This window comes from Bubalus kerabau, chromosome 13 (genome assembly GCF_029407905.1).
Source record: "Bubalus kerabau isolate K-KA32 ecotype Philippines breed swamp buffalo chromosome 13, PCC_UOA_SB_1v2, whole genome shotgun sequence".
Taxonomy (NCBI): domain Eukaryota; kingdom Metazoa; phylum Chordata; class Mammalia; order Artiodactyla; family Bovidae; genus Bubalus; species Bubalus kerabau.
The window spans coordinates 30,084,847-30,373,204 of record NC_073636.1 but is presented as its reverse complement, the minus strand read 5'-3'; the positions used below and the strand labels follow the sequence as shown (position 1 = coordinate 30,373,204).

At 42.8% G+C, this 288,358-nt stretch overlaps 2 protein-coding genes and 1 pseudogene across 3 annotated transcripts in view; all 3 read left to right on the top strand.

The window, feature by feature from the left end:
- Positions 1-46,019: 46,019 nt before the first annotated feature.
- LOC129626333 (uncharacterized) lies at positions 46,020-46,088 on the top strand (annotated as a pseudogene).
- Positions 46,089-97,867: 51,779 nt separating this feature from the next.
- On the top strand, positions 97,868-229,308 carry FAM171A1 (family with sequence similarity 171 member A1). The gene is made up of 8 exons (XM_055543889.1): positions 97,868-98,152; positions 173,455-173,682; positions 179,944-180,036; positions 195,389-195,547; positions 200,476-200,652; positions 221,989-222,105; positions 225,480-225,594; positions 226,290-229,308. Exons 1-8 carry the CDS (start codon positions 98,056-98,058, stop codon positions 227,995-227,997), a joined length of 2,694 nt encoding a protein of 897 aa, XP_055399864.1. The 5' UTR covers positions 97,868-98,055; the 3' UTR covers positions 227,998-229,308.
- Positions 229,309-271,054: 41,746 nt separating this feature from the next.
- Positions 271,055-288,358, top strand: part of NMT2 (N-myristoyltransferase 2) — a 59,418-nt gene continuing 42,114 nt past the window's right edge. The window contains exon 1 of one of the 2 annotated variants that reach the window (XM_055543884.1): positions 271,055-271,337. In XM_055543884.1, the coding sequence (XP_055399859.1) occupies positions 271,228-271,337 (110 nt within the window). In that variant the 5' untranslated portion in view covers positions 271,055-271,227. The remainder of the gene's footprint in view (positions 271,338-288,358) is intronic. The other variant, XM_055543885.1, reaches the window with a different exon arrangement.

The window sequence follows — 288,358 nt, the reverse complement described above, 5'->3', positions numbered from 1 at the left end:
AGCTCTATACAGTCAACAACAAAAAAAAAGACCAGGAGCTGACTGTGGCTCAGATCATGAACTCCTTATTACCAAATTCAGACTGAAACTGAAGAAAGTAGGGAAAACCACTAGACCATTCAGGTATGACCTAAATCAAATCCCTTATGATTATACAGTGGAAGTTAGAAATAGATTTAAGGGCCTAGATCTGATAGATAGAGTGCCTGATGAACTATGGAATGAGGTTCATGACATTGTACAGGAGACAGGGATCAAGACCATCCTCATGGAAAAGAAATACAAAAAAGCAAAATGGGTGTCTGAGGAGGCCTTACAAATAGCTGTGAAAGGAAGAGAAGCAAAAAGCAAAGGAGAAAAGGAAAGATATAAGCATCTGAATGCAGAGTTCCAAAGAATAGCAAGAAGAGATAAGAAAGCCTTCCTCAGTGATCAATGCAAAGAAATAGAGGAAAACAACAGAATGGGAAAGACTAGAGATCTCTTCAAGAAAATTAAAGATACTAAGGGAACATTTCATGCAAAGATGGGCTCGATAAAGGACAGAAATGGTATGGACCTAACAGAAGCAGAAGATATTAAGAAGAGGTGGCAAGAATACACAGAAGAACTGTACAAAAAAACATCTTCACGACCCAGATAATCACAACGGTGTGATCACTCACTACAGCCAGACATCCAGGAATGTGAAGTCAAGTGGGCCTTAGAAAGCATCACTATGATCAAAGCTAGTGGAGGTGATGGAATTCCAGTTGAGCTATTTCAAATCCTGAAAGATGATGCTGTAAAAGTGCTGCACTCAATATGCCAGCAAATTTGGAAAACTCAGCAGTGGCCACAGGACTGGAAAAGGTCCGTTTTCATTCCAATCCCAAAGAAAGGCAATGCCAAAGAATGCTCAAACTACTGCACAATTGCACTCATCTCACACACTAGTAAAGTAATGCTCAAAATTCTCCAAGCCAGGCTTCAGCAATACGTGAACTGTGAACTTCCTGATGTTCAAGCTGGTTTTAGAAAAGGCAGAGGAACCAGAGATCAAATTGCCAACATCCGCTGGATCATGGAAAAAGCAAGAGAGTTCCAGAAAAACATCTATTTCTGCTTTCTTGACTATGCCAAAGCCTTTGACTGTGTGGATCACAATAAACTGGAAAATTTTGAAAGAGATGGGAATACCAGACCACCTGACCTGCCTCTTGAGAAATCTGTATGCAGGTCAGGAAGCAACAGTTAGAACTGGACATGGAACAATAGACTGGTTCCAAATAGGAAAAGGACTTCGTCAAGGCTGTATATTGTCGCCCTGCTTATTTAACTTATATGCAGAGTACATCATGAGAAATGCTGGACTGGAAGAAACACAAGCTGGAATCAAGATTGCTGGGAGAAATCTCAATAACCTCAGATATGCAGATGACACCACCCTTATGGCAGAAAGTGAAGAGGAACTCAAAAGCCTCTTGATGAAAGTGAAAGTGGAGAGTGAAAAGTTGGATTAAAGCTCAACATTCAGAAAACAAAGATCATGGCATCCAGTCTCATCACTTCATGGGAAATAGGTGAGGAAACAGTGGAAACAGTGTCAGACTTTATTTTTGGGGGCTCCAAAATCACTGCAGATGGTGACTGCAGCCATGAAATTAAAAGACGCTTACTCCTTGGAAGGAAACTTATGACCATCCTAGATAGCATATTGAAAAGCAGAGACATTACTTTGCCAATAAAGGTCCGTCTAGTCAAGGCTATGGTTTTTCCTGTGGTCACGTATGGATGTGAGAGTTGGACTGTGAAGAAGGCTGAGTGCCGAAGAATTGATGCTTTTGAACTGTGGTGTTGGGGAAGACTCTTGAGAGTCCCTTGGACTGCAAGGAGATCTAACCAGTCCATCCTAAAGGAGATCAGTCCTGGGTGTTCATTGGAAGGACTGATGATGCCACCTGATGTGAAGAGCTGACTCATTTGAAAAGACCCTGATGCTGGGAAAGATTGAGGGCAGGAGGAGAAGGGGACGACAGAGGATGAGATGGTTGGATGGCATCACCGACTCGATGGACATGGGTTTGGGTGGACTCCGGGAGTTGGTGATGGACAGGGAGGCCTGGTGTGCTGCGATTCATGGGGTCGCAAAGAGTCGGACACGACTGAGTGACTGAACTGAATTGAACTGAATTTCTTTTTCTTCTATGATTGCTGTGGCTAAAACTTCCAAAATTATGTTGAATAGTAGTGGTGAGAGTGGGCATCCTTGTCTTGTTCCTGACTTTAGGGGAAATGTAGAGCATAAGTTTCTTAATTTCCCACCAAGGCCATCTCCACCAGTCCACGCTGGCCTTGATGAGATTTCAGCTTACATGAGCTCTTTCTTTGAGTCCTTCCATGTAAGTTTCAGGAGGACAGAAACTTAGATTTGTTTCCTATTTCATCCCCTACCCAGTGGTGAACACACTGTATGTCTGAAGCATAATAGGTGAACGATTCATTTTTAAACTAAAAGAACATGCACACATGAGGTCATGCAATGTATTGCATCTCCTCATGTGTTATACTAAGCACTTTTCTTTTTTTGACTGCGCTGGGTCTTTGCAGGATCTTTTAGCTGTAACAGCGGCATGTAGGACTTTCGGTTGTGGCATGTGGGATATAGTTCTGCAACTAGGGGCCCCTGGCTGGGCCCCTGCATTGGGCACACAAAGTCTTAGTCCCTGGACTACAAGTGTGAGCTTAGTTGCTCAGTCATGTCCAACTCTTTGCAACCCTATGGACTGTAGCCCACCAGGCTCCTCTGTCCATGGGATTTCCCAGGCAAGAATACTGGAGTGGGTTGCCATTCCCTTCTTCAGGGGATATTCCTGACCCAGGGATCAAACCTGCGTCTCCTTCATTGCAGGCGGATTCTTTACCTCTGCACCACCAGGGGAGACCCTGAAGATGCTATGTACCACATCTCATTATCTGCAGGGCAGGCAGGAGACTGGGTCTGTGGGGACCTAGCCACCTTCACAGGGTGATGACAATGATTTAAATAGCTAAGGATATTTTGTTTTTCTCAGATCTGGTCTTACTGTTCAAAAGTGACCTTATTCTCAATTTAGCCTTAAATAATGAAAACCATACAGGCAGAAACTATTTGATCCAACTCTTTGGGGGGAAAAAAAATCAACACCGCAACAGCAGTAATGCAAGTTATTGTTGTAGCTTCAACACTAACCCATTGATCCTCTCCCATTTTATTAAAGCAAGAAGAACTACATCATAGATTTTCAGTGACTTGACAAGAAACCAAAGCTATGTCTAGATCACCTGACTAGTTCATGTATCACTTGGACAGCAGCCTAACTGGCATTTAACCCAAAGTAGTATTCTCAATACTAAATATAATTTAGAGACACCATTACCTTTGTTGCTGAAAGCCTCTTCTGGGCTTAATTTTTAACTCTGATTGAATTTCCCAAGACAGTGAATGCCTTTTCAGTCTCCTCTCAGTCACTTGAGACTCACAGACTTAGAGAATGAACTTATGGTTGCCAGGGTGGGGGAAGGATGGGGAGAAAGGATAGTTATGGAGTTTGGGATGGATGTGTAAAACCTGCTAAATTTAAAATGGATAACAAGGATCTGTATTGTACAGGGAACTCTGCTCAATGTTATGTGGCAGCGTGGATGAGAGGGGAGTTTGGGGGGGAATGGACACATGTATATGAGTGACTGAGTCACTCTGCTGTCCCCTGAAACTACCACAACACTATTAATTGACTATACTCCAATATAAAATAAAAAGTTAAAAAAAAAAACACAAATATGCCAGTCATTTGGGATAAAGAGTTAATAATTATTATGACTTTGAGATTCCTCAGTTACGAGATCATTTTTATAATAAATTGAATAACCAGGCAGATAGCTCCCATCAACACTCTGTGTTTCACAGTAAGTGGAGCATTCACCAAGCCACACCATTTACTTTTCCTATTCTGTTTGCAATTGTTCAAACACTCTCTGGAGAGGTTAGGGCATCTCTCTGTGGAGGTGGGATATCCACCCACAATAACCAGAGTCTTATCCCTGGGGTTTCTCAGACTCAGAAACTCCAGCTGAGTTTCTGGTCCTGGCAGGGAGTCAGTGGGCCTGCCTCCCATGGTGCCATTTTATTAACTCAACCCAGGAGACGATTCATTCCACAAGGAGACTTTGTTCCTCCTCATCTGCTCGTCAGCCGCAGTGGGAAGGGAATGATCCCTTGGCTCCGATTTCACTGGGCCTCATCCTTTCCTCAAGCCTTTTAACACACGCCATCACGGATCATATTTTCCTCTTAATGTAGGAGGAGGGTGAATGGACTGGAAGGGGTTGGTGAGAGCATAGACCCTCGGTGGCTGGATGGGGCCCTCTGAGCCCTGGTTCTCTTTCCAACTATGCTCCTGACCCGCCAATGTCAGCCATCGGCTCTGCTGTCCCAGTGTCCAAGTCCTACAGATCAGTCACCTCTCAGGGTCACAGGTTTCTAAGAAAAAGCAAACTTAGGGGCCAGGATGTGGGGAAAGACACTGCCTGAGAGGTGTAGGAGAGCCTCACTTTCCATCCTTCGCCCATCAGCCCCAGCTCACCTTGAACTTCACCCAATACTCTCAGGCCCTCCTGGCCTAAAAGGCATTTTTATCCAAATTCTGATCACTAGCCCTTCTGTCTTCTGCAGAGACTGCGAAGGCTGGGCCTCTCCCCCCTGGTTGGGGAAGAATGACAAGGGCACTTTCTTACCCTCTAAAGCTCCCTCCTGCTGAGAGAGGCTGATGGCCTTGGGTTCCAAGAGGAAGCAGCAGGCTTGCACCCCCTGGGAATTATGCATGATGAAGCAGGGCACCCTGCCTGGCCTGGCCTGGCAGGAGTTGCAAGAGTCAGTAAAGAAGGGAGCTACAGAGAAGACACTTACTAACCCCAAGATCCCTTTCTGTGTCTCAGACAGCAGTGTTCCTCATGGATTACAGTCACATGACTGAATTATCTGGCTTGTACTTAATGCTGGAAGATTCCTCAGAATGATGAGTAGACACCAAGGAACTAGTCTCATGCTCTGGTTACTTACCTGAAGAGGCTGCTTTGAGTCACTCAGTGGTTCCTTACCTGACAAGCATGGCCTCAGTCATCTGGCCCCTGCTTCACTCTCCAACCCAAGCTCACAGGCTTGTCCTGGAAATTCTGAACTCTTTGTAGTTCCTTGTACACTACGCCAGGAATCCAGAAATTTTATCTGTAAAGGTCCAAATAGCAAATATCTTAGGCTATGCAGGCCCTAAAGACTGTATCTTGTAAATTTTGCTTATATGAGAAAGTGAAAGTGTTAGTTGCTCAGTTGTATCTGACTCTTCACAACCCCATGGACTGTAGCCTGCCAGGCTCCTCTGTCCATAGAATTCTCTAGGCAAGAATACTGGAGTGGGTAGCCATTCCCTTCTCCAGGGGATCTTCCCGACCCAGGGATCAAACTCAGATCTACATTGCAGGTGGATTCTTTACCATCTAAGCCACCAGGGAAGCCCATCTTGCTTACATACTTAATGTTAATTTCTATTTGTTTTTATAATCATCTGTATTTATATAAATTTCCCCATCAGCCTCTGATCTTGCAGGCAAAAATTACTTATCTTTATATCAAACCAGTCAATCCTAAAGGAAATCCCAGTACTGAATGTTCATTGAAAGGATTGGTGCTGAAGCTGAAACTCCAATACTTTGGCCACCTGATGCGAAGAACTGACTCATTGGAAAAGACCCTGATGCTGGGCAAGATTGAAGACAGGAGGAGAAGAGGAAGACAGAGGATGAGATGGTTGGATGGCATCACCAATTTGAAGGACATGAGTTTGAGCAGGCTCTGGGAGTTGTGATGGACAGGGAAGCCTGGCATGCTGCAGTCCATGGGGTCACAAAAAGTTGGACACAATTGAGCAACTGAACTGAACTGAACAGGTGTCTCCACAATCTAGCAAGTATCTGGCATATCTAGTGTTGATTAAATAATTTTTAGTGAATGAGTCAAATAACAATACCAAAGAAAGTCAAGCTATACCCCCTCCCAAACTGCCTTTAAAAGAAAGAAAACTGAAAGAGAAAAAGAGAGACAAGAAGAGAAAAGAAAGGAAAGGAAATGAAAAACGAAGACAGACAACAGTCAAATGCCAGAACCTGGGAGGAATTTAAGTCTTACAGAACCAAATGAAGAAAAACAGTCAGCTGCTCATGTGTGCTACGGAGAGAGACACCTAGACCTCCCAGGAGAGAAGAGCTGGAACTCATTCTGTCTGCCTCTGGACTCAGAGACTCAGGGTCTGTAGCATCTAGAACAATCATTTCTTACACATGTCGATTCTGCTTTGGGGGGTGGGGTGAGTCTTCATGAATTCTCCCTTTCCTCTTCATTCCCTCCCATTCTCTCCCTAACTTATAGCCTTCCCATCTTTCTGTCCATTCAAATACCAGACATAATTCCCAGAAACAGTGTGGCAGGAAGTGGGGAGTGGATGTGATTCTCCTGCAGATCAGAGTGAAGGCAAAGGAGGTGCCACAGTGCACGGCCTTCCCTGTGTTCGTTTTTCAGAAGACGGGGCAGTAAAGCAAGAGATAACTTCACCTCAGCTCATCAAAATCGCAAGTATGTACTGTGCTCACTTCAAAACTGACAGCACAGAAACGATTAGCATAGTGCCTGTGCAAGGAGGACACATGAATTCCTGAGGCATAATTAAAATTTTTACACTAGGTGAATTTTATTTCAACCACAAACATGTATTATATATAGGGACTTCTCTGGTGGTCCAGTGGCTAAGACACCATGCTCCAAAGCAGGGCTCAATCCCTGGTCAGGGAACTAGATCCCTCATGCTGCAACTAAGACCAGTGCAGCCATACACACACACACACACACACACACAAATAAATGAATAGATACCTCCTTAACCCTGGAAACAGAGATGAGAGTTACACATATTAAGCAGTCCTTCAGCTATAAATCTCAGGATATACCATAACCAGCATTCAAGTGGACAGTAAATGTAGCCAAGAGCAATCTTCATTCTCTATAGCTGTCGTTCTAGAATGGAAAACCAAGAAAATGCAAAAGAAGCCCTGAAAGTCCATAGAACTATGGGAAGGAAATTGTTTCAGAAAGAACACCTCAAAAAATAATTTAATATAGTAAATGAAGAAAATTAAAATAATATCACAGAATGCAGAGTCAAGTTGAAAAGGAGAGATAATGACAGATGTGACAGTGTTCCAGCCTAAGAATGAGAGTAGATTCTTTAAAAAGAGACCAGAATATTTGAGATAGACGCAATAATGTAAGCAAATTTCCAGAAACTAGGGAACCAAGCCTGTAGATCAAAAGAACATTCCAAACAAAATCACTTAAAACAAATCCACAATTAGATATCCTTTGAAGGGAAGTAGATTATAAGAATATCTCAGTCATTGTGTTGACAGGCATGACAGTCTCTACAAGTAGGTTAACTGTGTAGCTATGGGGAGGATGCAGGAGAATCTATAGACGTCAGTTGATGGTGGAATAGCTGGGCTTAGTGGGAAAAAGCAACCATCAGACATTTTTCCCCCCTTTTCTTCTGCTTTCCCCATCTCACTCTTATTCCATAACTGTTTCATCCAAATTTTTCAACAAACTGGCTTCTTTGCTTATGTATTCATTTATACATGGCTCATAATGGCTGCCTCCAAATGAAACCTTTAACTGCCTACAGGTAACAAACTCAGTCTCTGCTCTCCACTTACAAGTTTCTGGATAAGATTACTGATGGTCAATGAACCAAACAACAATACCAAGGCGAGTCAAGCTATAACCAACCCAGCTTTGGATAGTTGTCGCCCATGAGCCAATTAGCTGTGCCTCTAAGGGCAGGGTCATAGACTAATCAGAGCTGTTCCACCTGGACTAAGGATAGAGTAAGTTCTTTATGAAGGGGTTAAGGGATTGGAGGAAATTTTCTTAATCAGGTGGATTAAGAAAAAATTCTATTAGCACGCAGGCAGGAAAAGTTTTATCAAAAATGGAATTAAAACTAGTGTGGCCTTCAATGACTCTGCAGCATTTAATACCAAATAACAAAAAAAACACAGTCCATTGCATTTTGAGTGGGAGAAAGTTGTGACCCAAGAATGGTGGCTCAGACAATAAAGCATCTTGCTTACAATGTGGGAGACCTGGGTTCAATCCCTGGGTCGGGGAGATCCTCTGGAGAAGGAAATGGCAACCCACTCTAGTACTCTTGCCTGGAAAATCCCGTGGACAGAGGAGCATGGTGGGCTATAGTCCACAGGGTCACAAAGAGTCGGACACGACTGAGCGACTTCACTTCACTAATATAAATATGTTCTTACACCTGAAAGACATTCTTCAATCTGTGTGATTAAAAAAAAAAAAAAAAAAAAAAAACCAGCAACCCATCTGTAAGACATGGTCCAGCTAAACAAAAGGAGAGGCAGGCCCTACCAACAATGCTGGAGGGACTTCCCTGGTGGTCCAGTGGTTACGAATCTTCCTTGCAATGCAAGGGATGCAGGTTCGATCCCTGGTCAGGAAACTAGGATCCTACGTGCCTCAGAGCAACTAAGCCCATGTGCTGCAACTACTGAATCCACAAGCTCTGGAGGCCATGCTCCACAACAGAAGACCCCACATAGTCCAACACCACCACTAAGATCTGACACAGACAAATAAATGTAAAAAAAAAAAAGTGCTTGAGCTGTGGCACCAGCCTCATGCCACATGGGAGTTATGAATGAACCAACAGAAGAGTATAGCCATGGAGCCCTGCCAGTTTGAATGGAAGTACTTTTCACTGAATATGTCACTGAGGCACGCCCCCTACCTCACTACAGCTGGGACAGGATGCCCCGCTCACAGCCACGCCAGCTGCTGGAGCAATGCACCAAAGCTACTATGATTTAATAGCATAGGCTAAGGCCAGCTTCTGCCCAGTGGTCAGGACCTCCTAACACTGAGGTAGAATTGGACGGGACAGGGCTTCTCAGTGTGTCACTAGAGTCCAGTGAACACACCAGCATTCCTACACATGTGAAAAGAGGTGAGTGGATCCCAGAAAGGAGAAGGCAGTGGCACCCCACTCCAGTACTCTTGCCTGGAAAATCCCATGGACGGAGGAGCCTGGTGGGCTGCGGTCCATGGGGTCGCAAAGAGTCGGTCACGATTGAGCGACTTCACTTTCACTTTTCACTTTCATGCACTGGAGAAGGAAATGGCAACCCACTCCAGTGTTCTTGCCTGGAGAATCCCAGGGATGGCAGAGCCTGCTGGGCTGCCGTCTATGGGGTCGCACAGAGTTGGACATGACTGAAGTGACTCAGCAGCAGCAGATCCCAGAAATGGGTTAAACTAGGGCTTCTGCTGTTACCTGTACTGGGAGCTTGATAATCCAACTTTGAGATTGATGCACACTATTTTATACATGAAGCTATAAACAAATGCTCCCTGGTTACAGGAGACACTGGTCACAGTTAATAATTCAAGTATTGATAAGCCATAGACTGGATGCTTGGTGCTTTACTGTAAGATTTCTGTGTATTTACAATAATAAACCATATCCAGTTGATTGATAATGAACCTTTCAAGTGGAGATGGGTCCTGGAAAAACTACTTTGTCAATGTCATTGATGGGGAAAAGAAACGTCTGGCTTTACTGGATGAATGAGATACGCCATTCTGGTTAAATCATCAACAGATTAAAAATTAATAATAAATAAAACATTAACAAATAAAGCCTAAGACAATGATAGTGGTGATTTTGTTTAGTTCTCATCCACATACAAGATCTCTGTGAAGGATTTTCTTTGCATTAATCCTTGTGATCTTCACATAAACCAAGTGAGATATATGTTGTTTTTTCCAGTTCACAGGTCATTAAACAGAAGCTCACAGGATGAAAGAAAGTATACAAAGTTGCACAACCAGGACCAAGCTGAGGTTCATACCCCAATCTGTCTAATTTCAAAGTTTGTGTTTTTACCCACTTTTTGCTCATCCTCTTCTGATATTTACAATTACCAGGAAAGGCTGGCTAGGAAGGATTCTCTTCAGTTCAATTCAGTTCGGTTGCTCAGTTGTGTCTGACTCTTTGTGACCCCATGAACTGCAGCACACCAGGCCTCACTGTCCATCACCAACTCCAAGAGTCTACTCAAACTCAGGTCCATTGAGTCGGTGATGCCATCCAACCATCTCACCCTTTGTTGTCCCCTTCTCCTCCCTCCCTCAATCTTTCCCAGCATCAGTTCAGTTCAGTTCAGTTCAATCGCTCAGTCGTGTCTGACTCTTTGACCCCATGAACCACAGCATGCCAGGCCTCCCTGTCCACCACCAACTCCCTGAGTCCACCCAAAGCCATGTCCATTGAGTCAGTGATGCCATCCAACCATCTTATCCTCTCTCGTCCCCTTCCTCTCCTGCCCTCCATCTTTCCCAGCATCAGGGTCTTTTCAAATGAGTCAGCTCTTCACATCAGGTGGCATCATCAGTCCTTCCAATGAACACCCAGGACTGATCTCCTTTAGGATGGACTGGCTGGATCTCCTTGCAGTCCAAGGGACTCTCAAGAGTCTTTTCCAACACCAGAGTTCAAAAGCATCAATTCTTCTGTGCTCTTATGCCAGGTCAATTCGTCTGAAAATTGCAAACCAATTTTCAACTTTCAAAATGCTAATGAAACAAAATAAAGCAAAAATTCCAAAGCATTAATAGGTAGCAAATACCTCAAAATAGAGAAGAGGAAAAAATGTCCTTCTTATCAAAATGTAGTATTCTGAAGTTTAGAAAGTCAGACTGAAAGTTTTCTTTAAACATCAGAGAAAGGATATTCTAAGAAGTGAGCTAGGATTACTGTAAATTTTGCCCATCTGATAAAAATCCCACATTGAAATGATATGATTCAGAAATGTTTCTTTGAAAGGTTAATACTCAACCTAAATGTTCTTAAATTTTCCTTTGTTTTCTCACATAGTTCATAACTGAATCAAAGATGAATGAGTTACTTAAGTTAATGAAGTTTTTATAGCATAGGAAATGCCTGCATCATGATGCCATATGGAAAAACCAAGATACAAATTTTCTACCATCTGACCTTCAATATATTAAAAAAATTCATAGAAAAACTATAAGGAAATAATACACTAAAAGGTTAAGAAACGGGGGGCTTGGTTAGGCAAGTTATGAGTAATATGGTTCTTGTTATTTCTGTTTATTTTCCAAATTTTCTAGAATATACACAATTTTATCATCCGAAATACATTTTTAAGAACTGTGATCTAGAGGCTCTTCCCTGGTGGCTCAATGGTAAAGAATCTGCCTGCCAATGCAGGAGACATAGGTTCAATCCTTGATCTGGGAAGATCCCTCGTGCAGGGGAGCAACTAAGCCCGAGCACCACAACTACTGAGCCTGTGCTTAGAGCCTGGGGGCGGAAACTACTGAAGCCTTCGTGTCCTACAGCCAGTGCTCTGCAACAAGAGAAGCCACTGCAATCAGAAGTCCGGGCACCACAACTAGAGAGGAGCCCCCTCTCACTGCAACAGGAGAAAAGCCCACACAGTAAGGAAGACCCAGCACAGCCCCAAATAAATAAATAAATAAAATTATTTAAAAAAGAACTGTGATCCAGCCCACAACTTTTTAGTGACACTAACTCAGTGGAAAGAACATAAGAATGAGAATATGAGAGTCAAAAAAACTAGAACATTCCAAGAAAATCAGCTCCACTTCCCTAGGTGCCCCATACTGAAAGTCATCCAGCTCCATGTACCCAAGTCCTGGGCAAAACAAGAGGTTGAACAATGACCTTCAAGGTTCCCTTTATTTCCACAGAAGATCATACTGCTATTATGAATACTCCATTGAGTAACAGTGATGGCCATGGGAATCCATGGTGAAAACTTCCAACTACAGGAAGTGTAATTGACCTAACCGTCCAGCTGCATGCTCTGAAATCTATCATCATGTTCGCATCAAGGTCATGCTTCCCATAGGTTGCTCCCAACCTATGACTGAGCACAGCTGGGCACACCTGGGAGACATGGATTCCTTTCAGACATGGGGCCTGTCTTCGGCTCAAGGATTCCCCAACAGTCTTGTTGAAACTTCCTCAAATGGCATAGCTATTTTGCACATTTCCATCCAAATTTTCTTCCTTGTCTCCTTCACTCAGGGTCAGGCTTGAGCTGTGGTCTGATGGCTCTCCATTCCTTCCTGGCTTTCTCATTGTTTTCTCACACAGGTGTTTCCTCTATAGACATCTTTGCATATTAATCTCATCTTGGCATCTACCACTCAGAGGACCCAGACTAGCCCAGCCTATTGGTTGGACCCACACACTACACCTGTGCATAGAAAGACGGAACAGGAGACTGCCAGGATGGCACAGTTCCTCATCGGTCTGCACACCTGATTTGTGCTTTCGTTTGTTGTTGTTGTTGTCATTTTCTCCCTTTTTAAAACAAATGTCAATTATAGTCCCAAAAGAGCATTGTTCTATTGCTTGTACAGCAAAAAAAAAAAAAAAAAAAAAAAAAAAAAAAAATTTATATTTCAATAAGACTTTCCTGGGTTTATTTTAAACTCGCTCTTGTTTCTTCGGCCCTATCAGCCATATGTATCTCTTCAGCAACTTCTAACTCCCTATTTCAGATCAGATAATACGGTTCATTCTTCATTTCTGTCATCCACAACATTAGAGGGATCTTCCTCTGAGATTTAGAGTATAATTAATCACTTTCATACAGTGTGACCCCCTTCAGATGGCTAAGGGAACTTTTTTCCCTAAAGTCCTTTATTTTCAATACAGTGGCTTCCGCCTCCCATGTTTGTTTGTCAGTCTTTGTCCCGCTTAACCACTCCTTTGAAAATGTCAGCAAGTCAGTATCCCCACCCTTCTGCTCACCTCTCCCAGGTCGAGGAATCCTTTGAATTCCTGCTGAGCTGTTTAAAATCTCTTTCACAAGCTAAATGAGGCACAGCTTTAAATTCAGAATCTCCAAATCAACACTGCAAAAAAAGACACCCTCATGCTTTGGTAATTAGGAGGAAAAATAAGCAACTCTGCAGGAGATTACTGTCCTTTCTTTGATGGGCTCTGAGTAATTCAGACTCCTTGGGAGACATTTCCTCCTCTGAGTGAGGGCCAGGGGAGTGCCCCCTTCTGTCCCCTGAGCAAGGGTCCCACGTCTGTGGACCTTGCATAAGGGGCATTTCCTCTTCTGGGTGATGTAAGATTTGGCTCTGATTCATGGATTCTTGGAGCTGTTGTCCCTGTGCCAAAACCCTTACAGAACTGGTACTCAAAGAGAGAAAGGAGGAGAGAGCACCATGCACGTGCACAGACAAGATTGTACTTTTGTCACAAAAGGTGCTTTGGTTTTGACCCTTTCTCTCTCTTAGCCAGGACGACAAAGCTGTCTCCAAACTCATACTGCACCAGAAACATGCACTGCAGCAGATGAAATGGAACAGACACATAGTCAATACGGGACAGCCCCACCAGTAACACAGAGAACGAGCTGATCCAGTCTTGGAGGTGGGAGTGGGTCTCACAAACCAAGTATCTAACTCCAGGGTCCCAGAGCACTCAATCAGCTCAGCACCAAATGTCCCTATTCCCTTGTTTGACCAAAATGACCCAAAGAGAAGGCTGACTCAGCGAACCAATAAAAGCTTTTTTCCCTCCTTCTTTGTGTTCCCGTTTCTGTTTTATCGTCCTCAGGGAATGTAGAAAAAGCAAATATTATCTAAAGCAATTTCCTCTTCTTAGAGGCCACATGCATGAGGCTTTATGTCCCCAAAGAATTCATAGCCTTCCCCGAGGAGACATTTCCTAACATCCTCTCTTCGGTTATTTATTGTGACATTTCCAAAACAAACAACTGGACAACTGAAACCCAGTCTTGGATAGAGAGGCTCTGGGATATTAGTGGTCATAGATAGCAGGGAAGATGCCTGCCTGCGGAACCCAGGAGGCCATCTCGTCAACCTCTTGAACCCTGTTCAGTTTCTCCAGTCACCCATGAGGATTTCAACAACACAGACCAGCTCCCTCTCTCCCCCTTTGTAAAAGACCACTTTGCAACAGAGAGACTCTGATTTCTGGACATAAATCTCCTGCTAATACTGACATTCCCTACACACCATTCAGACAAGATCTGGGATTTTCTTAGCGAACTGAAACTGAAACTTTAATGCTTGTTGCTGATCAAGTTTAATCCCATGTTACAAATAATCTCACTAAGAAGGAAGGAATTCTATCCCCTTTGGTATGGGTGCAATTCTGTTTCTTCCAAAAGTATTCTTTCTAATCTAAACTCTACTGCAAATCTCCTAACATGGAAGAAATCAAACAGTGGGTGTCAGAGGAGGGAAATACTAGAGTTAGCAGCTAAAAGCATAATGAAACAGACCAGGCTTTGGGGACTATGAAAATGTCCTGGACTTAGCAAAAGAATGATGAAAGAGAGAGAAGACACTCCTAGCCAAGTCTGAGGATTTAGAATACATTGTATATTATGGATGGTGTCTTAACTGCACTTACCTCAATCATGTACATCTCTGGAGAATATTTCAGAAATGATTTGTTGTTTTACAGGTGAACAAAAAAACAATACTCATCCCTGAGAAATTAATGTGAAGCTAAATTTTTAACCTGGGTTTTTACAATAAAATGGGGTGATCCAGTGCTATAAATTAGTGTCAACAGCTCAAACTTAAAAAAAAAAAAAAAAGTTTAACTGAAGATAAATGAAAAATGGTTCAGAAAATACATCATACAATTTTCTCGAGACATTGGGTAGGTAACACATAAATAGTAAACTCATTTGAGGATGTTTTTGATCATTGGGCATCTTTGTTAATGACCTGGATGATGAAGAGTGGAGAAAATAAACAAAATGTAAAGGAAACCTGGAGAGAAACAAAATGGAGCTTCAGATGTGAGCTTTAACTCAAGAAAAATTCTACTTCCAGCAGAAAATCACTCAAAATGCAGACCTCTGAAAGCAAGGGTGAGAATGGAGCAGAGTAAAGAAATCTGAGGAGGCTGTTGGAAACCCATGACTGAATTCCTGCTGTGTAATAGGGAAACCAAAGGCCAGTGTTCTTTAGGGATCAATGTCACCATTCCCTATAAGAAAAGATGACTAACCTACTCCCTAAAAGTTGATTAATTTTCACTTCCAGTTCTATGGAATAGAATAACTAAATTCCAGTGACCTGAGGACAACAGAAGTTTGGGCTGTATTTACTATGATGGGTGTTTGGACCAAGATTCTCACCAGCCTTAGGGAGATAACCCATATGATACCAGAATGCTGTGCTTATGTTTCAAAGTCCACAATGCTTGTACTACATTTATATGGTTAGCTTGAATCCACACATAATGACAATGATCTAAGGGAATTTTTTTTTTTTAACTCAATGTACATATTTTGCCTGAAATAACAGTGGGGAAGAACGGAGTGAAAGTGGAAATTGTTACATGAGAGGTCTTAGCACTCCTAACAGGCAGGGAATAGGTAAGGGAGATATTTTAGTGCCATTTAAAGGAAACATAAGAACACTGCTCACACGAGTGACTGTGTTATGAAAAAAGGTTTCCAGGGGATAGCTTAAGCCATTTTATGCTACCCCTTTAATACCAAACAGACAGTCTCCTAAAGGATGTTAAAATTATCTTGGAGTAACTGTGAAGAAAAGAACAAGTGCTATGTTTATGGAACTGACCATCATCTTCATTAGTGACAATGCAGAATCAATCAAGCAGAGATTACTTATTTGGAATTATTATAATCTTAGGACTGCTGGGAACATGTTAAACACACTGGAGAATTATGTAATAGAATGATCATTTAAGAAAAATTTTTTTAATTCGGAAAATCAAGATTTGGAAACAATTAGTGGGTAATAGAAGTCAATACAAAATTCTCTGAGTTATTGGAGAGTTAGTCATGAAGCTCAAGAGAAATTCATAGGAGAATAAACACAGAAACATCATGGAGGCTTCCTGGAATATATGGTCCTGAAGACTCCCTGGTAGTTCAGCTGGTCAAGAATCTGCCTGCAAGGCAGGAGACCCTGGTTTGATTCCTGGATTGGGAAGATCCCCTGGAGAAGGGATAGGCTACTCACTCCAATATTCTTGGGCTTCCCTGGTGGCTCAGATGGTAAAGAACCTGCCTGAAATGCAGGAGACCTGGGTTCAATCCCTGGGTTGGGAAGATCCCCTGGAGGAGAGCATGGCAACCCAGTCTAGTATGCTTGCCTGGAGAATCCCCATGGACAGAGGAGCCTGGTGGGCTACAGTCCATGGTTGCACAGAGTTGCACACAACTAAGCGCAGCACAGGCAGAAGAGAGGATAAAGCGTTAGTCACTCAGTTGTGTCTGACTCTTTGTGACCCCATGGACTGTAGCTCTCCAGGCTTCTCTGTCCACAGAATTCTCCAGATAAGAATACTGGAGTGGGTACCCATTCTATTCTCCAGAGGATCTTCCCAACCCAGGGATCAAACCCACGTCTCCTTCAATGCAGACAGATTCTTTACCATCTGAGCCAGCAGAGAAGCCTGAAGAAAAAGTACACTCCATAAAATAAAATAATGAAATTTAAATAAAATATAAAAGTAAAATCAAATATGACAGCAAGCAAGTTTCAGAGAAAATGCTCTGGAGACAGCAAAGAACAGAGGGTCTGTGATGAAGTGCAGACAAAATATGATACATCTTTGAAGGGCTTGTGTGAGCTCAGATGAGGAGGGATCCTAGACCAAGGTGGGGGTATGTGCACTTCATAATAAGAAAATAGAGAGCCTCTTAGTTTCTAAACAGGGATTGAGCCTGACTTGCTAATAAGACTCATGCCAAAGTCCAAGTTTGGGTAATGAGAGTCTAGATAAAACATGGTGTTTATGGCAACACAGGGGGAAAAAGAAGAGAAATATTCCAAAGGGAGAAAAAAATGAGAGAGACAGTTCAAAGGCACATTCCTGAGGACATTGTGTCTAACTATCTAACCCAGATCCCCAGGGAGGCAACCCCTGGAGTGCCTGCCACCAAGGGTCTACTGAGTCATCAGAGGACACCAAGTGTAACTCATTTTCCCAAAATGTTCTTTGAAGATAGTAGATGCAGAGAAGAACCTGGACTCTATCAACTCAAAAGGCAACATCTGAGTATTTGGAATAAAGACCACAGTACATGTTGCTAAAAAGAAGACAACTTAAACTTTCAGACCACATATTAAGAAGAAGATGGAATGAGGCACAGCATAGATTGTTATATGAGCCAGAAGCCTCGAAATGTCTACACTGAGGTTTCCCCCATCAGCAACATCACTGGTTCCTAAGGAGAAAGCAATGCGACAAATTGGTGATAAAGCCGCTTTATCAAGGGAAAAAAAAAAAAATGGTTACATAGGTAAGAAGGATGGCTGGTCTTATGATACTCGTACCCTTCCCCAATCCAGCCCTTATACCCAAATTCACTGGAATCTCAGGCTCTGGTATTTACAATGGCACCCTCTCCCCTAACAGTCTCAATCCATACCACTCCTGTAGCTTGCCCACTGGCTCAGCAGTAAAGAATCCACCTGCAATTCAGGAGCCACAGGAGATGCGGGTTTGATCTCTGGGTTCGGAAAATCCCCTGGAGGAGGGCATGCCAACCCTCTCCAGTATTGGTGCCTAGAAAATCCCATGGACAGAGGAGCCTGATGGGTTACAGTTTATAGGGTCACAGTCAGACACAACTGAAGCGACTTAGCACACATGCACGCATACCATGCCTATACCTTTCTGAACAGGAGACCCTTTCAGAGTCCTAACTTTCTATCTTATGCTTCCACTTCACTCACATATTCTGGGTAAGGGTGAAGCAGTTAATGCTCTATCTTCTCTGCCTGTAACCAATTACAATAAGTCGAGAGGAAAGGCTGGTTAAGACACCTCACTGATTTCAAGATTACCCTTTGTCTCTGTTTTCATGACTTCCTGATCGTTTGTTCTACAACATTAACCAGAAAGCAATAAATGTTATTCTAACTGCAGTCGGATGACTAATAGAGATGGAGAAGGAGCAATTACTGGAAGACAGTGGCAGTGCCGATTTCCCCTAACTCTTAGTCCCTGCTTAAGGCTATTTTGCAAAGCTTCCAAGGTCTCTTGGAGTATAATTTTTCATTTAATCAGAGTTCACCAGACTATTCTGAACACACTTCCCTAAACTCCTTATTTTTATTACTTATCTTAAAAGTTAACTGTGTGAGTAAAATCTCATCTAAATGAATAGACTAAACATATAACAATGTGTTAGGACAAACAAAACAAAAGCAAAATATACAGTATTTGTGTAGGAAATTGTAGAGAAATCATCTCTGCAAAGGTATGCTTCATAGAAATCTCAGAAGAAAATGTCAGTGCATGCATCATTCAGTTATCCCTAGGAATTGTTCTTTTAGAATATTATCTATGAACATTTTTTAACCATAAGCTGACTTAACTCACCATGTAGCCTATCTGGAGCCCTCCTTCCCTCATGCTGGGTCACTATGTGCTCAAAGCAAACAGTTCTTCACTGAAGCTGTTCCTATCTCTCCTCATTCCCCAATCCCTAAATTCCTTAGGTACAACCAGGGCAGATGAGACCATGGAAAGCAACAGCTTTATTCTTGCATAAGGGGCTTACTTGACCTGGAATTACCAGCTAAAGTGGTCATTGCAACAGCAAGAGAAAGGAAGAGGAAGTCACTCCAGTAGACTAAGGTTGTTGTTCCGTTTGGATAAAGCAAAGATTGGCAGATCAGCTAGGAATTTAAAAGGCAGTTCTAAGAGGAAACGTAGCTCTGGGGGCTTGGTGAATTTTCCAGCTATCCCAGGTTGGCTGGAATCTGTTTGTATATACAGCAGAGTCCAGAACAAGATCAACTCATTCACACACTCCTAACCAACAGATTCTGTGTCCAAGCACAAAGAAGACATAAAGGAGCCTGAAGGGGAAAAAAGAACCCAGACCAACTTGAAAATGGCCTGACGTTTCAGTTTTGTCCACAGCCCCCTTCCCCTGTAGATATCAGCAGAGAGTAGAAGCCTTACAACCTGGTGGGATTAGAGTACAACCCCTGATGTATCTTCAGATGAATGCAAACACACAGCAGCAACTCCACAGAAATGAGACTTAAAGATAAAAGCAAGAAAAAAATTAGTGTCCACCCAGGGCAGGAGAGATAGAATTCACAGATTCAATCCAGGTGAGTTACTAAAAAAAAAAAAAAAAAAAAAAAAACAACAACTTTTAGAAGGAAAGAAAGTCAGACTTGATAGTTGCTACAACATGTGTGCTAAGTCACTGAGACATGTCTGACTCTTTGCAACACCATGGACTGTAGCCCACCAGCCTCAGAGAAGATCCAGCCTCAGAAATCCACTGGATTTCTCAGGTAAGAATACTGGAGTGGGTTGCTATTCCCTTCTGTAGGGAATTGTTCTGACCCAGGGATTGAACCTTCGACTCCTGTGTCTCCTGCATTGGCAGGCAGATTCTTTACTGCTTAACCACCTAGGAAGCCCCAAGGTCAGCATTATCCTGGTACTAAAGCCACAAAAATATACCACAATGAAAAAAAAATCCTTAAAGAATAGAGACGCTAAAATCCTAACAAAATATTAGCAAGGTGAACCCAGCTACATATAGGAAGAATTACACACCATGACCAAATGAGATTTACCCCAGGAATGCAAAGTTTGTTTAACATCCAAAAATAACGTAATATATAATATTATTAACAAAGGAGAAAATTCACATGATCCTCTTCAGAGGCTCAGAAAAAGCACTAAAATGACTATAATCATAGATAAAATACTGGCAAGGACATGGAGCAACAGGAACTCTCACACATTGCTGATAGGAGTGTAAAATGGTATACCCACTTGGGAAATTAGCTTGGCAGTTTCTTTAAAAGTTAATAGCTTCCCATAGAAACACTCTTAGGGATGTAACCAAGAAAAATGAAAACACGCAGCCCCAGAAAGACTTGTATGTAACTGCTCATACCAGTATTATTCATAATAGTCAGAAACTGGAAGCAATCTTTGTGCCCAACAAGAGGTGAATGGATAAACAAAAAGTGGTACATCCATACAAAGGGATATTATTCAGCAATAAAACAAATGAAGTAGTGAGCATGTCATAACACAGATGAAGCTCAAAAACATGATGCTAAATTAAAGAAGCCAGATGCAAAAGTCTGCATATTTAATGATTCCATTTATACAAACTATCCAGAATAGTTAAATTTATAGAGCTAGAAAGTAGAATCTGTGCTTTACTGGAGGAAAGAGTAGAGATTTACAGTACATGGTCTCATGATAATTTTTTGACATGATAAAAATATTCTAAAAATGGATTATGATGAGAGTTGCAAATATAATGTGTGCGTGCTAAGTCACCTCAGTCATGTCCGACTCTTTACAGCCCTGTAAACTGTAGCCCACCAGGCTCTTCTGTCCATGGGATTCTTCAGGCAATAATACTGGAGTGAGTTGCCATGCCCTCCTCCAGGGGAATCTTCCCAACCCAGCAATAGAACCCAGGTCTCTTACATCTCCTGCATTGGTATGCAGGTTCTTTACCACCAGCACCACCTGTGAGGCCCACAAATATAATACATTTATTAAAATTCAAAATATTTTTTAAAAACTCTTTTACAGGTAAATCAGAGGGAAAAGCAGGGGTCAACTCAGGTAAGACCTTGTTAGCCATGGTAAGGAATTTGAACTGGAGTTTGGTGGAGAGCCATGGGGCAGTTTCAAGAAAGAACTCCATAATTTAATTTTTTGGCGGTTTTGTGGGTTAGTTTTTATATTTGTTTTGCTTTGTTTATTTCTCTTGCTACTATGTGGACAATGGACGATAAGAGAATCAGAATGAGACCAGCTGTACGGACTCTTACTCATTCAGGCAAGAAAAAATGCTTGCTCAGATGAGGAAGACAGCAGTGGGGATATCTGAATAAATTTTACACTCAAGAAAATGGAATTATTGCTGTTTAGGTCAGAAAACATGAACCAGGAGACCAGAGGATGAAAAAATACCAGATTTCCCTTACCTCCAGACGCACACATACAGTGAAAAAGCAAAAGTCACCTAAATCACCTTCAAAGAGAAAGCTGGGTGAGTGTATGACTTACTCAGTGGTTTCTAAGTGATGAACATGGAGTAAACAAGAAAACAGAATGATTTCTAATCATGCAGCAGCCAGACTGGTATTCAAAATGTTATTTACATTTCAGGAATTTTTTTCCTCCAAGTGTCTTATGTTTGTTTGTCCTAAAGAAATCAGCATCATCAAAAATCTGGGGGGTCTGTCTATAGTCAGGGAATTGCATGTTTGAGGAGTACACGCATGCCTGTTGTTCGCATGGACGTGTAGAGTCCTTGATGGAGTCAGTAAAACTGGGAAAAAAGAACAGAGGCTAATGAGAGATGCCAATTTTATATCCCTGTGCTGGCGCTCAAAAGTCTTGATATTTCCACGTGTATTTGAATCTCCTCCTTGTTTTAATTATGTTCGTTCAGTTCTAAGTGATGCATGGTATCAAGCATGACCAGGAATGGAAATATTTCTCTGTGGAATTTTTTAAATCTTGATTGCTGCAAGGGAAAGTCCTTTAAGAAAACAATTTTTCCAAACACAGATGAGATCCCTGTAACTAAGACCATTCTCAAATGGAATCATATGAAGCTTGTGGCCTATTTGCCCAACTCCTGTTAGTCTCAATGATACACTCCCCTAAAAGGCAGAAATTTGAGAGAATGCAAGAAAGGGGTGCAGAAAACAGAATCTGGCAAGCAGTGAGTAGGACCCCAGAAGTGTTTTTCTTGTCTTGGTTTGTGAGAAGAAAGAGCTGTTTATTCAAAGTACTGCTTCAGGGGACAGGAAAACACAGAGGAGGACGCCAACCTAGTGACCTCCATGAATTGCTGGCTGCAGCTCAGCCTCCCAGCCTCGCCTGCAGGAAGCCAGCATCCAGACTCCCAACTTCCAGCACTAATCAGGGCGGGTGATGGGGCCGGCCTCTGGTGAGCAAGTCATGAAAATGCTATTAGCCACATTCAAAGTTCAGGGCAACTGTTTCCTCCTCAAGCATTCTGAGAGCAGCAGGCAGAAGCTCAGAGGCCAAGGGGCCAGGCTGCTGCTCAGAGGGCTGGGAGCAGTGACATCGCTTTTCTCCCCATGGAAGTTTGATGACAGTGGGTGGTCAGCTTTGGCCCAGAGTCCTGGATTAACAGGAAATCCTCCTTTCTTCAAGGTCACAGAGTCGCTGTCTTACAATCACTACTTATAGTCTCTGAGTCCATCCTTTAAGTCTCAGGTAAGGCCACCTTGACCAACCTATGTTAGCATAATGTAATGCCCTGTCTCAGTTATGCTGCATTGCCCCTGGCTGACCATCCAGGTGACTCACTGGGGAAAATGGCTTTGACACACACAAATTGTCCTGACCTCAGTACAATGAAATGCCAATCCACTTTTAGGAGGACATGTGTTTCATTAGACATTTCCTGGGGCTGAGACTGCTTCACCCACATCCATTGTCACCCTCTTTTAACACCCAGGATGACTTGCCCATGAGAACTTGTCTGGGTTATATGGCACCAGTTATAATCTGGGAACTAAATTCATATCTCACCCAGCCATGCCTTTAGCTATAGCATGGTTGTTGCTGTGGGAGCAGTGGATGCCAAAAGAATTGGGCTTACAAGGCACCACCCTCTCTGGGTCCAGGAAATAATGAGAGAGGGTGAATGTTTGGGCCAGAGAATAATTAGAGTTGTGCTTTAGGAAGACTAAGTCTGGTCACCTCTACAGGAGACATAAAGAGACATCAAACATTAACGCAAATGATCAGTCTAAAACAGAAAAGGCTGAACCTGGAGAGAGGCAGTGTCTTAGCCTCTCAATGGGTGACACGCAGATATTTCAAAACCACCCCAGTTTTTCTTTTTGTTTCATTTCTCCTCTCCACATCTTCCTCTCTTTGATTTCTCTGTTCATTTCCCCCCTCCCTCCTTTCCTCCAGAGGATTCCCTTAACTTCCATTAGCCAAACAAACTATTCAATCGTTCTATGCACATTCCTGCATGCTCAGTCATGTCTGACTTTTTGTGACCCTATGGACTGTATGTAGCCTACCAGGCTCCTCTGTCGATGGAATTCTCTAGGCAAGAATACTGGAGTGGGTTGCCATTTCCTCCTCCAGGGGATATTCCCAACCCAGAGATCAAACCCATCATCTTTGCTGCTGAGCCATCAGGGAAGTCTTATGAGACACGGCCTTTCCCTCAAATAGTTTTCATGAGCTCCTGGAGCCCTTGGAGAGGTCTTCCTTCAATCAGGGGTAACCAGGATTGCAGGGCTTTGGCCAGACCACTGTGTGGAAACTTCAGACATCGGTTCATTATTTCACAGACACCATTTTAAATATTGGGTTGGCCAAAAATCTCATTTGGGTTTTCCCATCTTATATAAAAATCTGCACAAATTTTTGGCTAACCCAATAGTACATCTTTCAGAAGAGGAGCAAGGAGTTCATCAGATTCAAGTGAGTTTCTTAAGAACTTCAAATTTAAAGGTTAAGTGACTTTTAGGGGAAATGAAGTAAAATCACAGAAAAGGCATTGGCTGTGCATATAACCATTGCTTGATGAAGGAAATTACAGTTAGGGAGGCTTCCTTTATAAAATACAGAATTATGAACTTCCTTAATTTTAACAAATATAAACTAAGTAGCCTTGTGGACTCCAGACATAATCTATCATCTGATCTCACACGACTTACTTCTGTTGACATTAGGATCCCTCACAAAATGAAGGATTGTTCAGTGCTAACATGGAAAGTGACATAAAAAGTATGTTAAGAAATGATAAATAAAATTCTTTTTAGTTAAATGAACATTGGGAAATGTCACCCTTAATGAGGTCAATCACAAACTTTATAATGCAATTTAATTGGAGTGGAAAGGAACTAAGGAAAAATTCACAGTTAATCTCAAAATGTTCTTCCATCCCTAATAGTGTGTGGTTCTCTAGTGGCTTGCCCTTGAGCCTGTGATTATAACCTAAGGAGTATTCCAAACCCTTGCTTTGATACAAGGCACCAGCTGAGCCCTATGTTAAATGGAACTCTTCTTTCCTACTCTTCATGTTTCCGTGTGGAGGGGCCTCCATCAGGGTAACACTCCTGGTCTCACTGCATATTATGTTCATTCTTTTCCAGAGGACAAGGGTGCATAGTTATGTGTGACAAATATTGGTCCACATTTCCTAACTAGGCAGAGAACATAAACACGTAGGATCCTATCTCTTTTCTTCTCTCATCCCTCACTCTTCTCACCTGCATGACATATCTTACCAGTGTGTTTTGAAGAAGGAACTCAACATTCCACCACAGGTCCTTTGTTTTCTTCCTAAAGACTTATGTTCTGACCTGCTGTCTGCTAAGAGGAAGCAATCTACCTAGTGAGCGAGGTCTATGGTTTTGGAGTTGTGCCAGTAGCCTTGTAAAGTACCCAGAATTTCAGATGAAAATTTAGCAATCCCATTAGGCTACAGACCCCAAGCTACCTTCTCCCAATAATCCTCCCCCCACAGCAAAGGGGAATTATTTCCCATACATCCACCTGACTTCTGAGTCCATCTTCCAACTGAGATTCATCACCAATTAAGTGTTCATACTCGGAACAATAGTAGGATTCTAGATGTTTTTCTTCTGAAAGCATCCTTTTCAAATGAAATGAGTCTTTACAAACCCAGGCATATCTCAATATATCTTAGTCTACCTGGATGAACAACTACCATTCAGGCAATTCAAAAGCATATACTCTCATGACATAAATATAACTTACAGAATATAAATTGTAACTTGCACAATAGAAGTCTAGTTGAATCATAGTTGGATCTAGTTGATTATGCACATGTTATTACAGCCACTTTCACCATATTACACTTTATACAACAATAGCTTTAACCCCAGAATTGTCTAGGACTGTGTGCTTCACAAAGTGCCTTTCCACTCATCTTCCCATTGAATTCTCACCATAACTCTAGAAAGTAGGCACAACAGTATCAATCTTCCCATTTTACAGAGGAAAAAAGTAAATCTCAGGGGAATCACAGTGTTTTGCCCGAGGCCACACAGCCAGATGGCAGACCCATGACTGTAAGTCGAGTTTCCTAATCTTTAGACAGTTGTTTGGCAAGGCTCCAGCCAGACCTCATTTCCTAGGATGAGCTCTCTCCATGAGACATTCAATCTGGCCATTCCCAGATTGGCTGGTCAAGAAAGTGGCCATGATTAGACTCACACACCACAGATGGCAGAATAACTGCTTCAGTCTGTCTACAGTCAAGTTCCCTTAAAACGTCCAATATACAATTCAACCTGAAATCAAAAGGCCCTGAAGAGATCCAGCCAGCAGACAGGAGCTCAGTGGTGAGAGAGGAGAGCATAGGCTACTTTGGACCCTGGAAAATGATGCTCTTTAAGCATCCCTGTTTTGTACCCACAAAAGTTCCATGGCAATAAAATGTCTTTTAAACAATGAAAAACAAGGAAAACAATTACATCAATACAATGATAGTGCATTGGGAGAAAGTACGAAAACTTCAACTCTTTTATTTCTTTAAATTATTCAGACAAATTTCACAAATACCTTAAAATTTCTGGAAAATTTCTTTTTAAAGCACCAAATCTGTAGAGCGAATTTCTATTTTTCATCCAGATAATTTAACTTTGTTTAAAATAAAGCAATCTAAAGAGGGAGATGTGTATATAAAAAATTGTTTAATGTATAAAACAGCTTGATAAAACGTTTCATTTTCTACTGTCTTTTTAGAGGAAAAAAGACAAAGAAGATTTTTCCCAGCTGGGAAACACTTTAGAGAGGTGGCAGCTCCGATAACAGAATAAGCTACAGACTATCCCACTGCACTGAAACAAGCCACCCAGAAGCTAAATACCATGTTGCTCATACGAGTAAGAGAAAGTAACTGATGGCTGAACTCTCGAAACACTTACTAGATCTCCTGGAGATTACTAAGGATTGGAAAGTGGTTGATACAAGCCCATGGTTTATAGAGTCAAGAACCAGGAGAGTAAAGATGAGTAAATAATAGCATTGGTGGAAGAAATCTTGACACACATGTGTGATTAGTTGATGGGAAAACACAGTTTAACTTTAAAAAATACATAATAAAGCAATAGAAGGGAATATAGACCAATCTACTAGAACACAGGTATTCCATCACATGACTTTATGCAACCCATAATTACCAAAATGTTCTTGAAAATTAAATAATAATTGAAAAGCACTACAAGGTTATGAAAATAATAGGACACAAAATTACATACAAGGTATAGGCTAAATTTTGTAATTATATGTATAAACATGGAAAAACTATACAGAAAAGATCTTAATGACCCAAATAGCCAATGGTGTGGTCATTCATCTAGAGCTGGACATCCTGGAGTCTGAAGTCAAGTGGGCCTTAGTAAGCATTATTATGAACAAAGCTAGTAGAGGTGATGGAATTCCAGCTGAGCTATTTAAAATAGCTCAGCTATTTTAAATAAAGTGCTGTACTCAATATGCCAGCAAATTTGGAAAATTCAGAAGTAGCCACAGCGGCCACTGGAAAAAGTTTTCATTTCAATCCCAAAGAAACACTATGCCGAAGAATGTTCAAACTACTATACAATTGCAGTCATTTCACATGCTAGCTAGATTATGCACAAAAGCCTTCAAGTTAGGCTTCAGCAGTACACAAACTGAAAACTTTCAGATACAAGCTGAATATAGAAAAGGCAGAGGAACCAGAGACCAAATTGCCAAAATTCGCTAGATCATAGAGAAAGCAAGAGAACTCCAGAAAAACATCTACTTCTGCTTCATTAACTACACTAAAGCCTTTGACTATGCGGATCACAACAAACTGTGGAAAATTCTTAGAGAGATGGGAATACCAGACCATCTTTCCTGTCTCCTGAGAAACCTGTATGCAAGTCAAAGCAACAGTTAGAACCAGACATGGGACGACAGACTGGTTCAAAATTGGGAAAGGAGTACAACAAAGCTGTATATTGTTACTCTGCTGATTTAATTCATATGCACAGTACATCTTGTGAAATGCCAGCTGGATGAATCACAAGTTGGAATCAAGATTGTCAGGAGAAATATCAATAATCTCAGATATGCAGATGATAACACTCTAATGGCAGAAAGTAAACAGGAAATAGCCTCTTGATGAGGGTGAAAGAGGAGAGTGAAAAAACTGGCTTGAAACACAACACTAAGTCCCATCACTTCATGGCAAATAGAAGGGGAAAAAGTGGAAACGGTGACAAATTTTCTTTTCTTGGGCTCCAAAATCACTGTGAATTGTGACTGCAGCCATGAAATTAAAAGACACTTGCTCCTTGGAAGGAACGCTATAACAAACCTAGACAGCGTATTAAAAAGCAGAACAAACTCTTTGCCAACAAAGGTCCATATTGTCAAAGCTATGGTTTTTCCAATAGTCATGTATGGAAGTGAGGCTTGGACCGTAAAGAAAGCTGAGCACCAAAGAATTAATGCTTTCTAATTGTGGTGCTGGACAAGACTATTGACAGTCCCTTGGACAGCAAGGAGACCAAATCAGTTAATCCTAATGAAAATTAACCCTGAATATTCATTGAAACGGAGAAGGCAATGGCACCCCACTCCAGTACTCCTGCCTGGAGAATCCCATGGACGGAGAAGCCTGGTAGGCTGCAGTCCATGGGGTTGCTGAGGGTTGGACACGACTGAGCGACTTCACTTTCACTTTTCACTTTCATGCATTGGAGAAGGCAATGGCAACCCACTCCAGTGTTCTTGCCTGGAGAATCCCAGGGATGGGGGAGTTTGGTGGGCTGCCATCTATGGGGTCACACAGAGTCGGACATGACTGAAGTGACTTAGCAGCATTCATTGAAAAGACTGCTGCTAAAGGTAGAGCTGCAATAGTTTGGCCACCTGATGCGAAGAGCTGACTCACTGGAAAACACCGTGATTTTGGGAAAGGCTGAAGGCAAAAGGAGAAGGGGGCAGCAGAAGATGAGATGGTTAGATAGCATTACTGACTCAATGGACATGAGTTTGAGCAAACTCTGGGAGAGAGTGGAAGACAGAGGAACCTGGCATGTTACAGTCCATGGGGTCACAAAGAGTCAGACATGACTTAGCGACTCAACAACAACAACACATATGCATTATATAGGTATAATACATATATGCATCATGGAATATATAATATTTATAATACACATATAAACTATATATTAAGAGTGGAAGGCAGTATACCAACATTTTAGTAGTGTTTAATCTCTGGAAATTTTCATTGTTATGGATATTTATTCTTTTCTTCCTAAATTCACTTTAAAAAATATGTATTTATTTGGTGGCGACAGATGTTAGTTGCAGCACACATGATAATCTTCATTGCAGCGTGTGAGATCTTTTAATTGTAGAATGTGGACTCTTAGCTGTGGCATGTGGGATCTAGTTTCATGAAACCAGGGATCAAACCTGGGTCCCCTAAATACGGAGTGCAAAGTCTCAGCCACTGAACCACCAGGCAAGTCCCAGGATATTTATTCTTTTCTTGTTATTTTCTGAATTTTTAAAATGATCCACAGAGAATACATACTGATAGAATAAATACATATAAGTATAATAGCAGTATAAAAAAGAAAATAAACTTGTGGTTCTTGCTACTAAATTTAACCTCACATTCAATACATTTATAAAGCTAATGATCTTTTATCCTGCAATCTGTCAAACTTTCCAGTGTTTGTGTACAGTGATTTCTTCATATTCAGATAGTTTTATGAAAGCAAAGAAATTGCTTGCAGTGAAGATGCAATGAATATCGGGTTCATAAGACTTTTTCTTTCTGCTTACCAAGGATTAAGGAAAAGGGACACCTTGATGTTTCACCTAAATATTATTTATTTTATTAAATTAGATATTAGATGTACTTATAGAGATACATTTCTGTATAGTACTAAAAGAAAAATGCAATGTTAGGGTAATTTACATCATAGAGATTATTTAAAACCATACAACAATAATCCTATTTATCAATAATCTTTTGGTATCACTTAAAGGAGCTTCACTTTAGGAATCATTCACTTCCATAAGTCATTGAAGATGAATTACTTACCTTCAGTTCCAACTCAAGCCACCTTACTCCAGATTCATCGATTTGCTCATCAATTTGGCTCATCAGAGAGCCACAGAAGGAAAATCCTTTAGCTCTATTCACAATGTTAGCTGGTCCAGATACAGAAAAAGGATCACTCAACCAAACTAGATAAGAGAAAAGAGAGCTTATACTTTCCAAGATTTTTGAAGGTTCTCCAAACCCAGTAGTCTTATATGGATGTGAGAATTGGACCATTAAAAACACTGAGTGCTGAAGAATTGATGCTTTTGAACTGTGCTGTTGGAGAAGACTCTTGAGAGTCCCTTGGACTGCAAGGAGATCAAACCAGTCAATCCTAAAGGAAATCAATCCTGAATATTTATTGGAAGGACTGATGCTGAAGCCAAAGTTCCAATAGTTTGACCACCTGTTGCAAAGAGTTGACTCATTAGAAAAGACCCTGCTGGGAAAGATTGAAGGCAGGAGGAGAAGGGGACGACAGAGGAAGAGATGGTTGAATGGCATCACCGACTCAATGGACATGAGTTTGAGCAAGCTCTGGAAGATAGTGAAGGACAGGGAAGCCTGGCATGCTGCAGTCCATGGGGTTGCAAAGAGTTGGACCCAACTCAGTGACTGAATAACAACAACTCCAAATTTTAACTCAAAGGTGAATGATGGGAGCCATAGAACCTGCACATCACCTTCCCAGGATAGCAAATATTTTCCAAAGAAAGACTTCCTTAACTAGAATAGGGTGTTTGCAATTTAAGTACTGTCCCACAGAAAACAAACACACAGCCCTGGCCTGATCTAAAAGCAAAATGCCTACCCATCTGTGCCCCCCCAGAGAGGTGGTCCTGTTTTCCAGAAAACAGATGGCCAGCTGAGGGCCAGGAGCCAGGCCCTTTGGTGCACGTGTGCAGGATTTCAGTTCTACTACATGGGAAGGAGGTTACTGGGCTACACTTTGCTCCAGGAGACAGGCAGAGATATTTTCCTGTTGATTTATATAAGGTGATGCTCTCTAAATAAGACATGAGGCAGCTGCATGGGAAAAGGCACTGCCTAACATGCATTCCTAATCCCAGTGTTGGTGTTGGCTCTGCAAGGAGTAAGACACAAGTCCAGTCCAGTTATCACAACAAGCAGGGAAATCGGGGACTGGAAACCATGCCAATAGGAAAGGCAAATCCTTTGATTTCTGTCCACCCTTCCCCTAGCCATCACACAATCTCATAAAAGCAACTGATCCTGGGTCGTGCATTCTTCCTGATAATGTTTCTGGTCCCTTGAAAGATGACATTCTAGGATTTTCAAGCCTTTCAAGAATGTCTTTTTTTGAATCACATTTTGCAGATCTCTGCGCTGCTCTGATCCATGGTATGGATAGCTGTTCGTATTTGAATGTTCTTCCTGCCTGTTTGGGGTCCTCTAAAATAAATATGACTTGCCCCAACTCTTGTCCTGCTTCTGCCTTCCGGGATGTGGCTGGCTGCCATAAAGTCAAGAGTCGAGATCAAAGGGAGGTTCATCCTACACAAGAGAAAACAGCGATTGTCAGCTGTACTTTCTCCCACTCTGTGAGACCTCGAGATTCAGAGGAGGGGGGGAAGCGAAGGTTTGGGGATGCTCTCCACAGATTAATGGTCTGAGGAAACAAGGCTGGTTGCCAGCAGAGTGAAGGAAACCATCTTCTATTGAGATTTATGACCAGAGCTCAGTGTAGCCTGCTGGAAAATTACTAGAAGACTGGGTGTGAATCTCCCACTTAGAAATTTCCCTGTTCCCTTTTGATAAACCAAAAAAAAAAAAAAAAAATTAGAAATCCAATCTCACAGGATCCCTTCAGCATACAGTGTAGCAAAGTAAGAAGGAATAAAGCCACCCCACTCAAGTCTTTCCCAAAGCCACTGAAATCTCCAATCTTATGTTTAACTACTCTCTGAACTATAGGAGTTCACACTCTATAAAAGGACCTCATCCCAAGATCAATTCTAATTACAGGTGTCTTCCTTTTAAGAGCTAAGAGAACACACCCATGACAGGCAAATTTTCCTTACATCGTTTTCTCTGTCCTACTTCTAAGGCGGGGCTTCCCAGGTGGCAAGAAATGCAGATTCAGTCCCTGGGTTGGGAATATCCCTTGGAGTAAGAAATGGCTACCCACTCCAGTATTCTTGCCTGGAAAATTCCACGGACAGAGGAGCCTGGCGGGCTACAGACCATGGGATCACAGAGTTGGATGCAACTGAGCACACACCCATACACACACACATACATCTAAGGCACAACACTTATTTCCCTCCAGCCTTCTTCAGTTTGTACAAATCTTGAGAAAGAGACAGAGAAATGATGAGACAGAGACCAAAAAAGATAAGAATTAATATACCAAAAAATTAACAAAGATAACGCATGTCCACCAAGAATGGATCCACATTTAGGAAGCCACAACATACACCCTTTGAAAGAGGGATTGTTAAAAACACAAGTACACTTTTGAAGGTATACCTACTCATACTTCCAGCCCAATCTGGAAGCCCAGTTCGCCAAACAATCTCTCCACTTCTTATTGACTTACTTTGTCAGTTGTGTTCCAAAAGAAATGTTTTGGGGAAGTAAAATTATTCATCCTCATTGAAAAATAAGAAGCAGTAACTGCTTCAAATATGTAATTTGTGTCTCAGTTAAAGTAATGATAATTGAGCCTCTTCAATTGTTTAATCGACAGCTGCAGTACTTGGAGTAACAGGGATATTAGTAATGGCATTGATGCTGTTATACACAGTGAAAGGATAGCTTATTTTCAACTAAGTATCTCAGACGCTTTCTCTATTGGACAACCATATTGAACTGGAACTGAAACTATAGCTTTACCCTAACAGATTGCATAAAATATTGGCAACATTGATCCCCACTTTTCTCTAGAACTTGGTCACATCAATCAAAATTTCATACTTCCAACTAGAGTTAAATATTTTACTCCGTTCCATTGAGAGCTGGTAACTCTTTTTATTTGTATAAGCATGGCTTTTGTCCATGAAAGAGGCTTAATTAACAGAATCAAAATTTTGTTTTCAGACAAGGTTTTTCTTAAGCAACTCTTCACTTCTCATTTTCAGAGCTTAGGTCAGTCCTGGTATAGACAAGGACTTAATAAATGTTTCACAGCTGATTGGTAGCCCTTAGGACATGACAAATAATCAATCAACTGACAATGTATTTTGTCAACAGCCACCATTTAATTTATCTTAAAAGGAGAGAGAAAACAACACTTTTTAAATTGAAGTTTTTTCAAAGACTGGATGAATTTAGTTCATGAACAGGAGTGCCTCTTTTTATCTCATTGTTGTTGCTCTATGCTTATTTCGTGTTTCTTTAAAAATGTTTTGGTTGTGGTAAAACCACACATAACATAAACTTTGCCATGTAATAATCTTAAGTGTATAGTTTAGTGACTGTGCACTTAGTGTTATGCAACCACCACCACTGTCTAGTTCCAGAACATTTACATCATCCAAAAAGGAAATCCGGTACTGTTCTGCCCCCCAATCCCTTCCCACAGCCCACCCGACTCCCAGCCCTGGCAAACACGAATGTGCTTTTGTTTCTGTGGACTTGCCTATTCTGGACACTTCATATAAAGGAGTTGTCACGGTATGTGCTTTCTGTGTCTAACCTCTTTCACTTAGCAAAATGTGTATATTTCAGTCTTCACAGTAAGAATCAATATCATTTTTGCCCTCACAATCAAGTTCTAGATTTGACTTCCTCTCTGAATTTATGTGTGTATCCTCTGATTCCTGATATTTAATCTAGAACTTAATTTTTTTTTTTTTCTTTGACAGGGCTTCTTTGAGAGAGCTTCAACTTGTATCAGAGCCAAGAGGATCAGTTTTGCTGAAGGTTTCAGAGCATGACATCATGCTTTCAATGGTGATATTACCCTGGTTTCAAGCTTAGATCTGTTGGAATGTTTTTCAGCTGCAAGTTGCAGAAAACTCAAATAATGATACATTAGGGGTGTTTTAGGGGTATAAGAGGGAGAAGGCAATGGCACCCCACTCCAGTACTGTTGCCCGGAAAACCCCATGGATGGAGGAGCCTGGTAGGCTGTAGTCCATGGGGTCGCTAAGAGTCGGACACGACTGAGCGACTTCACTTTCACTTTCCACTTTCATGCATTGGAGAAGGAAATGGCACCCCACTCCAGTGTTCTTGCCTGGAGAATCCCAGGGACAGGAAGCCTGGTGGGCTGCAGTCCTTGGGGTTGCACAGAGTCGGACACGACTGACGCGACTTAGTAGTAGTAGTAGTAGGGGTATAAGAATGGGTTCATTATCCCATATAATTTTTCAAAAAACCCAAGGAAAGGTGGTTCTAGGATAATTAGTCCTTCGGTGAATGTGTTCCTGTCAATTTTCTGTCCTCAACTTGTTAGAACTGCCACTTTTCATTTACCCACTCTTCATTTCCCACCAAAAGTGGCAAGACTGGTACAGAAGCTTCCAAAGTCACCTCATCACAGAAGCTTGTCCAGAGGTGGTAAACGATGGTTATTTCTCCCATATTGACTTTTCACAGAGCACAAAACTTTCTCAAAACCTCCAGCCAATTCCTTCTCCAGATATTTGACTCCTTATGTCACATGTCTGAATCTGTGTATTCTTGGAACAGGCAAGGGAAATGGATTTGCAGTATCAATGTTCACTCCTGAGGCTGGGAAGACCCATCAAGCACATTGGCCCCGAATACCTCAGTCTGCTGGGGTTCTGGGAGTGTGGAAGTCCAGGGAAATGAGAGAGTAGTAGGCTACCTACAGTGTCTGCTATAGCATTTCAGTTGGTTTTAAATCACTTTTCCAACCTGAGTGTTTCCCTCAGGTCAGATAGCTTATGACATCATATCCGAATAACTTGACGGACCAGGAATTCATTAAAAGGGGTTGTTATGACTGACCTCCCCAAAACTCACATTTTACTGACACCCCATAGCTGGTAAATGGGCTTCCCAGGTGCCGCTAGTGGTAAAGAACCTGCCTGCCAATGCAGGAAACATAAGAGACACGGGTTCCATCCATGGGTTGGGAAGATCCCCTGGAGGATGGCATGGCAACCCACTGCAGTATTCTTGCCTGGAGAATCCCATGGACAGAGAAACCTCGTGGGCTATAGTCCATAGGGTTGCAAAGAGTCAGACATAACTGAATTGACTTAGCATGCATACATACATAGCTGGTTAACATAAAATAATAGACAGGTAGCTATACTTGGCAGAAACAAGACTAGAATTGCTATGCCATAGAAATAGGGGGTGCAAAACACACCCTGTCAAGGAGATATTTTGAAAAGGCTTCAGATTTCCATTCCATCACACCATCACAGAATGTTCCCTGGTTATTTCCTCACAGTTCAGGGGCCACTTGGACAGGTTCTAGTCAACTGAGCAGCAATCAGGTCATTCCTTTTCATCACCCAACTCACCACTTCCATCAGGAACTAGACCAAACCTACCAGTTAGCGTCATGTAGACAGAGCCTTAATTGAACCAATAAATCTAGGAACCCATCAATTACAGCCATGGCTTACAAGGGTGAAGAACAGAAATCATTCACAATTCAAAGGAAAAAACAAAGCACAACACAGAATGGGAGTCGTCCTCTTCCTCCTCATCCTGTGGGAAGAGGAAAACCTTATGAAACGTGAGGAACTCTTCAGCCAAGAGAATAATGAGGCATAAATCCTGCTGATAGTGAGAAGCCCAGCTCAGGAAGTCACACCATTAACCAAAGGATCCTCTGGCCCTAGGAATAGTGATTAATGGTGTCGACGTGACACTGATTAGACACTGCTCTGTGACTCGGAAAGAGTTTGCACTGTTGGTTTCCACTCTTAGGTTGCAGAAACCAGGATCAATGTGGGTGACCAATGTCACTGATTTGCCAGTTTCCTTTGCACAGCAGCTGGGTTAAGGAGAAAGAAGAGACTTATTTATAACCTTTTCCCTCCAGACTGGAGAACCTGAGACTGTTATCTGTGTGGTGGGTGTAGCCGGCTCTCCTCTGAAACTGGAGGATGAGCTGTTCATATTACAATTTATGGAGCGCTTATCAACAGATTTCAGCTGGCAGGTGGCTCCAGGCAATCAACTTCATTTTTATCAGACTCTGTTCTCTTGGGCTGTCATTTGTTGGTCTTGGATATTCACATGGGCAGAGAGCACTGTTGTCTCACATTTGAAATGAAAGTAACAAAAGTCTTACAGACTGCTCTTTGGAAACTGAGCTTCTGTCACCTCTTCAGATGCCTGTCATGTCTCTTTATCACTAAGTTTTAAATCTCACGTATTTCTTAGAACACAGGAGAATTAAACAGGAAGATCAATAACTTTTCAGGATGCACAGAACATTCCTGGGAAGATTGCTGGGATTTTTTAAAGTTTAACTTAGAGAAGTAGAGAAAGGACAGGTTTCCACCAGTTATTCAGCAACCAGCTGAGGCAAAAACAGATAAGCAGTTTGGTTGCTAGAAGAATTTTAGCCAGAGAGAAAGCTATCTGTTTCTCCAGTCTTATTGTCAATGAATACATTTTCTGTAATTTGTTACTTTTTAAAAATAAGCATGGGATGGGGAAATAGTGGAAACAGTGTCAGACTTTATTTTTTGGGGCTCCAAAATCACTGCAGATGGTGACTGAAGCCATGAAATTAAAAGACGCTTACTCCTTGGAAGGAAAGTTATGACCAACCTAGATAGCACATTGAAAAGCAGAGACATTACTTTGCCAACAAAGGTCCGTCTAGTCGAGGCTATGGTTTTTCCAGTAGTCATGTATGGATGCGAGAGTTGGACTGTGAAGAAAGCTGAGCACCGAAGAATTGATGCCTTTGAACTGTGGTGTTGGAGAAGACTCTTGAGAGTCCCTTGGACTGCAAGGAGATCCAACCAGTCCATTCTGAAGGAGATCAGCCCTGGGATTTCTTTGGAAGGAATGATGCTAAAGCTGAAACTCCAGTACTTTGGCCACCTCATGTGAAGAGTTGCCTCATTGGAAAAGACTCTGATGCTGGGAGGGATTGGGGCAGGGGAAAGGGGGACGACAGAGGATGAGATGGCCGGATGGCATCACTGACTCGATGGACGTGAGTCTGAGTGAACTCTGGGAGTTGGTGATGGACAGGGAGGCCTGGTGTGCTACGATTCATGGGGTCACAAAGAGTCAGACACGACTGAGCGACTGAACTGAACTGAACTGAAAAATAAGCATCCCAAAGGACCATTGTGTCCCAATGATTCCTTTGGTAAGACTCTGCACTCCCGATATAAAGGGCCAGGATTTGATCCCTGGTGGGGAAACTAGACCCTGGATGCTGCAACTAACAGCATGCATGCTCCAGCTAAGACCTGGCTCAGCCAAATAAATAACAAAAATTTAAAACTATACAATTGGGAACTATGCTCAGTATTTTATGATAACCTCCAAGGGAAAAGAATCTGAAAAAAAAATGTATTTGTATATATAACTAAATCATCCTGCTATGCACCAGAAACTAATACATCACTGTAAATTTTTTAAAAGGTGGAGGGGAGGACATTGAAGGGAAAATATAAAAAATTAAATTTAAAAAACTCTACAATTATTCTACTGTTACTGTCATACTTAAAACTTTTATGGAATTACACCCTCACAACCACTCACACATAAGAAAACTAGGCTCATTACTTTAAAACTATATTTCACTTAGGGAATAAAATAGAATTCTCTAGCTTATATACTCACTTTCCTCACTAGTCTTGTTTCTAAATGCTATTGGTCCAAAAGGATACCTCAAAAAGACCAATATTTGGCCCACAAAGAATATTTGATTAATGTAGTCATTAAGGGCTTTTTTTATTTAGAAATGAGAGTTCTAGAGTTGTTCTCTTCAGTAGGAGCATAGAGGTAATAATACAATGTTAATTTTTTAATTTATTAGTTTAGAAAAAGTTAATTCATTGCTGTATCATGATGTCTTTTAGTTACAGTGAGGCTGCTGCTGCTGCTGCTGCTAAGTCACTTCAGTCGTGTCCGACTCTGTGTGACCCCATAGACGGCAGCCCACCAGGCTCCCCGTCCCTGGGATTCTCCAGGCAAGAACACTGGAGTGGGTTGCCATTTCCTTCTCCAATGCATGAAAGTGAAAAGTGAAAGTGAAGTCGCTCAGTTGTGTCCGACCCTCAGCGACCCCGTGGACTGCAGCCTACCAGGCTCCTCGGACCGTGGGATTTTCCAGGCAGGAGTTCTGGAGTGCGGTGCCATTGCCTTCTCTGACAATGAGGCTAGTTGCTATTAAATTCCTTCTCTCAATGCTATCAGTGCTACCAATTATCCTCCACTATCAGAAACAACCAAAGTCAAATAATTCTACGTGTTGGGACCTCCCTTGTGGTCCAGTGGCAAAGACCTCGCACTCCCAGTGCAGGGGGCTGAGATTCAATCCCTGGTTAGGAAACTAGATCCAGCATGCTGCAACTAAGCCCCAGGGCAGCCAGATAAATAAGTAAATGAAAGTAAATATTAAATATATATATATATATATATATATATATATATATATATTTCTACATCTTGACAGTAAGATCCAGGGAAGCCAAATAAATAAATAAAAATTTTTAAAAATATTTCTACATGTTGATAACATGGATGTAATCACTATACTGTTAGAATATTTTCCCAGCCTCTTGCCTGTGACTTCTTTACATTAACAACAAGACATTTATAAGTGCTACATAAATATAGGGTCATGATAGCTGAGCCAGAGAAAAAAGCTGTTAGAAACACCACAAAAAGTCCACTGGTTTTTAAGTATGTGTGTAAACATGCAGTATAGAGTTGGGTTAAGAGTTTGGAGTCTGTTAGTCAAATCAGGATTCAAGTCTTGACTGTCCCACTGCACGTCACTCAGCCTCTCTGAGTGTTAGTTTCGTCATCTACATAATGGAGATAATAGCAAGGTGCACTACCCACCTCATGTTGTAAGGACTACATTAGCCAATGTAAAGCCCTTGAATCCTTCTGGGTATGTGAACACACAGAAATCCTAGTGCTTTTTCTAAAAGTACACACAAAGCTGGAATTCTGAATGAAACATCCTACTGATGAGTGACTATGTTCTTTACTTGCTTAAACTACAATAAAGTGACTGAAGTGAAAGTCAGTCAGTCATATCCGACTATTTGAGACCCCATGGTCTATACAGTCCATGGAATTCTCCAGACCAGAATACTGGAGTGGGTAGCCTTTCCCTTCTCCAGGGGATCTTCCCAACCCAGGGATCAAACCCAGGTCTCCTGCATTGCAGGCAGATTCTTTACCAGCTGAGCCACAAGGGAAGCCCAAGAATACTGGAATGGGTAGCCTATCCCTTCTCCAGCAGATCTGCCCAGCCCAGGAATTGAACCAGGTCTCCTGCATTGCAGGTGGATTCTTTACCAACTGAGCTATGAGGGAAGCCAAACTATAGTAAGCTGAGTTTAAAAAAATGGAAATTTGAGAATTTGGAAAGAAATTTTGAAATCTTGCATGAGACTTTATCTTTTCCTCCTAGAAATTGCCTCTTGGCCAACTAAAGTAATTCTCAATACAAAACAGCATTTTCTTTGCATGTGATGCACATAAATCTGAGATTTGTTTGTTTGTCATAAATCAGAGACTCAGTCTAGCTTAGTACATGCACTCAACAAACATCTGAAGATGAATGCACGGGGTCATCTGATTCATCGTGGAAGAATAGAAACCTAGCTTTCTATGGGTAAGTGGCTGCCTAAATACTACAGAAATCAACACTGAAATACTGGGTTGGCCCAAAAGTTCATCTGGGTTTTTCTCATAGAAAACCATCTTACAGAAAACCAGAACAAACTTTTGGGCCAATCCAATAGTATGACATTAAAACCTACCATTTGTATTGAAATGGCCATAGGAATACGCAAGGAGTATGTGTTGAAAAAGGAAAGGCGAGAGAGGACAGTCTTCTCTTGAGGCAAATAATCACAGTTTGCATCCTCTGCTAGCCTGATATGTGAATATATGGGTAAGGACAGGTTTGGTTGCTGTTAGAGAAAGATTAAAACAACTAAGGCTTTAAAAGGCTGGTCGGTTATTTCTCTTTCACATGAAAGTTTGGGAAGGCAATCCAAGGCTGGAATGGAAGCCATATAATCATCAAAGACCCAGGTTATTCTTTCCTGTGCTCTATCATCCTCCAAACAGTTTCCATCTCATGGTTCAAGCCAGCTGCTCTATCACAACTACCTACTCGCCTGTAGAACAGAGGCAAAAACAGGTCATGGCCTTGCCCCTTAAGGACAGAAAGTACAAAGGAGGAAGTGGTTCACCTCCTTTCACTTGTAAACCGCTGGCCTGTCTTGGTCACATGGCCACGCCCAGCTACCAGATCCCCAGCTCGGCCAGTAATTCAATAGTATGAAAAAAAAGGACTGAATAGACAGTGGGAGAAAACTTGCAGCCTAGTTCAGGTGGGTGGAAAATTAATCATTCTTTAAGGATACCATGAATTGGTTCAAATGCTGCTGCATAAAAATGTAGCAAACAGGACTTTTTCAGAGGTCTAGTGGTTAAGGCAATGGTACCCCACTCCAGTACTCTTGCCTGGAAAATCCCATGGATGGAGGAGCCTGGTAGACTGCAGTCCATGGGGTCGCTAGGAGTTGGACACGACTGTGTAACTTTCAAGTAGACAACCTGAGCGACTTCACTTTCACTTTTCACTTTCATGCACTGGAGAAGGAAATGGCAAGCCACTCCAGTGTTCTTGCCTGGAGAATCCCAAGGACGTGGGAGCCTGGTAGGCTGCCGTCTCTGGGGTCACACAGAGTCGGACACGACTGAAGGGACTTAGCAGCAGCAGTAGCAGCGGTTAAGACTCCATGCTCCCAATGCAGCAGGCATGTGTTCAATCCCCAGTGAGGGAACTAAGAGCCCACATGCTGCACAGTGTGGCAAAAAAAAAAAAAAAAAAAAAAAGTAGCAAACACCATTGTTTCTGGGCCTTCCATAGTTTATTAAGGAGGCATTAAACCAACAGGCATCTCTTATTATAGAGCAGTCTGGTTGCAGCATAACCATGTTACCTCTACACTTTCAGATGCTCTCCCTGCAGATACTTTAAGCAAAGTTTAATTTCCTCTGTCTATTAAGCATCAGGTGTTTCCAGAGGCTATCACAGGAAAGTCAACTTTGGCTGGGACCTCCTCTGGAGTCCATCTTTGTAGCAATCACTGAGTGCCCAGTAAAGATTTTCATCACAGAATTATCCAAACCTACAAACCCATCAGCCTTTAAAGTAAGTACTGAGGGATTTCCCTGGAGGTCCACTGGTTGAGAATCCGCCTTCCAATACAGGGGATGTGAGTTTCCTCCCTGGTCATGGAAACAAGTTCCCACATGCCATGGGGTAACTAAGCCCCTGCACTGCAACTAGAGACACCCCTGCACCACTACACGAAGCCAGTACGTTGAAACAAAGACCCAGGGCAGCTAAAATTTAAAAAAATAAGTAAATAAATAAATTCAACTTCTTTAAAAAATAATAATAAAATAGCATCAATATTGAAAAGTGAAATCAATTTGAATAATAGGAACAGAACGCTATACCAAAACTCAAATAGAGATTGGCACTCATTCTAAAATATATGTTCATTTTTTGTGTGTAAAATCCCTTTGTTTTTCAACTTTGACACCATTACCCCTAATTATTACTGAAATCATGGGCACCCCAGCAAAGCCCTCAGGTGAGTCCCTCACTCCCTTTCAGTCTCTCAATGGACAGATTTCAGGCTACCCCTTACCCAGGGTTTCAATTTCATTTTTCCCGTTCACAGCTCATCTCCAGAGTTACGGGATTGTTGGCCCTGGATTCAGAAAGAAGGGAGTTGTCTCTGAAAGCTGAGTGTGGAGTCTGCTGCCCTGGTATTTGTGAGCAACTCACATTTGCTCTTAGAACAGGCAGTAGGTTGTGAATGGTGTCAATGTGGACAAGAGGCTGAAGCACCTTGTTCTCATCTTCGTGGTTGGCGAGGGGAGCTCAGTTAGTTTCAGTAATCTTTCTCTGGGCCAATCCCTTTAAAAAGGGATTTCAAATCTACACAGCAGAGGTAAGAGATTAACGGCCTGAAGCAGTGTGGGGAGGGGGTGGTGGTGCTGATGGTAGTGGAGGAGGGAGACTTAACAGAAGATACAGCCTTGAGAATGGGGGGATGCGACTCAATACCCAAGAACGATTGCCTTTCTAACCGTTATTTAGATAAGGTCAATTTCAGATATAGAAACACATTTCCAGGGAGGATTAACCCTAAATTGACCTCCATTTTTCACACCTTGAGTCTACACTTTGATCACCCGAGGAAATCCAGATCTCCCATGGACTTCAATGGAGGAAATTCTTGGATTCACGGTGAAATAATTACAGCAGTGGTAATAATAACATACCTGAGCTCAACACCCCTGGGGTGCTGATGAGAGAGAGGGAGGCGTGACTCTAGCCCAGATTGTCACACTCACACGGGGGACAGGAAAACACTGTAAGTTGTCTTTTTTGCCCAATTTAAAGCCATTTATCCTATTATGTAGTCCACAAGGGGAAGTCTGAGAATAAATATCTTTCTACCACTCCCGCAAGCTTCCCCTCCCCATGCTTTTTCACTGTGTGTGTGTGTGTCTGTGTGTGTGGACATGCACATATATGCAAGCAAACATGCATGCTATGTGTTGGGGGGAGGGGGCGGTGCATGGCTAATCCCTGCCTCTCAGAAGAAAAGCCTCTTTCTCCTTAGATTTCCAGACTATTCTTACCCACCCAGACCCTTCTGTCCTTTCCTCTCTCCCCTCCTCCCCTCCGCATTCCACTTCTTCAGCTTTAGTGAGGGGTCCTTTAGCTCCAGGGACTCCCTGCTACAGGGCAGTGTCAATCCTGTGCAATAGATGAGGGATGGGGGATGGAGGTGGGGGAGGGAGACCTCCCAGGGGGCTGCCCTCAGGAAACAACATCTGCACAATATGAGTTAACAACCCTGTGAACAGCCGCTGCATGCTGTTACTTTGAAAGAATACCTGTAGCACTCTTATTATTTTTTATTGAAGTATAGCTGATTTACAATGCTGCATTAGTTTCAGATGTACAGCAAAGTGATTCAGATACATATATATATATATTTTTTTCTTTTTCAGATTCTTTTTCATTTTAGTTTATTGTAAGATATTGAATATAGTACCCCTTGCTATACAGTAAGTCCTTGTTGATTATCTATTTTATATGTAGTTGTGCGTATCTATTAATCCCAAACTCCTAATTTATCCCTACCTAATCGTTTCCCCTTTGGTAATCATAAGCATTTTTCCTATGTCTGTGAATCTATTTCTGTTTTATAGATAAGTTTATTTGTATCATTTTTTAGATTCCATATATAAGTAATATTATATATTTGTCTTTCTCTGACTTGCTTCAGTCAGTATGACAATCTCTATGTCCATCCGTGTTGCTGCAAATGACATTATTTCATTCTTTTTAATGGTTGAGTAGTATTCCATTGTATATATGTCCCACATCTTCCTTTTTTAAAATTGTATCTATTTTTGGCTGTGCTGGGTCTTTGCTGCCATGTGTGGGCTTTCTCTAGTTGTGGAGAGTGGGGGCCACTCTCTAGTTGCAGAGCATGGGTTCTAGGTGCTCAGGTTTCAGTAGCTGTGGCACATGGGCTCAGTAGTTACGGTACAGGGGCTTAGTTGCTCCATGGCATGTTTGACCTTCCCAGAGCAGGAATAGAACCCATGTCTCCTGCACTGGCAGGCAGATTCTCAACCACCAGACCACCACAGAAGCCTTATACCATATCTTCATTATCCATTCATTGGTTGATGGACATCCAGGCTGCTTCCATGTCTTGGCTGTTGTAAACAGTGCCATTATGAACATTGGGGTTCAGGTATCTTTTCAAATCAGAGTTTCTCTGGATATATGCCAGGAGTGGGATTGCAGAGTCATATGGTAACTCTATTTTCAGTTTTGTAAAGAAGCTCCATACTGTTTTCCATAGTGGCTGTATCAATTATATTCCCACTAACAGTATAGGAGGGTTCCCTTTTCTCCACACCCTCTCCAGCATTTATTATTTTAGACCTTTTGGTGATGGCCTTCTGATTGGTGTGAGGTGGTACCTCATTTGTAGTTTTGATTTGCACTTTTCTAATAATTAGCAATCTTGAGCATCTTTTCATGTGTAGGATTCCTATTATTATTTCTACTGTCACTGTTACTGTCCACTGTCGTTATGATTTACTTCTGTATTCTGTTCCAGTCCCTTTGCTTTATTATCTCCTTTAATTCTCAAAATCCAGATAAGTAGGTCCTGGTATTGTTGCTGTGGTTTCTATAATGATATTGCTGTTTGGAGGACTGAACTCACTTGTATCAGGTTGCACAGCTGATGAGGGGCAGCGTTGGGCTTTGACACATCGGCGTGAGTCTCAAAAGTAAGGCTTTCCAATTCCCTGGAGGAAAAGAAGCTAATCAGGGCTGGACTGTGCAGATAAGACGTGTGTAATTGTTTTGTCGTGGTCAGCTTTGAGGAAAGCCAATCTCCCTCGCTTAACACTCTTCTTTGTCACCTACTGTGCTCCGATGACTCCACACTCTTTCATCTCACTTACAAAGGCATTGTGATCGGCCCCCTGCTTGCTTCCCCAGCCTCATCTCTCAATGCTCTCTGTCTTCTGTGATCTGACTTTGGGCAAAATCTTCCCGGAAACCCACTCACTGGAGAAACTCACTGAAATGTGTGTTCAGTGTAATCTTCAGCCTTCCCATCAAACAAACTGTAAACCCCTGGAAAGCAAAGAACATGCCTTCAATCTATAAACTCATCAATTCCTACTCTGACACTGAAGGTCCAGCTGGATGGGGAACGTTTGAGGAGGTTCGCAGACCTCTCTGAGTCACAATTTGATACTGTTAGAAATGAGGAAAGTGACAATTGCTAAGTCAGCCCCTAAAAGGGCCTCTAACCCAGACTTGGAAGACCCGAGAGGGCTGCCCTGAAGAAAGAATGGTAAGCAGAGACTCTCAGGATGAATTAGGTTGGTCAGGTAAAGGACAGCAGAGGCTAGGGAGTAGGGAGCCATGCTCCAGGCTGAGGAGCAGCACGCAGCAGACGTGAAGGCCAGGAGCTTCCCTGGGGTCCTGTGGCTAAGACTCTGCATTTCCACTGCAAGGGACGTGAATTTAATCCTAGACCAGGGAACTAAGATCCTACATGCTGTGAGGCACGGCCAGAAAAAAAAAAAAAAAAGAAAAAAAGTGGAGACCAGAAAGAGCTTGACTGGCTGCAAAAACTGGAAGATGTTCCATGGGGAGGCCTGCGGGAAGTGGATCAACGAAGCTGGAAAGGCAAGTAGGGGCTGAGCATGAATGTTCTCAAGCCAGAGCTTGCACTTTGTCCAGGAAGCAACGGGCCACTTTTAATATTAAAGTGTCTTTGACATGGGACTTCCCTGGTGGTCCAGTGGCTAAGACTCCACACTCCCAATGCAGGGACCTGGGTGCAACCCTTGGTCAGGGAACTAGATCCCACATGCCACAACTAAGAGTTTGCATGCCATTTATAAACCCTGCGTGCAGCAATGAAGAGCCAGAATCCTGCGTGCTGCAACTAAGATTCAGCATAACTCAATAAACAAATTAAAAAAAAATTTTTTTAATAAGCAAATAAAATTAAATGTCTCAGGCAGAGGAGTGGCATGATCAGAAGGGCATTTTTTTAAACAATCACCATGTTCTCTATTTCTGTTGCATATTCCTTCAAGCTATAGAGTAGAATTCTCTGCAAAGGGACTTAAAAGACATAGTGCTTAAGGTGCTGCTGTCCATGGGGTTGCAAAGAGTCGGACACAACTGAGCAACTGAACAACAACAGCGAAGATGTCACTAGATTTCTGAAGGAAGATTCAATGTGTAAGTTCCCCCTCTCAGGTCTACGTAGAAAGAGGCCAGAAAGTTGCATTCATTGCTATGGAAGCAATCCTCTCCAGGAGTCAGCAAAAGCTCCCAGAAGCCACAGCATCTTCCCTGTGCCTTTCACTGGGCTGTTTGGGAGGTGAAAACATTCAGCCTTTTCATGTTTGGATTCAGTAAGGAAAGCTGCAGGGGCCACGTACATCCTGAAGACACTGGCTTCAACAGGGTAAAACAATGACTTATTGTCAGCTATGTTTAATCAGCCTCTTGAATGGGGGTGCAGGAAAAGTGGGGAGAGCTTTGGGTCCCCTGAGGAGGGTGATATGTTAATAACAGCCACAGGCCAACAACAGAGGAACACATAGAGAAGATGTGGCACATATATACAGCGGAATACTACTCAGCCATTAAAAGTGCTCACTTTGGCAGCACACAAATTGGAACATTATAGAGAAGACTAGCGGATAAGGCAATGGCAACCCACTCCAGTACTCTTGCCTGGAAAATCCCATGGAGGGAGGAGCCTGGTAGGCTGCAGTCCATGAGGTGGGGAAGAGTCGGACACGACTGAGCAACTTCACTTTCACTTTTCACTTTCATGCATTGGAGAAGGAAATGGCGACCCACTCCAGTGTTCTTGTCTGGGGAATCCCAGGGACGGAGGAGCCTGGTAGGCTGCTGTCTATGGGATCGCACAGAGTCAGACACGACTGAAGCGACTTAGCAGCAGCAGCAGCAGAGAAGACTAGCATGGCCCTTGAGCAAGGATGACATGCAAATTCATGAAGCATTCCATATTTGGGGGGCTTCCCTGGTGGCTCAGATGGTGAAGAACCCATCTGCAATCCAGGAGATCTGGGTTCAGTCCCTGGGTTGAGGAGATCCCCTAGTGAAGGGAAGGATTACCCACTCCAGTATTCTTGCCTGGAAAATTCCATGGATAGAGGAGCCTGGTGGGCTACATCCCATGGGGCCGCATAAAAAGGAAGGAAATTGGGTCATCTGTAGAGACTTGGATGGAACGAGAGACTGTCATACAGAGTGAAGTAAGAAAGAGAAAACAAATATCATAAATTATCGCTTATATGTGGAACATAGAAAAATGGTACAGGTGAACTAATTCCCAGAGCAGGAATAGAGATACAGATGTAGAGAACAGACATGTGTATATGGAGTGGGAGTGGGGCTGGGGGAAAGAGAGGTGGGATGATTGTGAGATTAGGTTTGACATATATACACTACCCTGTATAAAACAGATAACTAGTGGGAAGCAGCTGTATAGCACAGGAAGCTCAGCTAAATGCTCTGTGATGACCTAGAGAGGTGGAATGGGAGGAGGGAGGCTTAAGAGGGAGTGGATATATATGTACATAGAGCCAACCCACTTCGTTGTATAGCACAAACTAACACAACATTGTAAAGCAATTATACTCCAATTAAAAAAAAAAGCCACATATGTATAGAATTTATTATGTGCCAGGCACTATCCTAAGGATGCTACATACATATTAGCTCAGTTAATCTAAGCCATAACCCTATGACAGAAGGACCATTCAAACCCCATTGTCCAGATAAATAAACGGATGCACAGAGATGTCAAATACCTTGCCCAGGTCAGCCAGTTGATGAGTGACTGTGCTGGAATTCATGTCCTATCCCTCCAGAGCCAACCAGACCTTTTCCTCCACCCCCTGTCACCCCAGCTTGAAATCTGGGTCACAGCTTCACAGTAACTGGGGGTATTGCCACCCCTTTACCCCTTCTCAGATCCAGTAGCCCAGCCACAACTCTGACATTAGTCCCCTCCATCCTCATGGCTACAGAAGATCTCTAATTCCCTGGTCTCTTTGTGATTCCAGAAATGGGGCTGTGGTCCCACTTCTGGGGACAACCTCACTCCTCATCTGGAGGGAAAGAAAAGAACTCCCTAGTTTTAGTAATAAATCACACACATGACTTGTTCACTCCTCATTCCAAGTGCTCTGTTGAAATACCACCTCCTCCTAGAAGCCTTCCCTGATTCCTTATCAGTTAAGCACAAACACAGTACTCTTTAGTCCCTGGTTTGTTTTACTTCCCAGCACCTATTACCAGTTGAACTTACATGGTCTATTTATTTGTTTAATGAGATACCTGGTTATTATCTATCTCTGCTGCTGCTAAGTTACTTCAGTCGTTTCCAACTCTGTGCGACCCCATAGACAGAAGCCCATCAGGCTCCCCCATCCCTGGGATTCTCCAGGCAAGAACACTGGAGTGGGTTGTCATTTCCTTCTCCAATGCATGAAAGTGAAAAGTGAAAGTGAAGTCGCTCAGTCATGTCCGAAGCTTAGCCACCCCATGGACTGCAGCCTACTGGGCTCCTCCGTCCATGGGATTTTCCAGGCAAGAGTACTGGAGTGGGGTGCCATTGCCTTCTCCAATTATCTATCTCTGCTGCTGCTGCTGCTAAGTCGCTTCAGTCGTGTCCGACTCTGTGCGACCCCATAGACGGCAGCCCATCAGGCTCCACCGTCCCTGGGATTCTCCAGGCAAAAACACTGGAGTGGGCTGCCATTTCCTTCTCCAATGCATGAAAGTGAAAAGTGAAAGTGAAGTTGCTCAGTCGTGTCCGACTCTTAGCGACCCCATGGACTGCAGCCTACCAGGCTCCTCCGTCCATGGGATTTTCCAGGCAAGGGTACTGGAGTGGGGTGCCATTGCCTTCTCCTATCTATCTCTAGTACTGGAATATTACATTTGCAATGTTAATTTCTACTCTACAGAAAAATGACTCATATGTATACATATATATACATTCTTATACATATATATACACATTCTTTTTCCTATTCTTTTCCATTATGGCTTATCACAGAATATTGAATATACTTCCCTGTGCTATGCAGCAGGACCTTGTTGTTTATCCACCCTGTACATAATAGCTTATATCTGCTAGCCTCAACCTCCCACTCCATCCCTCTCCCAACTCCCTTCCCCTTGGCAACCACAGGTCTGTTCTCTCTGTCTGTGAGTCTGTTTCTGTTTCATAGATAAGTTCCTTTGTGTCATATTTTAGGTTCCACATACAAGTGACAACGTTTGGTATTTGTCTTTCTCTTTCTGGCTTACTTTGTTTAGTATGACAACCTCTAGGTCCATCGTTGTTGCTGCAAATGGCATTATTTCATTCTTTTATTCCATTGTATATATATGCCACATCTTCTTTACTCAATTTATTCATAAATTCCATGATAGGAGAGACTTGGTCTTTCACTAATGGAGTTTTGGCTCCTAAACCATTGTCTGGCAACAAAAGGGGGCCCCTGAGATATTTGTTTTTTAATTCAGTCATTGCTAGGGGAATCAAGTTACTACTGACTGACTTCCCAGCCTCACCTCTGCTAGGACTGCTTTTCTCCATGGAAGCATGAGTCCTCTCCCTTCTTACCTCTTTTTCTCCTTTCACTTCTACAAGGTCTAAAACCACAAGTTTGTTTTTTGTGTTTTTTGGAGTTCCTGCTATGTGATGTTCCTCCTCACCCTGTGAGTCTGTGCTGGGTTTCCCTGGCTGCCTTCTTTCTCTGTAAGGAGAAAGGCACATGTCTACCTTCTGGGGTGAGAACGGTCACTGAGAGAGTCTGCACATTGCAGGGCACCTGAGTCCCAGCCCATGGCAGGTTTCCCTTCCCCCCCTTCCCTACAGAAGGGAGTTCTGTCATCCTAGCACCACCACGTGTGGGGGCGAACTTTGTCTTTTGAAGTTCTGTCCAGTTTACGGCAGGGAGTTTGTCTAACGGGTAGTGGAAAGATTGGGAGATTGCAAATGACTGTGAACCCTGAGGGAAAGGAAATCTTCTGACCTCGCTGAGAATTACAACAGCCCCATGTAGGATGTGCCCGGAGGCTCCATGTCCCGTGGTGAATGAAAGGCAGCTTCCCTGAGCAGGAGAGGACACTCCGTTCCCCCATCACCCCACGGCCAACTTCAGATACAGCTCAGGGTCAACTGTCTTCTCCATTCCTTTACCCCAAACAAAATCATGGAGGCAAAACAGGGTAAGAAAGATCGGCCAACTGGAACCTGGCAGCAAAGCAAATCCAGCGAAAAATCCTCAAATGAAAGAGTATGTATTTCAAATTGTCTTTGTTTTTCTAATTCTGGACTCCCCTCCAACAAACTTTGTTCACTTAAAAAAACAGCCAGGCATTATCTTTGTGTAAATATTGGAATAAAAGAGATATTCCCTAGAAGAAAGGAATCCTAGTAGAGGAATCTAACTTGAAAACATTCATTTAAGAATAATCAGTGGAGGGTGGGGGGGCTTTCCTCCTGGCTTAGTGGTAAGGAATCCCCCTGCCATGCAGGAGACACTGGTTCTATTTTTGGTCTGGGAAGATCCCACAAACCCCAGAGCAACTAAGACCATACACAACTACTGGGCCTGTGCGCTAGAGCTCTGGGGCCACAACTACTAAAGCCCACACCCCTTACAGCCCATGCTCTGCAACAAGACAAACCACTGTAAACACAAGGCTGAGCTCCTCACATGGAGAGTAGTCCCTCCTTGCCCCCACCCCCTCTCCTCAACTAGAGAAAAGCCCTCACAGCAACAAAGACCCAGCATAGCAATAAATAAATAAAGTAAAAAAATTTTTAAAGGGAACCTGTAAAAAAAAAAGAAGAGTCAATGGTGACTTCCTTGGTGGTCCAGTGGTTAAGACAATGCAGGGGGTGCAGATTCTATCCCTGGTTGGGGAGCTAGGATTTCCACATGCCTTGCAGCCAAAAAACCAAAAATGTCAAACAGAAACAATATTGTAACAAATTCACTTAAAGCTTTAAAAATGGTCCACCTTAAAAACTAAAAAAAACAAAGCTTGTCAACATGTGAACTTCAGAAATCACAGTAAATATTTAATACGTAATCTGAACAATTATCTATAACACAGGCTTTTACCAGATTAGATGAATCACTGAACATTGTATGTCAATAGAAGGCTACTGGGGGTTCCCTGGTAGCTCATCTGGTAAAGAATTTGCCTGCAATGCGGGAGACCCCAGTTCAATTCCTGGGTCGGGTAGATCCCCTGAAGAGGGATAGGCTACTCACTCCAGTAATCTTGGGCTTCCCTGGTGACTCAGCCTGGTAAAGAATTCACTTGCAACGCAGGAGACCTGGGTTCAATCCCTGAGTTGGGAAGATCCCCTGGAGGAGAGCATGGCAACCCATTCCAGTGTTCTTGCCTGGAGAATCCCCACAGACAGAGGAGCCGGGTGGACTGCAGTCCATGGGGTTGCAAAGAGTTGGAAACGACTAAGTGACTAAGCACAGCACAGAAGGCTATGGAAATTCAATTTTTATTTCTACCTGAAATGTTTTAGGGTAGAATGAATTTATTTGCTCAGATAATCACTTCAAATCCTTATTGTATACTTGAAGAAAATAGTTTACTCAGTTATCTATATACCTTTTTAAAATTTTGTATTGTAGTTGATTTACAATGTTTCAGGTATAGTGCAGAGTAATACAGTTATACATACATTTTTTTTCTTTTTCAGATTATTTTACATTATACATTATTACAAGACTCAGTTAACTTTACTCTTTTTTGGTGGTACATCCTATGAGGCATGCAGGATCTTAGTTCCTTGAACAGGTATCAAACCTGTGCCCCCTGCATTGGGAGCATAGAGTCCTAACCACTGGACCACCAAGGAAGTTCCCAGTTATCTATATTTTTAAAAATATTCTAAGGTCATTTAAGACATTTGGATGTGTTGTCTTACAAATTTCCTTTCCTTCATCCACAAAATTCCTTTTTTCTCCATAATAAACTTTTTATCACCAGCAACAGTTTTTACCGAGCGCCTCTCTGCATGTAGCAACACACCAAACACTTTATCTTGAATGACAGCTGTATAGGTCAACAGGCTGTGGAACCTTCAAATTGTCATAAAAATCCCTTTCTCCAATGGGTTCTCTTGTTTTGTGTCTCAAGATATTTTTTCTTGATTCTTTTTATCACCTGCCTTTGAAACACCAGATTTTCCACAAAGCTTTAGCATGCTTCCAGTCTGTAATCTTTTTTTTTTTCATTTCCACAGCTCTTTAAACAATGTAATAGGAACCACATTAAGAAATATTTAAATTGTCAACACCCTTTAAAATTTTATATCTTCAAAATGGAGTCAGTATTAAGAAATCATAGAATCCAAAATATAGAAGTCTCATTTGCATCTTTGAAATATCAACATTCCTTGAAAATACTTTTGTCTCAAGATCTCCTACAACTGGGACGAATTATTTAGATATAGCAATATTTTTCACCTATTCTTCTAAATTGTTCTAAGTCTAGGCATAGATTTTATGTCTAGACAAAACAGAAAAATCCTCTATTCAACTCCAGATTTTTTTTTTTTCCATGTTGGACATCATTTGCCAGCAAGATGTGAGAAGGGAAAGGTTACAAACTCAAGTTATTCTGAGGGTTTCAATCCAACTTTCATTTGCAACTAATTGGTGCAGAAATTAGGCATCTGATTTTCCCATGCTCATTTCTAGCCAACATCCTATACCAGCTGCTCAGTGCTGATGTAGGTAAGTGTGTTATGAGTTTTGTAAACCCAGAGTTGAGAAGAATGTGTATAAATATGAATAACTGCATGACCACATTTTAGATAGGACCTCTTTAAAACTCAGATCAGGAAGCTTATACAACTATGATGATAACTGACCAATCCTTTTGAAAATAAAATAGTTTCAAACATTGGGGAAAGGAGTGTATTTTCCATGAGGAAAAATAAAAAGTAAGGAAGACAAAATAGACAAACTAAAAGATTCTTGCTCGCTCTTTTTAAAACAAATTTTATTTTGTCCTTTTGTACTACTTGAGTTTCTTTTTTATCACGTGCCTGTGTGTTTCCAAGGATAAAAGAACCAAAACTTTTTTAATCTACCATTTATCTGCATTATTTAATTCAAGGGTTAGCAAAACAGAGCACTGGTGTCAAAATGGTCCAGGAGAGGTGCTGCTGGTGCAAACAAGGCCAGCTCCCCCTTGATCGCGAGACCTAAGCGTTTTGTTGGAAACCCCCCCTGGGACAACTGTCTTGCTCCCTCCTGATCTCCCAGGCACCCCACCTGTCACATGCCTCAGTCTCTAGTCCAGATAGCCTTCCTCCTGTCAGCTGTGAGCAAATCCCCTTTCAGATGTTCAATTTTTTAAGTACATGAGTGTATGTTTCAAGCAATGGTGAACTCCAGAGCCCTCTTCAAGTGGCTATAACGAGGAATGCCCCCCTCAAGGCAGCATTTCAGACCCCTCCTTGGTCTTCTAGTATGTGAATCAGAGGCAAGGCAAAGACAGCGAGTGAACTTCTACGTGTGTCAAAATATTATAGGGATGGTAGAGTTTCTCACTGATGACGGACCCTTCATTTAATCCGGCTAGGAGTTCGGGCTACCAAAAATAAAAAAGAAAGAATAAAGCTAAGATCTCATCTTAGAGGATGCTCGTGTAGAAGGCAGGCGCATAAACAAACCATTGCAATTTCCTGTGATAAATGGCTAAAATAGATGCCATGGAATCCCCTAAAGAGACAATGCCCATGAAGAATTTTAAACAAGAAAGCTATGTAGTCATAAATACCTCTCTGGCAGCACCATGGAAGGCTGGAAACCAGGAAACCAGAGGGAATACTCTGACACAGCCCAGACCCCAGCAGATGAGGGCAGGAGGTAACACAGGGGCAGGGGAAGCAAGCAGACAGGGGCCCAGTCCTTCCTGCAGTAAGTTATATCAATAACAGGTCAGATAATGTTCACCCTCCTTGGAGAAAGAGAGAATGTGTGCCATGGCACCCCACTCCAGCACTCTTGCCTGGAAAATCCCATGGACGGAGGAGCCTGGTAGGCTGCAGTCCATGGGGTCGCTAAGAGTCAGACACGACTGAGAGACTTCACTTTCACTTTTCACTTTCATGCATTGGAGAAGGAAATGGCAACCCACTCCAGTGTTCTTGCCTGGAGAATCCCAGGGACGGGGGAGCCTGGTGGGCTGCCGTCTATGGGGTCTCACAGAGTCGCACACGACTGAAGCAACTTAGCAGTGCCACTCTCTGGTGGCTGACTCCTCAAATAGAAGAATTCCTATTGTTACAGACACACACACACAGAGTAAATCCCCTACATACAACTGAGTTCCATTCTGAGAGCATGTTCGTAAGTCCAATTTGTCTATAAGTCCAATAAAGTTAGCCTATGTACCCAACTAACACAATTGGCTATAATACCACTGCTTTTATATTTACTTGCTTCCCAATATCCTGGGCTTGAAATAAAGGTACTGCACTATTGTACTCTATCAGTGCTGTCCAGTAAAGTGCACAAAACACAACCATTTGTAGAGGATGGATGCACATGGCAATGTACACCAGACATGTGAACTAACTTACATGACTGGACATAGGAATGCATGTTCACATCTTCGAAAGTTGGAAACCTGAAGGTTTGTAAGTGGGGGATTTTACTGTATTTGTATGTTGCTTTTGAGAGAAAGGGGGCAGCGCAGCATGTAGGATCTTAGTTCTCTGACCAGGGATCAAACCTGCAACCCCTGCAGTAGAAATAAAGAATCGTAACCAGTGGACTTCCAGAGAAGTCCCTGCATTTGTGTATTGTTTACCACAACTCCGAAAGATGACTTTGCTGAAGATACTATTAATCTTCAAGTGTGTGATTGGAAAACATGAAAAAAAAAAGTATTAACACAACCTTAGATCTGAAGTCTGTGTTCTGGTCTGTGGCCTTAAACAATACAGCATTCATTTAAAAACACCATTGTCTGGGGACATGCCTAAGACTCTATGCTTTCAATGTAGGGCACATGGGTTCGATCCCTGGTTGGGGGACTAAGATCCTGTATGCCACATGGCACAGACAAATTTTTAAAATTAAATTAAAGATAAAAGACACTCCAAAACAGAGTGACTTGAAATAATCATTTATTATTAAAAATTGTGTGTGTATGTGTGTGTTGCTCAATTGTGTCTGACTCTTTGCAACCTGATGGACTGTAGCCCACAAGGCTCCTCTGTCCCTGGAATTCTCCAGGCAAGCATACTGGAGTGGATTGCAATTCCCTTCTCCAGGGGATCTTCCCGACCCAGGGATTGAGCTCAGATCTCCCTCATTTCAGGGAGTTTCTTTACCATTTGAGCCACCAGGGAAGCCCTATTAAAAATTAAATCACATTAAGATAAATAAACCCACCAGGGACTGGTTGTAACACGTGGTTTTCCCTGCTGCCCTTCAGGCTTACTAAGGCACCAGAATGCATTGAGAGGGACTCAAAATCAGGGTTTCTTAGATCTACTTTTTGCTCTGCCTCTAACAGGGCGTGAGATAGCGAACTGATCAGTTATCCCTTCTACGCCTGGTTTCCCATCATGAAACGACTCTAGGCTTCCTCCCATGTCTAATGAGCTGTGGGTCATGCCGTGCATTTCTCCTCCTTTACCTGATGGAAATGGACCCTTTCAGTAAGTGTGACCCTAACCTCCTAATTTTCCTGCACCTCTCAGTCTTGAGTAAGATAGATTGCCCACTCATTAGTGAACCCTTTGTGTTCAAGGATGGTGAATAATTACTATTGAAGAAATTCTTCAATAGCTATCACAGCTTTAGAAAGCCTAACATTTAGTCATAGAGAAAGTTAGTTAACATCTCCATCCTGCAAAATACTTTCTTTGTGTGTCCACACATACCCTTAACAGTCTCGCAGGAAAAAAAAAATTATTTTAATCCATCAACCATCTAATTATCTATTGGTCAACATTTAGATTTTATTTTTAACAAGTATTTTACAGAAGTGAATTTAAACAAGAATAAAGGCGATCAAAAATGATTATTTGTTAAAGGAGATGGGATAGGGGTTGGGAGGAATGGGTGAAAAGGATTAAGAGATACAAACTTCCAGTTATAAAGTAAATGTCATGGAGATGTAATTAGTATACAGCATAAGGAATATAGTCAATCGTGCTGTACTGCATGGTTACAGAGGGTTACTGGGCTTGTCCTGGTTGTCATTTGGTGATGTATTTGATTGTCAGATTGTTATGTGTACACCTGAACTAACACACTATTGTATGTCAACCATTTTCTAGTGAAAGTTTCTCAGTCATGTCTGACTCTATACAGTCCACGGATTTCTCCAGGCCAGAATACTGGAGTGGGTAGCCTTTCCCTTCTCTAGGGGATCTTCACAACCCAGGGATCAAACCCAGGTCTCCTGCATTGCAGGAAGATTCTTTACCAGCTGAGCCACAAAGAAAGCCCAAGTATACTGGAGTGGGTAGCCTATCCCTTCTCCAGCGGATCTGCCCGACCCAGGAAGGCAACAACAACAAAAAGATTATTTTTTAAACACTGTGACAATGATTTAAATAATGTCCCCACTGTAAAAAAAAAAAAAAAAAAGTATTTACTTCAAGGAAAACGTGCCGTAATATGGCAAAAGCAAGAAAGATGCTGGCATTATCATCTCCCCCACTGCAACCCAAGGTTTAGAAACATAATAGAGAATTTTCTTCCTTTCTTTATTTGTGCTTTTAGCAATAATTTGAAGTTCCATAGATACTTAGATGAAGCATGAAAACGGCAGATCCCAGTCTAGGCTTATGATTTTTCTACCAACTTAAACCAGAAGGCTCCTCTTTTCTCCTTCATGTTTTATTTCGTTTCTTTGGTTTAGTTCCTTAACTGAGAATTTAAAGAGAAAAAGGGACAAATATGAAGTTAAATTTCAACAATATTGTAGACCTGTTTTCTTTCTCCCCTTTAACATATTATTCACCAAGTTTATGAATATAAGAGAAAATGTCATATCACTTAATTTTCTCTGGGGTTTTAGGGGAATTAGCTTTCACTCTGTTTTGCCTTCTCTTAATTCAGCCAAATAGCCTGGATAGATGGAAGGTTATCTGGTTTACTTTTTAATAATTAAATAGAACAATATAAGATTATTTTTAAGTTTTCTGGATTCCAACCTTGAAAGCCCGGGTGCATGAAAAATAAAATTAGATTATAAATTGGAGAAGAAACTTGGGCTTGCAGAATCCGAAGTATATAAGGAATCATTTTTGGCAAAGAAGTTATTATTTGGATGCAGCAAATGTTTCAGTTAAGGAACCCCTCCCAGATTGCCATGTAACGTAGGTGTAGAAAGAAGGGAAAAGTCACATATAACATGTACATGAATAACTGGGAATTCCTGCCTTTCACTGTTTGAAATGTGACCTTAGTCCTTGCAGAGAGGCCCTACTCCTTGACTGGAAAGAGATACTGAGAGGATGTACTGGAGCACTTTGCAAACTGGGGCCAAAAAAACTGGACTTAAATCCCATCCAATATGACACCAATTTTCAGAAAATATGGAGACAAAGGAGCAAAGTAAACAACGCAATCGGCAAAATCCAGATTGTGGGAAAGTCTATAGGATGAGCAGCCCAGTTTTTTAAATACATAAATATCAAAGGCGGAGGAGGGAGACACAGAGGAAAGAATCCATAGATTCAAAGACTTTTTAGAGACACACCTATGTTTGCATTTTATGTATTTTACTTTGAATCCTGAGTCAAACAAACTGCAAAAATGCGATGGGACAATTGTGAATATTTGTACCTTGTGATTACTGATTATTTTTAAGTATGATCATGGTATTGAGGTTACGGTTAAGAGAAAGAATCCTTATCTTTTAGAGTAATATCCTGGGGTGATAAGAGTTGCTTCAAATAGTCTAGGGGAGATGGATGGGTATATATCAGTCAGATGGGCCATGAATGGGTGCCGAAGAGTTGATGCTTTCGAACTGTGGCGCTGAAGAAGGCTCTTGAGAGCCTCTTGGACAGTAAGATCAAACCAGTCAATCCTAAAGGAAGTCAACCCTGAATATTCTTTGCTGAAAGTAAAGCTCCAATAGTTTGGCCTCCTTATGTGAAGAGCCTACTCATCAGAAAAGACCCTGATGCTGGGAAAGATTGAGGGCAAGAGGAGAAGGGGGTGATAGAGGGTGAGATGGTAGGATGGCATCCCTGACTCAATGGACATGAGTTTCACCAAACTCAGGAAGACAGTGAAGGACAGGGGAGCCTGGTGTGCTGCAGTTCATGGGGTTGCAAAGAGTCAGACACGACTTAGCAGCTGAACAACAACAATATTTAAATGATGAAACATAAAAGGTTATTATTCTATTCTATTTTTGTATACTCTTGAAATTTTCAATAAAAAAAGTTTTTTAGAAAAAGGAGATTGATTGATTTAGAAAAGAATGTGTTAGGGAAGATGAAGAGCAGCCAAAGTTTCCACACAGACACAGAGAACAGACTGGGGGTTGCCAAGGGGGACGGGACTGGGGGAGGTAAGGATTGGAGGTCTGGGATTAGCAGATGCAAACCAGTATACATTGAACGGATAAACAGCAAAGTCCTACTGTATAGCCCAGAGAACTAAATTCAATATCCTGTGATAAACCACAATGGAAAAGAATATATATTCAAAACTTTGTGGTACTGCAGAAATTAATGGATCATTGTAAATCAACTATGCTTCAATACATTTTTTAAAGAGAAATACCCAAGGAACAAATGTTTTCACAACATTTCTAATTTGTTCAAGGTGCAGAATTTTAAAGGGTTTGGAAAAAGTGAGACTCAGAATCTTGATATCTGCCTAGAACTAGGTTAAGAAATCTGAGTTTCCCTCCCAACTCCTGTTTTTGACTAGTATCCCAGAAAGAACAATTCTTAAATCTGACCAAAAAGATAGTGTAGCAGCGCCATCTTCTGAGCCCTCGATATTTTTACACAGCAACTTGAAAAATGTCCTATGGTATACAAAAAGTAGGCTGAAGTCAGGCAGAGTGTAAACACAATGCCTTAGAAGAACTTGTACAATTACTTTATTCTAGTTTTTCTTCAGTTAAAAATATGAAGATGCATCATGTAACAACAACCCATGTAAAGGATGTATATCAGATGGTGAGGCTTTGTCTTGTTTTGATTTGTCTAATTACCACACTGTCCTATTAACTACCACACTGTCGTAACACTTCTCACAAAAAAAGACAGACTTAAACATATTTGGGGCTTCCCAAGTAAGCGTCAGTGGTAAAGAACCCACCTGTCAACTCAGAAGACATAAGAGATGTGGGTTTGATCCCTGGATTAGGAAGATTCCTTGGAGGAGGGCATGGCAACCCATTCCAGTATTCTTGCCTCCAGAATCCCATGGTTTGAGGAGCCTGGCTTCAGTCCATAATGTCGCAAAGAGTTGGACATGACTGAAGGGACTTAGTACACACTCAAGCAAAGATATTTTACTTCAGAATTGTGGGGCAAAATGACGTCCTCCAGATTTCTAAGGTGGTGTGGAGCCCACATAAGCCGCGTTTGCCAAGGGCTATTTAACGTATATACAGAGTACATCATGAGAAAGGCTGGGCTGGAAGAAGCACAAGCTGGAATGAAGATTGCCAGGAGAAATATCAATAACCTCAGATATGCAGATGACACCACCCTTATGACAGAAAGTGAAGAGGAACTCAAAAGCCTCTTGATGAAAGTGAAAGTGGAGAGTGAAAAAGTTGGCTTAAAGCTCAACATTCAGAAAATGAAGATCATGGCATCCGGTCCCATAACTTCATGGGAAATAGATGGGGAAACAGTGGAAACAGTGTCAGACTTTATTTTTCTGGGCTCCAAAATCACTACAGATGGTGACTGCAGCCATGAAATTAAAAGATGCTTACTCCTTGGAAGGAAATTTATGACCAACCTAGATAGCATATTCAAAAGCAGAGACATTACTTTGCCAACAAAGGTTCGTCTAGTCAAGGCTATGGTTTTTCCTGTGGTCATGTATGGATGTGAGAGTTGGACTGTGAAGAAGGCTGAGAGCCGAAGAATTGATGCTTTTGAACTGTGGTGTTGGAGAAGACTCTTGAGAGTTCCTTGGACTGCAAGGAGATCCAACCAGTCCATTCTGAAGGAGATCAGCCCTGGGATTTCTTTGGAAGGAATGATGCTAAAGCTGAAACTCCAGTACTTTGGCCACCTCATGCGAAGAGTTGACTCATTGGAAAAGACTGATGCTGGGAGGGATTGGGGGCAGGAGGAGAAGGGGATGACAGAGGATGAGATGGCCGGATGGCATCACTGACTCGATGGACGTGAGTCTGGGTGAACTCTGGGAGTTGGTGATGGACAGGGAGGCCTGGCATGCTGCGATTCATGGGGTCGCAAAGAGTCGGACACGACTGAGGGACTTAACTGAACTGATCAGGTTTTTTATGGAGATTTGAGAGCAGCAGCATCACTTCTTCAAGCCCTCGGGGAGGAAGGACAAGGGATTCCCTGAAGCCTCTCTTCCTCTGTGCCTGAGCCAAATTGGGGAATATCCTCGCCTCTGCCCAGGGGACCAAGAGAGAATGCTGATGCTGTGATTCTTCCACTAGTAGGTGTGAGGGAAAGAGTTGTGTTCAAAATCAGGAAAGAGAATAGGAGTCATTTGGTGAGGAACATTTAAGTTCTTCCTTACAAGACTGTCTTAATCCTTTTATTTACTGAGCTGGTCCACAAGGGTGTCAAAAAGCCAAAACAGCCCCAGCTCTCCCAGGGTTGAAAGGGAATCTGGCCTGGCCTGGCCTGGCCATGTGTCTCATTGCAAAAAAATTGTTTTCCATAGTGGGGCCAGAAAATGATTCTAAGTAGAAGGGAAACCACAGCAATGAATGCTCAGAGAATTGAGTTCACACTCAGTTTTGCAGGGGGTTACATCTGGACAAGGAGAAAGAGGCAGAAAGAAGGCATGGACCTCAGGGTTCTCGAAATTTCCAAAGGAAGGTGTCAGCAGTATGTCTTAGAGACTGAGGTTCCCTGGAATCCTTGAAAGTGTGGCCTGAAAGCCTTCCAGGTGATCCTCACATGGAGCCATAGGTGAAGCCTATTTATTCATTCTACTTTTAGTTATTTGGTTGTTTCCAGCTTGGGGTTATTACAAATAATCTGCTATGAATATTCTTATAGATGTCTTATGTTGTTTTCATGTACATAGGTTGGGCCTGTACTTTGGAGTGAAATTGCTGAGTCACAGATAGAGTGACCATGTATTTTAATCATCTAAACTGAGACACTTTTGAGAGTAAAGGGTGGTGTTAAAAATAATTAAAATGTAGAGTCTTCCCTGATAGTCCAGGGGTTCAGATTTCACGCTCCCAACACAAAGAGCAGGGGTTCTGTCCCTGGTGAGGGAACTCATATCCTGCATGCTGCAGAGCTTGGCATTAAAAAAAAAAATACCTATTGGGCCAGTGGTTACGGCACCATGCTTCCACTACCAGAAGCCTCTGTTCAATCCTTGATTGAGGAACTGAGATCCTTCAAGCTTCAAGGTGTGGCCAGAATATAGAATTAAAAATTAAATTTATTTACTAGCCAACAAATTTGTTCAATAAATTGGTAGACCTTTATAGAAAGATGATTCAAAACTGATTTTCAAAAATAAAATCTCTTCTAAAATATTAAAATAACGTATAGCTCAGGTGGCACTAGTGGTAGAGAACCTGCCTACAAATGCAGAAGACATAAGACACGCAGGTTCGATCCCTCGGTCAGGAAGATCCCCTGGAGGAGGGCACAGCAACCTATTCCCATATTCTTGCCTAGAGAATCCATGAACAGAGAAGTCTGGTGGGCTATAGTCTATGGGAGTCACAAAGAGCTGAACATGACTGAAGAGACTTAGCACAAATGCACATGTACCCATGTACCTTAAAGTAAAATTCTAAAAAACATTCATATTCATAATCTGAAATTTTTTTAAAAAACAGGGTAACTTCTTGGTACATAGTCACATACATAAATTAGAGTTTTAGCCAGATCTAGTACTTTTTTTTCTGAAGAACATATATTTTAATACAGTCTTACAAATATGTTTTGCAAAATTTCATCAATATTGTATTTTATGCTTAATAAACTTGGTGGTTGACACTTTCAGTAGACTCTTCTCCATAGAATATATATTTTAATACAAATGCTCTTTCTATGAGAGAAAGCTCATAGGTGCTATGTAAGCTCAGAGCAAAGTGCTTAATGAAAGATCATCTCAATTCTAGTTTCTGTCACCATATAATGTGTAAATATAAAGCCTAATATTTTCCATAAATACTGTCTTTTTTCTCTATTTAAAATACTTTTCGTCCAGGGCAGGAATAGTGATGAAGATGTAGAGAATGAACATGTGGACTCAGAGGGGTAAGGGGAGGATAGGACAAATTGGGAGATTAGGACTGACATATACACACTACTGTATTTAAAATAGATAGCTAGTGGGAAGCTGCTGCATAGCGCAGGTTGCTCAGCTTGGTGCTCTGTGATGACGTGGAGGGATGGGATGCGGGGGTGGGCAGGAGATTCAAGCAGGAGGGAATATATGTATGCACATATCTGGTTCACTTCATTGTACAGCAGAGACTAACACAACATTGTAAAGCAATTATATTCCAATTAAAAAAAAAACTTTCCTTCAGCAAATACTTTATAAGCAAAACTTAAGAAATACATTGTCTGTCTAAATTTCTTTCAGATGTTTTGCCACATATATTTATAGCAAAATTATAGGCCTTCTCAATTAAATTTACTTTTGGTTAGAATATAAATATGTCCAATTAAAAGTAAGAACTCTATCAAACATGTCAATATAGTTCAAAATACAATTTCAAAATTAAATCTGGTACAGTATTTGAGACTTTTTCATTTATTTGCACCCCCTCCCGCTGCCAATTGCTTTTCTAGGGATAAATTTCAATGCCTTTCTCATTACAAACTCAGTTTTCAATAATTCAAAGTGGTAAAACCTTCAAAAGCTGCAGGGTCTTTTAACATTTTGATTAATATTTTCAATATATTGTGAACAAAATTCACAACCAAAATATAAAGGACCCTCTTCTAATACCATTGCATGACATTAGGTATATTAACAAAATAATATTAAAATGCTCATATATTTCTAAAACAATAATGAGTAGCAAATAGAGGATATATATGTATATATACATATACATATATGTGGGTTTCCCAGGTGGCTCAATGGTAAAGAGCCCATCTGCCAATGCAGGAGACTTGGGTTTGGTCCCTGGGTTGGGAAGATCTCCTGGAGAAGAAACTAGCAACCAACTCCAGTATTCTTGCCTCGAAAAATCCCGTGGACAGAGGAGTCTGATGGGCTTTGGTCCATGAGGTAGCAAAGAGTTGGATACGATTGAGTGACTGAGCACTTTGGAGAAATATAAGACTCTTGTCGTTTTTTTAACTGAGGTTTTTTTTTTTTTTTTTTTTTTTTTGTCTTGTTGTTAAGTTGTAGGAGTTCTTTATATATTTTTCATATTAATACCTTATCAGATAAATGATTTGCAAATATTTTCTCCTTCTCTGTGGGTTGTCTTTTCACTCTTTTGATAGTGTCCTTGGATACACAAAAGAAAAGGACATTTTTTGACACATTAGCAAAGTGTATGTGCACTACAACCAATTCCAAATACATTTCTACCCCATGCTGCTGCTAAGTCATTTCAGTCGTGTCCGACTCTGTGCAACCCCATGAACTGCAGTCCACCAGGCTCCTCCGTCCATGGGATTTTCCAGGCAAGAGTACTGGAGTGGGGTGCCATTGCCTTCTCCATTCTACTCCATAGGTTTCTTTATTTAATAATATTGTTTTTTTTCTCAGTGCAATATTCTACCAAAATTCATATTTGTACTATCACCACAGAATATTATCTTTAGTGTTGTTTCTTTTAAGTGAATCCGTAGTAGCATTCAGCACCATGTTATACATTTTTCTCTTTAATGGAATGAATTTTATAACTTTTACATTGACTCAATCAAGTAGAGGTGAAAATTCAGCTATTCAGCTATTGTGATTTTCTACTTAACATCAATGCATTGCTATAAAACTGTTATTTAATAACTGTTTGAAAAGTTCCTGTTCTGCTTATAGAGTGAGTCTATCACTTCATTTTGTGTCTGCACAAGATAATTTGAAATTTTAAAATGAGCAAAATTAATTTGCAATCGCCATTTCATCTTAATGAAAAGTCATGCTTTATGAAATGACATGTAAATCCTCCTTTTGTGGCTGCTTACAGACTTTCTCAAATAACTACTGTCTTAATGTATGTGCAGACATTTCTTAGGTCTATTTGTGCTTTTTGGTTCTCACATGGTCAGTGATGTCACTTTGCCCCAGGATGGATAGTTGATATCAACAATTATTTTGTGAAAATAATATATCATCATTTTCCTTGAGAAACTGCAACAGTACTTTTCTTATTACATATACACTACCATCATTTGAGCCCACTACTCCCAAGGAAATTTACTGTGAAATAAAGCCTTGCCAAATAATGGCATAAGTAAATAGACAATTGTGTATTTATATCAAGCAATACATAGTAAAACCACTGTAGTAAGAGTATTTAGACCACCCTTGATTCACTCTATTTTCTCAGCTTCTATTTTCTACATATATTTCAAATACATCTAACATAATTTCTGAACTTTCCCACTGACTATACCAGCTGGCAGCTTACTGGTTCTATGCTTCTTTCAGGCCAGTGCATAATGGTTTTGGCACAACAGGCTGATATTACACCAAATGGCCAGCAGGGGCAGCAGTGTCAAGAGCATTCACTACAAGTTAAAACTGGAAATACAATAGCTATCCCTGGGACTTAAGTGTTCCAGAAGTGTGTTATCTCTGGTTGCCTTAAAGATTCAACAGTGTGTTACAGTAGAAATTATCTATAGTCATATGTGTCTCAGGCTACAAGGCAAAAGCTGGATGAATAAAATAGAAGTCCATGAAACTTTCCCTGACTTATTTGAGTACAACAATCAGTAACAACATTTTCTTTAAATGAAAAAGTCAAGGACAAATGCTAAACTAAAAGCATTCTGAAAAAATATACATGAGTCAAAACTATTCACAGAAAACCAGGACAAGGCTCCCTGACCATAGGGAATGGCCACTTTCCACTGGCTATTCCCCAAAGTGATCGTTGGAATTTACATCCCCACCAACAGCATAAGAGAGATGCAATGACTCCACTTCCTCACCAACATTTGGCACCATTTGTCTTTTAAGTTTTGACCATTTTGGTATTTATACAATGGTACTACATTGTGGTTTTGATTTTTCTTCCCCTGTTTAATGAAGAGATGAGCACGTGTTTATTGGATATAACCGTTTTTGAGGTGACTGTCCAAACCAACTTGTCTATTGGGTTGTGTATGTATGTGTATTTTTCTTATTGATTTGTAGCAGTTCAAAGAATCTGCCTGCAATGTGAGAGACCCAGGTTCAATCCCTGGGTCAGAAAGGGTCCCTGGAGAAGGAAATGGCAACCCACTCCAGTATTCTTGCCTGGAGAATTTCATGGACAGAGAAGCCTGGCGAGTGACAGTCCATAGGGTCACAAAGAGTCAGACATGACTGAGTGACTTTCACTTCATTTGACTTCACTAGCAGTTCTTAAATCCCATGGATGGAGGAGCCTGGAGGGCTGCAGTCCATGGGGTCGCTAAGAGTTGGACACGACTGAGCGACTTCACTTTCACTTTTCACTTTCATGCATTGGAGAAGGAAATGGCAACCCACTCCAGTGTTCTTGCCTGGAGAATTCCAGGGACGGGGGAATCTGGTGGGCTTCCATCTATGGGGTGGCACAGAGTTGGCCACGACTGAAGCGACTTAGCAGCAGCAGCAGCAGCAGCAGTTCTTAACATATTTGATAAATAAGCACTCATTCACTTTCACTTTCACTTGCATGCACTGGAGAAGGAAATGGCAACCCACTTCAATGTTCTTGCCTAGAGAATCCCAGGGACGGGGGAGCCTGGTGGGCAGCCATCTATGGGGTCACACAGAGTCGGACACGACTGAAGCAACTTAGCAGCAGCAGCTATACATGTTGTAAATATCTTATACTACCCTCAGGTTTGCTTTTTGGCCTTCAAATGATTTTTTTGGGAGAATGAAAATTCTTAATTTTTGCTGTTTGCCATATCCTGTTTGATAAATCTTTCTTTTTTCAAAGGTCATGAAGATATTATCCTATGTTGTTGTCTCAAAGCTTTTTTTTTTTTTAACCTGTCATATTTAGATATACAATCCTGCTGGAATTGATTTTGAGATAGTAAAAAATAGGGATGATGGTTTTTTTCATGTTGATATAGACTTGATTGAACTTTTTTTTTTTTTTTTCCAAAAGAGTGTCCTTTTCCTATTGAGTTTCAGTGGAGATCCTTCAGAAATCAGGTAATCACTGTGTTTAGGTCTGATTATAGAATCTCTCGGAGAAGGCAATGGCAACCCACTCCGGTTCTTTTGCCTGGAGAATCCCATGGACGGAGGAGCCTGGTAGGCTACAGTCCATGGGGTCACTAAGAGTTGGACACGGCTGAGCGACTTCGCTTTCACTTTTCACTTTTGTGCATTGGAGAAGGAAATGGCACCGCACTTCAGTACTTTTGCCTGGAGAATCCCATGAACAGAGGAGCCTGATAGGCTGCTGTCTATGGGGTCACACAGAGTCGGACACGACTGAAGCGACTTAGCAGCAGCAGCATAGACAGAGAAGGCAATGGCACCCCACTCCAGTACTTTTGCCTAGAAAATCCCATGGACGGAGGAGCCTGGTAGGCTGCAGTCCATGGGGTCGCTAGAGTTGGACAGGACTGAGCGACTTCACTTTCACTTTTCACTTTCATGCATTGGAGAAGGAAATGGCAACCCACTCCAGTGTTCTTGCCTAGAGAATCCCAGGGACTGGGAAGCCTGGTGGGCTGCCATCTCTGGGGTTGCACAGAGTCGGACACGACTGAAGCGACTTAGCAGCAGTAGCAGCAGCAGCAGCATAGAATCTCTATTCTCTTCCACTAATCTGTTTGACTAGTACCCTCTGCCAGTACCATCCCCCATCTTGATATTATGATAACCCTACAATAAGTTGATTTCTAGTGGTATGAGTATTCATTTATGTACTTATTTTTAAAGTCTGGCTTGAAGATCCTAGGTTCTTTGCATTTTCATATAAATTTTAGAATCAGCTTTTCAGTTCTCACCAAAACTAAATTCTGCTCAGATTTTTACTGGGCTGCAGCATATCTATGGACCAATATAGAGGGGGCGGGGATTGATAGCATACTGAGTCTTCGAGCCATGAATATGGCATATTCTTCTATTTCTTTAAATCTTTTTTCATTTCTTTCGGCAGTACTTTGTATTTTTCAGTGCAGACATCTTGCACTCTTTTAGATTTATTCCTATATATTTTACAACTTTGTGTCAGTGTAAACCCTATTTTAATATCATTTTCTAATTCCTTATTGCTATCATATAGAAATGCAACTGTTTATATTCTGAACCTGTATCCAACAACCTTGTTAAATTCATCTAAGTCCAATGAGTTGCCTATACATTCTTGTAGATTTTTTCTGATACATGAAACCATGTAATATGTGAGTAATGGCAGCTTACTTCTTCCTTTATAACCTTTATGCCATTGTTTTTTTTATATACTTCATATATTCCTAGTTGCATTGGCCATGACCTTCAGGATTTCTATCCTTCTTTTTATAATTAGATTTCAATTTGCTAGAGTTTTGTTTTGGATTTTTTTTCTTCTGTGCTCATGAAAGGGATTGGTCTGTAATTGTCTTTCTTCTAAAATCCTCGTCATATTTAGTATCAAGTTTATACTGGCCTTGTTTTTAAAAAAAAAAAGTGGAAGACATTTCCGCTTTTTCTGTTCTCTGGTAGGGTTTGTGTAAGATTAGCATTATCTGTTCCTTAAATGTTTAGAAGTCACTAGTAAAACTGGGGTCGCTGGGAGTCGGACACGACTGAGCAACTTCACTTTCACTTTTCACTTTCATGCATTGGAGAAGGAAATGGCAACCCACTCCAGTGTTCTTGCCTGGAGAATCCCAGGGACTGGGGAGCCTGGTGGGCTGCCGTCTATGGGGTTGCAGAGAGTCAGACACGACTGAAGTGACTTGGCAGCAGCAGCAGCAGCTAATACTAATACCTAAGATTGTTCTTGGAGAAGGCAATGGCACCCCACTCCAGTACTCTTGCCTGGAAAATCCCATGGATGGAGGAGCCTGGTGGGCTGCCATCTATGGGGTCGCACAGAGTCGGACACAACTGAAGCAACTTAGCAGCAGCAGCAGCAGTAAAACTGGCAGGGATTTTTCTTTGTTGGAAGGTTTTAAATGATAGATTCCATAGATTCAAATCACTTAACATATATAATACTATTAAGTTTTTCTATTGCTTACTCCATTAGTTTGGGTAAGTTCTGTTTTTCAAGGCATTTGTCCATGTCATCTTATTTGTTGAATTTATTGGCAGAAAGTTGTTCATAATGTTCTCTTGAAAGAAAGTGGAAGTCATACTAATATGAGAAATAAAAAGAAAACCTAACTATAGCTTTTATAAATGATAAAAAAAAATGTTCTCCTAGCATCTTTTTTTATCATGTATAAGATCTATAGTTAGGTTTCCATTTTATTTCTCTTATTAGTGTGCCTTCTCTTTCTTTCTCTCTCCCATTTTTTTTTTTTTTGCTTGATCTGCTTACCAGAGATTAATACATTTTATTAGTCTTGTTCTTTATTTCAGTGCAGTTCTGTTGATAGCAAGTTCTCTACAAAAATATCTTTATTTCATAACAATTTTAGAAGGAAATTTTTTATTACATATAGTGTTCAAAGTTTTCAGTTATTTTCTTTCATCACCAAGAAGATGCTGTTCATTGAATTATGGCTTCCATTGTTTCTGTTTTGGGGTCAGCTGTCAGTCTTATTGTTCCTTCTTTGAGGTTATGTTTTATCACCCTCCAGCTGCTTTTTGGTATTTCCCTTTGGCTTTGTTTTTTTCAGGAGTTTTACTATGCTGTGCCTACATATGGTTTCCTTTATATTTACCCTGAGTGGCAATCACAATGCCTCTTGAGCCTGATGTCTTTAGTGGAAACTAAAATTTGTTTTGCTTTCTTTTAAATTCCTCTGGTTTCAAAGGTAATAAATAATCAAACATTTCCCTGATATATAAATTCAAGAAGTAATTAAGAATGCATACAATAATTACACATATGAGATCAAAATATTAACTTTATTCCTAATAAGTTTAGAGCAGAGGAAAAAGAGAACTAAGATGATAAGCAGCTCTCTAATAATCCACTTGAAGACTAGACTTCAGAACAACTTTCCCAAGGGAGAATTTTCATCTGCAGAACAGGCATCTTTTCTCTGAATTGCAGCCTAACACTTATTTAACCATAATAGTAAGAAAGAGGGAAATGATCCCATAATCTAGAGGGTGGAGCATGTATACTTACCTCATGGAAAACTGAGGCAGAAATCTATAAACATTCTATGTGGACAAATAAGCCAAAAAAGCAGGAAGGAGCCAATTTTACATACTCAGTTCTTTCTTTTAGTCTCATTGATCAGATAAACCACTTCCTCTCTCAGGTGAAGGGACAGGAAGGGGTTTCTCCCATATTTTTCCCTCCTGAGGAATCAAGTTAAAATTTCCCCTACTCCATGGTGATAAACTGCCTGAGATTAGCATTTCCCATAAAGTAGATAATACATACACTAAGAAGCCTATTTTTTCTATCTGGTTCCTGATCCAAAAGTTTAATTAATTTTTTAGTGCATAATTTAGATTGTCTAGAAATTCCTAAAGACTTGATCCATATTCCTTTAGCTTGTGAAAACTTACAAAAGTAAATACAAGTATATTCAAATTTCAGTGCAAAAGAATTCATGGTTAGAGAGATTGTACAAACTGATAAACTTTGATTTAGTCAGAAAAAGGAATCATGGAAAGTAAGAATGGCTGAGCTGAATTATGAAGAATAAAATAAATATTCCGAATCCTAGCATGGACACAGAGGTATAATAGGGTGAACTTGGGCAATTCGTAACTTTTTACTGCTTTACACTACTTACCAATACAGTGAAAGTAGGCTAAATAGTCTAACATTTCTTCTAGCTCTAACAGTTCATGTTCCTAATGTAATAAGCCACAGTATATCTGGAAGCTCTATGAACTACATATTCCTTCCATGGATAATGTTATCGATGGAACTGTGTTTCCCTAAAATTTGTGTGTTGAAGTTCTAACCCTCTAGTACCTCAGACAGAGAAGGCGATGGCACCCCACTCCAGTACTCTTGCCTGGAAAATCCCATGGATGGAGGAGCCTGGTGGGCTGCAGTCCATGTGGTCGCTAAGAGTCGGACATGACTGAGTGACTTCACTTTCACTTTTCACTTTCATGCGTTGGAGAAGGAAATGGCAACCCACTCCAGTGTTCTTGCCTGGAGAATCTCAGGGACTGGGGAGCCTGGTGGGCTGCCGTCTATGGTGTTGCACAGAGTCGGACACGACTGAAGCGACTTAGCAGCAGCAGCAGCAGTACCTCAGAATGTGACTATTTTTGGAGAAAGTATCTAAAAGAGGTAATTAAGTTAAAATGAGGCTGTTACGGTGAGCCCTAATCCAGTCTGATAGGTGTCCTCATAAGAAGTAGAGATCAGAATTTATAGGGAGACACCAGAGGCATGCTCTGGAATGCATAAACAGCAGGAGGATGGCCGTATGCAAGCCAAAAAGAGAGACCTCAATGGAACCCAACCCCTCTGGCACCTTGATCTTGGACTTCTAACTCTAGAAAATAGAGGAAATAAATTTCTGTTGTTTAGCTACCCCACCCAGGGTATTTAGTTATGGCAGCCTCAGCAGACTAATACACAGGGGGGCCCCCAGGCTACCTTGAAACTGGTTTTAGCAGGATGACACAGTGAGAAGGAATGTCTCTAGCTCCAAAAAGCCTCAGAAAGTAAGGTAAATCTCTCTAGAATGTCTCCTGAGGAGACACAAAAGGAGAAATTACGTTGTACAACATACAGGAAAACTTCCTAAAACTTGTGTTAAGCCACTGCTTTCCCTAAAATTCCACATCTCATAGAAACTGCTTATCATCTCTCCATTCCTCCTCTTCCTCCTTCAAAATAAAAAGTGAAAAGCTCCTCCAAACTCTTCTTCTAAGATATTTTAATCTTACCGAGATTAAATGCATTTCTTTATATATCTAAACTGAAACTTCTCTAGACTTCTCCCTGGAGAAGGAAATGGCAACCCACTCCAGTCAGTACTCTTGCCTGGAAAATCCCATGGATGGAGCAGCCTGGTGGGCTACAGTCAACCAGGTTGCTCACTTTCACTCACTTAGACTTCTCCCAATCCTCTCTACCTGTCTTGCTATTAGCATAACAAAACTCATTAGTGAATCCATGCAATCCTTAAATCCTTTCTCCTTCAAAGCTGGGATAATACAGAGAAACTCTAACTCATATATGTGAATATATTTAATGTGTCTTTTGTTATTTCTAACATATGTTATTTCAACCATACTAAAGTTTATGTTAATATAGTGATTTTTGGAAAGCACCTAAAGATGGAGGCTGGTTGCCAAGGGAACCAATGATGGATAGAAGGTTGGAACTTAAGCCCCCACTCGCTGATTTCTGAGGCGGGGAGAGGAGCTGGAGGTTGAATCAATCACCTGTGGCCAATGACTTAATTGGTTATGCTTATGTAATGAAACTGGGTTTCCCAGGTGGGGCTGGTGGTCAAGAAGCCACCTACCAATGTAAGAGATGCTGGTTCCATCCCTGGGTCAGGAAGATCCCCTGGAGGAGGCAACAGCAACCCACTCTAGTATTCTTGCCTGAAGAGTCCCATGGACAGAGGAGTCTAGTGGGCTACAGTCCATAGGGTTGCACAGAGTCAGACACGACTGAAGTGACTTAGCATGCACACATGTGTGTAATGAAGCCTCCCTAAAACTCAGAAGGACACAGTTTGGAGAGCTTCTGGGTGGAGGTGTGGGAACACGAGGAGGCTCTGGAGGAGTGTGAAGCCTGGAGAAGGCAAGAAAGCATCAGGCTCTGTCCCACACTTCCGCATCTTTTCCATCTGGCGCTCCTGAGTTCTCTCCTTTTATAATAAACTAGTGATCTAGTTTATTATAGGGCTTCCCTGATAGCTCAATTGGTAAAGAATCCACCTGCAGTGCAGGAGACCCCAGTTCGATTCCTGGGTCAGGAAGATCTGCTGGAGAAGGGATAAGCTACCCACTCCAGTATTCTTGGGCTTCCCTTGTAGCTCAGCTGTTAAAGAATCTGCCCACAATGCAGGAGACCTTGGATCAATTCCTGGGTTGGGAAGATCCCCTGGTGAAGGGAAAGGCTACCTACTCCAGTATTCTGGACTGGAGAATTCCATGGATAGTATAGACCATGGGGTCAAAAAGAGTTGGACACAACTGAGCAGCTTTCACTTTCAATGATATATGTAAAGTGCTTCTCTGAGCTCAGTAAGCTGCTCTAGCAAATTTATCAAATGCAAGAGGGGTCACTGGAACCTCTAATTTGTCACCCGCCAGTCAGAAGCACAGGTGATAACCTGATCTGTGACTGTTGAGGGGATGGGGCAGTCTTGTAGGACTGAGTCCTTAACCTGTGAGATCTGTCTCTAAGCAGATAGTGTCAGAGTTGAATTATAGAATACTGTGTGGTCAGGTCAGTTAATGTGCTTGCTCTCTTGCTCTCTATACATCCCCTGTCTGACCAGTGCCTGCTTCACCTACACCTACTCACACAACTGACCTTCCTGGTACTTGCACCAGGTCTCACCAACTGGTGATTATTCTTAATTAAAGGCAAGGTGAAGGGTGTATTCCTCAACTGGTTTCCCTGGTAACTAATGATCCCACCTGAGGTCAATTTCCCTGTAACTGATAATTCCCCACACTCTCCTACCCATCCTACCCGCCTTCCACCTCTAGACAGTGGGGTATTGCTCCAGGACCTTGTTTCAGAGGTGTAAGCTCCCTCCCCACCCGTTAAACCAGTGATGTCTCTATTGCTGACTTCGGACTTTCTCTTTAGTCTTGAAGCACAGCCTTGAGATTCCCAATTGTTGTCTGAGAGTGCACAGTGGTCAGGGAAATTCCCATGTCATAATTGGGTGCTGATCCTTTTTTATGTCCCATTTAGGAAAACTCAGTGATGTTTAGAAAGTGAAAATTTCAAGAAGCCAGGTTTGGGGGATGGTGGCATAAATTGCCAAAACAACAATTGTGCATTTATTTGGTTTGCTTTCTTTGTTTTCTAATTTGCTTTCTTTTATTCACAAATTACCATCTGTGTGAGTGAATCAAAACAGTTGTTTTGATTTCATATAGAAAGAACTTAAATATTGAATCATCTAACAACAACAGAAATGTTTCATAAGTAAATTAATTACGTGAAAAAACTTCAGTATGTTGATTTAAAAGGAAGACCCATGCTTTAATTTAGGGGAAAAAACAGGAAATTCCCTGTAATTTAAAAAAAAAAAAAGTGTTTTAAAGGACACACTGAATTCCCATGAGGCAATAGAAACATTTTGTGTTGTATAGTTTTCCACAGATGAACTCTACAATGCCAGGGCAGGCTCTGTTCTTACATGTAAGAAAGATGTAAGATCTTTCTTACATCCTCAGTGCCAGAAAGGAAGGGAATCAGCAATTATCCTAATATTAACAAGTGATTTTGCTTTGGCGCGTCTTCTCCAAAGAAAATAAAGGTGGTTTACATAAGGAAAGCCAACAAAACAAAAGGATCCATTCAGGAGAAATCTGCAAGAATTTGAGCAGCTACTGAAACTACTCTCAGCCAATTCCAGCAGGAAACTTACAGTGTTTTCCATTTCAGAGAAACACATCTTACCTCAATAATTATTTATCAAGACATGTGAAGTGAAGCAACTCTTTTAAGTATTCTGTTTTATAGAGAATAGCACAAGGGGAATTTCTGGAGAACTTAATGATCCTGTGTGTGCCATCATAAATTCCTTCAATTTTGTCTGTCACTTAACGATGGGGCAGGGGCCCAGGTGGGTCATATAAGGAAATCTAAATCTACAGCACCAGTCCTCCAGACTCCTTGAGAATCAGGGCATTGTCTTATTCATTCTCAAGGACTCAGCTTAGTAGGTCATCAAGATGTATTTGTTTAATTAAATTACACTAAGTCAAATGGTATTTTGAAAGCTACAGTTTCATTAGGAAAGAACAGAAACTAATAGTACTCTTGCCTGGAGAATCCCATGGACGGAGGAGCCTGGTAGGCTACAGTCCATGGGGTCGAAAAGAGTTGGACACAACTGAGCAACTTCACTTCCTTCCTTGTACTTTTTCTTTGATCCAACTGAGAAGCTTCTTTTGCCTGTCCCTTTATTCCTTTGCTCTACTTGACAGCAAACATCTTGAGGAAAAGGAACCTGCCTTACTTGTCTTCCTCCTCTCAGTGTAGCATAATAAGAGTTTAATAACTACTTTTTAAATGAATGAATGGTAAATAAATAGTTCTTTAGATTCCCTTTTATTAGAAATTACAACACTATCCCCCTGCAGAGAATCTGGTTAAAGAAATTGTGACTCAGGGACACTGAAAAATAAAATCCAAAAAAGGTGATGGGATGACAATAAGTAGACTAAGCTTGCATGTCTTACCTCTGTCCAGTAAAAATTTCAAATCTAAAATAGATATTCTGGGATCAGCAGAAATGCAAAAGACCAATAGAATAATACTAATAAGGAATGAATTATGTGCATCAATATACAGTCCAAACTTTACAAGTTTTAGTATTAGGAGACGACATAAACCAAATCAGAAAAAGCAGTGTAAATGCTAAGTGCAAAACAAATGGTCAAGATAAGCAGTGACAAAAGGGACATATAATTAAGGTGATGATAATCTTGCTCTAGCTGCCACCTTGACCCCAAAAAACGTGCATTTTCTTCAAGGATTCCTGAATTTCCATCAACTTGGAAAAGATAATAACAAATCATTCTTAAAGGTTATTAACGGTTTGGCATTTGTCATGTTAGTCCTCATAATACTCTAAGAGGGAAATATCATTAATCTAGTTTTATAGATAAGCAACTTGAAGTTCAGGTCCGCCTGACTCCAAAACCTATGCTCATCTTTATTTTTTAACTGAGATATAATTATATATAATAATGTGCATTTAGGTGCAAAATAATGTAGTTTAAGGTGTGTTGATTTGATACATTTGTATATTGCAATACGATTACCACCTTAGTGCTAGCTAATACCTCTAGCATGTAACGTAATTATCATTTCCTTTTTGTGGTGGCAACAATTAAGATTGCTTTCTTAGCAACTTTGGAAGTTTATAGTACAGCATTGTTGACTATCATCTCTACTCTGTGCATTAGCTCTCCAGGACTGATTTATCTACCAGTTTTAAGGTTTACCCTTAAAAATATACAAGCAACTCCTACAGCTCAACTCCAGAAAAATAAATGACCCAATCAAAAAATGGGCCAAAGAACTAAATAGACATTTCTCCAAAGAAGACATACAGATGGCTAACAAACACATGAAAAGATGCTCAACATCACTCATTATCAGAGAAATGCAAATCAAAACCACTATGAGGTACCATTTCACACCAGTCAGAATGGCTGCGATCCAAAAGTCTACAAGTAATAAATGCTGGAGAGGGTGTGGAGAAAAGGGAACCCTCTTACACTGTTGGTGGGAATGCAAACTAGTACAGCCACTATGGAGAACAGTGTGGAGATTCCTTAAAAAACTGGAAATAGACCTGCCTTATGATCCAGCAATCCCACTGCTGGGCATACACACTGAGGAAACCAGAAGGGAAAGAGACACGTGTACCCCAATGTTCATTGCAGCACTGTTTAAATAGCCAGGACATGGAAGCAACCTAGATGTCCATCAGCAGATGAATGGATAAGAAAGCAGTGGTACATATACACAATGGAGTATTACTCAGCCATTAAAAAGAATACATTTGAATCAGTTCTAATGAGGTGGGTGAAACTGGAGCCTATTATACAGAGTGAAGTAAGCCAGAAAGAAAAACACCAATACAGTATACTAACGCATATATATGGAATTTAGAAAGATGGTAACAATAACCCTGTGTACAAGACAGCAAAAGAGACACTTATGTATAGAACAGTCTTATGGACTCTGTGAGAGAGGGAGAGGGTGGGAAGATTTGGGAGAATGGCATTGAAACACGTAAAATATCATGTATGAAACGAGTTGCCAGTCCAGGTTCGATGCACGGTACTGGATGCTTGGGGCTGGTGCACTTGGACGACCCAGAGGGATAGAATGGGGAGGGAGGAGGGAGGAGGGTTCAGGATGGGGAACACATGTATACCTGTGGCGGATTCGTTTTGATATTTGGCAAAACTAATACAGTTATGTAAAGTTTAAAAAAAAAAAAAATCTCTCTTCTTCCCCTGCATCCCTACCCCATGGTAGCCACCATTCTGCTTCTATGGTATTGCTATTATTTAATTGCTAAGTCGTGTCTGACGCTTCTGCAACCCCGTGGACTGTAGCCTGCCAGGCTCCTCTGACCATGGGATTTTCCAGGCAAGAATGCTGGAGTGGGTTGCCATTTCCTTCTCCAGGGGATCTCTGTTTCTATGAGTTTCAGCTTTTGAGGGTTTTTTCCTGCCTCTATGAATTCAGGTTTTTTAGATTTCACATGTAAGTGATATACAGTATGTGTCTTTTCCCGCCTGACTTGTCTCAGTTAACACAATGCCCTCAAGTTCCGTCCATGTTGTCACAAATGGCAGTGCTTACTTCTTTCTCATGGCTACAGAATATCTATCTGTCTGTCTATATAACATCTTCTTTATCCGTTCATCCATTGATGGACATTTGGGTTGTTTTCATATCTTAGCTATTCTGAAAAATGCTTCAGTGAATATGGGGGTGCAGATATCTCTTCAGACTCCGGATTTCATTTCCTTTGGACGAATACCAGGAGTGGGCTTGCTGGATCATATAGTAGTGCTATTTTTAATTTTTTGAGGAAACTTCATGCTGTTTTCCAAAGTTAAACCCATGTCCTCTATCACCATCCTCAATTACTCTGTATCCTTAGTAGTTTATTCACATCTGGAGCACAAATTGATCAATTTTATAAAAGTAACAAGAATCTCTCACAGACATAGAGAACAGACTTATGGTTGTTGCCAAGGGGGAGGGGGTTGGGGGAGAGATGGATTGGGAGTTTGGAATCAGTGATGCAAACTATTATATATAGAATGAATAAACCACAAGGTCCCACTGTATAGCACAGGGAACTGCATTCAATATACTGTGCTAAACTATAATGAGAAAAAGTATGAAAAAGAATGTATATTTATGTATATCTGAGGCCCTTTGCTGTACAGCAGAAATTAACACAATACTGTAAATCAATTATACTCCATAAAATTTTAAATAATAATAGAATCTCACTAGTTGCAGATCCAGGGCTTGAATTCAGCTGTTTATATATTTAATTCGGTATGATTTCCATGACACCCCTCTGTCTCTCCATTGCTAGATGCTCTGTTGCTTCTTTCCAAACACATTTCCTCATCTTTTTCTAATGTGAGTCATCCAGTCCCTTGTCCTTGTTGCTGAGATTATAGTAGGTTCTGCCTCTCTGCCCCTGAGCACCCATGTCATTTCACTCGCAAGCCCAGTCACTGCCTTGTATGGAACAGGGACAATTGCCAGTTCTAAGAACTTGACATCTACTATCTGCTCCTGATGCACACATCTCCCCCTCCTGCTATATCACACCCATGCACACACACACTGCATGGCCACCACCCAACTATCCCAACCGCCTAGTAACCGCAGACTCTGTTTCCTGTTTCCACCCCCTTGTGCCTGATCCTTTCTAGTCCAACTGCCCTCCTTGTTTATTTCCTCAATTCCTAGGTCAGCCTTTAAGAAGTCCATAGTGCCCATCACCAAGCAAACATCAGAATTTAAAAAGAATGGATCCACAGAATCAGACTTCAGTTTCTGGAAAGATGATATAGACAAGATAGCCTGAAACTTTCAATCTAAAAATGCTAGGTCAAATATAAAAATCACCCTTTTGTGTGCACAAATCAACTCAGAAGATAATGAGGTGAATTTCTAAGACCAGGAACAAAGAAGAAATACAAATCCATTTAGGGCAGGTGGACACTGAGGCCACCTGTTACCTTCGGGCCTGACTGCAGTCACGAAATTAAAAGACACTTGCTCCTTGGAAGGAAAGCTATGACAAACCCAGATAGTGTATTAAAAAGAGACATCAGTTTGCCGACAAATGTCCCTATAGTCAAATCTGTGGGTTTTCCAGTAGTCACATATGGATGTGAGAGATGGACCATAAAGAAGGCTGAGTGCCGCAGAATTGATGATTTTGAATTCTGGTGTTGGAGAAGACTCTTGAAAGTGCCCTGGACTGCAAGGAGATCAAACCAGTCAATCCTAAAGGAAATCAACCTTGAATATTCATTTGAAGGACTGATGCTGAAGCTGAATCTCCATACTTTGGCCACCTGATGCAAAGAGCCAACTCATTAGAAAAGACCCTGATGCTGGGAAAGGTTGAAGGCAGGAGCAGAAGGGAGGCCCAGAGGATGAGATGATTAGACAGTGTCACTGACTCAATGGACATGAATTTGAGTGAACTCTGGGAGATAGTGGAGGACAGAGGAGCCTGGCATGCTGCAGTCCATGGAGTCTCAAAGAGTCGGACACGACTGAATGACTGAACCATAGCAATAGAGCAGGGAAGGTGAATGACAAAGCTGGGAGCTCTTGCAAAATAGGAAGTTAGGTCACAACCTTCCCTGTCCCTGCTCATTGGTTGTGCACTGCTAAAGCCTCAGGGAAGGTGTCAGTGAGAAAAGGCATTGCCCTGGCAGGAGGATTGTGAAGGACATAAATGGGTGGATGGCTCCCTGTCATTGTGGCCACAGAAAACCTTGCACAAAGGTGGGACATAACTTCACTGCCTTTGCAGCCTAGAAAACCATAAGCCAGGAACTTTCTTCTAGAAATGCACCAGCAGATACAAGTGTAATTTCTCTCAGCAGGGTGGAACCCTCAGCCCATTTTGACACCTAAGAGACCACAATCTGAGATTTTATTTTAAAAGCAGGTCAACTCATTGAAATAGTCTTGCTGTGTGGCCTGAACCATGACAGACCACATTTGGCTATGGCTGAACATCTTAGGTCTCCTAGAAAAATACAGCCCCTATAGGCAACTGGACACCAAGTTGGAATAGATGTTCTTAATCCTTGCAGTCTAGAAGAATCACCAGTAGCAATCATCATTTTGCATTCAAGTTTTGATATCTATCTGGGGATCCACAATTCTTTTACATCCACACACAGATCCAGATCTATTTATAATCAGTATTCTGAAAATGAAGTTACATCATTAATGTCTTATTTTAAATGTTTTTACCTATAAGAAAGAAAGGAGCCAAGGAAAACAGGTGGCATGATTTATGCCTATTTCCTTTGTTTTTATTGGAAACCTGAACTCAGAAAATGTATTGTTTTTGTATGTGGTTATGATTTTGTTATCTTAGTGATTTTATACTTTGCTTTCCACCCCACCCCCCTTTTCACTCTTAAGGAATAGAAGCATCCTCTGTAACATGTTTTGAGCAGATGAAGGAGAGTGGTACTCAACAGCATCTGTCTCTGCGAAAGGCCTTGACAGAGAAGTGTGGGAGGGGCTTTGGGGGCCCCACGTGAGTCAGTGGCAATGATGCGTGCTTGGGTACAGCCCGTGTGTCATCGCTAGGGGACTTTAGCTTACAGGACTGGAACGAGAGGAAGAGGAACCTAGTCCACTATCTTGTTCCATAAACATGTGACAGGTGGGGGCCCCCAGACACACGTCAGAACCAAAGGACAAAATGCCCAAAGAGCAGTCAGTGCACACAAACGGTTCCCAGTGGTAGACACACATCAGCAACAATTGGCAAAATGCCCAAAGAGCACTTGGTGCTCAGAAGAGCAGGTAGCCTGGGTGCATACTGGTGGACTTACCTGGTCTTGGAACTCGTCAGCTCGTCCGGATGCATGTTTCTGTTCCACGAAGGAAAAGTGTACATTGACAGTCACTGCCAAGCAGTGGAGAAACAGGGAGGATCCCCGAAAGAGATGGTTTCGGCAGCTGCCAGGAACATCCCCCCAAGCCCCTCTCTCAGGCCAGGTAACCTCAAGCAGCAGCTCCTCACAGCCATCCTGGGGTGTCGTCCTGGCAGCTCTGCTCAGCGAAAACCCCCCAGGAGCCAGATATTGCGAGAGCCCAGCATCCCCACGCTGGGAGCCAAAAACTGTAAGCAATGGTGGGTCCAAGGACTTCCCTGGTGGTCCAGTGGCTAAGACTCCCAATGCAGGGGATTTGATCCCTGGTCAAGGAACTAGATCCCACTTGCCGCAACTAAAGATCCCGCGTGCCTCACCAAAGATCCCACATGTGGCAATGAAGATGCTGCATGCTGCAACTAAGACCTGGTACAGTCACACACACACACAAAAAACCCAACAACGTAGAAGTTCTGAAGTATAAACATCATTTTAAAACAAAGTGGGTCCAGCTGCTTGCCACTCACAAGCCAATAAAGAGCCAATAAAGAGGCAGTCATGTCTGACTCTTAGCAACCCCGTGGATTATACATTCCATGGAATTCTCCAGGCCAGGATACTGGAGTGGGTTTCCTTTCCCTTCTCCAGGGGATCTTCCCAACCCAGGGGTTGAATCCAGGTCTCCCATTGCAGGTGGATTCTTTACCAGCTGAGCCACAAGGGAAGCCCAATAAAGAAGCAAGTTTGGTGAAAAGTTTGCTTTCTTTCAGAGGTCAGCAACCTGGGGGGCAAGCAGCTTCTGTCCAAAGGCCAACTTCCACTGCCCCCGACAAATGGCAGTTAGTTGGCAAGAGCTTTGATAGACGGGTGGGGGTGAGGGGCAAGCTACATGCATAACAGCACAGTCAGCTCTGACAGTCATCTTGAAATTGGTCATCGGTGGCCTGACCAGCGTCATCTTGATTGTCTTCAGTACAGTTAATGTTCAGTTCCAGGGTTGGTTTGTTCCCATTTCCTTGAGGCCAATTATCAGAACTGTGTCAGCTTATGTGATAGAATAGGAAATGGCAACACACTCCAATATTCTTGCCTGAAAAATTCCAAGGACGGAGGAGACTTGTGGGCTATGATCTAAAAAGTCGGACACAACTGAGTGATTGAGCACGCAGATGTCATGGCTACAGTCTGCTCATCAAGTGGTTAACTTCTTCCAGCTGGTGGGGCTTTCCGTATCTGTAAAACAGCTCAAAAGATATGGCTCAGAATATTGCCTGTAGCCCTTGCTGCTGCTAAGTCACTTCAGTCGTGTCCGACTCTGTGTGACCCCATAGACGGCAGCCCACCAGGCTCCGCTGTCCCTGGGATTCTTTAGGCAAGAACACTGGAGTGGGTTGCCATTTCCTTCTCCAATGCATGAAACTGAAAAGTGAAAGTGAAGTCTCTCAGTCGTGTCCGACTCTTTGCGACCCCAGAGATGGCAGCCCACCAGGCTCCCCTGTCCCTGGGATTCTCCAGGCAAGAACACTGGAGTGGGGTGCCATTGCCTTCTCTGGTAGCCTTTGAGGAGGAACTAAAGGGCCTTGACTTTTGCTTACTTGACTCAACTATTATTGTTTTGTCCTGTTTGACTGCTCTTATTTGCTTATCCATTTTCTCCCTTCTCTGATTAAACTTTTTGTCTGGCTAAAGTTTCTCTGCAGACAAAAGACAGACAAAGGCCACAGGGTAGGGGCCCCAGGGTGCTGCTGCATTTCATTTGGGGTTGTATACAGGATAATTGTATAGATTTGGGTGGAAGCATGACCTTGTCATTGTCTTTATGGTTTAAGGGGATGGTTATGGGTGTTCGGTAGACAAAGAATGCAACCCACTCCAGTATCCTTGCCTGGAGAATCCCATGGACGGAGGAGCCTGGTGGGCTACAGTCCACGGGGTCATAAAGAGTCGGATATGACTGAGCAACTTAACTTTCTCACTAACTATGGGTGTTCAGTAGACAAAGAATAGACTGTGATTATTGGTTTTATGTGTTGGCTTGGTTAGGCTACAATCCCAGTTATTCAAACATGAAAGTAGATGTTGCTGTGAAGGTATTTGAGGATGTGACCAAGATCCATAATCACTTGACTTTAAGGGAGGTTATCCTTGATTATTTGAGTGGGCCTGATTTACTCAGTTGAAAGGCTACAAGAACAGAACTGAAGCTTCTTTAAAGAAGAAGAAAGTTTGCCTGTGGAGAGAGCTTCAGCATATGCTGGAGGGTCCCACCCTATTCTTCTGGATCTCCTGCCCTGTGGATTTTAGCTCTCCTCCAGAAGCTGACTCAGATGGAGGTTAGAATGCAGAAATTGCATTGGGGCTGTAACTGTACATAACACCTATTAGGAAGGAAATGGGAGCAAGATTGGACAGAATGTATGAGTCTACTGGACTCAGGTTATAACCCTCAGCCTCTCAGGAAATTTGGAGGCTCAAGAGAATTTGGACAGCAGAATACTTTGAGGTGCTAGCTGACATGTATATACAGAATAAAATAAATCAGGTACAGAGGCCAACACAATATTGTAAAGCAATTATTCTCCAATAAAAATCATAATTGAAAAAAAGAAAAGCTATGCATTGAAGTTCCAGTAAAAAAATAAATCACATAAAAGAAGAAATTAAATAGGAAGCAGTATGTTTAGAATGACTTAGTAAGTTTCTAAGTAAATTTCTAAGTAAACTAAGTGAACTTCTGCACACATACTCTTTTGTTGTCTTTTTAGAACATAATTCTTAACAATATTAGCCCAAGGTAGAGGGCAGGATTGCTTCTTGAGGGACAAAAAGATCATACTTTTTAAATGTATAAACCAGATGTACATAAAATGCATAAACAGATATGTCTGTGGCATTAAAATTTCATGGCAGGAGTAATCTGGAAAAGATGTCTTAACAAGGCTTTTTGTGTGCCTAGTGGCTTCGGTCGTGTCCTACTCTTTGTGACACTATGGACTGTAGCCTGCCAGGCTCCTTTGTCCGTGGAATTCTTTAGGCAAGAATAATGGAGTGGGTTTCCATTTCCTTCTGCAGGGGATCTTCCTGACCCAGGGATTGAACTTGGGTCTCTTACATCTCCTGCATTGGCAGGCAGGTCCTTTACTACTCTCCTGGGAAGACACCTGGGAAGGCCTAACAAGGCTCCTTGCTACTGCTGCTGCTAAGTTGCTTCAGTCGTGTCCGACTCTGTGTGACCCCAGAGACGGCAGCCCACCAGGCTCCCCCGTCCCTGGGATTCTCAAGGCAAGAACACTGGAGTGGGATGCCATTTCCTTCTCCAATGAATGTAAGTGAAAAGTGAAAGTGAAGTCGCTCAGTCATGTCCCACTCTTAGCAACCCCATGGACTGCAGCCTACCAGGCTCCTCCATCCATGGGATTTTCCAGGCAAGAGTACTGGAGTGGGGTGCCATTGCCTTCTCCGGTTAGGGACAGGCATCAGGCTGAAAAATCATAGCTCCTCTCTAAAAAGCAGCTTCCAAACAATAAAGTATAAGAATCTTTGTACTGGTTTCCTGGTCCACTGTTACTTTGGTTTATTTTGTTTACATTTTTAGCTTTGGACTTGCCAGGATGAGAAAATTGTGTTATACATCACCTGTTGACACAAAACTTGGAAAATTATTTCTGGCTAAAGTCCTTAATCCTGCTCCCAGAGCACTTACTTGCTTATTTTTGCTTCTGTTTCACAGTGAAACCACCAAGGGGCAGGATATCCAATATATGAGCCATCAGAGTCTTTATGAAATCATAATGAGTCTTCCTGTTATCCAGAAAGGCATGGAAAGTCACTCCAAGTTACATCATTCTGTTGTGGAAACTCATGCTGGATTGTTTGCTTTTTTGTTTTAGATTTCAAAGCGCCTTTCCCATCTGTTTCCTACTCCTCTCACATGGAGCTGGTCTAAGGGAAGAGAAGTGAGCCTACTCGCTCTGGGCCAGAGGTCTGATTGCCTGAAGTGGTATAGAAGAGCTGGTGACAAGCTCCTGTGTTGGTGATGGTCAGAGCTGGTGTCGGAAGCATCGCTTGGTGGAGAAATATCTCTGCTTCCAGGCAGCCAGCTGGGAGTGAGAAGTGTTACATCAACATTCATTGACTTCTGAATCTCATCTCCTACCCTCTCAAAATCTCTCCTCAGGTTAGCTCATCTAATTAAAGAATGAATGTAGGAATCAAAGGTGACTCATAACTTTTCTTCACAAGTTTTTAAACTGTGGCCACACATACATAAAATGTACCATCTTAACCGTTTTTCAGTGTGCAGATCACCTACATGAAATCCATTCACGTTGTTGTGATCCTGTCATCACCATCCATCCGTGGAACTCTTTTCATCTGCAAAACTGCAAGTGTTTACCCATTAAACACTAACTCCCCTCCCTACAACTCATTGGTTTTTTGTTTTTAAATTTTTTATTGGAGTATTTACCATGTTGTGTTAGTTTCAAGTGTACAGCAAAGTGAGTCAGTTATACATACACATATATCCACTCTTTATAAGCCTCTTTCCCCATATAGGTCATTACAGAGTATTGAATAGAATCCCCTTTGCTACCCAGTAGGTCCTTATTACTTATCTATTGTATTTTGCATATAGTGTGTATGTGGGGATCCCAATCTTCCGATTTGTCCCTCTCCTCCTCCTTGCCCACCAGGAACCATAAATTTATTTTCTACATCTGTAACTCTATTTCTGTTTTGCAAATAAGTTCATTTGTAGACTTTTAAAAAAAGATTCCACAGATAAGCGATATCATATGGTATTTGTCTTTTTGTGTCTGACATTTCACTCAGTATGACAACCTCTAGGTCTAGCCATGTTGCTGCAAAATGGCATTATTTTGTTCTTTTACCCTCAAAATGGGAGAAAATATTTGCAAGTGAAGCAACCGACAAGGGATTAATCTCCAAAATATAAAAACAGCTTATGTAGCTCAATATCAAGAAACACAACCCAATCAAAAAATGGGCAGATGCTCTAAATAGACATATCTCCAAAGAAGACATTCAGATGGTTAAAAAGCACATGTAAAGATGCTCAACATCACTAATTATTAGAGAAATGCAAATCAAAACTGCAGTGAGGTATCACCTCACACTGATCAGAATTGCTAGCATCAAAAAGCTGCTCATTAGGGACCTCCCTGGTGGTCCTTGCCATGCAGGGGACACAGGTTTGATCCGGTCAGGGAGCTGAGCTCCCATATGCCCTGGAGCAGCTAAGCCCATGTGCCACAACAAAAGATCCCTCATGATGCAACTAAGATCCTACATGCCACAACTAAGTCCTGAAGCAGTCAAATAAATTAAGCACATAAATTTTTAAAAGGGACTCATTTGTTTTTAGTCTGAGTGATAGAAGAGAGGCTGGTCCCCACCCTTTCCCTTTACCACTCATGATGATTGCCACTCATCTTTTGATGGTATCTCCTTTGGTTTGACCACACTATGCTTCAGTGCTTATTTAAAGCTCATATAGGAGTATTGTTAGTTGGAGTCAGACATAGTGATTTACGTGTGTGTGTGTGCTCAGTCACTCAGTTGTGTCCAACTCTGGGACCCCGTGGACCACAGCCTGCCAGACACCTCTGTCCGTGGGATTTTCCAGGCAAGAATACTGGAGTGGGTTGCCATTTCCTCCTCCAAGGGGATCTTCCCTGGGTTTACTTGGGACAACCACCTAAATACAACTCATGGTGATTTTTAATTTCAGATTTTCCAGATGTCTACTCCAGGGTGCTGGTATCTCTAATCTCCCAATGGCCAATGTTTAGGGTCATCTAAAGAGGGCATCTAATCCCTAAATTTACTGTGAAAGTCATGACTTCCATGGATGTGACTTGGAAAGGAAGACAAAGGAAATTTGAAATAGTAAGGAGTTTACAGTCACTATTATTATATGTTTAGAGCTTTCAGGTTGCTGAGTGCTTTCATTTCATGTATAGTGATATTCTGTCACCTCCACAAACTCTATTTTCATCCCATTGTTCAGAAATGCAGAACATAAGTCTGAAAGAGAAAACTTGGCAAAAATCATGCAAACGATCAGGGTCTCTGTCCCCAATTGTCCCCAAAAGGGAGAAGTTCTTGAACTTGTAGAAAATCCAAACTGAGTACTATAATTGCTTCCTTGAAAATTAATAATCCAATGAATAAACTAACCAGTTGAATTTGGGCTACTGTTTTAATTTGGTTGGGAGAGATTCAAATCTACATTTCTCATCTCAGTTTCATTTATTTGGGTCTTTGAATTACTGCCATCTTGAAAATTTGCTTTAATATTCTCATTTCTTATCTCACTTATTCTCTTACCATAATGAGGTATATATCTTCATCTTCAATCCTCTTCATAAATTTGACTGCTCACTGGTCAGTAATAGAAAATTGATGTTCTGTTTCCTCTTAAATGGTCCTAGTGCCTCTCAGATTCTCTTCAGCTTATCCTCATCTTTCTGCATTTCTGGCACCGAAGTAAATAAATGTACCCATATTAAAGTGGTAAAAAATCTCACTCTGTCCTTGTTCATTCTGTCCTTGTTCCTCTTCAGAGTTTCCTCCAGCCCTCTTCTTTTTTTTTTTTTTTGCCACCCCATATGGCATGCAGGATCTTAGTTCTCAAACAAGGGATTGAACCCATATCCCCTGCCTTGAGAGCCAGAGTCTTAACCACTGGACCACCGGGGAATTCCCCAGCCCCTGTCTCTTTATAATTGGCCACCTTTCAGCTCTCAGGACCTCAGCACAAATGGTTACCTTAGGGACAAGTTGAAACACTAGAAGAACTTATCTTTATCCATCATCTTCCCTCAACTGTACTTTTTACATTGATCAACTTAGCGTGAGGAGTTTTCCTGGGCTTTACTCCTCAGCAGCTGGACCGCAGTGTCTGTGGTGGGGTTGTGTCTGCAGCAGCTCCTCAGGTCTGAGCCTCCCTCATCTTTCACCAGGACAGATGGCGCTCTCAGTGGGGGAGGAACCGAGCAGATGTGAGCAGCTATCTTCAGGTTGTGGGGGAGAGACAGGAGGCCTGAGCTCCCGGAAAGGGAAAATGATCTGTTTTCAAGTCCCAGAGGCCCCGCATCTAGCAAAGGCTGATCCTGTTCTCACAACGCCAGGTGATATGCGCAATTCTAGAACATCATGGAAAGAGGTGGTTTCCTCATTTTATGGGCCATCTCATCCATCGTTAACTTTGTAAGATTCTGTATGGAAGAGAAAGACCTTGGATCTTTGTGAAATCCCGTGGAAATCTTCTGTCCACTTTCACACTGAGACTTTTTTCATCAAAGTATAGTTAATTACAATGTTGTGATAATTTCAGCTGTACAGTAAAGTGATTCAGTTGTGTGTGTGCATAAATATATATATATATTCTTTTTCAATTTCTTTTCCATTAGAGGTTATTATAAGATATTGAGTATAGTTCCCTGTGGTATACGGTAGATCCTTGTTTGTTTTATATATAGTAATCTGTTCATCTGTTCATCAGTAATCATACTGATCATAATCAATTCATATAGCAGTCAGCATATCTGTTCATCCCAAACTCCTAATTTATCTCTCCTCCCCCTGCTTTGGTAACCATAAGTTTGTTATCTCTGTGAGTCTACTTCTGTTTTGTAAATACATCCGTTTGTATTTTTTTTAGATTCCACATAAAAATGATATCATACGGCATTTGTCTTTCTCTTTCTGACTTACTTCACTTTGTATGATAATCGTTGCTGCAAATGGCAATATTTCCTTCTTTTTTATGACTCAGTCATAGTCCATTGTATGTATGTACCACATCTTCTTAATCCATTCATCGGTCAGCGGACATTTAGGTTGCTTTTCAAGTTATTGCAAGGCCCGGTCCTACTGACATATTTGCAGTGCAGTGTGTTTTCTGTTTTTTTATTTATTTATTTTTTCCTGTTTGGTTTCTTAATGAGTTTCTTTGAGTCTCCACAGTTCAAGCAGAGAAGGACTTCCCTTCATCCTAGGTGTTCCTCCAACTGCTTTTCTCCCTCTGCTCACCCTCCCCTTTCTCTACAAAGTATCTTCTCTGCACTTACTTTTTTCAGTCTCCTCATTCTCTTTGACATGTATTACCTTGTCACCAAAAACTGTTTTGGTACCTCTACCTGCAAATCCCAGTGTGATGTTGTAACCATAATCCTCGCTGTTTTACGCGGTACTCTTTATAGATAACTGATCTGCACAAACGGTTTTGTACCTCCCTCCCTTCCTCCCAGGCATGGACTGAAACTGGACCAGGGATGAAATCTGTGACTTTGCTTTTCTTCAGCACCCAACACTCAGTCCTTGCTGTGAGCCTCCCGTTCTTCTCCTGTTCCTGCTTCTTTGCTGATAAGCTCTTCCTTCCCCTATTATAGAAGCTTTGGAGACAGGAAAAATAGCAGGAACACCGCCTGAACTGTTTATTATGTTTAATTAACTCCTGTATGGTGATTTCTATTTTTATTGGCCAGGATAGCACTCATATTCAAGAATTCAGTTTTAGGCGATGGTTATATTATACAGTATACAGAAGTCAATCTGTATACTGACTGGCTTGTGCGATTTACTCCACACACATGAAAAAAAGACTGTCCTCTCCTCCTGCCTGGGAGGCATCACAGGCAGTGGTGTATGGTGACCACTTGGGCATAAAAGACAATTAAGTTCCCGTTAGGGAGATCAAAGGCAGATCTGGTCACTGTTGGTGTCTGTGATGCAGATGTATGTGCGACAAAAAGAGAGAATGATCGTAGGTTAAACTTCAAAGCGTAATAAAAATTTAGTGTCTAAAACACAAAGAATTACCATGCTTTTAGGGTCTTTATTCCCCTGGTGTAAAGAAAAGCTAAAGAGGGAATTAACTGGCAAGTCCAGAGTTTCTGATTTTGCCGTCGTATGTCTCTCATACACTTATCCACATGGAAAATATCCTAAAAGTGCCATCCTGAAAAAGTTCAGTCTTCTGGAAGGTTTTCTTCACTGTGATAACAGCCACAGTCAATGGGCATCAGGGAGTTAGGTAAATGCCACTTTCTCCTGAGGGAAGCAGTAAAAACCAGTAGACTGTGGGCACTCCCCATCTCTCTTCTCCAACCGCATAAGCCAGATTCTTTGGGTTGAGTATAGAAAGCCCAATTCAAAATGGCTAAAAGAAAAAGAAATGGAGTTTATTCACTCACCAAGTGAAAGTCCCTGGAAGCTGCTGGCTGGATTTGTATTACTCTATCTCTTACTCCTGCTTTGCTTTGTTTTGGCTCCATTCTGAGGTTCTTACCTCTTGGTGCAAGATGGCTGCCATCTTTTATCATCTCCTCTCGTTAATTCCAGCTGGAAAAGCTCTCCTCTCTCTCAAGAGTTTCAAATTCTAAAAGTGTTTTGGAATTGATTCTGATTTGAACTGACTGAATCATGATTCCACCTCTGAACTGGCTAGATGTGGGGGTGAGGGTTTCCATGCTGACTGGCCAAACCTGGATCACATGTCTCCCCTTGGAACCTGGACTGAGAGGAAAGTGAGGGTAGATGCTTTAGATAAGTATCGGTTTCATTACCAAATGCAGGGAACCTGGATGCCCTGCAAGCAAAACAATGAATGTACACTGAGATCAAGTCATAGCTGCAGCTGGCTCTGGAGAAGTTTAATGAATACAGCTTTTTTCTAGAACTCTTTTTTTTTCCTCTTATTTTACTATTGGAGTATAATTGTTTTCTCTATAGCTCATATCGTAAAGAATCTGCCTTCAATGCAGGGGACCCGGGTTCAGTCCCTGGGTCGGGAAGATCCTCTGGAGAATGGAATGGCAACCCACTCCAGGATCCTTGCCTGGAGAATCCCATGGACAGGGGAGCCTGGTGGGCTATAGTCTGTGGGGTCGCAAAGAGTCAGACACGACTGAGTGACTGCTGCTGGTGCTGCTGCTGCTAAGTCGCTTCAGTCTACTACTATAATTGTTTTACACTGTTGTGTTAGTTTCTGCTGCACAACAAAGTGAATCAGCTGTATGTGTACATATGGATCATCCCTCTAAAGCCTGCCTCCCACCTCCCTTTTCTAGAATCTTCTGAGGTAGATTTTATTCAATTCATCCAACTACCATCTTTCCCCACTTCCTTCCTGGATGGCTGTGTCCATTTTCGTATGATTCTAACTCATGTATAATTTTCACTTGCAATTGCTATTTTCTTTCATGTCAGTGGGCAGTAGATCACCATCTCTCCCAGGTTTTAAAATCTTTTATTTTTATGCGCTCAGTGTCTGACTCTTTTTGACCCCATGGACTATAGCCTGCCAGGCCTCTCTGTCCATGGAATATTCCAAGCAAGAACACAGAAGTGGGTTGCCATTTCCTACTCCAAGGGATCTTCCCAACCCAGAGATCGAACCCAGGACTCCCACATTGCAGGCAGATTCTCTACTATCTGAACCACCAGGGAACCCCTATGTGCTTCGAACATTGTGGCTAATCCCCACCACAGCTGTGTATGTCAAATATCTCCTGCAGGTGAATTCTTTACCACTACACCACCTGGGAAGCCTTTTATTCTTATGCAAGATTTAAAAAAAGTAGACCATAATTTTTGGTGTATGGGTGTGTTTGAGGGCAAAAGTTGATAGAAATGATTTCTAAATTCAAAGTTAGATACACTGTCAGAATCACATTCAAGCTCTGTCAGCCACAAGTACCTACCTGCTCTTGATTTGGCTCTCAGTTTACAACATAAATTTCCAAGGACACCAGTAAAACAAAATGCTTTATTTTCTCTCCTGTATTCCAGTTTTAACTTGCAAACATTTTGTGTAATGATACTTATAAAAGAATCAATTCCAGATTATGTTTCATGCTTTGTGGCTTTGTTAAGAGGAAAAGAATCTTCATACTTTGACAACTTGGTTATTTTTTTTTATGTGAACTGGTAAATAAATTAACATTAAAGACCTCAGATTGCTTCCATGTCCTGACTATTGTAATTAGTGCTGCAATGACCATTTGGGTACATGTGTCTTTTTGAATTATGGTTTTCTCAGCCTATATGCCCAGGAATGGGATTGCGAGGTCATATGGTAGTTCTATTTTTAGTTTTTAAGGAACCGCCATACAGTTCTCCATAGCGGTTGTATCAATTTACATTCCCACCAAAAGTGCAAAAGGGTCCCTTTTCTCAATATCCTCTTCAACATTTATTACCTGTAGATTTTTAGATGATGGCCATTCTGACCAGTGTGACGTGATATCTCATTGTAGTTTTGATCTGCATTTATGTAACAGTTGCTAATGTTGAGCATCTTCTCATGTCCTCCTGGCCATCTGTCTGTCTTCTTTGGAGAAGAGTCTTATATCCATTTTTTGATTGGGTTTTTAAAAATTGAGTTGCATATTTGCAAAGTATACTTGTAAGTATATTTTGGAGATTAATCCCTTGTCAGTTGCTTCATTTGCAAATGCTTTCTCTCATTCTGAAGGTTTTCGTTTCATCTCATTATGGTTTTCTTTGCTGTGCAAAAAGCTTTTAAGTTAAATTAGGTCCCATTTGTTTATTGTTGTTTGGGGGCAAATGTCTTTCTCCTCCCTGACTTCCTCAGCTGGTCCTAGCCTGCACACTGCTAAAGACGGCCTGGCCATTCTCCCACCCTCTTATGCTTACCTAGGCTCTCCCTTGAACGAGATAAGACAATGTGACAGGCTATGGAAGGAAGCCCAGGGACTGCTGATTTCCACTCTCCTCCATGAAGCATCTGTCTTAGTCCAGGAGGCATCTGCTTCCTTCATTCCTTGCATCTGGGGGTCTGTGCAGGGTCCACAGCCCAGCAGAATGGATTGTGAACAAGCAAGTTCGAAGTCACATGAGTGTCTGTCCTGGAAGAAACAGCTTGAAAGCATCTCCACTTCATCTGAAGAGTCAAAGCCAGCAGCACCTCACAGGGCAGGTTTAAGGCCAAGCCAGTGGTCCCCACTGCTGCCCAAGAACCTTTCAGCTTCAGAACCACAAGCCAGGCTCTGTCCACTATCTCACCAAATCTACATGACAGCCCTTGGACAGAGGTACCACTCTTTTTGTCCCCACTGACAAAGGAGCAAACCAAGACAACGAACAATGAAGTGACTATCTTAAGAGTCACAAAGCTGAAGTCTAAGCCTGGCCAGCCTGGAGTCAGCAAATTTGCCTCCGGGTACAGAGAGTTTACTGTACACGGGAAGACACTGAAGCCTTCCAAAGAAGGCTCCCTGCAAAGGAATCCTATTCTTAGCAAGGCATTGATTTGGGAGTGGGTGAAAGGGAAACCTCTAGGTTGTGGCATTCCTCAGTCCACTTGTTTGATGCTTTTTGTCAGCTTAAGAATGTTCCTTTTGGGACTTCCCTGGTGATCTAGTGATTAAGAATCCACCTGCCAAAGCAGGGGACATGGGTTTGATCCCTGGTCTGGGAACTAAGATCCCACCTGCTGTGGGGCAAATAACCCCTGTGCCACAATTACTGAACCAGTGCTCTAGAGCCCAAGCCACCAAAATGAGAAGCCTGAAAACCACAACCACTCAGGGCAACTAGAGAAAGCCCTCTGGCAGCCATGAAGACCCACCACAGCCAAAATAAATACATTTTAAACATTTCTAAAACAATGTTACTTTTTATTTTCCTCTCCTATACTTTCCCACTCAGGGCTCCTGGCAGTCACCTGTCAGTGTGTGCAGAGTGAGGATCCGGCCTCTTCAATTCAGTACTTAGTTTTGTAATATGTATTTATTTACTTGGCTGTGCTGGGTCTTAGTTGTGGCACACAGGATCTTCTATCTTCACTGCAGCATGTGAGATCTAGCTCCCTACCAGGGAGCTACCAAACCTGGGCGCCCTGCACTGGGGACCTGGAGTCTTAGCCACTGGACCACCAGGGAAATCCCAGCTAGTATTACTGAGCATCTACTTTGTGCCAGATATTTTTTCTAGATGCTGGGAATATGGCAACGACTTAGACAGATGCTCTGTTCTCAGTAGAGCTTAGATTTTAATGAGTGGCTGAATGACTAAATTAATATTATAATAATTAATATCTAAACCCATTGTGTTGTTTGAGCTGGCAAATCACCTCCTCGACCCCACGTCCATGTTTATGGGGCCTGTCATGAAGGTCACTGTCGGAGGAAGAGAGCTTTTGTTTAATAATTAAACAGGAAAATGGCAACCCACTCCAGTACTCTTGCCTGGAAAATCCCATGGATGGAGGAGCCTGGTAGGCTGCAGTTCATGGGGTCGCTACGAGTCAGACACCACTGAGCGACTTCACTTTCACTTTTCACTTTCATGCATTGGAGAAGGAAATGGCAACCCACTCCAGTGTTCTTGCCTGGAGAATCCCAGGGACGGGGGAGCCTGGTGGGCTGCCGTCTATGGGGTCGCACAGAGTCGGACACGACTGAAGCGACTTAGCAGCAGCAGCAGCAGCAGGGCATTAGGAGGACTTTCCAGGTAAAGAACGCGCCTGCCAATGCAAGAGACTAAAGAGATATGGATTCAGTCCCTGGATCTGGGAGATCTCCTGAAGGAGGACATGGAAACCCACTCTAGTATTCTTGCCTGGGGAATCCCACGGACAGAGGAGACTGGCTGGCTAGAGTCCATGGGGGTCACAAAGAGTTGGACATGACTGAAGCAACTTAGCACATAGCACAGGGCATTAGGAGAAATGACCTGGCAGCAGGTAGCTTTGGGTCAAGAGCCTCAATATTAAGCAAAGAGGAAATGACGATAAAGGAAAAGGGTAAGCAAGTACCACTCAGGGACTTCCCTGGCGGTTTAGTGATTAAGACTCTGTAGTCCCAATGCAGGGGGCATGGATTCTATCCCTGGGCAGGGAACTAGGATCCTACATGTGATAGTGTGTGACCTAAAAAAATAAAAATAAATACCACTCAGATTGACTTAACCTGAAACTGACTGGAGCCTACAGCACAATGAAGCTTTCCTCCCTGTTGGGGGTACAGAATGAGCCACAAAACATGAGCTCAATTACTGTTAATTACTTTCTCCATTTTCACCATTAGCTTCCTGTCTTTTCCCTAACTATGTTTTTGTGCAGCCTAAAAGTAGAGAATTATATTTTATTTGGTGGACATACTGGGGACTTAAGCCAGGGAGACAGCCTCTCAGATAGCTCTGAAGGACTGTCCCAAAAAGGCAAGCAAGGAGCCAGGAAATACCGAAATTTGGTGGGGGGGGGAACACAAACAAACAAACAAACAAATAACCCCCCAAAGTAAGCAGTTGGAACATGAAAAGATTACTGCTAATTAAAGAAACACCAAATAGAACCAGTTAATGAATTTAGCTCATTTCTGTATGTGAAAAGATGCAAGAGACTGGACTCACTGAAATCATTCCTTTGTTGTGCACCTTAACTATTCTGGGGGCCAGGAGCCTGCTTTTTTCCATCCTGAATCCCATCAGGTTGCACGGTGAGGGTGAGGGGGCTGGCTGCAGAGACTGAAGCCTTGATGGCTGCAACATCCTTTGTTTACTGATTTGACAGATGACATTCCTCATCCACAGAAGCTGAGGTTTCTACTTTCCTTGAGCCCCACTGGACTACAGGACTGTCATTCAATCACCAGCAAAGGTTTGAGCTAATGGAACAGGCAACCAGGTTCTCAGGTATCTGCCAGCCTCTGAATAGCCTCTTCAACAGCCAAGACCTACTGATGCATCCCAGACTCCTCTAGGGATGCAGAGGCATAAAGAAGAACAATCATACAGGGGACCTGAATCCCCTACCCCAGGGCGTCACTGTTGTAGGTTAATATACATTTGCAACTTCTCTCGGGAAGCTGAAAGATCCTATTGGAAAGGCTCAGGGACTGACATGGGTGTGACTCACCAATAGAGGGGAATGTGCAAGCATTAGAAACATCAGTTCCTTTTCAGTAATTTCTTCACCTTTCATCATTGTCTTTTCCAAATGGACGGCCAAGATGTTTTGAAAAAAATTGCTGAGCCCTTCCAATTTCCACCTCTGGCTACATTTTATCTAACTTTAATAAAAGCGTCAGCAAACAGGAGTTGGAATGGCCATGACACACTTCCTGATCTGTACAGATCTCATACTGAGTTTGTTGTTCACAGGCTGTTTCTCACTCAGGAACAGACCAGGGGGAGCAGGGGGTCAGGAGGAGAAAGGGGAGAAGGAAAGACACACCTCTTGAAATAAATTCAGACAATTAAAATTCCACCTCACAGGCACCAACATCAGGAAAGATTTCAACAGGAGAAATAATCTTGGACTAAGACACCTTGACACAGCCTCTGAAGTCAAGGTCTCTGGAAAAACTCAGCCAGGAAAGTTCTGTATATGGCATCACTGCTTTTGGCAGAGAACTCGAAAATTGAAATGAAATGCAGTCAGGCAACTTCTAAGCAATTTCAAGTAAGTACAGTCATAATTCATCTTTAGTCAAACAATGTGAGATTTTAATAAGAGCAACAGGAAAAGTTCTAGAAGGAAAGAACACTTCTGATTTCCATTGTTCTGCAAACACTCCCTCCCAAGCAGTGACTCCCCCACCCCCAACCCCAGGGTTACTAAGTGGGAGTCTGGTTTCTGAAACAGGAGAAAAGGTAAACCATATTCTTTTATTCCGGTAGTGGAGAAGGGTGATTATTTAATTCTTATGTAATGCCGGGCAGATAATATGCAAAGTGCAGTTGCTGGTGTGATTTTGCAGAATTTGTGTGTTCTTAGCCTCCCACCCAAGTAGCTGGAAAACATCCATGTGAGGGCACAATGCTTACCGGGGCCTCGGCTCTCTCCTTGGCTTTGAGATGGGTATTTAACCTCTTATGCAAGGTATTTAATATCCTTCTGTTTCATCTGCAAAATGGAACGGGGCTGGTGGTTCTGAAGCTATTTATACAAGCCTCAGTGGTGCTATCAAAATATATAAACTGCTCCTAAAGTGCCATGTCATCCACAGAAATTTTGTTACACACACAGTAATAACAACTATTATCTTGACCATCTACAAGTCCTGATTGTGACCCAAACTTGATTAGACTAATCAATGTCTTTACATAGGCTTCTCCCACTCTTAAGAGTTCTAGAACTCTATATTAGCATAGATATAGGATCCCAAATGGAGAAGGAAATGGCAACCCACTCTTGCCTGGAGAATTCCAAAAGAGTCTGGCAGGCTACAGTCCATCGGGTTGCAAAGGGTCAGGCATGACTGAGCAACTATCACTCACTCAGGATCCCAAATACCGGTGTTTTGGGTGAACAATAAATCTTAGGAGAAAAACAGTATAGAAGGTTGTTTTTTTTTTGGAATAATGACAGACTCACAAGAAGTTATAAAAGACCTGCAGAGAGGTCCCTAACACCCTGCACCCAGCTCCTCACAGCTTCTCCCAAGTATAATATCGTATATAATTAAAGCACACTATCAAAACCAGGAAATTGACATTGGCACAATACCATTCATCAGAAATTATTAACAACATTCAGACCTTACCGGGATTCGAATCCCCGTTTGTAAAACAATGTGAACATAGCTAGAGGTAACCTGAATCTTTGGCAAGAAATTTTTTCTTGGAGGTAACCTGATATAGGGAATTTGAGTTTGCTGCCATCAGACCCAGATATTATGGGCAAATTATTTGTTACTGAGCCTCAGTTTGTTCATCCATAAAATAGGAATAATAATACCACCCAAGTAAGTTGTTATGAGAAAATATCTCTAATTTGAGGGTGGCATATACTAGGAACTCCAAATATAATTGTATCCTCAGTTCCCTCAGGAGACCTGACACTTTGCTCACAGGATGTTGTAGGAGTCCCAGGTAAAGTAAAACTACCTAGTTCTCTATTATTATTTTGCTCAGGCTAGTCTTGTCTCTTAAAACAAACATCCTGGACAAAGGCACATCCTCAAAAGATGTGAAGGGAGAAATTTCAGCTCTGGGATGGATTTAATGTCTCTTTTCTTAGAAGCAGCGCCCCCAGCCCAAGAAAGTGACTTTGAAAACTTTGAGACTGCCCAACTGCAACAGCCATCCTCCACCCAGCAAGCTCGGGGGCCTAGACTCTGTACTCCTTTGGGCAGGAACCCACGCTGGACTTGAGGACAGACTTATCCTGAGGGTCCTCTCACATGCTCCTCTCTCCTGGCTCTGATGTGGACTCTGGAATTACCCTAAGGCTTTGACACTGGAAGTCAGGAGGAGGAGGCATCAGGCAGTCCCTAATTGTGGGTTTTCTTTTCCGCCTTCTTGACTACCCCCAACCCTGTGCAGGTGCCTAGTTTGCACTAATTGAGGCACTGGTCCTCGGGGTGCGAATAACACACACAAGGGCTTCCCCTCCTCCTAGGTTTTATTGTATCTCACAAGGATTGTCTATAATAAGCCAACTGGGCAAGCGCCATCCTTCATTCTCTTTTTGGTACAGTGCCTGCCATGCCTTAATGCCCAATTAATAAAATTACAGTAATAACCCTCCTCTGGCCTACTGTTCTGGAGGCAGCACTGGGCCTCTGGTGAGCCTGTGTGGAACTCCCCAAAGCGGAGGTACCGGACAGAGGCCCCAGGGTCCCCACAGTGCTGGTTGGGAGATGGGGTGGAGAGGGTCAGGGGACATGAGGGTTGTATGGAGGAAGGCACCCAGACAAGAGCAAGTTCTGGAAAGGAAGTTGGGATGGGAGGTGTGAGTACCTCCCCAACTTTTTGTGGAGAGTGTCAACCCAGGGCCAGAATGACTGTCTTATTGGAACGTTGGAGCTATGTGCTAAGGACAAATTCCTTAAATCTCCTTAGGCTCGATTTTTCCCATCTGTAAATGGGGACTACACTACCTACCTCTGAGATCATATATTATGAAGACAAAAATGGGAAGTAAAAAGCACTTAATAAATGTAAATTTCCTCCCCAACCTAACCTTCAACCTGGAGATGTTCACGGTCAACGCTTAGGCACTGAGGGCCGCCTGCTGCGCACATGGCCTGGGGCTTTCTGTGCCCGCGGACCTTGGACGTTGGGTGTGGAATCTCCCCTAGGGTTCCTGGGTGGATTGAGACAGGAAGAGCTGCACAGAGGCGCGATCCTGCAGAAACCAAGCTAGGTCACATGGGGAGACCCCAGTGCCTCCGGAGGGCCATCAGCTAACCAAGTGCGAGGGTACGGGCCTGAAAGGCGGGTGTAGTTACTCCCAAGCGGCCGGGCGGTGTGGGCGCCAAGGTCGCGTCCACGGCCCCCCGAGGTCGGCGGGAGCGCAGGGTGGACCCGAGGGGGTGGCGACGCGGGCGGGCGGGTGGGCGCGCGGCCGCCAGGTGGCACCATGGCCCCGGGCCGGGGCGCCTCGGCGGGCGGGGGCGCGAAGGGGTTAAGGCGGCGGCGGCGGCGGCGCGGTGGCGGCTCTCTTCGGGGAAACCCACCGGGGCGCGCGGAGGCGGGAGCGGCCGTGGGCTGCGGGGCCCGGCGCCGCGCCGGGCGGGGGCGCGGCCAATCGGGCGGCGGGGCCCGGCGCGCGCGGAGCCAGGCGACATGGAGGGAGGCGCGGCGGCCGACCGCCCGTGACGCGCCGCTCCGAGCCGGTGATCGGCCAGCCCGCGCCGCCCGGGGCCCTGCGGCGCGGAGATGAGCAGGTCGGCGGCGCTCCTGCTCTGCCTGCTGGGCTGCCACGTCTGGAAGGCGGTGACCAAGACGCTGCGGGAGCCTGGCGCCGGAGCCCAAGGTCGGTAGGCGGCGGGGCCCGAGAGGCTCGAGGGCCAGCGGCGGCGGCGGGCTTTGTGTCGGCCGCGGGCCTGCGGCAGAGGCGGCGGGGCTCCCGGGCCGCATTGTGTCCCCGCGGCGGCCGAAACCCGAACCCGAGCCGCCGCCACCGGGCCCGCAGCCCCGTGCCGCGCTCCCGACGGGGGCGGCGCCGCCCGGGGAAGCCGCGATGCCCAGGCAGATGCTCCCGAGGGGCCGTGGGCCGCCGGGAGTGCGGGTGGCATCCGCTGCAGGCTCCTCGGGTGGCAGGTTTGGATGCAGCAGAGGATCCTTTATGCACGACGCGGACACGCGACTCCATCTCTTCCTTCGCCCGCGCGAGAGCCGTCGCGCCCCGGTAGCCATCGCCCGCTCCCCACCTCGGGGCTCGGGTGCTCGAAGCCCGGTCACGAAGGCTGCGCTCGGCCCTTTTGTTGCGGCGGCTGACGGGGTGGCCGCCGCCCCTGGGGTGCCCCCTGAGCCCTGGACCCCCGAGGTCCGCGGTCACTGCCCGCCTCCAGCCTGCCGCAGTTTGGGAAAGTTTCGGGGTCTCCTCCTCTTCCTTATCCCAGGCCTTTAGGGATTTGCTGGATAGCCCAGGAATCATCCCCGGAAGGGGAGATAGAATTGGAACTGGGAGGCCCTAATCAATTTTTTTGTTGTTGTTGTTATTTTAAATCATTTCCAGGGCTCATGCCTTTTGTCTCAGCTTTGGCCTTTGCCAATCTGCTTTCCAGCCCTGGGAGGAACGTGATCGCCTCTGAGAATGGCCACAAGCCTGTCTTTTGTTTTCAAAATAAGAATGTATTTGTGGGGGACGCCTAAAGCCTCTTTTGCACCCGTTTGTAGGGTCTAAATTGAATGCTTTTCTATTGCCTGGCTTTTCAAAACGGTGAATGAGGCCGTCCCAGGTAAACGCCTGGCATACACCCAAGACACCGATGCCGGGCCTCGCCGGGCCTCTTAGGTCCACCTGGAGGATTTCCCTGCAGCTCTGTAGCCCCCAACCCCAGCCCCGACTCCCAGACTCCTCGCCTCGAGGTGTCCTTTCCTCCAGGAAGGTGTGTGTTCTGTGAAGTCTGCCTTGCAGACTGAATGCACCGCGAGCGGTCCATCCTCCTGCTGGACCTTACCTTTCCCTCTTTCCTTCTTGCCCACCGCTCACCGTCTTCCCTTCTGACGAATTTTCCGAGCCCAGGATGCCTGGGAGCAGAGAACCCTGGTGGATTTCCACCTCTGATATTCCGATAGGGAAAAGAGGTGCTCCCCACAGTCCGCTGGGTTTAGTTTGTTTCCTACATGTTGAGTTAAAGGTTTTCCTATTCATCGCCTGCGACATTATTCGCTGGCATCTCTTTCATGAACTGCTTTTTCTATAGCTGTGCTGGAATAGGACCATTCTGAATTGTGTATAAATTTAGTCATGCATATCAGGGAAGGGGGACATTGACAAGGTACAGAAAAGACTCATGTATCTCTTCGTGTAGGAAATAAATGTTTAGGACATTAGCTCATCAGTGTTGAATTGCAGCCTTTTTCATTAATACCCTACTGATGTTTGAATCAGCTATTTCAATGAATATGATATTTGTGTTTCAACAAGGCCATTAATTCCAAGGAATGGGTGGAATTTTTTTGCTTTGCACTTGAAATAGGAATATGGAAATAGTAAGTTCATGTACATATAAAATAGGGGAAGGTATAGCCTTAACTGGAACAAAACAGATCAACTAGGTTTAGGTCTAAGATCACATTTTGCAGAGATAGTGCTGCTGAAAATCTTACCTGGTAACTGAAGTCTCAAAAATGGAATATTCTGTGCAGTGGGTGAGAAATGCTCAACCTTAGCAGCAGCAGCAGCAGCAGGAGTACCTTGGGCATCCAAGTGGCGCAAGTGGCGAAGAACCCATCTGCCAATACGGGAAACATAAAGAGATGCGTGTTTGATCCCTGGGTTGGGAAGATCCCCTGGAGAAGGAAATGGCAACCCACTGCAGTATTCTTGCCTGGGGAATTGTGGACAGAGGAGCCTGGTGGGCTATAGTCAATGGGGTTGCAAAGAGTTGGACATGATTTAGCTTCTAAACAACAATAACTAAGGTACTAAGGAGTGCCTTAGTATGTGGTATGGTTGAAGTGGGAGATCCAAGAATCTTGGAATATTTTTCCCCAGGATTACTTCCTTGACTGTGTAGGATGGCTTTTTAAAATGTTGAGCCCAGGAGCTCAGCCATGACACAGGGTCTCATTAGCTGGCATCTGGATTTTGAGCTCATACCATTTTTCAGGCAACAGGACAATTGCTCCTTTGATATTAGAAGGGCACCTTCATCCAGCTGAGTTCTTCAGATGGTCTTGACACTTACATCTTGTAACATAGTTTTAAAATTCATGTCTTCTCTGCTCTCTGGGGCCACATACACAATGAAAACGAATAATCCCTCTGATTTCACTTTGCATTTTCCACAGCAGGTTGTAAATGGTTTAGCACAGAGCTGGTGTCGAAAGGGTAAAAAATTGAAGATGGCTAGCACTGCATTGGCCAAAGAGTTCACTAAGGTGTTTCCATTCCATCTTATGAAAGACCCAAATTAAGTTTTTGGCCAACCCAATACATGTACTATAGGGCACCATGCATGCATTTTAAGGAAAAAAAAAACCTTCAATATTTACCTTCCTGGAAACCTAATTTGTAAGAGTTTTGCTTTTACTGTAATGGAAACTATTCCATGAATCATACTTGGGGATTTTGTTTGTTTGTTTTGTCTTTGAAAGCTAGGCTTGCAGTATCTTAGTTCCCCAACTAGAGATTGAACCCACGTCCTTGGCAGTGGAAGCTCAGAGTCCTGACCACTGGACCGCCAGGGAAGTCCCTGTGAATCATGCTTTGAACTTGCATTGTGTTTACACAGATGTTATGTACCAACCAAGTTTAGATTAGGAAAAACTAGAGATCTTGAGCACACAAATCATAAACCAGAGTATTCCCATTATAGTCCTGGGGCTAAATGACACCTTCTTTATTAAATGAACCTCTGTTCTGTCATCTGAGGAAACTAACATCTGCAGAATTTCTTGGCATAACTTCGCTCTTTATATATTCAAGATAAAATTTAAGGTTTGGCTCTTCCTACTGTAGCTGCTTTGAAACAGCAAAGGGGCTTCAAAGGCAATGGTTCGCTGTCACCATGAGGCTTGGCTTTGCTGATTATGTATTTGAACTAGCTCCAGCATATGATTGCATGTTTTTATGAAGTGTTTTCATCTAAGTTGCCCTAAAGTGTTTACAGTATCTAATTTTTTTCTGGGAATTTTACAGAAATGGTTATTCACAAGCATCCACTGATTCGGACTTTCTCCCCCCACTTACACAACTGTACACTGAGACTGGCTTGATGGGGGCAGGGGGCTCAGGATCAGGCCACTTGAAGAACCATAAGCTGTGCAGACATGGCCCACAGAGATGTATTTGTGAACCCCAACACTCTCTTTATGGGACTTCCCAGGTGGTGCTAGTGGTAAAGAATCCACCTGCCAATGCAGAAGATATAAGAGTTGCAGGTTCACTCCCTGGGTCAGAAAGATCTCCTGGAGGGGCAAATGGCACCGCACTTCGGTATTCTTGCCTGGAAGATTTCATGGACAGAGGAGCTTGGTGGACTATAGTCCAAGGGGCTATAGAGTCGGACACAACTGAGTGCACGCACACACACACAAAACCCAGAAAATTCTCTTTATATGACAAAAGAAAAGTCAGAGCTAGGTTGCCGTTCACTGTCTAACAGTAAGGCATTTTGTAATGATGTGCGAACTTTTTGTTCATCTCAGAAAAGCTACAATCTGTCATAACAACTGAGATGAATGGTTGCCTCTCTCTCTTCTCTGCGAGAGATCTGTTCTTAGCCAAATTCAAATTTCTGTTGTTAGAACATCATGATCAGTTGAAAGACCACGAAGGGATGAAAACTATCAGGAGGTTCATCCAATAAGCATGACTTATGCTGACAGTATATTAAGAGCATAACATCTAAATAAAACTCACATCTAAATAGGCTCACATCCTGGGAAACTGTGGGACTTGAACTTGCCAAGACTGCCGGGCTTCCTTGCAAGCCAGGTGTGGGAATGCTGTGCAGAAGCAACTGCACTGTTGAGAATTTCTGGCAAAGTCTTTGAGATGACTTTAAGAATTCTTTTTGTATCCTGTTTGTACTTGGTAACTTACAACTTATTAACTTAAAAAATCTAACCGAGAGAAAGAAACCATTGGATGAATTCCTGAACTAATAGCTTGCAAATGAAAGTACTTTCTAAGTTTTAATCAAGCCTTCATTTTTAAACAAATTACTGATATCTCTGTAAATCTAACAGTTTATCTTTACTCTTTTTGGCAAACACTATGCTGTGCTTAGTCACTCAGTTGTATCCAGTTCTTTGCAAGCCCATGGACCGTAGCCCACCAGGCTCCTCTGTCCGTGGGAATTCTCTAGGCAAGAATACTGGAGTGGGTAGCCTGTCGCCCCTCCAGGGGAACTTCCTGACCCAGGAATCGAATCGGAGTCTCCTGAATTGCAGATGGATTCTTTACCAGCTAAGCCACCAGGGAAGGCCTGCTAATTTAGTAATTTTAGTAAATGCTACTTACTAAAAAAGCACAGAGAAATAAGTTAAACAGACAACAGACATATATAATACTGTGTGTGGAAGGAGAATTGTATGTAAATGTTTTCATCCATTAGATTTCAGAAGTCTAATTGGAAGAATTTGTCCTGTGATAACACATATACTTCAATAAAGCTTTTATAGTTTGATCAAGTTATAGAGTAATATTGTAAACAAGTCATTTTTATTTGATTTTACCAGATATGACTTCAGGACTTTTTATTTATTTTATTACTGGTTGAGCTGGGTCTTTATTGCCACATGTGGGGTTTCTCTAGTAGTAGTGAGCAGGGACTACTCTCCGGTTGCCATGCGCGGGCTTCTCATTGGTGTGGCTTCTCTTGCTCCAGGGCATGGGCTCTAGGCGCTCAGGCTCAGTAGTCGTGGTGCATGGGCTTAGTTGCCCCACTGCACGTGGAATCCTCTGGACCATAGATCGAACCTGTGTCCCCTGCATTGGCAGGTGTATTCCTGCCCACTCTACCATCAGGGAAGTTCCTACCTCAGGACTTTCAAAGACCACAGCCCTGGCTAAATTATTCAGCTCCAACAAACATGGAAATGAATGTACTTTAAAAGTATTTTTAAAATTAAGCTTCAGCATCCTAAATAGACCAACCTAGATAGCATATTCAAAAGCAGAGACATTACTTTGCCAACAAAGGTCCGTCTAGTCAAGGCTATGGTTTTTCCTGTGGTCATGTATGGATGTGAGAGTTGGACTGTGAAGAAGGCTGAGCGCTGAAGAATTGATGCTTTTAAACTGTGGTGTTGGAGAAGACTCTTGGGAGTCCCTTGGACTGCAAGGAGATCCAACCAGTCCATTCTGAAGAAGATCAGACCTGGGATTTCTTTGGAAGGAATGATGCTAAAGCTGAAACCCCAGTACTTTGGCCACCTCATGCGAAGAGTTGACTCATTGGAAAAGATTCTGATGCTGGGAGGGATTGGGGGCAGGAGGAGAAGGGGACGACAGAGGATGAGATGGCTGGATGGCATCACTGACTCGATGGACGTGAGTCTGGGTGAACTCCGGGAGTTGGTGATGATCAGGGAGGCCTGACGTGCTGCGATTCATGGGGTCGCAAAGAGTCGGACACAACTGAGCGACCGATCTGATCTGATTGTATGAAAGTAATCGTTCTTAAATTCTGCAGTGTGACCCAAAACCACCCACTTTAGAAAGGGTTTCATAGTGAGTTCCCTTAAAGTTAACAGTTCAGTCTGCATATTTAAGATGACTCCACCTTCCTCTGATCAAGCCTCTGTTTGAAATAATTTGCCAGCTCCTCTTCTTCTCAGTAAAAGTGAAGCTCCAAATGTTTGCTCTTTCTTCTTTCCTTTACCCCTTGAAGGATCTATTAACCCGTAGAGATTCCACTAATTAAAACCTATTTGTGGATGATTCCAGATTTTCTCTCTCTTGTCTTGACCTGGTGTCTTTGCTCTATTTCTTTCTGTCCAGCAAGCTACTGGACATCTCTAATCAGCACATGGTGTTGACAAACTCAACCGCCAGCCTCCTCCTCCAACTTACCTCACCTTAACTTAGCAGCTTATCTATTAACTGGACTCAAATCTGGATGTGCCCTTAGATCCTTTCTCTACTTTAGAAGCTGTTCTGTTGGTCATTATAAGTGTGCATCTATAGAGCACAATTATATAGATGTCTTTAGATCCTGGTAGATGGGTTTATACAGTGTCAGAAGGATCTTTGAGGTCAAGTTTATATTCTTCTTCTGAAGAGGAGGAAACCCAGTCTGAAAGTGAAGGGACCCTCAGATAATGGTGTTCTCTAGCCACACAGACCCTGTGGAAGATGGAGTCATGGTCCCCAAAGATGTCCACATCCTGCTCCCTGAAACCTGTGAATACCATAATACTTTACATGGCAGGAGGGACTTGGCAGAGCTAATGCAGTTAAGGATCTTCGGATGGGAAGATGATTCTGGATGGTGCTTATAAGAGAGAGGCAGGAAGGTCAGAGTAAGGGAAGGACATGTGACAACAGAAGCAGAGGGTCAGAGAGACAATGAAGATGCTTCACGGCTATAAAGGAAGACAGGAAGGGTCAAGTGCCAAGTAATGCAGGTGGCCTCTAGACGAGGGAAAAGGCGAAGAAATGGATTCTCCCATTGGGCTCCCAGAAGGAATGCTGCCTTGCTGACATCTTCACTTTTGCTCAGTGATGCTAATCTGGGGCTTCTGACCTCCAGAACCATAAGATGGTAAATTCATGTTGTTTTAAGCTGCTGAGTTGTGGTCCCTTGCTAAAGTGGTATAATAGAAAACCAATACAGTACTTGCCTGGTGGTCCAGTGGCTAAGATTCTGTGCTCCCAATGCAGGGGGCCGAGGTTCCATCCCTGGTTGGGGAACTAGATCCCACACACCACAACTAAGAGTCTTGTGTGTCCCAACTGAGACCTGGCACAGCCAAATAAATAAATATTAAAATAAAAATAAAGAAAACCAATTCAGGCATCGACCCCAAGGACTATGAGAAGAGATGCACCCATACACCCAGGATAATTGTTCAGTGTGGAACACTTTAGGGGATCAAGCTGCTGATGATAACATTTGGAGATGTGTCTGGACTTTTTTGCATCTATTTAACAGGATTATACCAAATTTGAACATTGTTGGGGATCATTGGGGGAAATCTTAAGGGCCTCACCACCACCACCACCACCACCACCACCAAAATCACTCACGTTTTTCCGAAGGAGCTCAGTGGACTATGACTTTTGTTTGTTAGCAAGATCTTTCCTCGAGTTCAGGCATCATTCTTGCCTTCCCTTCTCATCTCATCAGCAGTCATTCACTCACCTCTCTGCGTTCTCCCTCCCAGGCCTCTCTTTGCCCTCATAGATACTTGTGGAAAGTAGTGTGTCTTTCTGGAGAAGGCAGTGGCACCCCACTCAAGTGTTCTTGCCTGGAAAATCCCATGGACAGAGGAGCCTGGTAGGCTACAGTTCATGGGGTTGCAAAGAGTCGGACACGACTGAACGACTTCACTTTCACTTTCAGTGTGTCTTTCTGTTGTAGTCTATTCTTTCAACTCAAGCTCTCTCCATGTGACCCTCTACAAACACCATTTTACTCATGTTTCTCTCCCACAGAAAAACTTGACTCTGTCTGTTGCCCAAAGTATGGAGTCTAAATTATGACATCTGGCCTTTCCTCACATGTCTGTTCCAACTTTATCTCCTGTTCTTCGCCAGGTTAAATCATCGCCTCCGGCTAGAATGTTCCATTGTCGTCCCCTGGGTGCTGGTTGTTTATCTTCACTTTCTTCACTCACAGCCATGCTCCTCTTTTTTGTCCTTAAAATCCTAAATGTTGAGCGTCTACTGTATGAAGTGTGTGTGTGCTCAGTTGCTAAGTCATGTCCAACTCTTTGTAACCCCATGGACTGTAGCCCACCAGGCTCCTCTGTCTATGGGACTTCCCGGGCAAGAATACTGGAGTGGGTTGCCATTGCCTTCTCCAGGGTAGCTTCCCTACCCAGGGGTCGAAGCTGTGTCTCCTGCTTGGCCGGAGATTCTTTACCACTGAGCTACCAGGGAAGCCCCTCTGTATGAAGACCGTGTGCTAAACACTTGTTATGCAAAAAAGGGTGATGTGGAAGGGACAGTATATTTTGGGGTAAGCTTGGTTACTTAGGGGTGCTTACCCTCTCGTATTTTACAATCCAATCAGAACAGAAATAGAAAAATAAATTAGGAAGGACCTCACCAAGGTACTTTAATGTAATTAGACAAGAGTCTCTTGAGTATGATGAAACCTATTAACACTTGCATGACTAAAATCCAGCTCTAAGTTCTCTATGATGTTTATTTCTAGATATTTCAAGGATTTGTCCACAGTAGGACACAGGAAGTTGTATTTGAGAGAACATAAGCACGCAGAACGGAGAAGGCAATGGCACCCCACTCCAGTACTCTTGCCTGGAAAATCCCATGGACAGAGGAGCCTGGTGGGCTGCAGTCCATGGGGTCGTTAGGAGTCGGACACGACTGAGCAACTTCACTTTCACTTTTCACTTTCATGCATTGGAGAAGGAAATGGCAACCCACTCCAGTGTTCTTGCCTGGAGAATCCCAGGGACTGGGGAGCCTGGTGGGCTGCCGTCTATGGGGTTGCACAGAGTCGGACACGACTGAAGCAACTTAGCAGCAGCAGCAGCAAGCACGCAGAACACCACTTATTGCTTCTAAAAGTTGTAAGTTAGGTAAGAGGTGGCCTTTTGGTGATCAAATATTTAAGCAGGGACAGCATTGATTGGACAATATTGATGCTGTGGTGATTTCCAATATCAGTTGAAGCTGTGAATAATAATTTTCATTAACAATTAGGCAAAACTCATAGTGCTTACATCGGTGATAGTATGATCAAATACAGATTTAATATGTTCAAATAGTTCAAACCCTGAGTTTTCTATGAAATACATAAACATACTCAAATATGAGAACAGGCAAGATTTTTTGAGATTGTGGAAAGTAGAAAAGGGTTTTGAAAAAGCTAGCTTGAGAGAAGTGAGTACTGAACCTATAAAAGACTGGTTTGTTTCTCATTTGTTTTGTTTTGAGCTGTACCCCACAGGGATAGAGACACATGAGTATAATGAGAAGAGACAACCATGTCCAAGTCAAATGAACATTTCATGTGCCTAGATGTACTTTCTGAGCTCGGAATTTGAATAGAAAAATTGCTGAATTCATATTGAAGGAAAGAATTTAATGTCATTTTAACAGAGCTGAACTGAAGACTAAACATTGATGAAAGCTAGCTCAGTCCATAAGGTGAGTCATATTAGTAAGACCTCTGATTTCAAACCAGTAATTAGTAGCAGAGTCTCATGAATGACTTTGTTCTGATCATAGTCGCGTGTGGTTGTGGTTTGTTTCCTTTGCACCACAATTAGAGCCGAGATCTTTCCTCTCAGAGAGAAGGGTCAACAAGAAGCATTTTTTAAATGGAAATCTGTCTTAACAGAGAAAATGAAAGCATGTGTGACTTGGGTCTTAATATTTTATTATTAACAGCATTCTATTCATTTGCTTGTTCTTAATTTATTTATAATTTATAGTTGATTTCTAATACTATTTTATTAGTGATTTGAATGAGTACTTTATTGGGAGAGTGATCATACTTTCTTATTAAATAAAGGTGGACAGTGGATATCTTAGTCCGTTCAAGCTGCTGTAACAGATTACCATAGACTGGTGGGCTAATAAGCAGCAGAAATTTATTTTTCACAGTTTGGGAGGTTGAGAAATCCAAGATCAAGGAATTGGCAGATGTGGTGTATGGTAGGAGCCCACTTCTGCTTTGCAGATGTCCTCACATAGCAGAATGGGAGAGGGAGCTCTCTGAGGTCTCTTACTTATCAGGGCACTAATCCCATTCATGAGATCCCCACCCTCATGACGTTATCTCCTCCCAAAAGCCCCATCTTCAGATACCATCACATTAGAGATCAGGTTTCAATATATTCATTCTGGGGGGGACACAGACATTCCATCTATGGCAGGATGGATTTTGGACTGCCTTGAATTCGTGGTTTCTAGAGCAGATTCAGACATAAACCTGCTGTGTCATGCGCTGCTCTCACCACACTTGGAGAATTATATTTGGTCATAGGAGGCCAAATTTAAGCTTGCTGTTTACCCTGCAGAACATATTCCAAGGAGAACTTGAATCTGGGTCTCTTGACTTTGTATGCTGTGCTTTCCGTTTCACGTCCATAATGTTAGTAAGTGCAGGGCTGGACCCAAGGCCCCAACATTTGCACAGTCCTCCAGTAGAATCTCATCCTGACTGGTCATCACAGGTTCAGCCCCAGAATAGCTGAACCGAGTTCATCAGATGGAAGAAGTTGGGGGCATCTCATTGTTGTTCTTAAAAGCAGGGCAGCTAAGTGAGCAGCCTCAAAGCCTTGTTTGTGAAAGATGATCCAGTCCCAGAGAGTGTTTGCTCTAAACAAAATAAATAAATAAAGATACCAGAAGACCTGCTGGGAAACTCAGGTATTTTAAGGGCTACTACATTCATTTTCTACGGCTGCTTCACAGATTAGCTCAAATCAGTGACATGAAGCAGCACGGATATGACCCCACAGTTTCTATGGGTGGGGGGTGTGGGCACTGCTCAGCTGAGGCTCTGCTCAGGGCATCACAAGGCCAAAATCAAAGCACCAGCAGGGCAGGGTCCTTCTCGGAGGCTCCAGGTTAGAGTTCACTTCCAAACTCTCATCCAAGTTGTCATCAGAATTGAGTTCCTCACAGAAAGCAAGCAACGGTCCCTGTTTCTTTGCTGGCTGACAGCAGCGAGCCTGTCTTCACTCCTTAAGGTCACCTGTATCCTTTGTCACCTTGCTCCTCCCACTGCCAAACCGGCAACAGAATATGGAGTCCTGTTCACATGTCATCTCTCTCTGATTTCTCCTTCTGTCCTGTCTCTCTGACCGTGACCAGAGAAAGTTCTCAGCTTTTAAGGGTTCGTGTGGTTAGGCTGAAACTGAAAGTGTTGGTGGCTCAGTTGTGTCCGACTCTTTGCCACACTATGGACTATGAGCCTGCTAGGCTCCTTTGTCCATGGAATTCTTCAGGCAAGAATCCTGGAATGGGTTGCCATTCCCTTCTCCAGGAGATCTTACCGACCCAGAGATCGAACTCAGGTCTCCCACATTGCAGGCAGATTCTTGTTGGGCCCACAAGACAATTTAGGACAACATCCCTGTCTTTGAATCGTGGCCTTCCTCGCCTCTGCTGTAGTTCTTTTTGCCATTCCACGTGACATTAGAAAGTGCTACCGTGAGGGTGGGACAGCTTTGGGCATCTCGTCCTGCCCACATAGCCACGGTGTAAAGAGGGATCATGGTGTCTGCAGTGGATAGAGAGGTGGCAGGCAGGTTTCCCTGCTGCTGGAGATGCTGAGAGGAGCAGGGAAGAAGACAACCAAGGGTTTTCTTTCCGAGAGTCTCAAGGACTGTTCTCAGGGAGTCTTCTCTGTCCCTTCCTTCCCTGAGACTGTAGGACCCTAAACTCTATGGACTAAGCTCTAAACTCTGGAGGCACATGTGAGGAAAACCTAAGGCAGCTTTTGTTCAGTTGCTCAGTCATGACCGTCTCTGTGACCCCACGGACTGCAGCATGCCAGGCTTCCCTGTCCATCACCAACTCCCACAACTTGCTCAAACTCATATACATTGAGTCAGTGATACCATCCAACTATCTCGTCCTCTGTTGTCCCCTTCTCCCCCCGCCCTCAATCTTTCTCAGCATCAGAGTCTTTTCCAATGAGTCAGCTCATCGCCTCAGGTGGCCAAATTATTGGAGCCTAAGCTTCAGCATCAGTCCTTCTGATGACTATTCAGGGTTGATTTCCTTTAGGATTGACTAGTTTGATTTCCTTGCAGTCCAAAGGACTCTCAAGAGTCTTCTTCAGCACCACAATTTAAAAGCATTAATTTTTTTGGCTATACCAAATTCTTTATTTAAAGTGGTCCTGAGTTTTGTCACATTGACCCTGAGAATGTGGACGTGAAGTTTCTTTCCATAATTACAGTTTACCAAATTCTTTGAATAGTAAGTATTTGCACTGTCTCTTATAATTCCTGTTACATCAGTATAATAGTGACAGGCAGTCTCAGCTTCACTCACTTAGACATGAAAAAGTCATCAGGATGATTAACTAACAGGTACTGGGTGCTGATTACTTGCCAGGCATGATGCTGAGCACCTTGATGGATTATCTTAATTTAATCTGCACATCAATCCTACAAAAGCTGTAAATACCAGCTTCATTTTATAGAAGAGGGATGTGAGGCGTAAAGAAGTTAAACCATTTACCCAAAAAAATCACACAGTAAGTGACAGAGTCCACCATGCAACACCAGGCAGCCTTCACTCTCACACTGGGCTGCTTTATGAATTGGAGGATTAAAGTAGAACTTCACACAGTTTTGACCCTCTTGGCATTTTACCAGTATAAATAAGGGGGCTCTGGATGGACCTGTTTGTTTTTATGAAGAAAGACAAAAATATCCACTGTGTGAACCTTGTTGGCCTTTGAGCCTCAGAAAGCCACCCTGAACAGTTACTTCTGAGCATCCTAAGAGCATCTCCTGGGCTTGATGTTATGGGGAATGCAGATGTGTAGAAGACCTAAGGGGCTCTCACCAGGAATCCTCTTGAGCTCCTGAGGGAGGTCCAGTCAAGCAAGGTGGGATTTTGGAGTTACACCTAGCCTGGCTGGAACCTTCTAGTTTGTGTTCAAAGCCCATTAGTATTTGGCAAGCAGTTTTTTGTAACAAGAGGGACCTGTTAGAACCCAGCAACTGGAGAGTCATGGGTAGGAAAGTATGTGGTTATTTGCAAAACAGCCCTTCAGGTATATTTGGATTGTAAATATGCCCTTGTCCTCCTTGGGCATCAAGTGGGGGCTTTATTCACTCCAAAGTAGGTGTGAAATACAGTGTTTATTTGGCATTTAAATCTACTTGCAAAAGTTTAATCTTTTTCATTCTCCAAAAAAAAAAAGGCTTCTTAGTTCCTCTTTGCTTATACAATGATTGTGAAAATAAATTTCTAAATGATACCATTATGGGACTATAATAAATTTTTTTCCAACTTACTTCCAATATTCATGAAAATATTTGTCCACTAAAAAAATTAAAAGAAATTTACAGGGAATACCCCATACTAACCACTGGGATTCTCTAATTAACATTTTACTATACTTGCCTTATTGGTGGTGCTAGCCTGGAAAATCCCATGGACGGAGGAGCCTGGTAGCCTGCAGTCCATTGGGTCGCGAAGAGTCAGAGACAACTGAGCGACTACACTTTCACTTTTCACTTTTATGCATTGGAGAAGGAAATGGCAACCCACTCCAGTGTTCTTGCCTGGAGAATCCCAAGGACGGGGGAGCCTGGTGGGCTGCCGTCTATGGGGTCGCACAGAGTTGGACACGACTGAAGCGACTTAGCAGCAGCAGCAGCCATAAAGAACCCACCTGCCAATGCAGAAAACATAAGAGATGCAGGTTCGATCCCTGGGTTGGGAAGATACCCTGGAGGAGGGAATGGCAACCCACTCCGCTATTCTTGCCTGGAAAATCACATGGACAGGGGAGCCTGGCAGGCTACAGTCCATAGGGTTGCAAAGAATGGAACACCACTGAATCGACTTAGCCCACAAGCACACACTTGCTTTATTACTTATCTCTCAATTCATTCATCCTTCTGTGCATTAATTAATCCATCTCCTTTTTCCATGAATTTTAAAATATGTATCAAATTACTGTGCCCTTTCTTCCAAATGCTGCAGCATGAATATCATTAATTAGCATTCAATATGTGTTTGATTTCTCTCTCATAGGAAAATTTACATACAAGGAAATACACGCATCTTAAGTGTTAACGTATGCATTCACCTGTGTAACCCTAAATCCCATTATGGTACGGAATATCATTCCAGAAATTTCCCTTATGCTCCCTCAGTAAGTTTCTGCCCCTGCCTCTTAGGGGAAACCACTGTTCTAATTTTTTCCACCTTAGATTACTTTCTTGCCTGTGGTAGAACTTCCTATAATTGGAATCATGCAGTATGGACCCTGGCTTCTTTTGTTTACCATAATTTTTTTTGAGATCTATCCATGTGTTTCTTGAAACAATAGATCACTTATTTTTATTGCCAAATAATATTCCACTGGAGGACTGTTCTGCAGTTTGTATATCCATTCTCCTATAGAAACAAGTTGTTTCTGGTTTGGGGCTGTTGTAAATAGAGTTGCTGTGAACATTTTATACAGTTGTTCTGTGGATATATATGTTTTCATATGCTTTCATTGCTGTTAGTAAAATACATATCCTATAACCCAGCAAAATGTTTAGTTTCATAAGGTACCGCTAGACCTTTTTCTAAATTAGTTATATCTTTCTATACATAAATAGAATATATGTGAGAATTTCTGATGTTCCATATTCTCACCAACTTTTGGTGGTGCTAGACTTTTTAATTTTAGCCTTTTTAGTGGGCAGATTTATATATATCAAATAGATAGATACATAGATGCCCAGATAGATAATATAGTGCATACGTTTCATTTTTCAGCTGTAAATGGCTTTAGTTTTTGAAGAGGCTTGGAGCACTTTTAAAAATTAAAATTAAAATTTCACCATTATGTTTATTTTCAACAGTATTTTCATTCATACTTTTATTTTTCTTTGATATTTTATTGAAGACTGTCACATGACCACATTACCTCCCCAATGAATATCCATCCCGTCTGATCATGTAGAACTATTTTATCACATATCAACCAGATAAGCCATGGTGTGTGTGTGTGTCAAAGTGGAGAAGGAATAGAAGAGAAAAAGAAAATAAAAATAACCTTTCCAGAGTCTATTATTTGCATCCTATTAATGCAAAGCTAGAAGTTCTGTAGGACTGTTTCTATGCCTGTTCTCCTCTTTAAAAGAAACCTCAACATACGTACCAGTTGGAAGGTGCAAGAGTCCATACATTCCAAAAAGTGCTAGGATCTCTTAATGACTAAGCAGCTTCTAGAAATTACTGGGGGCACATCACTATCCCTTTTGAGTCATGAGTGTATTGATTCAATTCCTCAAAGTATTGTAATAGCCTTTTTTTAAACTTAAGATAAACAATAAAATTCTAAACGTATCTATTCACAGAAGTAAGACATTTTGGTTCAGAGCCAGGCATACCAAGAGATGATCTACTGTAATAAGTGGAATTCCTTGAGATTTAAAATACTCCCCTAAAGACTGAGTCTATCATTTGGAAATTGAGACCAGATAGGATCAGGTGACGCAGGGGTAAAGAATCTGCCTGCCAATGCAGAAGACATAAGAGATGCCGGTTCAGTCCCTGGGTTGGGAAGATTCCCTGGAGGAGGAAATGGCAACTTGTTCCAGTATTCTTGCCTGAAAAATTCCATGGACAGAGGAGCCTAGCGGGCTACAGTCCTCAGGGTCGCAAAGAGTCAGACACAACTGAGCATGCACACACATAGGATTGTCTGCTTATTTCCTCTGCTGGTGCTGTTAACCTGTAAAAATATACACTGGGCGTCTTTAGATGCGTCTGCATTTCTGCATGTGGATTTCACATAACCAAGCTGTTCCAGAGAGCCACATCTGGGACGGGGGAAAAGGTGAGTCAGGTCCTCTTTTTTCAGTTCTATTTCTCCCCTCATATGGCCTTTCCTAACTTTTATTCTACTTCAGAGCAGCCTCTAGAGAAGGAAATGGCAACCCACTTCAGTATTCTTGTCTGGAGAATTCCATGGACAGAAGAGCCTGGAAGGCTACATATAGTCCATAGGGTCGCAAGGAGTCGGACACGACTGAGTGACGCTCACTCACTCACTCAGAGCAGCCCCTTTTTTTTTTTTAAGAAACTGTATCCATGCAAAGACCAGTGACACCTGTGTACGATTTCCCTGCTGTGTATACTGTTGCCTTTTATCGGAGGTACTTCCCCCAAGACCTTTGTCTGGCTTCTTTGGACTTCTACCCAGACATACAGATTTAGTAGCATAAATAGCCTTTCTGTTGTTTAGATTAAAATAGAGATTTCATGAAAGGAGAGGATTTTTTTTCCCTGAACTTAGAACATTTTCTTGCCACGATGCTCATGAGATGGGATCGTTCAGTCTGATTCCTGAAATGCTGACCCCGGCATTTGTTGTTTAATGTGGAGAAAACTCACCTGCTGGGAACTGCTGGTGGCCCTATTATTGTGTCAGTATTTTTTGATATTAAGAAAATCTGTGATTATTCTGAGTTAGGAAAACAGACTAGCATTAGATCCATGAATATTATCCCACATATTGTAATACAAAAGGGCAGTGCTTCTTGAGGATGGCGTGAAAGACATTACTTGTGTTTTGTGCCATTTGATTATTTAAAATATTCCCATCTAATCAGAGGTTGGAGGAGATTGGATGCCTCCTTTAGAAAAAGGTTTTTCACTTTTTGCTCGGCTGATCGATTTCTTTCTTTTTTACCTACCATCTGCTGGACATGTTTGTGACTGTGTGAAAAAGCATATGGGAAGGGGATAGAGAAGTTAATGCATTCAACTGGTGAGGGTGGAGGACACGGTGTCTGCAGTCTGGTCAAGTTTGTAGTCCATCTGCTGGAGCACAGGGAGCCCTTTTAAAAGGTGGCTCTGCTCCCCAGGCAGAGTCCCTGCAGGACTCGGTATGGCCACAGCAAAATTAAGTCTCCTTCCTAAACAACCTCCCTTGGCAGATACTTGGTGCACAGTTTATGGATATATTTTTCCTTTACTGTAAACCTAAAGACTGCCTAGTGAAATTAAACTCAGAAAGGGATCTTTTTTAGTTCATTCACCTCTAGACAGAAAAAACTGTTCAAATAATTTTTAATGCACACTTTGTGTTTTCTTTAGACCTCATTCTTGTGCTGCAACTTACATTTTCAATTAAAGTTAAAACTGATTAAACACTCTCCTATTATGAACTTTCTCCCCTATTTTTGAACTAGTTTTTTAAACTATTGTTGAAACTCATTTGCCTTTTTTTAAATTTAAAAATAGAATCCTTGCCTCTAATGATGGTTCTTTGAGAACCTTGATGACAATCTATTTATGTCACATTAAATATTAAACTTATACATTCTAAATCAATACATGTTAAAATACTACATAAATGCTAAGTAAATATGAGAGAGGAGTTACTAGCTTTTAGACCAGGGCTGTTGTTTATGTGTACTCATTAGATAACATTTTGTTAATTAGGTGGGGCTATTCCCTTCTCCCATCTTCCCATTGCTAAATTCAGAATCCTTGGGGAGATGTTTCCCTGAGAGGATGGTCTGGAAAGACTTGAAATTAAATGTTTCCTCCCTTTATCTTCCTGTTAGCTGCTTCGTGGCTGGTTAACTACTCTTTATCCACCCAACAATCCACCTATCCAACCATTCATCTGCCTGCCCTCCCACTTATCCATCTATCCATCCACCCATTCATCCATCTATCCACCCACCCACCTACCCACCCATCCATCCACCCATCCATTCATCCATCCATCCACTCATCCACCCATCCATCCATTGATCCATCCAATAAAGAATCTGCTCTCCTTAGCTTTTACCACCAAAATGTTGATGTTACATTTATAGATTCCTTTAGAGTTTCAAGTACTTTCAGGTTCATTTTGTTTCCCACAATCCCAAAAGGTATTTGGGAGAGAGATTATTCCTTTTTATACGTGAAAGACAATATAGCTTGCAGTCATGTGTCAGCACTGCCTAGAAGTGGCCATCCCACCTGCACCCTACTGCGCTTCTCTCAGCATCTCTCAGTTGTTCGTTCCAGGGATTCACACTCACTGTTTAGAGATAATTTTCAACAATTATTAAGATCCAGCCCCTCTTTTCAGGAACTCAAGCCCCCTTGAGGGAAGCATCGATAAGCAAACAGCAAAGCATTCAGGGATGCAGAGGAGGAGATAGCTGTCAGAGAGGCTTCCCAGGGAAGTGGCTTTGGAGCCAGGATTTGAAGGCTAATAATTAATCATGTAGAGAAAAGTGGGGAGGCAGTCCTCGGGCCATACACGCATCCATGTGAATGGTAGATTTTTCAGGGACATGAGAATAATATCACCTGCACCCAAGCCTTCTGAGTTTATAAAGCATTAGAAAAAGAGCATTAGAAAAAGAGCTGGGTTTTTTGTTTTTTTTTTTTTCCTCTTTAAGAAAAATAATCAGTGGAGTTGCTGAGCTTGCTAATAAACTCATCTCTTATCCCATAGGAGCATAATGAGTAGTGGGTGTGATTCTAAGTCTGTGAACTGGTTGCCATGTCTGCTCTGGCTTCCTCTTCCTGATTATTATCAACCCTCTTTTCCCATCTATTCTGCTTGGTTGGTAAATCTTTAACCAGATAGTCCAATATCAAAGGCCTTTCTAGTGTAACTGTCTGCAACCCGAGCCTCTTCTGCTAATCGTGTGTAATTGATTGAGAAGGCAGTTACCCTCTTTGTTCCCAATCTCCTCTCCTTTCTTTCCCTATTCTTGTTCTTGCTTTTTCAATTGAGTTAAGATAAAGCAGTCTACATCACAGCAGCCAAAAGGGTATAGAAAGGCCAGCCTCCTTACCATCAATTTCAGCAGCAGGAGGAGGAGACTTTGATGTTTTGTTGTTGGTGTTTAATTTTTATTTTATGTTGGACTGTAGTTGATTTACAATGTTGTGTTAGTTTCAGGTGTACAGAAAAGTAAGTTAGTTATGTATATGTATCTATCAATTCTTTTTCAGATTCTTTTCCCACATAGGTTATTATTGAGTATTGAGTAGAGTTCCCTGTGCCATATAGTAGGTCCTTGTTGATCATCTATTTTATATATAGCAGTATGTATATGTCAGTCCCAATCTCCCAACTTATCCCCTTCTGCCTGCCTACCCACTGGTAATCATGTTTGTTTTCTATATCTGTTATTCTATTTCTGTTTTGTAGATATGTTCATTTGTACCTTTTTTAAGATTGCACATATAAGCAATAACATATGATATTTGTCTTTCTCTGTCTTCCTTGCTTTGATATTCTCTAGGTCCATCCATGTTGCTGCAAATGGCACTATTTCATTCTTGATCATGGCTGAGTAGCATTCCATTGTATGTATGTACCACATTTTCTTCATGCTTTTCATCTGTTGATGGACACTTAGGTTTCTTCCATCTCCTGGCTATTGTGAATAGAGCTACAATGAACACTGGGATGCATGTATCTTTTTGGATTATGGTTTTCTCCGGATATGTATCTAGAAGTGGGATTGCTGGATCAGATGGTAACTCTATTTTTAGTTTTCTGAGGAACGTCCATACTGTTCCTCACATGGGTGCACCAACATACATTCCCACCAACAGTGTAGGTGGGTTCCCTTTTCTCCAAACCCTCTCCAGCATTTATTATTTGTAGACTTTTTAATGATGGCCATCCTTACTAGTGTGATACCTCATTGTGTTCTTGATTTGCATTTCTCTAATAATTAGCAATGTTGAACATCTTTTCACATTCTTATTGGCCATCTGTATGTTTGGAGAAATGCCTATTTAGATCTTCTGCCCATTTTTGGATTGGGTTGTTTGCTTTTTTTGTTATTGAGCAGCATGAGCTGTTTGTATATTTTGGAGATTAAGCCACATTGTTGAAAGTAACCACCTATGCCCAGATCTTCTTGTATATAAGGCTTATTAAAGTTGCTGTGTTTATCTTTCCAAGTCCTGAAGTGAAGGAGGTAAGGGAGCTGATGGTAACTATTGTAGTGATGGGGTGGGAGTGATTTTGTTACCAGAGGAGAAGGCCCTTCCAGTGGCCATCATGGGAGCCTCAGAAGAGACATCTCAGTGTGAAGAGTGGCTGATGGGCAATCTGGAGTGGCGTGGGGGCCCTTGAATTCTCTCACCTTTTCTGGGAATTGAAAGATAAGGTGCAGAGTGCTGTAGGGAGAACCTGGAGTTAGTGCTGTTTGTTTATTCACTCACTCATTCATGGATATTTGTTAAGCCCCTCCTACACTTTGTCAGACAGAATAAAATAGATTCGCGATTCCCACTGTGCCAGAGTTTACAGTATCATGGATGCAGTGAGCTCTTCAGTTAGCAGGACTGCTGCTCCAGATGGAGATGCGTATGCTTAGGTCTGCTGTGAACACCTGTGCACACAGCTCTGTTCCATGCTTTAAAAAAAAAAAATTTTTTTTTTTAATTTATTTTTGGTTCACTGTGTCTTCGTTGGTGCTTGCGGGCTTTCTCTAGTTACAGCGAGCCGGGGCAGCTCTTGGTTGCCATGTGCAGGCTTCTCATTGCGGTGGCTTCTCTTGTTGCAGAGCACAGGCTCTGGCACACGGGCTCAGTAGTTGTGGGGCACAGGCTTAGTTGCTCCAAGGCATGTGGGACCTTCCCTACGAGGGAAGGAACCAGTGTCCTCCGCATTGGTAGGCGGATGCTTATCCACTGGACCAGCAGGGAGTTCTGTGTTCCGTGCTTTTCATGGCACCAGCCCAGGCCTCTTCTGTGTGGTTCTGATTACATGTCACTCTTTTGGATAATGCTCCAAACAACTTCCTAGCTTGCTGGGAAAACACCTGGTTTGCTAATGAGTCAGTTAACAATTGTCACCCCCAAAAAATAAAAAGAAAGAAATATATAATCAAATCTAAAATTGAACTTTAAAAAAATGTTTTCTATTTCACCCCACCCTATTACTGGACATAATATAAAGCTGGCATGACCTTCGATGGTAGCATGAAGCCAAACTGCATCGAAAACTTAAGGCCTCTAGATAAAGAAAGAGAAGACTCTGTTACTTTAGAGAAAGGTCAATAAAATTGGAAATGTTATACAATGAAATGTAATGAAAGTAGCACTTGATAACTTCCTGAGGCGATGTGCCTGGTCTCCATATTAGTATTATCTTTAGGTGTGCAGTAGGACACGACTGAAGTGACTTAGCAGCAGCAGCAGGGCTTCCCTGGAGAAGGCAATGGCAACCCACTCCAGTACTCTTGCCTGGAGAATCCCATGGACGCAGGAGCCTGGTAGGGTGCAGTCCGTGGGGTTGCACAGAGTCGGACACAACTGAGCGACTTCACTTTCACTTTTCACTTTAATGCATTGGAGAAGGAAATGGCAACCCACTCCAGTATTCTTGCCTGGAGAATCCCAGGGATGGCGGAGCCTGGTGGGCTGCCGTCTATGGGGTCGCACAGAGTCGGACACGACTGAAGCAACTTAGCAGTAGCAGCAGCAGCAGCAGGGCTTCCCTGGTGACTCAGATGGTAAAAGAATCTGCCTGCAATGTGGGAGACCTGGGTTCAATCTCTGGGTTGGGAAGATTCCCCTGGAGAAAGAAATGGCAACCCATTCCAGTATTCTTGCCTGAAAAATTCCATGGACAGAGGAGCCTGGCGGGCTATAGTCCATGGGTTCGCAAAGGGTCAGACATGACTGAGTGACTAACACGTAGGTACGAGGTAACCAGACTGAAAGCCAGGCAGTCTTGCTCCTCTGATCACTGCTTCCCAAACTCCAGCATGGATGAGCCCCCTGGAGGGTCTGGTTAATGTGCATCCTGACCTAGTGGGTTTGGTGTGGCCCCTAAGATGCTGTGGCTCTTAGCGTGCTGCTGGCCAGGGGATCACACTTGAGATAGTAATTCTGCCACTGCCCTTCAGATATGTTTAGAGACAGACAGAGGCAGAACCAGGACGCAGTCCACTGGGTCTGGCTGCTCTCATATGGCCTGTTCTTCAGCCACTGTGTCTGCCACCAGGTATATGAGCTGCTTCTTTTTCCTTAGATTTTCAACATCTCAATTGAAGGGATGGTAAGAGATGATAAAGAAAGGATGATAAAATAAAGCTACCTAGAAAATTTGTTCTCACCTTATTCAAAGCATAGTTTCAATGTAGGTAGTCGGTGTCATCCATTCGGTTGTTGGGATGGACACAGATGTCTTGGAAGGGACTGCACCATGTTTTCTGTGTAAGTAGTCACTCCCTTATACATCCATACAGTTAAAATGCTTATTATGTACTTGTTATGTGCATAATAAAAAAAAGCTCTCCATAGCCCCTGGTGACCCTAATTGTGGACTTCAAGTTCCATTATCTTTATTCTGTCTTTAGACCATCTCCAGCCAGACTGTGTGTGTTTATGACCTGACAAAAAGCAATTTCAAGGAGGAACAGAAGTTGGTGGTTGGTCTGGTTCCAGTTTGCACTTGATACTGAACTGCCTTTTTATACTGTTTCTTTTTCAGTGGAGTGAGACTCTTACAAACCGTGAAGCTTAGAAGTTTTTAATCCATGTTATGTCCATGCGGTTTTTAGGCTTGTGCAAATGGCATCTTGAATAAGTCATTTATTGCCAGCTGTTTGGGCTCATTTAAAGAAATAATAGTTGACTGTTGTTAGGCAGAGATGTAGAGTGCCCGATTTCATTTCCATAATTTTTTTTAAAGAGTAAAGACTGACTAGATCTTTGAGTTGTTTTATGCAAAAGACATGGGTTTTGCACCACTCCTAGATAACCCAGCGCCACGGCAGCCAGCTGCCCCGGCTGCATGTTCTTCATTGTCCCTGCACAGAAGTTGGTTCAGTCACTGCTGAGGCAGCAGAATTCCTGGGTGACCTTTTCGTAATTTATCTCCATGGAGATTCTTGGCTGCCCAATGAGTCTCGAAGACATTAGAGGAGCCAGCAGCAGGACTGATCTGTATGAGCCTTCCTCTTTCCAGCTCATGGGGTTTTGTGGTTTTGTTTTGTGTTTCTAAATGGATGGGGTGGAGTTGCATCCCCTAGTCAACGACCTTTTGCAATGTTCATCTTCTTGCCACTCGTCTGGTAAGAGCCAGGATGCTTAGGACTGGGCTGGGCCATGGCTAGTTCATACCATAGGGCATCAGGGGCTTCCAGAAGGGACACAAGGGAAAGGAATTTTAAAAAAGCCCTCCCACCACTGTCTTGGTTCACTGAATCCCAGTTTGCCTTCATCCCTGAGCTGTGTGATCAGTGTCTTCCTGCCTGGGGCTCCATCTCTGCATCTCAGCCTATCTTGAGGCCCCTCTCACCCTAAGGGCACACCTGTGAAACAGCACCTCTGTGGCCTCATTGCCTCCCAGACTATCCACTTCTCCCACCCCATTGCCACAAATGCTGTTGTCTGCGCCCAATTTCTCCACTTGTCACCCCCAAGTCATCCCTTGGTGGTGGTGATTTAGTCACTCACTTGAGTCTGACTCTGCAAGTCCATGAACTGTAGCCTGCCAGACTTCTCTGTCCATGGGATAATCCAGGCAAGAATGTTGAAGTCGGTTGTCATTTCCTTCTCCAGGGGATCTTCCCAACCCAGGGCTCGAACCCGCATCTCCTGCACTGCAGGCAGTTTCATTACCTCTGAGCCACCTGGGAAGCCCCAGAATCATCCTTCTGGTTAATCATCATTAACCCTCTTTTTTCTCTCTCTTCTGACACCAGCCCCTCATCTCTGGGACACGCTGTCTGGGCTCGTGTGACTGCGGCTTCTCCTGGCTCCTCTCCTCATGTGAGGGTCCCCTTCCTTAGTCTCCTTTGGGTCCCTCCTTTCCTCCACTTTCCTTAAGAGAAAGGTGTGACCCACAGCTCCCCCTCTGGACCCTGGAGCATCCTCTCTCCTCTGGGGCTTCCATTTCCGGTCATCTTCCTGATGGACTGGCTGATCTCCATCCCATCCAGCCTCTTTCCAGACCTCCCACCTGTGCTCTCGCTGTTCAGTGGGCGGATCTCTTCACTCACAGGAGCCCAGAGCTCGGGCTTTGCCGTGTCTTTGCAGCAGCCTTTCCTCCTGGCCAGAATGCTTTTGCCCGACCAACTCATTTTCACTCTTCCTAGAGCATCAGGCATCATACCCTCGGGGAGCCATCTCTGATTTCTCTTTCCCTTCTCCAGGTCTGTACAGATACCTTTGCTCTTTACTCCACAAATACTGAACATGAATATAAATGGTTGAATCACCGATGGCTCAGCGGTAAAGATTTCACCTGCAATGCAGGAGATGCAGGAGATGTGGGTTCACTCCCCGAGTTGGGAAGGTCCCCTGGAAAAGGAAATGGCGACCCACTCCAGTATTTTCCAGGTGGGAAATCCCATGGACAGAGGAACCTGGTGGGCTACTGTCCATGGGGTCGCAAAGAGTCAGACACGACTTAGAGACTGAACATGAATGGTTGAATGCTTCCGTGTCACAGGCACAGCTCCAGATGCCAAGGATTCAGCAGAAAACTCCATCCTGACGCTCACCACCCTGCCGTGTGTGTCCGCCGTCCATCTGTCTCTCCTCGGTCCTCTGGTGCTCAGGATTTGCTGAAAGAGTAAATCCGATTATGCAGATTTTCTACCTTCTCCTCTCTCTCCTTTTCTGCTGGTGTCTTCTCTCCATCTCTCTATAGGAGCAGAAACCGGAAATCAAACTTCATAATTACGAGATTAGCCAGATGAAATTTCCTCACCGTTTCTGCTTTCTCTACAGAGTTTGCTGAAGGCTGTGTGTGTATGTGAGATGCAAAGTGTGAGCTGAATGCTTCCTTTGTTTGATCAATTTGCTCAGCTGCAGCCAGCAACAAAAGTTTCTCCTCCTTCTTGTGCTTTGTTCAGAGCTAAAGAACTCAGTTCTTTGAAAAGGAGAGAGGGATATTCTGTTGATATTCTGTTCTGGGTAATTTCTATACCATGAAGACCGAAGTGTTTTGTTGGGGAGCAAACGGAGGATTTTCAAATGTTTTTTTAAACCTTGTAATACCATCATCTCTTTCTCCTGAAACAAAGCAGCAAAAGGGGACAAATGGACTCTTCGGGGGCTGGTACTGGTACAGGTGCCAGATAAAACACAAGACACTCGGTCAAGAGGTGTTTCAGTTAAACAGTGAATAAATTTTTTATTGTTACTGCTGCTGCTAAGTCGCTTCAGTCGTGTCCGACTCTGTGTGACCCCACAGACGGCAGCCCACCAGGCTCCCCCATCCCTGGGATTCTTCAGGCAAGAACACTGGAGTGGGTTGCCATTTCCTTCTCCAATGCATCAAAGTGAAAAGTGAAAGTGAAGTTGCTTAGTTGTGTCCGACTCTTAGCGACCTCATGGACTGCAGCCCACCAGGCTCCTCCGTCCATGGGATTTTCCAGGCAAGAGTACTGGAGTCGGGTGCCATTGCCCTCTCCGTTTTTAGTGTTAAGTGTGCCCAAATATCGCACTGGATGTAATTACACTTTGAAAAAATCATTTGTTCATCTGAAATTCAAACTGACCAAGTGTGCTGCATTTTTATTTGCCAAATCTGGCCACCCTTATGACTGGCAGAAAGTAGCTAGTTGCTGGAATTAGCTGTTTTTTGGCTCTTATTTTTGATCACGGTGACTTTTCAGCGAGACGTCCCAGGATTTGGTGAAAACCGCTGGCTTTGCCAACTCTGAGAACTTTTAGAACATGTCTCAGCCCAGAGCTAGAGGCACAGTGAGAAGGCAGCTCGATCCTTCCCTGAACCGCCTTCACCCTGGAGGGGACGTGACAGCAGGTGCGACAGCGTCCCACGGTCCGTCTTCATCCCTGGGGTTGCTTAGCTGTTTCGGCAGTAGAAGCTGTCTGGTATGTAAGTACACTCAGTTTCGTTCAGCAGTAATTGATTATTCCATTTGTGAGGCAGAGCACGGAAAACTGTGTCCACTTGCAGGATGTCCATCTTGTGAAGAACAAAAGCGTTCTTGGTGGGTCTCACCCCTGGGTGGACGTTATCAGTACCTGTGAGCCTTTTAAAGCAATGCTGAGGCCCGGGAGGCAACCAGAAATTTGGAGTCAGGGCTCTGGTGGGGCCTGAACACAGGAACCTTCCAATGCCCTCCCGCCCCAGGATTCAGCCAGAGTTGAGACCGGCTGTGTTTCAGCATCATGCATGGTCATGAAGGATTCTCTGAGCTCTGGTGCGGAGGAGGAACAGCATGTGGCAGAACCTTTGCTTGTGGAGGGAGCACACAGCAGGTGTCCTCCTGAGCCGTGACTCAAAGGGGAGGCTTCCAGGCTCTTTCAGTAGCGGCGCGATACTTACTCCGTTTCTGAGATCACTAAGTGGGAGTGAGGAGGCTCTGACTGGGAATACCAGAGAGCCTCAGATTAGAGCTAAGATTTTATGGGAGCAGAATTCATGTTCACTTTCCATTTGTCATTAGTCCTTCGTGCTGTGCAGCTGGTTGATGTGACCTGAGGGGAGTTAACCTGAGAGAGTTATCACGTGTGGAATTGAATGTAATTCCGGGTTAGGACTGGCTGAGAGAAGCCTGTCACGGCAGCACTCCCAAACATTGTGACGTGTAATTAGGTTGACACATTTGTCCTATGGCTACAAGTTCTGCAGGGCAAGTCCCTGGGTGGAGAGAGCTGGTTTGGCCCGCAGGTCACCTGTGGCTTATAGCCCCAAGTCAGTGTCTCCAAGTGTCATCAAGGATGTATATCTGAATCCTGAGATGCTCGTGATTTATACAGATTCCTGGGCTTTGCCTCAGAGCTGGGGAACGAGGATCTCTGGGGGGGGGGCCCTCCAATCCAGTAAAGGACACTTGTGATTCTCGTGCTGAGGTCAAGGGCTTAGTCTAAACTGCATTTTGAAGGTAGCAGACTCTGAAATCAGATGGGAGTAGAGGCCAACCTTCTCCTCCTCCTCCTCCTTTATTATTATCATTAAGAAAAATTATTTCTGTGGACCTCCCTCTGTTTGGGGCAGTGGTATCTGACCTCTTCACCTCTGCAGAAGAGTCAGGATTCCATGGGCATCTTCAGAAGTATTAGGTACCTCCTGAGGTTGTTTCCAGCTCTGCATAGTGGCTGATAACTTGAGGACAGCTTGTCTTTCTATTTTGCTAAAATGTATCCCTTTTCCATCTCTGATCCTTTCTTCCAATTGTTTTGAATGCAGATTTTTGAAAAAACTGTGAGCGGAGTCTTCCACATTTAATTGATAAGCAATGCCAAGGATCTTATTGCAAATCTTCAATAATGAACAGTAAAGCTAAAGCTAGGACAATGATTTTTGCCAGCAATTGAAAAAAAAAAGACAAGGAAACTCTTGAATCCAATTGTAAACTTTTACCTCTTTGATTTTTTGCTAATTTGAATTTTGTAGTGATTTAGGGAATTATCTCTAGAGCATATCCTTCAGTCAACTGAAAATAGGATTTGTTACATAAATTAGTGACAGAAACCAGGAGTTCTCAAGTAGGGCTTTTTTGTGAGCTAAACAGAGGTGTTTTGATACCAAAAATGGAATATTTGGGAACTTTCCCCAGTTTGTTCTAGAAATTATTAGATAAACCCTTAGATAAATGAGATGGGATTTTAAACAAATTTTTCCTTCAGTAAGTTTTTATTATCCATGCTGCTTATCTCTACTAGAACCTCTTGCAAAATGAATTCTCTTCTATTCCAAATTGGAAACTTATTTTAAGTTTGATAAATGTAGGTATCAGTGCAGATTTCTAGGTGTTCATCATAACTTCTAGGTGTTCTGCCACCTGACAATTTTGATGTCTATTGATACTGGTTAATTAATTGTAACAAATGTGCCAATTTAATATAAGATGTTAGTAATAGGAGGAACTGATTAGAGATATATGGGAACACTGTGTACCATCTTTGCAATTTTTATGTGAATCTAAAACTGTTCTCAAATTGAAAGCTTTTACTAAAAAATAAAATAATCTCAAGAAGGAAGTTAACTGTTGGTGTTAGCATGGAAGGCAAGAGGTTTTACAAAGTGATGCTTTTTAACTAAAAACACAAGTTTTATAAGAGAAAATATATGCCATATTCAAATTTGAGGCTCTTAAGACTGTCAGAATATATTCTTCACAAATGTCATTGGTCTCCTTTATTTTTTATTTCAGGTAAAATGTATATCTAATAGTATGTCTTTCCTGTGAATTTATTTATTTATGGCTATTAACAAGTGTAATGAAGGCAAAAAATGTGAAAACAGATTGTTAGTCATGACAACAGAAGCAAAAGCAGTACCATAATTAATGACTTTGTTAATTATCCTTAACCTTTATTAATTGGCATTCATTTTAGTGACATACACATCATAAGTATTGTTCATTCTTATATCTATTGTGAAGCTGCATCCAATATAGTGACTTTCCCCTCAACTGTTCCAGGTCTAAATTACAACAAGATGAAATTCTGCTTGTGCTTGGAGATATACCAGCTTTAAATAGAGAACTATTAAGATCTCCCGTGTACTAAATTTATTTTTTGAATAGGTGAGATCCAGGTGAGCACTGATTTTCTATAGCTCTGAAAATGTCACACGCATCTGAATCATACATCAGGATGAATTCCAAAGTCAGTATTTCAGTGAAGATATTTAATTTTTTGGACTGTTTACATGATATATCTGCTAAGAAGAGTGTTTGTTTCTTAAGTGAAAGTTTATTAAAACCATGATAAGTGAGCCGTAACAGTCTTGAAAGAGGATTTTCTTCCCTACTGCTAGTTAAAGTGCTGTGGAATTCCCTCCCCATTATTTTTCAAAGGCCTTTGGTATATTTAAACTAAAGATACCCTTTGGATACCCTGTTCAGTTGAAGCCCCCCAAAAATGTTCAAAGCTACTATGAACTATATAATTTAGGAATTATCAGAAAAGCTTGAGGTTCTAGCGCGAAGCCATGGGTAAAATATCATCTCTTTATAATTCTTCCTTAGGAGTTGATCCTCCAGTTATTCCTACTCAGACTCCTTGCAACACAGGCCTGAATTGTCTTTTTATAAAACAGCATCACTAAAGAAGATGTGGTACATATGTACAATGGACTACATGAATGCGGGCTAAGTCGCTTTGGTCATGTCTGACTCTTTGCAACCCTATGGACTGTAGCCCTCTAGGCTCCTCTGTCCATGGGATTCTCCAGGCAAGAATACTGGAGTCGGGGATCCAGGGGATCTTCCCGACCCAGAGATCGAACCCACATCTCTTACGACTCCCGCATTGGCAGGCAGGTTCTTTACCACTGTACCACCTGGGAAGCCCACAATGGACTATGACTCATCATAAAAAAGAATGAAATAATGCCATTTGCAGCAACATGGACGAATCTAGAGATTATCATACTAAATGAAGTAATTCAGACAGAGAAGAACAAATATCATATGATATCACTTATATGTGGAATCTAAAAAAAAGATAAAGATGAACTTAGTTACAAAAGAAACAGACACACAGACATGGAAAACAAACCTATGGTTACCATAGAGATAAGGGGATAGGGGAGGGATAAATTAGGAGTTTGGAATTAATACTATTATATATATTAATAAAATAGATAAACAACAAGTACAGCACAGAGAACTATATTCAGTATCTTATAATAACCAATAATAGAAAAGAATCTGAAAAGTATGTATATAAATCTGAATGACTTTGCTGTACAGAAGAAATTAACACAACATTGTAAATCAACTATACTTCAATAAAAAGTATATACATACATGCATTCATACATACATACATAAAACAGATTGATTTCTGAACTCTCAGAAAAAATGCAAATGCCTCAAAAATGCTAGTACAAATTTTTAGGTATTCTAGATGTTAGTACTTGAGCTCCTGAATCTCAATTGTATTTTTTGAAAAATATAAAATCAGTGCTGTCATCAGCCTGTATTTAACTTTTGAATGTTAGGTCTTTCAAGTACCAGCCAAAGCTTTGTGCCCAGTGGGGATTAGGAATGGAAGTGTGGTAAAGGGGGGTGTGTTTCTAGGGGTAACTTTTAAAATTCAGATGTCGGTCATTTTCTTTTTTAAACTGTCCAGCATGCTCATTTCTTAATCTTTTGCTCTTATAGGAGGTCTGAGGAAGACCTCTTTGGTGTCAGCCTCCTGACTTTCCTAGACATGAGGTACCTACCGAACCACTGGGGAGACACAAGGTGCTCCGGATTTGAGTCGGGAGACCTGGGTCTACCAATGCCTGGCTCCTCCCACTTTGTAGTCCTGTGAACCTGAGCAAAGTCCGCAGCTTTTGCAAACCTCAGCCCACAGGAATGTCCTTACAGGGGGTGGAAACGTGCTACAGGGAGCATTTCTCAGGCAACAGTGGAGAAGGTTGATAAGACTACCTGTGGGTGGCATTTACATTTGTGCCAGAAGGAGTTAACTGCGGTGCTTTTGATTGATTGGTGTATTGCTCTTGTTTTATTATTAGGTGATCTTATTAATAATGACCAGAATAAGTTTCTGCACCAGTCTATGAAATCTGGTTGGCTCTCATCTCTCTTCCCTGGACTCAGAAGCTTTTCTGCTTTGTCTTTCACTTCTGTTTGCTCTCTTCTTGGCTCCCAAAGAAATGGCTTTAAAAAATAGTAGGGAATCATGATTTTGACAGTATAGTAAAATAATTCAGTCTGAAATAGACTGAAGCTTACTGTTTATACCAACCGTCTCAAGAGAGAAAAATATTTACCAAGTGAATTAAACTCACAGTGTTCAGCAAGTCGCACTGCCATGCTTTGCAGTCAAGTGTTTATCTTAAATGCATGTTGCAACAGGACTCTTGAGATGGCAAGTAAAAGAAACACAACACAAGGCTGGTTTAGGGGGCTTCCTGGTGGTCCAGTGGTTAAGAATCCACCTTGCAATGCAGGGGATTCGGGTTCAATCCCTGGTGGAGGGACTAAGATCCCACATGCTGCAGAGCAATTAAGCCCATGAGCCACACCTAGAAAGACCTCAAGATGCAACGGAAGGTCCTGTGTGCCCCAACTAAGACCTGACACAGCCAAATTAATTTTGTTGGTGGTGGTGTTCACTCGCTCAGTCATGTGTGAGACTATGTGACCCCATGGACTGCAGCACACCCGGCTTCTCTGTCCTTCACTACCTCCTGGAGTTTGCTCAAACTCATGTCGAGTCGGTGATGCCATCCAACCATCTCATCCTCTGTCGTCCCCTTCTCCTCCTGCCTTCAGTCTTTCCCAGCATCAGGGTCTTTTCCAGTGAATCAGCTCTTCGCCTCAGGCGGCCAAAATTTTGGAGCTTCAGCTTCATCGTCAGTCCTTTCAATGAATATTCAGGGTTGATTTCCGGTAGGATTGACTGGTTTGATTCCCTTGCTGTCCAAGGGACTCTCAGAAGTCTTCTCCAGCACCATGGTTTGAAGCCAAATATTTTTTTTTTTTTAAAGGGGCTGGCTCAAACAGCAAAGGGTGTATTGGTTTACGAAACTGAAAAGCCAAAAGGCATGATGCTAACATCAGGCAGATTTTGATACAGCTCAGCACATTCACTAAGGAGTCCTGATTTCTTTTTTCTGTTTCTCTTTCCTTGATGTCAGCTTTATCCTGAGGATCTCCCCTTGAGATCCTCAAATGGCTTCCAGTGTGTCATAGGGCCATATGCACCCCTGTTCCCAGCAGCCCCAGAAAGAACTCTACTATTCCTTTTTTTGTGGATCTGCTCTGGTCATGTGTCCAGGACAGAAATCACAGTGGTAAAGAGGAACAAGCTATACTTATTGGCTCAGTCCAGATTGTGGGTGTCACCTCCAGAGCCAAATGGAACCCCCATTGGAAATCAGGGACTCTCGGACCCCATCTGTTCATTCTGGCCAGTTGGTCAACAGTCCTGCTGATAAACTTTTAGTTATTAGTTCAAGTTAGTATATATGATTATTTTTTTAACTAATTAATGAATTTGGCTGTTTGGGGTCGTAGTTGCAGCACACGGGATCTACGTTTTGTCACCCGGGAGCTTTCCTTGTAGCAAGCACATGGACTCCCTAGCTGTGATGTGAGGGCCCAGTAGTTGCAGTGTGCAGGCATAGTCGCTACCCAGCATGTAGGATCTTAGTTATCCAACCAGGGATAGAATTTAAAGCCTCTGCATTGCAAGGCGGATTCTTAACCACTGGCCCACCAGGGAAATCCCAGTATATTTTAAACTCAAAAATGAAGATCTGTCCAAAAATATGTCCCCCTGTCTTTTCGAGTTTCTTTGCACCCCAGCATCGACCATCTCTCATTCTGCCCTCATCACCGCAGCTGGGGGCTTCCTTCTACCTGGAACCTTCGGAACCTTGGTCATGGTGACTCACTGCAGCCGTGACTTTGCCAGTTCTCCTTAGGTGTTGCATGAGCAAGGATGAATTAGTTTGGCCCTGAGTCACAGGTTCTTTGTGTAATTTACCCACTCAACAGGGTTGTTTGAAGTATTTTCCAAGGCGATGTTATCCATCCCAAGGAGCAGCTCAGCCATGAATGTGTGGTTTCCCATCTCAACCGTGATAGTCAGCAGCCAAGTCTGCTGCTGGTGCCCTGGCGTTGCTTGCAGTCACCAGGTACTAGAACTTGGAGTGGAGATGCTGCCAAGGCTTGAACTGTTTGGAAACTAGGTTGCCAAGTCCCTGGGGCTAGACAGGGACTAGAGACAAAAATCAGTGAGGAAATCATCACTTTTGGAGAAGGCAATGGCAACCCACTCCAGTACTCTTGCCTGGAAAATCCCATTGACAGAGGAGCCTGGGAGGCTGCAGTCCATGGGGTCGCAGAGTCAGACACGACTGAGCAACTTCACTTCACTTCAATGAAGGAAAAGGGATGACCTTGCCCGAATGGAAGTAGCCAGACTCCTGCATAACTTCAGCGCAAAGACACCCACGAGTGGGTTCATTCTGTTCCACAGCAAATGATGTACAGAAAGACCGAGTTCTTCGGGGCACCAGTGTTCCTGTACTTTGAGGGTTAGATGCCAAGTTACCTGTCAATTCTCATTCAGAGTAGCCTAGCTTCTGATGAAAACCCAATAGTGTAATGTTTGTTTTTAAAACAAAAAAAGATATCTTTTTAAAAAGATATTTCTTTTTAAAATTAATTTTTACTGGCGTTTAGTTGCTTTACAATGTTGTGTTAGTTTTCTACTGAACAGCAAAGTGAATCAGCCGTATGTATACATATATCCCCTCCCTTTTGGATTTCTTTTCCATTCAGATCACCACAATGCATTAACTAGAGTTCCCTGTGCTATACAGTAGGTTCTTATTATTCGGTCCAGTGGTTAGGACTTCTTGCTTTCCCTGCTCAGGGCATGGGTTCAATCCCTGGTCCCCTGGGATTGAAGAGGGGATCCTGAGAGCCATAGAGTATGGGGGGAAAAATCAGAACAGTGCCTGGCTAAGTACTCACCAAGTCCAACTACCACTGTTAATTCTACAAGGATATTTAGTTAATAGCATCTAAAAAGATGTTTCTTCCAACTTACGCTTGCTGGGGGGGAAGGGATAGTTAGGACATTTGGGATGGACAAGTACACACTGTTATATTTAAAATGGATAACCAACAGATCCTTCTGTATAGCAAAGGGAACCCTGCTTAATGTTATGTGGCAGCCTGAATGAGAGTGGGGTTTGGCGGAGAATAGATACATGTGCATATAATATGGCTGAGTCCCTTTGCTGTCCACCAGAAACTATTCCAATAGTTCCAGCTGTACTCCAATACAAAATAAAAAGTTTAAATATATATATATATATATATATATATATATATATATATGTGTGTGTGTTTCTTAAAGGGTGCAAAAGCACTGGTAGATTTATGAAGTGTCTACATAGTTACCCCTGTCTAGACTGTTCTGAGGCAAGCTAGGAGGTAGAGAGAATGACCAACTAGGTCATCTTTGCTATCCTGGTAGAGATAACAGTAGTAGCTAAGACCTGGTAAGCTCTTAGCCAGACACTGTTCTGACTTGACTCTGCATGGCACAAGGGATCTTAGTTCCATGACCAGGAACTGAACCTGCACCCTCAGAAGTGAAAGTGCGGAGTCCTAACCACTGGACCACTAGGGGATCCCCAGCCAAGCACTGTTCTAAACACCGTGGATGTGCTGACTTACTCCTTCCCTAACATCCCATGAGGGCCAAGACTGTGAAAGGTAGGCCCCTTGCTCTAGGTTACTCAGCACGAGGGGGGGAGCTAGGATTGATCTCAGGTGTTCTGGCCTCAGAGCTTTCAGCTGCCATCCTGCACTGTCTTCTGGTGATTTGATCTCAAATTTTTAAGTGAATGCTTCCTCTAAAACTTAGAGTGTGTGTATATATATATATTTTTACTTTTACATTTGTTTATTGAAGTATAGTTGAATTGCAATATTATATTAGTTTCAGGTGTAGAGTACAGTGATTCAGTATTTTTACAGATTGTACTCCAATTACATTTATTGATTTTAAATGTCAAAGTGTATATTTTATATCATTTGATCTGTATAAGTAGATTTAGCACAGTGCCTGCCTCTGAGTAAGCAGTCAATACAATTTTAGATGTTTTTTTCAGCTATCTAGTTTTGTAAGCTAGAGAGTATGTTGATTTATGATGGGTACTTGAGGGAAGAAAGAGATGGTGAATCATTTCGCATGCATTGTGGCCACAATTGAGTGGCAAAAAACCACCATGTGTGGCTGTGTCCTCCTGGCCAAAAAAACCAAAGGTAACAGGAAGCTCTTACTCCCACTTGAGGCAGCCAATTGAGACATTTTTAATTACTTACTGAATCTGCATCGACAGACCCACTGTGAATGAACTTGTGGGTTACGGGAGCAAAGGGGTGGGAGGGAGAAATTGAGTCCAGTTGACTCTTGTATGAGTTATTAATAGAACATAACACAGAGGAATCTAAATTTACCCAACACATAAATTAAGGAGTGATTAGCTGCCATGGAAAAATGATTCTTTTTCTGCACAGTTCATCATAAATATCCTAATCTTGTGCATCCTTGGAGTGTTTAGAATGTGCTTTGCCCTAGATCCCCTGAAGGAGGACATGGCAACCCACTCTAGTATTCTTGCCCGGAGAACTCCATGGACAGAGGAGCCTGGTGCGCTAGAGTCCATGGGGTCGCAAAGGGTCAGACACAACTGAGCAACTAACTATCTAGCTTGCTCTAGATACATTTCATCAGTACTAGGTTGAAGTCAAGAGTGTAATGTATAGGACTTCCCCAGTAGTCCAGTGGCTAAGATCCCACACTCCCAATGCAGGGGGACCAGGTTCGATTCCTGGTCAAGGAACTAGATCCCGAGTGCCATAACCAAGACCCATTGCAGCCAAATAAATAAAGATTATTTTTTAAAAATGTTTATTTAAAAACATAGTTCACAAGTAAGGAGTCTGAAATGATGTTTGTTGAAAAATGAATAGAAGATAAAATGATGGGATGGAGAAGAGCAGTTTCTCTTGACCCTTTAGGACACGTCCTCACCCAGGTCAGAGTCAAATGGCCTTTGCTTACCAGTGTCCACTCTCAATGTCCACCCGTCACTCATTTCCTGGCTTGATTGGACCTGGAAGCCAAGTCCTGCTAGGAGTGAAGATGAGGGTGTCATTTGGAGAAGAGAAGAAGAAATGGGTGCACGTTGTAGGATTTAGCCAGCTGTAGAGCGTAATTCTCCTCGAGGGCTCCCATGTAACACAGTAAGGCTTTGAAACTCCTAAGTTGCAGCAGGACATAAAACACCCTGCCATAGACGAGACACATGTGTTTGGGCTACGTGGCGTTGGGGTACACTGAACGTGGGGCGAGAGAAGGTGGAACTGAGCCCGTCCTAGAAGGGCGGTGGGGTTTGGTTGGATGGAGTGGAGAGGAAGGGCCGGGGGAGGGCCAGAGCCCAGACCCAGCCACACCAGGAGAGCCTGAAATGGAGGTGGAGAAGGGGAGCGCCCAGAGCCGGGGATAAGGCTGGCCAGGCCCGAGTCTGTAGGGTCCACAGGCCAAGGAAATCAGTTTAGACTCAGTGCCAAAGATCAGTTAGTGGGTGTGTGGTGTTGAGCAGAAAGGTGATCTGGTGGGAGCTCTTGAAGTATCAATAATTAAGAGGAGTTTCACCTCATAATAAGGGCTTCCCTTGTGGCTCAGCTGGTAAAGAATCCGCCTGCAATGCAGGAGACCTGCTTTCAATCCCTGGGTTGGGAGGATCCCCTGGAGAAGGGAACAGCTACCCACTCCAGTGTTCTGGCCTGGAGAATTCCATGGACTGTATAGTCCATTGGGGTCGCAAAGAGTCTGAGTGACTTTCACTTTTCATTTTACCTTATAAAGCAGACACCATCCTTCTTTTTCCTGGTGGTGGATTGCAGTGCCATAAGCATGCCAAGCTTGCCAAGAGCTCTCAGTCTCAATTGATTTCTTTTGGCTTGTGGATGAGGCCCCACCAGCCTTGTCCCCTCTCTGGGCACTCCCCTTCCCACTTCCATTTCAGGTTCCCTGAGTGTCCCTGGTATGACTGGCCCAGGCACTGCAAAAAAGGTTTGGGTTATAACAACCATAAAAAAAATGGGGAAGAGGGCGACATTAAAAGCTAGAAAGATTCTGGAGCAGGTTGTTTCTCCGGGGTTTTTAAAAGTTCTCTCTCGGGACTTCCCTGGCAGTCCAGTAGTTAGGACTCAGCGCGTTCGCTGCCAAGGGCCCAGGTTCGATCCCTGATTGGGGAACTAATGTCCCACAAGCTGTGCAGCATGGCCAATAATAATAATAATAAAACAAATAAAAGAATCTGTGATAGAAGAAGTAGAGCTGAAAATTAAAGGAAAAAGAAATTTTTTTTAAGTTCTCTCTCCACTTAAAGAGTAACTGGAAATTGTAGACAGTGCTTTATGTGTGGAGATTTTGCCAGAAAGGTGACCTGGCACTCCACCACTCTCGGGGAAGGAGGTAGGAAGCGAGATCATATCTTACTATTTTTTTCTCTAACTGGTTTATTCCTTTTAGTTGTTGATTAGACAGATGTGTCATGCGATGTGCCTCTAGCTCGTCTCAAGTCTTGTCACTTCCTCTGCATCTCCGTTTTGCTCTAAGTCCCGGGCTGTGAGGGAACTGGTGTCGGTTAGATGACTGCCTGGCAGATGTTTTCACTCAGAGAATGATTAGAAGTGTAAAGGCCTTTATTTAGTCCGGGTTGGTCTGCCTGAGATTTGTTATTAGATCCATGACTAAATTGTGGTTCCTCCCCTGATAGCGAGAATATGGATGGGCTGGTTTGGTTTTTTGCTTTTTTAATGGACTCTCCCCACCCCCTGCCCCTGCCCCCAACCTTGCATCTAAACGTTTAATAGACACTGGTGGTTAAGTGGATTTTAAGACTGTCGATGGGAAACCTCTTAACCATTCCTTGGGTAGATGTGTGTGATGTGAGTCAAACAAATAGTCGATCTCAGATGGGGGTGTGTGATAGATGGATAGTAACTGAGGCCAGAGGTTGACTGGGGTTAATGCCCTCAGAAGCACTTCTGGGCAATGCAGAGATTGCCAGGAGACAGTGATTAAAACTTGGAGCATTAACAGTATGCTATGCTATGGGAATAAAATATATCTGGTTCCAAGATATAAAGAATGTTTCCCTCAAAGAGGAAAGAGGATGGAGCTCGTAGAGTATGGAGACTGGAGGACTGGAGAAGGATCTGTGTTGTACTGGGCTGGCCTTCCATTCCTACCCTGCTGGGCATGGGCTTCTCTGCTTCAATAACTTCATGGTCTCTGAGGAAAAGATGGAAGTAAAGAAAGTTGGGTCTCAGTTGGACATATGACAAGTCGTTGTGACAGGTAGATGCCTATGTGTTGAATTTTCAAGTCACACTTTATCCATGTCAGTTTCCTTCTTCAGCCTTACACATTTTGGGGTGGAGACTGAGACTCATATTTATCTTGCTGTCATTCACTTCACTTGCTATCTGTGTATGCATTTCAAGAATTCGAGCTAAAAGTTAGGTGGTAGCACTCTGGCAAAATTGATTACCCACCAGCCTTCCCATTGTGGATACTCCATTTTTTTTTAATATTTATAAATGTATTTTATTATTTTTTTTTAATTTTATTTTATTTTTAAATTTTACATAATTGTATTAGTTTTTGCCAAATATCAAAATGAATCCGCCACAGGTATACATGTGTTCCATTTTGCAATAGTGTGTGCTGTATGTGGACTTTGTCACCATTTTATTTTCAGTAGTACTGAAAATCGAAGCTTTTTCTGGCAGATGGATGGCTGTAACTTTGGAAGTGTTTGTGCTGTGTTTAAGGATTGTTTTTCATTGTGAAACTAACCTAGGTGCTGTATCACATTAAAGTCTTAATACCCTGTTCTTTTCTCCCAACTGTATTCCCTCCCACTTACTTTAAGTAAAACCATAACACAAGGGTAGGAGTTATCATGGTCCTTTACACAAGACTTTTCTGATTGTGGAGATGTATGCACTGGTTTATTTTACGCTGATGCTATGTGCTTGAATCCTATAGTTAGCTCTCCCTTTTCTAATTCTAAGTGATCCACCAAGTAAATTTCTGATTATAAGTTGGCTTCATGGGTTGATCAACTTTTAAGGGAGAGAAAGTACCAGTTATCTGGTGAAAAGTACTGCCACCTTAAGGGGAGGTGTATTTTTCATTGCAGAGTAAGATGCTGGCATTTTGTTTTCATACTTCAGTCTCCTTCAGCCTGGTAGAGGTAAGTCCATCTAGGGGCAAGATTTCCATCAGGGATGAAGATCAGACCTGGACACTGAGATGAACTTCCCAGCATATCCCCACTCCAACAGACCACTTGATGGACAGCTTACTTGCTGTTTCTGGAAGAGCTTTACCATCCTCATGCTTTTCATTTGAACATGAATTTTGTTGTTCAGTCGATAAGTTGTGTCCAACTCTTTGCAACCCCATGAACTGCAGCACACCAGGCTTCCCTATCCTTCACTATCTCCTGGAGTTTGCTCAGATTCATGCCTGTTGAGTCGGTGATGCTGTCTGACCCTCCCATCCTCTGCCACCCTCTTCTCCTTTTGTCTTCAATCTTTCTCAAGATTAGGATCTTTTCCAGTAGAGTCGGCTCTTTGCATAAGATGGCCAAAGTATTGGTGCTTCAGCTTCAGTATCAGTTGTTTCAATGACTATGCAGGGTTGATTTCCTTTAGGATTGACTGGTTTGATCTCCTTGCTGGTCCAAGAGTCTCCTCCAGCACCACAATTCAAAAGCACTAATTGTTCAGCACTCAACCTTCTTTATGGTCAAACTCTCACATCCATACACGACTACTGGTTTGACTATATGGTCTATGGCATAGTGACCATTAAGTGTTCTGGTAATAGTGACTAATTGTGTCAGCTACGGATCATTGTCCTTGAATGAGTACAGTATCCAGTGGAGGATAACTTCAAGGCAATCAATCATACCTCCACCCCAAGAGGGAAAGGATATATGTATATGTACAGCTGATTCACTTCATTGTACAGCAGAAACTAACACAACATTGTAAAGCAACTATATTAAAAAAAAAAAGTTTAGGTGAGTGGAATTGCCTTAGCCTTAAGGCTGTCTTCTTTAAACTCACAGTTCACGTTATCTAACAGGATGGAGCATGATGGAAAAAAATTCAAATAAGAGTCTTCTTTTTTAATGTGCTCAGGATAAGATTTGTTTGAATGTTGGAAAGCATCCTGGAAAAGAAAACCTGGGGCAAACCAAATAGAAATCTCTTGGCAGCTGTCTCTCTTCCCCAGCTGTATTCAGTTATTGAACAGCTGTCAAAGAAAGCAAAGCATTATTTGTCCATTTTGAACAATTTTGGAAAGCTGTTTTTAACCCCAGTAGTCTTTTTCTACAGCCTTCTAATCTCTGTAAAGATTTTGAAAGATCTGATAACCCACACTTGTATCAGGCCTGAAGTTACTACTTAAACATTAAGAGGCACCCAATAAGTGTTCATGTGAAATGAATCATAACCACTAGAGTTTTATTTCTTGCAAAATTTTGCACTATGGCACACCATTATATGTATTAATAGATGTTTTAGCTTGCAGTCAGCAACAGTATCTACTATTTGTTTCTCAACTGCATAATACATAATGTAAGATAAAAGTCAGAGCTGTATGTATTCTTTGCATAACTACAGAGCTGGAAATGACTGTCAGGTCAATTTCTATTCTAAACATTTCATCTTATAGAAAGGCTGAGTCTCTGCAGTTTTACGAGCTTATGATGATATGAAATGCAGTCAGCATAGTCTTTCTTTTGTGTCTGAGGCACAAGCCATTCTGATTTTGGAGCATCCATTTTTTTTCTCTCTGTTTTTATTAAAGGGTTTAGATTTCTGATAGGGAAGGCTAGTGTTTGAATATATCAAAATTTGAGACTTAGAAAAAATTAAAAATGTTTGTGTTTCGGTTCTTCTTTGTGGTTGAATGGTTGGCAGAAAAGTTTTATTTCAGTCAAAGTTGTACCCAAGTGTAAATTGGTTATTTGACTGTGACACTGGGTCATAGTTTTAGTGAAAAAAAAAAAAAAAAAATGTAAAACAAACCTCTTGGGTGGCTTCTAAGATTCAAAGCTGATTCCCTCCAAGGAAATCTCATGAGCTACCTTATTGCTTACTTAAAGCATTTATTATTTTGAGTATTCTAAAGCATAACATAGGGTCTTCCCTGGCAGCTTAATGGTAAAGAATCCACCTGCCAATGCAGGAGACACAGGTTCGATCCCTGGTCCAAGAAGATCCCACATGCCACAGGGCAACTAAGCCTGTGCATTACAGCTACTGAGCCTGTGCTCCAGAGGCTGGGAGACACAACTACCGAAGCCCTCACGCCCTAGAGCCCGTGCTCCACAGCAAGAGAAGCCACTGCAGTGGGAAGCCCACACCCCACAGCTAGAGAGTAGCCCCCGCTCACCACAACTGTAGAAAAGCCAGCGCAGCAGTGAGGTCCCAGCACCGCCAAAACTAAAATAGATAAATACATTTTTAAAGAGAGTAGTATATCACCTGAATTACCTTTCTCCAGTAGCAAACTTGAATGTAGAAGGAAATTCTTTTATATGGTGGCCTTCTTGAGTCAGGCCACAAAATGATTAAATGTAAGATAACCAGTGTGCTTGTAACAGTGATGTGAATTTAAGTGCCAAGATCAACACACAATCTGCCCACATTCCATCACCATTAGACTCTCTTTTCAAATTTGTTTTTTAGAAATCATTTGAGAGCGATTAAACGTCAGCTGAATTACCTAAATTCTTCTATGCCTTTCACTGATAATTTTCAACACATTCACTGCACAACATTACTCTAACTATATAGGTAGAACAAGGAGAAGACAATTTCCTAAGAGCATGATTGCCATATAGTTTTAAATGATCTATTTAATATAAAAGCTTAAGTAGTTTTACCTGCTGTTTTTAATCTCTTTAATTAAAAGGGCTCCAGATGGTGAAGAATGTTATAAAAGTATTTTTGTATATATTCTATGCCTTTCTTGGATTGAGGATTTTTTCGCGTTTGTTGGTTTCCCCATTCCCACTCCACTCCACTTTTTAGAGTCTTCCCCATATGTGTTCAAAAATCCTTGGCTGTGTCTTATTTTTTAATTGACGGGAGATGTATTTTTTCTTTTATGGCAAACGTGCTTTCTACTGGAAGGAACAAGTAACAGAAAAGAGGGGCCAAGTTTCTGTGACTCAGTTAAGCATTAGTAAACTCAGATCCAGCTGCTCGAAAACCAATATTTGAGAGACAAGTGTTGGTTGAAAGGAAAGGCTGCTGTATTCAGGAGCCTGGCGACCTGGGGAGAAGGCAGCCTTATCTCCAAAGGCCAACTCCCGCTTGTCAATCAGCGGGGAGAGTTTTTAAATGGGAGTCAGTGCATAAGTGGAAGGAGGGGGCTACATGCAGAACAGCGCTGTCAGTCCTGATGATCATCTTGAAATTGGTCCTCTGTGGTCTGATTGGTGCCATCTTGATTGTTTTAAGTACAGTTAATCTTCAGTTCCAGAGTTGGTTTGTTCCCATTTCTTTGAGGCTACTTCTCAGAATTGTGGTACCTTATATCATGGCTACTATTTGGTCATCCTACAGTTAACTTCTTTCACCCGGTGGGGGTTTCAGTACTTACAAGACAGCTCATAGGATATGGCTCAGAATATTATCTATAGCCCTTGAGAAGGAACTAAAGGTCCTTGACTTTGTTGGATGATGAAACTATTATTATTTTGCCCCGTTTGACTGCTTTTCTCTGCTTCTGCAACTTCTCACTTCTCTGATTAAATTCATTCTTTTACTTAAGGTTTTCTACAGACAAAGGCAGGTGGAGGACATCGGAGGCGGGTAGTCAGTCCTAGGAAGGCCCCTGGGATCTTGCTCGGTTTTAAGTAGTCATGCCATCCCCAGGCTTGACTATGGAATTGGGCATGTGTCCTGTGCTTCCTGAAGTCTCTTCACCTTCCTTTTGAGGCTGAATATCTCCCCTATGTAGCTACCCACACACCAATCTCCTTGCTTGTTCTCTGAACACCTTGATGAGCTTTATACTGAAACAAGGGGTGGGGGATGGGCATCCCATTGGTGACTTTATGGTTTTTCTTCTCTTTTCTTCCTTCAGTTCCCTCTGAGGCCACTTATTTCTCATAATCCATCAAGAGGCCTCTGAATTTTCCTCTTGTGGCTGTCAAATGTCACTGCTTTCCCAGGAACAGTGTGGGACTGCTTCATTGTTTGCTTTTAGCAAGAGAGAGGGTACAAGCATGGTTCCCAAATAGGAAGGATCTCTGCACCCACGGGGTATGGGCCAGGGCACTGTGCTCCCACAGTAGTTGCGTGGAGACACTTAGGAAGTTTCCGAGCTAAAGGAAAAGAATTAGAATATTAAGCACACTTTGAAGGATATAAAGAAAAGGAATTAAGTGTACGCTAACAGAGGAAAGCGGAGAAGGCAATGGCACCCCACTCCAGTACTCTTGCCTAGAAAACCCCATGGATGGAGGAGCCTGGTAGGCTGCAGTCCATGGGGTCGCTGAGGGTCAGACACGAATGAGTGACTTCACTTTCACTTTTCAGTTTCATGCATTGGAGAAGGAAATGGCAACCCACTCCAGTGTTCTTGCCTGGAGAATCCCAGGGATGGGGGAGCCTGATGGGCTTCCATCTATGGGGTCACACAGAGTCGGACACGACTGAAGTGACTTAGCAGCAGCAGCAGCAGCAACAGAGGAAAGGGCTTCCCTGGTGGCTCAGACAGTAAAGCATCCGCCTGCAATGCAGGAGATGTGGGTTTGATCCCTAGGTTGGAAAGAGCCCCTGGAGTAGGAAATGGCAGCCCACACCAGTATCCTTGCCTGGAGAATCCCACGGACTGAGGAGCTTGGTGGACTACCAAGTCCATTGGGTTGCAAAGAGTCAGACACAACTAAGCAACTAACACTGAACAACAGAGGAAAACTAAGACTGCATACACTTCACAACTCCTAAAAAATAACCAACCAAGTTGATATTTTCTGAACCACTTGAGAGGAACCAGTTTTAGCCCCTGTTAGGGCATTTAGCCCAAGATGCCTTTCCTCCAAGGTCCAAAGGGGACTGTCTTGGGTAAACAGCTTTCCCTGCAGGAGGGTGGAGGTAACTGCAGACTTTCTGTTCAATGTGCTGCCTGCAGATGTGCATCCAGGCTCATGGCCCCTCTCTGTGTGGCGGTGGGATTTGGTCTTTGATCTGAGTAGCTCTTCCCATCCCAGAGGGGCTGAGCTGGAGCTCAGGTCCACCTGGAAGGAATCCCTGATCTCTCTTCTCCTCCAGCTTCATTCCCCCTGAGAATTAAGATGGGGGAGCCTCGAGCTCCCGGTGTTCTCATAACAGTGGATGTCATTATGTCACTTTTCCTGCTAAGAAAGTTCCAGGTTCCCCATCACTGAGCTCATTCATCTTAACGCCTCTTGGCTTGCACGTGAGCTAAGTCACTTCAGTCATGTCCAACTCTGTGTGACCCTATGGGCCGTAGCCCACCAGGCTCCTCTGTCCATGGGATTCTCCAGGCAAGAATAATGGAGTAGGTTGCCATGCCCACCTCCAGGGTATCTTCCCGACCCAGGGGTCTAACCCAGACCTCTTACATCTTAGCACACAGCAGATAAATGTATATAAGTGAGTCCCATGCTTCGGTTTAGTAATGAGCTGACAGGGTCAATCCAGATCTTTTTAATGGCATCAGACTCGTCTGCTGCTGACCACAACACCAGCTCCATGACTGTACTGGTTTGCTTTGCTCTCTGTCTGCAGACAGCCATGCAGCCTCGGTCCAGGTCTCACTGGCCCCTTCTGTCCTCAGACCTCCCCATTTCAAAGGTGCCTTTCTTCCTACACGTTCCTCGCTTTGTCTGGCATGACCTGCCTTTCTCCTGCTCCCTTGAACTTAAAAGTCTACCTTCCCCAACCCCCGCACAGCTGTCGGCACGTGTCATCTTTCATCAGCTTCCCCCAGAAGGTATCTGCATAGACAGCTTCCCTGTTAGACAATGAGGATCCCAAACGTCACTTGACTCTTTCCTCCCTGTGTCACCCAGACCTGCTTCAGGACTCCTGGTGAGCTGAACGACATTTCTTTTTTACCTTGTGTCAGAGAATGCATGAGTCTGTCTGTGGAATAAATTCATAAAAGGAGACTTGCTTGTCAAAGCACATGTGCATCCGTGACTTTGATGTATGCTGCCACATTGCCCTCCAGAGGGGCTGTGCTGACGTGTGTTCCCACCAGGAGGGAATGGAGTGCCCGCTTTGACACAGTTATGCCAACACAGTGTACCATCCAGCTTTTCAATTTTTGCCTATCAGATGAGTGAAAAATGGTGTCTCGCAGATATAGGCTTCTTTGTAATTCTGCTTAAACCTTCGCACTTGTTGGGGATTAGAGAAGAAAGTGATGGTGTCTTAAGAGATAAAAAGATCCCTTTGGATGGAGGTGTCCATCCTGCCTCATCACTATGTCAGCATCTGGAAAACTGGTCCTAAATGCTAGAATGGCTTCCTAGACATCAAGAGCCAAGTGCGCTGGATCTTTTCTCATAGGAAAGGTAGGGCCAGAAGAAGCTCTTTACTTAGCAAACACTAACTTGGCAGTTTGGACAAACACCAAAGCACGTCCTTCCAACACATGGAGAGTAAATGGTTTGGTGAGGAAGGCAGCCACACTCTGCGGTGATGTCTGCGCATTCCCAGAAGCAGCCCAGACAGTCTAAACACAAAATACAGCTTCTCAACAAACCCAGGAATGCCTGTCATTCCAAACCCGGAAATTACACACAAGGGCACTTGTAGCATTATTTGTAGTAATGCAAAGCTGGAGACAACCTACAAGTCCAGAGTAAAGGATACTCAGATGACATATCCGTAAGATGGAATGTTACATAATCTTCAGTGCACATCTTTAGTAACAAGGGAAAATCTGTATATGCTAAATTTAAGTTAGAATGTAAAAATGTATATGTAAAATATAACCTTTTACTATGGAATGAAAAATGGCAATAAACCAAAAGGAAAAAAAAAAAAACCACCTCTGAGAGGAAGTATGCCAGAATGTTAGATTTAGTTGTCTCTGGGAGATGGGGTTGTGTGTGTGGGATTTTTTTTCTTTCTGCTATATTTTTCTGTATTAATTTCCTACCTTATACTGGTGGTCAGGGGAGAAAAAGGTAAAAATCTCAGTTCCTCCCAGCCCCTCCTTATCTTCAATGAAAAGGACATCGGGCTGTCATAAGGCCTGAGCTTGGGACTGAGGGGACATCAGGCTGGTCCCAGAGGAACAGAGAGGGGTTGCCAATGCGGTCAGGGTCTCAGCAAGCTTGGCATGTTAGAGAGTAGTAAACTCTTTAATTGAGGAGAGTGTTACTGAGGCCTTGGTGAATAAACCCATAATGCAAAGGCACTAAGAGTTTTAGAGTTATGGGATGATGTGGTACTAAAAGGTGATTTCTCCAGGACCCTGTCGCAAGCACCCTCCATAGGAGAGAAATCCAGCCACAGAGAAGGAAGCCCAGCCTTACCTTGTGATGATGAGGATGGTGAGGATGGTGAGGATGATGGTGAGGATGGTGATGGTGGTGAGGGTGATGATGGTGAGTGTGATAGTGATGGTGAGGATGGTGAGGATGGTGAGGATGATGGTGAGGATGGTAGGGGTGATAGTGATGGTGAGGATGGTGAGGATGATGGTGAGGGTGATGGTGAGAGTGATGGTGATGATGGTGAGGATGGTGAGGATGATGGTAAGGGTGATGGTGAGAGTGATGGTGATGGTGAGGGTGATGATGGTGATGGTGAGGATGGTGAGGATGATGGTGATGATGGTGAGGGTGATAGTGATGGTGAGGATGGTGAGGATGATGGTGAGGGTGATGATGAGAGTGATGGTGATGATGGTGAGGGTGATGATGAGAGTGATGGTGATGATGGTGAGGGTGATGGTGAGGATGGTGAGGATGATGGTGAGGGTGATGGTGAGGATGGTGAGGATGGTAGGATAATGGTGAGGATGATGGTAAGAGTGATGGTGATGATGGTGATGGTGAGGATGGTGAGGATGATGGTGATGATGGTGAGGGTGATAGTGATGGTGAGGATGGTGAGGATGATGGTGAGGGTGATGGTGAGGATGGTGAGGATGGTAGGATAATGGTGAGGATGATGGTAAGAGTGATGGTGATGATGGTGATGGTGAGGATGGTGAGGATGATGGTGATGATGGTGAGGGTGATAGTGATGGTGATGATGGTGAGGGTGATGGTGAGGATGGTGAGGATGGTAGGATAATGGTGAGGATGATGGTAAGAGTGATGGTGATGATGGTGATGGTGAGGATGGTGAGGATGATGGTGATGATGGTGAGGGTGATAGTGATGGTGAGGATGGTGAGGATGATGGTGAGGGTGATGATGAGAGTGATGGTGATGGTGATGATGGTGAGGATGGTGAGGATGATGATGGTGAGGGTGATGGTGATGATGGTGGTGAGGGTGATGATGGTGAGGGTGATGGTAAGGGTGATGATGGTGAGGGTGATGATGGTGAGGGTGATGATGGTGAAGTTGATGATAGTTAGGGTAATGGTGAGGGTGATAATGGTGATGATGATGATGAGGGTGATGATGATGGTGATGATGGTGGTGAGAGTGATGATGGTGAGTGAGGGTGATGATGGTGAGGATGGTGAGGGTGATGATGATGGTGATGATGCTGAGGATAATGGTGACTGTGATTGTGAGGGTGATGATGGTGAGGATGGTGATGGTGAGGGTGAGGGTGATGATGGTGATGATGGTGAGGAGGATAGTGGTGATGGTGAGGATGGTCGTGATGATGATGGTGATGAAGATGGTGATTTGATGATGTTGTGATGATGACAATGATGACAGCAGTGCCACCTGAACACATGGAAGGCTAGCTACACACCAGGCACAACTCTAGATGTTCTGCACTTAATATATCATATAATTCACACACAAAGTATATGATGTGTTAAATGTTATTACTGCTCCCAATTTTTAATATGGAAAACCCAAGAGAGAGATTGGATAACTGAATCCAGTCATGCAGCTCGTAAGTGGCAGAGCTACATAGTACCAAAGTAGAACCCAGCCTGCCTTCCTTTATCAGATGGATCTCAGGTCTAAACAGATCAGGGGACAAGAAACTTTGGGAGGTGATGGCAACTTCTGTATTCATATGCATTGTGGTGGTGATTACGTGGCTGTGCACATTTGTAACAATTCATCCAACTGTACACTTAGGACGGGTGGACTTGATTGCATCTAAATTATACCTCGATCAGGTTAGTTGTTTAAGAAAGGCTTGGAGGTGCCCTCTTTCCCTAATTCCAACTGGTATCTGAGAATTTACTGCTGCGATATGAGGACAGGCTAGGCTCATCTGCAGCATACCTCCTGACTCCAGAAGAGGAGAGTGAGATGGCTTAGGTGAAGCTGGTTCAGCCCCTTTCCTGCTGCTCTGGCCTTGTAGGCTCTGGGCCTTGGGGGCAATCCAGAGAGGGGGATGGGGATCAGGGCGCCACATCACCCTGACCTTTGGTGGGCCATGTGGGGGTCATGCTCCCCCTCTGTAGAGTTGAGATGAAATGCCTTGGTCTGCCACCAGGGTTGGGGGATAGGGTGGAGTTCCTTGAACTCTTCCCGGAAATCACATGATACTAACAGGGACCTCCCTGCCACGTTCAGCCTGTGGTGTTGGGTAGCTGGCCAGACAGACCCAGTAACTGTCTTCCTTCTACAGTGAACGTGGTTCATGCCCCAAATTATGCTGTTCTACACATTGCTGGCCTTAAAAAGACTCGCAAATAGGCAGTGTTACAAAAGTTCACGTCTGCGAGTGCGCAAGTCTGCCGTGTTTTTAACAATGAGTGTTCGGTTAATCAGCTAAATTAAAGAATTCTCAAACATGCCAAATGGGTTTTTCTTCTCTTTCTCACCTCTTTTTTTTTTTTTTTTTTTGCCAATAATGACAAGATCTCAGTGAAGATGATGATGTGCTCTCAGGCCTGTGTTTTTATACCATTGTATGTGGCCTCCTGTTTGAAGTCCTTTCCAATGACAGGGTGGTGGTTTATCCTGCCCGAGACCGTATGATCAGACTCGGCATGTCATCCCTGCACATCATCGGCTTTTGGCAGTGGAGTTGGCGTCTCTGGTTCTGATCAGGGAAGCGTATTGTCAACAGGAAATATCTGTCAGCGAGACAGAGGCAACTTCAGGCAAGATCCTGGGAAGAGAGGCCAGATCTCTGCGGGTCCTTGTGTTGAGTCCTGTAGGTCAAGGACAGGGCAGGGGCAGTTCCTACTTGCTCAGAGTGTGGACTCCATGAAGCTCTGCTCAGTTCTGGCAGGAAATGAACTCCTCTCCTTCAGGAACAGAGGAGACTTGCCCTCCTGAGATCACACATGCCTGCAAATCCATTAATACATCGTTTTTTCATTTTTTCCCCAAATTCAGGATGACACTGTGCAGAGTGAATGGAGTTACCCACCCAGCAGGGCTATCCTCTTCTTTACCTGTGGAATGTGTATTTATATATCTTAATTTTCCTTTTAGTTTGGACGTACTTTATAATAAAGGATTTGGAAATATGCAAAAGCACCAAAATTAAAATCTACATGCATCCAGGTCTCCTGTGTTTTAAAAATGGTCAGTTCCTCTTTTATTGTAAAGTTGGCTTGTGAAAGTTTATCTGATTGGTATAGAGGCAACCTACATTTTTTTTTTTTACTTTTTATTTTATATTGGCATATAGCTGATTAACAATGTGATAGTTTTAGGCCACAGCAGAGGAACTCAGCCATACATATACATGTATCCATTCTCCCTTAAACTCCCCTCCCATCCAGGCTGCCACATAACATTGAGCAGAGTTCCATGTGCTATACAGTAGGTCCTTGTTGGTTATCCATTTAAAATTTAGCAGTGTGTACATGTCCATCCCAAACTCCCTGACTATCCCTTCCTTCTTCATCCTTTCCCCCAGCCCACCTATGCTTTAGATACTGTCTCCAAATTCTTGCTGGGCTGGGTCTTTAGGAGGGAAACTAAGTATTAATTTTTGACTCTCAAAGCCCCAGTTAGAGTAGCAAGGAGAGAAGTTACAGAGGGGAAAATGTCAGATTGGGAAAACGAAAGATTTTCTAATATACAAAGCTGTTGGGCCATGGAATAGGCTGTGCCGGGGCAAGGGGTCCGGGGGCCTTTCGGCCACTGGTGGTGGAATTCTCCCTCCCAAGGCTGCTGTATCTCCCTGATTCCCCTTCTCCAGCTGCTGATTCCTAGAACAGAGAAAAGTTCCGTGGCCGCCAAGCAGCTCGTGTTGTTCCGAGTAGGATTTCCAGATGTGTTTCCATGGCAGAGGAAACGCGTTCTCATCAAGGGCTGTTTGATTCCAGGACTCTCTGGAGCTGATTCCCCAGCCCCGTGCTCTGTGGCTGGCATCCAGGGAGGTACAGAGCTCCCGCCAGAATGAACTCAGCACTCTGCTTACTTCATCAAGAACATCTTGCTCAAAAAGCAAGAAGTGCTGAACTCAGTAGTTGGTTGATGTTCTGGTGCTAGATTTTTTTTTTTTAAGTCACAGTTCAATTTGCAGAGAGCACTTCTGTGGCTCTCCAAGTGGCCCAGCCCTCCAGGTGTGGGGAGACAGGTGAGGGGCTCATAGCAGGTGATGCTCCAGGACACCCTGCTGTCTCCAGCCTCACCTCACTGGTTCCAGCCAGAGCCACCTCCAAGCTCCTTCAGCTTCAATCTATTTTCAGGAAGGGGCTCCAAGGCCAAGTAGTGTTGGAAACCTCCCTGCATAAGCGGAGGCTCACTTCCTTAGCTCAGCAGCAACGTGGCACCGGGGCTGGGGGTGAGGATGACGGGTCAGTAGGAGTGTCAGCTCCGTGCCTAACCTTACTTCTTTGGACCCTGAACATTCTTCCCTGTGGTTCTTTCCAGAGCTCTATTATATGCAGGAGACTCTTTAGCTCCTTTTTTGGTGACCTTCTGATCTGGTCAGATTTGAAAGGCAGTGCCTGGGACTTGGATGGCAGGCAACTTTGGGGAAATAGAGAGTGTACCCGGGTCTTCCCTGGCAGTCCAGTGGTCAAGACTTTGCCTTCCAGTGCAGGGGGTACAGGTTCAATCCCAGGTCAGTGAGCTAAGATCCTACATGTCTTGTGGCCAAAAGATCAGAACATAAAAAACTGGAAGCAATATTGTAGCAAATTCAATAGAGTTTTAAAATATCAAAGCTATTTTGAAAACAGAGAGGAGGTGCTCTAGACCCAGCAGATGTGAGCTGAAATTTCAGTCAAAGCCCCCAAATCAGCATTTTAGAGCTTGTTTAAGGGGAGTCTCAGGATGACTGGTGATCATCCCGCCTTATTGACTATTCATTTTTAATGACAAGAGGGAGATGGTATCTGTTTAAAGGAGGAAAGAAAAGCATTTGCACAGAGAAGGTCACTTCACGCAGACTGGAGCCTTCAAATGCCATTCCCCATTTTTGCAGCAAATGGGTCAAAAGTAATGGAAAGGGAATCTGGGTTTAATTTTTTTTCCATCTCCTCCCTCCACTCCTTTCTTTTTCTGAGATTAATTTAATTTATTTATTTATGGCTGCACTGGATCTTTGTTGCTGTTCACAGGCCTTCTCCACTTGCAGCAAGCAGGGGCTACTCTCCAGTTGCAGCGCATGATCTTCTCATTGCATTGGCTTCTCTTATTGTGGAGCATGATTTCCAAGCGCTTGGGCTTCAGTAATTGCAGCACCCCAGCTTAGTGTCCCACAGCAAGTGGGATCTTCCCAGACCAGGGATAGAACCCATGTCCCCTGCACCCTCCACTGACAGGTGGATTCTTTTTTATTTAATTTTTTATTTTTTTTAATTTATTTGTTTTAATTTGAGGCTAATTACTTTACAATATCGTAGTGATTTTGCCATATATTGACATGAATCAGCCATGGGTGTACGTGTGTTCCCCATCCTGAACCCCCCTCCCACCTCCCTCCCCATCCAATCCCTCTGGGTCAATCCCAGTGCACCAGCCTTATCCACTGAGCCACCAGGAAAGCCCCCTCCCTCCATTCTAACTGAAACATTAAATGCGAATGGAAATTTTTGAAATGATATGTTGATATTATAGCTGTGTTGGCAGAAAGCTTGTCCCACACAGAGCTTGTAAACATACAAAAGCCTGCTTAGTCTTCAAATAGGAGTGCTTAGACTTGGAATTTAAAATTGGTGGCCCATTTTTGAAAAGGAAGGCAAGGGTTTTAAATGTATATTGCCTGGGGGACTGAAAAGGACCACATGGGCTGTAACTGCAGACAAAGCAGCTGATGCTCGGGGCACTCTCCATCCTGCATCCCTTGGGTTCCCTCTGCCCAGTGCTCCCTGGGCTCTGTTCCTCCTGGGCCTTCTCCCTTCCCGCTCCACCCCACCTACCACCATCTTTCCCAGTGGCTAAGGTCCATTCTTTTATAGAGCCGCTTTCCAACTCTGGGAGGTGGAGAGACAGAGAGATTTCTGGAGGCTAGATGCTGAGACCCAACAGATCTTTCTCTAAGAAGAACCTTTCATTTTAAAGACAGGCCAGGGACTTCCTTTGTGGTTAAGACTCTGTGCTTCCAGTGCAGGGGCTGTGGGTTCAATTCCTGGTCAGGGAACTAGATCCCACCTGCTTATAGTCAAATAAATAAAGCAAAATAAATTAAAAAAAAAAAAACAGGCCAGGTGGAGAGTGCTTTTAGATAGTTTTTAGTATAGGGTTGTAGCTGAGAGGGGGCTGGCTCCCAGCTGCTGCTCCCCTACAGAGCCAGCCAGGGCCAATCACAGGCTACTGCATGGCTGGGCCGCAAGACCAGTCCAGCTTGCCTCTCACCTCTTCCATTTTCGGGGTGGCTCAGATGTTAAATAATCTGCCTACAATGAGGGAGACCCAAGTTTGATCCCTGGGTCAGGAAAATCCCCTGGAGAAGGGCATGGCAACCCACTCCAGTATGCTTGCCTGGAGAATTCCACGAACAGAGAAGCCTGGCAGGCTATAGTCTGTGGGGTCACAAAGAGTCAGACACGACTGAGCAACACTCACTTTGAAGCTTTTTAGGTCACATTTGCCTTTAAGGGGACATGACCTGCGCTGGATCCTGAGATTATTACCAAGATCAAATAATAGAACCCATGTGATAGTTCTTTGGAAGCTTTAATACCCCACGCATATATACGGTTTTTTAAAAAAAATCATATTTATGGTTCTGTTTGCCACCCATTTCTTCCCTCACCAAACTCAATCCCTAGATCCATACCCACCCTCATACAATCGTGGCAGGAGAAAGTGGAAGTAGGTCATTCTCTTACATATTTGGTCATTCAAGACTAGAAAGATAAAAAAAAAAAGACTAGAAAGAAAAATGTAACTATCAAATGTAATTGGCTGATGAAGCTCAGCTTTCTCTTATGGCTAGAATGGCTGGCCCTAGACCCCAAAGGCAGCTTGTTTCTAGTGCTTAAGAATAAACCCCAGGGATTTCCCTGGTGGTCCAGTGGCTAAGAGTCCATGCTTCTAATGCAGGGGGCCTGGGTTCAGTCCCTGGTCAGGGAAGTAGAGCCCGTATGCTGCAACTAAGACCCGGTGCAGCCAAAAAAAAAAAACAAAACCATAAATCTCTGAGAACTATCAAAGTTAGAGATCAGAATTTAGAAATTAAACATACGTTTTATGTTCTTCTTTGCTCCAAACTGAAGGTTTACCCTATCATTAAGCAAAAATAATTTAATAATTACTAAACACTTTCTATATTAAAATGTTAGTATTTTCCCATGGTTTTCATTAATCAAAGCAAGAAAATGCAGATTTCCTTTAGGTCCTGAAGCAAACATTTAGAAGTTAGATTCTTCACTTCCAAAGAGTTTTTTTCTTTGTAGATTTAAATTCACATGCTATATGTATGGAATCTAGAAAAAATGGTACTGATGAACCTATTTGCAGGGCAGGAATAGAGACACAGATGTAAAGAAAGGACTTGTGGATGATGCTGGGGGGTGCAGCGGGGGAAGGACAGGGTGGGACAAATTGGGAGAATAGCACTGAAATATATACACTACTATGTGTAAAATAAATAGCCAGTGGGAAGCTGCTCTATAGCACAGGGAGCCCAGCTCAATGCTCTCTGATGACCTAGAGGTGGTCCAAGATGGCGGGGGTAATCCAAGAGGGAGGAGACATATGTATACATATAGCTGATTCCTGTTGTTGTACAGGAGAAACTAACACAACATTGTAAAGCAATTATATTCCAATTTTTTAAAAAAATTTAAGTAAAATAGGAAATTCCACATTAAAAAATTTACATGCTATAGAGTATTTCACCGTAAAGCAATATTGGGGCTTGTTTTATGTGATTTTTAAAAGTGTGAGTTATAGAGAGTTCCTTGAATATCAGTTATTTCAGTAAATATGTACATTGGAAAAGATAATTTGGTTTCTGCTTACCTCTAGTAGGTATTATATTCATGTTTAAGTTTTCTGCCTTCATTAATTTATTATTCACAAATTACATGGTAATAAGGAATGAGCAAGAAAGCAGAATGTGCAAAGTTTAAAGTAGGACCACGTTTACACCAAGAAATAGCTGTTTGTGTTAAGACTGTATTTGTTTTTTCTAAAGTTGAAAAACTAGGACAGCTATTTATGGAAATATTGATTGAAATAGGCTTTGTCGAAGTAATGTGTCTAAGCTGTTCCATATCTTTAAAAACTAACTTTCTGCTTTTAAAAACTAAACGTTAGCAGATGTTTGCCTATTTACAAGACTTTCTCTTCAAACATTTATTAACTTTCACAATGAGGTAACAGTTTTGCTTTCTGCCTAATTACAGTACACACCCTTCCTAAGAAAACCCTCTATGTGTACTTGGACATGGAGTAGAACATATTTCACTTGGGTTGTGTGCATAGCAGCCACTGATTTTGAAAGATTAAAGCGTGAATATGGACAGCTTGAAAATGATAAAAATGTTTAATCCTTTCTAAAAATTAAAAGTAAAAGTCTTGGGACTTCCCTGGTGGTCCAGTGGTTAAGCCTTTGTGCTTCCACTGCAGGGGGCATGGGTTTGATCCCTCGTCGGGGAACTAAGATCCCACATGCCAAAGGTGCAATCAAAAAAAAAAGAAAAATGGTAAAAGTCTTCATTTTCCCACATTGCCTCCCTGTTCCCAAATAAGCACTAAATATTCAACTAGCTGATTGATTGGAAAGGAAACATCACAATGCTGAAAGAACATATTTACATTTTTGTGTGGTCAATGTGATTGTTTTGGAGTCTTCCTCAAGTTCCTTCCTATTTTAGGATAAAATCATAACTGTTTAATCCTGTGTGTGGCTCGTTAGCTCAAGCTTTTTAAAACCCCATGGATGTTCCGTGAGGGTCATGGGTTCAGTCCCCATATGGCCCATGTATGGTGTCCAAATGCTCCAGGCAAGTGAGTGGGAAGTTATAAGATTTGTGTCGATTCACAGCTTCCTGAAAAACAAGTCAGCATTTGGCCCACTGAGGATGTGTGGGTGGTGTCATCCGTGCCTGGGTTAGCACATGGGAGCATGAAATAAGATCACTCAACAAAGACCATCTCACAGTACACTGGATCTAAGCATGCATCTGCACTCACGAAATGTCATAATCCGGAGCCCTGGAAAGGATCACCAGGTCTTGCTAGAATCACTGTGGGCTGATGGAAAGCCTTGTTCTAGGAAGTGATCACTGTGGTGGGTGTTTGCTAAATTTAGTTCTGATAAGAAAGAAGGTAGATGTGACCTAATTGAGCAGAAAAACGGGAATCCAGAAGTAATTGCTGGTTCTTTGTGTGAAGATTGTTGTGTCCAGGATGCAGTTTTCTGCCACTGTCCTCATTTCTATTTTTTGGGCCAACCTTGAGAATCTTCTCCCCAAAGGGATGATCATGACCATCAATTTCAAAAGAACATCTCATCCTAAAAAAGTTAAGCACATGACTAAATTTGCTGATATCAACGACAAAATGATTTAAACATCTTTCCTTTGCACAATTATAATACTTGAATGTGATTTTGTTAAAGGAGAACCAAAAGATACATTACCTGTCCTAGCCTCAGTGAAAGACCTGAACTTAAATCCATAACTTAAAATCTTTTCGCATCAACTGATTTGGATAAATGTGCTTCTGAGTGTGAAGATGGGGTGGACCTGGCAAAAAATATACAATCAAGTTGTACCCAAATGTGAAAGCTGTGATGTGTTGATTGTAATAAGCATGAACTGCTTGGGTGGGTCCTTTGTAGGTCAGTGTCCAGTGCTCTCAAACCCTGCCCTCATAATATTTTGACATCTGTTCCACTTGGAGCCTCTGCCCAGGTCTCTCTCCTCACCTGTGTTGAGAAGGCGGGGTCAGGAAGGTTTACCCTTCCTCCTGTTTCTGTCCACACCATTATGCACCCCACATATGCACCAGAAAGTCATTTTCTGTCGTCTTGGGACTGGACTTCAATAGGAATCCCTCCATTAATTCTTCCACCAATAGTCTTCCTCTGTTTTGGTCCATTTTGCCTATTTTTAAAAGATGAATTGCTTCACTCTCCTGCTCAAAAATCTTCAGTGACCCTCACCTATCGAGGGTCTGCAATTTCTCACTCACTTCCTGATACACCAAGTCCTTCTATGACTGTCACAGAATCTGGACAGTAACTTAGAGGTTCATCAGGTCTGATTGAAGTGCTCCATTGTGCCTGCCTGATGAGCCATTTCTTCTCACTTCTTAAGTATTTTCTGTGATATGGAACATACTGTTTATCCATGCAGCCAGCACTTTTAGAAAGTTCTTTTCATCACAAGTGTAATCCTAACTAATTCTGCACCAATTCTCTGGTCGTGGCTTATCCTCAGCCAGGAAAACCTGGAATCACCCACTGTTTTAAAATATAGATCATATATATATAGAGAGAGAGAGTAAATATATATAAATATATTTGGCTGTGTTGGGTCTTTGTTGCTGTGCTCGGGGTTTCTCAGCAAGCGGGGTCTACTCTAGTTGCACTGTCCGGGCTTCCCATTGCGGTGGCTTCTCTTGTTGTGGAACTCAGACACTAGGCAAGTGGGCTCAGCAGTTGTGGCACACGGGCTTAGTTGCTTGGCAGCATGTGGAGTCTTCCAGAGCAGAGGTGGAACCTGTGTTGCCTGTATTGGCAGGTGGATTCCCAACCCCTGGACCACCAGGGAACTCCTGGATTGTATTATTATTCAGGTATGGGGAGGTCAACAGACCAGGAGATGACTGCCATGGAAGAGATCATTTGTTATGCTCATTTTTCCCAAGAGGAAGGGGTACATCACTCCAGGGGGACACACAGGGAAGCACCAGGGCCAGCCAGGAGGCAAAGGCCCTGAGAGGAGAACATAGACAAAAGCCTTTATTGTGGATTTCTTGTAAAAGAATGTGTGGAGCAGGATAAGCAGGCCAGGCAGAGTTAGGATTGGCTACTTTGAATAATTTCATCAGGCTCTGGAGCATGGGAGCTGTGTGCAGTTGTCTGATATCTAGCCCTGGGAAGATTAGAGCAGGTGGGTAGCAACCTGGGGCTGGAATTCGAACTCCATAAAGGAGATGGTTGGGGTGTGGGCTCTGGATGGGTTAGTTTGCAGCTGAAGGCAGGCTCACAGGTGAGCCCTCCAAGGTAATAATTTACCATCTCATGGAATCAACTAGCCTTAGGAAATGCAGTCCCTCCTGCGTCAGAAAAGACCCAAGAGATCAAAGTGGCAAAATACAAAATAGACAATTTTTTAAATTAATTACTTGTTTTATTTTTTATTATTTTTTGTGCTGGGTCTTTGTTGCAGTGCCTGGGCTCTTCGTTGCATGCACAGGCTTTCTCTAGTTGCAGTGCCAGGGCTTAATTTTCTCAAGGCATGTGGGCTCTTAGTTCCCTGATCAGGGATCAAACCCTCATCTCCTGCATTGGAAGGCAGATTCTTAACCACTGAACCATCAGGGAAGTCCCTAAAAAGACATGATTAATACACCTATCCACTCTGATCATCCCATCTCAGGTACAAACAAGCTACATAACTAGAATGAAAGCTCCAGCTCCTCGGGTACAATGAAGGGGTCAAGGTTATAGCACAGCCAAGAGCTCACTCTGTCTTCTTTGTAGGGGTGAAGCCTCCAACACTTCCTACTACTTCTCCCCATCCTCGGGTTCCCAGGGGACATTTTACTCACAGGCACCCTCTCCCTCCCTGATAATGTGCGGGGAAAACCATTCGCTGGGCCACCCTGGAACTTCATTTTAATCTCTTTCACATGTGGACTTTTCTGCCTACCTTTGTGTCCCAAATTCTTTGGGCCAACGGGCTGTCTTTGGGGCATTCTTTGAATTTTTGAGTTCTGGTTGTTGTTGTTTAGTCGACAAGTCATGTTTGACTCTTTTGCAATCCCGTGGACTGTAGCCCGCCAGACTCCTCTGTCCATGGTATTTCCCAGGCAAGAATACTGGAGTGGGTTGCCATTTCCTTTTCCAGGGGATCTCCCCAACCAGGGAACAAACCCACGTCTCCTGCATTGGCAGAGGGATTCCTTATATCTGAGCCACCAGGGAAGCCGCACTTTGAGTTCTTGGGCTGAGCCAAATGATTATTCTCTGTACAGTCTACACCTATGTTCCATTTAACAGGTGACATTTAATAATGCCTTTGTGAAGTGAAAGTGTTAGCTGCTCAGTTGTGTCTGACTCTTTGTGTCATGGACTATAGCCCACCAGGCTCCTCTGACCATGGAATTTTCCAGGCAAGAATACTGGACTGGGTTGCCATGCTCTTCTGAAGGTGGAGCTAAAAATAGCCTGGATTTCCAAGTATAAGTCAAAACATGGCAGATCTTCTGTACTACAACCTGGAAAAATAAATCTCCATCTTATGTTGCAGAATTATTAACTGAGTTGGCAGTGAAGAGGGGTATGGAACTCATTTTCAAGGCAGGAGCAGAAAATAAAATCCCTTTATTGATGTTGATGCCAATACATGAGCTATAAAAGTTAGAAGGCAAAATATTAATCCATTTGGCACAAATGAAGAACCAATTCTATGAATGTAAATGGAGTGGAAAATATTATATGCTGACCATCACTGTGGAAAAACATCACAAGGACCAACTCTTCTGTTGTTCAGAAGAGTCCGATTTTTTCCCCCTTCAGATCAAGCAGGAAAGTTAAATTGTGTTGTGAAAACTTTTAAATTTCTTAGAAAACGCCTGTAAATTGGATTCCATAAATATTTGTGTTAATTAGAACATTATAAGGTTTTATAATATGTGGGCGTGAGCATAGTCTACAGTGCTGTCTCATTAAACGAGCATTTACTCAAACAGATGTAACAAGCACAAATGGTGTTTCACTAAACAAATGTACATTTTCAAATGTTAAATGGATAGCAGCTAATTAACAGAATTTTCATTGCACTCCTCAGTTTTTGCTTATGATGACATAAATAGGACTTTTCAGCTCCTAAAGTTTAAAAGGGAGAGTAAATGATCAGTGCTTTGAAAATAAATACATGCGTGCTGTGCTAAGTCGCTCGATCGTGTCTGACTCTTTGCAGCCCATGGACTGTAGCCCGCCAGGCTCCTCTGTCCATGGGGCTTCTCTAGGCAAGAATACTAGAGTGGGGTGCCATGCCCTCCTCCAGGGGATCTTCCTGACCTAGGGATACACACTGCACCATAATGCTTGGAGGGCAAACCCCTCAGATTCTGCTTCTCCCTCTTGTCCTACAGGGAAGGCTGTGCCAGTGTAGAACATACTGGAATAACCCTGGAAATTTAGTGCAGCAGAGTGGTGGGTAGGTGGGAGTAGGTGTAGAGGTGTGGGAATGATTAGGATGTACCAAGAGAAAAGGGAACCCTTGGTCCTTTCTGATAGAGGGTTATTTTAGAATTTTAAAACGTGCTGGTTAAAAAGAACCTTCCTAAGCCAAAAGGCACTACCCAAAGCCTGGGACTGTCTTGTCTCGGTTGTTTTTTCTCCGACTCTCCCACCCCCTCTCCCAGGATCTTAGCCTCAGTACTTTCACAGTTCCTGGACTTCCCTGGATTCCTGAGTGGCTGTCAAGAACTGTAAAAGGGGGACTCCCTGGTGGTTCCATGGTTAAAACTGTGCTTCCATTGTAGGGGGCACAAGTTCAATCCCTGGTCAGGAAAACTAAGATCGTGCATGCCCTGCTGCCAAATAAATAAATAAATACAATATAATTTATATCTACAGTATTTTTTTAAAAATTGTAAAGGGACTGAGAGTCTGCCCTCCTTGTCAGCTAGTAAGCTAGTCCGCTGTGGTTTTATAGATGCTGGTAGAAGACACAGGGTTTCCCAGGTGGCACTAATGGTAAAGAACCTGCCAGTGCAGGAGACGTAAGAGACGCAGGTTTGATCCCTGAGTTGGGAAGACCCCTGGAGGAGGACATGGCAATTCACTCCAGTATTTTTGCCTGGAGAATCCCACGACAGGAGCCTGGCTGGCTGCAGTCCATAGCGTTGCAAAGAGTTGGACACATCTAAAGTGAATTAGCACTCACACATGCAGAAGACACAATATTTTGGAATCAAAGACTCACAGCAGTAGCATTGCCAGAGGATCAGCAATCTCATCCTTATGCTTTTCCTAGAGGGCAATTCAGAGGGGGTCCAGTGATATGTGTACATGAGCTGGGTTACGTTACAGGAGAGAAGCCAGTGCTAAGTTGCTTCAGTTGTGTCTGAAGCATATTTGTGCCATATTTTACATTCCACCCATAAATGATATCACATGGTATTTCTCTTTCTGACTTACTTCACTTAGTATGATAATCTCCAGGTACATCCTTGTTGCTGTAAATGGCATTATTTTGTTCTTTTTTATGGCTGAGGAGTATTCCATTGTATATATGTACTGCATCTTACCCATTCATCTGTCTACGGACATTTGGGTTGTTTCCATGTTTTGGCTACTGTGAATAATGCTGCTATGAGCATAAGGGTACGTGTATCTTTTTCAAATTATAGTTTTGTCTGAGTATATGCCCAGGAGTGGGATTGCTGAATCATATGGTAATTCTATTTTTAGTTTTCTGAACAACCTCCATACTGTTCTCCATAGTGCTTGCACCAACTTACATTCCCACCAAGAGTGCAGGAGGGCTCCCTTTTCTCCACACCGTCTCCACCATTTAAGTAAACATCCTTGAAGAGACAGTTCACAACCACTGGTAGTCAGTGCCTGGCTCATGAAATGTGCAGAAATGCGGGAGCCCGTGAGAATTCATGTTCAGCAGAACATTGACAGTGACTTCTGCCACCCCTCCAGCTCTCTGTGTCCTTGGGAATTGTCAGTGATGGGTGTGAAGGAGAAAGAGTATCTTCCACAAACCACAGTCAGCTGTAGTCAGCTCCTTGCAGGAACCTTTTTAGGAAGGCATTCATAAACTTCCTAAAAACCTTTGACGATCCTTGTTTCAGAGTCAGATGTTGGGAAAGAGGAAGCTCATTAAACCCTCGCCATGTGCTGAGCTGCATGCCAGGCCCTTACACTTACCATCTCATGGCAGCTCTCAGAGACAGTTATGGGGGGTATCACCTGCATTTTTCACAGATGGGAAAACTCCAGTTAAGAGCACAGAGCAGTAAGTGGAGAGGAGAGAGACAAATCCAGGCGGTCAGAGCCCCAAGCCCTGTGCTCTGCAAACGCACTGCAAAATGTCTTTGCTTTTTCATTTTTCTTCCATTGAGAGGCTTTTGGAGGAGGAAGAGGTGTGAGGGGTGGTTTGTTTCACCAGGTAAAGTTAGAGGAACACTGGCAAGGGGGCAAAATCAGGAATGATCTTGTGCCCACGGACACCTTACATACATCATCCCCTTTCTTCTCCTGTGAATCCTACAATGTTTTCAAGGCATCTGGAACCCCTGTTATATGGATGAATAAATGGAGACTCATGAGGGCTAAAGTCTTGCCAGCTCCTTCCTTTTCTGACCTCCCTCGTGCTGATTAGCTATGGTACTTTGGGATGCCATGCCTCCAATTATCCCCTTCTCAGAGCACAGTTTACCCATCTGGATGCCACAAAATTGGACCCTTGACCACTTTTCATTAACCTCCTCACCTGAGTCCTGGGATATGGCAACCTATAGAGATTTCCCAGAACAAATATTCTAGCAACATAGTACTTAGTTTCATAGAGACTATGAAAACAAACACGTTTCTCTCTGCCTTTATGTTTCTCGGATTCTGGAATTTATTTGCTTGTTTACTTAGATTTAATCAAAGTAAACAAAAAAAGGAATGGAGACTCCAAGAGGCTGACAGACTTGACTGAGACCATGTAACTCTGAAATGAGGAGCCTGGAAGCTGACCCCAGATGATTTGGCTGTGAAACATGTTCTGTACATGCCCCCCTCACCTCCCGCCCTCCCAGCACCACGCCCCACCGCTGTAGTTCATATCAAAGACCCTAAAGTACCCTAGTAATTAAGCTTCATCTAAAACAGAAAAGAAAAAATTTTATGGATATATAGAATTTTTAAGAATTTTATTTATTTATTTTTCATTTTTATACGATTTTTAAAGGTTACTTTCCATTACAGTTCTGAAAAGAAAATTTTAATAATAGGTCCACTCTAGCTTGCTTGATGGAGAAGGCAATGGCACCCCACTTCGGTACTCCTGCCTGGAGAATACTGTGGACGGAGGAGCCTGGAAGGCTGTGATCCATGGGGTCACTGAGGGTTGGACATGACTGAGCGAGTTTACTTTCACTTTTCACTTTCATGCATTGGAGAAGGAAATGGCAACCCACTCCAGTGTTCTTGCCTGGAGAATCCCAGGGATGGGGGAGCCTGGTGGGCTGCCGTCTATGGGGTTGCACAGAGTCAGACACGACTGAAGTGACTTAGCAGCAGCAGCAGCAGCTTGCTTGTTAAGTAATTCTGTTTCTTTGGAAAGAGAAGCACATGTGTGTAATTTAACCACTGCTCTGACCGCAGCTGCTTCAAGGACCTTTGTCTCATGTTTTGATCTTGTATCTTTATCTTTCATGTAGTGACATTTCAAGTGCCAGCGAGCCTCACACACTTGGACTATTCACAACCTTCCAACAAGTCTCTTTGGTTTGCCTTTTTTGCCCCTTTTTAAAAATTCTAAAAGTAATTAATGTCAGCTTCCTCACAACTAGCACCTTTAGCACTTTTTAACTGGTCTCTTCCTAGAGAGAGAAATGACTTGCTAAAATTTTTTTAATAATAAACATCTGAAAGCTTCTTATTCAAAAGAAATGCCATGTAATTTTGCTCTTGACTGCGACCTGGACAAACTATTAAAAGTGCATATCCTTAGATATAAGGTGATCTGGAAAGACATACACACGCAGAGAGAGAATTTTTCCTCCACCAGGTTCCCTTGGCAACCATTCCATGAACATCTTCCAACACATCTTTAAAGCTTGGCTGTGGTGTGTATGTTAATTTTATAGACATGCTTAATGCTGCTCATTAACTTCACAGTTTGCAGATTCTTCCAAATTCTCTTAAGGGGACTTTGTACCTTTGTGAAAAGCTTAAAATGCCAATAAAACCGAAGTCTTCTTCAAGTGGTTTCTTATAGTAATTTCCTTACAAATCCCTCTGGCTTCTCTTGTCACTGCAGTGTTGCATCATCACTGTTCGTTTCTTTAACTGTGAAGGAGATTGTGTGAAGCTTAGGGAAAAAGTTACCGTATTTACACTTTGCTGTTGTAGTCATAACATACTTCCCCATAGTGGCTCAGATGGTCAAGAATCCACCAGCAATGCAGGAGACCTCAGTTCAGTTCCTGGGTCAGGACAATTCCTCTGGAGACAGGAATGGCAACCCACTCCAGTATTCCTGCCTGGGAAATCCCATGGACGGAGGGGCCTGGTAGGCTGCAGTCTATGGGGTCGCTAAGAGTTGGACACGACTGAGCAACTTCACTTTCACTTTTCACTTTCATGCATTGGAGAAGGAAATGGCAACCCACTCCAGTGTTCTTGCCTGGAGAATCCCAGGGATGCCGGAGCCTGGTGGGCTATAGTCCAGTTCAGTTCAGTCACTCAGTCGTGTCTGACTCTTTGCTACCCCATAAATCGCAGCACGCCAGGCCTCCCTGTCCATCACCAACTCCCAGAGTCCACCCAAACCCATGTCCATTGAGTCGGTGATGCCATCCAACTATCTCATCCTCTGTCGTCCCCTTCTCCTCCTGCTCTCAATCTTTCCCAGCATCACGGTCTTTTCAAATGAGTCAGCTCTTCGCATCAGGTGGCATCATCAGTCCTTCCAATGAACACCCAGGACTGATCTCCTTTAGGATGGACTGGTTGGATCTCCTTGCAGTCCAAGGGACTCGCAAGTGTCTTCTCCAACACCACAGTTCAAAAGCATCAATTCTTCAGCACTCAGCTTTCTTTACAGTCCAACTCTCACATCCATACATGACCACTGGAAAAACCATAGCCTTGACTAGATGGACCTTTGTTGGCTAAGTAATGTCTCTGCTTTTTAATATGCTGTCTAGGTTGGTCATAACTTTCCTTCCAAGAGTACACGTCTTTTAATTTCATGGCTGCAATCACCATCTGCAGTGATTTTGGAGCCCAGAAAAATAAAGTCGCCACTGTTTCTACTGTTTCCCCCTCTATTTCTCATGAAGTGATGGGACCGGATGCCATGATCTTCATTTTCTGAATGTTGAGCTTTAAGCCAAGTTTTTCACTCTTCTCTTTCACTTTCATCAAGAGGCTTTTTAGTTCCTCTTCACTTTCTGCCATAAGGGTAGTGTCATCTGCATATCTGAGGTTATGGATATTTCTCCCAGCAATCTTGATTCCAGCTTGTGCTTCCTCCAGCCCGGTGTTTCTCATGATGTACTCTGCATATAAGTTAAATAAGCAGGGTGACAATATACACCCTTGATGTACTCCTTTTCCTATTTGGAACAAGTCTGTTGTTCCATGTCCAGTTCTAACTGTTGCTTCCTGACCTGCATATAGGTTTCTCAAAAGGCAGGTCAGGTGGTCTGGTATTCCCATCTCTCAAGAATTTCCACAGTTTATTGTGATCCACACAGTCAAAGGCTTTGGCATAGTCAATAAAGCAGAAATAGATGTTTTTCTGGAACTCTTTTGCTTTCTTGATGATCCAGCGGATGTTGGCAATTTGATCTCTGGTTCCTCTGCCTTGTCTAAAACCAGCTTAAACATCTGGAAGTTCACGATTCACGTATTGCTGAAGCCTGGCTTGGAGAATTTTAAGCATTACTTTACTAGCGTGTGAGATGAGTGCAATTGTGTGGTAGTTTGAGCATTCTTTGGCATTGCCTTTGGGTTACAGTCCATGGGGTCGCAAAGAGTCAGACACAACTGAATGACTAACACTTTCTCTTTCATATCTGAGGAAGACAAGGATGCTCTGCTAGGTTTATATATATATGCATCGATTTTTATGGGAAAGTTCTTAACAACTGGAACTGAAGCTTTTTCTTTTCAATATAATTAGCATCATTTTGGTATTCAATAACTGCTTCAATTCTGATTTATTTTGAAGAGTTAAAGCATTCTTTTATTTTAAATTGGTTTGATTTTTTTCAGAAAAGTTTCCCCCAAGATAAGCAATTATATTTTCTTTTTTTTCTATTTGATTTTATTTTTAAACTTTACATAATTGTATTAGTTTTGCCAAATATCAAAATGAATCCGCCACAGGTATACATGTGTTCCCCATCCTGAACCCTCCTCCCTCCTCCCTCCCCATACCATCCCTCTGGGTCGTCCCAGTGCACTAGCCCCAAGCATCCAGTATCGTGCATCGAACCTGGACTGGCAACTCGTTTCATACATGATATTTTACATGTTTCAATGCCATTCTCCCAAATCTTCCCACCCTCTCCCTCTCCCACAGAGTCCATAAGACTGTTCTATACATCAGATAGATCACATCCTGGGCCATAAAGCTAGTATTGGTAAATTCAAAAAAATAGAAATCATTCCAAGCATCTTTTCTGACCACAATGCAGTAAGATTAGATTTCAATTACAGGAGAAAAACTATTAAAAAATCCAACATATGGAGGCTGAACAACACACTGCTGAATAACCAACAAATCATAGAAGAAATCAAAATTTTCATAGAAACAAATGAAAATGAAAACACAACAACCCAAAACCTGTGGGACACAGTAAAAGCAGTCCTAAGGGGAAAGTTCATAGCAATACAGGCACACCTCAAGAAACAAGAAAAAAGTCAAATAAATAACCTAACTCTACACCTAAAGCAACTAGAAAAGGAAGAAATGAAGAACCCCAGGGTTAGTAGAAGGAAAGAAATCTTAAAAATTAGAGCAGAAATAAATGCAAAAGAAACAAAAGAGACCATAGCAAAAATCAACAAAACCAAAAGCTGGTTCTTTGAAAGGATAAATAAAATTGACAAACCATTAGCCAGACTCATCAAGAAACAAAGGGAGAAAAATCAAATGAATAAAATTAGAATGAAAATGGAGAGATCACAACAGACAACACAGAAATACAAAGGATCATAAGAGACTACTATCAACAATTATATGCCAATAAAATGGACAACGTGGAAGAAATGGACAAATTCTTAGAAAAGTACAACTTTCCAAAACTCAACCAGGAAGAAATAGAAAATCTTAACAGACCCATCACAAGCACGGAAATTGAAACTGTAATCAAAAATCTTCCAGCAAACAAAAGCCCAGGTCCAGACGGCTTCACAGCTGAATTCTACCAAAAATTTAGAGAAGAGCTAACACCTATCCTGCTCAAACTCTTCCAGAAAATTGCAGAGGAAGGTAAACTTCCAATCTCATTCTATGAGGCCGCCATCACCCTAATACCAAAACCTGACAAAGATCCCACAAAAAAAGAAAACTACAGGCCAATATCACTGGTGAACATAGATGCAAAAATCCTTAACAAAATTCTAGCAATCAGAATCCAACAACACATTAAAAAGATCATACACCATGACCAAGTGGGCTTTATCCCAGGGATGCAAGGATTCTTCAATATCCACAAATCAATCAATGTAATACACCACATTAACAAATTGAAAAATATATTTTCATACAGTACTTTTAAAGCTACATCGACATGATTTCTGCTGTCATTTTAAAAGAGTGGGATTGTGTCAGTGTCATTTGCTTTTAGATAACTTTTAGGTGTGATTGTAGAAACCCAGTTAAATTATTTTGCTTGGGAGCACGTGTTTATATATGTAAGTTGTACAGTTGAATCAGGTAAATCCAGCAGTAGTTTTTGGTTTATTCTGGGGTATTTACCCTAAATAAACCCTTAATTAGTTGCAAGAGTATAATCACTTTATAGTTACTTTTATAGCATAACCTGTGTATGGAAGCAGCCTCGGAAAGCCTCATTTTGTACCAGCTATAATAGCAGAGAATGACTTCTGCCATTTAACTTTTTGGCGAATAGACAGACTTAACAGCATCTTCATTCAAAAAGTCATAGCAGGTTGTTGGTATTTGAGTATTGCATTTTCTATTTCCATTATACAGTGCTTCAAGTACAGGGAAAGAAGGCATCCTGTCACTTGAAAAAAAGATATGTCATACATGTATATATCATGTATTCTATGTACATTATCATAGCTTCTTTAATTGCTGTACTAATGTGAATGTTTATCATGTATTTCTACGTTCTTGGCAATTTGGTGTTGTTGCTTAGAAAGTGTAATTAATGAAATGATCTGCAGTTCCATCCTCTTTATATATCTCTTATGGGAAGGGAGAAGAATCCACTGGTTTATGGCACCAGAGATCCTGGCAGGCCTACCAAGACATAAGTTCAGGTATGAGAGGGACAGACACAAGGGGTTGAGGTGAGAGAATATTCTGTGTGCAGAGCCTGTGCAGATGTGATGGGGAGTGAGCTCAAAGCATTTGCCCCGCAGAGCATGGGTGGCCAGCAGGAGGGTGCCTGGGACCGGCACTTACTCGCTTCCCACACCAGGGCTTTCATCCATGTTCCAAACAAGCTGTGACCGGGAGTCGTCACTGAGCCATCTTTTCATGAGGTTCAGGTAGGAGTCAGTTGCTAGAGACTGGAAAACACAGAAAGGCGCAAAGTGGGATCCTAAGTTCCCAGGGCTGCAGCAGCAAACATATCTTATGGGCTTTTTCAAGTGAGTAGAAGTTCAAATGGAAGTTTGGAGATCATAGTCCTCCACTGATAATTAAGGTACACATTTGTGAGGAAAGCCTCACATGGGTGGGAATTCTGTATCAGATATTGTGACCTCAGGCTAATAGAGAGGCTTTAGGGCACCTCTGGATACAATCAAGAGCAAAAGGTGGTTAATAGAGAACAGATGCTGAGGGGACCATCGGGGCAGCCAGAGGACACTCATGCCAGCCTGTGTGTCTCTCTGACACACGCCTGCGATTGTCCCTTCTCTTCCGCACAGAACACCAAGCTCAATATTATTTTTAGAATGAAACCCACACGAAAATTGTCAAATGCTTTGAACTCTATTATATATTATGGGCTTCCCAGGTGGCTCAGTGGTAAACAATCCTCCTACCAATACAGAAGACACAGGAGACATGGATTTGATCCCTGGATTGGAAGGATCCCCTAGAGAAGGAAGTGGCAACCCACTCCAGTATTCTTGCCTGGAAAATCCCATGGACAGAGGAACCTGGTGGGCTACAGTCCATGGTTTCACAAAGAGTCAGACACAACTGAGCACATATGCATGCATTATATATTATATTATACAGACAATATGTAAGAATGTGATATAATATTTATATAATCTATATAACTATATATTATGTAATATATAATATACAATGGTAATATTATATAATGCAAGTAATATATTAATACACATTGCAATTATGTAATTAATATACAATTCATTGACTATTAATATACTAATATTTATATATTGGTATCATATTTTAATGTATTTGCATACTATAGTGATATAATTCATATTACTATATAGATTATATAATGCATGATATTATAGATGATATCTAATATTGTGATAGAGCATCGCTGCCCTGAGTGCAGCCCTTAGCACACGGTGACGCTGTGCACCGTTACCCCCAAGCAGCCAACTGTCAGCGAGCGGCCGTTAGTGAGGGCATTTTCAGCTAATGGTCTATGGAGTGGTAGTTGTCAAGCAGAGAATGAGGTAAGAAGCAGATCCAAGCCTTCTCCTTGAGGCCCTCCAGCTCACTCACCGTTGGGCCAGCAGATGAGTGAGGGGCCCAGGGAACAGGCTGGGGGCTGCGTCTACAGGGCTCCAGAGCTCTCGCCAAGGCTACCCAATGGCCAGACCCAGGCCTTGAGGCTGCAGTGACCCTCTCCCCCATCCCCGCCTCTGTGACTTCATGGCAGCGGCCATCTGCAGAGGACACAGTCTGTGGGACGCAGCCCCCGCCATTTGGGCCGCCTGAGGAGCCTGAAAGCCAGCTGGGTCCTGGGCGCCTGGTTCCCTCAGCCGTCACAGCTGGACAGCGCCTGGGGACCTGGCCTGAGGAAGCCACCAGCCTAGATCCTCTTCCTCTCAGCCAGGACTGGACCTCGCAGGATGAAAGTCATACCTTGGGACCTTTCTTGTCAAAACAGAATAACATTGGCGTGGTGGAGTTGTACAGGAATGTCGTTAGCTGACTGTGACCTGACCTCAGGAACAAAAGCTCAGACACCAAGAACTTTACAACTCATCCCTCACCTCCCTCACCTTTCCTAGAAAAGGGCTTCGCTGAGAGCTGTTAGGGAATTTGCGGTTTTTAAGGCATGAGCCACCTGTCTTCTTGCACAACCCTAAATAAACCTTTCTCCCCCACACTCTGATGTTTTGGTATTGTTCGGCCTTTCTGTGCATTGGGCACACCGACTTGTGTTTCAGTAACAATATTACACAGTCTATAATATTATAGATTTGTCTCTTTTAGAAAATATATAATTTGCTTAAAGGATATGATTCACTAATATTTTTTTAATCAAACTGTTGAAAAACAAAGGAAAAGTACAATGAGTCCCCTACATATGAATGGGTTCCATTCTGAGAGCACATTCATAAGCCAAATTTGTTCATAAGTCCGCCAGAGTTACTGTAGGTACCCACCTAACACAATCGGCTATATAGTACTCTACTATAATAGATTTATTATACTTCTCACACAAATGATACATAAAAAAACAAAAAAGAAAAAAACATGTTTCATCTTACAATACAGTAATCTTACAGACATGTGAACTAACATGATTGTACATGAGAATGCACATTCACACGATTCACTAAATTTTAAGAAGAAAATAAAATTGAACAAGGTAAGATGCATGTGCACTCTATGAGACCAGAGAAAATAAATTATAAGAAAACGCTAGTAAAATAAAATGCATTCTTGTTTCATCAGATATCTTACAAAGGAAGATAAACCTTTCATATTTCCAAAAGAAGTAAAGTAAGTGGATAGAAAACTCCCCCTTTACATGGCCAGCTCAGGATATACCTGTAATTGCTGTATAAAGAAGTGGCAATTCTATAAATATACAGATATTGTTAAAAGTTAGCACCAAGTAGTATGGAGCAGAATCTCTTCAAGCAAAGGTCAGGTAACATGTAAAAAATAACCTCCCATTTAGAAAATATTTTCAAATGACTAACTTTTTATATTTTGACATAAGAGATGGGAAGCTGTTGTGACTCCCCTGAATTTGAGTTAAATATAACTAATCACAGCGCTGGAGACTGAGTCCAGTGACTCACTTTTCTGCTGCTCTCCCTGATGGTCAGCAGCACCGGGCATTTGGGCAGGTTGGACTGAAAGCCTTTGCTTGATCTGCTGGTGGAAATGGACTTTCTTCCCACAGAGCCTGATGGGCCAACCCAGCCAACACTGGGTTCCCAGCAAGGTGGGTTGCTGTGGGATCCAACAGCTCTAAACACCAAAAGGGAAGAAAAATATTAAAATCCCAGCATCAAAGCCAATTTGAGGGAGTATAAAAAAGCATGAAAAATCATCAGAGGAAGCCAAAAACTTCACAGAAAGAAACCAAAACAAACAAACAAACAAACAAAAAACAATAGAGCCCATAGATTTCACTTTTCCTTCCATGATAAGTCAGATCTTTTTACAGTAGATGTGAAACCAAGGCCTGGTGGCTATTCAGACTGAGATGAGCATGGTCCTCCCAGCTGTGTTCCCAGTGAGAACCACAGAAGGGGCTGCGATCTGGAGCAGTACCCTTCAGCAGGTGACTGTAGGAGAGATGAAGAATGTCGATTGTAGAGTTGGCTTGAGAAGTTATGAAGTAAATGTCTTCTATCATTTGTGGGAAAAAACTGAAGACATAAATTACTATTTGAATATAAAAGGGGAGGAGAGGAGGCATGGCCCCTCAGTGCCCACAGGCAGTTCTGCCAAGTACTGCGCACCTGTGAAGGGTACACTGTGATTCCTTCCTCTTGCTCCTGCTGTGGTCTTTGCTCTGAACTTGCTGTGTGGGTGCCTCCTCTCCAACCAGCAATTTGAAACAGACTTGTCTCCTTTAGTTCTAAGTCTGTGGGCAGATAGTGGATGATGAAAAGATCATGCAGGACTAAAAGATAATGTTTAGTGTTCTACCCACCAAGCAGATATGCTCTTTGAAAATGACTTGGTTTGTGCCCACAGAGTCAAACTTTTCAAATCTGCCAAGAGTAAAGGAGTTCTGAATTATAGGGGAGGAAGAATTCCTGAGCACTTGTTTTTTCCTTCTTGATTCTACCACTGGTCCATGAGAATTTGAGAAGCATGCTGTAGAGGTGGTAACTGAATTCCTGATCATGAAATAATGCTGAGTAAGAGTGTGAAACAAGAAGAGGTCTGAGCACACACTCCCAGGGTCCACCCACCATGCGCTGCAAAATCGGAACCCATGATGGATGATGCAGCGGTAGTCAGGGTTCTCCAGAGAACAGAGCCAATGAGATGTATGGGCCTATAGGAAGAGATTTATTCTAAGGAACTGGCTCACGTGATCATGGAGGCTGACAAGTCCCAAGGTCTAAAGGGTAAGCCAGCAAGCCAGATGTCCAGGAGAGATAATGGTATAGTTCTAGTTCAAACGCTGGTAGACTTGAGATCAGGAAAGAGCTGACATTCAGTTCAAGTCTGAAAGCAGGAGATGCCAATGTTCAGAGGCTGGTAGGCAAGAGGAAGTCTCCCTTTACTCTGGGGGGACATTTTGTTCTCTTCAGGCCTTCAACTGATTGGACAAGGCCCACCCACATGAAGGAGGGTGATCTGCTTTATTCAGTTAAATGTTCATCTTCTCCAAATCACCCTTACAGACATACTCAGGATAATGTTTTTTTATGGAAGTATAGCTGATTTACAATGTTGTGTTAGATTCTGTTGTATAGCAATATGATTCAGTGTGTGTGTGTGTGTGTGTGTGTGTGTGTGTGTATATATATTCTTTTCCAGTATGGTTTATTACAGGATATTGAATATAGTTCTGGGTACTATACAGTAGAACCTTGCTGTTTATCTGTTTTATATATAGTAGTTTGTATCTGCTAATCCCAAACTCCTAATTTATCCCTCTCCCACACCTTCACCTTTGGTAACTGTAAGTCTGTTCTCTATGTCTGTGAGTCTGTTTCTGTTTTGTAAATAAGCTCATTTGTGTCATATTTTAGATTCCACATATAAGTGATGAAAGTGTATTAGTTGCTCAGCTGTATCTGACTCTTTGCAACCCCATGGACTGTAGCTCACCAGGCTCTTCTGTCCATGGAATTCTGCAGGCAAGAATATTGGAGTGGGTCTCCATTTCCTTCTCCAAGTGATATTGTATGGTGTTTGTCTTTCTTTTTCTGACTTACCTCACTTAATATGATAATCTCTCATTCATGTTGCTGTAGATGACGTTTTTTCATTCTTTCTTATGGCTAAGTAACAGTCCACTGTATATATGTACCACATCTTTTTTATCCATCTGTTGATGGATATTCAGGTTGCTTCCATGTCCTGCTTGTGAATAGTGCTGCTATGAACACTGATGTGCATGTATTAGAATTAATAGAATTAGAATTTTCAAATTAGAATTTTCTCTGGATATATGCCCGGGAGTAGATCTTACTGCATATTTAGGTCTTGGGCCATTTATAGGGTCTTCCTTTTCTCTGCAAAATGAGATAAATAAATAGTATGTAGTGCCCCACCTCTTCTCAGAGGGTGAGATAGTTGGATGGCATCACTGACCTGATGGACATGAGTTTAAGCAAGTTAGCATCACTAACTCCAGGAATTAGTGATGGACAGGGAAGCTTGGTATGCTGCAGTCCATAGGGTCACAAAGATTCAGACAAGACTGAGCAACTGAACTGAACTGCCCCACCTCATGATAAGATCACTCCCTTGGTTGTCTTTTAATGGGAATAATCTTGTTTGTTGTTGAATGGATAATATAAGTGTTTCTATAAAAATGATACCCCAGTGGGACATTTCTGTAACTTTCACTCAATTTTGCTGTGAACCTAAAACTGCTTTTAAAAATAAAGTCTAATTTTTAAAATATGAGCTAAATGTAGACCTACCAAATGGGTGGGCTGTTCCTGCTGTTCTTTATTCATATAAATAAAACAAATTGCAAAATTTTAATACATATGACACCCCAGTAGTCTGTAATAATTACCTAACCACAATGATGTGTTTTCACATCCTGTTACACCAAAAGAAGTAGCTAAATAATCTTTTTCAAGGTATATAATTGCAGAATATATACTAGGTTTCCCATGTTAAAGTGGCAGAACCCAGGGCATTGATTATAAGAAAACTCTTTTCTTTTTTTACTTAATTTTTATTGGAATGTAGTTGCTTTAAGATGTTAATTTCTACTCTACAGCAAAGTGAATCAGCTATATGCATACATATATCCCCTCTTTTTTGGATTTCTTTCTCATTTAAGTTATCCAAGAGCACTGAGTGTAGTTTCCTGGGCAGTAACCTCTTTGCTAGGTTCTCATTAGTGATCTATTTGATGCATAGTAGTATACATGTGTCAATCCCATTCTCTCAACTCGTCACGTCTTCTTTATTCCCTGCTTGGTGTCCATACCTTTGGAGAACTCCTTTCTTGTGTTTATTCAGAAATTATTTCACTTTTTCCAAATCTCCGCTGCTATTGCCTTCTCAGCCAACAGTGAAGAGAAGGCAGAAACTTTGAAATCCCAGCTGCTAGGGAGTGTTGCATTACAAGATTATGTAAATCGTCGCTGTGCAACACCACAAAGCACCTTCCCACTTGTCCTGTTGTAGAGGGTTTCTGCTATGAGAGTATTAATTCATTTATAACTTCCCATACCACTGGGGGCAAGTAAGACCAGCTCCATAAGAAAGCAAATGTGTGCTGCGAATCTGCATTAAGATAACACTGATAAGACTGGCAGGAATCGACTAGATATGCTTTGTAATGCCATATGCCTGATTTTCTTGATGTTGATTTTATCCCTCTTTTGGCAGTAGTTTTCTCCTGCTATAGTAGGGAGTAACCAGGTTCAGTTTTTGTAGCACTTTTTTTCTCTACGAGGTTTTTGAGAGATTTATTTGGTGCAGACCTTATGTAACTCCTGGGTCTAGGGTTCTTTAGCTATTCCTTATGGTCATCTAGTCAAAAAACGCATGAACTCTGTGATACCAACCGAGCCCTTGAACTCTTTAATCAGTAGAAATCAGGAAGAGAAATTCAGTCAAGACTTTTTTGGGAAGGCTGCTGCACGAGGGATCCAACAAATAATAGTAATTAGTAAATAGTAAATAGGGATCCAACAAATAATCCAACCAAGTAATAGGTGCTTTTCCTCCCTCCCAAGGAGGGGCGAGCTGGTTCCTTAAATGGGATAACAACTGGGGCAGGTCCATGGTCTGGGCAGGACACATTGCTTAGATAGTCTGCCCACCCCCTTGGTGGTACTGCGTGCAGGGACTACTTTTCAGTCATGTCTTCATGATTACTAGCACAGCGACCCTGAGCTGTACACATCTATGTTCATCACAGACTGTTGAACAATTTTGCTGCAAATCACAATTTTGCTGCAAACCTTAGTGCCTGCAGGGTCCTTGTGTAGCAGCCTGAGCTTTGCTTAGGCTGTGTTTACCAGCAACACTGGGCAGGATCAGAAAGCACTGTATTTGTTGCACAGTGTCTTAAAGGAATAGAGATTTTTCTCTCAATTATTGTTGGGGGGGGGACCAGGAGGAGCCAGGAGGAAAGGAGTTTGTTATAGGCAGTGGTTTTGAAGAAGATAAGGAATCATGTAAAGTAAAAAAGAATTGCTAAGAAGAGAACGTTCCTGGTTAAAACGATTTATATTTTGGATGTAGATCTAGAATTTTTTTTTTCTAATTAAAAATATTGTTTTGGCTGCACCTTATAAAATATGGGATCTTAGTTCCCCCACCAGGGATCAAACTTGTGCAGTCTGCATTGGGTGCACGAAGTCTTAATCATTGGACCACCAGAAAAGTCCCCAGTCTAGATTATCTAAGCATATCCCATAAATACTTTCTACCTCCCTTCACTGTTATTACAGAATCGCTGTTGGAGTTCCCCAGTTAATAACCAGTTCTTTGTTGCTCTGTCCTTCTTCCAGAGGTCACCCTGAAGGTCCACATCAGTGATGCCAGCACCCATCAGCCTGTCCCTGATGCGCTCATTGAGATTTTCACCAACCAGGTCTCCATTGCCTCTGGTACCTCGGGGACAGATGGCGTCGCCTTCATCAAATTCCAGTATAAGCTGGGCAGTCAGCTGATTGTCACGGCCACAAAGCATGCCTACGTGCCAAACTCTGCCCCCTGGAAGCCCATCCGGTTACCTGGTAAGGTGGTCTTTACCTGTCTCTAAAACAGGGCATATAATCAGGCTAGGGGTGGAGTCAGACACAGAAATGATTTTGTAAGCGTTAAGTCAGACAATTAGGAAAATACACGTGCATTCTCTGCCCTAGTTTTTGGCGCCCCTTATGTGCAGGGAAGGTGGAATCTGGTGTGAAGCTGGTTGGGCTCCACAATGCTATTTGTACAATGGAACCAAAGCCTTTCTACTCATTTCTCCACTGTTCCATTCTGTACACGATGGGTCATAACCAGCCAGTGGCATTGGGACAGTGCTCTGAAATGGGGCTTCCTCATCTCACTTTAGCATCTGAGAGCAAGGCTGCCAAAAGGTGGGCATGATGGCCAGACTGTCTTTCTCTGTCCCACCTTCTTACCTGCTCAGGAAAAGCCCTCCTGGTGCTCCTCCACTCTCAATACTCCATTCCACTTCTGGCACGTCTAATCACCAAATGTGTCATGGTGTTTCCACACATCCAGCAATGTGTCACCGAGTCTGCAACCCCAGCTGGTACTTGCTAGCTTACCAGTTTATTGTAAAGGTTATTAAAGGACCAGCCAGATGAAGACATGTGTAGGCCAAGGTCTGTGGGAAGAGGCGTGAAGCCTCCCTCCCTGGCCAGCTGTACCACCTCCTAGCACCTCTGGTGCTCACCAACCAAGAGGCTCACCCAACCCCATCCTCATGGGTTTTATGGAAACTTCATCATGTATGTGTAACTGATTAAAGCATTAGCCATTAGTGATTGATTCAACCTCCAGCCACTCTCTCCTCCCTGGAGGTCAGGGGGAGAGGACGGTGAGACTGAGAGATTCCAGCCTCTAGTCACATGGTTTCCCCTGGCAACCATTTCCCCTTCTTAGGTTATCATGAAGCTTTCCCAAAAGTCATTATATTAACTGAAACTCCCATTGAAAGCCCCATTCATTTGATATGAATAACAAAAGATTCCTTTATTGCCCGTATCACTTAGGAAATTCCAAGGGTTTTAGGAGCTGTGAGCCAGAAATGAGACCCAGACCAAATATATATTACATCTTATATATCACAATATTGTATGACCTTTCACCCCTGCAAAGCAATTGGCCTACCACCAGGGGCAAGAATGGTGCCTGACGTGAGTTCAGCTGGGGATGGGGTAGGTGGGAGCAGCAGATGGTGCCTCCTCTGTCCCTTTACTTCAGACTCCATCTAGTGCCTGGACCACATTATCTGCCAGCACATTTGTTGCCAGGGTAATGGGGGGAGGGTGGACTTTGGAAACCAGATGACCTGGGTTCTGGCTCCAAATCTATGCTTGAGCCCCTCCAGCTTTGATGCCAGTCTCTGCAAAATGGAGCTGATACCACCTTGTAGAGCAGTTCTGAGTAAAAAGTATTTAACGTAGGTGCACTCACTTACAGGGTCTAAAACATGATAGGTGCTCAATGAATGCGTAGCACCTAACACAGTGCCTGGTGCAAGGCCAGTATTCGTGCTCACCTCTGCACCACGGGACCTGCCGCATCAGGGTTCCCATTGCCTCTGGGGCCCATGGAAGCTAAGTGTGGCTATGCCTGTCTCATCCAGCCCCAGCACCTACCCTCATCCACAAAATTCTCTTTAGTTCAGTTTATACCTGTCAAGCGCCTACTATATGTCAGACACTGCCCTGGCCACTGAGAATACAAATCTAGAGATTCAGGACTTGCTTCTGGGAGGTTTATCCATTAGTTATGAAGTCAGCCACAGAAGCCGGTTCCTCCTGATTGGATCAATACTCTGATAGATTTATGTGCAGATGGGGATGCTGGGGAGGACAGGTCCACATGAGCAAATGAAGGAGTTTCCTGGGGAGGCTGAGAGGGCAGCTGAGTCTTGAGGATGAATAGATATTAGCATCAGAAGATGCTTGTATAAACATACAGATTCCAGGACTCACCCATTTGACTGGACAGATTGACCAAGGAATCTGGATTTTAATAAACAGTTCCTACTCCTGTCTAGTCAAGGGTATGGTTTTTCCAGTGGTCATGTATGGATGTGAGAGTTGGACTATGAAGAAAGCTGAGTGCTGAAGAATTGATGCTTTTGAACTGTGGTGTTGGAGAAGACTCTTGAGAGTCCCTTGGACTGCAAGGAGATCCAGCCAGTCCATCCTAAAGGAGATCAGTCCTGGGTGTTCATTGGAAGTACTGATGCTAAACTGAAACTGCAGTACTTTGGCCACCTCATGCAAAGAGTTGACTCATTGGAAAAGACTCTGATGCTGGGAGGGACTTGGGGCAGGAGGAGAAAGGGACGACAGAGGATGAGATGGCTGGATAGCATCACCAACTCGATGAACATGAGTTTGAGTAGACTCCGGGAGTTAGTGATGGCCAGGGAGGCCTGGCGTGCTGCGATTCATGGGGTCTCAAAGAGTCGGACACGACGGAGAGACTGAACTGAACTGAACTCCCCACAATAACCCCCATCCCCCAGATATTTATGGATAAAAATGTTCACTGTAATTTGGGACCACTGCTTTGAGAGCTATGGAAAGTGGGTTAGAAATAGGTACAATTGAGGAAATCCTTTAGGAACATTTTAGAGAAAAGGAGATAAACCTGAGGAATATTTAGCAGGCAGAATTCACAAAGCCTTGGAGAATGGGTGGGAGAGATAGAAGAGAAAGAAAATTGAATGAATGTGAGTTGAATCTCAAATTTCTGACTGGTGATGGAGTGGATAGAATAACAGATGGGCGATGGGCAACCTGTGGTTCCCTAAGGTTGACTGGATTAATGCTGTTGACTGAAAGAAATCCCTTACTCCTTCACTGTATGTATCCCTGTCCCTAAGCTTGGGGCTCCTACAAAAGTGGGTGGAGGTTGGGGTCGAGGTGCAGGAGATGAGAAGGAAAAGAATGAGTGTTGGGGTCATAGTCAATGACGAATATAGCATAGATTGGATTTAAGCTGCCTGTGGGACACCAAGCATGTTCAGCCTTTAGTTTCCACTTTCTGGCTATTATGACTGATGTTGCTATGAACTTTCATGTACAAGTGTTTGTGTGAACACATATTCTCAGTTCTCTTGGGCATGTACCTAGGAGTGGTGTTCCTGGGTCACATGGTGACTCTTTGTTTAACGTTTGGAGGAACTCTGGATTGTTTTCCCAGCACCAAGGTCCATCCTTATCTTTGTCAGGGCCCTTTGTCACATTCTGCTTGTCATGTAGCTGTTGGTTGTGTGTCTTAGCCTCCATCTAATGTAGATCCCTTAAGGGCACAGACTGCCCCAACAGTGATCTATTCTGCACATCTAGCTCTGGGCCTTATACATGATGGCAGCTAAATAAATGGACTGTGTACAAAGAGGGGTCATGTCCATGGCCAACCCCTCATTGGTCCCCTCTGGCACTGTCCAGAGCCAATTGTGCTGAGTATTGAATTGGCCAAAAATTCATTTGGGTTTTTCTGTAACATCCTACCAAAACCCTGAATGAACCCAATAATTGCTGTACTTAGCATTTGATATTTCTGGCTCCTAATATTTTCCTTGAAAGTTACTTTACCTCTCTAGGCCTTACTTTCTTCCTCTTTAAATGTAGAGACTACTCTCTCAATGGGAACATGTACATTACCATATGTAAAATAGATAGCCAGTGGAAATTTGCTATATGACTCAAGGAGCTCAAACTGGTATTATGTGACAACCTAGAGAGGTGGGATGGGATGGGAGGTGGGAGGGAAGTTGAAGAGGGAGGTAACATACGTATACCTATGGCTGATTCAATCTTCCCCATTGGCTCAGCAGATAAAGAATCTGCCTGCAATACAGGAGACATGAGTTCGATCCCTGGGTCAGGAAGATCCCCTGGAGAAGGAAATGGCAGCCCGCTACAGTCCACGGGGTCCCAAAGAATCAGACACGACTAAGTGGGTTGAATCTGAAGCAAATATGACATCTGTTCAATGTGAATGATGGATACACAGATACCTATGGCTGATTCATGTTAATGTATGACAGAAATATTGTGATACAATATTGTGAAGCAATTATCCTCCAGTTAAAAAATTAAACAACAACAACAACAAAAAACATAGGCACTTAGGCCTGGATAGAGTCTAAGGCCTTTGAACTTAAGTCTGTGAAGCGTAGAGGTGAAGGTCAGACTCCAGAGTTCAAATCCTGGCTCCAGTTATTTACCAGATTTGGAATCTTGGACAAGTTAATTCCTTATCTATAAACCTGTCTCCTTACCTGTCAAAGGGGCATGTTAATAATACCTCTTTCAGAGAGCTGTTTTCAAAGTTAAATAAATTATCCAAATTAAACCACCTAGAATAAAGTCTGACATGTCAGTGAGGGTTCAGTAATGTTAGTGATTATTGTTATTCCATACTGCATTGATTTGGGTTTTTTCTTCAATTCATGTTCTACCCAGAAGCATGTAGGTTTTTCCCCCTGGCCACACCCTGAAGCATGCAGGATCTTAATTCCTCAACCAGGGACAGAATCCAGACCCTGGCAGTGAAAGCACTGAGTCCTAACTACTGTTCAGCCAGGGAATCCCCAAGAAACATGTAGGCTCTGTGAATTTTGAGGTTGGAAGTCGAGGTCTACTTAAAATTAAACAAGAATTTTAAGTAGCACAAGTTCTGTCATCTTGTGTTCAGCTGCTTCAGTCTTGTCCGACTCTTTGTGATCCCATGGACTGTAACTCGCCAGGCTCCTCTCTCCGTGGAATTTTCCAGACAAGAATACTGGAGAGGGTTGCCAATTCCTATGCCAAGGGATCTTCCCCACCCAGGGATTGAACCGGCATCTGTTACATCTCCTGCATTGGCAGGTGGATTCTTTACCATTAGTGCCACCTGCAAAGTGTCATCTTATTAGTTCCCAAAATACAGAGGAAAAAAAAAATTTATCATGAGGTACCCATTAACCTAAGCACACTTGTGAGTCTTTTTTAATGTTAATATCCAATATTTTACATACATACACTGTGTGCATTGTAGCTTTATTAGATTCCTAATGTGAAGAGGTTCAGATACTTTACTAAGAACTTCTAAAGAATAGAAAATATGTAGTTAACTGTTGTAGGCTAAGCAGTTGTTATATGAGAGACTGCAGGACTCATGGGGTTTTGAAAGACTTTTGCTAACAATACTTAAAGGACAGACTGTTTCCTTTCTCTCTGTTTATGATAATTCTGACACTAGTAAGTGGGTTTTCTTCTCAAACCAACCAGTTCTCCTCCTCTCTGGATACCAGCTGGATGTCTTACAATTCAGTTCCATTCTGACAGTTGTTCAGTCACTCAGTTGTGTCCAACTCTTTGAGACCCCCTAGACTGTAGCATGCCAGGCTTCCCTGTCTTTCACCATCTCCTGGAGCTTGCTTAAACTCATGTCCATTGAGTGGTGATGCTGTCCAACCATCTCGCCCTCTGTCATACCCTTGTCCTCTTGCCTTCAATCTTTCCCAACATCAGGGTCTGACAATAGCTGTCCAAAATTAGCCCAAATGCTACCAATTATGGGCTCAGTCCCATGAGACTGTCCTCTAATTCAGACACAAGCCCTAAGTGCTCATCTGTACTTCTGAATCAGCTATAAATCAGAGGTTCCCATGAGCCCCTCCCTGGTTTCTTTCACTGTAATGACTCCCAGAACTCAGAAAAACAATGACTTACATTTTCTGGTTTATAACAAGTATCATAATGGATGCAGATGAACAGCCACATGAAGAGGTGCAACAGGGTGAGATCCAGAAGGGTCCTGGCCATGGGAGCTTCTATCCCTGTGGAGCTGAGGTGCGCCACCCTCCTAGCACATAAATGTACTCACCAGCTTGAAGTTCCCCAAAGCCTATACCTTTGGGACTCTCATGGCAGCTTCATCAATTATGGCAGGTGTGATCAATCATGAACTGAGCTTTCCACCCCATCTGTTCTCTCTGGATGATGCGAAGTGAGCCTGAAAGTTCCAAGATTCTTATCATGGTTTGATCTTTTTGGTCACCAGCCCGCATACAGGAGGCCACCCAGAGTCTCCTCATCAGATCAGAAAGATACTCTGGTGACTCAGGAATTTGAGCCAGGAACCAGAGGTAGAGAACAGATATATATTTATTATTATGTCACATTACTAAAAAATCAATGTTGTTGATTGATTTGAACCCAGAGAATCCAAAGAATGCAGAGTACTTAAAAAATTGGCATGGGCACTTTGATTTAGAAATCAGAATTTCCTCATATCCATCTTTGTTTCCGCAGTATTTTCTTCACTAAGCCTGGGCCTGCTTCCAGAACGATCCGCTACCCTGATGGTGTATGAAGACGTTGTCCAGATAGTCTCAGGATTCCAAGGTATGTCTGATACTTAAAAAGAGGAGCGATGGTAACTTTGGGGCCAACTGTTAAAGTGTGAGGAATGGGTAGTCAGGTAGTGATGGCCACGAGCATGTCCACAGCTGGACATAATGGCTCTAGTCCCTACAAGTGCATGGACACATTGGCATTTCGGTGAAACTGTTGGCTGTGGCCTTGTTTGTTTTCAGCCCAGCCTTGAAGTGCAGAGGGCTAAGAAGAGGCTCCGCCCTCTTTCACACCATGTCCCTCTCTTCTCCAAAGGTGAGAAAATTCATCCCAGTGTCAGAATCCAGACCCTGCCTGGGCCTCAGTGATCAGTGGATAGGGTCACTCTGAAAAGTTTCATAAGCATTTGAGTATATAGAGTTTCAGGGGATTTTGTTTGTTTGTTTGTTTTTAATTTTTTTGGCTAGGCCTTGTGGCTTGTGAGATCTTAGTTGCCTGACCAGGGGTTGAACCCACACCCCCTGCAGTGGAAATGCAAGTCCTAACCACTAGACCCCCAGGAAACTCCCTAGAGTTTCAGTTTTGCAAAACAGGACAGTTCTAGAGATCTGTTGCACAACAGTGTAAATATACTTCACATTGGTGCACTGGACACATAAAACTGGTTAAGATGGGGACTTGCCTGGCAGTCCAGTGGGGTTAAGACTCTATGCTCCCAATGCAGGGGACATAGATTTGATCTGTTTGGGAAACTAAGATCCCATGTAGCACGCCTCCCCCCGCCAAAAAAAACCTGGTTAAGACAGTAATTTAATACTAGGTGTTTTTTACAATAAAAAAAACTTCTCCTCCCACCCAAAAAAGAAAACAAAAAATTCCCAGGCATTCAAGTGTGGCCTTTTTCTATCTCTTATCCCCTTGTGTTTTTAGCCCATCTCATGTGCAGTGGTGTAAATGTGACCTCACCCCTATAACCTCTCTTCCAGAAAATCTGGTAGAGAAGGTTTGTGGAATTTGCCCTTTGTTTGGGGCTGGCATTGGAACTGGGGATCAGACTTGTGTCAAACCTTTTTTTTTGCTGAGATGATTGGTTTCTTCCATCTTAGCCACGGGCTGAGAATGATATTTCCTGTCTTTTAATGTTTCATCACATTCTTTTTTTTGTTTACTTTTTGTTGTTGTTCAGTCCTTAAGTCATGTCCAGCTCTTTGTGACCCCATGGACTGCATAACACCAGGCTTCCCTGTCCTTTACTATCTCCTGGAGCTTGCTCAAACTCATGTCCATTGATTCAGTGATGCCATCCAACCATCTCATCCTCTGTCACCCTCTTCTCCTCTTGCCCTCAGTCCTTCCTAGCATCAGGGTCTTTTCTAGTGAATAGGCTCCTCACATCAGGTGGCCCAAATATTGGAGCTTCAGCTTCAGTATCGGTCCTTCTAATGAATACTCAGAGTTGATTTCCTTTAGAATAGACTGGTTTGATCTCCTTGCAGTCCAAGGGACTCTCAAGAGTCTTCTCCAGCACCACAGTTCAAAAGCATCAGTTCTTTGGTGCTCAGCCTTCTTTATGGTTCAACTCTCACATCCATACATAACTACTGGAAAAACCATTTTTATTTGTGCTAAGTTGCATCAGTCGTATCCGACTCTGCAACCCCATGGACTGTAGCCCACCAGGCTCTTGTGTCCTTGGGATTCCCCAGGGAAGAATACTGGAGTGGGTTGCCATGCCCTCCTCCAGGGGATCTTCCCGACCCAGGGATTGAACCCAATCTCCCAATCTCCTGTATTGGCAAGTGGGTTCTTTACCACTAGTGCCACCTGGGGAGCCCCCTGTTTTTCTTTGTTTTGTTTATTCCTTTATTTTAATACTATTTACACCAATCATTCTCTGCCTAACCACATCCATGTGCCATCTGCAAGTGAGGTGACTTTATTCCCTTTTTTATTGCATAGCTGTGGGAACAAACAAGGAGGTTAACATGCTGCTCTTAGATGACGTGTGTAAAGAGAAATAAGGAGAAATGTCTGGGAGCATATGTGAACTGAGTTTGGGAGAGATAACAGGAATAGATATATAGATTTTAATGTCATCTGCACAGTGAGCCCTAAGTCATCTCCTGCTTTTCTCCTAAGAGACAGCAGAACTAGGCCTGAGTCCTCAGCATCCTTTCACATCAGGACCACAGTGGGGGCTGTTGGGCTTGGGACCTCCAGTTTCTCTTTAATTACCTTTGCCATTGTTGTTTCACAACTGAAGTATAATGGTTCCCCACCTCCAGTCTTATGCCAAAGAATGCTCAAACTACCGCACAATTGCACTCATCTCACACGCTAGTAAAGTAATGCTCAAAATTCTCAAAGCCAGGCTTCAGCAATATGTGAACTGTGAACTTCCAGATGTTCAAGCTGGTTTTAGAAAAGGCAGAGGAACCAGATTGCCAAAATCCACTGGATCATTGAAAAAGCAAGAGAGTTCCAGAAGAACATCTATTTCTGCTTTATTGACTATGCCAAAGCCTTTGACTGTGTGGATCACAGTAAAGTGGAAAATTCTGAAAGAGATGGGAATACCAGACCACCTGACCGTCCTCTTGAGAAACCTGTATGCAGGTCAGGAAGCAACAGTTAGAACTGGATATGGAACAACAGACTGGTTCCAAATAGGAAAAGGAGTACGTCAAGGCTGTATACTGTCACCCTGCTTATTTAACTTATATGCAGAGTACATCATGAGAAACGCTGGGCTGGAGGAAGCACAAGCTGGAATCAGATTGCTGGGAGAAATATCAATAACCTCAGATATGCAGATGATACCACCCTTATGGCAGAAAGTGAAAAGGAACTCAAAAGCCTCTTGATGAAAGTGAAAGAGGAGCGTGAAAAAGTTGGCTTAAAGCTCAACATTCAGAAAACGAAGATCATGGCATCCGGTCCCATCACTTCATGAGAAATAGATGGGGAAAGAGTGGAAACAGTGTCAGACTTTATTTTTGGGGGCTCCAAAATCACCACATATTGTGACTGCAGCCATGAAATTAAAAGACGCTTACTCCTTGGAAGGAAAGTTATGACCAACCTAGATAGCATATTCAAAAGCAGAAACATTACTTTGCCAACAAAGGTCCGTCTAGTCAAGGCTATGGTTTTTCCTTTGGTCATGTATGGATATGAGAGTTGGACTATGAAGAAGGCTGAGCGCCAAAGAATTGATGCTTTTGAACTGTGGTATTGGAGAAGACTCTTGAGAGTCCCTTGGACTGCAAGAAGATCCAACCAGTCCATTCTAAAGGAGATCAGCCCTGAGTGGTCTTTGGAAGGAATGATACTAAAGCTGAAACTCCAGTACTTTGGCCACCTCATGTGAAGAGTTGACTCATTGGAAAAGACTCTGATGCTGTGAGGGATTGGGGGCAGGAGGAGAAAGGGACAACAGAGGATGAGATGGCTGGATGGCATCACCAACTCGATGGACATGAATTTGAGTGAACTCCAGGAGTTGGTGATGGACAGGGAGGCATGGCATGCTGCAATTCATGGGGTTGCAAAGAGTCAGACACGACTGAGCGACTGAACTAAGACATATATCTTCAATGATTTGATATGTGTATATATTATACAGTGATCACCACCATAAGTCTACTTAACATCCATTATCACACAGTTTTTTCTTGTGATGAGAACTTTTAAGATCTACTCTCTTAGCATCTGTCAAATATACAATCAGTTCAGTTCAGTTCAGCCACTCAGTCACGTCCGACTCTTTGCGACCCCATGAACCACAGCACGCCAGGCCAAAAGCATCAATTCTTTGGCGCTCAGCTGTCTTTATAGTCCAACTCTCAAATCCATACATGACAACTGGAAAAACCATAGCCTTGAAGCTGAAACTCTAGTACTTTGGCCACCTGATGCAAAGAGCTGACTCATTTGAAAAGACCCTGATGCTGAGAAAGATTTGAGGGCAGGAGGAGAAGGGGATGGCAAAGGATGAGACGGTTGGATGGCATCATTGACTCAATGGACATGAGTTTGGGTAAACTCTGGGAGTTGGTGATGGACAGGGAGCCCTGGCATGCTGCAGTTCATAGGGTCACAAGGAGTTGGACTCGACTGAGCGACTGAACTGAACTGAACTGACAAGATGGACCTTTTTGGCAAAGTAAAATCTCTGCTTTTTAATATACTGTCTAGGTTAGTCAAAACTTTCCTTCCAAGGAGTAACTGTCTTTTAATTTCATGTCTGCAATCACAATATGCAGTGATTTTGGAGCCCCAAAAAATAAAGCCTGACACCATTTCCACTGTTTCCCCATCTATTTGCCATGAAGTGATGGGACCGGTTGCCGTGATCTTAGTTTTTTGAATGTTGAGCTTTAAACCAACTTTTTCACTCTCCTCTTTCACTTTCATCAAGAGGCTCTTTAGTTTTTCTTCACTTGATGCCATAAGGGTGGTGTCATCTGCATATCTGAGGTTATTGACATTTCTCCCGGCAATCTTGATTCCAGCTTGTGCTTCATCCAGCCCAGCGTTTCTCATGATGTACTCTGCATATAAGTTAAATAAGCAGGGTGACAATATACGGCCTTGACGTACTCCTTTTCCTATTTGGAACCAGTCTGTTGTTCCATGTCCAGTTCTAACTGTTGCTTCCTGACCTGCATTTAGGTTTACTCAAGAGGCAGGTTAGGTGGTCTGGTATTCCCATCTCTTTCAGAATTTTCCACAGTTCATTGTGATCCACACAGTCAAAGGCTTTGGCATAGTCAATAAAGCAGAAGTAGATTTTTTATGGAACTCTTCTTGCTTTTTCGATCATCCAGCAGATGTTGGCAGTTTGATCTCTGGTTCCTCTGCCTTTTCTAAAACCAGCTTGAACATCTGGAAGTTCACAGTTCACATATTGCTGAAGCCTGGCTTTGAGAATTTTGAGCATTACTTTACTAGCGTGTGAGATGAGTGCAATTGTGCGGTAGTTTGAGCATTCTTTGGCATTGCCTTTCTTTGGGATTGGAATGAAAACAGACCTTTCCCAGTCCTGTGGCCACTGCTGAGTTTTCCAAATTTGCTGGCATATTGAGTGCAGCACTTTCACAGCATCATCTTTTAGGATTTGAAATAGCTCAACTGGAATTCCATCACTTCCACTAGCTTTGTTCATAGTGATGCTTCCCAGGACTGACTTGACCTGTTATTTACCTGGGGCCATACTATGGTGGAGGTAGTGAAAATAATGGCGACCTCCTTCAAAAGGTCCCATGCATGCATTGCTACACTCGGTGCCCCCAACCCTGCAGCAGGCCACCACCAACCCATGCCTCCACCAGAGACTCCCAGACACTCACAGGCAAGTCTGGGTCAGTCTCTTGTGGGGTCACTGCTCCTTTCTCCTGGGTCCTGGTACACACAGATTCTGTTTGTGCCCACCAAGAGTCTGTTTCCCCAATCCTGTGTAAGTTCTGGCGGCTCTATGGTGGGGTTAATGGTGACCTCCTCCTCCAAGCTTATACCATACCCAAGTCTGCTGCAGACACCAGGCCATGTATTACGTCCCCAGAACATATTCATCTTATAACTGGAAGTTTGTGCCTTTGACCACCTTTATCTGTTCTTCTCACCCCCTGCCTCCTGCCTTTGGCAACCATTCTAATTCCACTTATAGGTGAAATCATACAATATTGTCTTTCTCTGACTGATTTATTGTCTTTCTCTGGCTGATTTCTCTGACTGATTTATTTCAGTCATAATGTCTAACATAATGTCCTCAGGGTCTATCCACGTTGACCCAAATGGCAGAATTTCCTTCTTTTTATGGCTGAATAATATTCCACTGCATATATGTGTGTGTGTGTGTATACATATATACACATACATACACTTCCTGTATCCATTCATCCATCAGTGGACACTTACATTGTTTCCATGTCTTGGCTTTTGTGAGTAATACTGCCATCTTTGCCTGAATAAATAGCTTCTGACCCTGGGTGACTCAGCCACTCATGGCCACAGCAGAACATGTGGCTGGAGGAGTTACTTGTTTTCCGACTCTCCAAGATGGCTATTTCATCCCCTCTAACCCCCACACCACTGTTTTCTCCCATTCTGTGGTGTTGTTCGGTTGCTAGTTGTGTTCTAACTCTTTGTGAAGCCATGGGCTGCAGCACGCCAGGCTTCCCTGTCCTTCACCATTTCCCAGAGTTTGCTCAAAGTCATATATCCATTGAGTCACTGATACCATCCAACTAGCTCATCCTTTGTCATCCCCTTCTCCTCCTGCCTTCAGTCTTTCCCAGCATCACAGTCTTTTCCAATGAGTCGGCTCTTTGCATCAGGTGGCCAAAGTATTGGAGCTTCAGCTTCAGCATCAGTCCTTCCAATGAATATTCAGGGTTGATTTCCTTTAGCATTGACTTGTTTGATCTCCTAGAGTAGACTAGAGATCTCCCACTCTTTAGTGGGCAAGTATTCAAGTCCATGTGTCTATGCTTAGTTGCTCAATCATGTCCAACTCTTTGCAACCCCGCCAGGCACCTCTGTCCATGGGATTTTTCCAGGCAAAAACACTGAAGTAGGTTGCCATTTCCTTCTCCAGTAGATCTCCCCAACCCAAGTTCTTCTCTCTCTTCCTTTTCCTAGAATTGAACTAAGAACCCAGAAGAGGTGAGGATCTTAGCTAATGATAGAATCATGAGATGCAGCAGATCTGTGATCATACCAGGCCACCTACAAGCCCAGATTCAAAGGGAACAGAAAGTATGAATCCGAAAAGGGAGCTGGCTGTAGCAGAAAGCAGACTGGGGATTCATGGAGTCTTGTTAATGGCACAGCATTCAAGTGAAATCCACCAACTCCTGCCACATGGTCCCAGAGCTTCCCTAAGCCCAGAACTAGGCATCCATGTGCCTTCCACACCTTCTGGCTCTAACCTTGGATTCCACCCATCCCTGCCTCCCTTATGCCCCCTTCATTCCTTATCAGTAACCAGGAAGGAGAATTAAAACAGCCCTCCAGCTGAGGGTTCTGTATCTTATCACAAAACCACCCTTCCTGCCATATCTGGCAGTATCGTCTTAGCTCCCAGACAAAACTGAAAAACCTGAAGAGTGAGGAAGGGGTCATTTTCACCTTAACACTCCCAGGGCCTGGCCCCGTGCCCACTTTAGTATCGGTATACAATGAGCAGTTCATTGAAAGGTTGAGTAAATGAATATTTAAAAATCCATCCAGATCCCATTGCTTTTTGTACTTCCTGTATAGATCGCTCATGCTACAGTTAATTATTTGCTTTGTCATGGCTGCTAAGAGGAGGACAGTTCATCGGTACCCACATGCACACAGACACACAGTCAGAGTATTAGAATTGCTCTCTCTCTCTCTCTCTCTAAGGAGCAAGAAGTTTGGTCATATTATAAGCCTAGGGATGTAAGACATCCAGGTAGTTTTTGTTATGATTAATTTATTCAGTCTGCTGTATCACTTCCCTCTTTTATGTAACCAGAAACTGAGAACCATTTATTTCTCCCTTTCCCTTTCTCATTTGCATTCCAGCTTTTAAAAATTGTCTGCTAAGTCACTTCAGTCGTGTCCAACTCTGTGCAACCCCATAGACGGCAGCCCACCAGGCTCCCCCGTCCCTGGGATTCTCCAGGCAAGAACACTGGAGTGGGTTGCCATTTCCTTCTCCAATGCATGAAAGTGAAAAGTGAAAGTGAAGTTGCTCAGTCGTGTCCGACTCTGCGACCCCATGGACTGCAGCCCACCAGGCTCCTCCGTCCATGGGATTTTCCAGGCAAGAGTACTGGAGTGGGGTGCCATTGCCTTCTCCGTAAAAATTGTCTACACTTGGTTAATTTTTAAGTTCACCTTACTTTTTGAGTTGTACTAGTTGTACTTTTCCTTGTCTCAGTAGAATACAGACATACCAGGATAACACTAGGTGATCTTGTTTCTTGTTTTCTTACCAGCTGGAAGGAGAACCACATGTAGATAATTTTGGGTCTTTGCAGTTCTGTTCTGAAAAACCAATATAAACTGAATTTCTAAATGTTATATTCAAATTTTTATTCTCAAACTAGTCGAGTGTAGGTGCATTTCTTTATTTTTTAAATGGAGTCAGAGGAGGAAAAAAATAAACTCTTGCCAGTCAGAAATGTAAGTGCTGTCAGCCATTTGAATTTTTGTGTTGCCTGGATGTTATCATGTGTCAGACTCCCCCAGAGGAAGGGGGAGTTGGTGAGATGACAGCTTGGTGACAGAGCCTCACGCGTGTTGTGTGCATAGTTTGGGGTGATGCCCCGTTGTTTGGTTTTATGTGACACTAGAGCAAAAGATTTGAAAGAATGAAGGCCACTGGCTGAGAGATGGAGAAGGGAGAAGCAGAGGTGTTCTCATTAGCAAGATTTAATGCTTCAGGTGAAGTTTTGTTTTGAAATGTTTACAACCAAATAAAATAGAATAAGCTCATGGTTAATGAGCATTTTCCTTGAACAATAAAAAGACTGCTCACGCTCGCTTGCTTTCCTATCTGTAGGTAGGTATCTAAATTCAGACCACATACACCCTAAAACCATTCTCATCAGACCCGGTGGAACTATGGAGACTGCTTTCTCTGTCTCTCTGTCTCTCTTGCTCTCTCTCTCACACACACACGCGCGCGTGCACACACAGGCACACATGCACACATGGTTCAAAGTAAGCGCATGTTTCCAATGGAAATGACTTAGCACTCAATTTCATTTGGAAAGTCAGGAAAGTGGTTGTCTTATTATTGTTGCCTTTTCATACTGTTCATAGGGTTCTCAAGGCACGAATACTGACGTGGTTTGCTATTCCCTCCTCCAGTCATTGTTGACAGTGTTTTATATAGAAAGCCTGCAGCAGTTTCAAGTTAACAGTGTGGTGAAGCGGAAGGGCCAACATAGGCACCGATTAACAGAGGGCTCTTTACCACCATAGGCTGGATCCATAAATATGCTCCTTGTCACAGAATGCTTGCAAATTGCATTTTTTTCCTCCTTTTTTTAAAAATTGAAGTATAGTTGATTTACAATGTTAAATTAGTTTCAGTGTACAACCTAGTGATTCAGTATTTTTATACATGATACTCCACTTGAAGTTATCATGCAATATAATCTATATTCCCTATGCTGTATCTTATACCCTTGTACTTATTTGTTTTATACCTAGTAATTTATACCTCTTAATCTCCTACCCTTATTTTGCCCCTCCCCACTTCCCTGTCTCTACTGGAAACCACTAGTTTGTTCTGTGTATCTTGCGTCTGTTTCTGTTTTGTTATAGTCATTCATTTGTTTTATTTTTTAGATTCCACATAAAAGCTGTATCATATATTTATCTTTCTATGTCTGACTTAACTTCACTCAGTATGATAATCTCCAGGTCCATCCATGTTGCTGCAGATGGCCTCATTTCGTTCTTTTTTATGCCTGAGTAATATTCCATCATATATATGTACCACATCTTCTTCATTCTGGAGAATCACTTCTCCAGTGCTTCAGTATTCTTGCCGGGAAAATCCCTTGGACAGAGCAGCCTGGCGGGCTACAGTCCTTGGGGTGGCAAAGAGTCAGACATGACTGAGTGACTGAGTATAGCACACACAGATTACTATGTGAAATAATGTGTATACCAGATCTTTGTAAATCCTAAAGCGCTGAACTTCATCTCTCATAAGATAAGTGGAGCTGTAGTTTGAGTCTACGTTGGTCTTTGATTTGTTGCCCCCTTTATTAATTTTGGAAGTGGTGGATCCATTGAAAGTTTCCAGGTAGGGTAAGGTCACGGAGAAGGCAATGGCACCCCACTCCAGTACTCTTGCCTGGAAAATCCCATGGACGGAGGAGCCTGGTAGGCTGCAGTCCATGGGGTTGCGAAGAGTCGGACACGACTGAGCGACTTCACTTTCACTTTTCACTTTCATGCATTGGAGAAGGAAATGGCAACCCACTCCAGTGTTCTTGCCTGGAGAATCCCAGGGACGGGGGAGCCTGGTGGGCTGCTGTCTATGGGGTTGCACAGAGTCGGATACTACTGAAGTGACTTAGCAGCAGTAGCAGCAGTCTAGATATGTGCTGTCTAATACAGTAGTCACTAGCTACATGTGGACATGTGGAAGGTCAGGGTCAAAGCAGAATTTGAGAATCATCAGTAGATGAGGAAGGAAAGGGATGAGGCTGGAGCACAGGGAAGTTAGGAGACTTTTGTGATAGTTGAAGGCAGGGGTGGCATAAGATCATGTAGGGTGGAGGCAGAATGGAAGGAAAAGACAATGCTAGAAACATTGATAAGGGAAGATGGGGCAGCCCCTTGAATGAATGTGCAGAAGAGTAGAAAGGGAAAACAATTTTGACAACCCGGAATCAAACCTGGGTGTTGGGGGGAGTAGGTCTTCGTCAAGTGGGAGAGAAGGTAGTGATGGTTTTAGTGCCTGGTGGGCATCCAGGTTGAGGTGCTGAAAAGGCATGGAGCTTAGCAGAGTCCCCGGCAGGACAGGAAGGTAACTGTGAGGCTGCAGCAAGGGCGACAAGTCAGGAGAGAGTCAGGAACAGGCAGAGGCAACTGTACTGAGCCTTCAGGATCTCTCCTCAGAAGCAGGAGGAAAAGAAAGCACTCGTAGAGCAAAGGCCTGCGACTCTGCAGAGAGCAGAGGGCAGGACCGCCACCGCTGGCAGGGAGGGCTGCTGGGCGGGGGTGGGGAACAGTGCACCCCATTGTGAAAGGCTGGAGGGGTGAAGGCGAGCGAGGGTCACAGGGTTTGCAGATTATGCAGTCGTCAGTTGACATTTCCAAGGGCAGCATGCATTGAGGGGGAAAGCCACGTCCCTGGGCATTGGGTGGAAGGAGAGGAGACTGATGGGGAGAACAGAGTGAAAGTCGTGTCTTATTGTTATTTTTATCAATGAGAAACTAAGGAATATATGTGTTGACCGGAGAAGAAAAGCCCCTAGAGAGAGACTTTTGATGAAGTCCAGAAAAACTGGTCAAATAACAAGTCTTACAATAAAACAAGCAAAAGTCAAAATACTTGGGTTGACCTTGGGGGAGGGCAGGGCCAGAAAGGCAGCAGAGGAGAAGGAAGAAAGGTTTTGAAGTGCAGACAGAAGTGGTTCCCTGGTGTTTTCAGTACAGTTGGGTCTGAGCATTTGGGGGATGGCACTGGAGCCCCAAGTTTGAGAAGAACAGTGGATGTTTGAAGCAGCTGCTGTGGGGAGTGTTGGGGAGGGACATCCACAGAAGAGAGACAGCCCTGTCCCCCTCCACTATCCATCCACACCCAGTCCAGTCCTTCCTGAAAAGTGTGGTAACGTAGCAGCTTTCATACATAAATTTAGGCTTAAGAACATACCATTCCCTGCCCAGCCTACACACACCCACTTTAGATTGTATTTGCACGGTGGCTTAGAATATTTCAACCCTTATACTCCTTAGATGTTTCTTTGGTCGTTTCACCAGGCAGAGGTCTTGCCTTTTCTCCTGGGAGGACTATGTTTGATCCCCCACAGGTATCAGTGTGTGCTGGTCACAGCGTGTGTCAAAGCAGCTGGACCAGCCACATCTCCTTCTAGGAAACCTGCCTCCGCATCACCCTTCTGTGCTCCCCCCACCCCAATACTCCTTCTGCCACAGAAAACAGACACGCATGTCTGGCCTAGGAGCAGGTTTTCGTGCACAGAAAAGGGAAGGAAGGCAGCAGGGGCAGAGAGGAGGGGAGAGATGCAGCTCCCAGGGAAATGCACGATGAGCCGGGTAGTAAGAGCAGGCACGAGACAGAGGTAGAGACAGACACACAGAGACACAGAGGCAGAGAGAAACAGACATGCAGAGAGACAGAGACAGGAGGATACAGAATTGGGATGACCTATGATGTAACTTATATGTGAAATCTAACAAATAATACAAATGAATCTGTTTACAAAACAGAAATAGACTCACAGATATCAAAAACAAACTTATGGTTACCAAAGGGGAAAGAGGTGGGCGGGGGTAAACTCGGAGTTTGGGATTAACAGATGCACATTACTATATATAAAATAGATAAACGGCAAGGATTTACTATATAACAGGGAATACTATTCAATATCTTGTAAGAACCTATAATGGAAAATAACCTGAAAAAATTATATATGTATAACTGAATTACCTTGCTGTTTACGTGAAGCTATCATAATATTGTAAATCAATTGTACTTTAATTTTAAAAAATAAGGAACTGGGGCTTCCCTGGCAGTCCAGTAAGATTAAGACTCCACGCTTCCACTGCAGGGGATGCGGGTTTGATTCCTGGTCAGGGAAGTTCCACATGCTAAGAGATGTGGCCAAAAAAAAAAAAAATGAGGAACCAATGACAAAAGTAGTCACCTATTTAAAACCCCCCTCAATCTGAAAAGGATACCTTTTTAAATAGAATTTAAGGAGAACTTTTTAAAACTAAAGTGTCTATTAAAATTTTAAATTCAAAAACACAAAAGAATGGAGATGAAATGCCCAGTGGCTTGAGAACTGGGAACAGCCCTGGTTGTGGTATCGGGGTCCTAGGCTGGGCCCCACAGGGCCTGGCTGGACTGCTTTCCTGGGGTTCAGCAGGATTCCCTTTCATCTTTCAGCAGCCTCCCCTTTTCCTTGGTCTAGGCTGAGTGGGTTTCTGTTTCTTTCAGCCAAAGGAGCCTTCATAGTGACCTCAACCTGCCCATTTCAGGGGGTCTGAAGGGGCCCACGGTACCCGACCCATGTTCTGAGGTAACCTGCCTGGCCTCTGCTTTCTGCCTCGACCCTCATGAGGAAACGGCCCCTCTTTGCACCTTAACACTGCAGACACGCCCCCCCCCCTTCCTTCCTAGTAGTGAGTTTCCCATTTCTCAGTGTATAAAACCCAGACATCAGCAGTGTTGTTTAGAATGAAGAACAGTGGAGAACGGGAACCAAATCACAGAAAGTTCACTATCATTGAAAGAAAATAATAGTGACTGAAATGGGAGGGAAATCCGAGAAAGAGGGGATTATATGTATACTTACAGCTGATTCTCTTTGCTGTACAGCAGAAACTAACACAACATTGTAAAGCAACTGTGTGCATTTGTGCTCAGTTGCTCAGTCGTGTCCAGCTCTTTGCAACCCCATGGACTGTAGCCTGCCAGGCTCCTCTGTCCATGGAATTTTTCAGGCAACAGTACTGGAGTGGGTGGCCATTCCCTCCTCCAGGGAATCTTTCTGATCCAGGAATCGAACCCATATCTTCTGTGGCTCCTGCATTGGCAGGCAGATTCTTTACCGCTGAGCCACCAAAGCAACAATACTCCAATAAAAATTAATTTTAAAACCTTAAAAAAATAAAAGCAGCTCAAGCAGTTTGAGACCACTCCAAAAGTCATGTGTCTATCTAACAAAAAAATAAAAAAGAAAATAAAATGGGAATAGGAGGATAAGATGTTGTCATATAGTTGAGGGTGAGGAGATGGATGAGAAAGGATTTGCTTTGACCTTCAGTCTCTGAGGACAGCTTAGAGAAGAAGGAAAGAGGCAGACAGAAGGTGTGGGAGGTGGATGGGAGAGGGATACGGTGAGGCCAGTGCTCCCAGCATGCGTGGAGCACCCCCAGATCATGAGGCGCCCAAGCTCTGTGCAGACCAAGGAGGGGACAGCAAGAAGACATCACTGTGGTGTGAGATCAGAGGAAGAGGAGAGAAGGCTAAGGCAAGCTGAAAGTTAACAGACACAGCAGCAGGGATGCCAGGGCATCACCACGGCTGTGTTTTAGGGGTAAAGAAAGGACACCGATGGTCTGGAATGGAACAGGACTGATGTGCGTGTCCACCTGGCTTCAGTGGAGGCAGCCAGATTAAACAGGACCGTTGCGAGCTTGGGCATCTGGCTCCCACGGGCTCCAGAGCTGGGCCAGTGTTTATGGAGGACCAGTCATTTGAGAAATGCAGTCAGTAGTTTCCAGGAGGTAAGGGTACCATCGTGACCTCCTCAGTCATCCATGGTCAAGGCAGCCCACCCCGTAAGTCTGTGTTGGTGGTGAGTCCATTTGGGCTTTTGTGGCCTCACCTATCGGAAGAGACTTGGATTAGATGATCCTTGGAGCTCCAGAACTCCCTTATTGAGAGCAGTTCTGGTTTTTGTTTGGTTGGTTTTTGACCATGCTGTGGCAGCTTGCAGGATCTGAATTTCCCAACCAGGGACTGAACCTGGATCTTCGGCAGTGACGATGCCAAGTCCTAACCACTGGACCACTAGAGAATTCCCCTAGAACACTTCCTGAAAGGCTTATTCCTCCCCTAAAAGTTTCTGATCCAGAGTGAAAAGGAACCTTGGTGGAGACGTGAAAGACCATGAGCCCTGGGCAGAGCTGCTGCGTCAGAACAACCACGAATTGGAAGGAGAGGGAGCAGCCAGCTGACCACAGAGAAATATGGTCTCCCTCAAGCCTGGAGCAGGTTATACAATGGCCAGAACATCAGGGCAGACCACTGTGTTTGAGGAATCACTTTATTTTATCCCAGAGAGATGTATACTTCATTCAGTAAATGCTCCCAACTCCCATCTCTGTGAGTTTCTGTCTTCATGATGTTTTTTGCTGATTGTGTGCAAACTGATTTAGAACGTTTATGTCTTGTGACCCTCACTACATCATTAGATAAAAACGGGTTCAGGTTTTACAGTCAAAACAAGATCTGGAGCAAAGTCAAACTGCAGATGGTGTCACAGGTAACTGTCTAACGGGGCTGTCGGCTCAAGCCGTCCTTCTGCACAGGGTTTCCTGAAAGGAGTGGTTCTCACATCCGTTCAAGAAGCTCATCATAAAATCTGTAACATAATAGTCAGGAGTTGGATGCACCCACCAGAGTAGACAGAAGGCCAAGAGACATTTCACTGTGGATTCTTTGCATTTCTTGTCCAGCGGCACATCTGCCGCCTGCTCTGCTCCAGCGTGGTCTATGCACTTAGACCGGATTTTACTAGGAAGACTAAGGATGTGTTTGTAACAGTCTCAAAGGATTTCTCTTGCCTTGTGTGTTTCAAGATGTTAATTGCCATCTACTCATTTCACTTATGTAGACTCTCTTTCCCAAAACGATACCCCTACTCATAGACCAAGACTGGGCAGTGACAAGACTGCTCACAAATAGAGCTTTTTGTGAAAAACCTAAATAACATCCTGTGTCAAAGCAGACGTGACAATGGGCTATTATTTCTGTCCCCATAATAGCATGTTGTCACATCTCTGTGCCCCGCGTGAATGGGCCATGAGAAGGGATGTGGGGAGGAGTGGGGGCAGGGGAGCCACACTGAAACCTTAGAGGAGCCTCTCCGGGTTTGCATTTTCTAAAAACAGAAACCGCTTCTCCGGGAGGTAACTCAGAGGTTCATATCTGCAGGTGCCCGGCCGCAGCCTCGAGTGCACTTCCAGAGAAGAGCCCTGCGGCTGCCGGAGAACACCAGCTACGGTGACCTGACCGCCTTTCTCACGGCCGCCAGCTCCCCCTCCGAGGTGGACGGCTTTCCTTATTTGCGAGGATTAGATGGAAACGGAACAGGTAATAATCTCATCTGTCTTCTGCAGGGGGAATCTGTGTTTGCATCTTTTATAGGTGTTTGTATCTTTCTAAGTGGAGGACCAGAGGTGCAGAAGGGGGAGATCTGTCTACAAGTTCTGGTGCTCTGAAACCGTCATTTAAGGAATTCATTCTGCACCACCGCGGGGTTGAATTTTCATGAATTTGAAATGCTGAACCTTTCTGCTGGGACCAGTTGCCTTAAGCACCCTCTCTGAGCTCTCCTTTGGCTGCCTAAATATATTTAATTCCCAGAAGTTCTTTTCATTGAATTTTTCAAGTGTCAGATCAGAGCTGGAGGTTTTCTGTCCTGTTTGCAACCTCGCTCCACTTGCCCCTGGAACATTTTTGGTGGAGCAGCCTGCCCAGCTGTGCAGAGATGTACACCCCCACTCGCCACATATCACAGCTGGAAGGGGAAGGGTGGGTGGCCTTGAATCTGATTCCCAGAGGAGCACAGCAGCGCCCCCAGCCACCAGCACATGGAGCACTTCGGGGCAGGGAGACTCTGGACTGCAGGGGCTGAGTCCATCCAGCCTTTTCTCACAGCCTCCCTTTCTCTGAGCTTGCTCTTTCTGCCTTCCACTCGGCCAAGTGTTCAGGCTTTATAGTTGATTTTGAATCATCTCCTGGCAGATCTGTAAGTCCACTCAGTCATTCTCACCCTATGCCGGCGGGACTCACAGAACTCAAAGATCACAGAAACAGAAAGCCACCAGTCAGAAAGCAGGTAATAATTCCTTATCGGTGAGAGACTGCCTTTCACCTCCATTTGCGCTCAAGAGAACTCCATGCTAACGTGGTCCCCGTTCCTCCTTCTGGTGAACAGACCGTGGTGGAGTCTCAATTCCTGAGTCATTTTCTTGTCTCCCCCTTTCCCTTTCCCCAATATTTTACATGAGTCCCAACATAAACTTGAAAAACAAAGGCTGTTCTGGGTTGAATCCCATGAGGTAAGTACGTTGCTGTATTTCCCAGGGACACTTTGATTGAATTTCGCCTAATCGTCTAGTGCTTTACAGAAACTGATCATCCTGCAAAAGCCTTTCATCCCTGCAACATATGATCCATTTTGTAGAATGTGGATAAATGTCTGGTTACAGTTCAAGGTCACCCGGTGATTTGTTACCCGTTTTTCTTCCCTCTGTGGTACCTGTTTTGAGAAATGTTTCTTCTTCCTTGAATGTTTGTGTTGATAATGATGCAATAAATTGTCAATCACCAACACCCAGAAGAGTTGCATGGTTCATCTTAAGTGAATATTTTTGGGGAAAAAAGTTGACTTTTCATTTAAATGGATAGGCCTGGGAGGGAAATAGTATTTCAGGGAACATAATAATCTGAGGCCATCATGAAACCGCCAATCCAGCCTCCATCATAAAACCCCGAAGTTGGCGGGATGATCTCAGTCATTTTTCTGTGCTCCAATTCCAAGATGTCTTGAATAAATTATAAAACGCAAGATGACAGTAAGGCAGAGAGAAGACATAGAACAATTGATTTTAGAGGAGTTGTTTTATGTTAAAATCACTCTGTTATTTCAGAGGGAAGAGAGAAAGTCTTTGGAAGGTTATATTCAGCTTGTTTTCCACTGAAATAACTGGCCAGTTGACCTAGGAAGAATCAGGCCTCCTCCCAGGAAAGGCAGCCACCAGCGTGGTGTCCACTTAACACCCCTGCAGCCCATTAACTGGGGCTTCTCTTCTGCCCCACCTTTGCCTCCTGTTTTATAAAATGCATCTAAGAGATTTCAACTTAGTGTGAGAGCCTGGACCACACTAATCCATGTGAGATGGCAGGTTATCAGTAGAATTCAGTGAAGTAAACAGAGACCATAAGTGTGATTGGAGAGTGACTGGCTTCCCTGGTGTGTCCTAAGGGGGGTTATTTATCCCTGCCACCACTTTGAAAGAGTTTCCAGAGCTGTAGAAATGCAGCTACGTGGAGCTTTCAGTTGCTTCCTCACTTTCTCTTCCCTGTGCATCCTCACAGCCTCATGCTTCCCCTGTGGTTGCTAAGAAAGCCCAGACCTGCTCTGTGATGTTCGCAAGGGTTTTTAAGAAATTACTTCTGCTGGCAACTCCAGGAAGACAGAGAGGAGTCAGTGATATGATTAACGTGCAAAGCCAAACAGAACTTTGGATGCTATCTGGGCAAAACCCCTTTTGTTCTAAGTGATGAATCGGCGGCCTCCTAGCTTGGTCCTGGGGTGCTGCTTCTGCTTGTCTTTATTGGGATGTGATAGGAGTCAGGTAATATCAAGATGGAACATCAAGAAAGAGAGAGTCCTTGTATAGAGAACTCCGTGTTTTGTAAGGAGTTGCCGTCTCATAAGAAGGGCTGGAAGGTAAACAGTGTAGCCCTTCAAAGCATGAATGGTTCCAGAATAAGAAAAATGGGAGGGTCGAGAGCCCTTTGGAAGGTATGGAGTGGAAGCACTGAGAGAGGAGAGAGCCCTCAAGAAAGCAGATATAATTGCCTGCCATGTCTTTGAACAGAGAACTTTCTAAAGAATGTTAAATCTCATGCACCTGGTAGTACACATTGCTTTAAATGAATATGCTTCTTTCTTCAGTGCTGTTCTTACTTTGAATGTTTGTAGTACAGTTTGTTTCTTTCTATAGATTCATAAGAAAGCATCTAGTCCAACCTCCTTAGTTTTGCAGCTCAGAGCAACAGACCCCAGAAGAGTGAAATAACTTGGGGGAGGCCACATAATTAGTTGGTAGCGGATCTGGTTCTGGGACTCGGGCTTCCTGGGCCAGGGATGTGCAAGATTATATGAAATGAACTCAAAAGGGGATGAGTAGGGACAATGGGGATGCCATTTCTAAGAATCAAGAGGCAGTGTTAAGTGGAAGGAAAGGATGGAAGGTGAGAGTGGAGTACTTTTCTGCTCTACCTGCTGCTTCCGGGGGTAGACTTCCTGCCTGGCGTTTTAATGAAAGAAACAGCCTTTGGGACTTCCCTGGTGGTCCAGTGGTTAAGACTTCATCTTCCAATGCAGGGGGTGTGGGTTCGACCCCTGATCAGGGAGCTAAGATCCTACATGCCTCATGGCCAAAAAGCCAAACAAACAAACAAACAAAGCAATTAAAAAAAAACAGAAGCAATATTGTAACAAATTCAATAAAGACTTTTAAAATGGTCCACATCCAAAAAAAAACTTTTTAATTTTTTTTTTTTTTTTAAAGAAGCAGCATTACCTAACTGAAAATGTTATCTGTAAGTTGCTTATATAAAGTCAGGTCACTTAATCTGTCTTTAAGTCCTGTCTCATCCAGAGAGTTCAGCAGAGCCTAGAGAGATCTGGCTTGGGTTCTGTGTTGCCTTTGGGCAATGGATACATTTAGGTCCTCTGTCCACAGGATGTTGTGATAAAAAAAGATGGTGGATTCTGGGTTTTGGTTCTCTTCACCCTACGATGAAATGGTCAGGTTAAAAGATTTCAGAACTTGAATCTATGCTTCCGATGTGGACCTTTTGATAAAATCCTCATCTCCATCCCTTTTTCTTCAATGGAAAACAGAGATGGATGTGAATCATAAAAGGTAGTGCTAACATTACTGCTGCTACTGCTGCTAAGTTGCTTCAGTCGTGTCCGACTCTGTGCGACCCCAGAGACGGCAGCCCACCAGGCCCCCCATCCCTGGGATTCTCCAGGCAAGAACACTGGAGTGGGTTGCCATTTCCTTCTCCAATGCATGAAAGTGAAAAAATAAAGTCAAGTCGCTCAGTCGTGTCCGACTCCTAGCAACCCCATGGACTGCAGCCTACCACGCCCCTCCGTCCATGGGATTTTCCAGGCAAGAGTACTGGAGTGGGGTGCCATTGCCTTCTCCAAAGTGCTAACATTAGCTGTATAGAAATTGCTCTGCAAAGAGGTTAGCTACCACTGGTTGGTGAAACTCTCAAATTCACTAGATTGGTTTTAAATGTTTAAATTTAGTCCTAACTTGAGGTTTGCATTAACTCAGGTAGTTAATTGATAAGTAGATAGGTATATAAGGAGCTTAATAAGAAACCCAATAAATTATGTTCTAATGTAGCTTAAATTTTTCTATCAGTGTGTTTTCATTGTATTCAAGGGAAGATTTTAAATTATGATCGAATACATTTTGTATGATATATTATATTTCACTGGAGAAAAATTCTTCTCAAATGGATCCCTTAAGTGTATAAATATAATACCGCTTTCATAAGCATTCCCCAATTTATCTGTAAAGTAGATAGTCATTAAACCATTGGCTTGGAGAAAAGGCCTCTAATGTAGAATAATTGGTATATTAAATTCCTTTTAAACAGATCAAAATAACAATGGCAACCAAAATAACTCATAAATATTTCAAGTGCAAGTTTTCAATAGTGTCCTTTTAGTAGAAGTTAATATTTTGAAGTACTCCTTGAAGAAATTCATTCTTTTTTTTATTTTTTAAAAGCAGTCTCTGATGTAAAACATTTGGTTCCAATGTGGTGATCTGCCAAGTAATTAACATGTGTACAGGGCTCGCTTTGTAGAGAAGTTGATTTCAGGGTTTCACACACATGCCTTCTCTCCCAATACAGACAGTCCCCCTTCCATTTTGAAACTCCTTTTGAAAGCACAGGACAGTGGTTAGAATGGACAGACCTGAACTTGGATCTCAGCCCTACCACACACCAATGTCTATCTATGGGCCTGTTTCCATGACTCCCATCTCTGAGCCTCCGTTTATGTGTAAAATGGGGATTTTTACCTACCTTAGGATGTCATGGTGAGGATTGTGCGTATAAGATACTGAATGCTGTCCCTGGTTTGTAGGAGGCCCAATCCTTGTAGATGTTAGCCGTTACATTTTTCTGTAAACAGTTTCTGCCGCCCCGCCTGGGTCCTGTGTGTGCATGTGATGGAGACTGCCTCTTGCTTCCAGGAAACAGCACCAGGTACGACCTAACCCCTGTCACAGCCGTCAGCGTCCACTTGCTCAGCAGCGATGGAACGCCGGTGCTGGTGGATGGCCCCATTTATGTCACCGTGCCCCTGGCCACTCAGAGCAGTCTGAGGCACAATGCCTATGTTACGGCGTGGCGGTTTGACCAGAAACTGGGTAAGCAAACTCCCGTGCCAACGATCGGCTAGTGGACTTCATTACTGTTCGATTTCCGTTTTAAGAAGCCTGTGCTAGTCTCTTTTCCTTGAAGTTATTGAATGCTGCTTCTCACAGCACTTTGCATGGTTTCTGGTGGGTAAGGCTTACACCTTTTTTTTTTTCCCACACTTAACCTAATTTGCTTAAGAATCTTTAAAGATTATTAGCCTTGAATTGCCTCTCCTAATCTTTTATCCTTTTACTCTTTAGAAGATCCCATAATCTCTCTTGGTCTTATGGTTTTCTTTTTTCTGTGTTCTGAAAAAGGAAGACAACATTGCCAATATTTTACAAAAAAGAAACTAAAAATCACCTAGAGAAACCTACTAATCGTATTTTAGATTACAAGCAGACTTCGCTTTATTGCACTTTGTAGATACTGCATTTTTTACAAATTGAACATTTGTGGCAACTGTGTGTTGTCAGATGATGGTAAGCATTTTTCACAATAAAGTATTTCTTAATTTAAATAGGTACATTAGCTTTTTTAGGCATAATGCTGTTGCATACTTAATTGACTAAACTATACTGTAACAGAACCTTTAACGCACTGGGAAACCAAAAATTCTTGTGACTCTCTTTATGTTTAATATGGGGTAATAGGCCTGGATCTGAACCCACAGTATTTAGGAGATGAGCCTGCATTTCCTTCCAGCCATTCACTAGGCATGTGTATATTGGTTATCTTTTGTGGCATAACAGACGGCCCTAAAACTCAGCAGCTTTACACCACAGTGAACATCACCTTTTCAGGGAGTCAGGATCCCAGAGTCAGGAACCCAGGCACAACCGAGCTGGGTGGTTCTGAGTCAGATCTTGAGCAAGGATGCAGTCAGGCTGTCAGCCAGCTCCTCTCAGGATCCAGCAGGGGCTACCAGTGTGCTTTCAGGCATCAGATCCTCACTGGCTGGTGGCCAGAGGCTTCAATGCCTTGCCACGTGGGCATCCCCACAGGGCCACTCACACCATGACAGCGTGGTTCCACTGAGCTGTGGAGCAAGTGACCCAAGAGAAACTGACAAACAAAAAGTACAAGATTTCAGGAGGCTCAGTGGTAAAGAATCCACCTGCCAGTGCAGGAGACATGGGTTCGATCCTGGGTAGGGAAGATCTCCTGGAGAAAGGCATGGCAACCCACTCCAGTATTCTTGCCTGGGAAATCCCATGGACAGAGGAGCCTGATGGGCTATAGTCCATGGGGTCACAAAAGAGTTGGACACAACTAAACAATAACAACAACAAACAAAAGGGCAAAGGAGCAAAATGAAAGTCACCAATAGGTGACTTAGGTCTTTTGTCACCAAAGGTCAAAGTGGCCTCTTCTTCCTTCTTTCCATATGCTGGTGGTCACAGAGCACAGTGCTGTTCCAATGCAGGGAACACCACACAGGTGGATGAACAGCAGGAGTAGACATCATGGGCCCTCTTAGAGGCTGCCTTCCAAAAATACACATTTAACATGAAGGAGATTATATGCTATGTACTGTTCTATAACTTGCCTTTAAAAAGCATTTGTTATCATGAACATCTTTCCCTGGTATTATTATTCCATAGCAATGGTTATGCTGCAATGTCAATATTAATATTGCATAGTATACCCTTGTATATTTATGTCATTCAGTTGCTCAATCTCCTACAATTAGAAAAAAAAGTTACTATTCTTACCAGTGCTGGGATAAATGTCTTTGTAGCTAAATCTTTGTATATGGCCATGACTATTTCCTTAGGATAAAATTTTAAAAGAAGATTTGCTGACTTCAAAAAGTACAAAACTCTAACGCTTTTAATATGTATTTACGACTTTTCCTCCAGAAAGTTTTACAGTTGACATTTGTAGTAAGATTACAAGAAGGAGTACATGCTTGTGTTTAGGATTTTGACAGCACATTGGACCTTATGCCCCATTGGTTTCTCAATCCCATGAAAGTAAAACTTGAAAAGACAAGTTTTCAGATAACGTAATTCAGAGTTTTAAATTGTTAGACCATGCATACAAATTCTTGGGAGATTTTTGGAATCAAATGTATTTTCAAAGACACCTAATTGTCTAGTCAAGGCTATGGTTTTTCCAGTGGTCGTGTATGGATGTGAGAGTTGGACTGTGAAGAAAACTGAGCGCCGAAGAATTGATGCTTTTGAACTGTGGTGTTGGAGAAGACTCTTGAGAGTCCCTCCAACCAGTCCATTCTAGAGGAGATCAGCCCTGGGTGTTCTTTGGAAGGAATGATGCTGAAGCTGAAACTCCAATACTTTGGCCACCTCATGCGAAGAGTTGACCCATTGGAAAAGACTCTGATGCTGGGAGGGATTGGGGGCAGGAGGAGAAAGGGACGACAGAGGATGAGATGGCTGAATGGCATCACCTACTCGATGCACATGAGTTTGGGTGAACTCCAGGAGTTGGTGATGGACAGGGAGGCCTGGCATGCTGTGATTCATGGGGTCGCAAAGAGTCAGACATGACTGAGTGACTGAACTGAACTGAACAGAATTCTTTGAGTAGTCAAATTCTAGTTCTAGGAATTTATATTTGGAATTAAATGCTTGTTGGGCTTTCTGGAGTTTTCAGGGGATGTGGTTTGTTTTACGTTGGTTTTGTTTCATTTTCCAAACAATTACTAACAGACTGCATAGTTATTTGTGTTGAATTCCATGGCTTTACCAGCTGCACCAAACTTGATATTGTTAGAAGGATCATCCTGGCTGGACATGTGGCGCTGGGTCATGTGGGCACTTTGTCATTCGTGTGCATTCTGCATGGCTTGGTGACTCTTTGAGTCACATGTTCCTGGTCAGGATGTAAGGAGTCATGGGCTCCCATGAGAAAGCGACTTGAGGGAACCCCTGAGGAAGACAGGAGTTCTGTAGGGAGGAAAGGATGTGGATGATGAAGCAGGGACAGAAAGTAGAAGGAGAGGGGAAAGCTTGCGTTTTGCCTCCTGAAGCCCTGGATCTGCCATTTGGGAAACTCTGAGGCCCGCCCCAGGCCAATCACCTGTCCTGTTTCCTCACTTGTACAGCATGCATTTTGCCTGAGGCTCTTAGTCCCTTGTATATTCTCCTTCTCACCATTGTCCACCCAGGTTGGTCCCCAACACCTCAAGGCAGTGCTGCAAAGTAGTGTGTGGTTAAGAGCAAGGACTCTGAGACACAATGGATTAGAAGTTCGATTCTGCTAGCTATTGGCTGTGTGATCCTGGCCAAGTTACATAACCTCTCTGTGCCATAGAATAGTACCTAATGTTATGGAGAGTGTCTTTATTTGTCAGAGTACTCCAGAGAAACAGAACCAATAGGATGTGGGTGTGTGGGTGGGTGTGTTATGTGTGTGCCTGTGTGTGTGTGCGTGTGTCAGTGTCTGTGTGTGTCTCTGTGAGGGAGAGAGATTTTTTTTATGAAACTGGCTGATACACTTGAAGAGGCTGGCAAGTTCAAAATCTGAAGGATGGGCTGGCAGACTGGAGACCCAGAGAAACACTAATGCAGCAATTTGAGTCCAAAAGGCCATATGCTGGCAGAATTTCCCCTTGCCTGGGGGAGGTCCACCTTTTTCTTAAGGCCTTCAACTAGTTAGATGAGGCCCACCTACAGGAAGCATAATCTACTCAATCAGTTGATTTAAATCTACTGAATTAAATGTTAATTTCATCTTAAAAATACCTTCACAGCAACCTCCAGGCGTGTTTGATCAAATATCTGAGTGCTGTGACCTAATTAATTTGACACATCAAGTTAACCTCCCCTGGGAATAATGAGTTAGTATTTGTAAGAAGCTTAGTTCAGTGCCTGGTACATAGTACGCCTTAAGAGTTTATTCGGTAAACAAAGATAAGGGTTTCTTTAGCACTTTGCAGAAGGGTTTCTCAAACCATGACATCCAGACCAGTTCTTTCCAGATTCTTGTTAGCTCAGTTTTTATTTATTTACATATTTGGCTGTGTTGGGTCTTAGTTACAGCATGAAGGATTCTTGTTGTGTCGTGTGGGATTTTTCACTGTGGCACACAGACTCTGGTTGCAGCGACGGGCTCAGTAGCTAGGGGCACGGGCTCAGTAGCTAGGGGCATGGGCTCAGTAGTTGCTCCACAGCATGTGGGATCCTAGTTCCCTGACCAGAGATTGAACCCGCATCCTCTGCATTGCAAGGCAGGTTCTCAACCACTGGACCACCGGGGAAGTCCTAGTTAGCCCAGATTTCTTGAAGGATTGTTGTCCACATGCTCTCCCACTTCTCACTCACTTCAATCCTGCTTCTGTCTCCCAGTCTCCTGAAACCACAGTCGTGATACTCAGAAGCAGCTGCCTGATTGTGGAATCAAGTGACCTCTTCATCCCGTTTATGTCTCTGAAGCATTAGATGGTTTCTTTTCTCTAGACAGGAAGGCCCACCTCCCTTGGCTCTCTGACTCAGTGTCCCTCAGGGCCCTCCTCTCCTGCCATATGGGCTCTGCCCTGGGCCCAGCTCCTAATTCACTTTATATGCAGTCACTGGGGCTACATCCTCTGACTTCTCATACTCGCACAACCACCCATCCACCCAAGTCTGCTCTCTGATCTGTGTTCCTGACTGTCTATTAGACATCTGTCTTTAGATATCCTTCAGGAAACTCAGATTCATGTGCCTGTAACAGACAGGCATGCTTCTGCCTTTATGCCTGTTCATTTAAGTTACCCCACATTTATTCTTTTTTTAAATATTTATTTATTTGGCTGTTCCAGGTCTTAGTTGCAGCAGGCAGAATCTTCTTTGCAGCATGTGGGATCTAGCTCCCTGACCAGGGATCAAACCAGGCCCCCCTACATTGAGAGCCCAGAGGGACGTTCACCCCCCCCTCATTTATTCTTTTGCTTCACCTCCCTGCACCCCTGGCAGCCATGTCTGGTCCTTTGCAAGATCGTGCTGATGTCAGATCAGCGTTTCTTCAACCTACCTTCTCATCTCCTTCATTAACCTCTGTCTGGGTATAGACTCTGCCTTCTTTCTGACCAGTTCCTGCAGCTGTCTGCCTGTCTGCCACTCTCCTTCCCTCTACCAGGGCTTCTGGGTTGCCACTGGGCTGTCTGTCAGAACCACAGACCCTTTGCCCCGTGAGAGTGTCCCAGAGCTACTCATCATGAGGCTGTCCACACTCAGCACGGCACACAGATGTCTTCAGAGCTGCCCCCGCCCAGCTCTCCAGCTCACTTTCAGCCTCTGTCTCCTGCACACCCTCCACTGCTCCCACACCCAATTGCGTGCTATTCCCTGGATGTACCTGGTCCCCTCATCACTTGTCACACTGCATGATTGCACGAGCAGAGTCTCTCAAATTACCTTCTCTATCCTCCGACCAATAATTTGGTCCCTCCTAAGCATGTTGTCCATTTAGCGGTGGCACTAGAAGTCTGTAAGAACATGGCCTTACAGTGTCTCAGTCATTATCCATGTCCTCACTGAGTCTTCCTTATCTCTGAATCTTCATGATCCAGAACAGTCGCTGGTACTTGCAAGGCACCCAGCTAAAATGTTTGCTGAATGATTGAATCAGATGAGGAGCATTTAGATATTTTAAGATTCAGAGCAGTTTAAGATATTATAAGATTGGTAAAAGATGATTCTATACATAGAATTTACCTTTACATATCTATATATCTATATCTGTATATGTTTAGACCTGTATCTATATGTTTAAAGAATGATGCTTTGAGTGGTTGTCTGGAGAGAGAACAGTTGTACTGCATTTTCTCCACCCTAGAGCTTCTATCCCTGCTGCTATGCTTCTTCTACTCCTTCCTGCCTCTTCATTTTTGAATGGATGTATTTGAATATGGATAAATAAGGCTGGGGTATAAAAGGCTGTATTCCTAATACAGTGATGCTTTCACTAGGGAGTCATACACAGATTCATCATAACAATATGGCACAGGTCTGTAGAAGCAGCATCCTTGCTGTCATTAGTTTATTTTGTATACAGATCACAAAGATCAAAAGCTTATTTAAAATTTTTTTGTTTGATGTCTGTGGTAGACTGGAAAATTGTCCCCTCCCCCAAAAAGCTCCACATCCTAACCCCTGGACCCTGTGACTATGACTTGATATGGTACAAGGACTTTGCCGATGTGATTCAGTTAAGAATCTTGAGATGGGGAAATTCTGCTGGATTATCCTCATGGATCCACTGTAATCACAGCAGTCCTGATAAGCAAGATGCAGGAGGAATCAGAAGAGATAGCGACATAATAATGGAAGCAGAAATTGTAGGGATGCACTTTGAAAACGGAGGAAGGGACCACAAGCCAAGGAACAGAAGCAGCCATGAGAAGCTGGAAACAAGAAACTGAAATGGATTCTTCCATCAGTCTCCAGAAAGAACCAGCCCTACTGATCCTCTGACTTAAGCCCAGTGAAACCGATTTCAGGCTTCTGATCTCTAGAAATAAGAGAAGACCCACTTGTGTCATTTTAAGCCCCTGAGTTTGTGGTTGTTTATTACAGGAGCTAAAGGGAGTTAATACACTGTAGAAATCAGTGAAAACAAAGAAATGTGCATTGTCATGAAGCCTCTAAAACGTAAGTTATCCAATTCTCTACTTCCTCTCTGGAAATAATCTCGATGGCATTGAGCCTTTTGTCATTGAGAATCTTCATTGTATGGGTGATCTAGTTCCACTTAAATGGTCTTTTTCACTTAGCATATACAGTGAAAATTGTAACTGTCGAATTCCAGGCTCCAACAGATTGTTTGAAAAGGTAACATTTGGAAAGTCATTCAAAAGTGACCAGATGAATTAGAACAAGTTTTCTGAAAACTTTGTCTTTAAGATTGGATGGACATTTCAAAGAAATCATATGTTCTTTAACTTACTAAGCTCAACAGAAGCCTACATATTTCATAAGGGTGTTTCTACTATTATATATAATCCATAATGTCATTATTTAAGTAGAAATTAAATTATTGCAGTTAAATGAAAAGTTCCAAGAGTATTATATGATCAGGGGAAAAAATAGGAACACATCTTATAGGAACACTAATTATCTACTATTTATGATTGATTCAAATACAATTATCATTCCAAACCAGTTTAACACTTTAATTGATCTACTTTTCAAGTAAATCAAAGTACTTGAATTTCAAAGTGTTTAACAGCCAGAAACAGTAACTTGTGAATCCATTAAGAATTTCTCATTTAAGTAAGGGTCAACAAACTATGGCCTGAAAGCTTAGAACGGTTTTTACACTTTTAAATGTTTGAAGAAAGAAGAGGAGTATCTAATGACACATGAAAATTATATGAAATCTAAGCATCCCTGAATAAAATTCTATTGAGTGCTATGGACTGAATGTTTGTGTTCTCTTCAAATTCATGTTAGAATCCTAATGCCCAAAGTGATGATGGTATTAGCCAAGTAGGGCCTTTGGAGGTCATGAGGGTGCCGCCCCCGTTAATGGGATTAGTCACCTTATGAAAGGGGCCCCAGAGGGCTCCCAGCCGTTCCACATGAGAGGACACAGCATGTGAGGACACAATGAGAAGGCCCCTCCGTGAACCAATGAAACCACACTGAATCAGCCAACACCTTGATCTTGGACTTGGCATCCCCCAGAATGAAGAAGTGCATTTCTGTTGTTTATAAGCCATCCAGTTAATTTTGTTATAGCAGCCCAAGTGGAGTAAAACATTAGAACACAACCATGCCTGTTTGTTCATGTTAGGTCTGTGAGAGCTTTTCCTGCACCAACAGAGTTGTTCCCACAAAGTGAAAAGTATTTGCTATCTGGACTGTTACAGAAAAATTTTGTGACCCCTGATCTAAGATGCATTCCATAGGGGAGTTCTTACCACTTATTATTAAAATGCAGGTGTATTCTCCATCTGCAGGGCCAAAAAGAGTGCCTGATTCAGTCAGTCTGTACTTCCTGTTATCCAGGCAGCCTTCCAGCACTTTACCCCAAATGACAGCTGATGCTTAGTGATAACACCTTGGTTATAGGGCAATATGCTTTTTAATGCTAATTCAATTACTTCCATTCCTGACTGCTGGATAACTGAAAGTTTACTCATGAGAGAAACGTAGAGGTACCTACTTTCATTTTTTTTTTTTTTAGATTCCACATATAAGTGATATAATATGATAATTTGTCTTTGTCTCACTTACTTGACCTTAGTATGATAATCTCTAGGTCCTTCCATGTTGCTGCAAATGGCATTATTTCATTCCTTTTTATGGCCGAATAATATTCTGTTGTATATTTGAACCACATCTTTATCCATTCATCTGTTGTTGGGCATCCAGGTTGCTTCCAAGTCTTGGCTATTGTGAATCGTGCTGCAGTGAACATTGGGGTCCATATATTTTTTCGAATTTTGGTTTTCTCTGGATATATGTCCAGGAGTAAGAATGCTAGATCATGGGGTAGCTCTATTTTTAGTTTTTTAAGGAACCTCCATACTGTTCTCTATGGTGGCTGCACCAACTTACATTTCCACCAAGAGTGTGGGAGGGTTCCTTTTTCTCCACATGCTCTCTGGCATATATTAGAGATACTCCCTTCCCAATACCATTAGAGTGGATTCGATTTGGTGCTACTGTTTTTCACAGTTTTCTTTTTCTTGAATGACAGTTGGTTTTTTTGGTTTTTTATTTTGTTTTGGAACAGGCAAAGAATTTCCCATTAAAAAAATTATCATCTCTGTATTTTAACCCACATGTTCAAACAAGGGTGACCTAATAGATAAATGGTCTCCTAGAACAGAAGTAAAGCTGGATTTTGTTTAAAATGTTACAACAGTATGAATTGGTTGATAGTGGTGTGGACTCTCAGGAAAAAAGATTTTTTTTAAAAGCCTGACTTGCACACATTAGAGTCAAAACTTTTGCCGCATTTCCTGGCAGTGCCGATCTTGCTGCAGCTGCCCTGTTAAAATGCCATTTGATTTACAGTACAAGGTGGGGCCTCTATTCAGTGATGTACGTCTTTTCCTTTGACGAATTAGCAGATTTCTTTAACCCGTGATCTTCTGATGATGCTGTCTCTTTTGCAAAGCAGTACAGTGCCAGGACCTGGGGCCTGAGTATGCAAGTGTGTCTGAGGGGATGGGATACAGCAACCTCATCAGGAATGTGCAGGGGCCAGTTTGACCTTTGAAAGAAGCTACTTTTCTTCCCCAGTAGGACAAATGCAGTTTTGTTGGTTATGGTGAATGCATCTTAGCCAAGGCTTTCGGGACGGTAAAAGATGGTGTGCTGGCTTGTTTTTATAGCATTTCCTCTCTTTAGCTCGTAACTGGGACAGCAGATGGCTGCCCCGTGTCCCAGGTGGTCAGACTGCAATCTGATTCGATGCCCTGGGGAACGGTCACTTATGAAAAAGCAAACCAGGTCAGTGGTTTGAATTGAAAGTGACCGACTGACCTTGCATGGCCGAGAAATCATGCTTTAAGATCCTCTCTATGATAAGTTGCTGCTGTTTCATAATAACTTGGGTTACTTGGTTTGAATACTTTCATTCTAATGAGGTGACAAAAATCAAAGCAGATGCCAAGTGAAGCTACATTGCAGAATCCAGTTTTAACTGCCTTCCCAGAACGCAGCCTGCAGAGCAGTGTGCGTTGCTATAGAAATGCTGGTTACTGAACCAGCTTCTTATGTATGGCGCATACGTATCAGGCATTCAGCGATACTCGCTCATAATTGGCCGGTAGTGGGTTCGTCTCTGCATAGATGGTGAGCTTTACTGTTGATGCTGTTGCTCATCGAACTAGCCCTTTTAGGTAAGTCATGGCCAGCCTATCCCTGACAATGGAGCTTGATTTAAAGTACAGATCTAGGATTTTGTTACATTTCATTGTTTCTCAAAGGGAGAAAAGGATGGGAGTTCTTAAAACACTATATTCTATTTGTCACTTAAAGAAAATGAAAATATTACTGGTGTGTCTTTTTCTGTATATACCGTGAGCCATGCATCTTACATAGCAGGTGGCAAATTGTCAGACAGGTGTAGTGACTGAATGACAAGAATGAGCCTTAGGGCATTGTGTGGGCAAAAATTAGAACAAAAGAAAGGAATTCATGTTTCTAAAAGTTAAGTATGTATTTACATCTGTGATGTTAACTTTAGAACCATGCATATCATCTTTATAATTTTTTTTCCAAAATGACCAGACTCAATAGTTAAGGGAATTAAACAAAGAAAGAAGCAAACTTACCTGTTGAAGTACAATGTCAGTATATCCTTGAGAAAGATCACCTGAAATGGGTCTTCTCACATGAAGGTGATCTCTTAGAAACAAAGAAATAATTCTCAGGAAAAGAGTCTCTGTGTTCTCAGATATAATGTGCACATGTGTAAAACTGAGTTACTTTGCTGTGAAGCAGAGATTGGCACAACATTGTAGATCCACTGTACTTCAGTTTTTAAAAATTGTCCATACCAGTGAATCAGGCTTCCCTTAGATATACAGTGGGGGCGGGGGGGGGGGGAGATAATTTACCTGCAGAGAAAGCTAATTGAAGTGAAATAACAGAAAAGAACCATTAAAAGTGTAGGACTTAATCTGGATAAATGATGCCAGTCCAGCAAAAACTTGGGCCAGAGACCTCAGCTGCCAGGTGGCCAGCAAAATGTGACCTGCTTTTGAGACACAGATTGGTGTCTTTTGGCTGCTCCAGATCATCAGCATCACAGTTGGGATGTTCTACTCCTGTTGCCCGAGTGGAACGGAGTCTGGCCATGGAGCACATACACTGCCCACAGGGAGACCGAATGCTGAGTGATCTCAGAACATGGACATTTGTTTCCTGATGTTGCCTAGCAACTCAAAAAACACTCTTGTACTATCAGTCCATTCCTAAAAATTGTTAAGCCTTTTGTGTTTGTAGCCAGCCCCACCAACAACAACAAAAAAATGAGAGTTTAGAAAACAATGCCATCACTTTAGCTAAATTATAGCCATATATAGCTCAGGTCCACTTTGTTTCAACATCCTATCCTTAGAGACTTAATTTTCCTAAAGGGTCCATTTATATAGGAGTACTTTTCATGCTGGTGTTGAATGGAAACAATTTTTGGCAAGTTTTACAAATGATGGTTGCCCACTTTGTGGCCTCAGAGTGTATATAGATCAGTATGTTCCTCCTGAAAGAAAATGTCTTATGTTGTAGTCAACTCTTAATTACCACTTATAGAATAATTACTTTGTGGATTATCTGTGGCAGGTGTGTATTCTTCCTACTACCTGAGATCCTCAGAACCTTCTTGCTTTGCTGTCCTTTGGCCTGGATTTGAAGCACTGCATCTATTAGTAATATACTCGTTCTGAGATTGGCCTGGGTGAAAAATAATTAGGAAGGCAAAGCTGCCATCATTTATTTTAAAACCAAGTAGTTTTTAAAAAATAGTTTCAGTTTTCAGTGATCTCCACGGAAATGAGAAAAATTCTTTTTCATAGGTCAGGATATTGCACTGGTTGTACAGCATTTGGCAAGAGTGTATCGAATACAGGCAGGCTGTAGCCCAGCAATTGACACAGCTTGGATGTAAACACTGGCTCCTCTGGATCTTGAGCAAGTCCGTTAATCTCTCAGGGCCTCAGTTTTCTCATCTGTAAAATGGGAATAATAGTTATCATTTCCCATCTCATAAAATTGTTGAGAACGGAGAACCCTTACAGTGGTGCGTAGTACTGGGTTAAGTGTTCTGTAAGTATTAATAATTATTATAATCATCATTGTTCTAATTCAGCCCATATTTAGTTTGTGCATTTTGTGTAAAGCATGATATAAGGGAGACAGACAAGATGTACAAGTACAGTGAAGCCTTAGTATCTTTAAATTGAATACCCAGGACTTCCCTGGTGGTCCAGTGGTTAAGAATCCACCTGCCAGTGCAGGAGACATGGGTTTGATCCCTGCATTACAACTTGCCATTTCATATAAGCAGTTTGAAATACACCTAAATTGGAGGGGAAGAAATATAGGACCATTTGGGGGAAGTTGTTTGGTTTTTTTTTTCATTGTCTACTCATTCTCAGCTGAGCTCATTCATTAGTAAAACAGGTAGGACCATAAACCAACATTTTTCATCACTGTTTTCATAGCAACCCTACATTCTTTCTTAATCAGAAAGAAGCTGAAATCCAGCACAGGGAAGTACCTGGTACACATGTATGTTATCCTAGGAATGGAGAAGGGGAGATTCAAAACACAATTTCCTTCAGGCTTTAAATCCTCTTCCTGTTCTAGAATATCAGATTTTGGTGCATTCCTCCTTCTATGCCAAGACTTAATGTGGCTTAACAGAATAATGGACTGGATCTGGGGATGCAGAGCAACTATCCATTCCCAGATATTTTGTTTGGCCCATACAGTTGATTTGGGGCATTTATTTGTTTGTTTTGTTTTAATTTGCTGCCAACATTTAAATATTGAAAGATTTCCTGGGGAATTCTGTTCTTGGCTTCTCTTTTTAAAAAAATGAACAATTCACTCATTATAGCAAATAGATAGTGAACATCTTTGTGCCAGACTTTACTCAGTTCTAGGCTTTCGGTGAGAAAAAATGCAGCCATGAAATTAAAAGACACTTACTCCTTGGAAGAAAAGTTATGACCAACCTAGACAACATATTAAAAAGCAGAGGCATTACTTTGCCAACAAAGGTCTGTCTAGTCAAGGCTATGGTTTTTCCAGTAGTCATGTATAGATGTGAGAGTTGGACTGTAAAGAAAGCTGAGCGCTGAAGAATTGATGCTTTTGAGCTGTGGTATTGGAGAAGACTCTTGAGAGTCCCTTGACTGAAAGTAGATCCAACCAGTCAATCCTAAAGGAAATCAGTCCTGAATATTCATTAGAAGGACTGATGCTGAACTGAAACTCCAATACTTTGGCCACCTGATGCAAAGCTCATTGGAAAAGACCCTGATGCTGGGAAAGATTGAAAACTGGAGGAGAAGGGGACAACAGAGAATGGGATGTTTGGATGGCATCACCAGCTCAATGGACATGAGTTTGAGTAAACTCCAGGAGTTAGTGATGGACAGGGAGGCCTGGCATGTTGTAGTCCACGGGGTCACAAAGAGTCAGAGACGACTGAGCGACTGAATGGAACTGAATGACAAAACAAGTCAAGGAAGGCACCTGTAATTATGAAATTTTTGTTCTGAATGGAGGAGACAGCAATGAACCAGTTTACTTTGTTGGCATTAAGTAAGTGCTGTAGGACAATTTAATTTAAGCAGGGTGATGTCAGGGAGAATGATTGGCTGGACAGAGGCTTTGGAGGAGTGCTATTTGAGCTGAGACGCCAGGACACATAGGAACCTAACATGGGACTGTCTTGGGGGGCAAGAACATTCTGGGCAGAAAAAAATGGTCAACACAGAGGTCACCAGATTGGAACCAATTTGGCCACACCTACAGCAACCAGTTCACTCGGAGGCACTAAGCCTTCATGCACTGCAGCCTATGGAGTGAACTCAGATATGTGTCAACTTCCAATCGGCCGTCTGACAAGCGACTAGATTATTCATGAAATATATTAGAAATATTTCTGAGGTTGCTTCAAGTACTAGCCACCCAGCTGACGCACCCCGGCAACATTGTAGGAAATGGTTCTAGGGTTTTCTGAAAGATTCACCACACCCACAAAAGTACAAATAATGTGGAGCTTTGCTACTCAGAGAGTGATCCTTGGACAGGGGGTATATTCAAACTCCAAAATCTCACAATTTGCTCCAAGACCCACTGAATCAGATTCTGCATTTGAACAAAATCTCCACTATACCAAGCTCTTGAACAAAGTGCTGGTTGGGAGCATCTTACCACATCTGTCCAGATGCTTGTCGCCTCACTCTCTTATGCCACCCTTCATTTTGAATGAGTCTTCTAATGCTGAAGATAAGTGGCCATGCCTCCTAAATCCTGGACTGTGTACCTCACCCAGCCCCATCTGACATGTAATTGCAAGATGAATGTTAGATTTAGTGGGTAATGAACAAAATTTCTCCCCATATGGGCTTAATTAGCCTCCACTCTGATACTACTTTCTGGGAATTTATATATACCTATAGTAAATTGAAAATTCTCTCATTAAATTTTATTAATGCTATTATACATGCTAATACTTCTGGCTACCTATTTAAGGCATACACTTTGTCTAGCCCTCCCTGCCAGAAGCTTTACAGTTTCCCATTACTGCCGTCTCCTAAAATTTGTTTCAGTAAGCCTTGTGATTGATCACTCAGCTAAAGTTTAAAGGAGAAAAAAAAAATCAGTTGCTTGGATCAAATTTATTTTTAAGAATCTATTCCTCAAAATATGCCCTAAAAATACCCAGGGAACATGTTATAGCTGAATACAAATGCCCTTCTTGTTTTAATTTCTAATTATTCATTATACCTGTGATTTTATGCTTTGAACAGAAGGTAGTTGGTTATAGTGAGTTACCGTTAATTTTATTCTTCTTTAAACCGGTCCGAAATGTACTTGCCTGAAGCTACAGGAATCCAACCATCTGTATATGACTTTCACTCTTCAGTTCCATTGCTCTCAACTAGCATGGTTAGATAATTGACCACCAGGTAAATAAATACTTTGCAGTGTAATTGACAAGGAATATATCCTCCTCACAGAGTTCATGGAAAAATAATTCTAAGAAAGGGAACATACTATTCAAAGGCATAGACTTTAATTTGGAAAAAAAGAAGGCTGCTCCACAGTGTCATAAAAATAGGCAGTGTCGCTATTTCTGCTGTACCGATGAATGTGACTTAAGGGCTGGTGGACTTTTCTGGTTTTTCTGGATGATCTCATCCCACTAAGGTTTTGTTAAAGGATGTGATAAAACAGACTCAGACTTTGACACTTCTAATTGTACAGCTGGTAGGAAAATGCAGTAGAGGTTATGGCTTAAGATAATGCAGATGGAAATCCTGGGAAGTAAGTTTGTGCTGGTTTCTAGAGAAATGCAACATACTTGGAAGCAGGGGGTGGGGGAGTGGGGGCGGGAAGCGGGCTATGATTATCAGTAGTAATAGTAATAAGCACTCACTCTGGACCTGAGCAGTATATCTCTCTTAAGAAGTCTGCCCTCAAACATGCGAATGCCCACGATATCCATTATTCACCAGAAGTCACCACAGCCTAAGTGAGGAGATGGTCATTGGCCAAAGCCAACAGCTGAAGGGCAGGACAGAAGAGGTTCCTACCATCCAAGTTCATGCATGTGTCATGCACGTATGTGTTCTCACCTCTTGCCATGAATGTTTCCAGATAGTTCATGGTGAACAGTTAAGTTGTAGGAATAGAAGCATTCTATTTCACAGTGAATATTCACCTTTAAATTGATAGAACTTTTTTGAGATGTATTTTCTGCATGGCTGTGACATTTCTTTGCATCCCAGCTTATAGACCTAGTCAAAATCACTGCAGTCTCTTTCACACAAAAAAAATGCATCAATTAGAATATGTTAGGGGAATTCCCTGGCAGTCCAGTAGTTAAGAGTGTACCTTCCAGAGCAGGGGGTGTGTGTCCAATCCCTGGTCTTGAAGTTAAGATCTCACATGCTTCAGGGCCAAAAAACCAAAACATAAAACAATATTGTAACAAATTCAATACAGACTTAAAAAAAAAAAAGAATACATTAGCTGTGCATGTTGGTAGAATCCTCAACTACAAGTGCTTAAGTGATGAAGCGTTTATTGTTTATGTGACAAAGGAAGTATGAAGCAGCCACCAGAGACTACCTGTCCCTAGCTGGACCCTCCTCGAGCGGCAGAGCTGGAATTCACACTAGGTGTTATCTTAGGAAAGGCAAATTGTCCATGCTGTCAGTTGGTCCTTGATCGTGCTGGACTTTCATCTGCCTGGTGTCCCAAGGTGTGACATGGTCACAAGTCCCATTGTAAGAGTCTTTCTCTGTATATTGGCTGAGGTGCAGGCTGCCAGCTACAATGTGTCATCTATTACAAGGGCAGGTTGTTCACTTACAGTTTCCTTTTCAAAACCAATAGTGCTCCTCCTAACAGTCTTTTCTGCTTGTTACCAAATGCTGAGATGAGCTTGTGCAGCAGATAAAATAGAGGCATCCAGGCAGAATAAGTGGGCCAGTCAGGAAAAGCAAGGAAAATCAGAACCCTGTCAGTCATATTCTAATGAGATATTATGTTTGGAGCTCTTTTTTCACATTTTAGAGTTCTTTTCCCTTTGAATCGCTATTTGTTTAAAATTTGAACTCACTCTTCTTTATATTTTGCAAATAAAGGCTGGTTTCATTCCTGCTTGGTAACCAAGCAAGAAAGTGGCACCCCTGGTGATTGCTAAGAGATCCCATCAGACCTTATAAGCTAAATGCAAGGGGTATCTTTCTGAGCCTGTCAATTACTGTGTGTAATCAGCATTGTGGTTCAGTGCAGCTTCCAAGTAAAGACCTCATGGTGCTTATACCCACAAACCTTGCCAGCTGTATAGGTAACTAAAGTCTTTCTCCTTAAAAGGATCTCTGAATCTTTCCCTTGTACGAGGTTTCACTTTAGAGAATTCAGACAAAAACTGATCTGCGAGTGTGTGTTGAAGAAACAAAGTAGTGAACTTGGATTCACAGTATCTCAGTTCCACGTCTGGGTTCGTCTGTCATGTGGCTGCCTGTGGACTTTATTCTAGATGCAGTCTTCATGTAGCAGGTTATCTGGTTCCCTGGTGGGGATATGGGAGTTGGTGGCGGTGAGAGAGAAGAGCTGGTAAAAGCCCATAGGAAGGGCAGGGGAGGGAAGGGGAGGGAGGAAGTGGGAGAAGGAAGAAAAACACAGTCAGGGTTGAAACTGTTTAGTATTAGAGCAAACAACTTTGTTCCTCCGTAGGGACCTAAGGGCATCAATATTTAAGGACCAGCATCAGTTGATCATAACAATAACTCTGAATTACCATGAAAAAATCAAAATTATATTCTACTTTATGAGGCAGGAGTAAATGACACTTTTTAGAATTATAGAAAACTGCCTTTTCAAACTTTGGCAAATCTGACCCAAGTTCTATGGAAGAATAACTCCCAAACCATGTTTGGGAGATGTCCCAGGGGTTGTAGGGTGGGGGAGTTCTCGCCATCTGTTTGCAGAGAAGCTTGTCTTTTATATGTTTATCTGTTTTATATACTAATTTCTTAATTGTGTTAATACAAAGATTCCATTAAAGAGAAAGAGTTCAAATGCTTTAAAAACAATTTGGAAGCTGATGATCTAGAAATTTTAGTTCCGTGGGATTTCATTCCTCCGGTGATGCCAGAGAATGGCTCTCCCACCTTCACACACATGCAGCCTCCGTAGTTGGCACAGCACAGCGCTCCGTCAGCACAGAGACACAAGCAGCCACCAGCTCGCCTGCTCCTGACACACCCACTGCACAGTCAGCCACCCTCCCTGGGCAGTGGCCACATGCATGAAGGTGGCATGCATGGATCTTCCCCTGATCTGTCTGAGCAGCGCTGAGGTGCCCACAGGAACGGGAAGTCCTCACTCTTTGTACCCTGGCTGCAGGTCCGGCAGTCACATAACCCACTCAACAAAAGAGACTCTGCAGAGGTCAGTTTGTCCTGCCTCCATTCCAGGCACCGGCTCCCCATTCACGAGTATAGGAATCTCTTATGTGTGCAGTTCCTCAGGTGGGAAAACACCCTCAGGATTTCAGCGATGAGAAGCATATGTTTCTGGTACACAATTCATTAATTCTTGTGTTCCCTGCAGCCAGTTTCCTTCCGCAAAACACAGAAAGCTTGGAAATAGTTTTTGCCAACAACAGCATGATTGTTGAATCCTAAAATGGCGTCACCCTCTATTCACTGAACACGTGTACATTTTACGGAAAACTTAGTCCGAAATAAATGCTTCTTTCCCAGCTGGCTTTGTTCCCTCTGGTCAGAAAGAGAAGAATCCCAAGCTTAACTGCACTCCTGTAAGGAGATCTCTCCTGCCAACCACACCCAGCTTTTCACAGAAGGTCATCTGATATTATTTGGCAGGGGAGGAGGTTGCACGTCTGGCTTTCACACTCAAATACCACCGTGTTCCCACGCCAGGAATATTTCTGGGTGCTGAGAAGACAGAAGGAATATAGGACTTGGGTTAGCAGTTTAGGTGAGGTATGCTTCTGGAAAACAGATGACGCAGTAACATGTGCCCTGAGGTTGATGGGACCTGGAAGGCCCCTACGTGCAAGAGGGACTTAGGATAAACAGGATGTGACTTGAATCTTGAAGGATGGGTAAGCTTTTGGAAGAGAGGAAAACCATATGAGGTTGGAACAGTGGAGGGCAAAATCATGGACTCGGGTAAAAGTGTCTGTTGGGAGGACCAACCTGGGAAGAACTAAGGGGATGGAGAAGTAGGGGAAGGGCAGGTGGTCGGAACAACTCTGACCTCACCTTTGTGCCTCCAAGGACGAGTCCTGGTGGCTTTTCATTGCTAACGGCACTGGGACCCCTGCGCCAGCCCTCCCCGGGCTCCCTCCCTTTTGTCCCCGGCATCACGCATCAGGCTTGCCCACTACACTCTGCACCCCTCTGTGCTTCTGTTCCCTCCTCTTTCTCTCTGCTCGCCCCCACCCTCCACCCCCGCGTGAAGTCCTGCCTGTTCGCCAGAGCCCACCTCATCCCTAGGGGGCATCCCTTCCTCACTGTGCTCCCAAAGCAGCTGGTGTTCTGCCTTCCTGGATTTTCTGGCTCCCACCAGCATCATAGGCTCGAGTGCCTGTATGGTATGTGTGTGTGTGTGGGTGTGTGGGTGTGTCCACTCACTAGGCTTGTTCCTAGTGTAACTGGGAGATATTTTAAAAGTCCATTTCTGGGAAAAAAAAAAGGTCCATTCCCAAGACTTCTTGGTTGTCCAGTGGTTAAGACTCCACTCTCCTAGTGCAGGGTCCCGAGGTTCGATCCCTGGTCAGGGAACTGGATCCCTTATGCCACAACTAAGACCTGGCACAGCCAAATAAATATGAAAAATAAAGTCCATTTCCAGTTGATGCGGCTGTGCTGCGCTGTAGAAAGCCAGGGCAACATAGCCATCCAGGTAGGTGGCTTTCCCCTGAGTGATCAACAGGAATTAGGACTCTGAGCCCCCATCTCTTTTCCTCTGGGTCCCTTTAGCCTAACCTCGTATCCGCTCCACTTGAAGAGCAGTGACTCAAGAATCTAATCTGAGGGAAACTGCAAACCAAAGAATGCAGGCCGCTTCCTGGCTGATAGGAGATCCTGGCGGGGCCGCTCCTGTGGGAGAGCGTGTGGGAGTGGGGTGGGGTGTGTAAGTCATGAGCTAAACAGCGCGGGTTCCCCAGGGGAAAACCGGAAGCAGTGGCAAACAATCCCTTCTCTGCCTTCAGGCAGACTTTCTGACTCAACACAGAACCGCTTTAGCTGCATGTGTCACGTGCCCTGGTTTCCATTTCCTCAGCAGCTCCTGGAGTGAGTGTGTGAAGCTCAGAGTGGCTGGACCATCTCTGGCTTGATGCTCTTCAGCCAGTGTATCCTCATACTTCATAGAGCTTCCAGCTTATTTTCTCGTCTAACTTGAAATCCTCCGGAGCCATGGTTCAGCCAGTTGCATGGGGAGGTCGGACAATTCAAAGCACCCACTGATGCCTGGCCTCCCCCATCTTCCTTCTTTGTTCAACTCCTGTCTTTGAGGAAGAGGAGGAAGAAGGGTGAGGAGGGAAGAGGAGAAGGGGGGAAGAGGAGGAGGGGGGGAAGAAGAGGAGGGGAAGAGGAGGAGGAGGAAAGCTGGGGGGAGGAAGGAGGAGTAATGTGGGGAGAGAGAGGGAGGGGAAGGGATGGGAGGCATGCTGGGGCACCTTTCCACCCAATACATTTGAATGTTGCTATGGCAACTGATAGGCCCTAGAAGCCCTGCCAAGTATTGTTTTTTTTCCCCTCAGAAGGGAAGGAAATCCACTCCCGCCACCTTGTGTGTGCATGCTAAGTCGCTTCAGTCATATCAGAGTCTTCACAACCCTATGGCCTGTAGCCCACCAGGCTCTTCTGTCCATGGGATTCTCCAGGCAAGAACACTGGAATGGGTTGCCATGCTCTCCTCCAGGGGATCTTCCAGACCCGGAGATGGAACCCGAGTCTCTTATGTCTCCTGCATTGGCAGGCAGGTTCTTTACCACTAGTGCCATCTGGGAATCCCAGTGGTGTGCATATACCTAGGAAAGGCAGGGATTTGGAGACCGGAAGGTGGAATATTTGGTGCATAGCTGATGAATTTAGGCCTGGAGGGGACAGGAATCCACACATGGCCATTTCAGGGGGTGGGTGATCAATCATAAGGGGAGCTCTGTGTAAGTGACCCATATGTCTGGGCTGGTGGGTCCAGTGGGTGTGCATGGGCTGGTGGGGGCCCTAGCCAGCACTCTCCCTGGGAACCTTACAAAGTGAAAATGTTGCAAATGCTGGCAAGTTCAGTAGGGAAGGCAGCAGGGCAGAGTAGAGGAAATAGCACCAACCTTGAGGACAGACAGACCTACTCTGCCCCTGCTTTGCTCTCTACCCCTGGGACAGCTCAGAAGAATTCCATGTCTCACCAGTCTCCAGTGTCTAAAAGGGGATAATGAGTCCTCTTCTGTAGAGTCGTTGTGAAACTACTGATAACGTGTATAAAGCACGTTGCTGTGACAAGCCAGCCCACAGTAGGTGCTCACTAATGTGAAATACTCTTTAAAGTATTAACTGAAAGGCAGCACTGACCTGGACTCACTCGGTGTCTCTCAGCATCAGAGCCAACTGGAAGCTTCATCAACTACTCACCTGAGCCAGGCTTCTGGGTTAGAATTTGCAAAGATGGGACCAAAGAGTCTTTCTCTATATTTTTTTTTAAACTTCCTGAAGCAACTCTGATCACACCAGTCTGCAATTCCAAATAGGAAATCCGCTTACTTGCTTGAGGATAAGGAATATAAACAGGACTGGAGTTTCCCCACTTCTTTCCCCTCCCGCCTACCCTTTCTATGCTGCCTTTATTCTGCTTCTAAATTCCAAAGGCTTCTGGAGGAGATGGGCCATGGTGACAGACGAGTAAACTCCAAAGGCTTCTGCTAAAATTATCTGTGTTTGGAAGCAGGGACGTGTGATAAAGTGGCTGAGAGTAATGTAATCAGGAAGGCCAGGAAAAACGCTTTCCTAAAAGCTAGACGCAGTTGCTCCACAAGAGTTGAACCCTTTGGCTCTCTGATGGGTTCTAAATGGGAAACTTAAGGCGATTTGTACCATGTGCTTAAGCCTTAACTAGAAGTTCCGCGTGCATCTGGCTGAAGTCTTTTTCCACATCCCACAGGAACGTGGCTGAAGAGCGGTCTTGGCCTCGTGCACCAGGAAGGCAGTCAGCTGACGTGGACGTACATCGCCCCTCAGCTGGGGTACTGGGTGGCTGCCATGTCTCCTCCCAACCCAGGTAACAGGGTCCCCAACACCTGCACTGAAGGCAACCAGTTTTTTTTGAGGGTTCAGGCTACTTGTGCTTTTGAAAGTGACTTCAGCAGAGAGATCGCATCTTTTTAAAACATGGTTGAATGTGTGAAAAATCAAATGATGAGAAGAAGGTATTTGGTGGGGGTGGGGGAGTTCTGGTTGGAACTGCCCCATCCGGGGTAAGAATAATGCAAAGAAAATAGTCCTGTCTCGAATCTGTTCTGCTCACACAGCTGCCATAGGAAATTCTTAATCTAAAGCCCACAGAAGTGGTTCAGACCTCCTCCCTAATTCCTGAAACAGCTGCGGCCTGGTGGAAGAGAGGACGTAGGAAAAGGCGCTCACTAGAGGGACAAGCAGCAAGTCACTGTTGAGGGCTTCCTGGGGCAAAAATCTCAACTGGGCATTTCTGAAAGGTTTAAAAGCAAACCTGTCGTTTTATGTCTAAAAGAATATTCCTCCATTCAGGATAGATGAATTAACTCATATTTTCCCCTAAAATTTAATTTCACCAATATTTTCACTGAAAGTGTAAATTTATTTTTAAACCTAACCACCCTGATTTATCCCTATGAGTATTCTAGAATTTTTTTTTTTTTTTTTTTTTCAAAATAGTTACCTTAGGAGAAGTCTTTCCAGTGATGGCTTCAATTACTCGCAATGCCTTGCCTTTAGACCCTGTCTCCTTTGGACTGCTATCCTTAGTGAAACTCTTCATGGGTGGCCAGTCTTCATGCTCAGAGTTTCCAAGGGTCCCTTTGTTGATTTTTCTTAGACATATCTAAAACGCACCGATCGCCAAGATTGGTGAATAAAGTAAGTAGTTGAGCTAGGTCAAAATGCTGGGGATTTCCCTGGTGGTGCAGTGGTGAAGACTTCACCTTCCAATGCAGGAATGCGCGTTTGATCCCTGGTCAGGGAGCTAAGAGCCCCCATTCCTTGGGGCCAAAAAGCCAAAACATAGATTGTAATATTGTAAAAAATTCAATATCAACATTAAAAATGGTCGGCCTCAAAAAATAAAATAAAAATGAATTTTAAATCTTTATTTAAAAAGATGTGCTATGATTAAAAGCTGACCCTTGTCAATTAACCATGAAGGCAGTTCCAAAATGGAAGTACAAAATATTTTATCGATGGAATTATCACTGGAATGAACACTTAGGACTCCCAAAGTAACTGATTTGAGAGAGACCAACCCGAGATGGGTGTTGAAAAATCTGTTGCCTTTACTTTATAGTCCCACCCTGAGAAAATGTACACTTCACATCTAGGTTTTAAGAGAATGTGTTTCCCTTTACTGTATTGTTCATGCCATGTGGGCATGAAGTGAGTACATAAATGTCCCAGTCTCCAAATCTGAAGTGTCTAGAATATGATTATGAGTAAAGAAAGAAAGTCCTTAAAAACCAAAGCCTGTGCATTAAAGTTAAATTTTATTTTAGATCTATTTCCAAGAACCCTGATGATGTGTTATGTGACAGATTAATAGCTACTTCTGTAAAGAAGAGAGAGAACTAGACTACTAGATGTAGGTTGACCCAAGCTTGTTGAGGAGCAACGAAGGAAGAGACAAAAAGCCATAAAAACATATATAGTATAAACCCTGGTGGCATTTAATGTAGAAATACATATACTGGTAATCTCACAGTCATCACTCATCACTTTTATTAAAACAAATCACAGCAATGCTGTGCTTTCATGAACCCAAAACCAACAAGAAAATAATTATGAGTTTTCTCTTTCATTCTCTGGTTAAGAAGGAAAAGAGGGAAATCTTTATAAAGATTTCCATTTAGCAGAAGATATTTGATTGGCCAAAAAGTTCATTCAGGTTTTCCCATACCATCTTAGGGAAAACCCTGAAAGAACTTTTTGGCCAACTCAATAAAATAATAACATTTTAGGTACTTTGAAGGACTGAACTTCCATTATTTGGAAATGATTTTTATGTGTATCTCAGATTTCTTGGTGACCCCTGCCAAGGTATTACCTATGTTTGTGGGGTTGCTCTGTGTTAAAAAAAAAAGAAAAATTGTTCCTCTGAACAATTAAGGCTGTAAACAGTTAAGGCCATTGTGGTCAGTAATTTTTCCAACTTTTTTAAATATTCACTTTCACCCCATTGAAATGATTAATAATTGGGAGAGGATGATGTTGTCTTTTGAACGTAAGTAATGTCACTATTTTCAAAAATCAACAAGTCTCCTTGGGTTTATCTAGCTTAAGAGACTTATCCCCTAAAGATTATAAAGAAATGTATCCCTTAAAATATCAAAAATCAATGAATAAATGGGTCTTTATGGTGTTTAATAGTCATAACAATGCTCCTGTGATGTTCTGTGTAATAACTATATTCCTTCCTTCCCATCTTTTGGTGTACTGTCAGTATACTTAGACACCAGTAAGTGCCCAGACGTTGTGATTTGGGGGAGATTTTCGTTATTGCTGTCAATCCCTTGTTAGCAATGTTAAGACAGATTCTTACTGCTATTGAACATAAGGAGTAAGTTAAAGTACCTCTTGGGATTCTTCCCAAGGTAAATTAAAGAGAAAATAGGTTTAGTTCTGATCACCTCGTCCGTAAGTTCTGGAGAAGTCTGTGGCCACATCAGGTTAGCCATTTTGAAAAGATACTAGAAAGATGTCATTTTTTTTAATAGGAGGCATTTTAGAAACACATGATGTCCCTGTAATAGGCTGTAGATTTTTTTAAGTCATAGTAAATTGATTTCATACATTTCAACTGATTTGTTAAGGCCAAGGGCTCAGTACATAGTAATCATTGCCCAGGGAAAGTGTGAGTAAAATTTCATGTTTTGATTTGTTTTTTCCTTCTGTAGTGTCATAAAATCCCCAGGTCTTCATGCCATGTCTCTGAGTGGATGAGTCCCACTCATGATATGATGATCATGTATCTAGTTTTCTTATATTCAAAGGTCATGTATTTAGAATGATGAACATGGTACTAAATGCAGCTCTCTTCTTGGCTAAGGAGGGACCGTGGATGCTACATACAGAATTTGAGTATTCACAGTGCTCTGGTGATGGTTTGGGAAATCCCTTTCCATTGAGGGGAATTATGGTGACGCTGCAGGCACACATCTAAAGGGTGTTTGCATCTGGCCCCCATTCCACACTTCAGCCAATAAGAATAAGAAAAAAGGGACTTCCCTGGTGGGCCAGTGGTTAAGACTTCACACTCTCACTGCCGAGGGCCCATGTTCAATCCCTAGTTGGGGAATTAAGATCCCACATGACACATGGCCAAAACCAAAGAAGAATGAGAAAAACATTATGCTCTCTTTTTAGTGAAAGGTGTTGACAAATCTAAAATGCCCTTTTCTGACCTTCCAGGTCCAGTTGTCACACAGGACATCACCACGTATCACACAGTCTTTCTTTTGGCCATCTTGGGAGGAATGGCTTTCATTCTTTTGGTTTTGCTGTGTCTCCTTTTATATTATTGCAGGTAAAGTTTTATCCTTGGGGCTTTTTTTTTAACTTGGAATTTCTTGCACAAATATTGATATCGAGGTCCTTTTCTGAGTTGAGGTACTTTATTTCTCATAACAATGTATCTAAGGGTCTTCCCTGGCGGTCCAGTGGGTCAGACTCTGAGTATCCAATACAGGTGGCACAGGTTCGATCCCTGTTCGAGGATCTAAGATCCCATATTGCCACATAGTGCAGCCAATAAATAAATATTTAAAAAAAATTTTTTTGAGCAAGAACTGAATATCTGTCATATAAGTTGCAAACAAAGTGGGATGACACACTGTGTGTAATGTCTTTTTTAGAGGAGTCATAAAAAAATAAGCTCAACAGTTGTTGCAGTTCCCTCAGAATAGTCCTAAGTGGTAATCAAGAGATGATATTCTCAAGGACAGAGCCAAACTTTTCTTACTGTGATGCCTCATCTGATTGACTTGCGAGAATAGTTATTGTTGACTCTGCTTTTGAATGAATAATGCGGATGCACTTGGGGTACAGTCTGCAGATTTCAGCCCTCAGCATCAAAACAAGGCTGAGGGTATAGGGTGAGAAGGCTTCTGGCTGCTGATTAGTGTTGTCTTATTTCTTCCTGTGGGAACTGAGAATTAGGTTTAGGCTAGAACCCTCACTGTTCTGAGATATTAATCTTGGGGTTTGTATCTTTGATCATAGGCGGAAGTGCTTGAAACCCCGCCAGCACCATAGAAAACTGCAACTTCCCGCCACCCTGGAGAGTTCCAAAAGGGATCAGTCAACTTCCATGTCACACATCAACCTGCTGTTTTCTCGTCGGGAATCAGAATTCCCCGGTCCACTCTCTGTCACCAGCCAGGGCCGCCCCCCGGATGCCCCAGGCTCAAAGGAGCTGATGAGTGGAGTCCATTTAGAGATGATGTCTTCCAACGGGGAGGTGGACATGCACACACCCATGCTGAAGCTCTCCTACAGCACCTCCCAGGAGTTCAGCTCCCGGGAGGAGCTCCTGTCTCATAAGGAAGAGGACAAAAGCCAAATCTCCTTTGACAACCTGACACCGAGTGGGACGTTGGGAAAAGACTACCATAAGTCGGTGGAGATCTTCCCCTTAAAGGCTAGGAAATCTATGGAAAGGGAAGGCTACGAGTCCCCTGGCAACAGTGATTACAGAAGGAGTTACAACGCCATGCTCTCGCAGCCTTTATTCGAAAAGCAGGACAGAGAGAGTCAGGCCTCCGTGACCCACATTTCCACAGGAAGTAAGCTCACCATTCAGGAACACATGTACCCCGCGCCTTCATCTCCGGAGAAAGACCAGCTGCTGGAGCGCAGACCTACTGAATGTATGATGTCGCGATCCGTGGACCACCTGGAAAGACCTACCTCTTTCCCGCGACCTGGCCAGCTGATCTGCTGTAGTTCCGTGGACCAGGTCAATGACAGCGTTTACAGGAAAGTATTACCCGCCTTGGTCATCCCGGCTCATTACATGAAACTCCCAGGGGACCATTCGTACGTGGGCCAGCCCCTGGTCGTCCCAGCCGACCCGCAGCTGGAGATCGAAAGGCTGCAGGCCGAGCTGTCCAGCCCGCACGCAGGGATCTTCCCGCACCCCTCCGCGCAGATCCAAGCGCAGCCCCTCTCTTGCCAGGCCATCTCGCAGCAGCACCTGCAAGACACGGGCGCCCGGGAGTGGACCCCGCAGAGCGCTTCCATGTCGGAGTCGCTCTCCATCCCAGCATCTCTGAACGACGCGGCCTTGGCTCAGATGAACAGCGAGGTCCAGCTCCTGACAGAAAAGGCGCTGCTGGAACTCGGGGGTGGGAAGCCCCTTCCCCACCCCCGGGCCTGGTTCGTCTCCCTGGACGGCCGGTCCAACGCGCACGTCAGACATTCCTACATTGATCTCCAAAGAGCAGGGAGGAACGGAAGCAATGATGCCAGTTTGGATTCTGGCGTGGATATGAATGAACCAAAATCCGCCCGGAAGGGAAGAGGAGACCCCTCGACTCTGCCGCAGAGCCACCCACCCGTCCAGGAACATCCGCAGAAGGAGTCGAGGGCCGCGGACAGCTCGGCCTACACGCAGCTCGTGTACCTGGAGGACATGGACCAGAGCGGCAGCGAAGGCGGCACCACGGCCGGGACACCAGAGGACAGTGCTCTGCGGTGCCTGCTGGACGGCTCCAGCCGGAGGAGCGGCGGCCAGCTGCCCAGCCTGCAGGAGGAGACGACGAAGCGAATTTCGGACGTTGCCCCTGAGCCAGCGGCCAGTCCCGACCAGAGGAGATCCGCTCCACAGGATGAGGAAGACGACGAGGACGACGACGACCAGGGCGAAGACAAGAAGAGCCCGTGGCAGAAACGGGAGGAGAGACCTTTGATGGCATTCAACATCAAATGAGCTGTCCAGAGCCACCCAACCCGGGACCAGATCCAGTTGCCAAAAATTCTTTCTTAAGGAAGCGCTTACCTGTGTGTGGAGGAAGTCGAGCCACGTCTGCCGTGGGCAGTGGACTTTTTTCTGCAGTTACCCTGTTCGCTGTCTAAGTGTTAGAGAGGAAGTCAAGTTCTTACTCAGAAGAAAGGATGATGATACAGGATGCCTCGCCTCCAGGAAGAGGGCTGAACGTAGTGTCTGTCTGAATGTCAGTGTCGTTCCCTGGACTTGATGTGTCCACCCCGGAGGACACTGAAAAACCACACGTGATGTCCTGATGTCACTAGGTTCTGATGATAACCTCAGTTCTCCTCCAGATTCTGGGAACAGAAGAAACTCTTTTTGCATTGCTTGAATCCATTTTATCATGATAATGCTCCTGTGAAATAATTATTGAGAAATTAGCTTGGCACTTAGTGTCTGGAGGTATGCATTATCTCAAAGGAAAACTATGCATCGCTGCTTCGTGGTCTTACTTTGCTTAGGTTTTTGCTTTGGTTAGATTTCGTTTCTGATTTGCTTTTTACAGATACACACACACACACACACACACACACAATTAGGTTGTAAGGATTTAATTCCTTCCGTGTCACCTGTTCTGCTTCTCGGTGGTTTATTTCGATATCACCTTTCAGGAACTTCTGAGTGTCACCTCTTAACATCCAAGCCTTTTAATGAAATAGTACTGAAGTTTTTAATCAGCTGCCAGTCCTTCAATTCTGGTCCCATTAACTCCAAGTGCCTTTTTTACAGTGACGACAGACAGTCCCTTACTTTGCTTTTTTTGTTTGTTTTTCTTAACTTCTTTGATTGAACTGCCTGGATTTTATAAAGTTATTAAACGATCCCCTTTTCTTTCAACTGCATGCTGCCAAGTGCCCATTTGTGCTCAGAATTCTCATTTCAGCTCAGTGTACTCTCTCGTCCTCACGTGTGACGTGGATTCTGTTTAGCTAAGCTAGCCTAGAGGACACTTTAGTGATCCCCTCCCCCACGCCACCCCTTTGACCACTAGGCACCATTATGGTTTTATTGGCTGTTTGTATATACGGTTACATATTAATTCTGAAATCCTATGGGCTGATCTTGCTCACCAAACACGGAGTATGGGCTGAGCAAGTAGACTGAATGTGACTATTAAACAAATCTTATGTACTATCCAAAAGTGCCAGAATGACTCTTCTGTGCATTCTCCTTAAAGAGCTGCTTGATTATCCAAAAATGAAAACTCAGAATAAACTCTGAAGAAAAAAAAACAAACCCTATCTTGTGGTCCTTTTCATTCATTCTGGGCCATTATTGGTTATAGAGTTGCCATTAAGAATTCTCTTTTCATTCCTTGGCAGTCTGAAAGGGCAGTTGTTGGACTTACATTCAAAGACTAACCTATGGTGGAGAGAGATAAATTGGGAGATTGGGATTGACACATACACACTACTAAATATAAAACAGAAAACTGTAAGGACCTACTGTGTAGCACAGGGAGCTCTTCTCAATACTCTGGGAAAAGAATCTAAAAAAGAATGGAGATAGATATATATATATATATAACTGATTCACTTTGCTGTACACCTAAAACTATCACAATGTTATAAATCAACTATACACCAATAAAAATTAAACAAAAGAAACTAACACATAAGACACCTAGGAATTGACACGTGGTTAAATCATAAAGGCCCACCTTGCTGTTCAGTTTCATTCAAGAAAACAAGGTAACATTTTATTGTGTTTCCGTACTTTACAAGAAACTGGTGTGTTCTTTTCTTTTCAGTATTGATCCAGCGTCAAAACGATGTCATTCAAATGACCAGAACCATCCCAGATGTGTGAAAACTATTAATCAAAACCATTCATGGAATCATCAATGTAGAACACATCAGTGGAAATAAGTAAAGCAAACTAGTTTTGTTATAAAATCTTTAGTCATGAATTCCACAAGGCAGAAAACAAGTCAAGCTGATTTTTATGATTTTAAATTCTTAAATGTCGATGTTTAGTATTTTGCTTTTAAAACGGTTGAGAGATTTCCTGACAGTGTTTTGAAGTATCTGAACAGATGCAAGTCTGTGGTTTAACAAGTCAGGGACTGTTTAGAAGGGAACATTCTCACCAGTAGGTGGCAGGTGAACCCTGGCAGACACCGTTAAGACTCCAGGTAAGCACCACTTGTCAATTACCCTCCAGAGAAGTGGCCTCTGGAAGAATACTAGAGCAGACATAGGTGATGGGGGAATGCCAAGAGGTCCGCACCCATTTGCAGCTCAACCTGCCGTGCTGCCACTGTCATAATCTCCTTAAAGCATTAGTACCAAGAAGAACTTCACTTACAGTGCACGTTACCTGTGTAACACATTACCTGTCAGTGCTAATGATGTGCGATTCAGCAGGAAGACTGGGGAAGGGGGGCTTTCCTGATTCCTTCTCGTTAGGCAGGATAATGAAAAGCGTGGAGCAGCCAGCCGTAAGCATGAGACACTGTTCCTAGAAAGACAAGGCCGTGTATTTGCCAAAGGGAAATTGATTCTGCCAAAGATGAAGCTCACTCATCTTACACTGATCCAAAAAGAGGCTCAGAGGCTAACTTTTTTGCTCAGGGAGCCAACTTTGGTCACCAGACTCGAATTTTCTGGAAAGAGCACCCTAAGTGTGTGGACTTGAAACAGTGTATGTATCTTATCACAGAGTTCCAGGTCAGTTATATTGCGTGAAGAACTAAAGCGGTCAAAGGCACCTTGCTTCTGCCACCTAGTGGTGAGTTTTCACCTGCATCTTAAGGAGACTAGACAAATAGCTCTCTTCTGGAAAGACAGGTGAGTGTGCATAGAAGATGCAGCGGGCGCTGTTTCTGTCTCCCAGGTGAGATGAGTGAGATCTGGCTGACGTTTGTTGAATCTCTACCTGGAAACATTATGTTGGAAACAATGCATTCAATTGTCAAAATCTTGTGGGGTTTATTCTTTATTTTTCACCTAACTAAATGGAGGCTTGAGGTTAAGTAATTGAGGTCACTCAGCTACAATCAGTGGTGTGTCTCATACATGGCCTGCACTCTGGAAATGAATGCATTTAAATTAAAAATGCATTACAAATCATAATAAAATGCATAATTGTAAATTCCATTTGATAATTGATTCTCGCAGAATGCTTTTGTTGATTTCAGTCAGAGCCAGCCTATTGCAAGTGGCAAAAGCATAAATATTTGTTGAGAGTTTTTTACATTAATGATTAATTAATGTAACTGAAACAATGAAGATGCATCTTGGAACTTCACTCACTGATCCATCATGGAGTGACTTCTTTGCTGAATCAGATAGTAAGACTGGGGAGGAATTAATGAAAGAAATGAATTTATGTGTGGTAAACCATGCCAGGAGATATATAACATTATTTAAATAACAGAGACCCTGTGCTTTAGGGAACTCTGTTTAGTATAAACACAGATAATGCTAAAACAGGGAGGCAGAGTGCCCAAGAAAATGAAACCAGAACCAAAAGGAAATAGAGCATAAAATCAAAAAATAATCAAGCCACACATACAATAACCTCTATATATGATTTCTCATGTTCATCCCCTTGAATTTTACTTTTGCAGACTTCTGTATTTGGAGGACAAGGAGATAAAAATGAATAGTTATAGATAGAAATGTGTGGTGATTTTTCAACTATTTCGGAGTCCCACAATTTCTTTTTCTTTTCTTTTTGGTCTTTAGAGTTTTTCTTAATTGAGCTATAATTGACATACAACATTATATTATATGACATACAACCTTATATATACAGTATTATTATTATATATTCTTTTAATTTTATTACCATTATATAATTTTCAGGTGTACAACATAATGATTCTGTATTTGTATATATTGTAAAGTGATCACCACAAATAAGTCTAGTCAACACCTGTCACCATACATAGGTAGAGAATTTTTTTCTTGTGATAAGAACTTTCAAGATCCACTCTCCTAGCAACTTTCAAATATGCAGTATAGCGTTATTAAGTATAGTCATGATACTGTACATTATATCCCCATGACTTTTTAATTTTTTAACTGGCAGTTTGCAACTTCTTTAGGTGAAGTAGAAATTTCAACCCCCTTTCCCGCCCCCCTGAAACTATATTTTCAAAGCTGTGATATAAATACACACCAAAATCTCTGATGAAAGTCTTTATAATTCTTTATAGAGATTGTGACTTGTTTAATGCTGGTGTTCTGGTACCCAGAAGTGGCTAATAATTCCTATTAGACTGTTTCCCCTCAGTAGAATGAACAGTCATTAGAGCCCCTAAGAATGTGGAATATGAAAGAGCCTTGGTAATCTCACACAGGAGGAATTGGAGCCAAGAGTGTTGAAGTGACCTCCTCACACAGGCAGTGAGGGACCACATGGGATGACTTAGTTTGTTCAGGCTGCTTTACAAAATACCATAGACTGGATGCCTTATAAACAATAAACATTTATTTCTCATGGTTGCGGAGACCATGAGATCAGGGCATCCAGCATGATGGGGTGAGGACCCTACTGATTCACAGCAGACATCTTGTCACATCCTCACAGTGTGGACAAGGGTAGAGAGAGCTCTGGGGGCCTCCTCCATAAGGGCACATATCCCACTCATGAGGGCTCCACCCTCATGACCTAATCACCCTGAAGGTCCCACCTCCTAATGCCATCATCACCTTGGGCTCTAGGATTCCAACATATGAATTTGGGGAGGACACAGACACTCAGCTCATAGCATGAGACAGAGCCCTGTCTTCTGACACCTAGCCCTGTATGTGTCCACCTCCTCAGATGGCTTCTCCATCTGCTGCTCTTTCTGGCAGCTCATCTGCACCCTCTGCCATCTGTGACATGCCATGTGCAAACATAACCAGAGTATGCAGCCTTGTAAGCCATACTGATGAATAAAATTCCAGGGTCATGGAAAGAACCCTGGATTTGGACACAGAACACTTAGCTCTGGGAATCAGACAAGTGACCAACTTCACGGGTTGTAGAAGGGTACCTGCACTGCTTATCTCTCAGGAGGAAGAAAAGAGGAAGTTGAGTTCAAAAAAGACAATATTTGTACACCCATGGCTGATTCATATCAATGTATGGCAAAACCACTACAATATTGTAAAGTAATTAGCCTCCAATTAAAATAAATTAATTAATTTAAAAAATAAAGTTCCTTATAAAATGCAAGCTCTGTAAAAGTATAAATTGTTACAGCTCTTCCTAATTATCCTTTTAATCTTGTAGTTTCCTAATCCTGCTGCTATACTGTGTGTGACAATGATCTTTGTTGTTATTTTTGTTGTTATACCAGCAGCTTCTCAGCTAGTTTTTAGGAAACTGATAGCAGAACAACAGGATCTTTCCCCGTGCTTACTGCTTCCCACATGCTTCAGCTGAGTGATCCTTCTCTTTGTCCAAATAAGATGATTTGCCAAATATTTGATTTAAACCAGGGACCTCAATGAAAATGCAGCCTCCTTACATGACATGCCTACAAAGCAATAACTTTGGGGTAGGTGCCCAATTACCATAACTTATTTGCAAGTGGCCACCAAGGTAAATCCCTTTGCAAAATACAGTAGCAGGCTCTTAATTCCTTAATTTAGTTGCTCATGTGCTTGTAACCTGAGAAATGCTGCTGCTGCTGCTGCTACGTCACTTCAGTCGTGTCCGACTCTGTGGGACCCCATAGACGGTAGCCCACCAGGCTCCCCCATCCCTGGGATTCTCCAGGCAAGAGTACTAGAGTGGGTTGCCATTGCCTTCTCCGAACCTGAGAACAGTGGTGCTCAAACCCAGAAGCACAGAAGCATCACCTGGGAGCTGGAAAACATGCTCAAGTATCTGGATCCCACCACAGACCAATCAGAATCAAAATTTCAGCAGGGGAAGCCTGGCACTGATACTAAATACAAAACAACAACAACAAAACACTCCCCCCAGCTGATTCTGAGATGTTAATAATTAGGCTTGTAAATCACTACCTTAGAAATTCCGAAGATACGTCACAGTTTGGTAGCGCCTTCTGTTGGGCAGCTCTGAGAATGGTGGATTTCCCCTTTGTTTCTAGGGTAGGTTAGCAGTCCTGCTGTAGATTTGCAGTTGGGAAGGGCAAACACAGTCAATAACATCCCCCCAGGCTGAGCAGCATGTGCCTAAGACACGTGACCAGTGCTCTCCTCTGCTTCGTTCACACTGTCAAAAGTCTAGATGTTGACAACCCTCTGTCCTGCTCACATACTATATATTCCCCTTCTATTCTGTTCCCCTTCTTGTGACACCTATGGCTATTTCAGAGCACTGCTTGTGAAGGATTCCCATGGCTGTGTCTGCAGCCCAATCTGCTACTGGAATTCAGACTTGGTTTCCAACTGCTGCCCATGCATCTCCATCCAGCTGACCCTTAAACACCTAAACCAACTTGTCCCAAAATGTAATCATCATAGATCATCCCATGAACCTCCCTGCCTGCCCTCCACCCAAAAAAAAAAAACAAAAAGCCCAATTTTCCTAACTTTCCTCCTTCATCTGCTACCCCAGTGTAAAGCCTCACCATACACAATTTCCCCGGCCAGAAACCTCAGGTCACCCTCCAAACCTCTTCCAGCCTCACCACCCGGGTTCAATAATCACATCCTATCAATTTTGCCTGCTGTCAGGAAGCAATGTGAATCTTTCATGTTTCTGGCTGGTCAGGGCTTTCTGAGCAAAATTTACTGGCATCCTGGGTCTAAGGTTAAGTGAATACAACCATTCCTTGGAGGACAGAGTGAATTACTCCAGAGAGATTTAGAGATTTATCTCCCCTGGAGCTATTCTTTCATTGATCTTCATTTACATTCATTATAACAGAAAGGGACCTTTCCTTCTTTTCCCAAAAAGGATTGTTTTAAAAGCTCCAAAATTCTTCATTCAGGGGTTCCTCTCCCACAGACCTCCTTTCATATGTGTGATGTGGTATCTATCTTCATCACATTCCCCCACCCCCACAGGATGAAATGAAGCATATGATAAAGATAGGTCTGCTGCTGATCCAGAAACCTCGTTTTTGCTGTCAGGATAAAATAAATACTTACATGAAGACTTACCATATGCTAAATCTCTCCCAGACTGTCCCTCTTCTCCCCATTTCTAAGCAACATTGCTATCACAGCCCCCCTCACTGACCCCACCCCAGTCTCCTCATTCACCCCCACACTGCTACAAGTGTGATGTACAATCCAATCGTGTCACTTATATGTAATAGTGTTCGTGTGGTTGCAGATAATAGACACCAAACTCAAACTAGCATCAGTTAAATGAGAGACTTCATCATTAAAGGGAGATTTGAGAGGCGGGCAAAATAAGGTGTGATTTATAAAAAGGAGTATACATTTGGTCTTCATCCTTGTTCCTGGCACAGAACTCCTAAAATCCTTAGAATTTCCTAAGTGATGAGAGTAATAAAGATGTCTTTCATAACAAACTCCTTTCAACCACACCTGAGTTTGTGTTAATGAAGTGACTTTAGGGCCACAGCTAAGGATGGGAACTAGTTGCTTGAGGAGCCAATCCAGTGATTAGAGGGTTGGAACTTGCACTCCCAAACCCTTGACCTTGGAAGAGGGGAGCAGTGCTGGAGATTGAATTGATTGCCAACAGCCAATGACTTAATCAATCATGCCTATGTCATAAAACCCCAAAAGGATGGGGTTGAGAGAATTTCCGGGTTGGTGAACACTTGGAGATCTGGGTAGAGTGGTACACCCAGAGGGCCTGGAAATTCCTTACCTCCTTCCCCATCACTAGCCTTGTGCATCTCTTCCATCTGGCTGTCCCTGAGTTACAGCCTTTTATGATAAACCAGTAATCTAGGAAGTAAAATATTTCTCTAAGTTCTGTGACCCACTCTGCTGCTGCTGCTGCTAAGTCACTTCAGTCATGTCCGACTGTGTGTGACCCCATAGATGGCAGCCCACCAGGCTCCTCTGTCCCTGGGATTCTCCAGGCAAGAATACTGGAGTGGGTTGCCATTTCCTTCTCCAGTAACCCACTCTAGTCAATTAATGGGACCCAAAGACAGGGTGGTGGTGTGATTTATAGCCATTTGATCAGAAGCACCGGAGGCAACCTGGACTGAGACACATGTGAAGTGTGGGACTGAGCCCTTAACCTGGGGCGATCTGATGCTATTTCCAGGTAGGTAGTGTCAGAACTGAGTTAAACTGTAGGACATCCAGCTGATGGAGAGTTGCTTGGTGATATTGGAAAACCCACATATCAGAATTGGTGTCAACATTTTATGAAGGAACCAAACCACAAATGACTAAATATAATAATGGTACCCCCAAACTGGATTCACCTCTTGGTGGCTATTGAGCCAAAAGACACAACCAACTCAAAGAGGAGGAGGAGGGATTTATTACTTGCAACAAGTAAGAGAATGGGAGTATTGTTCAGTCACTAAGCAAGGTCTGACTCTTTGTGACCTCATGGACTGTAGCCCACCAGGCTCTTCTGTCCATGGGATTTCCCAGGCAAGAACACTGGAGTGGGTTGCCATTTACTTCTCCAGGGAATCTTCCTGACCCAGAGATCAAACCTGTGTCTCCTGCATTAGCAGGCAGATTCTTCATCACTGAGCCAGCAGGGAAGCCCAAGGGAATGGAGTATGCATACATTCAAAAAATAAGTAACAAACTTGTGTAAAAAAATTTTTTTAAGTAAGAGGAACACCAGGGATATTTCCTAAAGCTGTGTCTCCCCAAACTGCAAAATGGGGGACGTTTTAAGCTAAGGATGCATGCATATTCATGAAGGGGCTTAGGCAGAGAAGAATTGAGCATTGAATTGGGGCAGACATTGAGTCCAGATTCTAGAAGAGTGAAGCTTCAAGGGTGAGCAAAGGTCGACATCATCGATCCTTCAGATCAGATCAGATCAGTAGCTCAGTCGTGTCCAACTCTTTGTGAACCCATGAATCGCAGCACGCCAGGCCTCCCAGTCCATTACCATCTCCTGGAGTTCACTCAGACTCATGTCCATCGAGTCAGTGATGCCATCCAGCCATCTCATCCTCTGTTTACCCCTTCTCCTCTTGCCCACAATCCCTCCCAGCATCAGAGTCTTTTCCAATGAGTCAACTCTTCTCATGAGGTGGCCAAAGTACTGGAGTTTCAGCTTTAGCATCATTCCTTCCAAAGAAATCCCAGGGCTGATCTCCTTCAGAATGGACTCGTTGGATCTCCTTGCAGTCCAAGGGACTCTCAAGAGTCTTCTCCAACACCACAGTTCAAAAGCATCAATTCTTCGGCGATCAGCCTTCTTCACAGTCCAACTCTCACATCCATACATCACCACAGGAAAAACCATAGCCTTGACTAGACGGACCTTTGTTGACAAAGTAATGTCTCTGCTTTTGAATATGCTATCTAGATTGGTCATAACTTTCCTTCCAAGGAGTAAGCGTCTTTTAATTTCATGGCTGCAATCATCATCTGCAGTGATTTTGGAGCCCAGAAAAATAAAGTCTGACACTATTTCCACTGTTTCCCCATCTATTTCCCATGAAGTGATGGGACCGGATGCCATGATCTTCATTTTCTGAATATTGAGCTTTAAGCCTACTTTTTCACTCTCCACTTTCACTTTCATCAAGAGGCTTTTTGGTTCCTCTTCACTTTCTGCCATAAAGGTGATGTCATCTGCATATCTGAGGTTATTGATATTTCTCCTGGCATCCATCCTTAGGCTCCAGTTAATCTGGTGGTTGATTGCTCAAGGTGGAGGTTTGGTCCTGCAAAACAGTTCAACAATGTCCTTCAGGTTAGTCTTCATCTTTGAAACAGAACTGGGAGTTTTTACAGCTAATTTATTGTCCCCAGTGCAGTTCTTTCCCTGGCCTGATAATAACTGTATGTTCTTACATTCTTTTGTTCCCCCAAAATCATTAACTACTGAGACCTATTCTTCTGCAAGTTAGGCACTGTAGCCAGGTTTAGGTCACAGAATGGCATAAGCCTACAATGGCTTCTCTTATGCCATGAAAGCCACGCCCAGATCCCTTTCTGCTGGGACCCATTATCCTATCTGCATACAGTCATAGCCCCACGAAGGGGTTCTTGTGTAAACTGTTTTCATTATGCGGGATGGTGAAGGACAGAGAAGCCTGGGGTGCTGCAATCCATAGGGTCACAAAGAGTAGACATGACTGAGTGACTGAACAACAACAATCTTATTTTGTCACAACATCCCTGTCATCTAGCTAAAGCAGCTGATATGAATCCACTCTGGCATTCAAAGACACAGAAAGGAAGTGTTCTGCCCCAACAGTGAAGACCCAGGATTTCAGCAGAAACCGAGATGCTTCACCCAGAGTGCAGTGTTCTCCCCTCTGCACCCAGATACCTCACAGAGGTGAATTCCAGGGCTGGTCACAGAACTGACACTGGGTACCTGATGTGTTCAAGCAGGGTTCTAAGCACTTCCTGTGGATCACTGAATCCTCCCCGGAACCTGTGAGATCAGCTCTTCTGTCATTTCACAGACAGGAAACTAGAGAAGCAGAGAAACTTACCTTATGCACCTGTCAACTGGAAAAAAAAAAAAAATGCACGACTTCAAAGCTGAGAATTGCATTTTATTTGGCAAACATGCTGAGGACTTAAGCCCAAAGGCAGCCTCTTACATCACTCTGAGAGATCCCTCCAAAGAGATAAGGAAGGAGTCAAAAGACATCCAGCAGTTTTTGCAAAAAAACTGGTAGACCAGGTAGACAGACCATCAAAAGATTACTGTTAACTGAAGAAAAAGACATCTCAAGTTAATGAATTTAGCGCTGGGTTCATTGAAGTCATTCCTTTGGTAGGCACCTTAACACAGATGACACCACCCTTATGGCAGAAAGCAAAGAACTAAAGAGTCTCTTGATGAAAGTGAAAGAGGAGAGTGAAAAAGTTGGCTTAAAACTCAACATTCAAAAAACTAAGATCATGGCCTCTGGTCCTATCACTTGATGGCAAATAGATGGGGAAACAGTGGAAACAGTGAAAAACTATTTTCTTGGGCTCCAAAATCACTGCAGATGGTGACTGCAGCCATGAAATTAAAAGATGCTTGCTCCTTGGAAGAAAAGCTATGACCAACCTAGACAGCATACTAAAAAGCAGAGACATTACTTTGCCAACAAAGGTCTGTCTAGTCAAAGCTACGGTTTTTCCAGTACTCATGTATGGATGTGAGAGTTGGACTATAAAGAAAGCTGAGCGCTGAAGAATTGATGCTTTTGAACTGTGGTGTTGGAGAAGACTCTTGAGAGTCCCTTGGGCTGCAAGGAGATCCAACCAGTCCATCCTATAGGAAATCAGTCCTGAATATTCATTGGAAGGACATGCTGAAGCTGAAACTCCAATACTTTGGCCACCTGATGTGAAGAACTGCCTCACTGGAAAAGACCCTGATGCTGGGAAAGATTGAAGGTGGGAGGAGAAGGGGACGACAGAGGATGAGATGGTTGGATGGCATCACCGACTTGATGTACCTGAGTTTGAGTAAGCTCTGGGAGTTCATGATGGACAGGGAAGCCTGGCGTGCTGCAGTCCATGGGGTCGCAAAGAGTCGGACATGACTGAGCAACTGAACTGAACTGAACTATCTAGGGCCAGTGTCCTGCATTTCTCAGCCCTGAATCCCCTCAGGGTGCACATTCAGGGGTGACTGCAGTGCTAAGGGCTTGAGGGCTGCAACACCCTTTGTTTATTGATCGAGCAGGTGATATTTTTTCGCCCACAGACCTATGCTCTCTGCCTTTCTGCAGTGCTTATGAAGTAGTGTTATTATCTCATGGGAACATAAAAATGTTGTTTCCTGGGACTTCCCTGGTAGCCCAGTGATTAAGACTTCACATTCCAGTGGAGGAGGTGCAAGTTTGATCCCTAGTCAGGGAACTAAGATCCCCCATGCCATGTGGCATGGCCAGAAATTTTAAAAATTAAAATGTTGTTCCCCAGAATGTCAACAATCTGATAAAGGTTATAACATAATTATAAATTTTTTTCAAGAAATGTGGTGGTGGTCACTGAAGTCCTAAAGGATCCTATGAGCCTTAGAAAGATAACTTGATACTTACTACCCAAGTGGGAAGTTTTGGGGTCCTGTGATATGTCACCCCTGGAGGTCAGATAAGGTAGGAAAGTAGGTTAAAATGAGATCAAATGCCCAGCAATAAAAAAAAAAAAATCCATGTTTGATATCAGGAGACACACAGAAGGTGTATCACACTGATGAATCTAGAACTACTTGGAAATAGAGAACAACTCAAATCGCATTGGACGATCAATCGCATTTTTCCTTCAAAGGGCCAGAGAGACAGATTTTCAGTTTCTTGAGTGAGAGAAAAAGGATGTAGACCATTTCTCAAGAAGCTTTGCCTCTTTCTAGATTGGAAAGTAAAAGAAAGCTGGAGAGAGGCATCTTCAGAGAAGGAGTTTCATGGAGTAAAGGTGATTCTTGGCCAGAGAGTACTTGGTGAGTCTCATATGAAAGAGAGTTGTTTATTAAGTGGTTATCTTATGATACTACAGTTAGCTTATCTCCAGTGGGTACTGGAATGAGACAGTGTATCAACAAATAAATAACCAAATAGTCATTGTGAACTGCAATGAAACTTTAATTTATGTGAGCATCAGCTGTCATTTCACATGAACTAGAACTACACTTGGGGGACTTCCCTGGTAATCCATTGGTTAAGACTTTACCTTCTAATGCAGGAGGTTTGATCCCTTATTGAGGAGCTAAGATCCTGCATCTCACATGCCTGGTGGCCAAAATACAAAAACATAAACAATATTGTAACCAATTCAATAAGGACTTTTAAAATGGTCCACATCAAAAAAAAAAAAAAAAATCTTTAGAACTACAGTTGGTCCTTCTATTAGGAATCCAACACACTATTTAAACTTAACTTTTTCCACTGGGCAAATAGAATAAAATGTAGACTTTCAGAATAATCTTGTGGTTGGAAAGCTGATATACTTCCAGAGGCACATGTACTCAGTTCAGTTCAGTCACTCAGTCATGTCCGACTCTTTGCGACCTCATGGACTGCAGCACGCCAGGACAGGGAAGCTTCTTACTCTTTCCATTGTTTCCCCATGTGTTTGCCATCAAGTGATGGGACCGGATGCCATCACAGCAGTGGCCACAGGACTGGAAAAGTTCAGTTTTCTTTCCAATCCCAAAGAAAGGCAATGCCAAAGAATGCTCATACTATCGCACAATTGCATTCATCTCACACGCTAGCACAGTAATGCTCAAAATTCTCCAAGCCAGGCTTCAACAATACATGAATTGTGAACTTCCAGATGTGCAAGGTGGATTTAGAAAAGGCGGAGGAATCAGGGATCAAATTGGCAACATCTGTTGGATGATCAAAAAAGCAAGAGTTCCAGAAAAACATTTACTTCTGCTTTATTGACTATGCCAAAGCCTTTGACTGTGTGGATCACAACTCTGGACAATTCTGAAAGAGATGGGAATACCAGACCACCTTACCTGCCTCCTGAGAAATCTGTATGCAGGTTAAGAAGCAAACAGTTAGAACTGGGTATGGAACAACAGACTGGTTCCAAATCGGCTAATCAACTAAAATTTTAGTATGCTGAATGTAAAAGAGGAATAGAGGAAATGTAATTTTTTTAAGGAACAGAAACCTCATCTTTGATTCACTTTGTATCCTCAGACTTGCACAGTAGTATGTGTGCATATAAAGGAGAAGAATTTAAGAGCTCAAAAAAACACTGACCGATGTTGCTGAACCATGTAGTGACTCTTGGTGTTTCCGCTACTTATAAAATGAGTTATTTGGCAGATGAAAAGCTGTTTGCTCAGTTTTCTCAGTCATTCTTCTTTTCTTTACACCCTTAGACATAAGACCAAAATGACGTTTCTTCTCATGTATTTGAACATATGTCTTCAATGCCATTTTCTGGCTGATAATTCCTTCTCTGAAAATGATGCCCAATAGACAAGGTGGAGCCTAATGGCCGAATCTCTATAATGAGGGTAGATTGATTGGTCACATTCACAGTGATTGATCCAGATAGGAGCCAATCAGAGTTCTTCTCTAGCTTTTTTTTTTTTTTTTTTAACCAGAACTGGGAAAGGTAACACTAGTGGTGGAATTGCATATATGAAATTGCAATGTTGCTAAAAGTCATATTCCTTTGATTACCTGAGGCACCCCACTAGCTTTCCAATAAAGTTCCCATTTTGCCTAAGGCAGCCAGGCCACAATGAGAGAGAATAATCCTGACTCACACAAGGAACAGGTGAGTGAGAGGAGATTGCTGGCTGCCAGAGCTCACCAATATCACTGTCCTTCTCATAATTTAATTATTCATCCCCTTCTTCCCATTGCTTAAAATGTTCCAATACCCTTCCTGTAAATTCCCCTTTGTCGTCAACCAGTTTATTTGTCACTACTATGTCACAGAGGCCAGAAATAAAGCATATATCTACTAGCCAGATACAGCACTTGGCTAAAAAACTACATGGAAATTTTCAGGTCCAACCATAGGCAGTTACAAAGCTTTTCTGTGTAGGGAAGCTGCTCTCCTGCACCAGGGTGCACACACACACACACACACATACACACACACACACATACACACACACACACTCTAGGGGGAAGACGGGACGCGGCAGGGACTGGTGCGCTTTCCCAGTTAGCCTCTTGGCTTATCCTAGAGCTGTGATTAAAGACTTGATCTGATTCCTTTCACCATTTTGTATTAATTGAATACCTCAACACCAGGCAGCTCAGCTCTTGAAACAAACTAGTCAGTGAAAACAGGGTATCGATTTGCATTACATGAAGCAAACACATTACATACAATTTAGACACGTGAAGACTTGTTTTGCTTTGGAAATCAGCTGGAATGTACACTTCTAGAAGTTTTTAGCCTTTTATAAAAAGACATGAACATTTTTATCAGAAACTCCTAGATCACTCATGTCCACCCAACCATTACAACCCTAAGTCACCACTCTATTGATCACCAGTCACCATGACAAAACAAAGTCTTGTTTTGCTACATTTTAGATGCTCTCCATTCTATTAATACAAGTGAGAATAAAAGATCATTCCTGACTTCCTCTGCTTTAGAATTATAGTGCTTTCCCATTATAGAAACAGAGAAGGCACATAAGAATCATGAATTTTGTGAATGACAATCAAAATCATTTTCTAATTTGGTTCACAGAACATAGTCTCCATCCTTGATATTAAGCAGGGAGTGAGAGCAAAGACTTACCAAAGTTAAGATGCAGAACCTGTCTGCAGAATGAGTTTTTAAATTGTCTTTTAAATTTTATTTTTCTGTTGGGATTTTTTTTTTCTGAAGTATAATTGATTTATAATCTGGTGTTAGTTTCAGGTATACAGCAAAGTGTTTCAGATATATATGTGTGTCTGTGTATTCTTTTTCAAATTCTTTTCCCTTGTAGGTTATTACAAAATATTGAATATAATTCCCTGTGTTATACCATAGGTCTTTGCTGGTTATCTATTTTATATATAATACAATATATCTGTTAATCCCAAACTCCTAATTTTTCCTATTCCTTTTCCCCTTTGGTAATCATAAATTCATTTTCTATGTCCATGGGTGCATTTCAGTTTTGTATATAAGTTTAATTGTGTCATTTTTGTATATTGCACATGTGATATGGTATGGTATTTGTTTTTCTCTTTCTGACTTAATTCAGTTAGTATGATCATCTCTAGGTCGATGCATGTTGCTGCAAATGGCATTCTTGCATTCTTTTTTATGGCTGTGCAGTATTCCATTATATATACATACCACATCGTCTTTATCCATTCATCTGTTGATGGACATTTAGGTTGCTTTCATGTCTTGGTTATTGTGAATAGTGTTGCAATTAACACTGGGGTACGTGTATCTTTTTGAATTATAATTTTGTCCAGATATATGCCCAGGAATAGGATTATATAATAATATGGTAGCTTTATTTTTAGTTTTTAAGGAACCTCCACACTGTTCTCTATAGTGGATGCACCAATTTACATTCCCACCAACAGTGTAGGAGGGTTCTTTTTTTCTCCTGTGTTGATTTGTTTTGGATTAATTTTTAAAATCTCCTCTCCTTCCCTTTTTTCTTAACTAAGTTTCTTTGTTTCTCTTAAGCTCTACATTCGACCTTGTATACACCTTGGCAGGTGTACCTATGAATGTGCATGGGGACAAATCCACTTGTGGCTGCCTTTACGATGACATGTTGCCTTAACATGCACCCACACTGTAAACCCAAAGCACAGTAAGTGAACATCCAGCCAACTCATCTGACCAATCCCAATGTCAATCACAGCCGTCAGTTTAGGAACAGGTGCCTTTTCTGCTGAGACAAAGCCCAGATTGACTTAACTACAATTCACAGATAAAATAGATCAGGGCTAACATATAAGGAGAGCCCAGGGAGGTTCAAGAAAGAGTGACATTTATACTCCATTTAGAAAGTCGAGGGAGAGAGTTTTTTGGGAAAAGAGAAGTGGAGACAACAAGAACCAAGAGTAGGATGCTGTCGGTTTACAATCTTATTTACAGAACTCAGTTCTACAGAACTCAGAAATATTTCTCTGAATGTTTATTCTTTGTGCATAAGACTCCAGATAGATATACCTAGAAGATATAAAGCTGAACTTACTACCACATTAACATCTTGAATTTTTCAGGGGTACCTTATTTGTTTTAATCGAATAAAAAACTTAATCCTGCCATGTGCAATGACATGGATGGACCTGGAGAACATTATGCTAAATAAGCAAGACAGACACAGAAGAGTACTGCATGATATCACTTACACGGGGAGTCTAAAGAAATAAAATCAATCTCATAGAAACAGAAGGCAGAAGAGCAGTTGCCAGGGCTGGGGGTTGGGAGAATTAGGAAGAGCTTGGTAAAAGGGTACAAGTTTTCCATTATAAGATGAAAAACTTGGTGACTAGGTTGATAATGCTGTGTTGTATAGTAATTAGAATTTGCTAAGACAGAAAAATGTAAACATTCTCACCAAAAAAAAAAAGATAAATATGTGAGGTGATGCATGTGTTAATTAAAAGCTGGGAATCCTTTCACACACAGGAAGTGTCCTTAACTTTATCCTTGGGGACATTAGCTGTCAGATGATGGCATCTCTCATGACTTAGAATCTCTCTGATTTTAGGAATACCGTAATAACAATGACTTCTTTTTTCACTTGAGAATAACCTTTGGAATAATTATAAAAATGCCATAGTATGACTCAGAGTTTTTTCTGCCTCTGTCCTCTGAAGCCTGAAACACAGATCCTGCCCTAGGAATTCAGGATTTCAGAAACACTTGGTGGATTAAGTCACCACATTCTCAATGAGATTACTCACCCAAAATGATTATCTGCTAGCTGCTTGCTTTGATAAATTCACTCCCGATTGTTTCAATGTATGATCTAATGACAAAAAGATCTTCACGACCAAGATAATCACAATGGTGTGATCACTCACCTAGAGCCAGACATCCTGGAATGTGAAGTCAAGTGGGCCTTAGAAAGCATCACTATGAACAAAGCTAGTGGAGGTGATGGAATTCCAGTTGAGCTATTTCAAATCCTGAAAGATGATGCTGTGAAAGTGCTGCAGTCAATATGCCAGCAAATTTGGAAAACTCAGCTGTGGCCACAGGACTGGAAAAGGTCAGTTTTCCTTCCAATCCCAAAGAAAGGCAATGCCAAAGAATGCTCAAACTATTGCACAATTGCACTCATTTCACACACTAGTAAAGTAATGCTCAAAATTCTCCAAGCCAGGCTTCAGCAATACGTGAACCGTGAACTTCCAGATGTTTAAGCTGGTTTTAGAAAAGGCAGAGGAACCAGAGATCAAATTGCCAACATCCGCTGCATCATGGAAAAAGCAAGAGAGTTCCAGAAGAACATCTATTTCTGCTTTATTGACTATGCCAAAGCCTTTGACTGTGTGGATCACAATAAACTGTGGAAAATTCTGAAAGAGATGGGAATACCAGATCACCTGACCTGCCTCTTGAGAAACCTATATGCAGGTCAGGAAGCAACAGTTAGTACTGGACATGGAACAACAGACTGGTTCCAAATAGGAAAAGGAGTACGTCAAGGCTGTATATTGTCACCCTGCTTATTTAACTTCTATGCAGAGTACATCATGAGAAACGCTGGGCTGGAAAAAGCACAAGCTGGGATCAAGATTTCCAGGAGAAATATCAATAACCTCAGATATGCAGATGACACCACCTTTATGGCAGAAAGTGAAGAGGAACTAAAAAGCCTCTTGATGAAAGTGAAAGTGGAGAGTGAAAAAGTTGGCTTAAAGCTCAAATTTGAGAAAACAAAGATCATGGCATCCGGTCCCATCACTTCATGGGAAATAGATGAGGAAACAGTGTCAGACTTTATTTTTCTGGGCTCCAAAATCACTGCAGATGATGACTGCAGCCATGAAATTAAAAGACGCTTACTCCTTGGAAGAAAAGTTATGACCAACCTAGACAACATATTCAAAAGCAGAGACATTACTTTGTCAACAAAGGTCCGTCTAGTCAAGGCTATGGTTTTTCCTGTGGTGATGTATGGATGTGAGAGTTGGACTGTGAAGAAAGCTGAGCGCCAAAGACTTGATGCTTTTGAACTGTGGTGTTGGAGAAGACTCTTGAGAGTCCCTTGGACTGCAAGGAGATCCACCCAGTCCATTCTAAAGGAGATCAGCCCTGGGATTTCTTTGGAAGGAATGATGCTAAAGCTGAAACTCCAGTACTTTGGCCACCTCATGCGAAGAGTTGACTCACTAGAAAAGACTCTGATGCTGGGAGGGATTGGGGGCAGGAGGAGAAGGGGACAACAGAGGATGAGATGGCTGGATGGCATCACCGACTCGATGGACGTGAGTCTGAGTGAACTCCGGGAGTTGGTGATGGACAAGGAAGGCCTGGCATGCTGCAGTTCATGGGGTTGCAAAGAGTCGGACATGACTGAGTGACTGAAGTGAACTGAACTGACAAAATCCTTTCATGGCCCTTCTGCCATCTACCTGTTCATACCCTCTGCTTTTGACCGAGACAGAAACAGGGTGACGGCTCTGTCTGACACTCTCCTTCCAAGTGTCACCAGCCCCAGTATGGAAAGGTTCTGAGTTGTCTAAAATTGTTGTGAATAGAAAATTCCCATTCTTGCTTCAGGTTGTAGAACTCCTAACCAGTCCACAGAGCCCCAAGTCCTGTAGCCCCAGCATTTGCTTCTGTGGAATATGCTCTAAGCACTTAACTTGTAAAACTTCTGTGGTCCAAGAGGAGCAGATCCTGCACCTGCCATGCCAGGCTGTCACCCTTGGTTCTCCTGATACGGTTTTGTTGAGGAAACATATATTTGAGACACTAACCAACCATGCAAGTAGACAAGATATAAGACTCTGACGTCTGTATATGAAACTCTCCCACCACAAGGATGGTTGAGTTTAGGTTAATTCACACAGAAAAACTAAACAGAAAGAGTAGTATAGATTTCATGCTGAATTGAAGCCTTGGAGCCTCAGAAGTCCATATATATATATATATATACACACACACACACACACACACACATATGTCACTCAGTTGTGTCTAACTCTTGTGCGACCCCATGGACTGTAGCCCACCCAGGTCTTCTGTCCATGGGATTCTCCAGGCAAGAATACTGGAGTGGGTCGCCATTTCCTTCTCCAGGGGATCTTCCCAACCCAGGGATCAAACCCAGGTCTCCCACATAGCAGACAGATTCTTTACAGGCTGAGCCACCAGGGATCCCCAAAAGACCCTGGGGATAGTTAATAGATTAAGTGGTACAGCCAGCATGCCCCTCCAAGATTGTAAAGTTGTGAACAGAGTGAGCATCTTTGAAAGATAAATTCTGTCTGATGGAGGAAACTATGCCATGGAGTAATTGGGAGTGGCTCATCTCTATGTGGAAGCACACAGGAGGGATGCCTCTTGCTAAATAATGTCACAGCTACATGTGGTTCAGAGTTCAGAGAGCTTAGGGAGGCCAGGCCAGATTCATCTACAAACTTCAGCCTTTACTCTCTTAAGAATGAGTTAGTCCTACAGAAAACCAAGGGGAAAGTGAGGGGGCAGGGATAATTAGGAGTATGGGATTAAGAGACACAAACTACTATATATAAATTATATAGGGACTTCCCTGGTGGTCCAATGGTTAAGACTCCCAGCTTCTACTTCATCAGGCATGGGTTTGGTCCCCAGTGAAGAACCAAGATCCTACATGCTGTGCAGCACAGCCAATAAATAAATAAATAAAAGATAAGCAACTAAGAATTTACTATATGACCCAGGGAACTATACTCAGTTATCTTGTAACAGTTTCTAATGGAAAATAATCTGGGAAAAAAATATGTATATATAAAACAAAATCACTCTGAACACCTGAAACTAACAAAATATTGTAGATCAACTATTGCTGTTGTTCAGTCACTACGTTGTGTCCGACTCTTTGTGGCCCCATGGACTGCAGCATGCCAGGTTTCCCTGTCCTTCACTATCTCCTGGAGTTTGCTCAAACTCATGTCCATCGAGTCACTGATGCCATTCAACCATCTCATCCTCTGTTATCCCCCTCTCCTGCCTTCAGTCTTTCCCAGCATCAGGGTCTTTTGCAATGAATCAGCTCTTTGCATCAGGTGGCCAAAGTATTGGAGCTTCAGCTTCAGCATCAGTCCTTCCAATGAGTGTTCAGGGTTAATTTCCTTTAAGATTGACTGGTTTGACCTCATTGCTGTCTACTATACTTCAATTTAAAAAGAAAAAGGGTCGGAAACCGCGTTAGGCATTACTGACAAAATGGAGGCACAGCCCCAACCCCCTCTCCTCATCTCGTAGGCACAGCCCCGGATGAAGGAGTTAGGCCTTGCGATTCTGACTTGTTCTTTCCTTTCTTCGGTTGAGTTGGCTGGAAAGAATGTTAAGGTGCTTGAGAGAAGCATGAGAAAGCACAAAGCCTTCTACAGTTGTGCCCAGAAAATAATCTATAAAATAATCATTGACATTTGTTCAAGGATCTTTACAAAGAATGTCCCAGGATGAGCATGTAGGCCGCAGCTTGAGGCCATGGGAAGGATTATTATCTGAGACCTATTTGTGAGGGGAATGTTTATGACAAAAGAAGTTTGCTGAGTTTAGGGTTTAGGATAATTAAGAATAGCTAGAAGCCTTTTTAGGAGATAATGATCTTAAAGATGCTAGAGGCAAACAGGATTTAGAAAGATAAGAAATAAACTGAGGAATGTAGCATGAGTTACAATGTAATCACAAGTTAAGTACAGTAAATCTGGGTAGGGGAGACTAAAAACGTCAAACCTCTGACCTAATGCTTTTGTCAAAGTATAAAAGAGAAGCTGAAGCTTGAAATAAACATGTAGTCCCGTACTTTGAGTCAGAGGCTACATCAAGATGTAGTTCCGTACTATGAGTCAGAGGCTACATCATCATCGCCAACACTGTCCATCTCTTCAGGTTGAATCCCTGGCTGCTGGAGCTGGACTCCGGCAAAAAAGAATGAGTTAGTCTTACAAAGAATGCTCTGAATGACTCAGAAAGGGAAAGGGCTTTGCCAGAAGCTGATACTGGTGTTGCAGAGTACAGGTGTGCAGACCTCACAAAGAAAACGTCTAGGAACTTTCCCACTCTCTTAGCCCACTTACAAAAGAGTCGTGAGAGTAGGAGCATCTTGGAGGCTTTCTTTAAACAAAACAGAGCTGTGAACTCCAGTCCTCTGCCCCTAAACCCAGGGCCAGATGCTGAGGAGGGAGAAGAAACCTCTAAGAGCAAGGAGACTGGAATGGCAGGAGGAGGGCACAAACCACAGCCCTCCGGTCTGATCCTGTGTTCTCCATCATGGTGACCCTACCCGGGAAGAAAAGTCCAATGGCAAAACCAGCAGAAGTTTTGACTGTTCACAGGACTGAGTTTTCTGATTAATAAATTGAAACTCATTTTGTCACCTTAAAGTTTGTATGCCTTCCCAAGTGGCTCAATTGGTAAAGAATCTGCCTGCAATACAGGAAACTCAAGTTCAATCCCTGGGTTGGGAAGATCCCTGGAGAAGGCAATGGCAGCCCACTCCAGTACTCTTCCCTGGAGAATTCCATTGACAGAGGAGCAGGGCAGGCTACAGTCCATGGGATCTCAGGGTCTGACCGACTTGTGACTAAATTTCACTTTCACTTTCAATGGTCTGTAAGACTGATGTTCATTGAGAGTGACCAGAAATGTCCAACCTGATAGTTTCTGCTTTTTATTATTTACTATTAAGCATTTTTTTCAGCTGATTTTTTACTTTATTTTTTAATATAAATTTATTTATTTTAATTGGAGGTTAATTACTTTACAATATTGTATTGGTTTTGCCAAGTGGTAGCCATGTGAGCATGACTTGAGGGAAAGAAAGAAAATTTGCCATTTCATTCAAACAACTGGTTAATTTGAAAGCTAGTGCTTAGAAATGGTTGTAGGACTTAAACCAACCAATTCTTCTAAAGTAAAAAATTTTGGCTAAATTAAACTATTTATCCTCCTTTCCCCTTCCCCTTCCATTAACTTTAGAATACAGATACAACTTTTTTTTTTAATCTCCTGCCCCATCCCACCCCTCTAGATTGATACAGAGCTCCTGTTTGAGTTTCCTGAGCCATACAGCAAATTCTCATTAGCTATCTAGTTTACATATGGTAATGTAAGTTTCCATGCTACTCTTTCCATACATCTCACCCTCTCCTTTTAGAACCAGGTTCTGTTATCTCTGTTTGTGTGCCCTTCCAGCCCGGCTATATGGCCTTGTTAATACACTGGTGTGATTACCAATGGACATTTATAGAGACTCAACTCTGACGCTTGTTATAAAAGTTACTGCTTGAAAAATATCTGCAGATGGACTAGTGGAGGCAAATGGGCCTGGGTCTCTCTTGTTCAGGCTGAAATGCTCCTCTTCCTCTTTCCCGAAGGAGGAGGATCACAGTCTGACAGTTTTTAACAGACGGATGTAGTTGAAAAAGCCAAACTCTTTACTTCAAATCAATAGAGGAAAAGCTTGCAGGAAAGATGAGTAGGGCCCAAGGGAGGCATGATTCCCCTGCTAAACACAGGGACACTGACCCCACCTGCACAGATGCTGGGTTGCAGCGTAGAGGCAGGCGATAGAGGAACCAGCATCCCCATCCTAAATCATTATTTTGAATTTTCCCGGGGCAGAAGCCTAGACAAACGCACGACCATTAAACTGAGGGCTGCTGCTGCTGTTGCTGCTAAGTTGCTTCAGTCGTGTCCGTCTCTGTGCAACCCCATAGACGGCAGCCCACCAGGATCCCCCATCCCTGGGATTCTCCCGGCAAGAACACTGGAGTGGGTTGCCATTTCCTAGGCCTAGATAAAGCGCAACTAAGAGACTGAAGGAATATGCTAGGCACGCTCTCTGGCTTCGTTACAAGCCCATGAAGTTGATTCTATTCTTTCTGTGCTTAAGTAGAACTTGTTTCTTTAACTCTAACCTCACTTGATATTGGACATTTCCTGTTCATCATTCTTTTTGTTGGATCTGATCCTGATAAAGAGATAGTTCTATATGACTCACTGTCTTTGACTTCCTACTCCAATTTCTTTTTTTAATTTGGTTCACCCAGGTCATAATGCCTCCATCACTATGAATGGGGAAAATGAAAGAACCCAAAGAAAGCTCTCTCATAAGTGAGCCCAAGGGAATTCCCTGGCGGTCCAGTGGTCAAGACATGGACTTTCACTGCTGTGGGCCCGGATCCCTGGCCAAGGAACTAAGATCCCACAAGCTGAGTGGTGCAGCCAATAAATAAATAAGTACATACACACAGACAACAAAAAATAAAGTGTGCAAGTTAATGGTTTAAAAAAAAAAAAACCCAGCCCCAGTTGGTCTTATTTCCTTATACCATACATTTGTAACAGCTAAGGGAACAGGCAGTGTTTTTACTGATATTTTTTTTCCCCCAGTAATTTCTCTTTCTTCAGTATCCTAAGCAATTGGTTTTCAAATTATTTTAAAATATAACAGGGTTCTGTGAGCTCAAGAGCCGAGACAGAATCTCCCAATCTTTCCTGATTTATCTATTTCAGATGTCATGTAATGACTTTTTCTAAAATGATTTCAGTTAAAAAACAAAACAAAACAAAAAACAGCATTTTAAACTGATTGTGCTAGGCTGTGGCAAGAAGGATTTGTTCTTAGCTTGTAGTCCTGCTGTTTCCTTTTTTAAAAAAGTATCAGAAGGAGAGAAGCAGTCGGAGGCAGTTGAGGACAGCAGCGGAAGTCCTAGGGCAGAGGAGGGCACTTCTCAGCATGGGGAGTCGGGGGCTCACATCCAGAGAAGAAACAAAGCGGGGACCTGACTCCACTCGGCATCCCCTGGAGCAGTGTGGCATCTCCACACTGGCTCTCAAGGGGAGGACTAGGGAGTATAGGAGCTTCCAAAATTGAGCCATTTAAGGGATTTAGAAAATTAACCTCACACCTGCCCTCACAGCTGTAATTCAGAGGAATAAGGGGGGAAACGTGCAGAGACTGAGCTCACTGCTTCCAGATCTACTCTCATGGTTACATGTCATCCCAGAACGAGGAGCCAAAAGGTCCTTAGAGGCCCCCGGTTCAGTCTCCTTATCTGAAGATTTAATAAAGGGTTAGATTGAGGCTGGTTTCACTGACCACAGAGAGGTGACCTATAGCTGTGAACAGCAAGAGTGGCTAACCAGTCCAAGTGAAGCCCTTGAAAAATAGATATTCTCCTCTAAAGAGAATCATTTGAGGAACTTCAAAGACAGTACATCAGGAACTTGATAGAGCTGGTGAATTTTTTCACATGCTATTTGCCCTACATATGGATCCCCTGACATCATTTATCCAAAGTATTCAACCCTGAAGATATTTGGAGGAGAGATGGCTGAAAAATACCTATGCATAAATTACATGTTGCTATTTTTAACTTGAATTTGCATTAACTAGTCCCTGTTCCCTTCTGTATCAGAGATGGTGGGTGACTTATGCTAAGTAATAATTTCCTCTTGAATAAGAATCAGATTTTTGTCCCTTTTTATCTTTCTGCTTTTTCTAATGACTCCTCTTGCACTTACCGAAGTCCTTAAAGGCTGAAATAAGAAGATAAATTCTCTTAAAATAGTGCACGTTGCTTTAGTTCATGCAAGATCATTCAGCATTAAGCAGTTACTTCTCAAGTAGTAACCAGCAGGAGGCACTAAACAAAGTTCTGGGATGCAGAAATAAATGTGACAGGGGTGCATGTGTTTTTGGAATGATGGTTTTCTCTGGGTATATGCCAGTAGTGGAATTGCTGAGTCATACGGTAATCTATTTTTAGTTTTTTAAGAACCACCCCCCTACTGTTCTCCATAGTGGATGTATCAATTTACACTCCCAACAAGAGTTTCGGAGAGTTTCCTTTTTCTCCACTCTCTCTCCAACATACATTGTTTGTGGATTTTTTTAGTAACGGCCATTCTGACCAGGGTGAGTTGATATCTCCTTATATGAGACTCTACTGTCTAGCTCAGTGGTGTGCTCAGCTGCTCAGTCATGTCCAACTCTTTTCAACCCCATGGACTGCAGCCCAACGGGCTCTCCTGTCCATGGAATTTTCCAGGAAAGAACACTGGAGTGGGTTGCTATTTCCTACTCCAGGGAATCTTCCCAACCCAGGATCAAACCCACGTTTCCTACATTCTCAGGCAGATTCTTTACCACTGAAACCACCTGGGAAGCTCCAGAGAACTCGACTCAATGCTCTGTAGTGACCTAAATGGGAAAGAAATCCAAAAGGAGATATGTATATACACACATATATAAATGTATACACACACGCACACACACGGATGGGCTTCCCAGTGGCTAGTGGTAAAAAACCTGCCAGCCATTGCAGGTTAGACATAAGAGACACAGTTTCAATCCCTGAATCAGAAAGATTCCCTGGAGGAGCGCATGGCAATCCACTCCAGTATTCTTGCCTGGAGAATCCCATGGATTCTCTTGCCAGAGAAGCCTGGTGGGAGGCAGTGCATCGGGTCACACAGAGTCGGACATGACTGAAGCCACTTAGCATGCATGCAGGAATGTATATGTGTAGCTGATTCACTTTGCTGTACAGCAGAAACTAACACAACATGGTAAAGCAACTATACGCCAATAAAATTTTACTAAAAAAAAAAAGTAACAGGATTCTGCTTTCAAAGCTCACTCACATAACCAGTCCTGCATTAAGCATAACCAATCATTTTTAAACCTGTTTGTGATTATCTCACCCTGTTAGAACCATGAAAGGTAAAGCAGTGTTCCTGAGTGTTGGGGCTTTTCCTGTTATAAATTGTTATGGCCATGCTGATGTTTGGGGTTCAGAAATGTTTTAGGACATGCCATAGAATGTACTGGTCAGCACAAGATGTAGAGAAATGGATTGAGGCCTGGTATGGATCAGTATTGTTCTCCCACGTAAAAATAAATGGGGCAACAAAAGATCAGCCATTCCCATCTGCTATAATAGCTCTAGTGATGAAGGACCAGTGGGATCTGTGGTTTTGGAGAAGACTCTTACGAGTCCCTTGGGCTGCAAGGAGATCCAACCAGTCAATCCTATAGGAAATCAGTCCTGAATATTCATTGGAAGGACTGATGTTGAAGCTGAAACTCCAATACTTTGGCCACCTGATGTGAAGAACTGACTCATTTGAAAAGACCCTGATGCTGGGAAAGATTGAGGGCAGGAGGAGAAGGGGACGACAGAGGATGAGATGGTTGGATGGCATCACTGACTTGATGGACACGGGTTTGGGTGGACTCTGGGAGTTTGTGATGGACAGGGAGGCCTGGCATGCTGCGGTTCATGGGGTCGCAAAGAGTCGGACACGACTGAGCAACTGAACTGAACTGATTGGAGTATGGTTGATTTACAATATCGTCTTAGTTTCTGCTGTACAGCAAAGTGTTACACATACACATATATCCACTCATTTTTAGATTCTTTTCCCATATAGGCCATTACAGGGTATTGAGTAGAGTTCCTGTACTATACAGTAGGTTCTTATGAGTTATCTATTTTGTATATAGTACTGTATATATGTCTGTTCCAATTTCCCAATTTATCCCTCCCCCTCTTTCCCCCTTGGTAACCACAAGTTTGTTTTATACATTCAGATGATATCCTTTTTCAAACATAGAAATATTTATTTTTTATGAAATCTTGCTTTCCTTTCATTTTCTTTCTACTAAGAATTGTTTACAATACCCTTTGTGAGTTGTTTACAGAATCTCTGCTTACTAAGAAAATTACACAGGAGATAGTTACATGCACTGCTTCTAGTTAAAAGCAGAATAAATATACCAAGATCAACGTGTTATGTCATTCTAACAAATAACCAAAATTTAGTCTTGCTTTAATATAATATTTGATAGTAAAGCATTTCTTTAAATAAACCTATCAAACATTTACTGTGCAAATGTTGTCAAACTTTAATACATATCATTGCTTCAATTCAGCTCATTATTTGAAATTTTATATATGTATATATGATTGTATAATATATTTATATATCCAAAGCAAATAGAATTTGCTTCCTGAAAACCATCTATAGCTTTCTATAGTCATTCGGTTTTAAGTACATATTAACAATACCTTCTTTATATTGAAAACAGTGTGCATTATTTGTAGTGAAAGAAAAATCATGCCTTGATTAATGTAATTTTAATATACCAAACTCTTATAAAGCAAATCATACATTTTATTCTCAGTATCTATACTTAATATTCTTTAATACTGAAAAAAGATTACATGCCAGATGATATCTTAAGAGCCAACTTGACCCTTCCCAACCTTCCATAGGAACAAAAATGTCACTGGGATTAGAAACCCAGAGGCAGCCAAGGCTTGGCTGGAGAAAGTCATCAACATTACCGCATCTTTCTCCCATCAAATCTTGCCTAAGGAAGCGATGTCTAGCCTTTGAGAACATTCTAACTGTAGGGTCAGGGGGAATTGGGCCAATGAATCCGCCTGCAACGTGGGAGACCTGGGTTTTAATCCCTAGGTTGGGAAGATCCCCTGGCAAAGGGAACGGCTACCCACTCCAGTATTCTGGCCTGGAGAATCCCATGAACTGTATAGTCCATGGTCACAAAAAGTTGGACATGACTGAGCGACTTTCACTTTCACTGCTATTCATTTGCAATTTTTATCATTTCTTTTTTGTTCACCTCCTCATAAATAGGCGTTTTGTTTTTCAAAAGACTGGTGTCAAAGAATGCTTCATGGGATTCAGTCACTCGGGTGTGACAACTGAAATTGAATGACTCTAGATTATTCACATGAACCCCTTCTTAGAAGTCATCCCGACTGCATTACAAATTGGAGAAATGCCCCCACAGAGGTATGCAATTGTGCTAAGTGATAGCTCACACTGTCACAGTTATCTCAAAAGAAAGTCAGGTGTGACTTGAGCTATCAGTACAACAGCTAATTTAGAAAATGTTGATGAAAGCAAACCTTTCTTCATCTCTAATTACCCACAGTACAAAGGATTTGTTCTACTCACAGGCAGTCATGAAGAACACTCTACCTAGTTTAAAAAAAAAAAAAGAGAGAGGATTTGAAAATAAGACATAGCAGTTCTAGAGCTCAGGGATGCTGGCAGCAAGGCAAACTGCACCCCCACGGTCATGTCCAATAGCTCACGCACAGAGCCGAGGACTGGGTGCTCCCCAAGGACCCAGTTCTGCTTCCCAGCCTCAACGTGTCAGAAACCAAGGTTGAGAATCCAAAACAGCAGGGGGAATAAATCTATGCTGGAAAATCAGAAGGGAAACAGCAGTATCAGCTTCTGAAATCCAGGATAAAAATCAGACACAGGTAAGCTGAGAAGCTGGCTGTTCAGAGCGAAATGAACCCGAGTTAACAGTCCAGATTCAACGTGCAAGTCAGAGCTGGGATCTGGCTAGGAAACATGAGGCTTAGGAAGAAGGCAGGAGGTACCTGGGAGGAGCAACTTTGCCTACCCTCTGTCACTCTGTATCCTCATTCTTACTTATCCAAGAGGATGACTCACCAAAAGTTTGAAAGGCAGCTAGAAATTCAGCTTCCCTGAAACCCAAGCATGCTCTTCCTGTCCCTACCTGTGATGAAAGGAGCTACAGGATTAGAAAGTACCAGACTGTTCTTGTTCTGCACAATCAGAGGTTCCAGGCCCCAGCAGAGGAACACACAGAACAGCCAAACAAAAGCCTGTGCTTCACCGCAGGCAACTTGACCTTTACTTTCTACTGTGGTGTTTCTGCCCTCCAGAGAGGTCTGGTTCCTGAAGAATCTCCAAAAAGCAAAATGACACCTCTCTTCATTTCTTTCTGCCTTATCCAAAGGGAGAGAAAGAAAGAGGGAGAAGGATAAGGGAAGAGGATGCCAGAGCAGCCATAGGCTGATTTCAGTGAGGAAGAAGAAGGAAAGAGTTTCATGTGAAATAATGGGATGTAGAACATTCAATTCAAAATTGATTGGTTTTTGTTTTGTTTTTTAATTTTTATTGGAGTATAGTTGATTTACAGTGTTGTGTTAGTTTCTGATGTTTTTTGTTTTATTTTTTTAGTTTTTTCTGTACTAGGTCTTCATAGCTGTGCATCAGCTTTCTCTAGTTGCTGCAAGCAGGGACTACTCTTCATGTCTGAGCACAGGCTCTAGAGCACACACACACACTCTAGAGCACACAGGCTTCAGTAGCTGTGGCGCTCAGGCTTAGTTGGTCTGGGGCATGTGGGATCTTCCCGGACCAGGGATCAATCCTGTGTTTCCTGCATTAGCAAGCAGATTCTTAACCAATGGGCCACCGGGGAAGTCCTTGTTTTAATTTATTTTGGAGTACAGTTGATTTACAATGCTGTGTTAGTTTCAGGTGTCAAAACTGACTGTTAAAATCAACACTAAGGAGGGATTTAGCTTGATTCTTACAACCTCAATAGTTACTCTTCTATTCCCCAAATATCCTCAAACAATTGGGGTAATAGTATGCATTTCCATGTTGAAAGAATGAATAGAGGAATGAATGGACCAATTGAGCCACTAAATATGGAAAGACGTGTGACATCTTTCAAAAGGATCATCATAAAATCATGTGAAAATTTAAAAACTGACTTCTCTTAAGGTTATGCCATGAAATGAGTCACAGACATACCATGAAAAGAGCACACAGGAAGGAGTGCTCTAAAATATCCACCTTTGTTGGTGGGAGGGAGGTTCAAGAGGGAGGGGGATGCGGTTTGATTCCTGGGTCAGGAAGTTCCATTCCCCTGGAGAAGGGATAGGCTATCCACTCTATTATTCTTGGGCTTCCCTGGTGGCTCAGATGGTAAAGAATCTGCCTGCAATGCGGGAGACCTGGGTTCGATCGCTGGGTTGGGAAGATCCCCTGGAGGAGGGCATGGCAACCCAGTCCAGTATTCTTGCCTGGAGAATCCCCATGGACAGAGGAGACTGGGGGGCTACAGTCCATGGGGTTGCAAAGAGTCGGACACAACTGAAGCACAGCACACATACATACAGCTGATTAATTTTGTTGTACAGCAGAAACCAACACAACATTGTAAAGCAATTAAACTCCAATAATAACATTTTTTAAAAATCCATACTTCTTAAAAGCTTCTGGTTACTTGCATGTGTATTGAGAAACTCGAAATGTCCCACAATAATTTTTAAACACAACTGACTCCATGGGTGGACCCATGGAGGGTGCTGGGGGGATGGATATGATGACACTGCAGATAGCAAAGGATAGAGGTGTGATGCTTGAATTTCTTAACATTTACAGAGCAGGTCATAATATCACACTATTGGAATATTTTCCCAGCAGTAGGTATGGTTTTTAATAGTTTTACTAAGGAGATTCTTTTTCAAAAAGTGCAGTATTCTTTGCATTTTCTCCTGAAATATATATATATATATATATATATATATATATATATATATAAATTATGAAGTCAGGCTTGATCTCAGAAAGATACTTCTGTAAGTTCATTTGTCCCAAATAACAAATAATTTTAGAAAAACGAAGTACAAGTTAAAGCATAAAGCATGATGGCAGGTGTTATATAATCCATTATCTGGGTTGAAAAAAAAAAGTGTGAAAAGATAGTTGTATAAAGAAATCACTTAAAATTTCATCATGCATATTGGATGCACTTCTACCTTTAAAATTGTGGTGTCTTCTGCACAACTATGTCAATAGTCCATATGACGAAAAAAACCTTTCCCAAGCTATTCACTATTAATTATCATAGGCATGAAATAATTCCTTTTACTGAAGATAGGATTACATTTTCTGCTGCTGCTGCTAAGTTGCTTCAGGCGTGTCGACTCTGTGCGACCCCATAGACAGAATTCCACCAGGCTCCCCCGTCCCTGGGATTCTCCAGGCAAGAACACTGGAGTGGGTTGCCATCTCCTTCTCCAATGCATGAAAGTGAAAAGTGAAAGGGAAGTCGCTCAGTCGCGTCCGACTCTTAGCGACCCTATGGACTGCAGCCTACCAGGCTCCTCCATCTATGGGATTTTCCAGGCAAGAGTACTGGACTGGGGTGCCATTACATTTTCTAGTAATGTTTAAATGGTTGGTGAAAATGTCAGAACTATTATTCTGAGTGGAAAGTTTGCTTTAGACCTTAAGATGCCATCCACTCAGGACTTCCCTCGTGGTCCAGTGCTTAGGATTCCACACTTCCACTGCAAGAGTGTCGGTTGGATCCCTGGTAGGGGAGCTAAGATCTCACATGGATTGTGGCCAAAAAAACCAAAATATAAAAAACAAAAACAGAAGCAATATTGTAACAAATTCAGTGAAGACTTTTAAAATGGTCCACATAAAAAATATATTTTAAAAAACTATAAATGGAGTATAAACTTTAAAAACTGTGAATCGATATATATATTGTGTGTGTGTGTGCTAAGTCACTTCAGTCGTGTCTGACTCTTTGTGACCCTATGGGCTGTAGCCCAACAGGCTCTCTGTCCATGGGATTCTCCAAGCAAGAATACTTTGGTGGGTTGCCTTGCCCTCCTCCAGGGGATCTTCCTGACCCAGGGATCTAACCTGAGTCTCTTACATCTCCTGCATTGGCAGGCAGGTTCTTTACCACTACTGCCACCTGGGAAGCCCAATATATTGTATACCTGTAATTTATGTAATATTGTACAGAAAGTATGTCAATTAAAAAAAGAAAAAAAGAAAGTACTGGTCTAGTTGAAGGATTTGGCAAGGAAACAGCATGGTCCTGACGTTGGAGAGAAAGGCCTAGGCTGCTCTGAGTCCCCTGGATTCTGTCCTGGGGGTGCCCTGGCCTCCGCATCTATCAGATCTCAGGGGTTTTCCTAGAATCCAGGGCCTGCTGGGAGGCTCTGAGAGCAAGGCCTGCTTTCTTAAGCTCCTAGATGCTTAAGGAGCAAACAACAGGCTCATCTCAGCCTGGGCTGTCTTAGCTCCCCCTCCCTTCTCAGCCAATTTTCCCTAGAAACTAAAAATGAAATTGAGAAGAGGATCATTAAACAGCAAAATTCAGCTGAGGCTGGAGCTGAGGCCTCAGGAGAATAACTGGTCCACACCGTGATCTCCACCTCTGGTCATCTCATCCTCTGGGCGTCAGGAGGTGACAGGTGGTAATCGCTGGAGTGCACTTCACCATCTGGATATGACTTCGCTTTTCTCATAGCTTCTGTTTTGCTGATTTCGTCTTGTTTCGAGAGGGTTTTCTGTAGTTGCGGCAAGCAGGGGTTCCTCTTTGTTGTGGTGTGTGGGCTTCTCACTGCAGTGACTTCTCTTGTGGAGCACGGGCTCTAGGTGCACAGGCTCAGTAGTTGTGGAGTACAGGCTTAGTGGCCCCGAAATCTCCCTGAACCAGGGATCAAACCTGTGTCCCTTACATTGGCAGGTGAATTCTTAACCACTGGACCACCAGGGAAGTTTTCATTTTTGTTTTTGCTTCTCCTTCCTCTGTTAAATAAATAACCATTTCTCTACATCTCCAGTTAAAATTCCCAAAAGAGAGAATCCAGCTTGGCCTTCAAACCCTTTGGCAGGGGATGTTTTCAGACAGGGTTATTTGATGGTTCTGCCTGCCCCAGGCAGGCTGCCCTGTCTCCCTGCAGTGACTTGCTGGCAGGGCGCTCCCCCTCCAAGCAGGTGGTGAGAATTCGGGTCTACAGAGGCGAGCCTGGCCTGTCTGTGTTGGTAGAATTCTCTCAGCTCCAAGTAAGACAATATCCAAATCCCAGAAACCTAAACACTAGGAGGTTATTTTTCTCCCCTAATGAAAGCCTGCAGGTGGTGGTCCTAGAGCTCAAGACTCTGTGATGCACTGAGGACCAAGCTCTTTTCTCTCCCATCTAACAGGTGGCTGGACAATAGTTGCATCTGCTCACTGAATGCAGCACACCATGAACTTCCCCCGATGGCCTCCAGGAATACTCTTTATGTCTCATCGACACGACGGGGTTGTAGTGCCACCTCCAGTTGCGAGAGAAGCTGCCAAAATGAGTATCTGGCATTTGCAGTGTCTGTCTACAGGGGCAAGTGGATTCTGATGACAGAATAGGGTAGCACATTGTGTAGACCGGCGTCTGCTCTAACAAGAAAGCAGGCACTTGCAACACAGCACTGTGAGTGCTAAAGAATTTGCTAAGATACTATTTTGGATAAGTTACATAACCTCGTTGAGGCTCAGATTCCCAAATGGAAAATGAGAATAATGCCTACATCACAGAGCTGGTGTAGAGTTAATATGAAAGAATATATTAAAAAGTCTCACTCAGCTATAAAAAGGAATGAAATAACAGCAGTTGGAGCAACATGGATGGACCTAGAGATTGTCACACTGAATGAATAAGTCAGAGAAAGACAAATATCATATGTTATCACTTTGATGTGGAATCTAAAAAAAGATACAAATGAATTTATTTACAAAACAGACTCGCAGACACAAAAAACAGATTTATGGTTACCAAAGGTGGTGGGAGGGATAATCTGGGAGGTTCAGTTCAGTTTAGTCGCTCAGTCATGTCCGACTATTTTCGACCCCATGGACTGCAGCACGCCAGGCTTCCTTGTCCATCACCAACTCCTAGAGCTTGCTCAAACTCATGTCCATCGAGTAGGTGATGCCATCCAACCATCTTATTCTCTGTTGTCCCCTTCTCCTCCTGCCTTCATTCAGTACATACGACTATATACAGGGACCTACTGTATAGCACAGGAAACTCTACTCAAATAACTCTGCTCTAATAACCTAAATGAGAAAAGAATCTGAAAAAGAATAGATGTATGTATATGTATAAATGAATCACTTTGCTATAAATCTGAAACTAACTCAACATTGTAAATCAGCTATAATTCAAGATAAAATAATTTTTTTAAAAAAGTCTCTGCTCTAATACTTGATGTAACAAATACACCTCTGTTTCATCCTTTCTATCACTTACAGAGAAAATATACAATAAATACACTTTGACCAAATTAAATAGTGTTCACCTGGAACATGATCCTCTTGAATTTTGTTGATGTTTGTTTTTAAAAAATCAATTTGACATGCAAAATAGAAGTTCAGTTCAGTCATTCAGTCACGTCCGACTCTTTGAGACCCCATGGACTGCAACCCCATGGCCTCCTTGTCCATCACCAACTCCTGGACTTTACTCAGGCTCATGTCCATTGAGTTAGTGATGCCATCCAACAATCTCATCCTCTGTCATCCTCTTCTCCTCCTGCCTTCAATCTTTCCCAGCATCAGGGTCTTTTCAAATGAGTCAGCTTTTCGCAGCAGTTCGCCAAAGTATTGGAGTTTCAGCTTCAGCATCAGTCCTTCCAATGAATATTCAGGACCAATTTCCTTTAGAATGGACTGGTTGGATCACCTTGCAGTCCAAGGGACTCTCAAGAGTCTTCTCCAACACCACAGTTCAAAAGCATCAATTCTTCGGCGCTCAGCTTTCTTTATAGTCCAACTCTCACATCCATACATGACTACTGGAAAAACCATAGCTTTGACTAGACAGGCCTTTGTTGGCAAAATAGAAGTAAATGTAAACAATTCAAAGGCTGGCCTGGTAGGAATTGACTTCAAATGTAATCATACGTCTTTCTATTTACGAGAAAGCTCTGTAACTACTCTTAAGCATCTAACATATTTCCCTTAGACCATCTGAGTATCCATCGTCATTGTCCCTTGGGTGTGGAGGCTCATCAATCATTCCTTCCTGCAACTAGCTTGTTGCTAAAGCAATGGGGGATTTTTGTTGTTGTTGTTGAATTTGTGTGTGTGTTTGGCCGGTTTTTTTCCTCCACTGTAGAGTCTCTGGGACCATCTGGGGTCATTTCTTATCTGAAATAAATCACACTAACTGGCAGTTTTGCCTCCAGACTCTGGTCCTTGCAAGAGGTTCAAACACTGTAGTGACATCCATTTCTCCCATCTACATCTTTGACAACATAATTGGTGGATGCTTCTGAGTGGATTCAACTTATTCACATTTGATTTCAAGACTCTTTATCAAATTATCCTATTTATATCACTTACAGGTCTATTCACGAGTTCTTTCCCTGCCAACTATGCAAAAGACATTTGGTTTTCTTCTCCCTGCTCCAATTTGTCATCAAAGGCTTCTGCTCTCTCTACCTAAGATCCAAAAATTCTTATTTTTATGCAAAATTCATCTCTAAGCCCACAACCTCCAGGAAACTCATACCAGCAATGATGTGAAGTCATATCTGTCCAACTAAAGAGGGCCATTTGAACATTTGGTCTTCAACAAGGCAGAAAAACCAATGGACAGTGATCAATCATTAGTTTTTTCCACTGGAACTGTAAGTGCTGCCATGCTGTGTGGGAGGCCTAGCCTCGTGGTAATTCTATACATATATGTAGTGCTTGAACATCTCTGAAATACTTTCTCTGGCACCACTTTCTCTACTGTTTCATTTAGTGTAATGCCCTCCAAATCCATCTGTTTTGCTGCAAATGGCAAATTTTAGTTCTTTCTATAGCTGAGTAAGACTCCATTGTGTATATATGCCACATCTTCTACATCCATTCATCTGCTGATGGACTCTTCATTTGCTTCCATATCTTGGCAATTGTAACTAATGCTACTATGAACACTGAGGTGCATATATCTTTGCAAATTAGTGTTTTTACTGAAGTCTGGTTGATTTATAATATTATGTTAGTTTCAGGTGTGCATTCAGGATCCAATGTTTTTATAGATTATACTCCATTTAAAGTTATTACAAAATAATGGCCATATTTCCCTGTGCTGTATAGTATGTCTTTTAGCTTGTTTATTTTAAACACAGTAGTTTGAGTGTCTTAATCCTCTACCCCATCTCACCTTTTCCCCCTTCCTCCTACCCACTGGTAACCACTAGTTTGCCCTCGATATCTGTGAGTCTGTTTCTGTTCTTTTTCTATAAGTTAGGCTATGAGGACTAAACAGCTGTAACATCAAGCATTGACTTCTCTCAACGATCAAATCAGTTTCCTCTGTTGATGGTCACACAACGTACCACCAGTAGGCAAGACTCTGGTGTTAAAGGGGCAAGTTGAGGTCAATGAGGATGAAAGAACATATTAATAGTTGGGGACTCCCCTGGTGGTCCAGCAGGGACTCTGAGCTCCCAGTGCAGGGGGGCTGGGTTCCATCCCTGGTCGGGGAACTAGATCCCAGATACTGCAACTAAGAGTTCCCATGCTGCTAGGTCCCATGTGTCACATCTAAGACTTGGCGCTGCCAAATAAATTAAGAAAAACAGTTAGTACCAACTCATTTCAATGCTGAGTAAATAGCTGAAGTGCCTCTCATGAGTGGATGAGAAGGATAACCTAAGAAATCTCTGTGGGTGAATGGTTGTGTTTAATGAAAAAGGATGACTTTAATCACTTTGTACAAATTTCTGTAAAAGCATTCTCCAATTCAGAATTTTTACAAATTCAACCGGGCTATAACCCTCAACAAATTTTAACAATGAGTTTTTACTCTATGCAAATCTTTCAAATGAGCATCTTCCCTAGCTATAAACACAAAGAGGAAGGTACAGGGATTTGAATCTAACTATAGTTTCTTCTACAAAGGATGGTACCATTTTTGCTAGGAGACACTATTTACAAATAAATAAAATGATACATAGGTGGAGGATTTGGCTCTGTTTTTATTTTTATAAAATCAAATGGGTATGCTTTTTCTTTAGTCACTGCTTTCAACCATGCTTTCAAATCTCCCTTTCCCACCCTTAGTGATATGTTGGGCAGACTCCAGGGCTTTCAGTGACTTCAGGTATTAAAAACTCACTCCAGTCACATGCAGTTTGAATCTTTAATCTTTGGTCCAGTGCCAAGTCCACCCCCATCTTTTGATTCTGGTGTTTGCCAGTGGCTCCAACGATCTCCCCACATGCCCATCTTCTGGCTCCTCTAGAGCCCATGTGGTAGGGAAGAGGGATTAGAGAAAGACAGTGTAACGTGTTTGACTTAACTGGTGCAAATATAATCTCCTCTTGGTGATCAACGCCCACTGACATGCTGCGACATCTCTGGCAGGTTCCTCGGCACTCCCTCAGGCCCTACCTTGTCCCACAGGGAGCAAGCCAGACTCACCCACGGTGAAGTTTCATATGTAGCTGGTCTGCAGTTCTCAGGATGACACCACCCTGCTGGTTTGAACAAGTAGGAAAGCCTTTCAGCAGAATCATAAGCAGCAGGAGGTGAAAACCACACTCACACTAGTCCCAAGAAGTGCATCTCAAATGCACAATTGCAAAAGGTAAGGCGCAGTCGTAGCTTCCTTCACAATTAGAAATGGAGTCATTTTTTAAAATATATATAATTTTATTTATTTAGGGCTGTGCTGGGTCTTCGCTGCTGTGCAGCCTTTCTCTAGCAGAGCGGGGCTACTCTTTTTGTGGTACGTGGAATTCTCATTGTGGTGGCTTCTCTTGTTGCAGAGCACGGGCTCTAGGGTGCTCAGGCTTCAGTAGTTGTGCTGCATGGATTTAGTTGCTCCTCAGAATGTGGGATCTTCCCAGACCAGGGATCAAACCCATGTCTCCTGCATTGGCAGCTGGATTCTTTAGTACTGAGCCACCAGGGAAGCTCAGAAATGGAGTCACTTAAAAAAAAAAATAAGATCAAGTCAACCTGAGTGTAAAGCAGACCAGCTATTAGGAAGAGTTAACCCAATGCCAAAGTAAGAGACATTGTTTTTGTGAGCCCAGAGTGGAATGTGCAGATTATCAACCTGGCAGGAGTCTTTTTCCGACAGTCCTGATTTATAGACAGTTATCACGGTTGATGATAAAGAATGTGTCCATCTTTAAGATTCTCTTTTGGTCTTTGCTTTCCTGTGGCTTATCAGTTAGTTACTGATGCAGAAAAAAACCACACTCTACAACTTAATGGTTTTAAACAATAACCATGGATTCTTTCTCACACATCTATGGGTCAGCTAGGCAGTTATGCTGATCTCAGTGGGGCTTGCATATGTGTCCGTGGTCAGTTGGTGGACTGACCAAGAAGGGGAGAGCCCAGGAGGGAAAGCGTTCCACTGGGCAGAGCAGGTCATGCAAACCCTCTCAAGGCTAGATCCCTTTAACATTCCCTTTGCCCAAAATTTATTAGTTCTCTTATTAATAAAGATGATGTATGCTAGATACATGTGGCTTCCCAGGTGGTACTAGTGGTAAAGAACACTCCTGCCAATGCAGGAGACGTAAGAGACACTGGTTCAATCCCTGGGTCAGGAAGATCCCTTGGAGGAGGGCATGGCAACCCACTCCAGTGTTCTTGCTGGGAAATCCCAGAGACAGAGGAACCTGGCAGGCTACAGTCCATGGGGTTGCAAAGTCGGACATGACTGAAGTGACTTAGCATGCATGCATTCTAGATACACACCCTGCATCATCAGAATTTTTTTTTTTTTTTGCTGGAATGAGATAGAGGAAGCAGAAGGGTATATTCTATGTCCCAAAACTACCACACCATCACTTCTGCTGAATTTTGTTGGTCATCCTAAAATCAAATGGTGGGAACATTGGTTCCATCTCTTAATGGGAGGAGCTGCAATGACAAGGATGGAGATTTGAATTCATACCTTGGCAGTGAATTTATCAATCTGCCTTCTGGCCAGTTAGTCACATCTTTCTTCTTTTTAAAAAAGATTTGTTTACTTATTTTTTTTTTGTTTACTTATTTTACTTGGCTTCTTCGGGTCTTAGTCGTGGCACTCAGGATCTTTCACCGTGGCGCACAGACTCTCTAGTTTGTGGCACATGGGCTCAGTAGTTGTGGCACAAAGAAGTTAGTTACTCTGCAGCATGTGAGATCTTAGTTCACTGACCAGGGATCAATCCCCCCACAAAACTCCCCAACATCTCATCCAAATTATAGCATCAACCTCAAAGTTCAGGATCTTATGATTTGCAATATAGTGCAATATTATTCATCCAGTAGAATATCATTCGGCCTTAGAAAGGAAGAAAATTCTGATACATGGTACAACGATGAACCTTGAGGACATTTTGCTAAGGGAAATAAGCTGGTCACAAAAAGACTGCATAATCCCATTTATACAAGGAATCTAGACTGGTCAAATTCACAGGGATGGAAAGTAGTCAGATTCATAGGTGGTTGCCAGGGGCTGGAGAGAGGGGTGAATGGGGAGTTGTTTAATGGTTATAGTTGCAGTTTTGCAAGATGTAAAAGTTCTGGAGATGGGCTTGCACAACAATGTCAATGTACTTAATGCTACTGAATTGTGTACTTAGAAACAGTTAAGATGGTAAATTTTATGTTGCATGTATTATAGCACAGTTTTTTAAAGCAAAAAGTTACAGCAGTTTAAATAAAACAAGACTAATTATACAACTATGATCTTACATCTATAATAAGAGATGAGTCAAGTAGGATAGGAAATTTCCAAGAGCCTCTTTTAACACACTAGTAACCACTGTGCAGTAGTCTCTTCCCCCAAAGAAATCTTGGATCTGAGGTTCTAAGGATACCATCTGGTTCCAATCCCCCAAACTCTGGGATTAAAATAGGGAAAAGAAGACATAATTTTTAGAAATATAGTGAGTTTCTATGCATTGTTGTTGTTCAGTCACTCAGTCGGTCTGACTCTTCGAGACTCCATGGACAGCAGTATGCCAGACATACTGTTAAATCCTATTGTTTCTTTGCATAACAATAGCATTTAAGAACGCCAGGGTCATCTGCAAACTCTATCCTGCTTCACATGATTAATGATGACACACATTCATATTATGTAATACCTCCATCCACTGCTGAAAAGTCACCTGTGCCAACTTCTTTGCATTCTGGGGAACACATATTCCCTATTTATCTTTGCTTTCCAGTGTTCAACTGGTTTTTGATACTCTCATTTTATTTCTCCAGAATTATTTGTTTTCTTACTCTTTTGAGAGGTTCTTAGGTGACATTTCTTGAGAATTCAGATAAATATGTGTCTGCTGAGTTTACCTTGGTCTTTTTTTAATTGGAGTATAATTGTTTGACAGCGTTGTGTTAGTTTCTGTTGTACAACAAAGTGAATCAGCTGTATGTGTACGTATATCCCCTCCTTCTTGGACCTCCTCCCACCTCCCCCATCCTTCTAGGTCATCACAGAGCACGGAGCTGAGCTCCCTATGCTACATCTCAGGTTCCCACTGTTTTACACATGGTGTATATACATCAATCCTAATCTGCCATTTCAACCCCCCTCCCCATCCCTGTCCACATGTCCATTTTCTACACCTATGTCTCTTTTCCTGCCCTGCAAGTAGGTTCATCTGTGCCATTTTTCTAGATTCCACATATATGCATCAATATACAATATTTTTGCCTTTCTGACTCACTTCACTCTGACAGACTCTAGGTCCATCCACATCTCCACAAATAACCCAATCTTGTTCCTTTTTATGGCTGAGTAATATTCCATTGTGTATATGCACGACATCTTTATCCAGTCATCTGTTAATGGACATTTAGGTTGCTTCTATGTCCTGTCTATTGTAAACAGGGCTGCAATGAATATTGGGGTAAATGTGTTTCTTTCCATCATGGTTTTCTCAGGATAAATGCCCAGTAGTGGGATTGCTTGGGGAAGGAAATGGCAACCCACTCCAGTATTCTTGCCTGGAGAATCCCAGGGACAGAGGAGCCTAGTGGGCTGCGGTCTATGGGGTCGCACAGAGTTGGACACGACTGAGGCGACGTAGTAGCAGCAGTGGGATTGCTGGGTCATATGGTAGTTCTATTTTCAGCTTTATAAGGAACCTCCATACTTTTGTCCATATGGCTGCATCAATTTACATTCCCATCAACAGTGCAAGAGGGTTCCCTTTTCTCTATACCCTCTCCAGCATTTATTGTTTGTAGAGGTTTTCTTTCTGACTGGTGTGAGGTAGTTTTGATTTGCATTTCTCTTTTTTAGAGAACCCTTCCAGTAGTTTATAGCAACTGATCTGATTTGCTCTTGGTCAGGAGTCTGCTGATTACCCAACCAGGTTACCATTATCCAACTTTTATGTCCAGAGGGAGGAACCAAAGGAAATTCACTGATCTATATTTGCCTAAAGTTTGAAGCCAGAGCTCATATGTGACTTTTGGTCTCAGAAATCGTTGCAATTGTGAAAGAAAGCCTGTATTTCCTTCGTGGTTTGGCCCCATTTTCCACTTCTTTCAGAACCTTTGCAAGCTCAACCTCAGGCAGTCATAAAAGTCTGGTGAACTTTGAAATCGCTCTACAATTTTTGTTTTTAGGTACTTCTATCATTTTAAGGGCATGGTCTTGCTTGTGGAGAAAAAAATAGAAGCCACAAAATGTTCTCAACACCCTTTGCAAAAAAAAAAAAAAAAGGACCTACACCAAAAATTACAGGTAGCTTTTTAAAGTCTCGTTTCCCTCACTGGGCATTTCTAATAACTATCTTTCCACTGCCTTTGTAAAACCATGCAGGCGTCCCATAACCTAGTGGGACCCTGAACTCTGTCCATGAACGGAGAACAAAGGGAAGGACCGGGGTGTACAGAGTGCAACAGCAAACAAGACTTTGGACTTGATGTGCCTTTTCTTTGGCAATCCATGGAGTGCCTCCTTACCCTCCTGCCTTCACCGGGAGAGACACGGAACCATTTCAGCCCAGAAGGCCACCCACTTCTGCTTGGAGGTTTAGGTCATAACCTTCACTTGAGGACGCCAGAATGACGCCCCTGACACTCTTCAAGCCCCATTTCCCCCAAGATGGCTGTTGTGGGCTAAGCGGTCCAGCAAAAAAAGGGGCAGCTCTACACTGTCCTCTGTCAAGAGTTTTAGGGCCACGAGTCCGGTTGGAATGGACAGGTGGGAAGGCTGGAAGCACTCTGTTTAGACTTTGACTTTATAGTACACTGGACAGAGACGTATGAAATGAAATCTTTACAAAGATTCCAAAGACTTCTTTACCAATCTTTACAAAGACGTATGAAATGAAATCCCTTCACAAAGGGATGGGGTTTGGGTTCTGGAAATCAGTGGTCTGTGCACGGCCTACCCCTGCGTATGAATTTCCTGCAGAGTTGACAGCTCTTCTTAATATGAACAGATGTAAAATCGCGTTGTCCATTTTCCAAAAACGAAGACTCAGGATTTGGGGTCAGCGGGTTGCGGCGTTCAGAAGACTGAGGCGTGTTCCAGGGCTACGCCCCTGCGCACTGTGCGTGCCGCTGTCCCGCGCGCCCCCAACCCCGGACGGCCCGGGCGCGCGCACCGCCCCCAAACCCGGCACAGAGGGGCTGGGCGGAGCAAGGCTGGACGGGGCGGAGCGAGGCTGGACTGGGCGGGGCTGGGCGCGGCGCGGCGCGGCGGGGCGGGGCGAGGCGGGACGGAACGAGGTGAGGCGGGGCGGAACGAAGGTGAGGCGGGGCAGAGTGGGCGGGCGCGCCCGGAGGAGACGGCTAGCTGCGCTAGAGGGAGCTTCTCCCGCTGCCGCCTTCGCCGCGCCCGCCCCCCGCGCTCGCGCCCTCCAGCGCCGCCTCCCAGCCCGCGCCGCCGAGATGGCGGAGGACAGCGAGTCAGCGGCCAGCCAACAGAGCCTGGAGCTGGACGACCAGGACACGTGCGGGATCGACGGGGACAATGAGGAAGAGACGGAGCACGCCAAAGGGTAGGCGCGCCCGGGCTCCGCGCGGACGCCGGCTCCGGGGCGGGCGGGCCCCCGCGTGGCTTTCGCGCTGCTCCGGGGCTGTTGGAGGTCCGGGGGTGCGGATCGCGAGGGGAGCTGGGCGGCGGGGGCGAGGCCGCGGGTGGGCGAAGGGGCGCCGGGACCAGCCACGCCGCTGTCACCCGCCGGCCTCGCGCGTCCGCATCCCAGCCGGCGTGTGACTTGGCGGCACCGAGGGGAACGCGACGCCCTTCCCTTTGTGGCGGCCCGGCCGGTGGGAAGTGGTTCTCCTCTCTCCTCTCCTTGTCATCCTCCTCCGAAGTCCTCCCAGACCCTCCCACCCCTCCCCCAGCCGCCACCACCCCCGGGATAACGAGCCTCCGATGGCGGGGAGCAGTTTGAGATTTGCCCTTACTGGTTTCCGCGGCGCTGGCCGGGGAGCTGCGGAAAGTTGTGCTGCCCTGGCTGCCTTGCCCCGCGCGGACCCGGGCAGGGGGAACCGGGGGTCCCGGCTGGGTTTCTGGGGTCGCGCAGGTCCGCCCCCGCCGAGCGAGTCCGCATCTCTGGAGCGGTCCCGATCCAAATTTCAACTCAGTCTTGGGGGGTCGCTCCCGCCCACCCGACCAGATCCTGTTTGCTGCTTGATGTCCAAAGACACCCGTTTTAACACCTGATTAGGTTTCTTCTTCCTTTCACTGGCGCCCATTCTCCCCCGCTGCAGACTTAATTCACTTTCCTTTGGGGGGAAAAGATTGCTTCCAGTGAAGGGGGGTATTGAAGTTCTGTTTTTATAAATAGGGGGGTCATTTTAAATCCCAACTTGTGTTTACATTAATTACCCTTTTACCCAGTTGGATTCGAACTATGCTCTGGCGCCCAGCACTTATCCCTTTAGAAGTGAGATTTTGCAAACCATGGTGACTGGCGAAGAAGTGGGTCAGCTTAAAAACATGATAGGGAGGGCTTAGTCACAGATGGCTTATTTATTCAGTTCATGGAGAGGATTCTTTAAATGATTGATGATTTAAAGTGTGGAGTATTTACATTCTATTTAACGTCTGCTTGGAGATTTATTTAAGACAGGAACTTTGAGTTTTAAAGTGTTATAAAATATTAAAAGAGATCAAGAAAGAGAAAAGCTGACTAAATGTATCTTTCATTGGCATGAATATTTTTCAGTGGCAGCTGCAAGTACAGAATGTTAGAATTCTAGTCTGAATATTTTTTTAAAAAGAGAGGAAAGGAAATTCTGCAGACATCTGAGCTCCAGTTCTGTTTATGCAGTGATAGAAATTTGTCTATGATAGATAGCTAAATATAGATATGTTATTGAAACAATGGCACTAGTGCCAGAAATGGGCACAGATGCAAATGTGCTGAGTTACCCCCCAAACTTGAGCACCTGTCTTTCTAGCAAGATCCTTGACAGTCTGTCTTCTCACCTGTTATGTCTGTTTGTTGTTCTTTATCCTTTTGAAGGTTTGATTATGTACTTCTTTGCTTATATAGTCAAGAATGCCCCATGGTACGGAAAATTACTCACCTGTGTAGCGGGTGATGGGGAAGCTGCCGCCAGGAACCTTGCAGTTCCCACGTTCACACCCAAAAGCATATCCATGCCTTCTTCCCAAGGTTTTCAGTTTAGTGCATAGGCACATTAATTATACGTTAGCACAGTTACTCAAAATTAGAGCTGCTCAATGGACTGAAATATTTTCCCCAAGAACAGATAACATGATTTAAGCTTCTAGAAGGAAAAAATTGTTGTAATGGGTTTATTGTAGTCTATTAAAATGTAAGGAGATTAGTAAAAATCCAAGTGGCTGTGCTAGTTGGACCACTTTTTTGGATTTTAATTCAGATGGCATATGCCAAATATGGGGGAGTAATTGTGTTTTATTTGGCTTGGGTACTGATGATATGGCTCAGTGGAAACCTAGATTTTTTTTTCTTCTTAAGTAGCTCAAGTTTATAAATGTTAAAATTTGAAAGACACCTCTTTTCTACACCTGGCCTCTTCATTCTCCACCAGTTGAAATCAGGTGACAAATAATGAGGCTTTGAAGGAATGGATATTTTAAAGGTGAATGATCACTTGGAGGCCACTAGGTGTGGGTCATTCACTAAACAGTACACTTGTGGCCTGAAAGAATTTACATCCACTGTTGAGTATAATGTATTTACTTATTGTCTTACATATATTAAAACTAGAGCCTCAGGAGAAAAGTGTACGTGTGTGCTCAGTCTTGTCCAGCTCTGTGCAACTTAATGGACTGTAGCCCACCAGGCTCCTCTGTCCATGGGATTTTCCAGACAAGAATACTTGAGTGGGTTGCCATTTCTTCCTTCAGGGGATGTCCCCAAACCAGGGATCGAACCCATGACTCCTGCATCGCAGGTGGATTCTTTTAAATTAGCATTTAAGTTGGCAGCAGAACCAAATCTCTCTCCTTGCTTTACAAACAAACACTGACTTTCAAAGTGCATATTTCCTGGACCAATTGATGTGTCTCATCCCCTTTTCACTCAGAGAACTTTCCCCTCATTATTCACTGTGGTGAATAGTTACCAAGAATATTTGCATAGGGAATAAAATAAGCATATATGACAATGTCTTTGTTGGCAGATAAGTGACTGAACTATCCCCTAGGGTAGATCTGAAATAGTTTTGGTATTTGGGGGTTATTCCCAGACATTTTAAATATATTATTTTTCTTAACAAAAATTAAAGATCTGGCATTTGGGAAAGTTTAAAACTTTGAAATTCTTTTATCAGAGACCCTGCAATGGCACCCCACTCCAGTACTTTTGCCTAGAAAATCCCATGGACGGAGGAGCCTGGTAGGCTGCAGTCCATGGGGTTGCTAGAGTCGGACACGACTGAGCGACTTCACTTTCATTTTTCACTTCCATGCATTGGAGGGAAATGGCGACCCACTCCAGTGTTCTTGCCTGGAGAATCCCAGGGACGGGGAAGCCTGGTGGGCTGCCGTCTATGGGGTCGCACAGAGTCGGACACGACTGAAGTGACTTAGCAGTAACCTCTCTTTTCTTATCTCCAATTTAAGGGGAGAATATTGGAAGCTACTCTGTGTACCGTGTCATTAGTTCTGACTTTGTTGTTGATCTTTTCTTCAGTCAACTGTAGGGTTTGTGGGAAGATGCAGAAAATTACTAAAATTCTCAATATATATTTTTTATCATGGAAAACTTAAGGGATAATTCAAAACTGCTCTTTCTGAAATGTGATCTGTTATCTATGGCGCTAGTGATAAAGAACCCACCTGCCAATGCAGGAGACACGAGAGACGCAGGTTTGATCCAGGGTCGGGAAGATCCCCTGGAAGAGGGCATGGCAAGCCACTCTAGTATTCTTGCCTGAAAAATCCCATGTACAGAGGAACCTGGTGGGCTGCAGTCTGTGGAGTAGCAAAGCGTTGGACACAATCAAAGAGACTCAACACACACATACATTAATACAGTAAATCTAAATGGAAAAGTGAGCTAACAACTTTTGCTCAAGCAACCTCCTGATTTGGGAAATAACATTTAAAATGATCAAAGGTTTCCAGCTGAAAGGATGCTATCACTCTGGGGCTCAGAACAAACTTCTTGCAGGGCTTGGCCAAACTCTAAGAAAGTCTCTAAGTATATTGGACACATGCTGTGCTATCTTCAAATTATTTATTAACCCAAGTGTACATGGTAGATATATAAAAGTTAAAGTCAGTTACTGGGTTAACCCAGGGTTTGGAACCAAGTTCAAGAAAGAGATTGGTTGGTTGGTCTACGGTTATTCCTGTTGAAAATATATTAATGACTTTTACTTATTGTAAGAGTAATATGCTTAATGAAAATACAAACAGTAAGATATATGGAGAAAGCAAGTCCCTTAGTCATCTTACTTCTTAGAGATACCACTATTAACCATGTAATTTATTGTTATTTATATTTATATACATATATACATACATATATTTACATAAGTAAGATCATACATTATATAGATGCTTTTGTTATTTTTTATTTTTCACTGTCTCAATCATATATAAACTCAATTATATATGATCATATATAAACTCAATCATACATAAACTGACACAACCATATATAAACATAAATGTTTGTATATTTATGTGCATGTGTGCTCAGTCATGTCTGGCTCTTTGTGACCCTGTGTACTGTAACCCAGCAGGCTCCTATGTCTATGGGATTCTCTCCAAGCAAGAATACTGAAGTGGGTTGCCATGCCCTCCTCCAGGGGATCTTTGTGACCCAGGGATCAAATCCGAGTACCCTGTGTCTCCTGCATTGGCAGGTGGATTCTTTACCACTGAGCCACCTGGGTACCCCTTTATATATTTATATGTGTATGTAAATGTATATTTAACATAAATAGGATCATACTTTATATAGACTCAGATTACCTTGTATTTTGCACTGGCTGTGAGTGTTGTCTGCTAGACTGTTCTGCTATGATGAAAATGTGTGATACAGAGATCACTGGTCACCTGAAATGTGACTAGTGTGACTGAGGCACTGAATTTTAAATTTTATTCCATTTTAATTTGAAACTATTAGAATTTAATAGCCACATGTGGGTCGTGGCCAATGTGTTAAACAGCTCAGATCATATCCTGCCTTTGAATTTTGTAAGCCTTCTTGGTATTCAGAATACTTCCTCATTCTTTTCTTGTGTTTTACAGAATATGTCAAGTTTCCATACATCCTTTATTTTTTTCTCCTCTAATGGTTGAGGAGCTCTATATCCTATTTTTCTTCTTCTGGGAATTACTATTAAGTTTCTAACAAGGATGCTTTTTTCCTGTATTTCTCTGTCAATGTAAAAACTTAACCAATGTCTAAAATATTCTACTACCAAACAAGACAAACGGTATAGGATATTTGGATTTCTTCTTCCTTTACATATCCTAGGTTTTGCTGAAATAATCTGGGATTTTAATTCCATCTGGCTTCTTTTCTTTTTGCCCTTGTATTATATTAAAGCTTTTTTCTTAACTGTTGTGTTATATTCACATCCATAGTTTAAAAAATGTCTTAAACCGTCTTGACAGCTTTACTGTTTTCATTGCTAACCACTATTTCTTATAAACTGCACCTTCTCCTTTCTTCTTTGAGTATTTTCTCATTTAATTTTTTTATTAGAGTGTGTAGATGATATATTTTCTAACCTCCTATATGTCTGAAGATGCTTTTTTTGCATGAGCCAGAGTCTGGATGCAAACATAATTCTGTGATAATCGTTTTCCTTCAAGCTCCGTAAACATTATTTTATTATCTTTTTATTATCTTTAGCATTTAGTGGAACAGATGTTTCTCTGCCTGTCTGCTTCTCTTTCTTTTATAGGCAACCATATTCATTTTCTTTGTTTTGCCTTGTTTTCCGTCTAGAAGCTGCTGGGATTTTTCTCCTCATTTTTCTAAAAACCAAGGGTTTCCGTATCATTTTATCTTCCAGGATCACTCTTTCCTTTAACATCTAACAAAATGGCTCAAGCTCATACATATTCCTGGGGGTCTTGTGGCTACTGAGGTTTTTATGGTCCTCCAGCATGTCCTTGTTGCCCCTGTCTCCCTCATCACTAGCTCTGAATGCTTTGAGTCCTGTAGCATTTCTCCCTAGACTTTTTTTTCCCCCTCACATAATGAAAACCAAAGATGGTATTTAATTGGAATGAGAAGAGAAAACAGATTATAAATTAAAAAATCTGAGAAATACTACAAGTATAATTATATCCAGAAAAACATCATATTTTAAATTATAACTGTCTGACACATCTTTATAATACAATTTTATTTACATTTTGGCTGATTAGTTTCTGATTGCTTTTTTGTGTGAGATGATTTTGTAATATTTCCTTCGGAGGGGTTATGCAGATAATCCAATGTTTCTTTTAACATGGTTGATTAAAATTTGTTTGACAGTTGGATAGTTGGAATTCTTAAGTATTGTTGTTGTTTAGCCGCTTAGTCATGTCAGACTCTTTGCGACCCCATGGACTGCATCACCCCAGGTTTCCCTGTCCTTCACCATCTCCTGGAGCTTGCTCAAACTCACGTCCATTGAATTGGTGATGCCATCCAACCAACTCGTCTTCTGTCGTCCCCTTCTTCTGCCTTCAGTCTTTCCCAGCATCAGGGTCTTTCCAGTGAATCAGGTTTGACTGTAGCCTAAGGCAGAAAATAAGTTCAAATTCAATGTCAGACATCGTTGTTCACCTAAGGGATTCAGTGTCATCCATTCCACTCCACCTCCAATAGGTTGCAGCCTCCTGCAGTGCCCCTCTGAGAGTGGTCTCTTAGTTCTCCCACTTCCGCCTCTTCTCCAAGTTCAAAGTCCAGCTCCATCACCCTTTCTTTCATGACGCTTTCCCCAGTAATTGTAAGTGAGGGTGACAGCCCCTGGCAAAGGCCCTGTGGCCCTTACCCAGTGCATCTTCACCCAGTGCCTCTGCCCCCGTCACACCCTCACCCGTCTTCTCAGCCATCTTCTCAGGCAGACCCTTGTTTTACCGGAAGGAAGCTCTGGCTCACAGGTAAGTGACTTGTCGCAGGGCCACATGGTGCACTGTAGGCAGGAGAGCGGAACTTCCCCATTGAGGGAAGCTACAACTTTCCCTGGAGAGAGACGTGAGCGTCTGTGTCCTGTGCTGCTGTTATTTCGGCTTGACCCGCACAGCTCGACCTGTACTGTAACGAATAGGACTTCTGTATGTCACCCTTGACTTTGCAGGGACCTTCGTCTTTTATAATTAGTAGTATGAGCATATGGTACAAACTTCAAAAAGCACAAGAAGGGTATCCTGTGAGGAGGACTTCTCATTCTGCCAGCCTTGAGTTTCCCTCCCCGTGAGCATCTCCTGATGCCAGTTCTTGACGGGTCCTCTTGGTGGCATCCTACACACGTACAAGGCTGTGGGGTGTGTGCATGTGTGCACAAGCGTGCTTACGTGGAACAGGCATTCACCACCAATGGCAGCATGCCCCTTCATTCCTGCACCCTGAATTGTCACTTAACAGTGTATCCTGGAAATCCATATACATATTTTTGTGAAAGTGAAAGCTGCTCAGTTGTGTCCGACTCTTTGCGACCTCATGGGACTATACAGTCCCTGGAATTCTGCAGGTCAGAATACTGGAGTGGGTAGCCTTTCCCTTCTCCAGGGGATCTTCCTGATCCAGGAATCAAGCCGGGGTCTCCTGCGTTGCAGGCAGATGGATTCTTTACCAACTATCAGGGAAGGCTATTATATATCAAAACCCATGGACCAATCTCATTTTTTGCTTATTTGGCTGCACTGATCTTAGCTCCCCAACAGAGGATTAAACCTGGGCCTTTGAGAGTGAAATCGTCGAATCCTAACCAACCACTGAACTGCGAGGGAATTCCCTCAACCTCATTTTTCCAAAGAAATTTTATTTTTTTATTTAGTTATTTTTATTTGGGGCTGTGCTAGATCTTTGTTGCTGCACTGGTTTTTCTCTAGTTGTGGGCGAGCGGGGGCTACTCTCTAGTTGCAGCGCATTGGCTTCTCATTGCAGTGGCTTGCTTCTCTTTCTCTGGGGCACAGGCTCTAGGGCGAACGGGCTCAGTAGCTGCGGCTTTTGGGCTCTAGAGCACAGGCTCAATAGTTGTGGCACACAGGCTTAACTGCTGCAAGGCATGTGGGATCTTCCAGGGTCAGGGATCGAACCTGTGTCTCCTACTTGGGCAGGTGGATTCTTCATCACTGAGCCCACCAGAGAAACCCTGAACCTAATTTTTTGAAAGACTGTGTACCATCATTGCATGGATGTCCCATTACTCATTTAATCTGTCCCCTGTTCTTGGATCATGAGGCTGTTTTCAATCATTTGTGCTAATGAAACAATGCTGAAACAAGTATACTTGGATGTATAGCACTTCTTCAAAATATTTCTTCATGAATAATTTAAAAGCTGTTCCCAATAACAAGTTTTAGGCAGGCGGTGTGGTGTGTGGAAATGAGTATTAAACCAGGAATCGAAAAACTCCCCTTCAGTCAGATGTCAAAATAGAGGTCAATGAATCTCTCTGGGTATGAGTGTCTTGATTGGGAAATTGAAGAATTTGACTTTCAAATTCATAGGATTTAGCAAGTATGTACTTTGTCCTGAGCCCTGTCCCATCCCTCAGGTTTAAGAACCAGAGACCTTGTGCCTCAGGTACTGTGGGCCCCCAGAGCTCCTTGGATTAACCTTCTGTTTTTCACAGCCCGGAGGTCGGGGGCAGTATAAACAAAGGCAAAAGACAGACGCCTGTCCTGCCTGTCTCCTGATTTGTCCCCACCTTTAAGCTGTCATCCTAGGCATTGCCAGCTGTTCCTTCTCTTTCAGACACGTTTTCTGAGCTCTGGGGGTGTTTCTGTGCTTTTTTACATTTTTATTTTTTAATTTTGTTTTTAAAACATTTATTGAAGTATAGTTGGTTTACAATGTTGTGTTCATTCCTGCTCTATGACAAAGTTATACATGTGTATATTTTTCATATTCTTTTCCATTCTGGTTTGTCATAGGGCATTGAATATAGTTCCCTGTGCTATGTGGTAGGATGTTGTTTTTTTATCCATCCTCTGTGTACTAGTCTGCATCTGCTTTTGCTTTTTTTAAAAAAATGTCCTTGTCTCTTTCTTCTACCATCCCAAAGTGGACCATGACCTCTGGCTCCCTTTTGGATCTGGGCGGTCCTGTCCTTTATGTTTGAGAACTCAAAGTTCACTTTTGTGATTCCCTTTGAAGAAGGCCACCTGCACAGCCTCCACTCGGCCTCTGAACCTTGACTGCCCCCTGAAATCATGTTTTCTCTGCATCTCGTTTCTGGCCTTTGCACTTGGTCTCATATCACAGTCTCATCACTCAGCTCTTCTACTCGAGGTCAAGCAAGAACAGAAACTCTGTTCCAGTGTTTCTACCTGCCCTTTTAGAGGCATCAGTCCCTGGAATCCCTGCAGCCTAGATGAGATCTGGCTATTACCTTCCTGCTGTTGGAGCCTCCTTGCCCCTCCTCACATATTTAACTGCCTGAGATGATGATTTTCCTTCCCTGCCAGGCACATCTTGTCCCTTGCTTCTGCATCAGATTTTTCTGGGAGTGTGGCGGGGCAGAGGGAGCCTAATGTTTTGTTATACGCTGTAACCATGAGGATTTCATCAAAACATAGAACATTCCTTTAATGAGAGAATTGGTTAGGTCCATGAGCATCATTGGAATTATTCAAAAGAGGAAGTATTATTAAAAATGAAAATTGGATCTAGCAAGAGAATTCAGAAATAGGGATATCATTTGAAAAGCACATCAAATTGTGAACTTTGCTGGCACATTAATCTTATTAAATTTAACAGTGGTAATGAAATATTGAAATGAATCACAGCCAGAAAAAAAATTTTTTTTGACTTGTTAATCATCTTCCTTCACTCTGAAAGATCCGGAAATGAAAAAAGTCATAGAAGTGGGAGCTACTGTGTAACTGTGTATGGGCTGATCTTCTATCATAAAAACATTTGTGAGCATGAGTGAGAAAGGCTGTAGGAAATTGGTTAATTTTTCACTGATCTGGACTATCTTGAAGGCTATGCTCTACCAACACCCTCAATCCTTTTTGAAAAACTTGATTTTTCTACTTGTTTTGCTCACCATTTCATCTTGGAGCAGTGTTAAGTGCAATGCAAGCAAATACACTTTTAAGAAATTTGTGGAATATCTGAACAGTTTATATTTAGTTTTTCAGTTATGTGTAATGATCTTAAAGATATACAAACAGTTCTTAGGAGCATTTAAAATATTTCCTCCTTCATTCTGATCTTGGATAATCTGCAAAGACAAGTCTTACTTCACAGACTAAACTTCATGCTGGACTATTTCTGGCCAGTGCGTATTGATAAAATTTTATGATGAGTTAGCAGGAGACTCAAGTTCGATCCCTGGGTAGGGAAGTTCCCCTGGAGGAAGAAATGGCAACCCATGCCAGTCTTCTTGCCTGTGAAATCCCATGAAGAGCCTGGCAGGCTACACTCCATGGGGTTGCAAAGAGTCGGACATGACTGAGCATGTTTCCACAGCCTTATTAGAAGTGGATTTTTGTTTGTTTAATGATTTATTTTTTTAATTGAAGGATAATTGCTTTACAGAATTTTGTTTTCTGTCAAACCTCAACATGAAAGAATTGGATTTTTATGGGAAGCAAGCTTCAAATGTATTAGATAATAATGAAATAATCATGAAAAAAGAAGGCTACTGAGATAGAACCTGTTTTCCCACATTTAGATTATGGTAAAAGCTGAAAGAACTAGAAACTTGGGAACAACCCAATATCCAAAAGGGGGAATTGGTTAACAAACTGTAGACCAGAAACTAGGAAAGGGAATCGTCCAGGGTCCTACTCTAGCTGGGCCAGGATTGCCCAGGGCTTATTGGTGAGCCACTGCCAGAGACAGCCATCCTCTACTGCTGACATGGAAACATTGGGATTGTTGGCTGGTCCCACTGTGGCCGCTGCCCCATGCTCCAGCCTCAGTAGCTACCGCTGCCTGTCTCCTTGGCTGACCTTTATAATGATAAAGGTCATTGTCAGTTTCTGCTCCTCACTGGTCACAAAATTGTAGGGTAGCTTTGAGCTTGGAGCGCTCCAAGGTCTTCTCTGTGACTTTCTGCTTTGACTGGAGATGATGTGGTTCTAAGGAACCTCGGGGAAGGAAATTGCTGAGCTAGAGATGAAGCTCCCTAATTGATGAGGTGGCTGAAATCCTGATGAAGGTCGTGCTGTGATGAAACCAGGTGCTGAGAGCGGCAAGGTTGGCTTCTTGCTCTGGACTGTGCATCGCACTTGGGGAGGAAGCAGATGAAGAAGTCATGACTGGAATCCCACAGATTGGCTGCTGAGAAAACAGACTCACTCAGGACTTCCTTGTCAGTCCAGTGATTAAGGCTCTGTGCTCTCAATGCAGGGGCATGGGTTCGATTTCTGATTGGGGAATATCCCACATAATGAATGGTGTGGGCAAAAACAAACAAACAAACAAACAAAAAACCAGACTCACTCAAGGCGCTTCTATTAAGAGAACCTGAAAAAAAAAAAAAAAACCTGAAAAAAAAAAGAAAAAAAAAGAGAACCTGAACTGTCAATAAAATCAGTTCTTGAGTGGGGCAGCCATGTGATCAGCCTGTATCAGATGGGTGCCCTGATGGAGTATGGGAACAGCCTGTGGCCAGTACTCTGGAGAGTTTGAGTTGACCTCAGCCCGACTCCGGTGCAGCTGGGGCTGTGAGTTTTCTTCCATCAACTGTGCACTGTGATGCTCCTTGGGTTACCCCTATATTTTTCTTAAACTGTGCCAAAATCACCTCATATGTATTTTCTCCTGGGTAGTGCATTTCCCTCTCAGTAAAGTGACTTGAGATCCCAAACAGAATACACATACACACCTATACACAAACACATACAGATCTGTTACTATTCAATAAAAGACTGCCTGGTTAATTTTTTTTAAATGTTCACAAAAGAAGAGGTCATTCCCCAAAGAAGACCTCGAGATTGCCAATAAATATTTAAACAGATACTCAGCCAGTGGCAGTGGATAAATAGGAGATGATATAGCATAGTAATTAATTGGATCCTGGAGCCTGAGTGACTGATTTGAATCCTTGGCTCTGCTGCTATTTAGCTGTGATGTTCAGCAAGGTACTTAACTTCTGCATATTGTGGTTTCCTCTTCTGTAAATTGGGAGTAACTATAGTCAGAGGACTTAACCTCACACAGTTGTTGTGATAGTTTACACATAGTGTAGATATGTAAGGTGCTTGCCCCGTGAGTGCACTAAAGTGTTAACTGTTATGCGGACAGCCATGATGGTGATGAGAATGGTGGTGTGATGGTGGTGATTATGATGTTGATTGTAGTGATGGTGGTTATGGTGATGTTGATGGTGGTGGTGGTTATGGTGATGTTCGTGGTAATGATAATGGTGATGATGATGTTGATTGTGGTTATGGTGGTGGTGTTGAGGATGATGGTGATGTTGCTGGTGGTGATAATGATGGTGGCTATGGTGATGTTGCTGGTGGTGATGATGATAATGGTGGTGGTGATGTTGATTGTGGTGGTGGTGATGGTGGTGGATATGGTGATGGTGGTGGTAATGATTATAATGTTGATTGTGGTGATAGTGTTGATGGGGTGATGATGGTGGTGGTGGTGGTGAGGATGATGGTGATGAAAGTGGTGATGGTGATGGTGGTAATGATGTTAATGGTGGTGGTGATGTTGCTGGTGGTGATGATGATGTTGATGGTGGTGATGGTGATGATGGTGGTGATGTTGATGGTGGCGGTGATGAGGATGATAGTGATGATGATGATGATAGTTATGGTGGGGGGTGCCAGTTTATTGCCAAAATGCTTGTACCAGCATTATATAAGTGTTCCCTTACCTCACATTTTTCTGGTATTCTTAGACTTGAAAATGTTTGGCAAATCAAGGAGAAAAAGTAGAATCTGAGGTGGTTTCATTTTCAGTTTCCTCATTGCTGGTGAGGTTGAGCGTCTTTTCATAAATTTATTGACTCTTAGGATTTCCTCTTTTGCAAATCATTTATTCATATCCTAAGCCCATTCTTCTCTTGGTCTTTTATCTTCCTAGTGATTTTTACATTGATTTCTCATTCATCCAGCAAATATTTATTTTATACCTCAGACACTGTTAAGGTGCTAAGAATACAATGGAAGAGGCTGTCTTATGGATTTTATGTTCTAGTCAGAAGAAGACAAATAAATACTATATTCTTAGCTCTCAAGAAGTTATATGAAGAAAAATAAAGCAGGATAATCATAATAATAGCTATCTTGGACTGAGTGATTTCTCTGTGTCAACTACTAACATATTAACTCGTTTTATCCTCACAATTTTGGGAACACCATCTTTTGAAAACTTCATCTTTTGCAGGCAAGGAAACTGAAGAACAGAGAGGTTAAGTAATATATTCCAAGTCACACAGCTGGGAAGTAGTGGAGGCAGGTTTCAAAATCAGGTGGTCCGACTCTAGCTAAGGCCTGCGGTCCTAACCAGGATAGTATGTTGCCTGTCTATACTATTCTGGAGATAGAAGGTAAACAGGAAAAGAGCTTGCTATTACTACTTTATCATGTGTTTTATAAATACCTCACCTCCTTCCTCACGTCCTTCTGTAGTTTTAAAATTTTGTTTATAATCACTTTGCCACAAAATATTTAACTTAGATGTAGTCAAGTTTTATCTTATAGTGTGTACTTTGGGGTCCTTATTTAAGAAATTATTTCTTTCACTGATATGAAGTGAATGACCTTTACTGTCATTCTTTTTAATTGGATTTTTTAAAAAAATGTTTATTTGGAGGTGTTCTGGTCATGCCAAGTGACTTGTGGGATCTTAGTTCTCCCACCAGGGATTGAACCCATACCCCCTGCATTGGAAGTGCAGAGCCTTAACCACTGCACCACCAGGAAAGTCCCTATTGTCATTCTTTTGCTTATTCATTCAACAGATATTTACTTGAGCATCTATCATATGCCAGATGCTATTCTAGGTATGGATAGATGTTAGCAAAGCCAACACAACTCATTTCACTACTGATTTATGATGTAATCATCATATATCAAGTTCTTGTATGTAATGAGTGTTACTGGCCTGCCTGCTCCACTTCTTTGATCTATTTATTCTTGAGCTTTGTTGTATCTTAATAATGTTTTAGCTGTCAAGGCATTGTGGTTATTATAGACAGTTTAGAAAATGTATGAAAATACAGAAATGATTAAAATCAGTTATAATCTTACATTTTCTATGCAGGAAATTGGAAATCAAAGGGAAACTTTTTGTAAAATAATTATAATATCAAACTATTAATGGTCATTATGGGGAGGGGGTAAGTGATCCCTCTGATGGAATCCTCTGAAATCTAAAATTGTTTCTTGGGACTTCCCTGGTGGTTCAGTGTTAAGACTCCACCTTCCAATGCAGGGGGCTCAAGTTCCATGCGGCACGGCCAAGAAAATTTTTAAAAATTTAAGAATTGTTTATCTTTGGCATTCCATACCATACATCAAGCTCTTAAAATAGACCTGTTAGTTATGACAGGCTATTCAGAAAACTAAGATCATGGCATCTGGTCCCATCACTTCATGGCAAATAGATGGGGAAACAGTGGCTGACTTTATTTTTCTGGGCTCCAAAATCACTGCAGTTGGTGATTGCAGCCATGAAATTAAAAGACGCTTACTCCTTGGAAGGAAAGTTATGACTAACCTAGACAGCATATTCAAAAGCAGAGACATTACTTTGCCAACAAAGGTCCATCTAGTCAAGGCTATGGTTTTTCCAGTAGTCGTGTATGGATGTGAGAGTTGGACTGTGAAGAAGGCTGAGCGCCGAAGAATTGATGCTTTTGAACTGTGGTGTTGGAGAAGACTCTTGAGAGTCCCTTGGACTGCAAGGAGATCCAACCAGTCCATCCTAAAGGAGATCAGTTCTGGGTGTTCTTTGGAAGGACTGATGTTGAAGCTGAAGCTCCAATACTTCGGCCACTTGATGCGAAGAGATGACTCATTGGAAAAGACCCTGATGCTGGGAAAGATTGATGGCAGGAGAAGGGGACCACACAGGATGAGATGGTTGGATGGCATCACTAACTCAATGGACATGGGTTTGGGTAGACTCTGGCAGTTGGTGATGGACAGGTAGGCCTGGTGTGCTGTGGTTCATGGGGTCACAAAGAGTCAGACACGACTGAGTGACAGAACTGAACTGAACTGAAACTGCTATAAGGACTAGACCCTACAGTGTAACTGTTCAACATGATAAAGTTTTTTCCTTATTGATGGGACAGCCCTGGACAGGTATACAGATGGATGGTAAGCCCTTCATCTTGTCAATCAGGGGTTGGCCCCCTTCCATCACATGACTCTGCCATCCTCTACTGTCTCATCTGACACCTGCCTCCAACCAGCCCGGGAGAGCCCAGGGAGAGCATGAGGGAGCACCCCCAGGCTCCTCTCTGGGCCAGCAGAAAGTGGGGGTTCACGTATACTCTTATGCCAGTGACTGGAACTCAGTCGCATGACTGTACCTGACCTGCCAGCAACAGAGAAGCGTAGTCTAGCTGTGAGCTCCCGGACCAAGGGGGAATGGGTCTTTGTGGGCAGCTGGCGGTCTCTCTCTCTCAGCTGTTTCTCCTGGAGCAACTGTAAAACATTTACAGTTTCCTATAAAATGTGGCTTTGCTCATTGCATTAAGTCCTAGTCTGCAGAATCTCTGACTATGTCAAAGAGATTTGCAGGATGTGCTTATTAAATGTTTGACATTTCCATGGCTGAGAAATAGTCTGTTGGTTTACCCTTGGGGTTTGAAACGTGTCAAAGATTCTCTTTAGGCAGAGTTGCAAGTATCTGGCCTTCCTGGGGTAGCAAAATGGGGAGGCTTTTCCTTATGGATTTTTCATATGAATTGTGGGGGAGGTGGAAAATGGAACTTCTCTTCTTAAAAATCCAAGAGATCTTTGTAAAAGGGCTGCATGATTTCCGTGGCTAAAGGTATGGGATTCAGTAATCAACTTCAGGCAGCGAGTCTGAACCCTTTTCTCCATCGGATTTCCCAGAAGAATCTTCTCGGGCAGGGATTTTCCTCTTATCCTGAGGGCTTCTCAGTATCTTTCTATCCCCATGGAAGAAATTTCATCTGCCACTTTTTCAGCAGCTTTGTTGAGATACTATCCATGTACCTGAGATTCACTCATTTAAAGTGTACAGTCCCATGGCTTTCATTATATTCACAGAGTTGTATAGCTGTGACCAAAATCAATTTTAGAATGTTTTCATCACACCAAACTGAAAACATGCATCCCTTAGCTGTCACCTGCTGACACCCCCTGTCCTCCCAGCCACTCACAACCACTGATCCATTTTCTTTCTCTTTAGACTTGCCTTTTCTGGCCATTTCATATAAACGGGATTATACAGTGTGTGATCCTTTGTGACTCTTTCATTTGGTGTAGTGTTTTCACAGTTTATCCATGTTGTTGCATGAATTAATACTTCATTTTTTTAATTGCTGAATAATATTCCATTGTATGGATATTCCACATTTTCTTTTTTCACCAGGTGATGGGTATTTGGGTGGTTTCTTCTACTTTTTGGGTATTATGAAAAATGCTGCTATGGATATTTGTGTACAAGTGTCTGTGGGCACAGATATTTTCATTTCTCGTAGTCATCTACCTAGGAGTTGCATTGCTGAGAGATGTGGTAAATCTTTGTGTAGCATTTTGAGTAACTGTCAGACTGTTTCCCAGAGTGCCTATGCCATTTTACATTCCCACCAGCAGTGTATGAACGTTCCAGTTTTTCCACATCCTCGCCAACACTTGTCATTATCTTTTTTGGTTCCAGTTGTCCTAAAGGTAAACTTTTCAGCTCTGATTCCCAAATTCTAGTCTCCTTAAGGCTAGACCCCTGCCAGCCTTCCCCTGCATGCGGTGCAGTGCGGAGCACATAGTAGACAGCTCAGTGAATACAGGGTAATGGGCTGCGATCAGCTTCACCATGCAGGTAGGGAGAACTGTAGCTTTCAGAGATCTTCTTCCTGGCAGTGTGTGATTGGAACTACCCCAAGAACCAGAATTATTCACTCATCCATTCAAGAAGTACTTGTTATAAAAATCTACTAGTATTGGGCAGTAAAGCATTGGCGACCTCAGGGGCACAAACAGGAACAGCTCTCTTCCATGCCCTTCACTACTGACACAAATGCACACATAAGTCACACAAGCACAGTGCAGCAAGTGCATTACTGAACAGGCACCAGCCACGGGAGCCCTGGGGAAGGAAAGCCCGAAATAGAAGGACTCCCAAAACCATGCTACCCATGGCATATTTCTAGCTCCAGTATCTGGCTGCGATGTTTGTTTAAACCCAATCACTAGTCAGATATTTCTGGAAGTCCTTAACTACTAGATGATTTT

Coding starts and splice junctions, on each gene's coding strand:
- FAM171A1 (XM_055543889.1), top strand. CDS start 98,056: ATGAGCAGGTCGGCGGCGCTCCTGCTCTGCCTGCTGGGCTGCCACGTC. Junction 200,653..221,988: donor GCGGTTTGACCAGAAACTGG/GTAAGCAAACTC, acceptor CACATCCCACAG/GAACGTGGCTGAAGAGCGGT. Junction 222,106..225,479: donor CATGTCTCCTCCCAACCCAG/GTAACAGGGTCC, acceptor CTGACCTTCCAG/GTCCAGTTGTCACACAGGAC.